At 38.4% G+C, this 275163-nt stretch overlaps 3 protein-coding genes and 1 long non-coding RNA gene across 8 annotated transcripts; 3 read left to right on the top strand and 1 right to left on the bottom strand.

Annotated features, from left to right (window-relative positions):
• Positions 1 to 74004: 74004 nt before the first annotated feature.
• ZC3H15 (zinc finger CCCH-type containing 15) lies at positions 74005 to 85548 on the top strand. The gene is made up of 10 exons (XM_051623316.1): positions 74005 to 74208; positions 76456 to 76557; positions 78643 to 78754; positions 80170 to 80322; positions 81382 to 81473; positions 82477 to 82659; positions 83316 to 83462; positions 83616 to 83720; positions 83966 to 84092; positions 84755 to 85548. The coding sequence occupies exons 1-10, from the start codon at positions 74131 to 74133 to the stop codon at positions 84946 to 84948; spliced, it is 1293 nt and encodes a 430-aa protein (XP_051479276.1). The 5' UTR covers positions 74005 to 74130; the 3' UTR covers positions 84949 to 85548.
• A 12898-nt stretch (positions 85549 to 98446) lies between these two features.
• ITGAV (integrin subunit alpha V) lies at positions 98447 to 149553 on the top strand. 2 transcript variants are annotated; one of them, XM_051624305.1, is made up of 31 exons: positions 98447 to 99137; positions 103393 to 103520; positions 115399 to 115490; positions 115977 to 116091; positions 117285 to 117346; positions 118920 to 118965; positions 120457 to 120582; positions 121242 to 121286; positions 121482 to 121525; positions 121609 to 121665; positions 122098 to 122150; positions 122535 to 122737; positions 125062 to 125253; positions 125366 to 125411; positions 125961 to 126062; positions 126788 to 126846; positions 128549 to 128703; positions 130128 to 130265; positions 130983 to 131050; positions 132248 to 132395; positions 133710 to 133802; positions 134811 to 134890; positions 137030 to 137110; positions 138022 to 138127; positions 139004 to 139162; positions 140552 to 140665; positions 142212 to 142325; positions 142414 to 142521; positions 143529 to 143651; positions 144042 to 144151; positions 146623 to 149553. In XM_051624305.1, the coding sequence occupies exons 1-30, from the start codon at positions 98989 to 98991 to the stop codon at positions 144135 to 144137; spliced, it is 3102 nt and encodes a 1033-aa protein (XP_051480265.1). In that variant the 5' UTR covers positions 98447 to 98988; the 3' UTR covers positions 144138 to 144151; positions 146623 to 149553. The 2 variants fall into 2 exon arrangements, with proteins under 2 accessions (XP_051480265.1, XP_051480264.1); XM_051624304.1 differs by having other exon boundaries at positions 144042 to 149553.
• Positions 101807 to 151852, bottom strand: LOC127386765 (uncharacterized). 2 transcript variants are annotated; one of them, XR_007889973.1, is made up of 4 exons: positions 151495 to 151852; positions 150696 to 150825; positions 132645 to 132717; positions 101807 to 102769 (listed from the first exon to the last, which is right to left on the bottom strand). It is a non-coding gene; the product is annotated as an uncharacterized LOC127386765 (long non-coding RNA). The 2 variants fall into 2 exon arrangements; XR_007889972.1 differs by lacking the exon at positions 132645 to 132717.
• Positions 151853 to 151949: 97 nt separating this feature from the next.
• On the top strand, positions 151950 to 189936 carry FAM171B (family with sequence similarity 171 member B). 3 transcript variants are annotated; one of them, XM_051623285.1, is made up of 8 exons: positions 151950 to 152232; positions 174251 to 174484; positions 175204 to 175296; positions 175593 to 175751; positions 177607 to 177774; positions 181392 to 181508; positions 182316 to 182439; positions 182714 to 189936. In XM_051623285.1, exons 1-8 carry the CDS (start codon positions 152070 to 152072, stop codon positions 184047 to 184049), a joined length of 2394 nt encoding a protein of 797 aa, XP_051479245.1. In that variant the 5' UTR covers positions 151950 to 152069; the 3' UTR covers positions 184050 to 189936. The 3 variants fall into 3 exon arrangements, with proteins under 3 accessions (XP_051479245.1, XP_051479247.1, XP_051479246.1); XM_051623287.1 differs by lacking the exon at positions 151950 to 152232 and adding an exon at positions 174557 to 174628 and having other exon boundaries at positions 174467 to 174484; positions 175241 to 175296; XM_051623286.1 differs by lacking the exon at positions 151950 to 152232 and adding an exon at positions 174554 to 174628 and having other exon boundaries at positions 174469 to 174484; positions 175241 to 175296.
• Positions 189937 to 275163: the final 85227 nt, after the last annotated feature.

Here is a 275163-nt window from a genome sequence, read left to right as displayed (position 1 = left end):
GTTACACACATTTGTTTAAGTCCAGTGCGCTTATGAACATCTTTCCTTTAGCTTTCCAGTGCTCCATCTGCATGCAGATCTCTAGACTCACATACTGTTTTCAACTTGGTATTATCTAATCTATCTTGGAAAATTTCCTGCACAGAAATAGACTTTTTAAAATAATGGCCATTGCATTCAGTAAGGAGCCAATATATTGTATTTGCTGCAATTGCAACAGAGTAACATTAAGGATAATAATCTTATTTTGCGTTTATATTTTCAGCCTACATTTGAATCCATTTTACATCCACACACTAGTGTGGATTTCTTTTCCCCTAATATCTACTTTTTATGCATAAACAAACAACTCCAGTATATTCAGTGAGGGGAAAGCAGGAAAAAAGCCTCCATCCATGCTGCACACATGTAGGTCTTGTTAAATTTGAGTAGAGGTCACTGCTTTCACTGGAAATAATAAAATCCAACCTACTTAAATATGACTGCCTATGACTTCTGCTTTGAATTTGTCACTGTAACTCAGCCCTTGCTTCCACTTTGTGATATGCAAATGTGTCTCAGCTGAGACCCTATGGCCAATCCAGAGCTGGAAAATAATCTAACAGAACAGTGTGCAACTTAAGGTCCTGACAACAAGTACAGAAATGTTGATTTTTGCTTGAGGGAACTGTGCACAGACCATCTGCTGCCTTTGTGATTCCCTGATGTCTGTCAAAGTCATTATGTACAACAAGGCAGAGAATGGAAACAAAAGTATTACCTTGTAGTTTGATGCACAAACCTGAGAAGCCCCAGAATCTCTGCTAGACATCACCTTGATTCTCACATCTGTGTCAGGTACTATAAGCTCACCTGCTGGTACAAGGTCCCTTTAGGAACAGCACCACTACCTATTTTTTATTATTACAGTAGCATTGTGTACTACATGCAGAGTCATTTAGGCTCATGTGATTAAATAGTACTGAATCATGCAAAATTATAGAAATCACCTAAAAATATAATAAGTAGAAATACAGCAGGTTTGGTTTGGCTTTTTTGAAAAGGCTTTAAGGAAATCTAAGAATGAGCTTAATCTGCTTTATAATGTTATACCTTGTACCCTTCCCTTATCTCCCTCAAGGAAAGAAAATGACACTGTCTAAAGAATTCAAGAACTGTGTTATGAAGTTTCCTCAGATCTCCCATGTTTTATCTCAGACTAATAGCCAAACAAAGCTTACATCAAAATAGAGGAGAAGAAAATAAACCTCTTCATGGTTAGATTTCACACCTAAGGTACCTTAAAAGAAAACAGACATATTCATTAGGAGTAAACATACTTTTCAACACCTTCCACATTATTAGTACTTGTACATAAAACACAGCCTAACATGTCCTACTAATATCTAAACTTCTTTTATGAGACAGATGGCAATGCTTCCCTGCCCACACATGCTTCAAGGATTTTGAAGCTTTTGCTTTGTTGATTATTTTGTTTGGGGATTTTAACCAGTGACCTAATATTTAATTAACTGGAATTTATCTAGACAACCTGCCATATTTATATCAGACTGTCACAGCAGCAAACAGGACAGTCATCTTCGAATCAAAAACGCTCTTTTTTATGTGCTGTCTAAAAAAAAAAAGCGTTACCTTCACAACAAATGGAATCATTTCTTATTTTGCCTTTCCACTATTTTACAGGGACAACACTTTTTTCTAAGATATTTTTATAATAAGTTACATAACTTTTCATTAATATTTTCCCTAATATATGACAGTGAAGGAGATCCAATGGACAAAGAAAAAGCCCAGTTTGAACTTATCAGGTTTTGAGAAGATGGGTTACAGAAGTCCAAAGACACTATAAAATTGCAGACTTCTTGCCTGTTTTATACACACCAAAATCAGAATAAAACCCACATGCCACAATAAGGCTGTGTCCCTGACAAAAAGAAACTCTGGCCAGAAGCAACTAAGAAAGGAAGAGGACCAGGAAGACAACCTGAGTTTTGACCCACTTGCAACAAGTGAAGTATCCCAGTACCTCTTCCTTTTGTGTACATTGTAACAACCACTATAATTTTGCCCTCCAGTATTTGAAGCTTAGTCCCATCCTACAAAGGACATCCAAAACCAGTTGCTTGAAGTACCTTTCTTCAGAATTTTAATTCACATAGTCTGTTTTTCTACCTAATTTCAATTACTTCAATGCAAAGTTCATCTTCTCCTTATATTTGCATGAGAAATAAATGACAGCTCTGACCTAGTGAGCTTGCTGCACAAGAGCAGCTTTCCCATCACAAGAGTATCACAGATGACATATTAAACAGAAAAAAAAACACTGTTCACTCACATGCATTTTAGATTGATGTTTATTTCTTTTTTCCTATTTAAACACATCATGCAACTTTTATGAGCAAGCTACATTAGCCTGCAAAGTCACCCCTGAGGAAACTATTTCAAAACAAGGTAGATATTACAATTAAATATTAGGCAGCAACTGCTATAAAAATACCTACAAAGTGAAGTAAAAAAACCATGCTTAGAAAGCATGTACCAAAGCAAAAAATCCCCAAATTGTTACAGTAAAATACAATTCCCTAAATACCTGTTTTAATAGAAAAGCAAAAACTGGTTTTATGTTCCCACTTTCATACGAAGTAGTCCAATTATTTAACCAACTATGCAAACAAAGTATTGCACTTGAAATTCTCGTCCTGCTCCTTTACACTTGGACATGTCTTATTAAAATAGGAGTCTAACCAATGTTCTCAGTTCCTATTGACACCTCATTTCTCAAAACAATGAAGCAGATTTGCATAATAGCATGAATTACTAAAATATTTTTTTAAGTACTGATAATCCAACTTATTAAAGTTCCAATTTTTCTGTCATAAAGAACGTCATTTTCTACTGGGCAACTGAGGCATAATGGGCAATTTGACCCCATACCTAAGTCTCTACAGGCCTGGACATCATAATGTTTTAAAATACAGTGCTTCTTTGAAGTTTAAGACTCAAAACTGAAATGGTTTGGACAGAACCGTAAATGCCAAGTCTGTCATCTGTAATAAAAGGTAAGGCCAACAATTTGAGAAGTATCATGACAAACTAGAACTTCAGAAAAGCACACACAGCCTTAAGTTGTGTAATTTAAAGCACATAGTGGAACTGCAAATTGCCAGCAGTTTAAGACCAACTTCCTGGACTTGGGCTTTGAATTCTACTAACACAAATGCACAACTGTCAGAATCCTTGAGGTTGCACTTGCTTCTTAGCCTGAAGACAAAAAGAAATAAAAAGTCAAGAATGGAATTTTGAGCTGATGCTGCAAGACACCATGAACAGTGGGGAAGTGCTAAACCAGTATCATCTTCTCCACAGTTATGTCATATTACTACATCGTCCTCTGCTTACCAAGCAAATGTGGAAGGGAATTCTAAACATCTTGCTGTTCGATATGATCTAAGACTTGAATTAGACTTATTTCAAGCAGTAAGGCCATGCAACCCCTTGTTAACACCTGCAGTGCAGAGTCATAACAAAAAACTGGATACCTGGGGGTCTATTTTCTACATGGCTTTGAGGTAGGTATCCCATCTCTGAATGATTTCTGTTCTGGTCAATGCACACACATGCAAAAAAGGTAACATCATGGGTTAAGACAAATCAAGAAGTGATAAATATCCCCAGATAATGTAGTGTTTATTGGCTCATTTCAGATGGCTCCACTTCCCTGCGCAGATCATGTGCATCACAAGAAACTTTGCTGTGTGGATTAAACTGTCAGCTTCATGATATCTGGTTAAACACAGGTTTTTACACTGCAATTTTAGCCTGTTTTCTTTGATCCCCAGCTCATATAGGCAGACTGGACCAAGTTATTATGATCCCATTAACTACAGATACAGCCATGCTTTTATTAACCTATATACACTTCTATCTAGCAAACAGCCATCCAGGAAAGAAACAGTTGAACACTAAGTTGACCATGACTTGCTGAGTCATAGGACAGTCATGAAACAATTCTGACTAGATCACAGGATGTTTTACCATTTTTATTTTTAACACCATGAGTAAGGTTAACTACAAGCTGGCCCAAAGGGTTGTGGAAGGTCATCAAGTCTCAGCTGGAGAAGAGCCTGATCAACCTAATCTGACTAGACCTGCTGTGAGGAGATTAAGTCCAGGGTTCTACAGATCTTTTCCAACCTCAGTTACTTGAGTGCTATCGAGCCCTTAACAACCTCGGAGTTATCTACCTTCACACTATTGCTTCTAGGCCACTTTTATTCACTACCATGCCAAGAAGATACACAAAACATACCTTTATTTGAGATGGCATTGCACAGTCCATTGTATAAGCAGCTGTAAAGTCTTTCTTAAAGATTAAAACAGCTATTAGTTTCTATCCTGTTTGTCCTTCCTAGATCTTGGGTGATTTTCAATATTTGTTTCAACAGTGTCTGTAACTGGGCTAAAAAATACTGATGCAAGTTCAAGCACATGTTTTCTTAACCATTTGGCGAGTCAAACCCTCTTTTTATCAAGTTAGCTTTATTTTTCTCTATTCTAATTTTTTGCTTAGTGGGTATGGTTTCTTTTCTCAACAATCTCCCTAAAACCCTGAGGAAAATATCTAAGAAAAAATACTTCTCTTTATTACTGTGCATGCTAAATTTCATTTACAAATGCAGTTTTCTTCTCATTTGTTAATGTTTGCTCTCAGATTCCTGTCTTTCTGCTTAAATGATAGTCTGCAGAAGACATTACCTTATAGCTGACATTGTTCAACTGTTTGTCATCAGACATAACATTAAAATAGAGGCTTTGAATATAAAATAAACCTAATATTAAACAAGCCTTCCACAATTTTTAGGTGCTATTCAGCACAGGTGGGGAAAATGTGCGTTTCCAGAAAAAGTCTGCATTTAGGAGCTCTGAAGAATTTTCAGGATCATATGAAAAGCACTTATAAAAAAAAAGCAAGTGTAGAAAACCTAGCTTAGTAAAAACCATCTTTAAATACACACTCCTGCACATGAACAGGGGTAAAATAAACTGAACAAGATTACAAGAGTGTTGTTAGAAGAGAAAAGCAATTGATTCATACCTGTAACAATTACTCAATGCTACAGAAATCAGTATCACAGTCCATGTGTGTAATCCAGAGGGTATTAAAATATCCTGCTCCAGTGCATCCTGAAGGATTACATCTAGTTTCAATAGTGATCAATACGGTGAAAAGGGAAAAGCCTCTGCAAGCAGAATCTACCTATGAAACACTCTCTTGGTAGCTTCAACTTCCCACTATTCATGGCAAGTATTTCAATTAAAATTTATGTATGCTTGTTAAAACACGGGTTTGTTGTATGGGTGAGTACCCTTTCCTAAGTATGCACCACTCCACTTAAGAGACTCATTTTTTCAAGATGAGTCTCTACACCTTGTACACACTGCTATGACTGCAGGTGAACACAGAACATTAAACCATCTCCATCTGGAGTGATAAAGGATCAACAGACAGTGAAAGAACATAATAGTCAACTAGTAATACTCACAACACAACACCTGAATAAGCTATACGTTAAGTCAAGAGAAAGAAGAATTGACACCTTGCAGAAAGGTAGAGTTTTGTTGAGGGCTACAAATCATTAGTTCAAGATCTTTTCTGCTGACTTACCAACTGTGCCAGTCTCCATCTTGAATACAAGAAAGCAGATTATTCACTTCCAAATCTACAGCCTGTTTTCACTTTTGCCTTTTTCAAGGACTAAGCGTTTCAAATTACGCTCTAATATGAAGTCTATTACACACACCAACATCTGCCTGCCATTGTTTACTATGTTAAGCTACGAAAAAGTGACCATGTTTTAAAAGGATTCTCCAAATGCTGCAAAACTACTATTTTTTACCCACATTACATTGCTCCAAATCACATATTTCCTTCATGAGAAAACGAAACAGAATGGGAAAATAAAGGTTCCCTCAAACTACACAGAGATGTACTTAAGTCACCTGAGTCATCATTTCAAAGAAAAAAAAGGAACTTTTACCTAGATTCTTAATTTTCTTGTACATACAGTTATGAGCTCATTTTTAGACATTCTGCTTAATTGCTGTTTGGAACCTTTTCCAGTTTCATTTCTGACTAAAATTATTCTTCTTTTGACATTTGTTTCATGTTTCAGAAGTATTTGATTAGGTTAAAGAACTGAGTAGTATTTGCTACTCCCCTCATTAACCTGTTCTACAGTTTCTTTTCACATAAAACATGATTCAACAAAATCCTTGGTCCTTAGGTCCACAACTTGCAAGTCCTTTACAGTTCCATCCTCTAAAGGCACAACTACCTGCTCCCAGCCTACCTCACATGCCTCTGTAGGAAATAATCAATTTTCGAGTTCCACAGGTCATCTTTCACCAACTGCTCCTACTTAGCTTTCACTGCTAAACCTTGGCTATCCGGTTTGTATTTCTTATTCCACCAACTTTTTTAGTACAACATTGTCCGGCTCAAACTTGCTTAATGCTTTTTCTCAGCCATTTTTGGCTTGCATGAGGACCCTTATTCATAAGTTGTCACTCAGAGAAACAGTCACCACATTTAAGCACCTCCAAAGATCTACTTGACATTAGGTGAAGAACAACTAACCTGCTCTGACCAAAACAACCCCATGAATTAAAATATCAGAGACACATTATGGTTTCTAAAAACATGTGCTAAATTTCCTTATTTTTCCCAACTGTTCCTTCCCAAAGGGGTGATGTCTGCTGATCAAGGACTAACCTTCCTCTGTGTTCAGAAAACAGAGGCTGCTGTAGGCACTGTCATAGTTCACAGAAGAAGGCATTTCATTCACCCAAGTGTAGTTTTCTACAACACCCCCTCACATGATCACAGCAAGCAGCAAAAACATTTTTAACTGTGCAACAGCAAATATTTCTGCAGCTTCAGGGAGAGCTTTATGATATGCAAACCTAACTCTGCGTCCTGCCTTGAGATTTACACAGGTCACCAACTGCAAAAAAAAAAAAACAAAGAAATGTCAATGAGACACTTGGGTGGCCTTTCCTAACCATCAAAAATTAATGCTCTGTACAGTATATGAAACTGGATTATCTCTATTTGCTATAAGGATAAACAGAAACAAATCCCATCTCATTTTCTCTGTTACAGAAAACAAGACTATTAGAAGAAGATTTTCCAAGCACTACTGTTGAATTCCTCAGATTTCATCATGTTTTTCTACATTTTGCTCTGTAGAACCAAACCACCATTCTGTTGCAGTGGACATGTCTCATTGCAGTGCAATGGTGGCAAATGCATTACTCTGACCAGTAGCACTTATTTCCAAGTTTCAAGTAGGACACCTTGGCACAAAGCTACAAATCTAGTTTGTGTGCCTGCTACACTCACTGCCCAAAGTGCAAAAGAAACAGCCTGGCATACCTGCAATTCTGGGTCTCCCTTTGTAGACAGACATACAAGCTTTGAGGGAGTATCAACAGCACAGGATAAGGAATTGTAAAGTATTAGTGCATCATTTTCTTCACCTAAGTCCTTCCCAGTCATCTACAATTACGTTTGCAATCTTCTGCAAGCTAACCATGTAATCAGTCCAGCACTACAGATTGCTAGTGACTCCATCATTATTTAGAGACTATCTACCCTTAAAGCTCATGTTTAACACCAACAGGCAAGTAACATCACATCTTAGCAGTTGTCTGGACCTGCAGTATTGAGAAGTTATGTGAGTTTTCCCAGGTATCACCTTTCCTGTGCTTCAAATTTCCACAAGCCTTTGATCTGTTCCACTATTTCAGGAGAGGAATAACCACTATACCAACCTTGCACAAGTCACCAAGAAGACAACATTATACTAGCAGGCAAAATATCAACACTGCCTGTTCCCTAAGCCAGTCAAGAGTCATATGAACATAGAAAGCACAAGGCTGATTCTAAGCTAGCAATCATAACTGAGATATTCACTTAGGTTTGATGTTCCACTAATAAACTGCATATAATGACCATTGTTTGGCTTGGAACATGTGCAGAAAAACATGTGTCAGGCTTCCAACACTGGGAAGACAGAATAGCTCTACTATTCCCAGTGTCAAACTGTTGCACAAGATTATACCTTCTTATATATTACATATATATATTATATATAATCAATACCATATGTATAATATATAATTATATTTATATTATATATCAAGAATACATGTTTTATATATATTTTATATTTTGTGATTTTTAGGAAAAAGTTCTTTTCATGACCTCACTCAGATAAATAAAAAGCTATCTCCCTGAAGTTAGAGAAGAAACAAAGAAAACTAAGAATTGTAGAGGGCAAAAAAATGATGCAACAACTCCTTTTTGCAACTCCATTTCCCTTTTGCAAAACTAAGAACATGGGTCCATTTTATGTGGATAACCTTCAAGGTTTCTTTTAAGGGAATGATACCTCCAAGTGCAATGCAGTACTAAACCACTTTGGAAACTTGTAACTGAAGTTTGAGCTTTGGATGGAGCTGGTCTATTATTCCCCATGTTTTTTCTAGATGTTATCTTTTCCTGATTTAAATGGGGTGCAACTGAGCACATTCAGAGACTGTTTGAAAAGGCTGACAAAGTCCCACTTTTAAATAGCCAGGAGTTTTTAAGCTCAGTTGCTCCTCATATATTCAAGAATGAACTTCAAGAGTCTAGTTTAATAAATCAGAACATGAGCTGGAGGTCTGACATGCAAGGCTTTTCATCTCCTTTCTTTCTTCATTCTACATTTCAGAGCTTAGAATTGGAAGGTGTGTAGAATTTCACTGTCAGAGGTTTCACTGGAGCAGAGTGCACTCAACAGGCTCCCATTTTCATGAAACCATATTTCTCCACCCCAGATAAATCCTATTTAATCAGAAGGCTCCTGATGAGCTGTTAGTATCTCAATTCTGTGGCACATCTGCTCCCCTGCTTTTCCTACTGCAGAAGCACTAGAGTTCATTAGGTGCTCCATGTAGAAGATGCTGGAGATGTACTAGAGTAGGATTGCTCCTTATCCAGCTGGAAGGGTTAGACATAACTCACTGCAGTTTCAACCTGAGCAACACCCAAGGAGTGACAAAAGACTTACCTATGATACAAGTTGTCTTCAGCAGACTTGACTTCTGAACCTATCCATCTCACCGACACAACTGTTTTCATCATGGTGCTGTTTTGTGCTCAAGTTTGCTTCCTCAAATCACTTGATCTAAACTGTCTGACTTGCATTGTGCACCTGTTTTGTAATCACTAGCTGCATGAACTATCCTGTTAGAATGCTAAGCTCCCAAGGAGAAACATCTACACATTTCTCAACACTGTGCTCCACATGCATTTAAGTGGAAAAATAAAGATGCTATATATAAAAAGCAGACAATGGAGATTTTGTTTGCACTTAAAAGATGAGGATAGTTTGATGTCAAGAAGAACAACAAGCTTTCTCCAAGTGCCAGCAAAAAAAAATTATGCTTAGGAATATTTATTCAATCTTAAATACAGTAGTATTATGGCTTTCTGTTTAGAGCTAAATAAGCACTTAAATAGGGCAAAGAGGTAGTCTGACATAACACAGCATCACAGAATCTTAGGGTTTGGAAGGGACATTGAAAGATCATCCAGTCCAACCCCCCCTGCCAGAGCAGGGTCACCTCAACTTACATGTCAACAGTTCCATTGTATTATAATTCTGTGGCATTTCATAGCATCCAAAGATGCCAAAAAGAGAGTATTACACAGCATGGAATGTTTAGGAACCTCATGAATATTTAACCCATTCCATAGCCTATGGGGTTTTTTTAAGCATCATGTTATATAGTACACCATTGCTGAAAAAGTGTTGTCAGCAAAGTAAAGGTAATATTTCTGAAGAGATCTGAGGGGTAAAGATAAAACTCCATTATACTTGGAAGTGAACATTTCTATCTAAGATCAAGACCAAAAGAAGGTTTCTTTCTTACATTCCCACAGAGGCACCAACTCTACTCACAGACCCTTCAGTTGCCTGCTGTGAGCACAAGAACATGCAAGCGAAGAAAAACTCAAATTCTCAGGTGTCAGACAGCAAGTCTTAGATGACTGAAAGTGCAATTGTGATACCTGAGAGCAAGGTATTTTTCTGCTTGCATAACACATCGAAAAAAATCCTGGAGCTATCCCAACTAATGATAAAGTAAAAATGAAACACTGTACCCAGAGAAGACAACACAACCAAGTATTGGAGTGGTTAGGTCAACTTAAAACACATGGCCCTGCTCTTTCTATTTAGTAATAAAAATCTTTATTATGACATTGTACTTCTTATTTGTCGACTTTTTATCTTACATCTCATGAGCCAAATAATCAAGTCATCAAGGTTAGAGAAGACATTCAGTATCATCAAGCCCAACCATCAGCCCTACAACCCCAACAAGTGAACCATCTCCTGAAGCACCATGTCTACCTTTTTTTGCACACCTCTAGGGATGGTGCCTCTACCATCTCCCTGAGCAGCCTGTTCCAATGTCTCACCACTCTTCCTATGAATAATTTTTTCCCACGATCCAATCTGAACCTCTTCTGTTGCAACTTGGCCCCATTTCTTCTTGTTCTATCACTTGTCACTGGGGAGAAGAGCCCAACACCCATCTCACTACAACCTTCTTTCAAGAAGTTGTAGAGAGCAATGAGGCCTCCCCTCAGCCTCCTCTTTTCCAGGCTCAACAGTCCCAGCTCCCTCAGCCTCTCCTCACAAGACCTGCTCACCAAACCAGTCATCAGCCTAGTTGCCCTTCTCTACACCCTCTCCAGCACCTCCATTGTCCTTCCTCAACAGCTGTTTCCAAAACTGCACGCAGTTCAAGGTGCAGCCTCACCAAGGCTCAGTGGAGGAGCAGGATCACCTCCTTGGTCCTGCTGGTCACACTCTTCCTGATGCAGGCCAGAGTGATGTTGGCCTTCTTGACCACCTGGGCACACTGCTGGCTCATGTTCAGCCAGCTGTCAGTCAGCACCCCCAGGTCCCTCTCTGCTGGGCAGCTCTCCAGGCACTCCTCACCAAGCCTGTAGCACTTCTGGGCGTTTTTGGGGCCAAAGTGGAGGACCCAACATTTGGCCTTTTTCCATCTCATGCCATTGGCCTCGACCCATCAATCAAGCCTGTGTAGATCCCTCTGCAGAGCCTCCCTACCCTCAAGCAGATTGACACTCCCACCCAACTTAGTGCCATCTACACACTTACTGAGTGTGCACTCTATCCTCTCATCCCAATCATCCATAAACATCTTTAACAGGAGCAGCCCCAGCACTGGGCCCTGAGGAGCACCACTCGTGACCCACTGGATTGGACTCCTTTCAACACAACTCTTTGGACCCGTCCATCCAACCGGTTTTTAACCCAGCAAAGTGTGTGCACATCCAAGCCATGAGCAGCCAGCTTCTCTAGGAGAATGCTGTGGAAACCCTGTCCAAGGCCTTGCTAAAGTCAAGGTAGACAACATCTACAGCCCTTCCCTCGTCTGATAAGCAGGTCACCCTGTCATAGAAGGACATCAGGTTAGTCAAACAAGACTTGCCCTTCATGACCCCATGCTGAGTGGGCCTCATCACCTGGTTGTCTTTCATGTACCTCATAATGGTACTCAGGATCATCTGCTTCATCAGCTTCCCTGCTCATGAAGTCAAACTAACATGCCTGTAATTTCCCAGATCATTTCCTCACTTTAAATGATTTGCCCTACTAGGGTAGTAAATTCAACTACTCTCAGCTACAGAAAACAGTTCTAACTGCCCCAATTCTTTTGTACCTAGTTTTCAGAAGTTGGGTCAGCTTGTAGCCTTATAAATCCTTATTAGGGTGGTTAAGCACCTTTACAGAACAGCTAAATGTAAAATAATCCCTTCTGATATTTTCCATTAGGAAATACAGTTACAGTTTCCTGGTAATTTCAATTACTAAGGTACCTAGAGATTCCCTGTTTACAGCTACGACCACAGAAATAGCAGCCTTAACCTCCTGTCTTAATATGAATCAAAGTCACTGCTCATGTAACCCACAGAGACCCTGAGGTTATGTCTGTATTCCCGATGAGGGCAAGATCCAACAAAACCCAAATCCATCTACAGTTTTCAAGTGTGACCTTACTAGACTTGGATCCCTACTTTGCTTTTGTGCTGCTACCCTCCTTGTCCCCCCCCCATAGAAAAACCTGTTAGCAAATAGCATTTGATTTCGTACCAACCCTAGAAATGCAGCCTCTGGGACCACAATGGCACTTCAGTTTTCCTTACAAGTATGTCTCCCTGCCCATGCAGGGGGTTTGGAACCAGATCAGGTTTAAAGCCCTTTCTAACTTAAACCATCCTAGGATTCTATTACATTCATTAAGATTTACAAGTATTTTATGACTTTAAAAGATAGCAGTCATTTATCTTAGAGTACTTGCTCGTAACCATTTCCATGTCTTACAGTTAGACCTGATTTCTCACTGTGGTTCCTGACAGATACACCTTGAGTACTGCTAGAAAAATCACTAAGTTTTGTCTCAGTGCCATGAGCCACCCCTACAACCCCCCCAAAATTCTTATCTCCCAGCTATTAAAAGACAAAATTATTTCAACCTGGTGGTCACTAAAGACCAGAGACTTAAACACAAGCTCCCTTGAAATCCTAAAGCCATTAGCCAAGCCTATTTAAGTTACTATAACTTTCAGTGCCATTCCAGGCAAGCCATGGTACCCACAGCATTGCTATTTGACATGACACAGCAGCAAAATCCATTTAAGGTTAGATGGAGTTTCTGTAATTAAATAAAAGCTGCCTTTATTCCAGATTAAAAATAACTTTTGTCTTGCCATATTTCTCCTAAGTAGGGGCCTTCAGTGGGCTGTTCCAGTCTTCTCTACTTCTGAAGCACATGGAGATGTACTACCTGTATCCAAGATCTTTTCTTTAGTGATAGATTTCAGACCCTTCAAGGAAAATATCTAGATCACGGACCATTCTGCATGCAACAGCTTCTGATCTAAGAGCAAGCAAAAACACAGCAGGTATCTTCACAGCAGGTCTCTGCAATGGGTTTAATTTTTAAGCATAAATACCCATAGCTTTTTATCTTCCCCTTCAGATTCTAATGTACTTTTTCCTTCATGAACAAGGCTTGATTTTTATGCAAATCAGAGGCCTGAAGGAGTCTCATCATCACCAATGCTTCCCTGTGCAGAACAGGTATAAATAGAATAATACATCCGCCTATATGCATTATTAAGGTATCATGCTGTGCTGCTGTTCAATTCATCCTTCTCCAGGTTTGCCTCGCAAATACAACAGGAAAAAGTAATCCCATCAAGTTCCACTTTATCATCAAGTAAACTTGCCCTATTCCTTCCAATAACCAACTCTGGACCCCTGATGGGTAACTTAAATTTAACTGGCAACATTCTGGGCTAGTTACATGAAATTGAATCCTCTGAACAGCTTGAACCTCAGTAAAATGTGCACTAAATGACTGAGCTAATTCAACCTCATTAATGCACCAACCAATCGAACAATTTCATGTCCATACAGCAGCTTGTGCATAGTCTCCAACATAAACATGCCCCTGTAGCAAGTCAACATCCAACCTGTGGTGCAGACCCACTGCCAGAGTTCTTACTGTTGGGAAACTAGCTACAGAATTGGCAAGACCTATCACCAGCTGTATTGCATCAGTCACACAATTTATTTTGTCTTATTAACTGTCAAACTGTTCTTTCCATACTGCATCTATCATGTTATCTCCCCCCATTGCAACAACTTCAAAGAGACTATTTTATCTGTAAACTATTTACCTCTAGTATAAACAGTAACACAAGGTATTAGCAGGAAAGGAAGACAGAAAACCAAGTAGTATTAATACTTCTGAGCAGTAGTTTGTTTTACATGCATAACAACCATTCACTACTGCAGCATTCCAATTATTTACCTTTTGAAAAAATTTGAAAACTTAGTTGCAAATTACGTAAGGCCTCCCACAATATTTATGGAAATCTACTTTCAGAGCAACATTAAAAGATTATTTCCCTATATATTTTTTGTTCATGAAGTTACTGCTGCAAGCAAGATCATTTCAAGAAGTACAACACATTCAAAACCATAACATGGGAGTCTGATAGGAGAAGCACACAGCACACAAGACACTGTTGTGTGGGCTATGGTGGCAAAAAGAAAACATATCCTAAAACACAGGCAATTAAGTCAGAAAAGGAACCTGTCTAAGCATACAAATGCTCATGTTAACAACAGGTATCTGAATTTAACTTTCTTAGGAGCTTGGCCTTGCTACAGTATTAGGTCCTGTGACTTTTAATTAGACTTGGGGTCCCAGGTGCTTTTATCACTTAAAATGGGATTGGGCATTAAAGGAAAAAATCCTCCTTTCCAATCCTAAAAGCTCTGAGTCAGCCTGTTGACTTTCAGAGCCATTCCAGACATACCATGGTACCCACAGCCTTAACCATTTACATGATAAGGTACAGAAACCTATTAACCCATTGCAAATTAGACAGAATGGCCAAGCTATCAGTATTAGATACTTATGCTAACCCAATCATCACTGAAACAGGTGTGGCAGAAGACTAGGATTCACTTTTACTTCACCTTTTCAGAAGTTAAAGTAACTGCTTTCCAAGATTAATATACAAACCTTTACTTCACAGCCACATTGCAACACATTCATGAAAATGCAACAGAAATGAAAAAAACCACAGGAAGGCCCACAGAACCCAGATGGCCAGCTGTGTCAGTGGCTCAGCTACAGCATAAGTATGCCATCAGCAACAGAATGACAAATGGGAGCACTAGATGGTGCCATGTTCACCTGACTCCTCAGTGTCACTGCAGCATATGAGGCCATCAGGGCCTTCAGAATAAAAGACAAAACTGATTTGCCCCCTGAACAATGTAGCATCCAGAAACCTCTTCAAGTAGCATCCACACATAAGCAATAATTCATTTATACAGCTACTAACTCATGTTCTCTGTAAAGAGACTTTTCTGAGATAGATTTCCAATAAGGGAGGTTCTGCTTTGGAAGTAGCATACAGCTTAACAAATAAGTACTCCTGAATCAATACCAGTGAGCCTAATAAAGCTTTTAATATTAACCATCTAAGCCATTCAAAAACTACTGAGGTTTTGGATTACTTCCCCAAAATTCACTTTATATGTACTCCCCATGAAAGCTACAGACTAGATTTAATGAAATCATCAAGCCACGTTTAAATTGTTTTAATAGTCTACTTTCTCTGTATTATACTTGTGTATTTATAGGCCACTATTACAGACTGAAACAAAGGAATATCTTGTCTGATTTTGTTTTGAACTTACACTTGACAGAACCTTCAATATGAACTCTCTTGTCCACCTTCTGTCAGTGAATATCAAAACCAAAGCCAAGAAACAAAACACAAATTCCAAAAGCTAATACACTGTATTGGTTGTTCTTTCTTCAGTCATGTAATATCTAACAGAATACTATTTTTTCTTCCCTACTAGCACTTGGATAATGCAGATTCCATAGTCTGAAGGTAATTCAGATGAGTCACTATCTTCTACGAGCACATGAGAAAGGCTTAATCCATAGTACAGCTAAAAAAGAAAGGGATAATGAAACTGAGATCAAAATGGAAGGGAAAAGAGCATTACTTTGCCAGGTTCCTCTCTAGCTAAGATGTTTTGTGGCAAGTAGTTTCCATTATCTCACTCACAAATTCTCCTATTTAAAGTTCTGATTGCAAATGAAACAAGTCTTTGCCAGTACAAACATAACTGTCCTTGACTGTCAACAAAAGTTATTCTTTTGAATTGTCCTAGTAAGTAGTCAGTATTTTTATAAAAATTATTTACTATGAAAACAATCTGTAAAATGACATTGCTTTGGAATGATACAATCAGCCATCTGCTTTATGAATGGGGAATCCCTGAAGAGTTTTCCCTTCGAGAAGAACAAAATGAGACCATTTACCTTTCCCAACCACCTTGTAAGCTTTCTTTTCAGGTTTAATCAAGAAATTACAAGTATAAAATGAACAGCACAGATTTGTTTTTCACATCCACCTCATTGCCCAAGAGATTCTCCTCAAGCTGCCTTCACTGCATTTCCCAAGCATTATTTCCTTCACGTGTCTTCTACATGTACTTTCAACTTACACTGGGGATTTTTACGTTTTTATTTGTTGTTTGTTTTTTTCAACAGAAAACATAACTGAACTGTTGTATTCAGGAAAAACTGGTTTTGATACTGTTTTTACATTAGAACCCAGATCTTATACCCCTTAGCTGCTTTTTTATTCACTGACAATTTAAGGGAGACATTGAAAGCCGTAAATCAATTACTACAACAGCCTTACAGAGGAGTAACTCCAGTAAAATAAAACATCAGCTTACAAAAAAAGGCAAAAACATGTCTTCACTGGAGCAATCAAAGCAAGGCAGGTAAGACAGCCATGTAACTGATTGGTCTATCCAGACACGTAAAGAGAAAAAACTGTGTGGACAGTAATATCAGCCAGCACCACTTAAGTCATTAAGCTATAAACCCATGCACACTTGAGTGTGAGAATTAATTACAATGAGAGAAATCAGATCACTTGCTAACCACAAAAACGAGCAGGGAAATAAAGCTAAGTGGCATAATCTCGTTTGCTTTTCAGGATCAAACAGCAGTAAGAGCATAGAAACTAGGGCAGAGTTATTATGCAACTTCACCATCCAAGTCATGCTGCCCTGGAAAACTCAGATTTCCAAAGACTAGACTAGCCATGGACTGTTAAACATCACAAGGAAATTCAAGTACAGTGGTTGGAAGCACAGAAGCACCTTCAAGGAAGGAGAAAGGCAGCTAAAGCAAGGGAAAGATCTAATTAATGAGGAGATTCAGTCATGGAGGTGAACGTTAACGAAATACCTTCACTAAAAGGACACCTGCAAAACCCACCTCAGTGTCCATGCCAGGCTACAGTTCCCTTACAGGTGCAGCCACATAAACACTGGGCTTCCATTACAGACATCACCTTCACTGAATAAGCACATTCCCCTGTAAAAAACCAGCAATTATGAAGGTCTAAGGCTTTAAAATAAACAACAAATGGATTAAGTGAGAAGGAATCTTGTCCAAAACCATTTCATAATTATTTGTTTGAAGGAACCATATGCAACACACAGGCGGTGCTAGATTAATCGTTGGTCTTGATCTTTAAGCAACCTAAATAATTTTATGTTCAGTAAAACAGTCTCAGAGATAAAGAACTAACTCTGCAGTAGAATTTGCAGTTACTGGGAAGGAGCTTATTTATAGCCGTCTATTTTTAACAGACCCAGAAACTGCAGGTTTTGTCATGTAGACCTGCATGCTACAGGTAATACCAGTTCACCTTCAGCTATATGACAGCCATGTCCTCTAATTCCATGCAGCTTGTCCTGCTTCTCTCTTCCATGTCCACCAATAAACACTTGATTAGTGGTGGCACTGGTATAAGTGATGAATGACTTAATGCTCAAGTATAACAACACATTATACCTAGTGACAAACCCAACTGCCCCCTTTTGAGGATGAAACACCAATTTACTGGCACATAACTAAGATTTAGCTATTTTATACTCCAGCTGAAATGCTTCCCTGCCTCAAGGAGCCAGCATTCCTTACTCTTAAACAGCAAAGTTGATTTCTGTTTTGAATTCTATTAGTAGGTCATATTACTGCAAAATTACTATCTGTAGACTGAACTGTTCCATACACACACAAGCATTTTCATGTTTTCAAATGGTTTGATCCTTGTAGAAGCCATTTTTTGAGGAAACACTAAATGTGTAAGTCACACACATTACTTGGGACTAACTTACCACAGGTTTTACACATACCAAAGTTACTTCTTAGGCAGAGCACTTGCTGACTGTAGCTTTTCATCAGATACTTTTTCTTTGCAAGTATCTAACAGGACTTGACTTAGATTAGAGAATTTGTAAATTCCTCCTGATTCAACTTGATTTAATTCACAGTTCCTGATTTTCTTTCAAACCTTAATACTTATTTCCGAAAACAAAAGTCAAGTTTCTCCATTCTCCACACTCATCTGAGGTATGATTAACTTTTGTTCCAACTAGTCACAGCTTCAAACCGAACTATGCATATGCTCTTAAGGTTCATGATTACGCATGAAATATCTGACTTTTAAGACACACTGAATACAGGAGGCTTCATAGATGAAATTTCACGTCCCTGATGACAGGTTGCAACAAACAAGATCTCTCATGTTTAAGCATGAAGAAAATGATCCCATCTGTTTTACAGTGGGGTCTGGGATTCCTTGCATGGCTCAAACAGAGAGACAAAGGCACCCAAAAACAAGCAAAGCACGTGCAATTCCTGAAGCTCCTCATTCCCAGCTGCAGGCGGCATCACACAGCACAGCTCACACATCCTGACCTTACAGAGAGGCAGCCCCACAGCCCGAGTGCAGCATCGTGTGGTGCAAGAGGCAGTCGGCAGGTGCGGCGCTTGACGTGGGCGTCCCCACGGAGGCAACGGTGACCTCAGCGGGGCACCAGCCCAGTGCCCTCAGGAAAACCCCGGCTTCTACCGGCAGCAGGGGGACAGAGTTCCGGCACAGGGGGCCAGCCTGTGCCGCAAGGCGTCCCGCCCGGGCTGCACCACACGAGGCAAACACACGTGCCCACACACCTGGCTCCGGGGCCCGTGACACCCCCTCAGGTCTCACCTCCTGTGTCTTCCGCTTCTTGTCCTGTCCTTGGGCTGCCCTTGCTGTGCAGCCACTGTCCCTGCTCTGAGCGTGGCAACTGAACAATCCTCAGCTTGGAGAGCTCCTGCAAATGCAGGTGCCTCCCAAGGCTCTCTTTCTTCTCTTGCCTGTCCGACCATGATCTCCTTCCAAAGCTTTGCTTCCCTCATCTGTTTCATCCATGGCCCATTACTCATCACTGTTAACCCTTTCTGATACATGATTCTTTTCCAATACCTCACTGCAGATTATGCCTCCCTTGATTACAGGTAAAATTTCAGTCCTTTTGAAATGAATAGCAACAGTTAATAACTCATTTGAAGAATTAGTAGGGGTTTATTTGGTTGGCTTAGTTCAGTTTTTTTGAGGTTTTTTTGTTTTCTGTTTTTTTAACATATCTTGTAGGAGCTTGCTATGATTTTCTTTTAAATCCCCAATACCATGGCAAGCTGTCTAAACCATTTCTAACTTCCTGACAACTGTTCCATGTTTGATGGCACAGTGGTCAAAGCTTCTCCAATGTATTTGCCTGATTTCTCAACTCCTGTTTCTCAACTCAGCTTTGAGGGAAAAAACCCTAGTATAATCAACATTTGATTTTTGGATTGCTGCCCTACTTTCCCTCCTGAGTCCCCTGTGAAAAGGGGAGGACTCAGTTTTGTTTATTTATACAATTCTGCCAGCCAGCAAGTATCCAAGTTGATTCATCATTGAAGTTGCTGTTCATCTCCAATAAACACACACGGCTGCAAGGTCTGATGATCACATATGGCAATTGTAGTATTTTACATACAGTAGGAAAGCAAGATAGAAAATTTACTCTACCTATATTTGAGTATGTACAATATTTGGCTTAACACTGGCAATTGGGTAGCTGGATGTCATTTTTGGATGCTCAATGTGCCTTATATAGCTTTTTTATCAAGGTGTTAATTTTATGTCTTGTCAATATAGGATATCACTGAAATTTAAAATCAGCTGTGCCACAGCTCTGAGTCATAACATCTTCTTGTAATCCAAATGAACACTCATTGCAGGTTCGTAAAAGCCAAAGCATTTCAGAGACAACTAGACAAGCAGACCTGCACATCAGCAGATGAACAGCACAGAAACGGCTGCTAACACAGGGCAGTGGCATGGCACTGACCCCTCCCACAAGGCCAGTGATACACAGTGTAGGATGTGACTTGATTCATCCAACAACTATTTTACATGCCTGTACTGTTTGATATCCACATCCTTTTGAACAAGAGGAAGCATAACTAACCAAGTCCTCCATGGATTTAATGCAGAATTGCTAAATCCTCTGACTGTGGAATATTCTGTCTTTGGCAAGGTGATTGACTTGAAACATTTATGTTTCATGTCCCTGTTCTTCCCACATCCAATATATTGTCAAGGAGAGTAGAAAGCAGTTTCTCTCAAGTGCCATTGCTATACTAGAAAATGATTTTAAATGCAGGTTGTGTGGAGCATCTCAGTCAATGTCGTATCTCAGGGTCTGACTTTCCTTTCTCTGAAAAAGATTTCCCCTTTAAGCTTCAAGAAATCAGTAAAGAAGAATATTTGGTCACTGGCTAGCTCTATTGGGGGTATCAGCAATTTGAGACTTTTCTGAAACACCTTCCATGTAAGATATTTATTCATGCAGAGATTCAAATAACCCATTTTTCCAAACACAAGATGGAAAATCCTAATTAAGAAAGCCAACTGTAGAGCCAGAGAAGAGACTGGCTCAGCCACAGTGTAAGCATTTTCAGGACAAGCAACATTGTGCATCCATACCAAAACCCACCATTCCTGGTGACTACCCAAGCAAAAAAGCTCTTGTAGTGCCAACTGATACCCTGAAATGTGTAGTTACCACGACTATTTGTTTCCACTTTTCTTTCCTTACTGTGATAATATGCAGAACTGAATACAAGTCTAGACAAGGTAAATATCCCCTCATCTACTCACATCTTTTCTTATAATCAGGCAAGGCATGTAAAACTTACCATTCTACTACTAGAACAGAGGAAAAACACTGCTACAGACCCTGAAAAACTTCCCTTCTGACCTCCACAGAGGTTTTGTGGAAAACACTCCCAGGAAGAGCCTTCTTTACACCTGTATTGAATGCTCAAGGGAATGCATACTCAGAGACAATTTAGCAGTTACCAGTTATATTTCAAACAGGTTTGTAATGTTATTCATAATTTTTTGCTCTGAACTGCACGGAGTTTCAAGACACAGCTCAATTCAAGTGATTGTGTGGAGATTGGCACATGAAAGTCTTTACCTCAATTTTCCATTTCACAAAGCAGGTTATTTTTCAGAATATCAAATATGCAACCAAAATGCTAGTTGGTTGTTTGGCCATACTGAGTTTAGTTAACAGCAGCTCGATAACAACTTAGGCAGCACAAACCATTTAATACTAACATCTTAAGTCATAGCAGACCTGCGTGAATTTCAAAACTGGTTAAAAACAGGTATCTTCCTCTGACCCTTGGCCACTTGCAAGAAGATATTCCAGAGAACACCTACTGAAAAGCACCAAATCTCAACACCATCTTCCTTTTTAAGTATGTCTCTGTCTCACTGTAAATTTCAGTAAATTTCAAGTGCTTTGGTCAATTTTTTTCTGTAACACTTGCTAAGATGGAGGAGAATAATTATTTGATGTTTTCAAGACTTTTTAAATCATTACTGCAAGGAGACAGTCTAAGTGCCAATATAATCATTAACAAAGTGGTCAGCTTTCTTAGAGAATGGATTTTAGCACAGTGAAAATACTTGGAAGGGAAAAATTACTGTAATCAGTTCTAGGGACAGACCAGCTGAAAGAGGCAGACACTAGTTTCAGCCTGACTGTTGTCTCTTACCATTTTAGTCAGCTGTGGATATTGCCAGTCCACAGAAGCTGGATTAAATTTGATTTAATGAGTCAGCAAAGAGGAATAGAAGAGTATGTATATAGAAGCTGTCTCAGAGACCTCTGAGCTTGTAGATAAGAGACATTCCCTTCAACTAGCTCAGTGCCATATAACCAAGACATTGCAAGACCACGTGGGCACGTCAACAAACAAATGCACATTAATTCACCTCCATACTCCATCTAATAAAAACCATGAACTTTTCTTTTACTTTCTTTGGCTAGAAGAAACCAAACCTACCTGCAACTGTAATATAAAATCAGGAGCTGAAAATAAAGTCTTCTGACAACTTGAAGTTTCACTTGGCCCACCATTTGCTTGGTAATTAGATCTGTAGTAGGCTTGGCATCTATTTCCACTACTTTCAAAAAGAAAGTGCTTAGTTGCCATTGTATATCTGTTTATAGCACTTGAATTTCATTTAATGCACAAAGTAAATAGATAGAAGCAGTGGCAAGTCCTAATAACTTTGACTGGGTCTGGCCATTGAACTTCTTACAGTAGCCAACAGTGCCTTACTGTTTTCATTAGATCCATACTTTAAAAAGCTCTCTGTCAACATGTTTGACATACACAGTGCCATGTTTTATTAATTTGATGGCACTGAGCATCTCAGCCCGGAGTATCTTAATCCCGTTTGTTTGGTCTTTCTATTCCCACTATTCAGTTCAACTAATTATCCTACTGCTATTAAGTACAGGGCTTAGCAAATGGATTTTTTTACTCTCCACACACATGACAACAGATACACCCTCAGGGCCCCTTATGAGCAGAGTGCTGTTTGTCATAGATAATAGGCAGCCTGTACCCAACCCGATATAGTTATCACAGGTGGTATTTTAAAAAGTAATTATCTTCTGTTAGGAAGAGTGGATTACTGCATACAGTACTGAGGATGACTGTAACAAAAGACAAATCCATTAAAAGGAGAGGAGGTAGGTTAGCCATACAGGACAATACTTTTCCATCATTAACGACAGCACAAAGGATAACCAACTAGCTTCAAAGTACTCTACAGCTGAGGATGGATTACATACAGTGCTTACTAAAATAACTCCAGCCAACATTTTTAACATAGAAAAATAGCAGACATTAAGTGTAACCACCTTTTACGTAACCAAGAAAATTTATTTCCCCCCACTATTTTATCTTACATCCTGTCAGATTTAAACTAACTAGAAAAGGTGATAAAAAAGTAAACCAGAACTTCTCAAAGTAACTGCCACAGCTCTCCCTTTCTCCTGCAAAAGACCCCCATGATTCCGGTCCCTCCAGACTATTTCAGAGGTGTTAATCTGGGGCATTTTCTTGAAGATATTCTGACTTCTCTCAGCAACTCTGTTCCATTAGCTGAGACAATTTCTCCTTAGCAAGATTTTCATGTCACCACGATTTTTTTTTTGCTGGACATGTTCTCATACATCTGCTTGGTAACTGAAATTGTTGTGGTTAGAAATAACACAGATGATCAAGTAGCAGAACACCATTAAGACATACTCGTCAGTTTGAAGGTTGCTTTCTCTGCTTTCATACCAATGTTTTTTGTTAAAAAAGCACTGAAAATCAACATAACTTTCCAAGCATCGACAGCCCAACCAAGAAATTGCACTTCAACTCTAAGATCTATGCCAGGTAATTTATGCCATTCTTGTCTCTGAGATTATGCAAAACACTGCTAATTCTATTAGCAGGGTGAGAGGAGGGAGGGGAAAATTTTTTTACATGATGGGTAGAAAAATGCGGCAATGATGATCCTTAAAGTATGCATCCTATTTTATAGATGAGCAAGTGAGCTGTTGAGTTGGTGCCTCATGCTTGTATTGCACTGAAGCAGCATTTATCAACTCAAGTGTTAGACCTGGGGTGTATTTTCCACAGTGAGATGGGAAGCAGGCATTTTCCCATCATTTCCAGTGGAAAACTTGCCTTCCATAAGCAACCATACCTATTAGATATTGAAAGGGTTGTATATGATTAGCATCAAGCCATATAACAAGCTGCACCATTGTCAGTTGGATTGAAGCATCTTGTTACTATTGCAAGTCTGACTCTGCAGACAGCCATTCTTCCACTCACATTTCTGGGTAGAGTTACATAAGCAAGAAGAGTTGGGCCATATGACTTTTTAATCCCAACAGCCCGAGTATCAGGAACAGTCCCAGCAAACTGCTCACAGTTAACTGTAGGTCTCAAGAAGCTTACTCAGAAGTGCCAAGGTCCTAATTCCATGAAAAAAGTAACCATATGCTTTAAAAAGTCCAACAGGAAAAAAATATTTGTTAGGAATTATTTATCCAGTCTTTTTATTACTACTTCAACAACACCAGTCAATTTTTTGTGTCTTCCTTGGGCCAGCTTCCCAGCTTATATTAAACAGATAATTCTCTCTAGGTTTTATTACGAGTTTACACCAACTGTCAGAACCTTCACTATTATTATTCCAAGATGTATTTCAGAGTTGAAATTGTGTTTTCATATGTTTCCTGCTCAAGAACAACCTGCAGAAAGCACACAGGTCTATAGGTGAGTTAGAGAGTCTAAGCTTGAACTTATATGTGTATAAAATACTCAAATGAAACTTAAGTCTCCAAGCAAAAAGAGAATTTATCCCTGCACCTTTCACTCTTGATGGCATCAAGGTAACCAAGAAGGACAAAGTAGAATGAAAAAGAAATAGGATTGCTACATGAACTGAATGGAAGCCACCCTCTTTCAGTGGTACCAACTCAACATTCTCAGTTCATACTTTCAGTGAATTGTCTAGAAGGCTGACAGACACACTGAATAGTTGAACCATTTAAGACCATCTTCATTGACATTTTCCCTCCTTATGTTTCAAATTTCAGAAGTCATGTCTTACTGTTCAGCCAACTTACAACATGTGTTTGCTAAGGAAAACCACCAAGTACCCCAACTGAAAGGAAAATTACTAACCATTCACAACTCAAATGAAAAGAGTAACTTTTTCTATTTATCTGTCTATTGAACATGGTACTTTTCCTGCAAAGGTGCTAAAGACTCTTATTCCTATTTCAAAGTGCTTCCTACGGTTATATTACTTCCACATGACTTTTGTCATTTCTTTCAATTCACATACCCAGCAAACCATATACATTACTTGGGGGGACTCGCCATTAATTGATTTACACCCAACACAAGATGTTTCAGGTCTAGAACAGAGCAAATGAAAGAACTGTACTTCTTTGCTTATATAAAATGTAACCATGAAACCAACTATTGAAAGCCACACTAGACATTTACTTTGTCCAAGTACTTTTACTGAGATAAAAACTACAGTTGACTAAATAATTCTGTTTCTCCCATCAAGGTGCAATATATCCAGTTACTACTTCAAGAAAGAAAATTTAGAATCCCTTAAGCTGCATGTATTTTGCTACAACATTATCCTTATTTTCCCATGACGATCTGCACAGCATCTTTCTCAGTAAGAGATTTTACTTTTTTGACCAGTCTGAACCACTGGCTTGTCCCTTTTCTCCAGCCCCATTTTGGTTTTAGATGGCAACAATGGATCCATTTGCATTACAGAATGGTTTAAAGGACCTGTCCAATACAATGATCATCTGAGATATTGGCTATGGTTGGAGACACAGTGATCTTCCAGATAAGCTCAATGGTCTAATCCAATATGGTAAGTCTATGCTTCTTCCTAATACCAAATGCCCTTCTATTTAGACAGCCAGTGAATCTAAGCAACACAGCAGACCAGAATGTACCACATTGATTGTGAATAAAATACCAAGACAATCCATCTGTTCTATAAGCTCAGTTTGGAAATAGCAGTACACCAGTAAGCCACCTAGGAACTGCAAGGCACATAGAATCCCTACAGCTCTTTTTATAGGCAACGGTGACCCACGAGCCTAGGGACAATGGGTGGATTTCAGAGAAAAATAATTTTGCATACATATTGATACAGCCTCCAGGAATGCAGCATAGTCTGACAGATTACATGCATGCATTCAGATACAGGAGGGGTAAAACCTAGAGGCAGCATCACCTCACATTTCAACTGACAGCCGATTTTTAACAGAACCTACACAATTGCTACTTCCCTTCTCCTTTCAACAACTACTACAACTTACTGGCTTTGGGTCACACAGATACATATTGTAGTCTTTTAGTCCTTCAACAATAAGAAGCAATGACAGGATCAAGAACAAAAAAGTACCTTCCAGTGTATCACATACAATTTAAGCCTCTCCTCTTGAGGCACTAAGTAACAGCAATCCAGATTGGATGTACTCATACTGAGAAGAAAAGGCTACTACCAGAGATGATAATTATGAATATTGTGGGTGAGGAATATCCCACCTCTCCACAGTTTCCCCATCTTGTTTTAAACCTCATGTTGAAAAAGAATTTCCTAAGGAACATCAGATGAAAGTATCATCCTCAAATTACGTTCTTTACATAGAAATGCTCTAATCATACTGATAATTCCCTGAGTGCCCAAGAGACACAGCCACTTGGTTAATATCTGATTTTATTTTTTTCTTCAGTAACTTAGCCAGCAGGATGCCTAGGAAAAATCTAGTTCCCCTGACCACACAGAAGAGAAAGCTCTAAGAAGGTTCTGACAGGACAGGCACCACAGCAAAACTTTAGAAATACTAACTCAGCCACAATTTCCCAATTTGTCAGGCTTGCACTACTGTCTTGTATCCAAGAACAGGCTAAGAAGAGAAAAAAGGAAAAAATATCGTTTTCTTTACTTTTCTACCCTTTGTTACTTCTGAAACATAGATCTGGAATGTGAAAAAAACAAATGCAAGAAGTCCTTACCTGAACTTCACAATTGCCATGGAATCTACCTTCACTTGCTCCTTATCGTAATTCTCTAATTTAAAGCAACATACTAACACATCTGAACAAAAATTCTGCCATGACCTTTCAATGGGTTAGGCCGTGGTTTCATTAATTTTCAGGGTTTTTTTCCCATTATATGCACAGACTTCCTCACACTACGTCAGTATATACACTGGTACAGAAAGTATTAGCCATGAGAGAACACACCAGCAGCAATATCTCTTCACTCTTCCCAACTTTTTCCCTCTTTTACCCCCTTAAAGCACTGTAGTCATGGAAACATCAGCCTGGAGTTCATGATCAAAGTAACAGTTTTGGGCCATTTTGAATAGACAGCTTTTAAGGGGAAAAACACATGAGTTTTTAAGATGCTCTGTTTTCTTGACCTTGCTATCTTCTCACTGTCCTCCAAATGCAGGCATGCAACCACTAATACTTTGCTGAGTTACTGGTGTATATCATGAGGACTATAGGACAATGTATAATACCCTCAGTCCAAGTGGTTCATATTCTAAAGTGCCTCTTCTGCCGTCATGTGTTTCTGAAGTTAATGACTGCATAGGTCATCAAGTGTAGAACCTTCTTAATTCACAGGTCAAATGATGCTTGTGTAGTCATATTTTGGGCAAATCATACAGTACATATCCATTTTGTTCAGCTTGCCGTGAACTGACAGCCACCCCTCTGGATCTGCCATTACAAGAAAATGTCAAGATGAAAGAGTGAACCTTGCTGCTGTAAAATGACCTTAAATTTACTATTACAGGCAGCGAGAATTAGTTCCCACAGGCAGCTGTGTTTTTTAGGGGGAAAAGATGCTATTTTAACCCATGTCAAGTTTACATTAAGGGAAGCTGCATTTATTGGATAACAAAAAAATCCATGTTATTTCACAGTCTTAAAAAATACTATTGTAGTGATCAACCTCCACTAGGTTATGTACATCTGTGACTTCCTAAGTAACCTCTTGACATGAATGCCAGCTGCTTTCTCACCCAGTCTGACAAGGACTCTAAAGAACATGTTATATCCTCTTCAGGAGTTTTACTGCCTGTATCAATTTCACTTATGAAAAACTAAGTCGCTTACTACACATTTTTGGCTCTACTTTGAGAAATTATTACCCAATTGCAGGTACTCAGGAGTAACGGCTTAATTTCCCTTTAATTACCAGTATTAAAAAGTTACTAGTGACATGCAACATATCGGTACACATGAAACAGATTCTGTATCAGATTTTTAGCTCACTGTTACAACCATATGAAGCCTCTTATCTAGGTAGCTTGTCAGTTTGCTTGCATATTCTGTTTGAAATAGCACAAAGAGATAGCACTGCAAGTGACATCCAGGCTGCTGCCTGTAGTAATTTCCCAGAGCCTGTCAGCCTAAAAACAATGATTCATGCAAGTGTTCTCTTTTACGGAGCACCAGAGGAAATTTAGGGGGATTAGGAGAGAGACAACAAACCTGTGGGAAGGTTATGGCCATTTTATTTTTTTTGCCTACGTTACATAAACAAGGCTGACATCTTCTGGCAAGCTGCAGTTTGAGTTCTTAGATGGTTGCCGATTAGATTTTGGGCTAATAAGAAAACAACTCCTGAGACAACTGTGTACCAGTATTTATATATTTATACACAGTAACACCCACTGAGGACTCTTGATGCCTACCAATGACCCCAAACCAATAGCTGCTGGAATAAGACAACCCATCAATTTCCAACAGTTAAATTTAAACTGATCAGCAGTGTTGGGTGAAGTGGATCCCCTTCTGAACATCCCATTGCTCCCTTCTAATAGTCTTATATTTAAAAGATGCCTGAAATACATGGTCTGCCAATATTTCATGAAGCAGAACTAAGGACTCTCACTAACAAGACAACCTGCACAAAACCCAACTTCATTCCTATACAGAGGCTTAAATACTAACTTTTTGCCAGACATTCATGTTGCCACATTGGTATCTTCAAGGAATGCATTGATTTGCTTATCCAATTATGAACAAGAGATCCATATACAAGGATGAGCAGGCTATTTCTGTACTTTGTAGCTACATGATGACAGAACAGTTGAAGTGGGACAAGCTCAGGAGATTATCTAGCATAAACCCCTACCCAGACTTGAATACCAAAAAGATGATAACAGTTACACACTTCAGAGCAGCCTACTCCTTATAAATCCATGTAATATTCTAATCCCACCAAGACCACTCAATGGTTCTTAGCTGATACATGCCCATGTCATTTTTTCAAATACTTAATTACATATTTCTGTGCAGCATAGACCCTGCAAGTTTCAACTGAACACTTCTCTACCTGAAGCTACACATCTCTGAACTTGTACATGTCTTTATAGACCAGAACTTTCAGTGCTTGCTTACTTCCAACATGTGTGTTTAACAGTATATTTTTACCAGCACAATCTAACAAAAAACTCCAAATCAAGGTCATCAGGAACTTGAAGCATACTTATTTGTTGAACACAATTAAGCTACAATTGAAAAGATTCAGTGAAATATCCTTATTAGTATCTAGAATTTACCCTTGAAAACAAATCTAAGCTACAAGAGGGAAAACAGAAAGGTCATTTAGCTAAAATTGGATAAAGAAGCATTTTCCTCAGAACAAGGTTTCTAACAATAAGAAAAACTACATAATTACAGTTATTTTTTCTGATTGTGATTGCAGTTGAATTTTAATTATATGAGGTAGCAAAAATAAAAAAGGCATATACTTATCAAATTCCAAGGCAAGGAAGGTTCACAACTTGATGAGAAAGCACTCCTGGACTTTTTATAGTTCTGTTTGTGACAGAGACCTAGTCTTGATTGAACTATGGAGCAGAAAAGCAAATTCTTGTTGACATGAATTATTATGTCATTTATATCTGGCAAAATTTTCTCCAAGAAAAAAAATCTAAGTTCAGTTATGTAAATACCAGACTGAAAAAAAAAAGGGCAAATCACATGGGTGCAATCTTCTAAACTATATTACTACATTAGTATTCTATCTTGTTCAAGTTCAACTGCCAACAGCATCTGGGTTTTGACAGAGCAATTATACCACTTGACAAAAACAACAGAATTACCATTAAAAAAAAGGTCTCAGAATTAAAGTGGTCAGAAGTTACATCTTACCCAAATGACTCTTCACCTTCACAACTTGTGTTGGAAAAACCAGTCTGAATCAAAGCCTCCACATGCAACAGCAGGTGTTGTATGGAGGCACAGACATGAAATTATTGCTGTCACTGTGATTTATGCCATGTCAGAATACTCTAAAACACACAGGAGTGTCAGATATAGTATCTGGCTTTACATAGTTTTGCATACATAGCAAGCGTGGGAAAACAACTCCCACCGTATCACAGTTTTAAGTCACCTACATAAAATACCAAAGTGCTGCCTTGATATTGGCTTTCATCATAGGATATTTCTTTCTTTTTTTACAAGAGCGTCAAGATAGACAGTAAATTAACACCAAAAAATCAACAAAATTTATATTTTTCTTTGCTGTGCTCAAAAGTCCACTTTGACTGAGACATCACCATATATTTTATGGAAGTCAAGCAGCATGAAAAACTATCCCAGATTGTTAGGTTAGTATCTAATTGACTAGGGCAGCATTATCTCTCAAGGCTACCCATAAAGCAATAGAATACAAATCTTACTGAAAACTATGCTATTTAAACTATTATCTTACCTGCAGTAGTTGTCATCCCCACTAGCATCCTCCATGGCATAACTCATTCAAGCACTAAAATCTTAGCTCTTTTCAAAATACTGTTGTCTTTTTTGAGGTAGACATGTGGCAGAATGAACATCAACACTCAGAAATGTGCAACTTTGAAAAACTAACTCATTAGTGCAAATACAAAACATCTCCTAAAATTAGCAAGCCAGACAAAATAAACTTAGATATAACATCTCCTTTAGATAGAAAATTCAAACAGTGAACAAAATCTAAAGTTAGCAACAGACAGCCAATGAGATTAACAAGAACATTAAATAGCTTTGAAAAGCAAAGTCATGTCTTACAAAAACATTAACAGCATGGCAAAGACCAGCTCAAAAGTCAGAGCACTTCATCTTGATTTTTAACCAATAGTCTTACCAGCACCATGTTTAAACCAGCTATAATAGGGAAAAGCATAAATAGATGCTGGGCATCAGGCACATTCAAGTGTCTTAGAGTAACAGAACAAGTCCCCCAAATCCAGAACAGGAACATACTGCACCCTCTTGTTTTGGCTCCTGCTAGTGCAGAATGAGAAGTTGTTCCCATTAACTCCAATTTAGAAACTGAAGGGGTTTTCATTGACATCTTGATGTTATTCCTCATGTCACTCAGTGTAGTTTCCAAATTCAATTCCCACTACCCTCAATGTTTACATTATTTGGAATACCTTCTGGAAAGTGTCCTATAATAAGGAGCACAAAGGACTATTTCCTTATGGGCAGTCTAAAGAATTCCTTCCATTCATTTCAGACATTTGTTTTAACATCTGTTAGCATTCTGAATTATCACTGTCCGATCCTCTCAAGAACTCTAGCTCCAGAACAAGTAAGTGAGGATCAACTCCTGATCCATTTAAAAAAACCCAAAAAACAAAAAACAACCAACACAACATCTTAATGGGGGTCTTTTAGGGGGGTCAGGTTTTCCCCTCCCCTTTCATTACTGAGGAAGTCTAAAAGCTTTTATTACAGCATACCAGCGAACTTGTAATTTTTCACTCAGAGTTCCTGTAGGAGAGGCCTCCCCTAATGCAGTCAGTTTTATAACCTAGAAAATTGCAAGCTACTGTTAATTAGGCAAAAGCCATGTCTTCCAGGACTCTAAATAGCACTACAAGCATTAGGCTACAGAGAATCAGGAGTCATGTTTCCATAGGGCCATTTTTTTTTGCAGGTAGCTTGAGCATTTAATAGCAGGTCCAATATTATTCCAAAAATAGAATTCAGAAATGTGTGGAAAGGGTTTTTCAGGAGATGGATAATTGGATGCAGCACATTAGATCATGCATGATTCAAATGTAATCCAGCTCAATACTGACCTTTAGTTGTTACTAGTAGAAAGACTAAGAAAATAAGATCATGATCTCATTCTCGTCTCTAGCAAAAAGGTATCAATTTCACAAAAGCACAGATATTTAGAATTGTCAAACCTGCTGTCAATCACTGTGAGGATTTAATGATGCTTCAGTCTGCTTAGACCTTGTCTAGACTCTTAAAAGGTATATTTTCCTGTGTTAAAACAACTACTACATAGAAACCATCCTGAGATACCAAGACAGCAACAGGTAATTCAGCATTTCTCCAAGTCAGGCAGAGCCTCTTCACCTTGTAGCCTTAAAAACTTGAAGCTTCTACAAGTTCTGTTGTGGGGTTCTTGGTTTTTTTGCTTGACATATTTTTGGGGTGGGTTGTTTTTAATAGACAAAGCAAAATTCAAGGAAATAATTGAACAGACACATAGCATCACTTCTGTGTCCAGCCATACTGAAGTTCATAGAGATAAAAAAACCCAGAAAGAACAGCTCCAGTATTTAAGTACCTTTTGTAACACAAAAATCTTTTTAGCAGGGGGAGGCCAAACCATTATTTTGGAATGCAATACATAACCATCCTCTTTGTTTCTTCTCTCCTTTAAAACAAAACTGGGGATATATCTTTGCAGGATGATGGAAAATTAATGCTCTCCATCAAGACAGAAACCAGGTCTCTGAAGACTCAAAAATATACACTAGTAATTAGAAGTGAGCATAGGCTGCTCAGACTTCCTACTCCTGTAGAACACAACACATCCTACATTATGGGCTGCTGAGATGGCAACAGACACAGGACATGAACCAGAGCATAAGGAAAGGGAGGAACAGCACAGAGAGAACACTACAGTAGAATTTTATTTGGCTGCTAAAAAGACAGTATCTAGTCAAAATGACTGAAAAGAGCCCAGGGAAGCAGGGAAGGTGCCAGAAGTCTCAGAGTATAGCTCTGATCTGAGTTCATCAAGTCCCAGTGTAAACAACTGTTAAGGTGCCTAAAAACTGTTTATGCATTGCTTCAGTCACTGGAGTGACTACTCTTGCCATCCATCTCTTAGCTTTGAAGCTCAATGACTGCTCTCCTGAGTTAAGCATGCTGCTGTTGAGCTCATTTGAGAATGGATTGTTAAACAGCCTTCTCTTCCCTGACATGTGGAAACAAACACTGTCATTTCAACATAGATGTGAAAAAAAAAAACCACTTGTAAAACTGCTTACAAAACACTTGTTCCATCAGTAAACAAAAGAACTCAGAGTCCAGGTAAAATGCACTGACCCATTTGTCCTTAATTATCACCATGAACAATAAGACATCTCAGACACGGTATCTAGTTTTGTACACATTTCAAAAATTTTTGCGTTTAAGGTCCACTACAAATACCATTTCTGTGAACATTGAATAATTACCAAATTATCCTTTTTATCATCAGGAAATCCTCTGTCAAATTTAAGGAGGCATCTCTCAGAAACTAGCCCACAAAAAAAGCAAGATTTATAGAGCACCATCTGTAAGAAGTTAAGCTTAATAAAGATTCTGGGTTATATTTTAAAACTAAGCAGCCACTGACTATAAAACCAGTCTAAACTTACTGTAAACTGTTAAGCACAGTCTGTCTTCCATTCAAAATTAGAATATATTTCGTGAATTTTCAAACAAAATGAAATACTTGTCCAATTAGTCATGTGAGTCTTTTCTGCCTCAAATCAAAAGCAGCTGAACACCTATTTATGCTCTCCTGTTTCAGTTCTGATTCTGGAAATCAGAACTGCCTGTGCTCTTTTACCCTTAAACCAGATACACTAGCAAAGAAATAAGTCTGACAGATAACAAGTTTAGCTTAACTCATTAGTACCACCTATACAAATAGCTTGCAAGTGTGCTTTTAATTATCAGAATAGAGCATCACCCTACTGCAAGGAGACATCACAATTACCTGCATTTCTGGATTCGATCTATATTTAGGTGCTCAAAGCAATTCTTTTGTTACTGGCAATGCTATTCAACATGGAGACAATTGCTTTCTTACTTTTCCACCCCTTTGACAGAAGACTTCTCTTTATGCTGTTTTACATAAAAGTACATGCAAGTGGCCAGTGGGGTGGTCTGTTACTCCTGTATACTTAACAGCAGTTCTGAAGCTCTTCCATCTAAGGAGGTATGATACAATGCAATCTATTTGAAAGGCTAAAGAACAGATGTTGTCACTACTCATTTCTGAGGCTACTCTTTTTTAACTTTGGTCTTCATTTTCATCTGTAACTTCCCCAGAAATTAGGTCTCATTCCATTACAGTAGGAAGAGCTGTACCCACTTAATTCCTTAACTATTGATAGTGTTTTGTTCCAACAGTAGTGAGAACAAGATGCAGCATTTTACTTTTTTCATCACTCACAATATCCAGTTGTCCTCTCAACAACTTGCCTCTTTTTATTCAGGTTTTACTATTCACTACCACTTGCAGACCAGGAGGACATTTTGCACTACTCCTTAACCAAGCATGCATTTGTGTTCCAAATACTTCCAGCATTTAATGCTCTGGACAGCACTCCCGATCTGCTTTCAAGTTTCAGGTTCCATATTGATATTTCATTTCATTTCATATGGCCAGTTCTTCCCAATTCTGACACATCCCTGCTTGCACATTCAAATCCTCATAAGAGCATTGGAATTCAGTACCTTTCAAAGAAATCAGACCATGAAACACTTTGTCACACATTTCTCTTAACTGGAAATTCCCAGTCTTTTGTTATTTGCTTTCACAAAAGCAGCAGACACTAAGACTTGGATCCTCCTGATCTGTGAAAGAGCAAACAAGTCTTGAAGTCTTTCACACCTATAGACTGTGCCAAAATAAACCACAGTTGAGATGCCTACTTACTTCACTAAGTACAGGATCAAGACAAATCAACAAATAAAACCCTTTCACCAAGTATTTGCTCATTATCTAAAGTTTGTACATAGATTTAAGGGGGAGACAGAAGTTATATTCCTGGTACAGGACTGTACATTTCTTTCAAAATTTAGCAGCCAATTACAAAGGAAGAGTTGAGACAGTTACTGTTATGCACACAAAATAAAATGAATGCTTGTAAATCCATGTAAACTGCAGGGTGAAACTGTGTTCAAGTTAACAAGGATGGCCCATATTTACTAGAACTCAGGAAACCAAAGCACACAGAAAAGTCAGAATTCTAATAGTTCTTGGCAGGCCCAGTTCAAATTACCACTGAAATCCACCACATCCAAAGAGGCCATGCATGCACTGGCATCACCACAATCCAAGTCAACTTACGGACCAAAACCCTCAGAAGTGACGGACCAGCATTAAGCTTCCGCTGCACCAGAGCGGTTCCACGCTGCAGTCTGCCATTTGCACTAGTACTGGCCCAGAACAGCTGAGAGGCTGCAAGTAGGTAACTCTTGCAGACAACCCAACTATATTCTCAGTTAAAATATGACCTTTAGCTAGAAGGCAAATGAAAAACACCGCTCAGCACACAAGACTTCAAGCATTTCAGGTTACTTTTCACAGTTTCCTTGCAATCGTTGTACTTCAAGTCCATTTCTATTTTAATACATAAATTATCCCCACATGAACTCACTTGACCTCTCCTGTAAACATGGATAGGTGAAGACACTGTTAATGTCACTGTAGAAGCTGTGGGGTTCCATACACATATCAAGACCTTTTCCAACTAGCTGTGCAGTAATTCTTTTTACTTGCAGGAACCTGAAACATTTGTATCACTTATATACTATATACACACAATGTCATTTATAATCATGCCTGTGTCTTAAGACAGTGTGAAGAAAAACAAAGACTAAGGAAGGGCAAAGTCAAGAGGCATATAATTTTTTATCATTTTTTAAGAGTTGTAACATATGCTTGGACCTCATAGTTCCTTTCCAGAAAATTTTTCTAAACTTAGATAATTGCTGTCTTAAGAAATGTTTGTGAAACAATGAATCACAATTGTCACATGTACTACCTGCCTCAGTTAGGTTTTTGACTCATTGACTTAACTTGTAGAGGAATGCAATTGAAAATCATGCATGTACTAACAGTCACAAGACTGATGGTCCTACAAGCAGCTCATGTCATTTTTTAGAGATAAAAATTCTCAAGTGCTTGTAATTAGTCAGTTTTATTTTCTTTACACTTGACCATACATAACGTAGCCATTTTCTCCTGTTATCAGTGTCACCTTTGCCCTCCTTCTCAATAATAATCTGATGATTCTTGCCCCACCTGAACCTGCTTAACATTGCTAGCCAGCAGCTCTCTTAAAATTGCTTCATTTATCCCATCTTTGCTCTAAATACAACAGCATTCATAGCATTGCACCCTGTTAATAGCACAAGGTTTATTTAATTTTCAACGCTTAAGAGCAACAACTCAAACTACAACTTTGCCTTGTCCATCTTCCACCTTCACTCCCAGCAAGAGGCCCCCTGCTGCCATATCCTGCTCCTACACCCTCCAGGGAAGGCTACTGGACAGTCACACCACAGCACTGCCAAGCTAGAAAATTATATATAAAAAAAAGACAGGTTTGAGTTCATGTGACAGATAAACTAGCCTTCTTGTAAACCATTTACTATAATCCTGAACTGCTTACTTATTATCCACTGAAGTCTTCCCCAAAATCCATCAGGTACCTTTCAGGTGCTACAGTACAAGATTCTCTTGAAATATGAACAATCCAATACATGACTAATTGTCTAGTTGTGACTCAACTTCAATCACAGTTGAATCTGACAATTTTCCATCCTTCATTTTCCTACTTACATGTCCACAGAAGAACTTAATGTATGCTGGAATTTACTTGATATTTCCCAAAGGCTAGGAGAAAATAGATTCCAACCAACTTGGAGCTGCAATAAAAAAAATACAACCAATAGTTCAAGCAGCCACAGATAGCCTTGAGGTTTTCTGAACATGTGTTCCTGCTTTAATCATTCAAGGAACTATGTTAATTCTATGTCTCTGGAATGAAATAACAATTAAAATGCCTACCATATCTCCTTATAGTCAGTCTTCTTGTGTTTTGTGGTTCTTTTCCTAACTGCAGCACAAGGAAGAGTTGGCATTCATAATTTACAAGCTGCAAGCAAAATTTGAACACCTTCTCTACCAATGGCAATATCGGCTGTTCTATTTACCATCTTGATACCTACTTCCTCCTCCCAAACTTTTCTCCACACAGGAAAAAATGACCTGCCTGCTCTTGAGAAAACAATCACAAACACTTCATGGAAAGAAGTTGGTACAGCTACAACTGTGCTTTCCAGGTTTAGTAAATGCTACCTCCTTGAACTAAGTGTATTGGTCGCTCCACCTTTTTTGTAGGCCACAGGAAAACAGGGCATTTATCCTTCCACAGCTAAGTCCAGCTCCCTTCAAGGCAGAGAGTTTGTACTGTTTCTGCCAACATCTTTTGGAGGGACAGGCTGATACATTTTTCTTAATATTACGCAAAATAACACAGACCACATACTTTTTTTGGCCTGTGCATTTTATATTCAAGATTTCAATTCTTTAATGATTGATTTTAAGTGCATATTACAGAACCACAGAATCATCATGGTTGAAAAGCATCTCTAAGATCCAACTCCAACCGTCAATATGAAAACAAAAACCACTAGCTAAGCAGCATAACTAACCAATGCAGCTTCAGCCCCAAAGCCACTAAGTCTTAACTCACTAAAAAAATTAACAAGACAATGAGACCACAGCATTTTCTTCCTCCTGGATACAGACTCATTTCACACATTTTGTACACACTGCTATGTTAAGAGGACAAGATACAACAAATTATCAGTGGAGCCAAGAGAAGGAATGCAGCCTTTATTCCAAGGGCAGTTCTCCCCTAGCTCACAAAAGATCCATCTCCCACCTTACTTCAATAAACCACCCAAGAACCTATACTTGGGCATCTTGATTTTATCCCAACAATACAGCAGCACATGGGTCTCCAGTAAAAAATCCACATACCTGATGACTTTGTTACCAACACTCTAACGTGTTCTGTGCTGATCGAGTAGTAATATTCCAAAGTCAACCACAAGCAGTTTCAAGACACAGTTAAGTGAACCTCTCCCACTGTTAGGATTAAAGAAAAATATCAACTCCATGAGTCTTAAAAGCAGAAAATTAACATCTTGCAACAGCACATTTGATCTCATTTTTGTTAATGACAGTTCCATTGTTTTCTCAAGGAGGCTAAGGTTGGGGAACCTTGTAGTGCTCTTTCCAAGCAGCAACAGATCTGTGGCCAACTTATCAACAGTTTTCTGCTCCAACGCAAGACCTAATTAACCCTTCTCCAATTAACTTAAGCAGCCACTGGAAACGAGCAGCTTGCAGCTGGATCCTCTTACAGGCATCTCTCTGAAGTGTGTTGCCTTCTGAATCCTGGCCCTCCTGACTGTATTAAAAATATTCCAAGATGCTAACTCATACATGAGCAATCAGATCAAACGACATCCCTCAAAACTTGCTCCATTTCCTTCACTACAATACGAGTTCCCTAAGGAACCTTCCTTTGCATCAGCTCTGCTCTCCTTCATCCCTACAGTTCCACCACAGATTTCTGCTCAAAGCTTACTGCAGACTACTTAAAAAAAAAGGAAAATAGAAAAAGAAGGGGAAATGAGAAATTCAACAATGATTTAAACAACAAGGCTTTTTTCTGGAGTAGTGCCCAGATATGTATCAGATAATATAGACCATTTTTAAAAATTTAAATATAAAGCTCCAGTGGCTATACAGAGAACCTTAAGACACTTTATAACACATTTACCAGCTTAATGAATAAAATGCCCAAGGTTTCTCTCAGAAGAAGAACAAGTGTGGGTGGAAGTTAATAACCACAGTGTCCAGTATCACATTTAATTTCTTGAAGAATGAGTAATGGGAATTTTTTGCTAGGTGTTTATCCAAGTAAAGCTTGTAGTGGCTTGTGAGGATAAAGCATCACATTTATAACATGTCAACTGGTCAGTAACTCGTCCTGACTCAAAAACCTGCACTCAGGGACACAGGGCAAAAGTAGGGTTTGAGAGCTGTAGCTCTGCTGTCTCATTTCTAACAAGTGTGAGGCTGTTGTGTTTGGGGCTTTACATAGCAAGACATATTCCTTAGCATGTCCACTTATGAATGCTTAGGGTTGTTAGGCTGGGTGATTTCAAGTGACTCTGCAGAACATGTTCTGCAAAGACAGGAGGCAAGTGAGAGATAGTGGCCAGAAACAGTAGAAGATAATTAAGTGAAAAAGTACCTGCTAATAAAAACAGTTAAGTGCACACACTTTTGTATGCAGTCCCAGTCTACAGAGGTTGGATTAACCAGTTCCAGGGAGAATTCAGCAACAGTTCAAAAATAAATATTTCCAGTAAAGCTACTAAGTTCATATGCACACTATTCAGAATATCTTAGGAGAATTAAAATAATCCAATGCTGAAGTGGAAGGATGAGAGTTTGCCAAGCTTACTAAGGATGCTTTTTTCCTACTTGTAAAACAATTGCTATCTTTACATAAAAATATTTTCTTTAAGGCTCAAATGTCACACAACATATCAATAGATCTAAAAACCACAGAATTACATACCTGATAAGAAATTAACTTCAGGCAGACAATCTGGTGACACACATGAACCCAGTTCAACTGATCTCAGTAGAGATGCCTCTGTTTAAGAATCTGGTTCATTTTTGACTAGCCATACACATCTGCCTAAAGCCCCAATTAATAAGTACAAATCCTCCTACTTCTCAATGGTTTTTAATGATGACCTAAGATCTTACTGTTATTATTCCTTTTGTACCAGGTAGGACAGCATTTGACTGCCATCCATTTTCTACGCAAATATGTGCATGCAAATACATGCCTAAAACTATATGTATTTTCACATTTACACCATGAATATTTCAATATACATTTGCAGCTATGTATTTATATACACAACTAAAAACCAACAGCTGTGTTATATTGGTGTCAACACATTTTAACAGGGTCAAATGATGTTCAGCCTATTCTGGGTTTTACTGCTATTTTCAAGAAATGCACTGCACAAAGGTTGACCATTTTTTCGAGAACAAAGATGAGGTTTCCTACATATTATCAGTTTTAAAATGAGATTCCTGTATGGAACTACCAGACAGCCTCAAGCAGTACTGCCATATGCATATTTAAGTAGGTTATAGCAAACAAAGTATTGTTGACACATTAATAGGGTAAGATAAACTACTTTTTTGGAGAAAGGCCTCTCATGTGATACCAGAAGGCTCCTAAAACTGTTGGGTACAATCAAGTTTCATGAATTACACTGCTGATAAACCTTTCAGATCAGGTAAGACAGAACTGAATATCCATCTTAGTTTTCCATCCTAGTGTATTCTTGGTTGTGACAAGTTACTACGCAGAACAAGACGGCCAGGTTTATTTCAGTCTTGGCAAAGTTGACTTCAGCATACTCAATCCAACCAAGCCTATTCTAAGCTTCCACTGAACACACAAGTGCACAGTTTCACTCACATAAATAGTAGCTTGAGTGCATTTCGGACATTTCCTGGGCTTTGTGGACAGGACCAGTGGGAGATTCCTCTTTTTTAAGTTTTGTGGATCCTTATCAGGATCACCAGCTACTGAAAACTAACAGAAATGTACATTGTCTCATCTGAAAAGCTCTCACCTTCCTTTTTTGGCTTCTCCCGAGATGGGCAGTAGAACTTTGTGCTGCTAAAAACTATCTCTAAAAGAAATATTCCTCAAAATTAAAAACAAGGTAATCGTTGGAGTAAATATTTTTTTCACCTTTTCAAAGCTTATGAATTAAGGAAAATGTTAGAGCAGCTAGACATGTGCAAATATTTCTCTTCTAACCTGAGCCTAAACATTTTTTTTTCATTTACTGCAAAAAGTCTCCATTTTCTGTGCCAGAAGCCACATCCTCAACAAGCAAATTAAGGAAATGTCAATGTTATTGAAAACAGTTGACCAAGTAGGTTGTCAAATTGCCTTCTTCTCTGAGGATATGCAGTATAGTAACAGTATCTCTCTTGTTCTCATATTCAGAGTACAAGAAACTGAAGTGGAACATGTCTGCTAGGTCTACTGTACATCTTTGTGATGGACATATTGCCATGTTTTAGTCTTCTTAATTCCTCCAATCCCTCAGGCTAAGCAAGAATTGACCGGCCTCACTGACTTCGCAAAGGTCATTCCCAGTTGTTCAAGTGGGACCAAGAGATACACACACCAAGTCAGGGTGCAGCCAAAGGTACTTGCAGTACAGCAGAGCACACATCCTAATGAGACACTTCTGCCACCAATGTTCTTTCCCCCCAAGTCAAGGTGAAGCTGCAGTACACTCTGCCATCATAGTACACCCACACTCATTCCATGCTGTGCCTGCATTAAAAATATGCCACAATGATGAGCAGTAAAGCAGTTGTGGGAAGCTTGACTACCTTCCCACCATTTCCTTCTTTTTCCTGTTCATTAAAGAGCCAGTATCATTTCAGGTACAAAGACTCACTTAATTGAACCTAGTATTCCTATTGCAAAGAGGAAAACATGAGAATCAATAGCTTGAAACTACAGCAGACCCAAGCTTTTCTTATCAGGCATGCACTGACTCCAAGGAAGATGAAATCATTTTTTTAAATAGCACTTACAGTAATCAGAGCATTCTCTTTATTTAACTGGTTTTGTAGAATGTATTTCATTAAAACCAATTGTAGCAGAGAAAAACAACTTCTATTGATGTAGCAGGGAGGATCCAGATGCAGATTTCTCTTGTTTGATGAGGCTAAAGGTAATGCCTTCTTACCGTGCACAGAAATTCTTGTGAAATGACAAGTGTTGATGGTCTCAAACCAGTCAGATAACATTACAGAACATGAATATTTTGGTTACTTGTGAAAAGAACATACTCTTGGTGCAACTGATTTCACACATAAAAGGCAACGGTTTTCAAGACCAATACTGCTATTTTTGGCCAGTTAGTTGAAACAGATTTCCACAATTGATAGCAGCTCTGACACTTAATTACAAGCTAAAGATCAAGCATGTCAAACCCTTGCAAAATCCCTAGACATGAATCAGACTGACTCCTGAGTGCCTCAGAGTTCAGAAAAACTATTGCCTCTCTTTTTGGCTCATCTTACAATATCCCTGAGCTGCAAAGATTGAGCATGAATATTTTATGGAATGAGATACAGTAGATTTACCTGCTCCTCAGTCTGTGCACAGACTTACGAAAGCACTTCGTGAGGGACTCATACCTATTACCGCCAGGCAAGTAGTGGGGAAATACTTGCAAACAAGCCTGTAAAATATTTCCTAGTGTAAACAGCAATTATATCCATCCATGTCAGTAAACTTCATTTTCCACAACCCTTCCAGGAATTTAATAATGTTATATTACGCATTTGTGTAGCAACAGTTTGTGTGCACAAATATGCTACGGACAGCAAATTATTAGCACTATGTCACACCTAAGCTCAGGCTGAAGCAGGTTTTGCTACAAACTCAGTCACAAACATATAACCCAGGCATGAGTATCCCAGAGGAAGACAGGTACATTCCATGTGCCATCTCCACTCTTCCAATAGGCCAAGTTTACATCTGTGCAGGGCTTGCATAACATGCTCTGGTGTAATGGATTCATTTTGCCAAAATAATAACTGTAATAGGTTGACACAGCAATGACTTGATGTTTTTCACAATTTCCACTGATTCGTCTGGAAAGACAAAGTGGATTCTGATGCACCATTAGGGTTTCCAGAAAAAAAGACCATGTAAACAATGCTACGAAGTTCTCAGGTGACCAACTCCAGGCTTCTTAAAGCTGGAGAGAAGGTGGAAAATGTGTTTGGATTCTGATGACATTCAGAAATCAGCAAAATAGGAAAGAGCTTTTAAGCCAACTTCACCAGCATTTACTGATTTCCTTTTCTCTTTCCCCACTGGAGTCGGGGATTCAAAATTAAACACCTCAGGAAGCTTCTGCTTAATTCTACAAAGGTATATTGACAATTTGACACCCTGATAATTAAAATCAAAAGGAAAACAAGAGAAAATAGAAAGACGTATGTTCTTAAAAGAGATTAACAAAGTGAAATCAAGCATTTCCAAATGAAATTATCAATAAATGACTCACCCACTCCAAAAAGAAAGCAGGGGAGGGATGATTAATTTCCAGTTTTGCATTCTGTTTATTTTTCCCTCTCCCTTCCCTATTTTAAATGCAAGCCGTGCTTCCTTAGTTACTGCTAAGACACAGACATTTTTCCATCCAGCCAGCAGAACAAAGAGCTCCAGCTTATAGGCATTACTAAATTCCTACAAGCATTTAGGTAATTTCTTTCCCATGCTACACCAAACAGCACATCTTCTGAAGAGACACCAAGTTCCCAGCCACAAAGCAGGACACAGCTACATGCTGCCTTTTTCAGATCAAGAGTAACTTATTGATTCTTTAGTACTGGTGGGAGAAGCTATGCCCCTCATAGCAAGTTAATAGGCATGTTTCTACTCATTAGGAGAAATGGGCAAGGTGTAAGATGAACAAGATATTATAGATGAGTGAGTCAAGTTACACTGGAAGCAAGATGAGAAAGACCTGGAGGACCAGCCTTCTTAAGCAAGCACCTTGCTGTGTCTGTGCCTAACACCAGCCTGACAACAGAAAACTTGGTAAGCCACACTTGAAGCTTATAGAGCATTATTTCATTCCTTTAACTAAGTAATTATCCTGGGGCAGTGGCTTCCTATGTTTCCTAACCATTTCAACTGAACAGTTTAGGTTAGACTTGGACAGAATAGCCAAAGTACACTTGTCCTTAAAACATAAAGGGAAGAGGCAGAACTGTCAAGCCACACAAACCTCCTAAACACTTGCAACAGAAGAGTAAAACACACATCCCAAGTGCACACACACAAAAAACAGCATTCTAGCAGTGCTGTCTTCCTCCCATCCTCTGCAAGACACATGGTATACACAAGATTGCCCATTGACAAGGGTCAGAAAGGTCCACAAAATACAAGATATTTACACAGAAGAGATTGGTAGTTATAAGAGCTGTTCCCAGCAACAAACAAAAGCAATCCTTCATGCCCTGCTGATTTAGGACCCTCTGGTACCAGGTCAAGTCTACAGTGGTCCATTTTTCCCCTCCCCATCCTAGAGCTACTTACTATTTAGTCAGACCTCCGATACAAGCATCTGTACCAAGAAGAGGATCTATTTCTGGAACACTCTTTCCTTGGCAGGTTTATAGAAAACCAAGCCAGCCCTGAAAAAGGCTATACTTTCCAAGCCATGAAGCTTTATTTCCCAAGGCGCCATTTCCACAGCTAAACAAATGCTTCCAGTAGAAATTACGAAGTGCTAAGTTCCAGCAGCTACTTGAAATGTTGGTCAGCTTTGTACGGAAAGCCACAGCCTATTGGCAAATTGTCTACGATAGACTAGGCAGTGAGAATTATTTATTTTCACATCCTTGATGCTATTTACAACAGATAGGGTAGCCTACCTTAATTTTTAACACTCCTACTGAAAAAAACAAAACTGCAGAAAGAAGAAGGTAGTTCCAAGCAAGAAAGGTCATCAACAGATATCTTCAAGATATATCACTTGCCTCTCAATGAAGAGCCTAAGTGGCAGGTTAAACCATTTTGAAATTGTTTCCTTTAAAAGACTGCCACATCAAACTGTTGCCACAATGCCAAGTAAGTCAACATGGAACACCTGGTAAGTACTGTACTTGGAATACAGCAACAACAGACAGATGAAGTTATAGCAGCTAACTAGTTTACACCCAAGTATTAAAGTATACTCTACTTAGCATTTTCTACATTTTGTTATATGAAAAAATAAAGACTAAGTACTAACCAAATACTCTAGATAGGGTACAGAATGGGGAAAAAAAAACACAAACCCAATTATTTCTCTGAATACTCAGAAGATTCGCACATGAGGACTTGCTCTCTCTTCTGACTGCTGCACTTTTTTTATGTGGCAATCCAAATTTGAAACACAGATTAGGGATGAAACAAAACAACATTGAAAGCCACACCTTTTGCTAATGCAATTTCAAGGTGCATAACTGACAAGTTACAGATATTTTGGCCTGGGATCTGACAAAGTCAAGCTGTACTTCACTGCTAAATAAGACAGGTCAGGAAAAAAAAAAATACCAAGAAGAGTAAATACTCTGTTGCAATTTGAAAGGTTTTCTTAGAGTTTAAACTGCTTTAGTTGCTGCCCTGCCCCACCCTAACGTGAGATTGGTATCTTGGCAGTGTCTGCTTAGAGTCATGTTTTTAGATAGAATTCTATAGAAGCATTTTTTTATCATTTCTACATCTAACTCTTTCTTACTACAGACTCAGTTTAAAAGACAGCCTCATTTTGTTCAATTCTTTACAGGGCAGTATCAGAAGTATGCTCAGTGCATTAATAGCTATTTCATCTTGTATTCATCCTGACTAAAGTAGGTGGTACTTTTCCGTTAAGATGCACCAAGGAAATCTATACAGTATCAATGCTTTAAAACTCTTCAGAAATTGAAGACCTATGTTTTCATTAAAAGAAATCTAGGTGATTAAAGCACTTAGAACAAGTAAAAATTTTGAGCTACCTTTGTTCTTGTTTGCTATTCCTCATCAAAACAACATTTATCCTCTGTTCTAAATAGCTACAGAGTGCATGATGCTGAAGGAGCAGCTATTGATCTGTGTAGAGAGAGGATCAAGGTTTCTCTAATCAGATTTCAGCATCCCACAGTACATTTCAGTTTATCGTGTCATTTCTAATTACTAGCCCATCTCTAAGATACATATTCTCCTCTTGCTTCTGTTTTCTGAATATACTGCACCAATGTGAAAAGCCTATTAGAGTTCAAGGAGAAATGGGCCTCTTTCATACAACAAAAATCCACTGAGTTGTACTTGATCGGTACTTAAATAGTTGTCACACCAATCCCTGAGCTACTGATATTGGACACTGCTAGAGTACTTAGGAGTTAACATACTTGTTTGGTTTTGTACTTTTAAGTGTCTGGTAGGGGCCACTGTCAAAGACAGAATACTGCTTCAGGTGGAGCCTGGACCTGACCACAAAGGACACTAGTTTTTCTTAGTGTTATATTTAAGTGTAGTTATCAGTTTATTTCTACATAAATACCTGTATCCACATTTGCATTTTTCTTTCAGATAGAGCAAGTGGGTTTTTTTTTTTACCTCCGATAGAAGTCAGTGCACTCTGAAGAGGGACTGAAACTAACACTTCAATACAACATAGTTTCAGCTAACCATCAGGGAAAAGCCCATCTACTTGAGTCTCACAAGATAATATACAGAACTGATGGTCAGTTTACAAGCACCAACTGCAGTCATTTACAGGCTGTGGCACTTCATCTCTCCAGCACAGAGTATTTTTTACAAAGTTAACAAAGAACTATAGGTAACTAAGGGAAGGAGCTGCTCACCACCTCATCCACCTGCCTATCATTAGGGAACACACCTGGGCCCTTTCAAACCCAGGATCCACAACCTGTTCTCCTAACACAAAGCCTTTTAACTTTTTAGCCCAATCGATATTTAACTGTCCTCTGCAAGGTAACTTATTTGCGTATTGTTGATAAACAATCCCTTCTAGGTATTACCTTTACTTTCCACATGAGCTAACTTTTGAGTGGTATTTTAGGCTAATACATATACTTCTAGACAAATTCCCAGTGACACCCCAAACTCTTCACAGGGGACAAATATGTAGTGTGACCTTTCCTATTGATATCCCTCTACACTGAGCAACGAGGTTTTATCCAAAAATAGTTAAGCTTTAGTTCTATGTACATAAAAATTCATTTCAGGAAAATCTCCCCATTACAGTTTTTAAGCAAGAAAACACCTTCCCATAAGGAAAAAAATGGTCTTAACCGTAAGAAAGAAAAACAGAAGTCATAAATATAAGCTGCTTTTAAGTAAAGTAAACAAACATTGTCACAGCCAGCAAGAGATAAGCCTGAAAGCTCTTTCATCCATTGGTTGCTTTATTGCCCCCACTATCATGTAAATACAAAAAGCATCCTTCAGCCAAGCACTTTGCCACATACTAACCCACAGAAACCAAAAGCCATTCCAGAAGCACATAAACAATTTTAACATTCCTATCTGTTTTGGTACAAGTGATACAAACAGTGCCATAGTTTCTCTCTAACTTTGGATTTTCAGAAAGCATAAGTCTCTAGCACTTATTCATTTGCTACGGGCTTAGACCTCAAGTGGGAAAAAGCCTACAAAAAACCCCATCTACTGAGGAGCACAGACCATGTGCTGTAAACCTGCCCAGGAAACAGCAGCACAACCTTCATGCCTATATAGTGACCCAAACTCAAAAGCATTAAAAATATTCTCCATGCACTTATTACTACAACACATCAACACAAAATAACAAAGCTGTCAAACAGACTGCAGGGTTTTTTTGCTCCGTTTTATGAACCATTCTTACTAAAAAAATAGTTTCTGTGCCCCTGCTTCTAGCCTGTCTTTTACATAACAGCTCCAATCACCTTTTTTCATTAAACGTCAAAATTCCAAGTTTCACTCTACCACAAACTGAAAAATCTCACATACCTTGCACTTCTTTCATCAGAGCTGTCCTACCATGAAGCATAGAGGAGTTATATTAAAGCAGATCTGAAGCTTTCTGCTGCTGTGAATCTACTTCTACTTCCAGTTGCAGGTGGTTCCTCTTTATAATACAAAGACCTTAGCTGGTTATTGTCTGTGCCTCCTTTGTTTCAACATGAGGTTTTCTTGAGCCACAGAGAATGAGCAGAAATGCAGAGCAAACACCACCTGAACAAAAACTAAAAAAAACTTCATGGCTCACAAGTCTGATAGTCTCACAAGTCTCTCACAACAGTAAAGATCACACAAGTGAAGCAGAAGTTCCTGGAATATGACAGAAATAGTCTAATCACAGTCACATATTCCCGATTATATTAACAAGCAGGCACTAGAAAACCTCTTTTATGCTTTGCCAATTCTAATCATGGACAGTAGAAAAAGGCATATATTGAATTAGGCAAAAAAAAGTCTTACAACATCCAAGTGTGTCCTAGACAGAGACCATTCAGGGATCCCTAAGGCAGAAGCACAACTACTAAATGACCTCTCTAAGAGTCAGCTGCCAAAACCACCTGGGAAAGGAGCACAGGTGTTACTCATGAAGGCCAGTACCCAGAGGAGTCTCTCCAAAGAGCAATTTGACACAGTTGTGGCTGATTTGAAAAGTTATCTAAAGATGACAGTCTCATAATGGTAAGATAGTAAAGACAGACAAAAAAAATATAAACAGAAGTGTCTATTTCTTAACTGGTTATTAAGAAGGTAAATTAGTTAGCATCTTTTTTAAGTAATCCTTGCTTGAAAAATCACCTGCAAAAAAGTTTCCAAAGAAACACTGTCAACTGATCTAACAAATAACTCCACATTAAGAGAGCTATTTTTCTTTCCTAAATACATTATTTCCCGTTGTTTTAAGCAAAAAAAGACTGCTCTAAAATTAACAACTCTACATCTGTTTTATCACCTTAAATCTAGTTTAACCTGAGTGATATCTTGGTATGCTGAAGCTCTTTTAAATTATTAACTTCCTCACACTTAGCCCATACTGCTTTGTAAGAAAAGGGATTCTCCAGACTACACATTCATTCCAACCTTAGAAGATCCAGCAGGAAAATTCATCCTTGTCTTTCAGATAACCATCAAGGAGTTTTCTAGAACATCTTGCTGTGCAAAGGAAAGAACATAGAGATCCCCAATTGCTTGTGTTGCTCATGTTTTTTAGTACTGGTACCTCACAAGTGTGTCAATTGTGACAGTCTTGTGGCATGACAACAATTACCAGAGGAATAAACACTATATAACAGTGTACTGCTAAGTCTACACAACTCACATGAAACTCTTATGTGCACATAACTTTTTTTGTGCATCAGAATTCAACAAATCTTGACAGACATTTTCTCTACAAGCTCATTATTTCCCAGTAGAGGTAATAAATATATGATGGGAAGATACACTATGTTACAGACCTTGAAAATGACCAAAGTGCAATTCATTCCTCTACCTCAAGGATGCATAGTGATGATCTGGCAAATATTCATGTGTGCATTGTGGTCATTTGAAACAGCTTTTACTTTTTTTTTGCCAAAAAAAACCAGGGAACTGCAATGAACTGCATACTTGTATCTAGTCCATCTCTCCCTCTAATAAAGGCTTCTGAACCACTACCTCAAAACACCAGGAGGAGGAAGGCCATGCAGACACCAGCCACCCCAGCTTTTAGATGCCTTTGACACTATTCATTCAGTATGGCCACATTCCACAGTCTCCTTCCATGGAGATCCTCTTTAGGTACAAATCCAGACATGACAAGCAGAACAATTCTCTACTGTACTTGGAAAAAATCAGGGTACTTCACTGTGTTTGTAGCCCATATGCTCCCTTGACTTTAAACAGCTCCCACGAGGCCTTGACAGAGCATTTGCTTGAACCATCAGATGATCAAGTCACATAAACCTTCAAATATTGTCCTTTCTCGTATATTTCTTATTATCCTACCTACACTTCCATCTGGCTATACCACAGGACTAAATATCTAGTCTGATCAATATTGTTATTGCCTCTTCCCTATTCTTTTCTCACAGAGCTCTTTCTTCCCTCTTTATGCTCGACCCCAAAATGTGTTCAAATCAAGGCTTCCAATTTTTTCTTCTCCTTTCCCTCAATTGTTTATTTTTTTTATTTTTATGCAGCTTTTTTCTTTTAAGTCAAGGGAAATAGTTCTATTCATTTTAAGGTATATTTACCCTGGCCTTTTATTTGACATATTCCACCTTACTGCCTCTTCTAAAGCATCCTTCCATGGGGACAGGGATGCATCCACATCAAGACTAAAAAAAGCAAGTACTATGGTTTTATGAAATCAAGAAACAGGATCACATCTTTTTAGTGTCAGTGACCATCAACCCACTAATCCAAATAACCAATATCAAAGTGCCTTGGGTCTAGAAGACAAACATTTTAACATCTGAATGACTTCCCCAAATACAGACTAAATCATCTGATATAATACAAAAGACTAAATGTTTCCAGTGCTCCCAAACAAAGCTGAGTTAAAGGATTTAATCTGAACCTTTTAAGCATGCAAAGCACTATAGGTACGTTTTAGTCTTGGTGTTCAAAAATAATTCCACTCGAAGAAGAATCTCTACTGCCCCATCAGTCAGTACCCAGTAGTTCATGTGACTTGTCCTGTGGTGAGTTTTTCTGTTCACAGCTCAAGTCTGAAATGACTATTCCTTGTGACCATCCTGCTTCTGATTGCACCCTGATGATGTGTCCTCAATCCACCTCATGATGGTAAGATAAATGTGCAGAATGAGCAGAGGTAGAGCACTAATATACGTTGCTTAGCTCAGAGATGCAATCAGACCCTTTCAACATTAGCTGATGTTTTCTTGACAATATTATGAGGCAATTAACATCACTATGTATTGGCTGATGGAGGTCAATCATGTTACATTCCAGGAGGCAATTGTCTGAACCAGGAAATGCTGATGAATTGCCTAGCAATAATTCATTATTAAGACAGTTACGTCTAGTTGTGCTCCACAAAGTCAGAAGGAGGAGCAGACATCAAATTATATCAATAGTATTCAGACTAAATATTTGCAGCTATTACTGTAGAGTTACATATATACATATATATACACACACAGACAATAACATTTTCTTAGTTAAATTAGCTTCTTACCAGCAAATGATCAAATCAAGTGGGCTGAGATTCCCTATGCAATTATCTTTCTTTGATACCACCAAATTGCTGCCCCTTATGTAGACTAATCCCTAAGTAGTTTAAGCATTAGAGAAATGGGTTACTGCAGAATTGTGACCTAAGTATTTACCAAGGGAAATTACCATAATGGCCCTCCTCAGGAAATCCACCTTTGAATTTCACTCATGTCTCTCACTAACAAAATAGCACCTTTATTTCAGCAGCCATTTTAAAATATGAAATATCCACATAACCTTTTATTTCCTCTTAGTGTCAGAGGGTTTTCCTCCAAGTCTCTTACTGTTCCTAACAAATTGGCTGATTATGTCTAACAGACCTAAGGCATCAGTTAGGAAATATATTCATCTTCCAAAAAATTAAGTCTCCTCCCGAAAGTGTTAGACTGCAATTTCAGGTTACTCAGAACAGCTCTCCATCTGACTTAAGAACTTTTTATTTTCTTTTTAACCCAATTCATGTATGACTGCCATCTTACTTTCCTCCCCTTTTCTAAGTTGGTGTCCAAATAGAAGAACAATCATAGCACTGAACACATCAGCATTTCCATGAAGTAACCATCTGAGAAAGTCTTAAAGTCAACATCTTCAATTGGATAAACTTGTTTTACTAACAAGTTTGCACAGCAGAGTCCAAGTGTCTTCTGCCCAGAATTTTCTTCCTTAAAAGGACATAATTTCAGAACAAAGTCAGCAAAACTGGACACAAATTCTATGTCATGCAAGACAGTGTTTGCTTGAGCTGCCTCCCTAAGAGAACTCAGGCATACAGAAGGTAACAGGAATAGTTCTGTTCCTAAAAGCTGCCTTCTTTCCTTCACTCCTTATTTCACAGATATACCAAGAGGTTTTTTCCCAGTCCGTTCTCTAACCCTTTATCTTTTTTCTCATCTCATTACCATCAGGCAAGTATATTTAGACTTATCAGAGTTAAAGAACTTACAATATCTTCCAGACTGTTACATAAACCAAGCAGTTTACTCTAACCAAATGCTGTTCTGCTTGACCAGTTTATGACAGACAGACATTTACCTCAGGAAACATAGCCAAAAAGCCCACTTTTTGTATTGCCTGGTCTTCAAGAGATAAACTCAGTGCCACATCAGCATGCTTCTTTTTTTTTAACTTTTGGGCTTATTTAAAAATATTGAGTGGATAAAGAATAGGGCCTGCACTTGTTTACTTCACATTAGACAACATTTCAGCATTCTGAGAATGCTTCCTCATTAGACTCTCTGCCTGCTAGACTTAATTTATTCACTTCAAAAAAACATAACCAGACTGAATACAAGCCTATAGCTGCGCTCAAGTAATTCAACTGGCAGTCAATTATAAACTGACAGTCAATTAATTAAAAGCAAAATGTAGTCAATATTCCACAAAATGAAAAGCATACCTTTTTTTATACCAAAACAACCTTAAAAAAAAGTCTCAAAAAAGTTGTCCTCGCAGTACAAGAAATTTCTCATTATGCTCTGTTTGCATTGGGTTTTTTTAGACATGTTTGACTTGAGATGTCTCATACTTTAAATATAACCAGCTACTTAGACCTTGGAAGAAAAAGGTAAAAAGTAAAAAATTACTACTTGCATGTACAGAATCACAGTACAGAGACACCTGTCAAAGTAAATCATCAGCTGCTAAAACCACCACAGTGTTTGGATCTTACTGCACTGACTTCCAGGACACACTACACTGAGACTAATAGAAGAGTGAAATATTAACACACTGCTACTTCCCATGTATAACAAACTCAAACATCTTGTACACATGCTTCCAAAAAGCAAAGAAATTAGATTGGCACTTGACAACTGTCTGATCTGTTTTCTTCCTGTGAAAAACCTTGATTCAATTTTTTCCATGAAACAAGTGATAGGTAAGATACAGAACCCCGTGGATTCTTTCTACTCTCATTTCAAGAAATCCACTACCGTTCTCAGTCCACCTATTTTACTTCAGAGAACTGAGTGAAAATTTTGATTCTGTATGATGCACTGAGATTCGATCTTCTTCCTGGAATAACAGCCCTTAACAGCCCAGTATGATTCCAGTTGATGTGATCCCTCTCTGTGGATCCCAATACAGGTATCAGCACAGGAAGTGTTTGAAAACACATGAAAAAAGCAGTGGAGAGTTTTGAGGGGATATGAGTGGATTACCAGTTAAGATGGAAGTAAAATCCAACTTCACACAGTGCTACACCACCTTATCTGCACAGTTCCAATAGCAAAAACAGTTTCTCAATTAACTGCAGTCTGACCATCTTCTGGATCTTGTCTGTCAGCATAGTTCACAGGAGAGGGAGAAGCCAAACCAGGTTTCAAGAATATCTACGTAGGCAAAGACTTGAGATTCTGGTTCAGTTACACTGCAGACATACTGAGTTTGGCAATTAGCATGGCTAAACATCCCAGCAGTAGTCCATTTCCACATCACATAGATGAGTCCACACACATGACTGTCTGCACCATTTGGATCTGTACCGTAATTCCTCTCAGCTCATTAAAACCATAGTTATGTTCTCTTGTTTTGCATGAAAGTTCTAAAATTAATGTTCACTAATCAAATGCCATATGTATACAGCCATCTGTAGGCATGCAAACTATTCCAGCATTTTCAGAATATTTGAAGAAGTTAATCTCTTCTGTCCTATTCTGTTTTCCAGATATCCACCAAAAAATGGTACTAAACTACGTACAGGAAGCATGGTGGACCCTACACCTACTCCACCATCTGGATAGGGACATTAGCAAGTCATCCATCAAGACTACAAACTGAATGTTTTGCCTACTCTGATCCCTCCCAATACACACACAATGGTTAAAGGATCTCAGAGGTTCAGGCTGCCCTAACTGTTGGAACCCCATTCATTTTGCCTAAGTCACCATTTCACCTTCCGTAATTATGAGAGTCTCCTAATTTCTATAATGTAAGAAAAGAGATGGCTAAGAGGCTACTGGGCATGCCATTTCAACAGCTGCAGCAGGTACTCTGTACTGGCCACAAAAGTTAAACTGGCAGTGATTGAGGAATTATGAGATGTCCAAAACTTCCAGGGATGTCTAAGGTAAATAAATAGTCATTACTGTTACCTGGTGCTGTGATATCACCATGACCTCTGGGCAAACACTCCTCCTGTGAATCACACAATAGAGCCTTTAGTGTCTGCAGAAGGCTGAGACTAGAGCTTTACTTTCTGCCTAAAATACAGTACAGACAGAAGCACTCTGCCTCCCACGTCTCTGCAGAACCTCTGGTTCACAGCTGACTCAGAAGCAAAGCGCCACCTACTGAGTCACTGACACCTTTGCCACTGCCATTCTTGCTGGCCCTTACAGACCTTGTATGCAAGTCAGAGCAAGCCTCATCCGCCTTCATTTACAAGCTAGTCAAAGACTAGCATGCTCAGTGGTGTGATTATCAGCAAGGAATTAAACCAAATTACATTCTTATTGCCTTTAACTCTTAGCCTTATGACACTTGGAATTAGTCAAAAGTCATGAAAATTTTATTCCTCAGTTTCAAGATATACTAGATATTATGCATTGCAGCTTCTGAATAAAAGAGCAAACAACTTTTTCTCTACATAGAAGGTCTATTATACAGAATTATCTTTAAAATGCAAACAAAAAAGCAGTCACACAATATGTATCTCCTCACAATACCAATGTTCTGGAAAAAAACTTTATGTTCTCATAGGGGCACCAAGATGATCAGAGGCCTGAAGCATCTCTGCTATGAAGGCAGGCTGAGAGAATTGGGGCTGTCCAGCCTAGAGAAGAGAAGGCTCCAGGGAGACCTTACAGCACCTTCCAGTACTTGAAAGGGGCCTGAAGAAAAGCTGGGGGAGGAGCTTTTCATCAGGGAAGCTAGTGATAGGACAAGGGGTGATGGTTTTAAACAGAGAGGGGAGATTTAGGTTAAGACAAAAGGAAGGAATTGTTCTCTCTAAGGGTGGTGAGGAAACAGAATGCGTTGTCCAGGGGGGTTGTTGCTGCCCCATCCCTGGAGGTTTTTAAGGCCAGGTTGGATGAGGTTATGTGCAACGTGGTCCAGTGGTTGGGTTCCCTGCTCATGGCACGGGGGTTGGCACTTGGTGATCTTTAAAGTCCCTTCCAACCTTAACAATTCTATTATTTAACCCAGAAAATTAGCCTAAAAGTTCAAGTCTCTATATCCTTATATAAACAAAAACACCCCTATCTTCCTGTTGTGTTTAACCATGACCCATTTATTTCAGCAATGAATGCCCATCAGTGCCAACACAAAGCTCATTTGCAGGTCTTCATTTATTACTTTAAACAGCCTAAAATTGTGGTTACTCTGAGTAACCATCACATACCAACTGCAGGAATTTTGCCATGAAATCTATGTTATAAGAACACTGACAATTGAAATTTTGAATGAACTTCACTCTGCATTAAAAAATGCAGCAGTTAACAACTTTGGCAATAGCAGCTACATGACATGGTTGATAAAAGCTTACTGGAAAACAGTTACTACAGAATTTTATCATGCTCATCCAGGAAACTTAAAATATATCTTCCTATACATAGAAAATCATGTTTTTAATTAAATGTCCTAACAAAGTAATCAACCATCAATTTCACACAATGAATTTCTGGATCATTTATTTGCATATCTGGAAAAGCTCCTTAAACATAGCCTAAGAAAACAGAACAGATTTCTTATTAGTGCAAACATGAAAAACGTATGACCCATGTGCATATTCGTTCCTCACAGCTACAGTAATTCCTGTGCTCCACTGCCAGTTTCAGATTAACTGCTGGTTTGATGCAGCAATTGACCCATTTGTTGTTAATACATTTTCTTGCTTGTGGTGTTGAGCAAGTTATTTATGTGACAAGAAGCTTGGTGATCTGTGTGAAATTTCCCCCAGGATTTACATCTTCTAGGACTATTGCCCAAGGATGAAGCCTGCTATTCTGTGACACTCCTATTCTATAACACATCCAATGAAATAACACTTAAGAAGCCTCAAATACTTATATAATTTCACTATTTCAACAGTACTGTATGCTGTTAAGTGTCTGGGAAAGCCAGAAGTACTTCATCATGGTTCAAGTATGAAGAAGCAGAACATGTTTTCATCCCCAAGTTCTCAAAGTAAAAAAAAAAAAAACATGTTTGCAAGTGGCATCTTCCAGAACTATCTTGGGGAAAAATACATTACTTGCTTGACCATTTCAACTGTCTTATTGCTAGAGCTAGAAGCCATGAAACAGCAAAGTAGAAATCATTTACACACGTAAGATACCATCATCCTCATAAACAGCTTGTTAAATGCTTCTTTTCTGCCCCAGCTGCTTGCAAATTACAGTTGAGTTTCCACCAAAATAACAGTGTTCAACTCAAGTATCAGTTCTCAAGCATAACACACAACGGCTCTATTCATGTATTATCAAAGTAAAAATTAACCCAAAGCATTATTACTAGTATAATTTTTTGAAGTTATTGTGCAGTATTTCAAGCATTAGCCCATCATCATTACCTACATGAGGTTATATGCATTTGAGTAATACATACAGCATTCACTGAAGTCAATGACAACTTGACTAAAATAATTCTTGAGGTATGATTACCAACCAAAGCTGCGACATGGCTTCTTAAGTAACAGAATCATTCATGACATTTGGGTGTTATACATATCCTGGAAGAGCATGAGGAAAGGTTGCCTACATCGAATTTTGTTATCTAGTCTGCACAGTTTATACTTGGCCTTTCTATAAGGCAGCTATTTTTTTTTTTTAGAAAAAGTGAATACAGAGAACACCTGTTTAATAATTAGTCTTTGTCCAAGGTGTTACTAAAGAACATTTTTGCTTATTTTAATCTACTTGGAGACTTATACTCAACACTCCTCAGTTTCTCTCATCGTATTAAAATGCTGCATGTTACATTTACCACATAGTTCCTACCACCTTAACAAGACTGCCTAGATACATAAACCATGTGAATTTTTGGCGTCTTTGCTGATGCTGTTTATAATGACTACAGTACTTGTGTTGACAAAAAAGACTTCCAACTTATTTTGCACAAATATTTACTCACCTTGGCATGTGAAATAAGAGCATTTGCAAGTGTTTACTATTCCGAACTACCTGGTCACCAAACCCTACATGGTGAGGACATCTGGGTCTGTCAAAACCAGCTAGAGTTTATACTATCCCCAATACTTAATTATCTTCCAGCTAATAATGACTATCTCTAACAGTGGTGTTAGAAAAGGATTTCAGAGCAAAGTGAGACGGGGTGAGCAGAGTCACTGCAGCTTAACTAATGCATTACCTATCAGAAACTTCTTAACAGTAATGTATTTAGTATTTGGCCCATGGTTCATGAACTATAGCCATTACTGTGGTCACTGTTTTTTTTTCACTGTATTTATTTCAAGGTTTAAAGAATTGAGCTATTACAAAATTTCTGAAGTCACAGACCACAATTCAGTCACTAACAAACAAGATACTGCTTTATTGTCATATCATAGCTATTCTATCAATTTATATATGTCTGGAAAATTCAAGTACAAGTTGCCTAACAGTAAATCAGAGAAAACACACGATAGGAGTTTTTAAATTGGATCTAATGAGATCTGTAAGGCCTACTCTGAAGTTCATTAATTACTCAGACTGCCTCCAAATATGCCTCAGAAATGTTCTTTTTGTGTACAACATTTCTTCAAGTCCAAGGAAGGGAACATGCTCAGACTTAGAACAATATGCAATCTTACACCCCCTACTTTTGCTAACATGCTTAGTTTATCAAGTATCAACAGTGCAAGTCCAAACTGAAGTGAAACATACAACTTGACTAAGATCTCATGAGTTTTCTATTGCAAGGGCACAAGCTTATAAGCAAGGAAGCACTTTCAGGTTCCACTAAATACCACACCATACCTCACCTTTACACAGGCTAAGTTCTTGACAGAATTCTACAGTGTTTGGCAGCTCTAAGACTGCAGTTCTTATTTATAAATTATCTGAACAACTGTGCTCTGCTCTTTCCCACATGGCCTCACGCTACACAAATGACAAAGCTACCATTTCATTCCCACTGGATACATGAAATGTTATCACTATGCATTACTAAACTGTTGGACACAACCACGCCTTTCAAAAAACCTTAAAAATACTATATTTGTTGCCCTACTTAACTGCAATAGTCTGAAGTGCAAAAAATAAACAGGAATTAAAGAGCAGCAGTTGAACAGATTGAACCAAGAGCTGCCCTTATTCAAGGATGATTGATCATAAAAGTGGCCACTATGAGTGAATTGTTTTCTTAACACTTAAACAACTGATGCATTGATAGAATTTAGCCAAATCATGTTTTAGATCAAACCTTGCAACATCATACCCTTTAAATAGTTGTGCTTAGTAGTCTTTTCTATACCTGCCAGTTACATTTCTCCACAGTTCTTCCACCTCTGACCATCCTTCATTGCACATGGTCTTATACTTCACAGAAAGACCCTGCAAGATAAAACACTTGCATCACTGAACAATTCCAATTCCTCAATGGAACCCAGGTCTAGAATACAAAAGAGTTTTTTTAATCAGTGTTATAGTTTGTCTGCTGTCATTAGTCCTCTGTCACAGAGCTACTCTTTTTTGTATTTCAGTTTCTAATTCATTCATTTCCTAATGTCTTCCATTGTTCTCCTAAAATTTGTTAATACCAGTTATCTCGGAGTTAACTGTTTCAACTACCATCATGCCTGAGCTCATCTGAAGTCATTACCTGAAAACTAGCTAGAAAAGAGCAAGACTTGTTTTTCTGCAACCAGCAGCACATAAAGTCAAGTGCACATGCTTTCCTCATGTCTCATTTTAACCGTTCCTCTGGTCTTGTCATCAAAACCAAGTTGTTCCTTTTCCCATTCCCTTGCCACTTCTCCAAAAGGAACCAAAAATGAACAGCGTCCAAGTCAGCTTTGCAAGGAGAACTGCAGGAACAGCAGATAGCTACCTGAGCCTTAAAAATGCATAGCTCAAAACGTTAATCCTAGGCTAATCCTTCAAGAGGACAAGTACATCCTTCCACATTTAAAATGGCAACCTGAACCCCATTTATAATCTTTACTCTCTCTTCCCGAGTACAAAGCACCCAAGACTTTCCCCTGCGCCTATCTAAGCAGTAGAACATGAAGACTTGCTCTTCCAGGAGATAAATATGAATTAGGAAATACAGAGGGCTGTGAGGAGCAATACAAGGACCAGACCTTGCTCCTCATCTAAACTCTTCTCCTTCTCTGATTACACCTCTAATATTTTTATTTTATGCTTCCTTTAACAACTTTTACATGTGAGTGTCATGAAGGTTATGGGTTATGTTATGGATTTTTTTTAGAAATGTGCTATGTTTTACCATTAATGGATTTTAAAGGCATACTATTCTCTTTGAGCTTTCCTTGAAATCTAGTTTGCATTGTCAGTTTCATTTTGACAAACAGGACAAGTCAAAAAGGAAAAATATCACCACAAAACTTCTCAGATCACATATAGATGACATCCTTTTTTATCAGCTGGTTCATCAACATGCATGCAGCTCAGAAAATTGGCGTCTAAGACACTCAAAGGACACTCCTACTGCTACTTATTATTCCACCATAATAAAAAGCGTTTAAGAGGTTAAAGAAAAAAAACTGTGGGGGACAAGTAGTCTATCAAAGTTTGAGTTGCAGTATGATCCAGCACGTTAATACCTTTAATGGAAAAATACATATATTTGGGCTAATAAAAGCCTTACTGTATTCTACTCTAACATCTCTTGATGACTTGACCATCACCAAAATATGAATAAAAACTCTCAGATGTGTTGTGCCAAGGGACTTAAAAATTTGCAGCATCTAACTACATAAGCACCATGTTGAGTACACCCCTGGGACACCCTTTAGCTGTGCACAAGCATCGACATCTTCCTATTTCTCCCTTCAACTGTTTCAGCATCACGCTGAGTTGACCAAAGAGTAAGCATATTTTCAATAAACATTTACTTGAGCTATAACAAAACCGAAGAAGACATCAGGATAGTTTGAAGAGAATTTAGAATCATCTTTCCCCAGTAGAGATGCTTCCACATAGCCACTCAGCTCAAAATATGCACACTTTATAAGCATTTTTCTTTCACCTCACCATTTTTTTTTCATTGAATAAGTTGTGTGCTCTTAAAAAGATAATTTGAAGGTCACTGTTGTGCAAGACAGGTTCCAAAAACCACATGTTGTACCTAAAATTTAAAACTCCAGATTTTGTGTGAATTTAAATTCCTTTTTTAATGTAAGATTTCACATCCAGGCTCTCCAGCCTTGGGAGTGTGGCATAAGATACGAAATATAGTTAGCATCTCAATGTGTAGATGGCTATTTGGATACTAGTATTCTGCCTAAGACTATCTGCCTCTGTCACAAGGGACCCTCTGGAAAGTAGATTGCTATGGTTGGTTATCAGTGGCAGAGCTAGAAAATGAAGCTTAGTCCCAGCAGTTTAACTCTATGATGAAGTCTATGCTGCACTCAAAATTTCACCTCTTGAGGGACTGCAAACTTGTTTCATAGGAAACTTCTTCTGTAGTAAAACTGTATTACATACTGTCCTCAGAACTCCAAGAAACTTCAAAGAAAAATAGACATCCAATATGAAAAAATATTTACTATTAATTCAAGGCAGAAACTATAATAATTCCTTCTGTTCTAGATTCACAAAAACATGTTTTTATATTAAGACGAACTGAAGCATTCACCAATGCAAGTAGTGAGACAGATACTCTAAGTGAATGTTAACCCTTGAGCCATATTATGCACTCCAGTAAACAATAAGCTACCAGGAGCACCTCTAACATCAGTATTTTTCCCAATATAGTTCTCCTAGAATTTCAGACTCACCAACAACCTACTAAAAGTCAAGCCAAGCTAAGAAGATAATTCATACCCACCTGTTTTTGAACAAGTAGCCCTTGCACATCTTCACACAGTAGCCCTGCTCTGACCAAGACTGAGTTATGCTACTTAGAATTTCTTACTTAAAAATTGCTTATTATTGCTTAAAATATATTCCTTTGTTGCTCAAATTAGAACTACAAAATCCTGAAAACCAGGGACACTGTGTCCTTCAGAGCAGACAGTAACATCAACAGCTAGCAAACTTTGCAGCAAATGCAACATCTCCATTATAAACATCTAATAACAGAAGAATTCATCTATGTACATCAAAAAAGTTAAGAGTATCTGCAACACAGGGCTTGCAATTTAATCATTTAAGTAAGCAGCCCCCAGCCCTTGATACTTCTTCAGCTTTCTTGTCTTTTGATCTCAATGGGAAACAACTCAGGACATCAGAATGGTCCTACAATTCAGACCTTTTTTTTATTGTAATGCCAGCATACATAATAATTGCCTTTTGAAATCACATTTGATAAGAAAATATTATTCATCATAATAAATCCACTGGAGGAGCACAGTTGCACTGGGACATCAAACATTTTAGGATGCATTGAGGACTTATTTTCATATGTAACATGGAATTGTCAAGCATATTCATCTGCAAATGGGTGTTCTTCCTTTGATTAGATGCTACACATCTGTCTGACAGCTGTAATACTTTATATTTAGACTGATAAATGAAATCCATTTCATGTTAACACTACTCAGTGTGCTTGCTAATTAATTCAGAAATAAGACTTATACATTTTACATTATCAATTATGCATGTGCAAGCACAGTACACATGGTTTAGTTTTGCAATGTGCAATTATGAAATGGATTAAGAGATGTCTGAAACTTCTCCTCCAAACATGAGAAAATTATTCAAGTTTTTCTCCTCATCTCATGTTCCTCCTTCCAAGAAGGATTTCAGGCCAAAATGATGCAGACATTCAATATTTAAATGAGGTTACTGATTTATGTAGCAGTACTATTCACATGCTTACAGCCAGGCACATACAGACCACATATGCCTCACTGGTTGAGCACACAGTATGTACAAGTCCCTGATGATTCTGAATATTTTAAAAAGCACATATCTAGGTATGCTTTTCAGCACAGGTCTAAACAGCTATGTACCTTGTGGCTTCCCGTTATCTCTATTACCATGACACAATACAAAACAATAAAAGGAAATTCTTTTAGTCACATGGATAACTTTCAAGCACCCACTATTCCATGTGATTCAGACTTTTATGACCCTGAGATGTGAATTGTTTACCTGCAACTTCCTCTCAAGCATTTTAGCACTCAAAACTCAAACACAGCAAGAATAATCACACTTGCTTTCAAAATGCTAAGTCCATGCTAGTTCTTCACTTATCCTTTCTAAAAAACCTAGAAAACTAAGCTTTATATTGTAAATGGTCAAGCACACATTTTCCTAAGAGCTACGTGCAAATAAATCCACCTAAGCCATTCCAAACTGCTTCATGCATACCAAAGCTTTCAAGGCAGGCATCAAAACACCCAAGACTAGGCACAAAGTACTTGTAGTAAGAAATGCCATTTTTCACTTGCACACCAATACAAGTTCATAAAAATCTTTCAAGAGCTTCCTCAGCATCTTTCAGTTTTCAAACAGAGATTTACATAACTATCCATCCAGAACCCAAATATACATAGACCAGACACAGCAATAGTGAACAACACACTTGAAAGGAGACAAATCAATTCATAGTAAACAAGATAAAGCAACCAGGAAGAGCAGTAACTAAAAATAGGCTTTATTTCCTCTTTTCATTAAAAGCTGGCTACCATCCCTCTCCATCAACAGCATGATCTACAGAGGTTTCCTTTTCCCCACACATAGAATTCATGGCTTGGATTCATAAAGAGGGTTTCCTATCTGTTTGGACAAGGGACAGGGGGCAGAACTGAGCAAGTCCAGGAGGCACCTGCAGCATCTCTAGAGTCATACATAGTCCAAGTCAGTCCAAGTATAAGTTTGTCAAGGCATACACACATTTTCACTGCCAGACCACAGATCGTTTATGTTTCCAACACATTTTCCCATCTATGATGTCATGCCATTCAACTGTTATAACTAAAAGCAAAGCCAGAATCCGGTGACTTCAGAGAACATGCCAAATCACCAGGTTAGTTAATTCACCTTATCAGTATCTAGGCAAGCTACTGAACTGTGTTGCATTTTTCTTTGATTAATGGAATAGAAGAACATGCTGACAGAATCGAGCAGTTATTTTTTTCCTCTTTCATAATGGCATTTAATGTGACTTATACATGACCCAACTGAGAACACAACAAGAATTGAGGCTCTTTTTCTCTAAACTGTACACAAAAGGAGGAAGAAGAGATGTTGTTTAGGAAGAAATGCTCACACAAGCTGTTAGCTTTTTGCCATCGGGCTCTGAAATTCCTATTGAACTAAGCAGTAGTATCATGGAAGGACACAAGGCAGGCAATTTCATACTCCCAATTTCAACTGCAAGTAAACAAAGGAGGATCCAAACTTCAAGAATCATAAATTTTTTTAAGTGCAATTCTCTACCTCAAGAACTGACAAGTTTTCTAAGTCATCATTACTGTGATAAGAAACCCATGGTCTAGGAGTTCTCCATCCCAAAGACAAAACTGCAGTCCTGCCACCTGCACTACTGCAGAATTGCCTACTACAAAGGCCTCACCACTGCAGTATTAGGGTCAAGCAAATAACTCGCCTTATTTGTATGTAAGAACACAGGATAATCTTGAGCTTCACTCATGTATCCAATTATGAGATAAAACCTCTTTTGTTGGTGTTGTTTGTTGTTTTTTTCTGATTACATGCTCATCCATCAGCCTGCTGGATGGCAATACACAAGTTATTTACCTTTCTGTACTCTGAGTAACTATTTGTAAAACAGGGACAGGTACGCAGCCTTCTGTTGTAAAGGACTGGCAGATCAATTGATAACATCTCAGAATTGAGTCTCACCACTGAAACAGTGTTTCCATGCTAAGGCTTTATCACACATATATTTTGGTATCATATTATTTTTAAGTTGTCATACTTCTGTAGCTACTACATTGGAACTTAACCAAAATAAACATAGAAGACCTAAGAACATTATGTATATAGTCTGACAGAGGGGGTCATAGTGACAGATTCCACAGAGCATTTCAAGAAATATTGAACTTGTGGCCATGTGTGTATCTACATTGACAGAAGAAAGCAGACGAGTCACTGCAGTATATTCTTGCACTAGCTTTGAATTTGTCTTACACTTACAGGAAAGGTGTTTACTGCCATCTTCAGGAGCATCTGTTTTGTCTTCACCTACAACACACTGTTCTCTACAGAATGGACAGAATCATTACTGGAGATAAAGATTCAAGAGCCCTCCACTAAAGGTACAAGAGCAAAGCTACCTATGCTTTTTTTCCTTCTTAATAACTGGACCCAGGAAAAGAATTTCTGATCTAAGAACAAACTCAATCATCAGAACTACACCAAATATTTGAAGTAGTCAAAATTTGGGCTCAATTTTTTTATTTGAAAACCAATTACATGGACACTTACTTCCAATACCTTCAAAACACAGCAATGTAATAAATCTCATGCAACAGATCATGGCTCTGATACAGTACTTATTTCTTAAGCCAGCCTGAACTCTAATACAGTCAAGACTCACTTTAGGATAATACTTAGATATCATACACACAGTAGCATCCTCTTCTGCAGAATCTCCTAATAGAAATTTAGTCCACAAACTTGCCAAAAAAAATGTTGAATACTTTTATATTACATATGCTTTAAGAGATACTTCTGCTCACTAAAAAGAGGGGGAAAGTCATTAAAGAGAGCAACTTATGCCATATCAGGTAGAAGTTACTTATACAAGATTGCACCCCATCTTTTCCAAGTTAGCATTTTCATCATACCAGGGTTACCACAGGCAGAAGGTGCAGAGGAGCAGAGAATGAAGAATCCATCAAAGCAAGCAGTATATCTTGGAAGAAAAATCAACCAAATTTTAGCATTTGTTTTATCCTTTTTCAAATAAATGAAAAAAGAGCTGCAAGTGACTAAGAAAATAAATCTAAGTAGAGGAAGGATGTCCAACTATATTTTTAATAGCTGCTAATAAGCTTAAACAGGGGAGCTTTCCCAGGTCTCTATGTGAAAACAGCAGAATTCTAATTGCTCTGGGCAATTATTAATTTAGACTGGCAGCTAAGTGCATTTACACTAATTATACTTTACATTTTATGCATTCCAATTAAAAAATCAGTGTCCAGAATTTTGAAACATTTTTATGATTGCTTACTACTTTTTCTGAATGGTTTTAGCAGAAGTTTGGTGTCTTGTATGAATGTCAGCAACACAGCACAAGAGTGGATTCATCCAACATGAAAAAATTCCAGTAAACATAATTGAACAATAGCAACTCAAGACAACTACTCAAGCAAGTCCACACTGAAGCACTCCAGGTCTGCAACACCTCACTTACGCAGAGATAAACAAAGCACAACTCTTGAGTCATTTCTTGTTATGGCAGGACCTACTGCAAAAAGAAGGCCAGGAACACAGATCCTTGTAATAAAGGAATGGATAACTACAGTGATTACAGAATAGAGTTACTGACTGCAATTCTTACGCAGGAATTTATTTCAGGAGCTCAACTATCTATAGGAGAGCAACTCTGGGTCTCAGGCTCACAAGAAATTATCTGAGCTTTTGCTTAGCAAAAAAATACTAATTAGCATGACGTTCTTTACATCCCAAGCTATTACACTTGATTCTTGCCTTTAATCCAAATAACTTACATATAACTAATTTACCATTTCCCAAATTATATGCAAACCTTACTGGAAAAAAACTTCCACATTTCTATTACATTTTCATACAATAAAAAAAAAAAAGACTGCAACATGGTCACCACTCCGAGGGGCATATTTCCTCCATTTCTTTACTCTCTCCTCTTGACACCCATGCCATTATTTCCAAATTGTTTCACTGATTTGACTATCACTTAATATATCAAATGCCCTGCTTGTTACAACTAAATTCCCTCCTGTTTATACACTCAGTCTAAGTCAGATCTTCTTTGTCAAAGTGTGACACCAAATACTCACGTTGAATTCTTAATTATTGTTCAGAAAGCAGCTTGTATCCAAAGAAAGCCTCTTCTCATAACCAGTTTTACTGTTTGTTGTAAAGACTCACTCAGTAAGAAAACTTGATTAGCACAGCTCACTAAGCGTTCCAATTATTCTGGGTAACTCTTCATCTTTCTCATTTACCAAGCCATTTATTTTGTCATGGACAATATGTATCATAAAAATGTTTTAATTATTTCCAGTTCAACAATTAAAACATTGAGAGAGGTCCTCTGCTGGCCTTGGCAGATGATCATGTTTTCATACAGACATTTATTTCTGATTTTCTTAGCCAGTTCTTAAAGCATTTGATATGGGATTAAGTACCAGAGTCATTTTGGTTTTGTAAATTAGGACATCATGAGGTATTTAGACAAGCAAAATTTATGAAACATTTCTTTCGCATTTAAATTGTAACAGAACTCCTTTCCCTAAGTCCAGGCCATTCATTACAATGCTTTCTTTGCAACATCAAATGCTCTTACCATCTCTAACATTCGTTAGCTTATGAAGTGTAGTCCTACAAAGAGCTTATAAACCAAATACCACTGACACTAGATCACCATAATTCTCAAAACTTTTCCTTTTGCTGTCTTAAATGACACTTAAACAGATGTCCCAAAACAGCCATGGTATCAGGAGCTGAAAAAAAAGGCACACCTCAGACAAAAGCATCCATTTAATTCCTAAAATGGATTAGTATTTTAACCTCCTATAAAAATACCTCCCTAATTCTCTTCTATTCCATGACCTAGGGAGTGCTGTCCTCTAATACAATTTTAAATTTATCATGCACAATGCAGAGGGATTGTAACTGTCTAGGGTTCTTCTATAGGGATAGTGCAGAATGAGAATCCGACTCCAAATTAAGATACATAAAGAACACTTGGAGAATCACAGCCTTGGTTAGGAAGATATACTAAAACAAGACAAAAAGGTTAGAACATATTTTCTAGAGCACAAACCTCAGAAAGGTGATACCATCCAGTACACACTGTCTGTGATATGATCCAGACAACAACAGGGTTGTTCTGGTCATGGAGGTTGATGCTACCCCAGTATAACTCCAGAGAACTCTGGGCAGCCACCTCTGGCAATACCTTCCCTCCCCTTGTCATCCCTGTATTGACACTGGTCAAGTTCCAGGTACAGTAGATGTGGTTCCAAGAGTATGACACATAAGAAAGAATAGGGAATCATGTCCAGGTTTTCATTCCTTTTTATCTTTCTTACTAAACAAGCATCTGTATTTTGCTGTCTTAGAAACTACTTGCTTAAATTCTTACTTCTTTTTTTCTATAATAACAAGCCATCCATTGTCATTTATTTTCTGTCCCTTGTTCCTGGTGGGAAAAGATCTTGTTTCTAGTTAGAACTTAAAGAATCCACATATATATATGGCAACTTTATAACTTTTCAAGAACTTGACTTGAAACTTGCGAGCCCTTGTAGTTCCTGTAAGTGAGAGCAGAAATAGCCTTTCCTGTGCAATTCACTGTGTACGGGGGGTAATTCTGACACCTAATGGCTGCTTTTGTGTATGGCCTGTGGTAAGTCCTGAAAAAACACAGCGATGGCATCAGAAGCAAATGTACCAGTTGAAATGTTATTTCGAGTCCTCAGAGTTAAATTACACTCCCACACACTTGGTGGTGTCTCCTGAAGCACAAAGTTATCTGCAACCTTCTGCTGAAAATTCAAGTTTTAAGACCCTTTATATTCCCCTTCGTGATTCACCTGTAACTGTCTTCTTTCACTACTTACAGCCACCTAGATTCACAGGCAGCAATGACAGTGCCTTGTGTTAATAAGCACCTGCCTGATCAGAGCCACTCCAAATGGAGCCAGCAGGCAGGGCAAGTGCATCTCTGCACAAGGTGTGAAAAGCATGTCTCATACTTCAAATATTATTAGAGCATACTTGGCATATTCTCAAGTCAATTGCTAGGCCATGACCAACAGATACAGAACATGTAACACGTACCAGGTCCTCCCCAAAGTTTAAACAGACTGCACTCACAATTACAGCATTCTTTTCAACATCAACTTTTGCCTGATCTCAGAGTGCTCCTTCTACACGATTCCGCTCTTCAACAAAAATGCCAAAGCTCCTCTGAAACCTCCCAAGACTTTTTTCCCTTCCCCTCAAGTAGTTACACAATTACCTGGGGCAAGGAAATGTAAAGAAGCAGTTACCCTGACACATGCCCTTGCCAAATTACAGCCAAGTAGCTGCATAGCTCCTCCCAGGATTGCTGGCATACACTCAGTCTTGCTTTCAAAAACTTTAAACTAGTTTTGTATTGAAATGAACGAAAAATAATGCATTTGATCTCACAACACATGGACCAAGTATTGCTCATTGTGAAGGCCAACATATCAACCTTGTAGCTTTTCTGAATGCCACATCATCCTCACTCCTCCCATTTCATGGGGACAAAGGACTAAGAGCTAAGTGTTTATGAAGGCAGCCACCTGATCTGTGGATCATAAAAACTAAGCACTGAAAAGTAAATTGAATTCCAAGGAAAAACTAGCAAAAAATTACTTCTTTAATGTCACAAATCATTTCAACAGGTGACTTGGGTTCTAAGGCTTAGCTAAAAGGCACAAGTGGATGGGTCAGGTCAGGGAGACCCCCAACAGACTGCATTTAGGAACAACAAATACTGCTACCAGATTTAAAGGCAGGGGAACACTGTGACCATACTTGATTGGAACACCCCACCAACTTTTAAAAGCTTGTACTGAGACATGGCCAGTACGAAGTAAACCTCATGATAAGCAGATCAGTTTCCAAAACACTGCAAATGAAGTAGGGAGCTCCAGGTGCTATGGAATAAACTTGGCTGTGAGTTCATAATGATCACAAAACAGCTTAACCACTTGTTACTAACATGCCTTTCCTTCACATGCCTTCCTCTGAATTAGCTTCAGCAGTTGTGTGGTTGAGAAATCACTGCTTACAGACATAAAAAATTACGATTCATGTAGCAAAATATTCTCTTTCTGACAGCTTTTTGCTTAATAATGCAATAATAACACTGAGAGATTACAGCTTCCTACAATTAAATCTAATTACCTAGGACTAATTTCTTCCTGCAGTGATCTAGGTTAGGGCTTTACGACATAGGTTAAAAAAAACCCAAAAAAAAAACAAAAACAAAACACCAAAACAAAACAAAAAACCACAAAAACCCCACGAACAAACACCAAACTTTCCAATAGAAAAATTCAGTGAAGAACCTAAGAGCTAATTTGATGTGAAGAAGCCACATCAAAAATAATAATTAGGAGAAAAAAATAGTAATACTTATTTAAGCATACTTAAAGCCAGTTCATGTATATACTTCCCATTTCTAGTGTGGGTTAATAAACCAAAACAGGTTGTTGCAAAAAATGACAGACATTATACTCAACATCCACACTTACAGAAATGCCATGTCTTACCTATTTGTTCCTCAAGATGTCAAATGAACTTATTACAGGTTTTAGAAGTAAAAATATCAAGAGCTATTAACTATAGTGCATCCTAGCCAGGAACACATTCTTGACCAAAGTCAAGCTTGTCTATGCCCAGCACCCTCTTTTTACCAGGTTTCATTCCAACTGAAAGAATATTTCCACTTAATTTCCACCTATAAGGAAGCTATAAAGCTGTTTGAGAAAAAAAGTCCTTTAAAAACTTGAAACGTCCTTTATAACAGGCAAAATACCATAGCAGCAATTTATTTCTCTAATTTTTTGTTAGATACACTCTTTAGTCATCTGCTATTGCAGTAAAAATTATTTCAGCCTAACAATGAAGAGAGGAGGATATTATAACATGCACAGCTCATCAGAAGGGCCAATCCTTTGCCATAATGTAGGAAGAAATAAAATGTTCAAGTTCTGACTCTAATTTCGAAGTATTTTGCTCCAGGAAAAAGAAATAATGCCACGTTCTTGCCAGGTGATAGGATTTAAGAACAGGCCTGCAATCAGAGAGACACCTTTTGCTCTCGACTACCTCACAGAGATCTAGTTCTGTTCTTCCCCTCAGCCTCTGGTGTACATGAACATGACTCATCAGCAAGTGTAATTCCACATAAAAGGTGTTATTCTAACATAACGAACAAACCTTAGCACACATTATTTGCCTTGAAAAAAACCCCAGGTGATTGGTATCTTGGTTGTGTTTGTTTTTAAGCAGCTCCCTGTGCAATAGCTGAGCTGTCAGCTCTCCTCCCTCAGCCGCCCGCTGAGGGGCCTTCCCCAGGAAGGACGCGGAGCCGCCTCTCCAGCTTCAGCACCGCCTTACCTGCCTTTCCACGCCAAAATCCAGCATCCCAAAGGAGCAATCTGGTCCTAGAGAAAACAAAGTTTCCCTCTTCCAGGCCGTGCGAGAAACCAAGTGCAAGCCAAGAAGAACGCTCCAGGCAGAGCCAAGGCCAGGCAGGCTGCGGGGCCCTCCCGGCTCCCGGCCCTCCCTCACCCAGCGGGCCCCGCGCCCCTCAGGCCTCCCTCCCACCCAGGAGGTTTTCATTGAAGCCACATCTAACACCCCAGGGGTGCAGCCCTCAAGTCAGGAACCCATTTCAGGAAAAAACCTCTGACCTTACTGAGGAAAGCAACCAAGATTTTAAGAGTAGAAACATAAAAAGGAGAGAACCAGGGGTCTTAAAATCTTGTTTCATCACAAGATACAAGTAACTCACCCACCAGCAAAGCCCAGTTGGCAGCAGGAGCTCCTGCAGGTTGGCCTCACTCACCAAGCACATTTGTACCTCTAGGGCTCTCTGAAGTTCTCTTAAGCAGGTCTGCAGATGCATGCAACCACAAGACTACTCAAGCTAACTCCTAATCCCAAATGCTAGTAACAAGTTACCACCGCCCCAAAACATGCACTATATATACCCTGTCTTTCCCTCAGGCTACAAGCTGAGAGATGTTACCCAGGTGGCTCTCACCATTAGCCAGAACATCTCCAGCTGACTTGGCTAGTTAAGTGAATTTTTATCTTCTCAACCCCTCCACTAGCAGCTGGCCAGGCTTAGAGGAAGACCTGGTGTGGCAGCTTGAACAGGTCAAGACTCCTGTTTGGTCCGTGTTAGACGGGGCCTCTTGAAGAGAGAAGACGCGGCACTCGCGTTGTCTGCCAGGCCATTTCTGACAACTTGCAGTCTTTTGCTCTGTTTCAGAAGAGTTTGGTAAAGGAACAGAGACTTAAAATGGTATTTTGGCACAAATAATGTGAAAACAGGTAGCTGAGGAGATGAAGAGGACTAAATGAGTGTCCTTGCTGGGGCCGGGGGCAGTTTACTCTAATGCAAAAGAAATACACAGGTGAGTAGGAGTAACAACTACACAGCTGATTTCTGGTGGAGAAGAAAGGATCTGAAACTGCTCCTTGTTTTCCAATTTACATGCAAACTGGAGCTCTTGGGCTGTATTTTTGTAAGTTTTTATTCAGAAAATACACAATTATATTTTTGTTTCAGTGGAAATAACACTACAATGTATCACATTTGGTTTGTTTGGTTTTTTTATTGCAGAAGATGCACACAACATAGTGAAACACAATAGTAAAGTACAATGGCCTCTTGGGCTACCCATAAACACCCTAAAGTTAATTATTCACTTGTTGTTCATTCAATTATTCATAAAGCAATTAATGTTAATAAGAACTAATGATTTTAAGGCCCAGCAAAGACAGTATAGTAAAGATCACAAAGCTTGAGTTATGTGAAGCCTGATGTTCCTGCCATTGTCGAGGAGTTTTAAAATTAAATATTGCAGATAGTGTTGGCTTGTATTTGCTCATAATTGTAACCTCAGACAATTCTAAATCTAATGCTGAATGTAAACTAGAACCAAGTTGCATAATTTCCTAGAAACTAGAAATAAAATACTGCTATTCAGGCTTAGATAGATCAATCTCGTAGTTATACATTTTATAAAGAACAAAGATTGATTAGCCTACTCAACACTGAAAATTCTGGACATGATTGGTTCCTACAATATATTTTAGATCAATTTTTTTTTTTCCTCCTCAATATTTATACATAGTAATTAGTTTTTAATAGCATTTTTCAGACATGCAGGTTTCAATCTACCATATATCACAAGCAAGAAGTTCTTTCTGATCTTTGTATTTATCTGAAGAACCAGTCAGACACATGGAGATCTGCAGCCTCTGCTAAAAAGGAACTTGCACCAAAATTTATGGCAGTTTTGAATATATTACTCCAGAACTGGGTTTTAGCAAGTGTTACATTTTGTGGCTTTTTTTCTTTGAGTCTGAGTTTCAGCACTGGCTTAATTATTTCTTGGCTGAAGCAGTGATCAAAATACAAAATTCATAGTGGAAACTGGCAACATTGAAGGATGTGAGCTACTGAAATGAAGGGTTGAATGTACTCAGACCACACAGTGGGCTGTTATCATCTGTATTTCAAAAAGAAATAAATCCCACTAATTCTTTCTGATCATGATGAGAGGAGGCAACAAAATGGGAATAATATGTCTTTAATGTTGGAAGACAGACAAATTTTGCTGCCAATATAATACATGTCACAGCAAAGGAAAACTTTATAGCCTGGATCCGGGCACAGTGGAATCACAGTTACATTAGTGGGAGTATGACTGACTTAAGGCAGCAAGTTGTCCCAAACAAAATACTCTCATTTCTAAACTTAATTCCTTCTTTGTTAGGTTCCAAATATTGTGTGCTGTTATATATTTTCTGACAGATCAACAAGTCATTAGCTATTAGAAATCTCACCCAATGTAATCAAGTATGAATATTAAACAATTAGCCTCTTAGACATTCCGTTTTCTCATCCTTTTTTGAGATTCTGATCTTAAAATCTGAGATTGTATCTCCTATGTCAGGCAGATTAGGTATCATCAGAACTCGAGAACCAAAGTATTCCATTCTTTTCGAGCTCTCAAGCAGTGGCATGTAACAAGTGGCTGGTTATTTAGCTAAGCACTCTGAAAAATTCATGTATTGAACGATTTGCCTCTTTTCTGTTGCAGATCTGTGGGTGCTAAAGTCTTGCAAGAACAGCTTGCTCTTTGTTTACACAACAGCTTCTTTTCTTACCTCTGGTCCTGGAGATTGTTTTTAAAGTATGCTTTGTTGTTAAAATATTTTTGGGCACAAAATTGTACCAGAAAACTACTAAACTTGGTAAGAAACTGAAGAATCTTTACCTACTTTCCAAACATGAAGCTACACCATAGCAAGACTCAAGCGTCTTCCTCAAACAGAGAAAGGAAATTTCTGCTCTAGTGGCTGAAACAGGCTGGTTTTAAAATCTGTTATTAGTAATTACTATTTTGGTACTGGAACAGTATGCAAGTTTTGCAGTTCTTCCTGCTGCAGAAACTCCTCCACATGTGGGAAAAGCCATGAAAGCCCATCCCAGGAAACCAAAAGGAAAATGACATGCATGGCATGGTACAAAAGAACAACCATGCAAGCCATAGCATGTGAAAGCAGCAACGCATGTCAAGATCCCATGGGATTTACATATCAGACCGGGATCCTACTCAGGCTTTTGGAGTCGATTTGGGATTGTTTCACCCTTTATGCAGAAAGATCTGTGCCCTCCTGGTGGAACCCAAACCACGCTACTGTCCACACAGCTGAGCTCTTTGCCACACCAGTTTCTCTCCCGTTGCTCCCTAGTGTGTGTCAGTGCACCCAACACAGAGCTCAGCACTCCGGCTGTTCTCTGGAGGCAGTCTTTAGAGAAAGATGCATTTGTCAGGTGCAACTGAAGAGAGACAAATTATTGCCATGCACGTGACTCAGTTCACATGTATTTATTACTCCACTGTTGGAGTAGCCTTGGAGCATTTGTCTCCATGACATTTGATTTTCTAGCTTGTAGGTTCTTTAGGATGCTACTTGGCAGCTGATCCTAAGGAAACCATTGCTGTTAACAGGTAGCAAAGATGCCTGTCTCCTCGAAACAGTAGTTGCTTTCCCTCCTCTGGCAAAGAGACAGCAGCAAAAAGCACAGCCACACGGAGGTACGAACGCCCTGTCACCGAGCTCGGCCCCGCGCCCCTCATCAGATACACGTCCCGGGTGGGTCCTGGGCCTGCCGGGCTCGGGCTCTCCGGGGCAGCTCCCCCATCCAGCCCCCGCTCCGGAGAGGGACCGGCCGCCATCCCCACCTGGGGACCCACTCCCCGACCACCCCCCGGCGGCTCCTCGCCACGGGCGGGGCGGGGGGGGGATGATCCCCGGGGACCGCCCTCCCCCCTCGCACAACCGGCGAGGCAGGCGGCCGCGCCCCTCCGCGCCCCGGGCCGCTGCCCCCGCCTGCAGCCGCGGCCTCCTCCCCTCCCCGGGGCTTCCTCTCCCCGGGGCCTCCCCCGGCCCGGCCCAGCCCTGCACCGCCCCGGCCCCGCCCCCTGTGACGTCACCCTCGCGCGCGGCGCCGCTTCCCCCGCGCGCTGCCTTCCCAGCCTGCCCTGCGGCTCCGGTTGCGCGTCCCCGGCGGCGGCCGCGGCCCCGTGTCCTGCCCCGGGATCCCCCCCCGCCCTGAGCCCCCCCAGCCCCGCTCCGAGCGCCGGGGCTGCCCCGCCGCGCCCGCCATGCCCCCCAAGAAGCAGCAGCAGCCGGCGGGGGGCAGCAAGAAGGCGGACCAGAAGAAGAAGGAGAAGATCATCGAGGTGAGGCGGGCGGGGTGTTGCCGGGCCTGCGGGCCGCTCGGCCGGGCCTCGCCGCTTCCTGCCGCGGCCTGCCCGGTTCCTTTCGGGCGCCGGCAGCTCGTTCCCTGTTCCTCCCCAGCTCCCCGCCGCCTTCCCCGGGCGCTGCTGCCCGCCCCGCGCCGGCCCCGCCGGGAGCCCGCACCTTGGGCCCGCACCCTGGGCCCGCCGGCCCCACCGGGGGCCCGCACCCTGGGCCCGGCCCGCACCCTGGGCCCGGCCCGCACCCTGGGCCCGCCGAGCGGCTGCTGACAAACCCGCAAGCCTGCCGGGTGTGCGCGGAGCCCGGAGCTGCTTTCCTGGGGGTGTTGGTCCCTTGGCGCTGCCCAGCCTGTCACATCCCCCCCGCCTGTCGCCCTGGTTGTGCTGGCGGTGGCTGCGCTGCCTGGTCTGGGGTTTGTGTTTCCAGCTGGGAGGTTTTCGGGTCAGAGCTGTCAGGGGGCTGAGGAGCTCCTGGAAGCAGAGCTTTTCTCTCTTTTTTGTTCCTTTCTCGCCCTTGTGTTCCTGTGTTTTCCCAGTCCGGGTCGCTGAGGTGTAGTTGGCGTTTTGCACTCAGTTTACAACCCGTGTTTTGTTTGTTCTGGCTTTGTTGGCTTTTTTTAATACAGTTTGGTCTGTGTGGCTGAGGAGGCATTTCGTGGCGTAAGTTTAGCATATTTTTCATGCCATTTGAATGCAAAATAATGTGAAGGTTCATCTGTAATATCTCATCTTGTGTTTGAACTTGAGGTGCGCAATTTCAAGGTAAAACCATATTTTAAACTGCCAGAAGTGTGCGTGCATCTTAGAGTTGTTAGGGTAGGCTTGCAAGTTTTCCATTATGCTAAAGTGAAAATTAATATTGGAAGTCCAAGGGGGGAGTATTTATAGCAAATTAGATGTTTGCATCTGTTGGCATGGAAGATGATAGCTGGTCGGGTTTTTAGGCAGAATATTTGTGTAGTGCAAGTGTTCTTTTAAAATCTAGCACTGCAGAATGTTGTTCCTGTGTTCTTTGGAAATATTAGGTTAGAGGTTCTTCGTACTCTGTGCTGACTTCAGAGTTTCTCATGTTCTTGCTGATCCAGCTTATAAGAAAATTATGGGTTTTTATACCCAAAACTGCAGCTGAAAGGAGAAGAACTTGCATTGGTTATTAACTATTTATTACGTAATTCAAGTGCACAGGGATTATATATTCCATGTGGCATTTGCTCATGAAATCAAGCATGTGAATGATTTATTTACTTTTTCAACTCTTTTGACAAATTAGATACTGTTCAAATTATGAGGAAGTAACAGATGACGAGCTGCTTGTTGACAGGCAACACGTTGTAACAGAAAACAGGATTAATCTCAAAATTTGCCAAGATTTACTCTATATTTCTTTTATAATGTTTTTTTTTATAGGTAGGGTTTCCAAGGCTATGGAATAACTGAGGGGGTGTTATCACTGGATGAACATCTGTTACTTGTTCCTGGAAGGAAAAAAACCCATCTTGGTATCAAATCAGAGGCATGGATAGGTTTTCCATGTAGGTGGTTAAGTTGCAAAAGAATGATTTTTTCTTTAGATACACATGTGAAAGTGAGTCATTTTTTTCAGAAGTTGTTAATAGGCTAAATATAGACACCTGTCTCTAAGCATAAAATTGGAGGTGTGGAGGATTAATTGTTTCAGTCAATAAACAGAAACTTCTGGCAGTGAGTTCTGTAAGTTCAAGCACCTGTTTGGACTTAGGCGGAGAATCTTCACTTCAAATTAGGGCAGGTAGAAGAGGAAAACTTAAAAATATTTGGAAGTAAAACAAGTATGTTACTTGTGGTAATGTTCATCTGTGTAACATATTTGAAGACTTGAAGATAAAAGTAATCTTCTTTTAGGTAGGTAATAAAAAAAGATACAGTATTTATTCTGTTCTTCATATTTTCTTCAGATATTACTTGAGTGGTCACTAAAACCACTAATAGCTGGACACAGGTAGACCTGGTGATAAAAGCAATAGTTCACCCAAAAGCAGCATGTCGCAGGTTCTGAAAGCAGACTTTGAAGATCATGTGAGGGGTCCAAATACTGCCCATACAGGTCCTTGAATTGTTTGTGTTGCTGGAGGAAATAGTCTGTTCAACTTAAAACCTGGGAGAGGGGCAAGTGGGCTTGTTTGTTTTTTTTTTGTTGCAAGATCATAACCTTGTTTCAGTTATTGTAGCTGTGTATCTCTCTTGATTTAGGACAAAACATTTGGCCTGAAAAATAAAAAAGGTGCAAAACAACAGAAATTTATCAAGGCTGTGACTCACCAGGTCAAGTTTGGTCAGCAAAATCCACGTCAGGTAAGGTTGTGTTCTGTGTGGTTTTCTCTCTGTATAGTCTTAACAATCTTTCACTATACATATTGGTTGTCATATTACATTGAAGTAGAAAAAAGTTGAATTGCTATTTGCCTAATGTATTATGACTAGCAGAGATTAAAACAACAAAAAAATAACAAAACACAGCAACAACACCCCAAACCAAACCCAACTAATAAGGCTGGGTTTTTTGGTATAATAGTATTCTAATGGTAACATCATTAAGCTCACAGTATAGCTGAAATTAATCTGTAGGGATTGGCTGTCAGGAAAGTACAGGTGCACATTGGTTTTATTTTTTTCTTTAATTCCCACCTAATCTAAGAAATTGTGACCAGTTAAGAGTAGTTGCTATTAATACGAAAACTGGAATTGGTGCCAGATTAAAAAGAAGTATAAGCTGATAAGTGCTGCTTGTTCTGCTTATGGAAGAATTTATCATAACTTGAAGTGGAAACAAGTCTGACAGTTCTGCCTGTATTTGGTGAAGTGGTTGAACTGAAATTTTGAGCCACGGGCTGCTACTTTGCTGCTCTTTTGTATGATGAAGTAAAATGTGATGAGGGTGAGACCCAGTGTTTAGTGTTTATCAGACATCTTGGATTTAATGAAAATATTATGATGCAAGTGAGCCAGGTCTCTTTTCCCTACAGTGGTAGAGAAGCTATTCTCTAAGTGTTGATGCAGCTTCTTGTTCTCTGAATAAGCCTGCAGACTAATTACATGTGCATCAGCTAAATTCATGATGTCCTAATTGATGTTTATTTCCTTACATAACATAAGGATGAAATAAGGTATGTCAGGTACAACTTGAAAAGTAAAGGTGATATTCTGGTCAGTAATCATTTCTTTCAGTAGAAAGGACTCCTTGATGCTACTTGAAAATCATGCCTATAATTCAAATCGTCCTTATGAAATTTCATATTAAATCCCTGAATGTCTAGCATGTGTAGGAAACTAGTGTGTCAATTAGCCCACCTAAAAAAGTTGGTTTCTCAGATTCTTTAACTATTGACTGGTGGATTTTGGAAGCTCAATTTTAGACCTGATTATACTATTCTTGCCTTGTAAAATAGTTTTCAGTTAGTGTTGTCCAAGAAAGGGAAAACACTTGAAAGCAGTGTTTTGTGTCCTGAAATACAAATGGAAATGCTGTCAAGTCTTTGTCGTTGTGTGTTGCTTTTTTTGTCTTTTTTTTTTTTTTTTTTTTTTTAAAAAAAAAGCCAAGCTTCATCTTTGTGCTTTCACAACTCTAGGGTGAAACAGAATGTTCTTTAAGTAGGTTTTTTTTTTCTACATGGCATATATGGGCCTGCCTGTTATACAAAATAGGGTTTGTGAGCTTTCAGTGTGAAAACTGACCAAATGAATCAATTCTTTTTAAAAAGAACTTGGTATATTTTTGGCCAAATTCACCGTAAGAACAAAGCTCCTTCTTTAATATTAAACTCCACTTTGCCTATTAAGTACCCCACATTGGTGTAGTGGTGTTAGTGTCACTTGCTTCCCTTAAGGAGAGAAACCAAATGTTATACCATGTCCCATTTCATCTGTCTTCATCCCTCTCTACCAGTCAGGTATAGAAACAGGCCTCTTTTGGCTTATCCCAAGAGGGCAAGGCTGAATCAAAATATTTTTCTCTTGTATCCCAACTTCTCTCCTTGGTGAGGTGGTTTTGGCACAGATCTTGAAGTAACTGCATTGAATAGTTGCACTGCTAATGTATCAAAAAAAGAGTAACTTGTCCTCTCCTAGTCTCGAGTTGTCACTTGATTTTCCTAGTCTGTAAAGATGGAATAGAGGTAGCTATGTCATCGAAGGGCACCTGCCAGGGCCTTCCATCTCTGACAAATCAGTTGGAAACTCTTCTCTTTATAAGGTCGGTACCACTAGATGGCAGTGGCCATTCATGCCAGAGCAGGAATTCCGAGACAAATAACAGGTTCTTCCCCTCTTTCCATTATCAGCTAATGAGGAAATATTTGCTCTTTCCATGTACAGTTCATGTGAAGTGAGGAATGTAATTCTGGTTTTATATTAATAAATTCTAATTTGGGGTCATTATAGGCTGCTCAAACAGAAAGTGAGAAGAAATTAAAAAAGGAAGATAAGAAAAAAGAATTACAAGAATTAAATGAGCTCTTCAAGCCTGTGGTTGCTGCACAAAAAATTAGCAAAGGTATGAGTAACTGAGTTATCCTCATGTATATTCTTTTACTCATGTATCTATTTCAGCTAAAAAAAACCTTTAAAAATGCCAGTTAATAAGTTAATGAAGTAGGTAACTCTGTTTCCTTCTCTATCTAGTTTACCAAGTAGTTTTTCAGTCATCACCTGACAGTTTTTTAGGAAGTCATCTGGACTTACTATGTCATTTAGAGTATCAGAAGCTACACTGGTATGGCCAGGGCAGCTGTAGATAATCAGGTTGATTAATTAGATGCTTGGAAATGAGTGCTGTTATTCTTTTGTGTATATGTGATGGCATTTGTTTAAAGCAGCCTGTCTCCCCAGGGAAGGTGAACATGGAGGTATTACAGGGAATCTAATATGATAATGATTGTCTTCATAAGAAACTTCAAATCAGAACAGTTAAAATGACTTTTGTCCCACTTCACAGTTAGGAGTAGGACTTGCAGTAAAACCACATTTCTGAAGCCAACTCAGTTACTGAACAAACAAGTTTTGTCACAAAATGCAAGGCTAAGAGTGACACTTTTGGGAGACTAACTGGCTGCGTTGTGAAACGAAAAAGTAAATTGTACCTTTGGGAATGAAGGAAATGTTATCAGCTCTTTGCTTTATTTATCTTTGGGTAGTGATGAAATTATTTGCAGTAATTTTTTAGTAAATAAGTGTGATTTCTATGCATGTCTTTAAGTCTGATATTTGTTCATTGTGGCAGTTTAGCAGCAACAAAGGCCACTTTTCTGTTCAGGATCTGCAGTGGTCAGCTTTCTCTGAGTAAAGCAGATCTAGACTTTAAGTTAGTTAAGAAGACTAACTTTGCTCTTACTGAAGCTTTGGCATTCTATTGAAATTGCCAACAAGGAGAGCTGTATGACCTCAGGTTTTTTTAGGAACCAACTTCATGTTTAAAAGTAAATGTTAGCCAAGATTTCAAACAGGTGTTGCTGTACGTACTGTAGTCACTGGTGACTTGCACCAAGTGCAAAATCAGCAAGTGAAAATCTCAAGCTTAACATCTTAATGAACTTCACTATTATTTCTTATTTAATGGTCTCTTAAATATGCTTCTTGATTACTTTTCTCACCTTCTGATCATCAAATAAGTCATTTAGGGAGATGATAGTTACAGAGACTGTAGTTGATGGAATAGTTCATACTATAACAGTTGTCTGTTTTGGGGGTTATGCAAAGACATCTTATAATTAATACTAAGGAGCTTTTACTGTTGATGAACTTGAGATGAAATAAGGTTAATTTCTAACAATGTTTTCATTCTTGGAAGATTCCAAAGATGGTATGATTCCAACTATGGTTCCCAGAACTTAAATGTACTTAAATGTACTTTTAAAATATACAGCTTTTGCTTAAAAATGATATCACAGTCTTGAAACTTGCTTTACTCAGGTGCTGACCCCAAATCTGTAGTTTGTGCTTTCTTCAAGCAAGGGCAGTGCACTAAAGGAGACAAGTGTAAGTTTTCTCATGATTTGTCTTTGGAACGAAAGGGTGAAAAACGAAGTGTCTACATTGATGCAAGAGATGAAGACCTTGAAAAAGGTACAATACTTACAGGAAACTACTACTACGCTATTCTGACTCTGAAACAGGATTTTCAAGAGTAAGCTTTGTCTTCTGCTGTGGTTATGATCCTGAAGAGCCTGATCAATGACCAGAACAACCCATGCCACTCTGTTCAGATTATTAACAACAGTGAAACTTGCTTTAAAAAGTGTACTTACAGGTACATTTTAGGCCTTGTTGAGAAAAACAACTATGACGTAGTGATATTGGATGTTTTTTTAATTTTGCTGTGTAATGTATTATGGCTTACGTGTGGCAAGTTGTGCAGTATTTGGTCAGTCTTATAGTTGCTATTTCTGAGTTCTGGAAAATGGAAGTGCAAAAGGAGAAGTGGAATGAGCAACCATAGTTGCCTTCCAGAACTATTGCTACTGTTTGCTCATATGTGCACAGTTCTAGATTTCAGTTTACTGTTTTTGACTTTTTCTCCTATTCCCAAATAAGTACTTAGCCATGTGGTCTGCATTTTACTTGTACTTGACAAGGGTTAGATATTCTATGGCAAAAATAACTTATTTTGCTTGCCCACAATTATTCACATTTTGCTCTTCGAGTTTTAACCTCTGTTGTCTGAAATGAATATGATGTGTTGCCATAGATTTCCTGCTACTTTTACCACTGGTAGTCTTCTTTTGATGGCACCTTCTTTGAACTTTAACACAGAAAATTTAGTATTACTTCTTTCTGTCTTCAACTTAAATTTTCTTTTTTTCTGGACATGAACCTACAGCCTTCTCTTCTAGGCATTCATCTTCCTTTTCTTTTTCCTTGTCAGTGCTCAATAGTGTATGGGTGGAGTGATGTATTTTTTAGCCTTTAACAAACACTTGATCCATGTTAAAATGTAAGTTTCTAAGGCTTTTGAGGCATGTGTCTTCTGAGCAGCCTAGGATGGTTTGAAAACTATAATGAAAGACTGAATTTATTTTCCGTAATTTGAATTGCATATTACAACCATCACTAGGGAGAACAGCAACTTGGCAACATGGTTTAGTATTGGAAATTTCTGTGAAACCATCTGTTTTCTTTTTCTAGATACAATGGATAACTGGGATGAGAAGAAGCTGGAAGAAGTGGTGAACAAGAAGCATGGTGAGGCGGAAAAGAAAAAACCCAAAACTCAAATAGTATGTTGTTTTTTTTACTTGAGCTGTAGTAGAGAGAAATAAGTGCAGACTGCTACTAGATATGTTGGTTAACTGAAGATTTTAAATTGAATACTATAATTTGAGTGTACAGTTGGGCTGATAGTACTTGTATTTTTAAAAAAGCCACCCCAAAGCTCTTTCAGTCATGATAGGGTTTTTTCATGTGAAAAATACAAATGATAGTAGATGAAATTACTTGAAAATACAAGTGCTAAAGGAGTCAGTAATATATCTAATGCATCCTATTTTGAAGATTCAAGTTTTGTGGGTAGTTAGGTCTGTCACCTGATTTCAGTGGTTGCCATATATATTGACCTATGTACTGGGTGACACAAAAGCATTTAAGTTTTCTCTTGTAAGTTGACATTCACTGATTATTTGTAGTTCCTGACCTTTAACTTCAAGCGTTTTCTTTAGCTTGAGCACTAAATTATTTAACACCTTCATAATTTCTTTGTTCTGCAGAACTCTTTCACTTGTTTTCAAAAACAAGTAATTAGATACTCTGTTGATACTGCCCAAATCTGCAGGAGTTGAAGTTTGATATGGTGTGAACTATTAATGGCTTTTTGAAAGTTCCAGAATGGCATCTTTACCTTAGGAGCGTGATCTGGAGGGTTGAACATCTGAGGCAGAATCGATGCATGTTGTTTAAAAATACACTTGTTGCTGAGGAGGAATAGTAAGTCTGTCAGCATGCTTTGACATGTGCAGCTGGCTTCACAGTGGTATGCAGTTCCCAGTCTTCTGAGTCACCCAGTCTTTGAAATATTTGGATTATATTAAAGAGAGAAAGCTGTTGACTCAATGAATTTTAGTTAACTAGTTGCACTTGTTCTACTTTTTTAGTATGCATTTCATGTATTTTTTTTTTTAATTGTTTTGGAATTACTGTGTTTCTGACAGGTAGTAGCAGTAACTGTAGTGCAGATTTGCTGGGGGTGAGAAGAGTGCAGTGTTAACGACCATTTTTTTTACACAGGTCTGCAAATACTTCCTTGATGCTATTGAAAACAACAAGTATGGATGGTTTTGGGTCTGCCCAGGCGGAGGAGACAACTGCATGTATCGCCATGCTCTCCCTCCAGGCTTTGTATTAAAAAAAGACAAAAAGAAGGAGGAAAAGCAAGATGAAATTTCTTTAGAAGATCTAATAGAAAAAGAGGTAAAGTTGTCAGGTACCTTTTTGGGGGTGTTTGTTTTTGTTACTCTGAAGAGACAGTTTTCAGTAACTTCCTAGTTGATAATGTAGAAGTGTGAAATGTTCTTAAACCTGTATGAGCTAGGGTGAAGGATGCCTAGTATTTGAAACTATTACTTAGTGAATAGATTCAACTACAGCTGCATATGTAGCGTAGGTGTTGCTAATCCTTTTTTAGGAGCCTTCTGCTTTTTCCTCATGTTTTTTTTTCCTGGATTGCAACTGTTTCTATGGGCCTTTTTCATCCCCAGCTCACTGCCTCTTTAGTTCTTGGGTAACTGTAGCAAGGAAACAAAGGCAAGAGAATGGGGACTTCTTGAAGTTGTTACATGGCTGCTCTGCTTAGTTTTGTCACCATTGCCTGGCAGCATCAACTTGAGGAGAACCTGAGCTGATACCCTTAGTTTCTTCACTTGACATGTCAACTTTCACCTTGACTTACCGACTGGAAAACCATATGTTGAGTCAAATTGATGGTGCGTGTTTAACAGGGGTGAGAATAAAGAAGGAAATGGAAAGGGATGATTTAAATTAGTTTCTGTAAAAGAGTAGTTGAATTTCTAATTTGTTATAGCCTGTGGAAATGACTTATAGCATTAATCAGTTTCTTTAATTGACAGCGTGCTGCCTTAGGACCAAATGTTACCAAAATTACTCTAGAGTGTTTTATTGCATGGAAGAGAAGAAAAAGACAAGAAAAAATTGATAAGGCTGAGCAAGATATGGAGAGGAGGAAAGCAGATTTTAAAGCTGGCAAAGCATTGGTGGTATGTTCTACACTAAAATTCCTAATACCAGAAAAAAGAATAAATAAGTTAATGTAATAAGGTAGCTGGCCTGGAATTGGCTTGCTTTTTGCTTTTTTACAGCAGCATGAAGTATACCGAGTGATAAATGAACCTTTCTTTTTCTGTGAACAGATTAGTGGAAGAGAAGTATTTGAGTTCCGACCAGAGCTGGTTGATGCAGATGATGAAGAAGCAGATGACACCCATTATATTCAAGGAACAGGAGAAGATGATGAGGTGATGATCAGGATAAACTCCAACTCAAATAATGTTTCAAGTTACATTGAAGTTTTACAACTTGTGAGAGCTCTTAAAGTGCAATTAATCAGCTGGGTTCTTAGTTTAACACTCTTACAGAGATTATTTTGTCCGAATGTTGCTGTCAGAAGGAAGATTTTAAAAACTGAATAGAAATGTTGCAGGAACAAAATTTCCTGCAGAGCCTCTTGGATTTTTGTGTTTTTTTGTTGTTTGTTTTTCAGATGGAAGAGCCTGTGTGCATAAATGATGTAGATTTGAATCTGTATGTCCCAAAGGCTGTAGACGAGACTGGTATTACTGTGGCTGCTCCAGACCGTTTCAGCGCATACAGCTCAACAGAAAAAGATGGTAAGTTCATGATTTAGGTATCACTAATAGAGGATTTAATTGTTAAGAGCTTCCCAAAAGGTAGAGAGAAAAGAATTACTGATCTGCTGGAAGGAAGTATTCATTTAGAAAGGGTGAAGGAGTGAAATTACTACTAATTATCTATGTAGTTAATAAAGGAAAAGTTTGTTGTAAAGGCTTTGCACATATATTGTCTTAAATTCAAGTCTAAATAAAAAGGTAGATGTTTGTGGCATCTTCAAGTAAATCCTTAATATGTTAGTTTTAGCAGTTTTACCTTTTTTCAGTTTTGGTAAATGAATGCATAATAGCAACAAAAATCCAAGCTTTTCTTCTTATTTCCTAGGTAGTGTAAGGTAATTTGGAGTTTGTTGGTGCACTTGTGGCACGCACACCATGATCTTGAAGACCCAGAGTCTTAACTGCAGACTTCAGTTTGACTCTGTTATTAAAATGGGAGTTTGAATTATTTTTTTGACCCTTTTTTAATAGTTGATGATCCAAACCTGCCTATTAATCAGGTACATGCGATTTATCCCATGTAAGTCTACATAGATTTCAGATAAGGTAACCTCTTTGTAGTTTGAAAACTTTTAAGCCTGTTCAGTAGGATTGTGATACTTGTGACACTGGAATGTGTAAGAATGTATTTTTATTTTCAGATAATAAATTAAGTGAAGCTTCTGGTGGTGATATAAACAGCAGTGAGCAAAATGATTTAGAGGAAGATAATGATGGAGATGGAGAGTTGGAAAATGGAGTAATTGATGCAGTTCCAGTTGACGAAAATCTTTTTACTGGAGAGGACTTGGATGAACTAGAAGAAGAACTAAACACTCTTGATCTAGAAGAATGAACTTAAAAGCTCAAGTGAGGAACTAAATCCATGTGACAAAGTGAAAACTGACTCCATTTTTTCTCCTTTCTGAATAGAATTCTTAAACAGGATGTTTATGGTTACCCAGCTGATATTGATGGGCACGTCATACACCAGGAATATTTTCCTTCAATCTCATCTGCTCCAGTCTTGACTATGCTCACAGTTAAACATTAAAAGTAGTTCAGAATTACATGACAGCTGATTTTTCAGAATGAGATGATAACTTTCCACTAAAAGTAGGAAGTGTAACTGCTTTGCCAGTATGCAAGTGTTCCTGGGCAATTTAATACCAGGTACAGTATAAAAATCAAAGTATACATTCTTCACCAGAAATGCATTTTAGTGATTGTGTTGATTTAGAAACTGCCTGGAGTGTTTTTAGGCGGTATACCCTGATGGAGCTGATGCAGATTATGCTTCCTTAAGTGGTGATTAGCTTTATTTGATCACCTGGATACTGAAGATGGTGAACTGATACATCATACATGAAAACACGGTGCCCTCTGTTTAAAATGTTTTAAACTTTTCCACCACCTTTTGCCAACAAAACTGTAAATAAAAACTATCAACTTTAAAGTACCTGTGTTGATTTTTCTCTGTTAAGTCAGGATATCATTCCAAGCTATGAACTTCATTTTCTAATCCAGGGATCAATATTCTTCTCTCCAGTCCTGATAAAGGAGTGATGGTGTTGGCTTCAGTTAAATTAGGGGTAACTGCAATTATTTTTTTGTGCACTTCATGGAGTGTACAATTCAGCACCTGAGTTTGGTCTCCTACTGTCCTTACGTCCTACCTGTCCATGAACCAATACATGCTGAGTAAGCTCATTACTATTAGAGTCTCCTTCTTTCCCCACTATGTTTTGTATATTAGCAAAAGACTTCAAGCTCTGCAGAGAAAGCATGTGATGGTCTAAAAAATGCCTGTCATACCTTTGGCATTGTGGAAGCAACTTGCAGTTGGGCAGTAGGAAGTTGCCTCAAAGTGGATCCATGTTGTACCCTGCAGTGTGTTTTCCCTGCAGGCAGCACAGTCACCTTGTTTTGAAATCAATGGAATCTCTTTCATAAAGATTTCTCAGTAGTGGTGCTTTTTCAAGGGGGCTGTAGGTTATGCCTCCTTGCCATACTACTAACAATATCTGCAACAGGATTGCTGCACTAATGATACTGTTGGTATCGATTTTTCTAAAACTTTTAAATGGTTACTTAAAGACCATTAAGATTTGTGGTGGTGTTAGTGAGCTTTCTCCAACTGCATTTGGGTGGTCATATTAGCTTTAATGGTTACTTCTGACACTGCTGAATTGATTATTGTATCGTGAATGCTATTTCTAAAATAGCTGACCCAGTCATCTTTTTGCCCCTTTTCGGCATCTTTGTGGATTTTTTCTCCTGTAGGAACGAGAAGCAGTGTTTGGGACTAAGAGGCCTAATGAAATTGACTTCTAAATGTAAGTTTTTTAAGGAAGAACTGCCATGTCAGATATAAATATTTATTTATGGAGGTTTTGCTCCTGTGACCATAAAGGAAGAGCACTGACAGATCATTGTATTCAATTGGCTAGCAATAGGATACCTGGAGACCAGGACACTTGAGAATGCAATTCGTATTTGAATGTATAATGCCTGCTTTTTCAAAGGTGTATATTTTAAATGGAATAAAAGTAATTTAATGATGATTAAGGATGAAAATGGCTTTCTATATTTTGTCTTAGAGGCTGGTATATCGTATATAATACTGATCTGTTTCACTGATGGAAATAGGCTGTCTTTGCCACAATGGTATCCATGTTGATTGCTTTTTACAGTGGAGGAATGAGATAATAGCTAATACTCATGTCAGCGAATAAAACACTGAGGTGGGGAGAGAGGGACTGTGTGTGGCTCTTCTGGGTCTAAGGGGTCAGTTTTGTGGCTTAACTCCTTTGTGCGTGTGTCATTTAAAGCTTGAGAGTCATCTTGTAGAGTATTTAAATGTTGAATATCCATACGCTGGCTGAAGAAAAACTTGTTTTCATAGGTAGTAGTTACTGACAGATGACTTTGTGTGGTCAGGAATTTGTAGTTAGTTATCCCTTTTTGATTTTTACCCTTTCGACTGAATCCAGTACTTCTCATGACTGGACTTGTTCTAGGCTCTTGATCTGTGTAGATTGCTAACCATGAAAGCAGGGTGATTGCTCCTGAAGTCTGACAGTGTAGCATTCAGCTGTACTTGTACAAGTAACACTTGACTTCTCACTCGGTCTGTTGAAGGTCATCTTGAATATATCCTGCTGAAAGTTGTTAATCTTGTGAGTTCAAGAAGCCTAAACTAGCAGCTGAAAGGGAGTTTCAGTCAAGAAATGCTCAGTTAGAAACAAATGCAAAAGCCTTACTTAAGGTAGATGAATTATTATGTTGAAAATGAGCAGCACTGTGATAGAATGGAGTCCCCCTGCATGTGATGTACCACAGGGTTTTTCCTGTTGATGCAAGTTTCCCGGAATTAGCCTGATGCAGAACGAGTCATGTGGAAAAATGAGAGATCTGAATTTTAACATGGCATCTACAGTGACTGTCCGGTTAGTCTGGGATAAAAATACCCAGTGTTCCTTTGTTACAGGAGCAGGAAGGGACGTTACTGGGTCAAGATCAGGCTGCAAAGGATCTTAAGGCAGGAAACTAACATCTCTGCCATCAGTTTCAGTCCTGTGCCTTGCAGTTTGCTCCACTGTTGGCAGCAGGTTGTTCTTCTGATCTCTTCCCTGAGGACTATGTCAGAAGTGTGGTGTAGCTATCTATGATTTTCACTTTTTCTCAAGAAAAAAGTGTAGCACTCTGCACTCACAGCATCTTGGTTACTGGACATCTGTGTGGACAAAAACAATTCTAAAAATGCTGCAGAAAGCCTGTAACCTTGCTTCCAGGTGTTTGCTGTTATGGAAGTAGAATATCTGTTGGCTTTGTTTTGGTGTATGTTAAAATTTGTCAAACTGCTTGAACAGCTTCAGTTGGCTAGGTTTAACTTTTCATAGTAGGCTTTTGATAGCTGTGTCGTTGAATGTTATGCTTGGCATTGCTCTTACTTGGAGCTCCCCACTTGTTTTATACATAACACTGATAAATGCCTGGAAAAAAATACGGGAAAAATTAAATAATGACAGTAACTGTGACATTATCTACTAGTTTTTAACAGAAATGTTGCTGTGTCTTAATGGGCAACACTCCCCAAATGCTTTGTATGGAGGGGAGGTAATACTTGTGATAAACCTTGGTTGAAGCAGTGGTACTTTCCTTGGCAATTCAGTATTGTCATAACAGTTGGCATTTATTTAGAAAACAGGTTGTACAGAAAGAACTTAGACATACCTATCAGTTGATTTTTATGAATATTTTGTTTCAGCTTCTTGGAGTTGTGGAATAACAAGTGTCAAAAAGGTGTCTTTGGTGTTCTGAAAGCCAATTTCTACTTTGCAATGCTTATGCCTCTTTAAAAATCACCGGAATATAACAAGCAATGCAGACTTAAGTATTTAAGCTTGTATATCTTGCAGATAAGGTACTTGGAAGCTTCATAATCAGTGTTTCCTCTTCTTGTCCCAAGTGCCATTTTTGTGTAATTCCACTGAAACTGTAGAGTGATTAAGTGATTAAACTAGAAATACTCCAAGGTTAGATCTTTTTTTCCATCACATAGTTATTACAGCCCTAAGTTGAGAGAATGAGGTTGCTTTCATATGCAAATGCATTTTAAATTCACCTGATATATTGTGGGAAATATGTACCCCTGAATAACATCAATAAGGATGGGAAGTGAATTAGGAAAAGGAAACCTGAGAAGGCCAGAGGAACTGCAAAAATATCTGGAACAGCAGTTGCACTGCATCAAGGGATGAGACCATATATTAGACGAAGACCAGTTATACTCCATAAACCAGATAAATGGGGAAGAAAGAGGTAAGAAAAGGCCCAGCCAGCTACTTCTCAGGAGCACTTGTCATATGTAGCTTTGGAGTGTTTTCAGTCTAGAAGTATGGACTTTGTATCCCTTTATGGCTTTCTCTTCCAAGAATGTTGCCTCCTTTCTGCTTTGCCATCCCTACCCAGTAGTACTTTTTGAAAACCCAGCAGTTCCACAGCTGTGCTATGTTTGTTTTGACCATGACTTGGACTAGCTTCTATTAGATCTGTAGGAGAAAGTACTTGGAGCAAGTGACAGGATCTCCTATGCCTTCCTTTGTGTTGACTTGATGCCAAGTAAGACAAGTAGATAGGAAAAAAGCAGTCAATATATTTGTTTCAAGAATGTGATCTCTTGATGTATTTCAGTGCTAGAAACTTTTTTACAAAATCAGAGACTTTTTTTCTCGAGGTGCTTGATTCTTTGTTAAAAACAGACCTTAATCAGCAAAATATTTAATGAAGCAAATAGTCTTTGTTTCTGATTAGGTACCTGATGTATTTTATGTAGTTATGATCACAAAGTGTTTTGACAGTGATATCTGCCATTCTCTTTTTCCCTGATATTGGAGGCCTAGAAGTGACCTTGGCTTAATCTGTCAGTTTGAGTTCCTTGGTTTCAATAGATGCTTTGTCTTGTTACAGAGAGGGGCTGTTGCTGATATTAGCAATAAGGCCAAGATGTTTTATTCATTGATGATGTTATAGCCCTAATATGTGAGTACAATGGGCTCCTTCATAGCACATCACTGAAATGAATGGCAGAAATAAACAATTCTTTTGGTCATAAAAGAGCAGTGCTTCATTGGTGTTTAGTGAGAGACACCTCAGAGCTACTTGTTCTTGATTTCACTTTGGTGATGGAGAAGTGTTAAGTGTTGTAAAGCATGTGGCCACGAACCAAGGTGCCCGAAGTACGTCACAACAGACTTGAAAAATGAGATGGGCTCCTAAATTTAAGGAAGATAAAACTGAAAAGAAAGCATCACAGCTTTGCGTTAAAGCAATGTTCACACTTCTCCTTGGTTTACCTTTTTCTTGGTTTACCTTCTGACACTGAGACTGTCAGTCCTGTGCTCTGTACGTTGCATGTAAAGGTGGGGTCCAAGACATCATGCTAGTTTGGTCTCTATATACAAGTATCCATTGCAAGCTCTGTGTTTGCTATGGATCTTAGTCATGTCTGACATGTCAAGCAGGTAAGCTCTTGTGGTCTGGGAGCAGTAGACTAAAGATGAAGATGAATTGACCTCAGCTTTAAAAATTCAATTGCTGCAACTTAATGTCTCCTTAAAATCAGATGGCAGCAAGGTTTCTAGTCAAACCTTTAATCTTCACTCTTCATAGCTCTTTCACTGTCTTTTCTCTTTTCCAAGTATAAACCCTACACAAGGGAGGTTTTTCTGACTGGTCTCTAATCCATATCAACCAGTTCAGTGATCCTTGTGAAAGCCAGCTGGCTGTGCTCTCCCTTCGGGCTCCCTCCACTGGTGCAGAGCAGTGTTGCCCAGCAGTGTGTGCTTCTCATGGGGCTCTAAATGCTCAAGGGTCGTGTTAATAAACTGAAGAGAAGGAGGATTAGGAAAGTTGGTCAGAAAGGACATTGCAGAGATCTTACCTCTTAAAACATTAAGGACGAGTAAAAATAAAAGGGGATAAAGCTATAAGGGCTCAAATGTAGTTTAACTGCTGTTGTGTAATCTTTGTTAACTTATTCCTTGATTAAGAAGCTGGTTGTGTCAGAACTATACTGTGTCAGTAGCATCAGCCTTATATCACAGGTGTTTTGGTCTTGTCACTGTGAAATCTGTATGGTAGAAATAGCAGCTGCTGATTTTGTGTCCCACATGGTCTTTCCCACGCAGCAGTATCAAGTTACAGTTGTAGAGAATAGTTGCTGTACATAAATAATTGCCCCTACTTTGTATGTGTGTAGAGGCAGGAGAAAGTGGAATGAGGACTCTTCCCTAAGACAGCAAAAAGGAAGAAGCTTTGAAATGTGCTCTCTATTCCAAGCCCAGCAGTGTTTGCAGTTTATATCACTTATAACTATTGTCAGGATTAACTGGCAGGATCGTTTTGGATTGATTAAAAAAAAAAAGTTTGTGTCCCACAAGGTTTTTCACCAACACCGAACTAGGAGTTGATTGGAACAAGCTCCTAGAAATGGAAGGCTAATGTCTTGAAAGCCAACAGTGATAACTTAAAAAAACCAAACAAACCAAACAGAAGACAGTAAACATTCCCTCCCTCCCCCCCCAAGTCGCCTGTTAGAAATATTATAAACCTGATTCTGGATTTATCTATTTTTAGCTTTATTCCTTGACTTAAATTCTAATTTACTCTTTAACCCTGCAAAAATGTAGCCACCAGTATAATGTTTTGTAGCTAAGGTTACTTGGTTTAATTTTCAAGCCAGACAGGACAGTGTTCTGCAGATACAGAAGACCAGAAGACAGTGGTTTTCAAATTGAGGGTCAGGTTGAGTCTTGTTTTGTTTGAGAGAAAGGGTGGTTTTGGATGGGGAAGAGGGAGAAAATTTGAACTCTAGGGCTTTCTGTAAGAGGGCAACACATCTCCTGGATTCAAGAGGCTTGAGTTGGTGACTGAGCTGGTTTATCAAGGCCTCAGATGCCTGGGTTCTAACACCTGAAACCCTATTGGAGGGAGAGGAGAGCAGACAAGTATCTTTTTCCATGTCAGTTTGTCCTACTGTGATCTTTGAGCGTTCCTAAATTTTAGTGTAAAAGAATATTGAGTAACAGGGTGAGTTTGTTAGAGGATTTAAGTCTTAATGTATCATGATATCCCTTTCCCTGTCAGACAGAAATGAGCTTGGCTCTACTTTGCTCCATTGCCTTTCAATCCTACTTGTTCTGCACGTTACTAATATTTTTCTGTACATTTTTTCTTGTTTAAAGACTGAACTCATTACAAAGCAGAGAGCAGTCTAATGAGTTTTTATTGTTAACCAGAAAATTCTGAAGTTTTAAACTTGGTTTTGTTCCAAATCTTTTAGCAAGCATGTGGAAATGTAGCTGTAATACAGGAATACTAGAGTTCAGACGTTTCAAGGCAAGACGTGGCATTGTTTCAGGATTAGTAAATAAGAAAGCAAAGGCATCTGCTTTTTGAGACTGAGCTTTAGTAGATGATTATGACAATGAGTGATGGAAAAATATTATAGAAATAAGTGAAAATATTCTCAAAAAACAGGTGAGGTTGTACATCATTTGTAATGCTTTTACTAAATAGATTATTTGCATTAATGTCAGGAACACTAATCTTTCTCTAACAGGAAGCAGTGATCTCTGGTATTTCTGTATAACCAGAAGCAGGCAAGAATTTAAGAGAACTATCAAGTGCTTCTTGTCTTCTGGAAGCTCTCCATAAATGGAAATGTACTAGAAAGTGATCCTTGTCTTCTGTTCCTATAGATCCTGGTTGCAGGGATGTGTTCTGTTTCTCTTTGATTGTAGCAGAATACTGTTTCACAAGTTTTGCTGCCAGGCATAGTCACTTCAACTTTCTAAAGCAAAACTGTATGTTCCAGGAATGTGCTTTGCATGTGTTTGCTGTGGCTGGTGGTCTCATCAGAAAGTATGGTACTTAAAATTGTATTAAAACTATGGTAGGCAAAAGGGGAAAGGCTAGGAACAACGTAGATGCAACTAACAAGGCAGCAGAGAAATAACTACTTCTTCCTCACATTTGAGGAGCTGTACAAAAGCAGTTTGTTCTAGAGGATCTTTTGTGAATGTAAAAAGGTGTGGTTAAATTCAGAAAGGAATGTACCCTCTCTGGCAAGGAAGAAAAATGTGAATGAGAAAGTGATGAAGAGTTAGTAGGGATTTTTTTATTCAAGCATAATAATATACTCTTGTTGGAATTGTACCTGCTGTGTATTTACTAGCTGTGCAGGTGAAAAACAGAAGGGTGGGTTAGAAAGCTGTGCAGGTCTGATCTGAAGACAGGATCAGCCTGTGAAGCAGCTGCCACTGCAGTAGCAAAAGGAGCTGGAGCTCTGTCATCCAGCAGGCTGACACTGCATGGCATCCATGTAGCTGTTTCAGTAGGATGTGAGGAGCAGAAATACAGAAACACATATTCCATGAGAGATGAAAGAGCAAAGAAATCCTGCAGTTTACATGTTTCCTCTCAACTGTTTTCTTTTCCTGCACTAGAAGCAGAAAGGCAACTCCATTGCACTCCCTGGATTAGCAAAGTATCCTTATCCCTTTCTACAGAACTCTGCTGAGACCTTACCCACCAGAAGACCTGAGACACCTGTCTCTCCTGCCTCATTCCCGAAAGCTCCTGTGCCAGAGGTGCCATGCTGACTCTAGAGATAGGTGTGGTGGCTTTTTCTTCTGGGCTGGTGTGCTCCCCAACCCCATCCCTTAACTTCTTGTATCTCCGTTACACATCTTATATGTGCATGGGTTTTCTGGAAACATTTTTATGGAGTTTGTGTAGAGAATATTACAGAGGTGATTGTCTTAGTGATGTGTTTCTCCTTGATTTTTTTCCTGTTGATCCTCTTCCCTAGAGGAAAAATGCTACTTAAAAATACCTTTTAAAAATACGCATCTTTTGGGCTGTTACAGAGGCAAGTGAGGGTATGGTTGAGTGTTGTATCTATCTTCAAAGTGCTCTTTGAAGCAAAAGCTGAGACGTGTGATTCACGCTGAAGAATCTTGAAGAATAAATTTTGAAAAGCTGAAAAATAATTAAACTGCAGAAATAGGAATTATTTTGTAAATCAAGCAAAGCTATCCTTGAATTTAATGGTATGAAATCCTGCTCATAAAACAAGGCCTGGTGAGTAATGAACAGTCTGTAAAGCACGAGAAGGAGGCAGTGGAAACACATTGACTAACAGTGAAGTAACACAGCTATCAGTACTGACCAGATCAGAGAACAAGTCCTGGTACAACTCACTTCCGTTCTGACCTTGAAGATTTCAAACTTGAAGCTGAGAGTTGTTCACCAACTGGAAGGTGATTTTAAACACAGTCATACCCTTGTTGTCCTAAAGAAACTGTTGCTCTGTAGCCTCCAGTTAAGGACAGCTCTTGCTTAAGAACTGAAGGAGGTTTTGCTTATGTGGTGAGTTGCTTGTAGGGGCTGCAAGGCACATCAAGCTTACATCATTGCTCTGCTGGTTTCCTTGTGTTTCTCACCCAGTCATGTTTCCATGGTTTTCAGATTTAACAGTTTATTTTGTGGTGTTTGTTTTGGTTTTTTTCCCCAAGAAAATGAACATTACACAAAATAGGCATTAACTGATCAAAACAAAAAATACTGAAAGCTAATCTTTTCGGTCACATTAGTCTTGCTTTCTACAGCCTTGTTATAAACAGTTATTTCTTCAAGGATCAGTCCTGGGCAGCTAAGCTGCTTTGCAGGTCTGAGTGTCTGGGTAGTACAAGAGCAAACTGAATATGTAGTAACACTCATGTTGATGAAGGCTTTTCTGGGAGACTAACAGTGGTATTGATGAACAAAGCATCCATAAACCCTTTGTTCCAAATCTTAATACCAGTGATACTGTCAAGCACTGGATCTGCTCAGAGACTGAAGCTCAGTGCTCATGTACAGGACATCTTGCTGAGCCTTTTAAGTAGGACCACAAGGGCTTGCATATTAGGAATCTCAACCAAATTATAAGACTCTTTCCACTTTTGGCTGATGTGTCATGCAGAGGATAAACAACTGAAAAGGAGAAATATTTTAAGTACTCTGTGAAATAAAATGTTACAGGCTGGAGATTGGGGAAAGGCAAACATATCAGTACCTGTGTGCCAGAAGTGCTTCCCATGGTCCCAAGTTTTATTCAGCTGTGTTAGTAACTAGTATGAGTAAAAACTAACAAGGCTAACAACTTCTAACAGGCAGTAAGTTTGATCTATTAAATAAGAGAAAGCAGTTCTTTAGACTCGAAAGAGTTCCACAATACTTTAATTCAAATGTAAATACAGGTAAAACTGTCAGTATCTTGTTAAAAGGAATCCCAGTTCTTCTGCTCATGTGGTGGTTCATTTTCACGACTGAATAGGTTAGCAGCCTGTAAATCAAAAACTAGAGATAACAGGAGAGGAAATTCAGGAACATATAACTCATTTGTTTACGTTTTGTAATACGATCTCAGCAGCCAGTGTTTACCTGTTGGTTAGTCATGCTGAGAACTAAAAAAGCTTGTAAGGGAAAACTTCATCTTCACTGAAAAGGTGTCTTGCTTTACGTAAAAGCCAAGTCTGTTTTAAGGCTTTCATTCCTGTGTCTGTCACCCTGTCAGACAGGGCAGCTGAATGCAAGGGATGGAACCCACCACTCGGTCTCTTCTGCAGCAGGGAACACTTGGCTTCAGTTCCAGTAAGCTTGGCTCGGGTTACAAGCATAACCCCAAGCCTGCCCATCTGCTGGTTCCCCACGCTGAGGCCGGAGGGGTGCGATCCCATGGAGGGCGATGTGGCTGGGCTGCCTGGCCCGCCGGAGCGCAGGGCGGGCGGCGGTGACGGCCGCGCTGCCGCTGACTCAGCGCGGCGGGAGCAGCGCGGGCTGCTCGCTGCTGACTCAGCAAGTAACAGCCTGCTTCACCTTTCTTGGCCCAAAATGGGGGGAGAAAGAGGATAGGCAGCTGTTTAAAAGCCATTATCTTCTCGAGGAGAGGAAATGGTTTGGAAAAACGACTTCCCCGGGGGTGAGTAAACGCCTGACTGGCCGTCGAGGCTGAGTTATTCGTCTGCTCTGTCTTGTAGCAATTTGCTGACAAGCAGTAGTGCTGCCCAGCCTTCCTTAGGAGGCCAGAATGCATCCTTTGGTAGAACAGTTCTAGTATCTTCAAAGTAACTTCTTCACCGTTTGTGTAATATTGGGAGGTTATACAATCCAAGAGAGCAAATAAATCCTCCTTTTCCCTGAGCTAGTGACTTCCTGATCCAAGTACACATCTCATTCTTATAGTCTGTTGCCCTGTCACTTTGCTAGAATTTGGGAATTTACTAACTCATCTGCAGTTATGCTTTGATCTGTAGTACAACAGCTGTGAGAGTAGTCAGTAAATACTCATAAAACTTAACCTTACTAATTATTTTTTCTATGGAGAGGCAGCAAAGATAGGAACATTAGCAGTAAATATCAAGTGTAGGTGTAGGAACTCTTCTCCTAACTCCTGACAGGGTAAGCATTTCTGAGTGGGGTTCCTTAAGGAATTATTATTGCTTGGTAGCAAGAAGAAGAGACTAGAACACAGGATTACTGTGTGGTTCTGTTTGTCTTTGCCATCAGATTCCTTGAAAAAGTCACTTTCTGTGTTGCTGCTTGTCAAGCTGTGATTTGTTTTACTGCAGAAAGGGAAGTTGTGAGAAAGAATACAGAATGAATAATTGGGGGGGGGGGTCCTCCCTTTGTAGACCTGAAAAACCAACATTTAAAATTAACTTTTAAAAATGTAAGTATGAGAAATGCCTGCTATTTACTGCTTACAGTGGAGAAACAGCTGCAGGGTTGCGTAAGTACCAAGGTGACGCGTGTGTTACTAGATGGGAGGAAACAGTTGAGACCCAAAGCATTTTTTAAATGGGAAAACTGCTGACTTGCAGCCTTTTTTCAATGAAAACAATTTATTGTTAAATCATCTCTCACTTTCTAATATTGTTTTCTTGTTCTCTTCATATTGGTCAAAGAACTTGGACAGTAGGTAAGTAGCAGTAGGCTTTTCAAGAATCCATGGTGTACAATATATCCTATATATCTTGTATCCAGCTTTTAAAAGGTTGCCATTACTCTGCCTCCCTTGCTCTTATTCTGTTATATTTTCTGTTGGCTTCAAGACTGCTTAATTTAACTTGCATGTTAATGTAAAACCTGACTGTATTAAAATAAAACGATATTGAAGTTTTTAATGTAAAGCAACTATCATACAGTTAGTGAGAAATGGAAATGATCACTCAGTCTCTGCTTCTTCCCCTTGGAATCCTTTATATACTACACATTGTTTTCTTGTAGGGCTAATTAGCAGGGTATCAGTCAATGTAGGCTGACTGGACGTTACTGGAAAAAAACACAAACATCCAGTGACTGTAAATTTGCACTCCAAGGCAAAACAGGAAATGGATACTAATTCTGAGATGTGATTCATTACTTGGTCATGAAGAAAACACTTCTTTGACAAAGGTCCTTGGGTTCTTTTGAAGGAATAATTCACTAAAGGAAAAGAAGATTATGTTAAATGCACCTGGTTTGAAGTTTCCATGTACTACTTGGTCTACATTGAGTTGAGCCCATCTTGTCAAAAGTTCAGGAAAGCTTAGTGCTTATTAAATCATGTTTCTCTTCCATAGGTTCTTTGACAAACCTTATGCTTGTCACTCTACTGAGGAAGCTGCCTGTCTGTGTTCCTGATAATTTGAATTATTTTCTGCCATGGTGATTTTTCTCAATTGAAAACATTGTTAGTAAGAGGCTTCTAATTCTGCTTCCTTTGAACCTTGTAGGCCCAACCTATTTTTTAGAACTGAGCCTGCTGAAGTCCAGTTGAACAGATTTTAAATGGAAATGCTCTCCAAGAGTCTAAAAAAATTCATCAGTGGTTCCCATATCTAGCTCATAAGTTTGAAGGGAATTATTTTAGAAAACCACTCTGATATAATTCCTCTTCTTTAAATTCAGCAAGCCCTTTAAGGTGGACTTGGAGCTTCTTGTTGCAGCTATTGTACTGGAATTCATCACTTCTGTTAACAAGGCCTCTGCTTAATCTCTCCACAACAGAACCTTCTTTGAGAGTTTCTTGTATAGCTTTGTGGGTGTGTGCTTATTTTAGAAGTTGTTTTTTTTCAGGGTTCTCTTGACTCTCTGTCCCTTGGGTTAAATATGGATGAGATATTTGTGTTTAGGGTGTGCAGTGTCATTGTATGTTCCTTTTACTTGATCATGTTCAGAGGAGAAGAGCTAGAAGTTGACTCTTCTCGTGACAATAGTGTTCAAGTTGTTACTTACAACTTGATACAATACAAACTGATGACATTATTGGGGTTTGGTTTCAAAACCAAGTCGTGTGAATTAATATTTATCAATTTCCCTTCATGGGTGTTTCAGCATGTTTTCTTGTTCCTGAAACACAGTTCTTTTGAGCAGATGTTGAACTCTACTGTGGGCTGATGTAGGCGAGGCTATGCAGGACTCGATGGCAACGTGCAGCTGCCTGAGCTACCCCGAGGACAGAGCGAAACTTCCTGTTGGTGACAGACGATGGAAAACAAGGCCATAAACTGCGACTGCAGAGGTTCGCGCTGGACACTTAGTTCCCAGAGGGACAGTGCAGGGGTAAAACGGGAGGTGTGGTCAGGCAAGTTTTCAGATCGATCTGTTGACAGCTCTGCAGCCCCTGTTGGTCACACCTGCTGCGGTGCTGCAGGGCGCTGCTGCGACCCGGGAGTTGGAAATCGCTGCCAGTCCTGGTAGCTGGAAACTCTTTGTTACTCTTCATGGATAGGGCCACGCTGGCACTTGCTTTTGTACCTAAATGCTATTGTGTTCACGTTTTCCTGAAGCCGGCTGTCCCTGAGGCTGTGTCAGAGAGGTGTTCCTGAGGAAGCCCGCGCCAGACCTTGTCCGGTGGAGGCGTGTCCCGCTCGTCCTCAGCTGTGGCCCGTGCCCGTAGCGCTCCACTCTGCACGCCTGGAGTCCAGCAGAAACTCAGCTTTAGGATTCTGGTGCCTTTACCGAAGGGAGGGCACCAGGCAAGTCCTTCCCCCCCCTCCCCCGCGCCGGGCCCGCCCGCTGCCGGCGGAAGGGAGCGGCGGGGCCGGGAGCGGGATGGGCGCCGGGAGCAGGGCCCGCCTCCGCCACCACATGATGCCGCTGCTCCTTCCTGCCGCCCCTGTCCCGGCGAGAAAAGGGAACTGGGCGCCGGGCGGGAGGAAGTGATTCCGCTCCCCGCGCCGGCCGCGGGAGACGCGCGGCCCCTCCGCCCCCTCCCCGCCGGGCCGGGCGGCGCTGCGCGGCTGCCCGCGGAGGCTGCGCGGCTGCCCGCGGAGGGAGGGAGGAAGGAAGGCGGGGCCGGGCGATGGCGCGGCTGGCGCTGCTGTTGCTGCTGGCGCTGCTGGCCCCGGGCAGCGCCTTCAACCTGGACGCGGAGCGCCCGGCCGTCTACTCGGGCCCGGAGGGCAGCTACTTCGGCTTCGCCGTGGACTTCTTCGCTCCCGACCCTTCCTCGTAAGTGCTCCGTCCCTTCCCGAGGCTCCGCTCCCTCCCAGCGGGCGCGGGGAGCGCCCTGGGCCGCCCCTGCTTTCCCCGCCGGGCGGTGGGCGCGGGCGGCAGCGCGGTGCTGGCGCCCAGCTGAGGATGAGGAGGACGAGGCGGGGAGCGGGAGGAGTTCCCCGGCTCGGCAGCCCAGCCCTGGCCGCTGGCTGACCGTGCGGGCGGGGGGAGCCGGCCCCGGGGCGGCTTTCGGAAGGGAAGCGGTTCGTGAAGCGAGAGGAGCCGGTCGCTGCCCTCGGCCGCGGGGACCTCCCCGGGACCCCCCGAGCTGCGCGGCATCGCCTGCCCTGCTCGGCTGGCTCTGGCTGCTGAGCCTCCGTCACCGGGAAGAGAAGGTGCTTTCGTGTGCGGTCTGTTCGCTCCCGAACGCGGCTTCAGCGTTGCATTGCTGGGTTTTCTGAGTAGCCTGATCGGTCTGCGGTTTATGCAAGTTATAGCGATAATATAAATACAGCGTATAAAGATGACGGTAAGACGTTTTGTTTCGTTATGTCTTGTACCTGAGGTTTTGTCCCCCGAAATGTGGGAAGTTCTGTTGTTCTCTTTTTGTACTGCTCTTTGCAGAAGTGCCCCGTTCGGGTTGTGCTGTGTCTGTGTGCGGCACAAAGCTGCTGGCTCTGCTGCAGAAGAAAAAAGTTCCCTGTAAATACTCTCCACATCTGCTTCCTGAATACGTTCTCGTTTCACGTTAAATGAAAATGAGGCACTGAGCAGTAGCTGATGTGTTTTAGCCTCCTGAACAGTCATATCACTGATTTCCAAGTCATGATGTTGCTGTAATGAGTGGTCTGTACTTCTCAAGTGTGGGCTACATTAGGATATGGTTCTTGCGACTTTTTTCCTCCCCTTTCTCATTTTAAGGGCTGTAAAGCTGGAAAAGCTACTCTCTTGCATCATGCTGAGGGGATTTTCTTTCTTGATCTTCAGCTTATTAAACTTTATAAACAAACTCTATAGCGATTGAGCAAGTCCTTTTGCAGTACATCAGCTACCCTTGTTTGTGTTTCTTTATTGCCTACAAATATTAGAAGTCATCCTGTCTTAACTTGCATGTGTTGCAACATCCATTCTGTGCTATCTTAATCCTGTAAGTCTAAGTACTAAAGGAGAAAAGCTTCTCTTTGTGTTTCTGGCTTTGTTTTTAAGGCGGCGTGTGTGGCTCGAAAGTTATCCGGTGCCTGGTAAATGCATGTAGTAAACTCTCTTCTTTGCTTTCTGATAAGGAATTATGTGACTCAGCTCTTGTTGAAATCACTATTCAAAACCTTGTCATTATTTTTATAATAACTAGTGAGCTCAGTGCATGGGTGTAAAGAAAACAGTGTTACCTTTTTTTTTAAAAAAAGCAAAACCAAAAAACGCTTGCAACACAGGTGGTTTTCAGCCAGCGTGGTGTGACTAGAATGTAGTCTTTTATCTGCTAAGCTAAACTGTAGTACTGCACTTCATCTTAAATTTAAGCTCATAATTGAAATAATTAGGCAGCTGTTACAGGAGCAGACTCTAACAGTGTTAAACTTTGAGTTTATGCCTCTGGAGGCCGATCTTTGGCTTCCTGAAATAGCCAGAAATTCTTGTACGTGCTGTTTTCCAGACATAGGCCCATGTCTTCCCCATCATTCAAGAAGGATCAACACACAGAAGCAGACTGGAATGCCTGCAGATTTCCTCTAGCTGTTAGGAATGAACAGCAAGCTCAGTGATGTCAGCAGTTCAGTAGAAAACTGACACAGCATCATTAGTAAAGTGGGCTCAGTAAAATGAGCCTTGTTACATGATTCCTATTGAATGTCGTGTGTGTATCACTTGGTTCTTGCACCTTTGGTCCTGCTTTGTGAATTTTTATTTATCACCTGATCTTTACATGAGTACTAGAGATGAAATGAATGTAGTCAAGCTAAAGCTATTTGGATTGACTAGCCCAACAACAAGAGAGTGTTATTAGTTCTTGAACACTCTAGCTGCTGTTTCATAGTCTATTTTGACCCATTGGATTCCAAAATCAAGCATATTGAGAAGTCCAGGATGAAAGAGCTATTCCAGGAGCCCAAATGGCAGTCTGGTACAGCATGCTGTGTGGTGTCTGGCAGAGGGCACAACTATACTACTGTGTGACTGAATGTAATTGACAAAAGCTGGAAAAGGCTTCTCATACACACAGTTTAAAAAAAGATGGTATGCTAGAAGCCAGGCTACCAAATGCAAGTACGTGGAAATACCAGTTTCTCTTTCTTGGCCCATGGCAAAGCACTGGTAAGTGATGGCTGCTGTAGGAACACCCACGGACACCAAACTCCTGAGGATGTGGATACACTCCCAGTCCTGCCCACAGCCTTGTGTTGGGGCAGGTGGTTGGATCATGTAGGAGAGAGGCAGTATCAAGGCATAGATGGTGTCTTCCCATGGAAATAACAATTTTGTCTCTGTTCCCACTTTCTTTATGTGGATGATATACTTTGTATTTAGGTTATTTGTATATTTCTTTAAGACCTATGACAAAATCTTCTTGTTTAGTCTGTGATGATAAAAATGTTTTGCGTTTTTTTTTTTGCTTTGAGAAAAGAGTTGACTTAACTTTTATGGAGTCCCATAATAATTCCTTGTTAATAAACATCATTCCAGAGTAGTAAGAAATATTTAAAATATATATTACGGAATGAGGGTTATTTTTTTAACAAGTATTTTCTATGGGAGGGCTTATCAAAAATTAGTAATACAACAGTGAAACGGGTGGCAAGCTAATACTTGTTTAATAGGTAGTACTTAAAATAATGTGTTTCTTTACTTAGCATTATGATTTTTATTTTTAAGCGTTCCTTTTATGCCCGGAGAGAACAAGTTAAGTCAATGATAGCGTTTAAAATTCTTATTTGTGGATTCGAGAGAGTCTGTAAATGGCAACTAAGGAAAACAAATGGATTGCCAACTAGCCTGGATTTTCTACCAGGGTCTACACCAGGATATGTTTATGGTTTTGAATACTCACAGGCTTTGAAAACTAGTGGCTTATGGTGGTCTTCGTATGAACTGAGTTTTGATGAGGTGTTACGTGTTTATACCTACTATTTCCATCTTCAGAAACAGAAACTTAGCTCTGTAGTAAAGCTGAAATTTGGAGGATGATTCTGGGAACATTTGTTAAGTCTGGATCCGCCTACTTGGAGACGTTCTCTGCAACCAGTCTTGTGGCTTGTTCAGCTAACTCATTTTCAAAACTAAATAACCATTGTGCCTGGTATGGGATGGTAAGACTTGCTCTTGTAAGCTGTATTATCTCTGAAGCAGTCCAGATGGAAACAACAGAGCAGGAGCTGTTGAAAGGAAGCATTTTGTTTTACGTCTTCTATACATCTTTGTACTTAAAATTGACTTCCTCAGCCAAGTGCTGATGACTTAAGTGTGTCTCAGAGGTGTCACAGTTGGTGCACGATGTTTAACCTTGTTGGCAGACTTCAAGGGCCTTATTTGGTTCTGGCTTTTTATTCTGTTTCTTACTTTGCAGCTTCTGAGTTTTCCCACCTGTGCAGGCATAATCTCATAGCAGTTCCTGCTCAGAGGGCATTTGACTTGTTCATAGAAGTGGATTTCTATAAAAGAAGAAAATATCGTAACAAGAAAATTGTTACTGTGTAATGAATTTCAGTTAAGATTAACCCATGTACAAAGCTATTGTTGACAGTCACTTGGGTACTTGGAGATTCTTTTTCAAAGACCATTTGCTAATGTTCTGCTGACTCACTGCTCAATACCTTCTGAGCTCAGAAGTGCTGTTGTTTTGTTCATATATTGTTTCCAGTTTTGACTGACTTCTTGAATTACTCTTACATACAAAATTAACTAGAAATTATGCCAGCTGATGACTTGCTTAAATTACACAAGTACATGATTTCCTGTTCTGCTGCATACGTACTCATTTTTGAAAGGAAAAAATATGAAAGGTCTTTAATCTTAAATATTTCAAGTAGGACAGAAAAGTTTTCTCATCTTTTGTCTTCTCTTTCTGCTGATTTTTTTTTTTTCTGCTTCTGCTTGGCAGAAAAGAGGGACTTAAGACCAAAAACCTAATGTGAATTTCTCTAACTCCAAGTAGTTCCAGTCAGATTTAGATTTCAATGGGCAAGGCTTTTGCTTTATTAACTCTTCAGATGTCATGAAGTACCAATGTCTGTGTCTTAAGTCTTGAAACCTTTGTTTTTTCTTTTTTTTGCAGGACATTTCTGCTGGTGGGAGCTCCAAAAGCCAATACTACCCAGCACAACATTGTAGAAGGAGGCCAGGTGCTCAAATGCAGCTGGAATTCAAACAGAAACTGCCAGCCAATCATATTTGACTCCACAGGTAACATGTAGCTCCCTGGGAGGGGAGAAGGGGGGTGTCTTTGCTCTAATCCTCACGTGAAAGAGCAGAAGGGATTCAGATTCAGTTGGGGTTTTTTGATGGTCCATCTGAAAGCAGCCATTTTTGGACTGGCAGCTACTCAAGGCTTTGTCATCTTTTCCTTCCTCTCTTCTCTTTTACAATTCTGTTGTCCTTGGTATGTGCTGAAAGTCTGAGTGAGCATACATTTTTCTTCTGTTTTAACCTATTTATATTTCGCCTCTGCACTTGCCAGCAACTCTAAAACATTTGGCAACCTAATTCCCAATAAACCTCAAGGGGTTTATTACCTCTTAATACCACAGCATGTGAGGAAAGATGCTTTTTAATATCAGCCAAGGTGGTATAGACAGAAATACTTAGAAGGTCAATCTGAAGCTGAAGAGTATAAACTTGAAACCATGGACAAAATTTATTTCCTCCCCCCCCCTGCCTTGGATATAGCTTTGTAATATTTATTACATTTATGATAGCAGCACTCAAGGTGCCTCAGGTCAGAGGCATTATGGACCCATTTCTGAAGGATGGTAAAGCTTAGCAGCAACAACGCTGACATGAAGCATTTCACTCAGTCTTCATGCTCTGGTGCACACAGTGATTTCCACAGGCTGTGGCAGGTCATATGAGAACAGGCTGCATGTGCTTTTCTGCTTGAGCCATTCAGTGTTGAATCCTGTTTTCCACAGCATGTTTCAGGCCAGTGGAAAAACCTTTCCATGTCATGGGAGTGGATTAGCAAGATCCATGTGGCAGGGCAGAGGAAACACCTGTGCTTTTAAGGTCTAGTTGGTTATATTTTGCTTTTGACTCTGCTGGTGTTTTGACTTGGCAATCTAATGGCTATTAAATTTATGCAGCCTTTGTAAATTGTGTATGATACAGTGGAGAAACTCTTCCTCCTACACCATTGTCAAGGCATACAACAAAATGTTGTTGGTGGTCAGATTTCTGAAACATCCATGTATTTTTCTGCGAACTGTTGTTACCAGTTCTCTTGAACAAATACATAATGATACATACAAACCCCAAGTTACTAGTCTCTTTACTGGACCCTTTCTGTCAGATGACTTAAGATCTCCAGTATGCTGCCAAGTGTGACATTTTATCTGCATCAGTGTTAAGACAGAAAAAAAATTGTTCAAAAATTTTGTTTGTGGGTTTTTTGGTTTGGTGTGGGTATATTTTATTTTTTTTTGGGGGGAGAGTGTTTTGGTATGGGGGTTTTTTTGTGTGTTTTGGTTTTTTTTTTTTTCACTTGGGGCTTATTTGCTAGACTACAGATGAGTTTGTTGTAAAGAGAGAATCTACATGTCCCTAATAACTAATTACCACTAATAGAACAGCCAACAACTTGCAGCAGGTAAAGATGAGTCACCTGGCAGGTTCTAGACACATGGTCCCTGGGGAGCTGCAGTGCATTTATCTGTCTACAGTGTTAACTTTTGTAATGGGCTTTTCCATATGCCAGGCAGAGTATATGGCTACAGAAGCCACCTGCTTTGCTCTGTGTGTGCCTAAGGTATATGCTACTGGGCAGACAGTGTTTTGCTTATAATTTACCTTGAAGTAATGGGCATGTTAATAGCTTGAAACTTAACAGTAACAACAACAGGTCATAATGGCTTAAGAGGATTTTTTTCAGCCACATTTTAACTTATTCCAGCTTTGTGGCAATGAATTGGGAAATAATGCATTTGTCAATTATTCTCTGGGTGAAAAAGGGCATTGTATTTTGGCATAATAAATGCCCTGAGACAAAATAAAACGTCTTTTTCTTCGTGCATAATGCAATGGTTGGTTGCCTGTGTTACGATGACAATGTGCTGCTGCCAACACAGTGTAAACCCCCTGCCTCATAAGGTCAAGGGAGTTAGGGAAGATATGATTCACTTAACAGGAAAAGGAGGCAAGAAGATTTGACTGCCGTGATTTGAGGTACTAACGCAAAGGTGCTTTTTGTAGATGACTAATTGGAACCTCTGCAAGAATTCAGATTCATCCATCACTATTTCAACATGTGTGTAATATGATTTTTAAGTCAGGAAGTATTGCTTAGCCCTGCCATACAAGGCAGATTACTCCCCCTCTAAGATTATTTAGCTGTTTTGTTGTGGGAAATGGTAGGTTTCTGACACTTGTAAAGGGGAAAAAGAGCACATGTTCTGCATAATTAATGAAAGGAATTTCTTTGGAGTTCTTTTCTGATTATTTACAGCTCCTAAGAAATCTGACCTGTGGAAATAACAAGAACATTGACACTTGTGGCTTTCCTCTGTTTACCTGTTGATGCCAAGCTCCCTATGTCTACTTGCAAAGTTGCAGTTATTATTAGGTGTGCCCTGTTGCTCCTCCCGTTGCCCTGCACCAGGCAGCCTAACTGGCTGATCCCCACCCAGGCCAAGCCACTGCATCTTCCCGTGGAATCCAGGAGCAGGGAAGAGGCCACGATCCTGTGCTGTGCACATGGCAAGGGGATGGAGGAAAGAGCGAATTGTCTTCTGACTCTGAGGCTGTGTTTGTCTGCTTGTCCCATGGTTGTATCACAGATATGAGAGTAGGGTTTTATAGAGGTCCAGCAAGTAAGGTTCTTTCTCTTTCAATTATTTTTTGTTACTACACATTACTTGGCTTTAGTTTAAGTTTTCCTCTAGCTTTATGGGTCCATTTCTCTTCCCTGTCTGTATAAAGGGCACACACAGAGTTGGGTTTTATTTTCTAATGTTAGCTTTTGTCTTAAATACCATATTGGCACGGAAGCGTGGTCATTTACACGGGACTAATACCACAAGTATTACGTAGCCCAAGAGAAGGTACTAGCTGCTTTATGTTAATCTTTGGAGGAGGAATTAATTCTTCAAGCCCCTACCTCGTACCAGCATTGCTTGTCCCTTGCGTTTACCCTCACTCCAGCTCTTGGGAGAAGAGCTGTAAGTCATTAAGCTGATAGTTCCTGGTAGTACCAAATTTACTACTTGGTTTCATGTGCATGACAACTCAGCTCTTTCTGGAGAGGAGCTGGGCAGTAGGGGTCCATTCATGGAACTTGCATGCTGACAAAATATGTATTTCCCTCCTTTTTACTCTCTTCCCACTAGCCTGTAACATAATGAAACCCTCACTGAAGTGTACTTTACAGTCTTTAAACTGCTGGCCAGAAGAAGCTCACTGTTCCTACGCAGTGTATTTTCTCATTTAAACCTGCAATATATTTGTGAAGTGGAAGGGGAGTCTCTCCCCTTGTCCTGTATCTCCCAGCACGACAGTTACAGGCATGTGAAAACACAGTGGAGAATATTCTTTATAACTGTCTGTGTGCGTGTGTTTCTGTGCATATTATACTAATTGCTTGTTATGTTCTGGTGAACATGGTGGCTTTGGGAGGCAAAATGTTTGTATCACACATTAACACTTCCCAAATGTAAAGATGCTTCGCTGTGGGGCTTCTGAGCATTTTAGCACTGACATCAGTTGGCTTTGATTTCACATAGTTATGACTATGTGAAAATTGCATAACAATCTTGTGTGGTAGAAAATGTCCTCAAATTCAGGGGTGTGTTTAGCTGTGCTGCATGTACTTGTGTGTACATGGCCAGAACGTTTTGGTGTTGTGTTTTTCTGTGGGGTTTGGTGTTTTGTTGTTGTTGGTTTTTTTCAAGTATTTCGAGTACCATTAAGCATGTATTTTTAGGCTGTTTTTTGCTTTTATAAGCACAAAGATTAAGTTCAAAAGGAACAAGAGAGCTGACTGCCTCACATGCAAGCTGTTGCTGTTAGTAATGCAGAAGTGAAATGTTAAGTAGTGCAACTTGTATCTGTTACTCTAAGAGGTTATCCTGCAAATCTAGACAGAAATAGATCAGATAAAAAGGTGCTGTGTAAGTACGCAATCTGCCTTACTCCTCTTTACCTTGGTAATTCTAAAGCTACATCTGCCACAGGTCACAAAACTTGTTTTGTATTTTGACTTAGTAATATAATTGCCACAGCATTACCACAAGTTCAGTTGAATTGTTAAGTGAAATACTTGGGATTTTTCCCTCTTGCTCAGTTAATTTTCAGTTAAAGAATGTGTAGGAGAGTGTGTTGCTTCAGGACAAACACTGGGGGGAAAAAATCTACTTTCTCAAGATAGTATATTCTTCAAAATTATCATGAGCATAAACAATATCAGTAAATCCTTTCCTTTGTGAGGTGATTTACATTTTACATTCAGATTACTAAACCCCACAAGTTATAGGTGAAGGTGGGTGAAAATTTGTCTTATTTCTTAACCCTTCACAGTATCGGGGAATTTTGTGACTGAAAACTTGTTTTTGTTGTGGTTTTTCTGTTGTTTGTTTGTTTTAATCTATAGCAATAAGGGAATGTTCTGATTCCTACAGAGAAGAGAAAGAATCTGGGAAATCAAATGGTGGGAAAACTGCTCTTACAGCTTGCTGAGCCCTAGTACTACTACTTCTGCAAGACTGACCTGAGAGGCGATTCCTCTCTTAGAAAGCTCAAGAGTGCCTAGTGAGCAGTTGGCTTCATCTGCCAGCTGCCTAGCAGCTTTTTCCAGGAAAAACATGTTTCTTGTGGGTAAACTGTAAAAGGAATGCACTGAATATAGCAGTGCATTTTCTGTTTCTGATCAGTTTTGAGACAGAGGTCCAAAAACTTTTGTGTTACAGACACATTTATTCTGCCTCCCCTTTTCTCCTTCCACAGCCTTCATGGACTAGCACAGCAAGGCGTGCATAGATAGTACCAAATATTACTTTAAGTATTTCCATTATCTTGCTCAGGGAGAATATTCTTGAAAAGTTACTGTTTTCTGTGAGTTATATTTCTTTGGTGTAGTTGTCCATCTTCTGTGTATTAAACGAAATATGTTTTTTATTAGCAAGAAGAGGATCAAAGCTTAGAGCCAGACAAGAAAACGAGTGAGCAGAGGAGTGGTCAAATGTGCTTTTTAGGAAAATTAACAAGCCATCTTTCTGTTTGGATTTAGGTATTTTTTAGTTTGGCATGCATGGGATAGCAGGGTGGATACACTTAGCTAATTGTGTGACATCTAGATAAATACCACCATTATTTAGCTATGGATTTTTAGAGAGCAGGATCACTCTGCCTTTCCATTCTGACAAACTAAAAATTCTTCAGAGACCCATGTAACCAGTTGGAGTTAAGTCTGTACACATGGGAGCAGTATGTAACAAATGAATGTAAGCCAAATGAGTTTCCTATATGCTTGTTCAGAATTAGTCATATTATTTTACTTTTCATCTGTGGGGTTCTAGCTCTTCCTCAGTCAATAATACTGTGAAGTGGGTTGGTACGAATTGAGTTTCTTGATGCTCTCATGGCTCTTCATAAAAATGGAACACAATTATTTTGTTATTGTCAAGTTTCTCTTGCAAAAAACTTCTGGTTTTTAAATGAGAACTTCAATTGAGAAATGTACCTGCTCCAGTACAGGATGTTTGAAAGTGCAGCTCTTTGTCAGCATTGAGAAGTGCAACGCTGAGACTCTTTCAAGAGCTTCTGTGTTTAGAATAACCCAGTGAAACATAAACAGCTCTATGAACTGTTGCAAAGAAAAATATGCACATAAAACAAACTTGAATCTCTTTGCTAATGAGCTGCAGATTTTTTGAGCAGATTTTGTTTTTAGCAGGGAAAGATCTGCTTGTGCAGACAATGTATTGTTCTGCTCTTCAGAGACACAGGACAGATGGCTAAATTGTCATTCCTTCTTTTGGTACAAGCTTGCCCTACTGCTTCCATTCTCTGTATCACATCTCAAAATTCAGGACTGGGGAAACTTAGAGAAGCTGCTGAATACTAAAAAGAGCATCTCAAATGTTTTAAGCTATGTGGTGTGTTTTTAGTGCTTCAAAAAAAGACGTTGGTGTAGTCTCTGGCTGCACAGGGTGTTATCACTGAGAGTTGTACAGTCTCTCTCATGGGTTTTGTTGCACCAGAGTCATTTTAGATAAATGGTTTGTTTTTTAATATTTTGAATGAAATTATTTTAAGACTGGTTATTTTGATCTGTGCTAAAAGAGGAGAGAAAGAAGCTTTTGAAAAGGGAATTACTTATAAAAACTCTCCAGAGTCTTTCTTATGTTTCCACATTTGTTTGTTGCCTTTTTTCTATCCCCAAGTGGGTGATTCTTGACAACAAGAGTCTTTGTTTGGAAGCCTAAACCACCAGTTTGGCATGGCTGTATCTTTCTGTGACCTATTTAGTCTGAAGTGGGTATTTTAACTGTCTTGTGCAGCTTCATGCTGTAGCATTGCACAGCTTAAGATCTGCTGATGTTGGGAAGTTATGACAGGAATGGTTGTCATGAGCTTACATTTGCCTTTTGGAGATTTTGATTATTTGTGCAAATGAGTCAGTTGTTCTTAAGTCCGTATTTTCCACTTAAGGAATAAGGAGGTGGATAAGGAAGCATGGGATAGGTCAGCATTTTGTGAAAATAACATGCTTTGAAAAAGTACTGTTATCTTTTTAGTTTTATTGGTGTTAGGGTGCAGTCTGTATGGGGATTTTCGTCTCCAAGGCTACTAATTTCGTCAACAGCAAAGGAAGAAATCTTGTGAAGACCGTTGATTCATTTGAAGTAAAATAGCTTGATTTTTATCTCACTAGATCTGTCACTACCTCAGTCCCATTCAAGTTGGGTTGTTATCGTGTGTGCTGGTGTGACTCAAGTTTGTGCTGGGCTCTGGGTACTGCTGTGAATACAAAAGAAGGTGGCAGACTGTGCAGAACCTCCTCCCCATGTTGTTATAGCTGACAGTGGAAAAAAGCTCATGCTTTTGTGATTAGGTAGAGTCCTGCATGAATACTGTTGGCTCTCTCTGTGTGTAGCTGGATCTCAACTGTATGACAAGTCGGGGAAAAAAGTGTCTCTTAGATTAGGCAAAGGGAAAAAACACTTTGGTTCCAGCACTGCCCAGGGAAAGAAGCAGGATTCATACCTTGGAAGAAGGGAAAGGGAGTAGTGGGAAGCTCTGTATTCCTGTCTCCCTGAGTCATTAACAAAACACTGTGGCTAAACCAAGGTTGCTAAACCATTGTCTGCCTCACAGCATGGGGAGTTTCAAATGAAGATAGGCTCCTACCCACTTGCTCTTGCCTCATTTCCTGCAGCTGAATAGCTGGGATTTTGGCTGGAAGGCTGCTAGCTTTGTACCACCTACAGTTCTCATCTTCTGAAAAGACAGCTCTTCTACATTCTTTAAGTTGGCCTTACTTTTGCCTAGTTGCCTAAAGTTTACCTTTACTTAGAAGGGGCAAGATCCTTTTTTTTAAATTGAAGTAGTTCCAAATAAGTTGATTTTAATGGAAATTCCCTGAACTGGAAGACTTATTTAAATTTTACAACTTAGGTATTCACAGTATGAGGTCACTGAACAAGGCTTCATCAGTTCACTGCCTCTTGACTCATAATTATCTCAGTTAAGTCTGGCATTCAAGCTCAAGGGCAACGGTTTTAGTTCAGTTTTGTCATTCCCAAGCAAACGGGCAGGCTGCAAGTTACAACGCGATCTGCTTACTCAGCTGCAGTCATTTTGTGCTAACACCATTGTTTCTGTAACTGATAACACTTACACTGGAAAAAGAAGGCGCCAACTATCCAAAGCTGAGAGCCAAAAGAACTTCTGCAGTGCAAGTACTCACTGAAAGTGAGAACTTCTGATTTTTTGCTATTATTTGGAACATAGCTTAGACTGTTATTTCTAATCAGCATCCCCCCATGTTAGTTTCCATTTATAAATTTAAATTCTATGTAATACAGTGAAGTGACAATGTCCAAGTGGTCCAGCAGCAACAACATACCTCTGTGATGGGTTTTTTTAAGAGCACTTCTGTTCCTGCCTTGCCAGCCCCATTGCACCACCTGAAAAGTACTTTGAGACAAAGCACTGTTGACTTGGCATAGCAGCCCTTTTTCCCTTATGAAAGAGTTCTGTAAAATCATGTGATGTGTACTACAATGAGAAGGAGCAAAGGAAAAACCATAACCAGCATTTACAGTTAAACAGTAATACCCTGTGGTCAAATAACATAATCCTGGAATTCATGACCCATCAAGTAGAAGTCGATGTAGCTGCTGCATTTTAATCTGACAAATATCATTGTGTAAAACTATGAATGTTTTCTTCAATATATCTAGCCAGAACGTAGTTCTTTATTGCCTAGCTGTATTTTTAAATGACTGTTTAAAATGTTTATAATTGGTTTAAGACCAAGGTATTTCTGAAACACTCTAAACTGAAATGAATGTAGAAATACAAGAAAAACAGCAGTGGCTATAAGAACTGTTACAGCAATCAGGCTGACTATATTGCATCAAAACATGGGTCTGGTTTTATAGATCCCAGTATGTTTAAATCCCAGCTGTATGACAGTTTGCTTCATTTTATGTAGGTAGTGTTTGTGGTTTTGGGTTGGTTTTTTTTAAAGGGTATGGGGGAAGGCTTTTGAAGTTGATTTTTTTTTTTTAAACTACCACTGAACAGTTAAAATAATCAGGGTCTTCAGACTAAAAGAAGTGCTGAAGTCAGTCCTGTATCTTCTCATGATAAATCTACTTTACAGGAAAGGTAAAACACTTTATTTAACTTGGATTTGCTTCAGTAAGAGCTCACTTTTAAAGTGTTCTTTCTTTGTCATCCCCAGTCAGGAACAAAACCACAAATAGTTTCTCATTTAAAGCAGGGGGATTTTTGATGACAAGGTGTTTTCCATAACTCCTTATTAAACTAGTTTCTCTTCTGGACCTGAGGTAAAGGCTCTCAGTCTTTTTACACAGTGTTTTCCTGGGGACATTTTGGAATATGGATGGCTAAATAAATGTTACTTTTTTTCTTCAATAGAGTTAACATCAGATTTAACCTGTATTTAATGATCACCAATTTTTATTTGAGCAGCCTGTGTTCCAATGTGCATACACCTTCTGCTTGATCTAGTTTTGGTGTCTTAATGCAATTTCCGGTGTTGCAGCCCCTCTAAAGCTGGCCAGGGAACCTCTCTCCTCAAGACCCCCTTTAGTTTTAGACAGTTGAATGTAGCTTTTAATACAGGATAAACTCCATGTAAGGCGTCTTAACCTTGTATGAGATGTTGTTTTACGGGATGTGCATCTGCATTGGCATTAGACTGTTTGGCTAACTTACATGTTTGTAAAATATTTTTGCAGTACTAGTGTATTATAAATAAACTTTCTTTAGCCAAGTTGCCTAATGGAGCACATTTTACTATGTGGTGGGGTTTTTTTATACTTAAGAATTACATATTTGTTGTTTGGGGCTTCTGAAATTGTGCTGGCTTCTGCCATCATGACATTTGGGGCATAATAAGCTTGGGGTTGTCTGTTTGCTTTCTGATTTAGAGATTTTAGGTTTTTAGAAGCCAGCTTCTGACTATATCTCCAAGCACAGATGTTTACCTATTAAAATAAAATGGAAGAGAGATTTCCAGTATTGTTCTCATTTTAGAGCTGAATCGGGGCTTTTTTGAGTACTGTAGAAAAAAAATCATTTTGTCCCCTAAAGACTGAAGGGGAGGGAAGTTTTTGAAGCTGCCATCCTGGATGTTGGTTCTTCCTCGGGTGAGAGCAGCACCTGCAGCTGAAGAATGCACAGAAAAGGGGCTGTGTTTGTAGCATGTGCTGGTAAACTACTGGTTTTTATCTTCTCCACTGCAGTCAACAGCTGTGGGTAGATGGCACCAGTAACCAGAGGATTTTTTGTTGTGTTTTTTTTTTAATTGCTTTATGCTGTCTAGCTGATGCCTTCAGCTTCAACTTGAGGGAAGTAATTTCCTTGACATCAGTGATAGAATTAGATTCCTCATAACACCGAATGGTTGTTTACGTGCTATTGCAGCAAGACCACTCCTTCTACTTGTTGCCTGTTGTTTTAAGCTTACATGGGAAGTTTCCATCACAGGCATTTTTATAGTACCAACTGTAACAGGATTTTGCTTGTGTAATTATCCAATAGTAGAGAAAGCTGTAAAATGCCATGTCATAAATATTCCCAGGTTTTATATTGTTGAAAGCTTTGCTTGGCAAGTAAAGCTGAGAGATTTCTTTGTATTAGAGAGTAACAGGACAAAGAGAATCAAAATGTGTCTGTCTAGGCTGTGGTGCCTTGCTAACCTTGGGTGTGGTTACAAGCAGAGCAAACCAGTTTTAACTCTGTGGTGCTGCCATAAAGGATGTATTTCCCAGCCATATGTTGGTATCTTCTCCCCAGCAGGTCATCACCACTTGCTTCCCCATGTAGTAGGTTGGGTTGGTTTCTGATCCCGTTGAATATTTTCTAAGTAGGGTTCATCTGAGACTTAACTCAGTCATGCAACTGCATCCTTCAAGCTCAACTCTCCTTGAGTGGATTTTCATGAATTGAACGCAAGGAAGGGAAAAGATGACAATAAAACAAGGGGTTTAACATGCTGAAGAAAATTCACTATTTGGAAAATGATCTGGTTTTCTGTTCCATGAGAAGGTGACATGCAGGTCTCCAAACTACATTTCTATCTGTGCAAGGGTGACAGTAGAAATGTTCAAGAGTCCATAAATCTGTGATAATTATCAGGCCCTCCATATCTTTAGCGCCTGTTCAATAAGCAAGTGGTAGAGAGGGTGACAGAAGAAGGTGGGGGTTTTTAATGACGTTTAAAATGAGAAAAAACCCAAGTTGTTCTCTACGATACTATCCACTTAGCATTGATTTCTACATAGCACAGTGGGCCCGATACTTGCTTGTTTTGGCTGACTCAGCAGATTAGAATGGCTTTTGTTGTCCTTTTCATGGGATTTTCCTAATGGAAATAACAGAGTCTTTCGAGAGACAAAACACTCTTTAGAAGGTATAAGACAAACAAGGAAGTTTTGGTTCAAGAGTGGTCACAGGTCTCTGATTCATAGTGGGGTTGGGTGTGGGGATTCCCCTCAGCAGTCTGTGAAGTGATGTATGCCTGCTGGCTGGTGTATGGCTCTTTGACTCCTTTAGCTTTGGGTGCTCTGAACCAGGGATTCAGGTGACTTTAAAAAGTTGTTTTCCAGAGTGTTACATCCATTTTTTAATTAGGCTGGCAAAGTTTCCATTGTGGTTTCAATGAAAGTACATGAGAAACATGGAATGACTTGAAGGTTTTTAACATCACACTCGCAGAAATACTACTAATTAAGATCCTTCTGCCAGCCTTCACCACTACACAGTTGACACACAGACACCAGTGCAAATTATCCTTTATATAACTTGGCTGCATGGCAAACTCCCCCACGTTTTTCTTGCTGAATACCCTTTCACTTGTAGCTGGTAAGCAGGCTGGTTGCCATGCTTTGTGCACTGCAGTGACATTCTGAATAGAGATGGTAACAATGGGTAGAATATTAGAAGAATTTCTGTCCTGATTCTAGCCCAAGGCAAAAGTCACATAATTTAATCAGAGCAATCTTTCTACTAGAGGCATGAGTCCTGACTTGGCTTTGGCAGTGATTCCTGAGCAGTGCTGTAATCTGCCTTGAAAGTCAAATATCTCAAGAATGAGGTATTTACTGTGTCACTGTCAAAGATGCCATAAACTTTGTGCTCTTAGAGCAAATCAGTATTGTACTCATGCTTTGTGTATAAAAATAGCTGCATTTGGCCCTAGATGTAAAAATAGTAATAAATCCTTTTTAAAGCCTATTTCTGTTCAAGGATGCTACCCTCCAGTGTTGCTGGTTTTTGCTCTTCTTTTGATGTGTCAAAACCAAACAGTTAGTTTTCTTCTTTATTGTTCTCACTGTACAGTTTCCTTTGAAATTATGCTGCCTTTTTGTTTTCTCTGTAGGCAACAGAGATTTTGCTCCTGATGATCCCCTGGAATTTAAGTCTCATCAGTGGTTTGGAGCCTCTGTGAGATCCCAAAACGATAAAATTCTGGTAGGTTTTTTCTTAGGCCCTTCTCAAATGCCTCAGTACTGGGATTACTGTACTGGAAAAAAATGTGAAAAGATCCAGATAACTCAGAGTCTAAACCAAATCCCACTAACCAACAAGATTTGTTTTTTTCAGATTTTACTGGCTAGCCTTTTGGTAACTCTTCATCAAGAAATGTAGCTTTTTTGTCAGGTTTTGAGGAAAGTAGTAGGGTTAGTTTGCTGAAGTTAGAACGTGTTACAAATTCTTGATGAACTCTTTACAACTGTTGCTTTAAGGGAATATTCTTTCTATAAGTCTTGACATTAATCAACGATTTCAAAAACTACAAACTGGAGGTTATTTATGCCCCAGTGCTGATGGTATAAATCTCTAAAAACATGTACATCTACTATTTTTTTTTCCTTACTGTTCTGTTGAAAATTATTCTGTACCAGCCAGCTTTTTGAAGAGGAATTTGTTTTCTCAGTGCCTTACGTTCTTTCTTAGGCCTGTGCCCCGTTGTACCACTGGAGAACTGAAACAAAACAAGAGAGGGAGCCTGTAGGAACTTGTTACCTGCTTGCAGGATCTAAATCTGTGGAATATGCACCCTGCAGGTCAAGTAAGTGCTGAGCACTTTTGTTGATGTTCTGCTTGGAATTTCTTTTGAGTTGTATTTTGTGAACATTTGAAGCAGGATGTTTTATAGGTATAGCCTAATAGGAATCACAAAAAAAAAGTCAGATCCAGACATCTGAACTCTGCTGAATTCTGAATTGAGGATTCAGCCCTTGCTTTCTCCACTGTAGACCAGAGGAAAATTTTAGATCCAGTATCACTACAATTGAGGACTTCAGTTTCTGGAAGGACACTTGTGTAGAATCACTCAAGCAAAATGATCTAGCAAGTGCTTTTTCTAAGACCAAATCTAGAGTCTTCTGAAGCTTAATTCTAATTATTCAAGTTATTTTAAGAGAGAGCTTCTTTTAGAAGACAAGGTTTTGCACAAGTTGGTTCTGCTTTCCATGTGTGTATACATCCGTAGTGATGCGTTGTTTTAATTATAGCTGTTGTTGAACATTTTGAGTCTTACTTGATACTTTTCATTTATATTGTTTAGTTGAGTTGGTAGATTATTCAGACAGTTCCAACCTTCTTGAAAATGTGTAAGTCTGAAGTTTGACCAGTCGATCTAGGATTTCATTTGCTGAAACTCACTGGTGAACAGCAGGAATGAAATCCAGTGTGGTCCAACATAAAAAGTGAAATAAGCATATATGAAATGAAATACTGCTAGTTAGGTAGTCACATTTCCAGATAGAGGGGTATCAGCATTTCTTCTACGGAGCTGTACAATCTTCTGATGCATTCTGGCAGGCATGTCTTTTGTTGTTGTTTTAAGCCAATACTTGAAACAACTTACTGGTATGTACCTCACAGATTTTTACTCCATATTAAGAGAAATACTACTATCCAGATGTATGATTTCCTGAATATAAATGGCAATTATTTTTCCCCAAAACTTGGGAAGATTAAGTACAAAATAATATGGAATTGCTGTTTATTTTGACTGTGTAAGGCTAGCACATATGTTAATATGTGTGTTAGACCAGCCCTAATGCTGTTACAGCAGTTGGTTGGGAGTTGTTGATAAAGAGAAAATAGTGACTCAGAAAAAAAGTTCCAAGGTTCAAGTTCAGGAGTGTAAGGTTACTTGGGAAGATGCTTTGGAAAGTACCCACAGAATCATCTGATCTAGTACTGGTAATATTTATTTTATTTATTATTGTCTTTCCTATCCATTCTTTTTTGCAGCCACTATTGATGCAGATGGACAGGGATTTTGTCAAGGTGGATTTAGTATTGATTTTACAAAGGTATGTGACTCTTAAATGATACTGATTCAGCAGACAGCTGCAAGTGAACACACCTGATACAGACCACATGCAAGCACAGCTATCATGGAACTAAATGTAAACTACCATTCCTGAGGTGGGGAAAACCACAACAAACACAGTCTTGTAAATAAACAAAAATAACTTCAAACCACTTGTATTATAAACCTGTTTCTTGCTCTGTATGCACAGCAGCATGCTTTCGTTTCTGGTAGGAACGCTGTCCTAACCAAGACAGTGATTTTCCAGCCTCATACCATAAACCTGCAGCTACTTCTCAAGTGAAATGAACTGGTAGTCTGTTTTTTTGAGACACTTATTTTGAAGGGATCAGTGCATAGCTAGTGTTACTTCTTGAGGAAGAATAACTTCCTGCTAAGGGGAACGGGTAAACAAGGTTCTGGTGAATTGTTGGTTGGTTGTTTTTTTACCAGCTAGCCAAAGCCAAAGACTCTCTCTTACTTTGCCATCTGTCTTAGGTTTCTTCCACTTGCAGGTTCATCTCTGCATTTTGTACTTTTTTTAATTCACAATTACTTTTTAAACCAAAGCAGAATAAAACTGCCCAAATCAGACAACTGACTAGTTTTTACAGTAGTACGTTGTACAGTTGGATTGTTCAGCATAGTCTGGACATGTTAAGACCATGAAAGTCCTTTTGTGATGTGGCAATTTTTTGCATTCTTCGCTCCTTGTGATTTGGTTGTGTCTCTTTGCTCTTTGTCATAGGACACTCATTTTCTCTCTGTAGGAAACTTTGCAAAATGCAGAATAGGACTTGTAAGCATTGGAGTGGTTTTGTGTGTGCCCCTCGGGCTCACTGTGCAGACTCAAGCCCCACTTAAAACCAACTTTGGGCTCTAATCCACAACTCCAGCTGAGTGGGCAAGCTTGGGGATAAGGTATCTCCAAATCTCTGACCTAGATTTTTCTGAGTGGTGAATATGAGAGTTTTTAAGATTAACACCAGAATAAGTGGCTTAATTACGTAGTAAAGCTTATGGCCCAATTCAGTATTTCCAAAGCAAATTCCCAGCACTGCGATAGCTAATGTGGTTCAAGCTGAATCGAATGGTTTGTGATTGCAGTTGTAGCAAAGACTATGGAGTGGTGGAATTACATCACCGCTTTTCTGAATTCAGCCTTTTTAAGGATAAGTTACAGAATGTGGCAGGGGCCAAATATTAAACTATTTTGTATACTGACCTTAAAACATGTTATGGTTGCCTTTAAGACAAGAAAACTTATCTTTAAGTGTTCTCCTGATTGCATTTCTGTTGCCCTAGATTGATGTGGAGAGAAGCATGTATTGCAGTAAGAGCAGATTTCTGCCAGGAGTCTTAAATGAGTGAAATAAGCAAGTCACTGAAGGCAGAATCTCTTCTCTCAGCATTTCAAGAGATGCTTTTTTTGATTAATAATTTATTAAAAAAGAAGTTTTGGAGTCAGTGAAGCTACAGTGATATATATGCATGCAATTACTTCCTGTAAACATAAGACATGTTATTTTGTCTTTAGGTATGCTTAATTTGTTTTTCATTTTTTCCCCTCCAAGGGAGACAGAGTGCTACTTGGGGGACCTGGAAGCTTTTACTGGCAAGGTGAGATATATCATTTAAGTCACAGAGGAATTGCCCTCTTTGTTTTTTCTCTTAATCCCCTTAGTCATTTGTATCCACACTCCTCCAATCACTGTCTAAGTCTTCATCAGTAAAGAAAGTAAGAGAAATAATTTTTTTTCATCCTTTAAAATATTTTCTGGATGATCAAGGCAACCACAGATGAAAGATGTATAGATGTCTTTTGTTTGACAAATAACTCTGTGATAATTGTAAAGATTTTCCAAGAACTTAAAAGCATTTAATCAGCAGGGTGTTGTCTTTAAGGTATTTTGTTTGTTGCTTAAATATCTATATGTTTTATTATTTCTGACATAAATATCAAGTATGTATTTTCAATGTAGCCTGCACCGAGCAAAATTGTTTTCCTTTGACTGCAAACGTGTATTGCAATTGCTTCTATTACTGTGTTTGTGCCATGGTGCACATTTTACCTTTAACTGCACTGTTAACAGAGCATTTCCTATATATTTTGCTAATGTGGGCTTCAGTCAGTATTTGTTTGCAGGATTATGGGGAGTGTAGCTATTACTCTCTGTCCAAAAAGTCGTGCTGCTACAATCAGGACAGAACTGCCAAACTCTGCCTGTTTTTTAACGTAAATACCAATGCCTGTCAAGTATTTTTTTTATCACACCAGCCTACAAGTAGATGCAGCAGCACAGGAGGCTTTTTGCCAGTCCTATGCTTTAAACACGGAATGAAATGGATTAATTTAAACTAAACTTTGGATACAGTAAAATATAGATTATGCATGTGTACACATTTTGTTGCTTTTTGGCAAAAGTGACAGCTCATCTGCTGAAACAACCTTATTCTCTTCTCCTAAGACCACAAAAAATTCCAAGTCTTAATAGAAGACAATAGTATGCTAGTAAAAAGTAGGTCTTTCACTCCAGATTTTTATTCAGTATTCTGAGGTGATAGGAGAGTAGCCTTCCCTACACTTCATGTGTTTCAATATCAATGGGAAGCAAGTGTTTTTCTGAACAAAACTTAACTTGTTCAAGATTTAATTTCAAAGTGCAAACGACTGAATGTAATGAAGTCACCACCTAGTGGCTAGTGAGGTGAAAGCAGAGACCGTGGTGCTATCTACTGTGCTCATCTTTTCTGCCATGTGAAGCTCTTGTGCTGTGGGATTTAGACAAGCAGAGATGACTCAGTTCTGCAATACCCGAAGTACCTGCTTACTGGTACCTAACTGAGCAGTCCCCTCTAAGTCCAGGCTTACATATTGGAGAAGCTTCTATTTTCAGTGACAACTTCTTTGTGTGCTTTTGATGAAATATATGGGTAAATCTTTGCTGAAGCAGGATCCAGATTTTCACTGATATCCTTTCTAGTGCTGCTGCTGTTGACTATTTTCTGGAGCAGCTGTTGCTCTAGAAGCAAGCATTCTGTAAATCAGCCTGTTGTGTTTTGAATGAGTGCACACCTTTTTCTGTGGTTTTCAAGCTGTTTTCTTTCCAGGCCAACTCATTTCTGATCGAGTGACAGAGATTGTGGCTAAATATGACTCCAAAGTCTACAGTACCAAGTATGATGACCAGTTAGCTACCAGACCTGCCAGTGCTACTTTTGATGACAGCTACTTGGGTGCGTAGTTTGAAAAGGAAGAAAACCTAGCTGTACTTGAAAAACTGCCTTCTGCTGTTCATATTTAAGTCACACTGCTACTGATTTTATATTTGACAAGTGATTAAAGAGCTGCATGTCTGAAATTACAGTAATTTATGTATTATGGAAGCTTCTTTATCTTGCCATAGGCTTGATTTAAAAAGCACCTTGTAACGAAATAAATGGAAATATTTTCATAATGTTTTGTGCTCTGCAATCAGGCTGAGAAGTTAAGTCACAGCTTTTTTTTTTTTTTTACTTTTTTGGAAAGCAGCTGTTGCTAAATAATCTACCAAAACAAAATGTGGAATAATCATATTTGGGATGAATGCTAATGAAGAAAGTCCCTTGAAGGAGTGGGAAAAATAATCACTTAGCTTCATATATGTCTAACAGGGTTCTAAAAAAGCAAGAGTAGACCAGGAAAATTCCCAGGATGATAACTATAAAATTTTTGTCTTCTGATCTCAAATTCATGGCTGCTGATAAATTACAGTCTACTTAGAATCTTAGAGACAATATTTATTTCACATTTTGAGATGAAATGACAGCATTGGGCACAGATCTATGGAGAGTCTGAAGAGTGATGAAAGGGTTAGTAAGACCTTAAAATTGATTTCTTAATTTTGTCTGATTAGGCTATTCAGTGGCTGTTGGAGACTTCAATGGTGATGGCATAGAAGGTAAGACCCTCATTTCAGTAAAAAAGTCATGTGATTATGCTAGGCAGGTCTTTGAAATAAATGCTATAGAATAAATGATACAGTGAAGAGGAAAATGTAAAAAGCACTAGGAAAGAACAACTCTATGCTAGCAAAGTCATTGTGCTTAGTGACCTGAGTATTAATTAATCTGGGTGTCTTTGTTTTATGTTTCAGACTTTGTATCTGGAGTCCCAAGAGCAGCAAGAACTCTGGGCATGGTAGGAAATTTGAAACGTTAAACTTGATAAATAACAAGATGAGTACTGTTGCTATGTTATAATGTGTACTACTTCATGTGCAGGTGTCTATCTACAATGGGAAAAACATGTCTTCCATGTACAACTTCACTGGCGAGCAGGTATGTAGCTTCGTTCAGTTTGGTGGGTGACAGGGAGGCTATTCCTGTAGGAAGATGACATGTTTAGACAGTATTTAAGGTACTAGAGTATATAATGTTCTATGTTGTTAGTTTTGATGCTGAAGAAGAACTTTTTTAAGTTTGTAGAAATCCTGAAAGTATGTTCTGTGATTTTGCCCATTTTGTGTTAGTACTTACAGAAAGGATTTTTGTAAGAAGTGCCTACTCTGAGAATTGGGAAGGCGTCATGAAAGGGGGAGTGGGGAAAGCAACAGATGCATTAGCTTTCTAACGCAGTGAGGAAGAGAAATGAGAGAAAAATGTTGTAGTATGAATCCACAACTAAACATCTTTTCTATACAGCTTTGTATAAACTTGTTGGTGGGTTTATATCAGTACAGTTCACTAGCTTTTTTGAATTTTGTGTTACAGATGGCTGCCTATTTTGGGTATTCAGTAGCTGCCACAGATATCAATGGGGACAAGTAAGTGCACTATCCTCCCCCTGCCACCCAGTTTGTTTCTGAAAAGAAACAAAGATATTTTTATTACAAGCCTTTCCTAGAATGTACATTTGTCTTGTTTAATGTGTATCAGCCCAACATACTTTTTCGCTAGTACTCAGCATCTGTTTAACAATTTTAATTTTTTGTAGTTGTTCACGTAAATAGACTTGTGTATTAATATGCTTTAAATGCATTCAAAGCTGTTACACTTGTGCTTACTTGGCCTTCAGTTGCAATTTAAAGATGGGAAGCTTTCATCTTAGTCTTGATCTCAGTGCTGAGTTAGTCCTACTGATGGACACTTGAGAGAGTGACAGAGGATTTTCATGCTGTTACTAAAGAACCTTTTTATTTTTGGTCCAGTTACACAGATTTGTTTATTGGAGCCCCTCTTTTTATGGATCGAGGTTCTGATGGGAAACTTCAAGAGGTTGGCCAAGTTTCCATTTGCCTTCAACGGGCCTCTGGAAGGTTTCAGATCACAAAGCTGAATGGTTTTGAGATATTTGCAAGATTCAGCAGTTCTATTGCACCTCTGGGGGATCTCGATCAGGATGGCTTCAATGGTAGGACATAATTTATTGATCAGTATTTTCAGTTTAGAGATGAAATCTAGACAACACACTCAGTGTGGATTCAGCCCAGAAACATAAGGCATTCTAAAAATGACTGAATGTTGGACAAGAAGGTCTAGACTCCTTTCGATGCTTGTATGCTACTCCCAAGAATGCTAACAGGAGTTACATGTATGCGTCGAGCAGAGACTATACCATTTATGCTACAGCATGGATTATTAGAGATGAGTTTATTAGTAAGTGATAAGAGCAGTAGAAACATTGATGACTCTCCACTGTGACTTTTCAAGACGTTTCCAATTTAATTTTCTTGTTACCATTGCTTAAAGCCAATCACCCTCTCCAGAAATGTAATGATGAGTGAAAACAGTATTTGTTTCATAGAGTTCATAGAGTTGGTTAAAAACATCCTGCTAGAAGGTATTTTTGTGACACAAGTCTAGGTGTTTTTTTTTTACCAGAAGGAAAGGTCTAGTGAAAATATCCCATAACAACTGCATCTAAGTGTACCAAGACCTGAGTGTCTTGAGCAAGTACTTGGATGAGAAGTCTGAGTCTGATATAACAGAAGCTGTGGACTCTGAAGCCTTTTGCCAGTGCTTATTGCTCTCCATTCCTAAGTGAAAGTTAGGGAACAGACAAGAACCATGTAATTCTGGGACAAAGACTTCCAGGAATCCTAGGGAGAACACTTTGTTTTGCAAATCATATGCCAGTATTTCCTAAAGAGAGTTAGAAATGTGAGTTCCACAAAAAATGCTCATGGTCTTGTTTTTTACATTCTGATTGCAAGCCAAGTCTTTTCTGAAATACAAAAAAATAGAATAGGCTAATATATCAAATTCCCAGTAGCTCTAATTTATTTTTTTAATTGTATCATTGACATTATTTCCAATCCTCAGCTTACTTTCATTGCCTTGGAAAGATCTTTTTTTATATCTAAAATAGTTGCATTTAACATCTGCTAAGAAATGCAGAAGAGGTGTAGAAAGCAGTATCATGCTTTCCAGAGACTTAAGTCACGTTAAGTGGACAAGTGACATCCATTATCAGATGAAATTTTATTTTATGCCAACTAGAAGTATTTTACTTCAGTCTCTTCTTGTGATCTACCAGTTTGGACAGGATATATATTGTGTAACTCAACGTATTTGATGACATAGTTTTTATAAGGTTAATGTTTAGATTTTTAATTGCTAATAGCATACAGAATTAGTGCAATCTCACTGCAACTTTTTACGGAAGACTTTGGAAAGGTTACAGCTGCTAGCTAAAAATCCAGTCACTTCATGAGATTATCCAAACAATGTTTTGATTCCATTGTATTTCAATCCAAAATAGACTGTAGGTGAGAAAGCCATAGTGTAACCTGCATCATCTTAAGACTTTTTTTTCCTGTGCTGTGTTTCATTTTGGGATTTTTAATGAAAATGTTTTCTGTCACAGTATGGTGCAAGATGGGAATTTCTCCTGGTTTCATAAAGTTTGTAGAGATGAGTCAAAATTCATAATGGTCAACTACTGAGTCCTTGTTTTTTTTATGAAACTCAAATTTAAGGCAAGAAGAGGAAATAATGTAATTATTCCATATTGTGTTTAATATTTGAAAATTTCCATGTTTGGTCTTTGAACCAACTGTGGAAATCTTGAGTTTAGATTGTATGTAGCTTTCTAAAGCTGTCTGTACAGCTAGTCCAATTAGCTTCTTGTTTATTACTGATTATTTGTCCTTGATAATGAGTACTCTCAAATTTATTAAGCTTTAAGAGAAAGCAAAATTACAGTAACTCAGAGTTCTTCACGAAGTGTATTGCCAAGCCATGATCAGGATAGACTGGAGTTTGATATTTAACTTTCGTTTAGGCTGATTTAAGTTTTTCAAACTTGTTAACATATCCCACTCTCTGAAGGAACATGTGTCTTAATGAAATGGGCATATAGGCTCAATTAGTTTTGTCATCTGACACCAACAATGACTAATGCTGGATGTTTAATACTCTCAAAAGCATCTCAAAGCCATAGAAATTGGCTGTAAGTTAGTTACTGAAGTGCAGAAGCATTAGCAGAACTGTTTTCTCCCCCCCAAGTCTATTCTATATATTCTTGTTAAACATTTATACTTTTTAGAAAATCCAGCATTCAATTAAAAACAAGCAACAACAAACCAAGTTTGCTGTTAAGCATTTTAAACGCTGGTTTCATTTACTCCCCACTGACACACCTTGAGACTGTAATATCAGAAATTACTGTTGAAAGCGTAAATATGTTCTAGTCTGTGCCTGGAGATGTTTACAGTTGTTCTTTTGGTTTGACAGATATAGCAGTTGCTGCACCATATGGTGGAGAGGACAAGAGAGGACTTGTCTATATCTACAATGGAAGAGCAAATGGCTTGAATGCAGTCCCGTCTCAGATTCTCGAGGGGCAGTGGGCTGCTCGCACTATGCCGCCCAGCTTCGGGTACTCGCTGAAGGGAGCCACAGATGTGGATAAAAATGGATATCCAGGTTCTTTACTCTAAATGTCACTTTAGAATCCCTTAGTAGTGGTCCCACCTCTGATGAACAGCATATTTAAGAAAATTAATTGTAATGTGTGCTATTTCTCCTTTCTTGCTAGATTTGATTGTTGGAGCCTTCGGTGTTGACACGGCTGTTTTGTATAGGTAAGGGTTCCTCTGTGATTTCACCCAAGTGCAAACAGAATGAAAGATCAGCAGAATTCTTGAGTTATAAAAGAAAGCCAGATCAGGGAAGTCAGAAATTCTCCAAATTGCTGGAGGTAAAAAATATTATACTATTGTTGTCACTGAGTAAATCTACAGTCTACTATCTATTTATCTTTCTCAATCTATATTAACAGAAATGTAAATAAGGTGTTTTCAAGGCTTTCTGAGTGACACACTTCTAGATTCTGACACATAGAGGATGCTGCTAGCTATTGCACTACTATCCCAATAGTCTTATCCAAATTTTCTCATTTGTCTGTGCTAGCAATAGATAGGGCTTCCTCTTAACACAATTGTCCATGTTCTGAAGGTAATAAAAGGGCACAGAAATGCTTCCTGCTTTTCCGTAATCTCCCTGATTATTTGTTAGTCTTGGAATTTCACTAGATATTGTCTAGGTGTGTATGTGTGTATGGCACAATTTGATGGGTAGGGTATTGTCTAACATGGTGGTGAATTCTGTTCAAGAGGATGTTTTCTTTACAGGGCTAGACCAGTTATTAGAGTAAATGCTGCCCTGGAAGTTAATCCAATCATTCTAAACCCAGAAAACAAAGCCTGCTCACTGTCAGATGTCAAAGTTTCTTGGTAAGCCAAGTATCTTTATTTTCCTTTGAGAGGAGGGACCTTTTTGGATTTTATTTTCATAAGCTTTCGATTTTGAAAGAGTCAGCTAGTTGTAAAAAAGGCAAGCTAAGACAGGTTTTTCAGAAAGAACGGATAATACAAAACAAGATCTCTTGGACATCAGTGGGAGGACCAACATTGTCTTCAACAGGTGCTAGACTGACTCCAGAGTCTCCTAGAAAGATTACCAGTTGTCTGTGTTGAACAGAGCAGGATCTTCCCAAGAAGATCATGGATCACATGACAATGTTTTTCCCCATCAACTTAATTTTCAGAGTGGCCTTATAGAAGACACTGGGGAAATTACCTGCTCTGCAAACTGGTTTTGGTTCTTGTGCCTGGACTATTATCCAAACCCAATTTTCCTTTCCTGTGCTAACTTCCTTTTCCAACTCAGTATGCCAGTTCCTTCTAGCTTTTAAAATAAATGAGGCACATTTGATTTCAGGAGTGAACACTCTGCTTCACAGGTGGGACTGTTCCTACATAAATCAAGACTCTGAAGCTTTGCTTCGCTGTCTACTTATTGATCGGTTATAGTATCTCTCACACCAGTAGAAAATAGCTTTTGGGAGTGAACTACAGTCTCAAAAGTTAATACCTTTAACCTGAGGGAAAAAAAACGTTTTATAAGAATAAGAAAGAAAAAGAGTATGGAATTAATATTTTCTTTTCCTCCAAAACAGCTTCAAAGTGAAGTTCTGCTTAAAAGCGGATGGCAAAGGAAAGCTCCCTAATACGCTCAGTAAGTTCTGATAGTTTACAAACTGTAAAGTCTTTTTGTGCTGTTTACAGACATGTGCACTGGTCCTTGTTCTCTTTCCTTAGTGAAACAGTTGGCTACCCTTTACAGCACAATCCTACCAGTTTGTCACCGTTTGACTCAGGTTCGACAACAATGCTCTCCATCCCCTCCCACCCAGGTAGGGAAGGAGAGAGAGAAAAAGAGAGAGACTTGGTTGGATTGAAAACTAAACTACACAGCTTTCATTAAACACTAATGAATGATATAAGAAAATATATATATACAATTATATACAAATATGTTCAGATATGAGCAAAAGCCTCTCGCCTCCCCCCACCCCCAGCAACTTCCACAGCACTCCCCTGAGCTGGAACAGTCCCGAGAAATCCCGGAGCTGCTGCTGGAGAAAGCAGAGAGTGATGAGGGTCAGGAGAGCTTGAGCCTAAGGGTCAACGGTGCTGGATGGACGGAGTCCTCCCGGGACACCGGCCATGGACAGAAGAGAAGGGAATAAGAAGGAAGGAAGTTGTCTTCTGTGATCTCTGACCTTCCTCTGAGCTTATGTAGATACATGGAATGGAATATCTCTGGCCAGTTTTGCTGTCTGTCTAACTCAGCCTCCTAGGGGGGGGTCACAGATCTCCCCGAAGTGTCTGAGCCAGCAGAGTAAAGATGCGACCTTGAAGCCCCAGCAGTTAGAAAAACATTCCACTGTCTTACCAGCTTTAGAAGAACACACTGTTGCTAGTTAAAAGAAAGCTCACTGAACGAAAAAAAAAATCAGTGAAAAGGAAAATTGGCTGTGTCCTGGCTCAAACCAGGGCACAGTTCTGTAACCATACACACATACATAATTGTCTTGATCAGGTACATTGCTGAAGTTGTCAGTGGGATTTGAGCATACTGGGGACTTTATATGTTTTAGCACTTGGTGGAACTAGTCCTTTGTGTTTTACAGAATTGAGATGAGCTCTCCTTGAGCGGAGTTTTAGACAAGAATAGTAGAGTGTATGCATTGTTAGGTCTGAATAATATAGACAATCCTTACAGGGAAGTTCTCACATTTCTGCAGAAATCAAGTTCTGATTGATATCAGATTCTCTGGATCCCAGGAGAAGACTGCTTCAAACAGGTTTTTAAGTTTTGTCTTAGACTGTGCAGTGTGGCAGACAGCCAGGTTTTATCTACTGATTATAAAAGCTTTTCCTCATTTTCTGTATGGCATGTGAGGAGGTGGTATGATCTGGGAAGATTCATATAAATAGCTGTTACATATTTTTAAAATTTAAATAATTATCTATGATTATTTAATTTAATCATTATCTATATCAAATGGGTGAAGTAATTAGACTAGCAATACCGTTAAATAATTCTGTACAAGATTTCTTTACAATTTTCTGGGGCAAAAGCTCCATTTGCAGTTCTATAGCAATTATAAATGTATCAGTTGTCTTGGATGTTTCCATTTTTTAAGGAAAAAACAGAGTCTAACTTAGCACAGCAACAATGCTGGTGAGTTACTGTTTTGAGAACTCATCTAGTAACAGGTTTTATAACTGAAAGAAGTGGAAGTTTTAGAAGTTCAAAGGACTAGGTTTTCATTGGAGCTAAAATCAGCTTTTTCCATTCCCTTCCTGATGGGAATCTATACTGTGTTGATTTTAATGAAGTTTCCCTAACCTAAGTGTTTTGGATTGGACAGATTTTCAAGTGGAGCTGCTGTTGGATAAACTTAAGCAGAAAGGAGCTATAAGGAGAGCTCTCTTTCTCCACAGCAAACAGCCTAGCCACTCTAAGAACATGACTATTACAAAGGGAGGCAAAATGAATTGTGAAGAACTTGATGCCTTCCTGAGGGTAAGTAGCCATTGATGTTTTAGGCAAATAATTTTTGGTGCATTGTCTGATAGGACAATTTTAAAATTGTTTAGAAGTGTTTAAAAAAATGGAAAAAAAAAATGCTGCAGAAACTTCATGCACAATTGATAGACGTAAAATTGCTAAAACTAGGTCTGCCCTGGGTTATCACTGATGTCAAAGGATGAACAATGGACACGATTGTGTCTAAGGTACTGGTCACTAAATGGATTGGCAATTCACTTCTGAACTTTGTTATTGACTTCTTGGAAAACTTCCAAGTAACATTTAAGTCAGTAAGTAAAGGTTAAGCTGCTAGTTTGGAGGTGAAAATAAAAATCAGCAAGTAACAGACAAAATGAGACAAAGAAGGCTGAGATACTGTCTGCTTTTTCTCAGTCTTGTTGTTTTGATCCCCACAAGTGTGGACAGATGCTAACACAACTACCAAGTGTAACCCAGCAGAAGAAACACTGCCTCAACTAAGGAAAGAACATGTATAGCTATGTAAGTTAGATGCAGCTCAGATTTATCTTAAGCATTTATAAATCAAACAATACTTATCTCTCCAAACCAACCCTAAAAAAATAGTAGTGATCATTCAGGAGGACAGGTAATAGCTTTTTTTGACTGACCTTTTGAGTGGGATCTGTATGTGAACAGGCATCCCACATCTCAATGTTAGTGAAGCTAGAATACTTTTCCACCAGACATTCTCAGAGTAATGGCACATGACCAATATGATATATACCAATATGAAATCTCCTCACATTGGATGCACAACCAGTTGAAAAGTAAGTTACCAGTATGTTTCTGCCCATACAAGGGAGCTCCTGAAGTAAGATACTGCAATGAGCTGTTCTGGATTCAGTCAACTTAGAAGCAGGGTTTACGCTGGTGAAATCTGTGGCTTACATAAAGCTAGAAGATGGTTTTCAAGTTCTCTGAAAGGCGGGATAGACATTTGAGAAACAGAAGGGTTTGAAATGAACTCGATGCAAGTCAGCGACTCCAAGTGCTAAGTAATAATTGTAAAAAGTAAAAATCACATCCAAATATGAGTATCTACAAGGGGATCTTAGAAGTTCACTGAATTTTGTCTGACAGGAAGGAGTGGAACTGTATAGCCCTTTAGGCTCCTCACTGTTATGCTTCTCTGACTTAATACTTCTGTATGCTCTGGTTTTCCACTTGTAAAACAGGCATGTTACTGCTCGAATTGTCCATCTTCAGAGTTTACACTGCAGATTTTTATAGTTTGAAAAGAGTTCAAAAGTTTTATTTTTCTTCTGGCTTCCTCACTCCTACTACCATGTAAACAACACCTAAAAATACTGCTCACTAGTCTCTTGGGATCTGCAAGGATTTTTTTAGTTGTTCTCTTCACATGTTTTATTCGTAATTCATATCTCTGGTTTCCTCAGGATGAATCTGAATTTAGAGACAAACTAACTCCCATTACTATTTTTATGGAATATCGTCTGGATTACAGAACTGCTGCTGATGCAACAGGATTGCACCCTATCCTAAACCAGTTCACTCCTGCTAATATGAGCAGACAGGTATATGTCTTACAGTCTGGGATGACAGGACACAGAACGTATCTTTAGCTTTCAATACTTGTGTTCATCTTAGTATTTCTGAAAAACTAAGATAGCACAATACACATCTAGGGCTTTAGTCTTTGATGTATGGAAATATTGATAGTTATTTTACGTTTCTTATTTCTCTTCTCTGTGTCAAATTTGGTTTTTGACATGATTCTTTAGTGCTGGACTTGCTTTTCACACACATTAACAGTTTACTGGAGTATTTACTGGAGAAAAGCAGTTATAGTAGTAATGAAGGTGTTAGCCTTGAAGGATTGGTATGTTTCATCCATTACTCCTACTTTGCTCTATATGTATTATGTTTATCCCTATAGTTCTCCCTAAGTAATAAAGATAGGTTTTCTGTTACTGCCCTTTATCAAATTTTAACAATTCTTTGTTAAAAGGATAGTGGAGATACAACTCAAGATGAACAGATTGTTCAAAGTATGGAAGGAGGATTAAGATTTGTAGACATCAGGCCTAGAATTGCAGGATGGCAGGTTGAGGCACAGTGCCCCCCATATATAAAAAGTCAATGGTTCTCTTCTGAGACTAATGAGATGAAGGTATCTCATAACCAGCTATTGAGATTTTTTTTTTTAATTTGGTGGTAAAACGGTATTATTGGAAATATATATTAAAACAGATGCAGGATTTATTATGACTGTGCCTTTCATTTTTGCATAGGCACATATTCTGCTGGATTGTGGTGATGATAACATCTGCAAACCAAAGCTGGAGGTTTCGGTAGAAAGGTAAATACATGACAAAAATACTACAGGGAAAACTAACTTCCTGACTTGAGTCCTCAACTTGAAGAGCTTGTAATACTTCTGTTAGAAGGGTGTATTGTAATAAGTAGGACTCCTCATTGTATACAATCTAAACGAATGGTTAATTGTTTTCACGGAAACCCATTTTCTGCTTTGTAACCTCATGTCTTTAACACGCGACACAGGGCGAGCACACACCATCATCACCACCCTGGCCCCCACTATAAATACGCAGCATTTATTTGTATATTTGCTAACCTGGACACACATGGCAAGTGTAAACCAGTGTTAGCTGCAGTTGTACCACTGGTCTGTTATTTAATACTAGATATAGACACATGGAGATCTGAACAGGCATGGTTTTATCCAGCCAAGGGGTGGAGTAGGGCTCTGTTGTCACATGTGTGAAAAACCCTGTTGGTATTGGTAATATCTCTTAATTACCCTGGAAAAAAGACACAAGTTTTAACTCCTAATTTTTTCATGAGTCTGGGATTTTTGTGCTTGGTATGCCTGAAAGCCATTCTTAAGGTATTATCTCTATTCATAAATGTCATCTGGGTTTTTTCATGGCCTTAGTCCAGAGCTGTGGTATATGCACATGTATGTAGATAGTACAGTTCACAAACAAGCTAATTTATGCAAAGGTGTCAGAAACTTTTTTTATCAGCAGAGGTACATTTAGGTTTCCTTGCAGTTGGTAAAATAAAAATATGTTGTTAGCCAAGATGTTATTTTTCTTTCTGGAGCAAATGTATTCCAGGGGTCTTGGCTGTATTCTGTCGTTGAGCCTTCCATCAATTATTGGTATAATTGTTTGCTTGTACCTCTGCTGGGTAGGTGTGTCCTTCAAAATGTGCAAGTCATTTAGCTGTTTGTAATTGCTTGCTGTTGGTTAAAAAAAAGGTGTCAGTGGTTTTGTGGTTTATTGTAAGTTTTCTCAAAAGGATTCTTAGGATACAGCCTGTCATATTTGCTCCATTTTGGTGATCGTAGAAAAGTTTTTATTTTAAACATAGTGTAGAGCACTCTTAATATTCCTGAAACATAGGTACTGCCTCTAGATTTCTCTTATGTCTTTGTGTAATTTCAGAATGTGTCTTGTTTCTGTAAGTCCAGCCAGTTCAATACGCTTTAAAAGCTGAATGTGGAGCTCATATTTACATGTATTTTTTGTAGTGATCAGAAGCAGATCTATATTGGTGATGACAATCCCTTGACACTAGTTGTCAGTGCTCAGAATCAAGGAGAAGGAGCCTATGAAGCAGAACTCTTTGTCATTGTTCCACCCCAAGCAGATTTCATTGGTGTTGTTCGTAACAACGAGGTAAAGTTCCAACTATTTTTTTTTTCTTTGAGTAGTGAAGTTTCAGGAGCTGCTATGGAAGTCTGTGGGAGAGCATCTGTCAGTGGTGTCTTCTATGCTTCAATCTTAAAAAATGATAAGGTTCTTCCAAGCTCAGAGGCTTATAATACCTGGCTTGATGGTTCCAGTTTAAGAGCCTACTGCCAGCAACAAATGAGAATTATCAGTGTGCTGGAGCTTGACACACAGTTTATCTGCTACAAGTCTTACCTGGAATAGTGCTGTTGTTAATTTATTCAAGTTTAGACTTTGCATGTCACGTATTAGGTAAAGAGCTGAGCAGCTGTGAGGCAAAAAGAGATGCTGGGTATTACTATTCTCTTCCACCTAAGTACGTAGAAAGTCTTGGGTGTCAGTTATCCTGACTACACAGAATACTCAAGTGTTTTTTTCCTTACTTCCCATTACTTTATTATAAAATGTCTGTAACTTCTATTTCAAGATCAGGTTGGATGGGGTTCTGAGCTACTTGATCTAGTGGGAGGTGTCCCTGCCCATCGCAGGGGGTTTTGGAACTACATGATCTCTAAGGTCCCTTCATACCCAAACCATTCTATCATTTCTTTGAAGACACACGGGTACAATCCCAATTTTGTTTTAGCACGTTATAGATATATGCAAGTAATAAACTTCCAGATTTTCTTATTCTTTGTTTTTATTCATTGTAAAATGTGATCAGTGTATCTGGCCAGGTGCAGAATGTTAAGGGGGAATCTATTTTCCCTTTCTATCAAAGGATTCCCACTTAGATACCATGTTCTTCATGTATGTTGCACCATGACAGGGTTTGGTTCTACAGTTTGCATCTGCTGCTCTAGAGCTTTGTCATGTGGCTTTATCCAAAATCATATAGCTCCTCTAAGACCTGTTTTTGAGTAAGCAAGTTAGTATCCACATTATTTTGTCTTCCAGTCTTTATTTTTCCATGACCAGTTGAAATCCTGGCCTGGCTGCCGAAGTTTCTTTACATAGGTTTTAAAAAATAATGTGGAGAAATGCTTTAGGTCACAGAAATCATGAGTGCTACCCAATATAACAGTACTGAATTTCTCTTCTTATAATATTGGAAAGAGCATCTGTCTCATTTCAAAAGTATTTGTCTCCATGGAGACTTTCATTCTCGGATTTTATTTAATTGTAGTGCTTGACTGTGTTAGGACTGAGACATTATATTGAAATTAAAGCAGCATATTGAGAACTTCTCTCCAGAATTTCATCCAGGTGCCGAGATGCAAAGAATAACATTCCTTAATACTTATATTTGCTTTATTGCAGGCTTTAGCAAGACTGTCATGTGCATTTAAAACAGAGAATCAAACTCGCATGGTAGTTTGTGACCTAGGAAATCCCATGAAAGCAGGAACTAAGGTAAAGTTTGGTCCAACAGATGCCTGGTAGCTCAAGCAGGAGTCCAGTGGTGTTTTTCTTACATTAGTGTCTGGACAGGATTTTTACTCACAGGAATTCAAGATTAGATATAGCTGACATTTTGCTGCCCACATTTGGTTAGTTCAGTGGTAATTAGTTACGACTTTTTATTGAAATTAAAGGATGAAGGGGACTGTTTGAGTTGTTTCATGCAACTCAAAAGGAGTACTTAATTAAGGAATTAATGATCTCTGCCCCCTCATGAGTTTGTATGTAGGTTTATCTGATATGTATTTTTTAGTACATAATAAAGAGCCTGCTCATAACACACCTTTCTCTTAGTGGAAACCTAACAGTGCTTCTGTCTTTTGCCTAATTTTGTGAAGCACGAGAGACTTTTGTCTACTTGAGACCTCTGTACTTCCACCCAATGTAGCTGAAATCGGAGGCATTAAAAAAAAAAGATCTGTTAGTGGGACCTGGCAGATATTAAGATGATATGACACAGTAAGTCTTATTCTATGAAGTGAAAATCCATCACAATTATAAACAACTTGATGGTGCCTTTGTTCCAAGAGACATTTTGTGTAGATGAATAAATGCGATTTCCGAGGTCTTTCAAAGTATAGAAAGCTGAAGTGTACAGATGTTGAAGCCCTGTCATGCACTGATTTAGAACAAACCTTGGGAACTGAATTTACAAGTGTTCAAAGTGTGTCCTGTTCTACAGTGCTTTTTGCTACACATAGGGATGCTGAGTTCCATGTACAAATGGTTGAAGCAAGGGAAGTATAGCATCGTTTCTGTTTTGTGGCACTGATGTAGTGGCTGAAGTCTCCAGAGAGATTCCTAGTCTGTGAACTGGACAGCTTTATTTGACAATTCTGCGTGTGTTCTCTTCATGACCATGTGCCTCAAGCAGTTTCATTCTAGTGTAATACTCTTAAGAACACGTTATTGCTTGTTTTATTGTGCTTCCACTGAACCACAGTAATTTTTCTTCTAAAGCTACTAGCTGGCCTGCGTTTCAGCGTGCACCAGCAGTCTGAAATGGACACCTCTGTGAAGTTTGACTTGCAAATCCGAAGGTATGGAGTTCTTTGAGCACGCACCTCACCTGGTAGATACTGTGCCAAGCAAATAGTGTGAACTGACCAGGTAGCTTCACTTTGGGTCAATTCTCTGGCCTTTGCTTTATAAGTGTTTGAAAAATAGCCACATGTTTAATTAACTATGTTTTAAAAAGTAGAGGAAAAATGTAAGAAGACAGTTTTCTGCTTGAATGCAGTTTCTTTTGCTTACGTCTTTTAGACAGACCATGGCACAAGTGAAATATTAATAATGAGGAACAAAACCAAATAAAGCGTTTCAGGAAAAAATAGATATTTTTGTACTTGCATACTGTTGTGATCTTCTGACACTTGTGTTGTGCCACAGTATGACTTATGTCTTTGGGTTTCTAGCCCTGTTTTAAAATTGGTGTTTGAACTCTGAATTCCTTCTCATGCAAAGGTAGAATTTCAAATTTTAGATGTTTAAGGATGATGTATATGTCTTGCAGAAAAGACAATACATGTGATGGTTTGAGTGGAAGCAACATGCAGTCAACCATTTTACATATTGTATGGTAGCCAGCTTAATGGAGTCGAAAACATAAGTGGAAAAGCAAGTAGTGTTCCTATTTTAAGAGAAGCACAGTGCCTTCATACAAATATGATACATAAATATGAATTTACACCTAATTTAAGATTTGGAGATGTGATCAACAGAAGCTCTTAACCCAAGTCAATATAGCTTTGTTTCTTATTTGACAATACAAATACTAGTGCATTTTTTTCCCCATGGTAGACCAAACGCTTCTTTTCCCTTTTAAGGGCCACAGTTTTTTAAAAGTAGTAAATAAATTATTCTCATCCACATATGCATTTTTCATCTGTAAGAGCTAAACAAGTTTAAACCTGGCATCATATTTCTAAGATGGAGAAGTTTGCTATAGTGATCAAAGGCCTTGGCAGCATTAAATATCTTTGATTTCACATATCTGTCTGTTCCAGTTCTTCCCCCTCTTCTCCATCAGCTAGCAAGCTAGGCCACTGGCCTGTGACCCTAGCTCTTCGTTACAGAAAGTGATCTTCTCTGGGGCCTCTGTCTGCCTTTAGCTAACTGTGGTCACTAACTACCTTTCACTGAGAGAAAAAACAGCTAGTGAGGTTGCTTAAGTCATGGTTCTCTGACGGAAGAGAAAGTATGTTCCTGTAACAGTTGACACTTTCTATGGAAGGAATTTCCTCATGTGACTTGTCGATGCGAGAACAGTGATGCAATCAAACATGGTAATCACACTTTATAGTGACAGGTATTATCAAGGTACTGTCTTGCAGAGGTTTTAAAGTTCACCCTAGTTGTCTTAAATTCACGAAGATAGATTTCTAAAGCTGCCACAATGCCTAGCAAAACAACTACAGTCTCTGAAAGGATGAGGTAATTATAGGTTAGGAAGAAAACACTTCCATTTATTTTTTTACTACCACAGCAGTGAAGGATAATTAGAAGATTTAAGAAGGTATTTCTAAAGGAAATTGGTTAGGCTGACAATCAGATATGTCTAAGGAGATGAGAATTCTGTCTCTAGCTTCATTTTGAGGGGACGAGGAGCATACTTAGCATTTCTTTCTGTTAACAAAGAAAGTCCCAATATGTTTTGTGTATGAATGACTTGACGTGCCTTGATATCTGTTCATCTCTTGGTATATCTGGCGTGTTTGAATGGGTTGTTAACCGGCTTAAACACTGAAGACAGGTAGGCAAGTGTAGTCCTAGCATACTTTTTTGCCTTGGGGCTAGCTCATAGCCAACAGGTTTCTGAGCAAATCAAATGTCTTCAAGTGCAACTTGAAGCTCTGCTGGTTTTCTAGCTGACGTTATCCCACAGCACTGGCATTTCAATCTTGTTTACATGCAGCAGCTCAGGAAGAGAGTCAGTACTAGCTTTGTGTTCCTTACTCACTTCTTCCTGCAGAGACACCTCCCACTTGTATAGAGGGATGGGATTGTCATGCATTTCAGTAAGAACTTACTGGATTGTGCTCCTTAGTTTTAGTAAATGTGCTTTCCTGCAGTCGCTCAGGAGTCATATCATGATATTACATACAATTATTTTAAGTTTCGGGTTTTTAAAAATATTTAGCTTATTTCATTTAAGAAATTAACTTACGCTTTCTCTGCAGTTCCAACCTGTATGACAATCTAAGCCCAGTAGTATCCTATCAGGCTGACCTTGCCATTCTAGCAGCTGTTGAAATTAGAGGGTAAGCACTGATATTATTTTAATAAATGTCTGTATAAAATGAGTATTGCATGTTTGTTTCTTTATGAATGAACTTTTAGGTCTCTAGCCACCCTTTGGACTTTCTGATCTTGAATAATTCTGAATAATTAAAACATTAGTTCCATGAGGGGATGTTGTACTTCTGTTACTAGAGGTGTTTTCAAAGTAAAAAGAAGTCCCTCATTTTTGCAGTTGCACACATGTCTACACATCACTTTCCTCCACAAACTGATTAGGTTTTCATTGAGAACCCCTGCAACCTTTTCTAAAAGCAAAGCTGAAGATGCAATGAAAGAGAAGTTTGCAATGCCCTCACCTTCCTCAGTATTAAGCATGGTATTAATATTGTAATGATTCCATTACCTCCATGACTTCTGCTTGAAGTAAATCTATACTGCACACCTAAAAGTTATTTTTTAAAAAATTTCTACTGCATTTATTACCGTGATCTAACTTTGTAAATATTTGAGAGGTGAGGGGATGGCACAACTGGAAAACATTGCTAGCTTCACCATTTTAGTGTGTGCTGAATTGTTCTTAAGAGTCTATTGTTAAGCCTACATCAAGATGTCATTATCACAGTATTTCACAGTGTGGTTTTTGGATGATATGTATGTATCATAATTCCACTGATGGCTTACTAGATGTAGGATGAATCCAGTGTTTAGGACAGGTAAAATAAATGTTTCTAAATGTAAGACTCATTTTTTCATTTAGAGAAGAAAACTGAACTTTTAATATACAAGTCATTCAAACTCTGCTCCACTTCTCTATGCAGACCATGAAAAAATTGAGATTGTATTTTAAGCGTGTGGATTTTTGAGATATTCTAGAAAATTAAGTTCATAATTTCATACTTTATAATAACGACTTGTTTGCTCCACTGTTTAGTGTGTCATCTCCTGATCATATCTTCCTTCCAATTGCAAATTGGCAGCCGAAGGAGAACCCAGAAACGGAAGATGATATTGGGCCTCTAGTTCAGCATATCTATGAGGTATGGAATTACTACTAATTTCAATTACATATTTTTGTGACAAATTAAAAGTAGTCTTTTGGTCTAACTTGTCTCTGGAGTAAAATCTTTCATGGGAACAAAGATTTATTTTTCTTTTTATTTTAAATGCTCAGTTAGTAATTGCTATCTGCAAGAAGGGCTGAAATACCCACAATTAGTCAAAATGGAAAAGGCTCTTTTTTTTTTTTACATCACTACACGTTTTATTTTCTAGCCCTTTCAAATTTAGATAAAACATACCAAGTAACTTGAACTTGGAAAATTGATTCATGGCTGTAAATTATTCAGTATCTTTGTATTCCAGCTGTTCTGAATAACTATTGTGAAGTCTTTTGCCTTGAAAAATTTTAAGTATTTAAAATTTTCTTCAAAGAAGGACCACAGCTTTAATCTACATCATTTAATTCAACAGAACTTACTGAGAGCTGTGTGAATAACAGTTGTCCTAGAGCTTAAGAGACCATTTAGCTAAAGTAACTTATGGCCATGTATTTGTGCTCAGAGTATCTTGGCTGAGACACTTCCAGTGGGTGTGTCCTGCAGTCTGCTGCAAGAAATGTACATTTATTAAAAGGAAAAAAATAAGTATTTCTTCAAGGCAAAAAAACAAAGCCATATACCTTTTCTTCTAAGTAATTTTTATCAAATGACAAAGTAATTTTAAGTTTTATCTGTTGGGGGACTGAATTTTAGCTACCAATTTTAGGTCAAGTTGATGATGCTGTTGTCATAAGTGGTTAGGGGTGGGTGTAGTAGCTGTCTCATTTATGGCTCAAATATAAAATAACTAGATGTACATGAAGAAAGAAGGCAGCATGGTTTTTTTACATCTGTTAAAATTCTTTTCATGATCAGCTGAGAAACAATGGTCCAAGTGCATTCAGCAAAGTGATGATGACTCTGCAGTGGCCTTACAAATACAAAAACGACACACTGTTGTATATTGTTCGGTATGAAATAGATGGTCCCATGAACTGCACTTCTGATATGGAAATCAATCCATTGAAAATTAAGGTAAGCATAACTTTTTGAGTGGAACAAAGCATGTTTGCTTTGGCAACACACTCGAAATACCCTAATACCTGAGAATATCTAACACTGAGTTTTCGTCTGTTGCTGAGAAACAAGACTAAGCTGTTTGATAGTACTTGTTCATGTGTAGAGCAAGTAAAATAAAAGGCAGAAAATAGGTTGTCAACCCAAAGATAAATTTGTCCCCTTTCTTTTTGGTCATGTTTTTCTTTAGGACTGCACCATATGAATTCTAAGTGCAAAGCAATGGAATTTTATTGCATGTGGTTGTGAGCAAAAATATTCCAGATGCTTCTGAGCTGTTTAGGTGCATTTTCTCAGGCTAATTTTTTGCAAGAGAGTGGCACTATTTTTTTTTCCCTTACTAGTTTACTTATCTAAGCCCTCATCCAAATGCCACGCAAGTCAATAGGGGTGTTTCAGCTTAAAAATATGCTGTCACTGGCACAAAACATGCAGTTTGCAGAGCACAGAGCAGAAGAAACATCTGTTTCTTAAGGTGGACTACACAAAGTAACAGCAGAGAAGAGACATCAAGGTCAATTGAGTGTAGGGAGCAGAATTCCAAGGCAGTTTAGAAGTGGTAGTAAAAATCAATACGTTTGTTTTAGAAGAATTTAAGCTAACATATCTATAAAAAGACTGAGGAAGATGTTAAACATGTAGAACAACAAAGAATACTCATGTATCTTTGATAAATGGAAAGCAACTTCAGTGAATATGTAAATGCAGATTTCCAGTGCTTTTGCTATACCATTGCTAATCATGTTTTTTACAGTTCTAAGTTTGATCATGTAAATTTGTTATGTAGATGATGAGTAACATGGTTTTGCCTAGTCCCATATGTAAACTTGAAAATATAAATTGTGAATTTTGAAGACATTACTGAACTAATTTATTAAACCCACTATATACTTTTTCAAGCCTCTACTAAAAAAATCTTTTGTCTCTGTCCAAGCATGTGTGGGCAGGTACAGTGGTATGCTGTACATCAGTACCCTTCTAGGCCTATTTCTTGAGTTAAAACCTGAAATTGTGAGGGAAAATCTTCAATAACAAATTGCAAAACTGAAATATTTATTGCAGCCCAAGAGTACCTTTTTTGATACGTGAAAAGGTTTTGTGCTGAAGAAGAATTAAGATACTCAAGGCTCTGTAGGATCTTAGTAGAAATTTGCATGAATGATTCAGAAAAGGCAGGAGAAACATCTTAATTACAGCTGAAGGTAAAGCCAGGTTCTGAAGAAAACAGCTAGGACAGGAAGAAAGAGAAACCTGATCACTTGTTTTTTTCTTGACCTTAACTTTGAAATGTGCAAATATTGAAATGTAAGAGCTATTTATTTTTGGGGTTTCCTCGGTGTATCCTAGATTTCTGCTTCTAAAGATGATGATAAGAATGAAACACTTAGCAGGGAAGATAATCGTGACCATCGTATCAGCCGAAGGGATTTAACTGCCATTGAAGGAGATGTACAAACTTTGGTAAGCTTTCAGCAGAGACATGGTAGTACTTTTGGTTTTGTTTGTTTTTTATCATTGAGAGATGAAAGGTCAATGTCATGAAGAATTATTTCAGAAAATCCACGTTCTGTATTTAAATAGTTAACAGACAAACAAGTCATGCTCTGGAGCTCTTCTATTTGAAGGTTGTTTCGGTTTTTTTTTCCCCTGTGTGCATCAGTTTTCCTCAGGCTAGTCAACCCATGAGGCACATGCCTACAGCTTTGTGCTGTTTTAAGTCTTTAAAAGCAACAGTTGTTGGGCACTTCATTCAGTGTCAGTCTTCTATGTTGTGCTGTTCTCTGAATTTGAAAATCAATACTTCATAGGAGGAAGGCTTGCAAAATAGGTTAACTGAGCAGCAGGTGAGTGCTGCAGTCATATTTCCCACAAATTGCAGTTTATTTCACAACCTGTTTCCTAGCTGATCAGTGGACATCCTGCAGTCAGACATGTGGAGGCTGTGTCCTTTCTACAAAAGATAGGAAATCATCTGTAATACCAAGTAAATATGTTGCCGTATCACTGTCAGTAACTGCACTTGCAGAAATGATTGTATCCCTGCTTTGGGCAGGCAGGCTGCTGACAGAAATGCTTGGAAGTTCCAGGTGGACCCATGCACAGTACAACCCTGATTCCAGAATTTTTTAGACTTAGGAAAGGACAAAAAATGGGCTAAACAAGGACAGTGAAAATAGCACTTAACTTATGGTGTTATTGTGAGAAAAGTGACTATTTTTTTAGCTATAAGCTGCAGATACTCTTCATTATCTATAAATACAGTTCAGAAGGGTTTGGATTATTTTTAAAGGGCTTGGTTTTTGCCAGATCTTCCTAGTAACTTGGCAGAATTTCACCTTGGAGACTAATATCCGGCATTCATAATTTCACAGAGTTGTTCTTACACTGGGAGATGTACCTACACCGTCCAGTGCTTTCATCTATAGTAGAGCTAAAATGAAATTTCTAAAATTAAGTATTATTTTGCTCTGATTTCTTCTTGAATTACTGATGGTGTAAGATCAAGGTTATCTGGTGGATGTTAGTGGAAATATGGTTGAGAAAGGCCAATTAAACTTCTGTTGTCCTAAGTGTGGCTTGTAGATTAGGTCAACCAGCAAAGTTGAAAGACTTTTGTTGAATACAGGGCATGTTCTGTTGGCACCAAGTGCAGTTAATTGTTCTGAGTTTTCCCTTGTAAGACAAGTGGAGGAAGGTGATGTGGATTGACCAGAAATGGCCTTCCCACCCTCTGACATTTTTTATATGTGCATAGATAAAATAAATTCCTTAAAGCTAATGTCAGCTGTTTCACCTCTGGGATCCAAGTGGCTCACATAGTATTTTCCTGAATGCAAACTTACAGAGCACTACAAGAGTTATTAAAAATTGGGGTTTATTTAATATATTTGAATAGTTTATAGTGCTTTGTCAGGAAAAGGGGACTAATTTATGTATATGAGTAAAGTGATTAATGACCTGTCAAATATTTCCGTATTTTGAATATCCTTTCTATTTTTCTGTGCAGGGCTGTGGAACAGCAGAGTGTTTAAAGATAGTCTGTCAAGTTGGTCACCTGGAAAGGGGAAAAAGTGCAATATTGTATTTAAAATCACGCCTTTGGACCCAAACTTTCATGAATGTGAGTGAGAGAACATAGTCCCTGCTTCTGAAATATAAGTGATGTTTGTATCCATATCAAATACTAATTTTTGTGTTCTCTTACACAGAAAGAAAATCAGAACCATTCCTATTCTCTCAAATCATCTGCTTCTTTCAGTGTTATAGAGTTCCCTTATAAGAATCTTTCCTTTGAAGACATCCACAATTCCACAGTAGTAAGTAACTTGTATCCAGATTGAGTTACCACACATAATAAGATAATGATTTAGAAATCAAAAGAAGAACGGTGATTGTTGAATAGCTTTTTTGTGGCTTGGTATATTTGTAATGTTATCATGTATTTGGTTTGTGTATTAATTTCAGTTAGCCACATGCAATTGAGGGTAAAACAGATTTTTTTTTTTTTCTCCTAAAACTAGAATTGAATTAACAGTATTTGTATCTTTGAAGACCTAAAGAAAAAATTTATGCACAGCCCGAATGTTCTTGTTAATGCCATTCTTGTTAAGAGAAATATTCTACTTGAAAATTTTCTATTGTAGTAGCACTTAGAGCTTTTGAATAATGGACCTTTATTATATGAAGTACAATGTGAAGGTGGAAGGAGAGGAACATCTGTGCTCTAGAGGGCTTCAAAGAGAAAGGAAGCAGGGTGCAAAGAGAAAAGAAGATATAGGTCATTTCTGTGGGCTGCCAAATTAAGTGTTTGATAAACACTATAGCATAAAAGGTTTGTGTTTAATTTAAGTATGGTTGCTAATGCCAATGATTAATTATTTTTTGTCTCTTAAGCCTTCTGGAGTTAGTTTTTTGTTGTTGTTTTTGTTTCAAGGAATACTGCCTTTTAAGAAAATAAGGCCTAGAATTATCTTTTCTAACACCCAAATATTTCCAGATTACTGCAGTTCCACTGAAAATCATCAATGATCACAGAATACATGTTGCCATGGTATTGCAGACTGCAAAAAAACCCAAAGCACAAACCCTTCAAACCCCCAAACGTGCTTTTATGTAACTTGCAAATCCTATTAAATTTGGGTCAGTGAAGCCTTTATGTCACTATTCATCTGTAGCTGTTTACTCACATTGGAGAGAAAAAATCTATGATGGACTAAGATTATCTTAAACACTATCGAGTAAAAATATGAAAGATTTAAACTGCATTAATGAGCTCTGTAGGTCACTGCTGTGCAAATTATGATCTGTTGTGTTTTTCTATTAGGTCACTACAAATATTACATGGGGCATTCAACCACAGCCTATGCCTGTGCCAGTGTGGGTTATAATTTTGGCTGTCCTAGCAGGATTATTGCTCCTGGCAGTTCTAGTGTTTGTTATGTATAGGGTAAGTATTGTCTTTGGGTTTTTTGTATTATTTTCTCTACTAGTGATCTATTACTTCAAATAGTACTAGCAACTTGCAGAAGCAGCTTGCAGAAATACCTTGCTCCCCATAATAATCTGAATCAGTTAAGTTTTTGGATAACTATAAAAACTTCTCAGCTTTGTCAGCAAGTTGAATAAAAGAGAATGTGTGTGATTGTGCCAACTTATTAAATCAGTTCCTTTTTTCAGCTGCTACTGGCTTTGGAGGTCAAAAATAAGGGAAAAGACAGTAGGAAGGGGAAAAAAAAAGCAAGTAATTAATCAGTTAAGATCTGCTCAAGAAGGAAGGAGAATGTGCATATATTTTATAAATCACAGTGCAATTTCTTCATCATTCTTTGAAACACAGATGGGCTTTTTCAAACGTGTGAGACCACCACAGGAAGAGCAAGAAAGAGAACAGCTGCAGCCACATGAGAATGGGGAAGGAACATCAGAAGCTTAAGCAGAGTTTTATCTGTAAGACATTCTGAAATTTTAAAATGCCTACTTCTTGGTTACGAATATTGGTTTCCCTGTTAAAGAAAAAACACTCATGACTGCAAAGCTGTTGGTCTCAGAAGCATGTACAAAATGAGAGCAAAATATTTAAATCCTCCTTTTTGTATTAATTATGTTCATATATGTGACTAATGCATCTGCACTGATTTGTGTTTGAAAAGTAGTATGTAGTGCTATGATTTGCTTATTGGGATAGAAGAGACATCTTTTTTGATTCACAGACCAACTTTATATGCATTGCTACACAGATGCTGTGTTTGCTCTTGAAGCCAACAGCTTCCGTAGGTACTTGTGGGATTACATGTTTAGCTTCAATATATTTGTGTTATCATACACTACATTTCATTTCCTAGCTCTTGTGAGCCAGTTGCATAATAAAATATGAACACAACTTGTTTTACAAAACTGAAGAATATTCTTTGACCCATTAATTCTGCTGATTATTTCCTCCTGCTCAAAAAATATGAGAGAGATGAATCACTGGAATCACTCACATCTCATACCTATTCTGCATGCCTGTTCCCCTTCCAGATCAGTCATTTGTCTGGTGGTTTCCCTTTAGACTTTACAAATACCATTCTCCAGATCCAGGGTCTCTTACTGAGCCTACAGAAATGGAAGTCAATGGTAGAAAGGTGGGGATGATGCGTTTTCTATAGGACTGAGTGCAAATATTCTGAGCAAGATCCAAAGACTCTGCTGTGTATTTTTAAAGCATGGAATCCAGGTGTTCCTCAGAATTCTTGACAGCATGGATCTATTCAGGTACTGCTAGGGACAAGATGTTGGACTGTGGCTACCAACAGACATGTCTTGTGAGAAGAAACATAGCCTTGATGTCCAGAAGTCAAAGCTCCACAAGGCTTGAAGTTATGTCTGTGTATTACTCAGGACACCTTTCATTGTTGGGTAAACCAAAGAAGGGAATAATTTATGACAGGTTATCTTATGCACTGTGAGGAAGTCGTTGTTAATTTTCACATTGTGTGGTTGACCATGTCCAAAAGCAGGATGGAGTAATACAGGGACTGTTTAAACTACACTGTCTGCTAGCCAAATGTATGTAGATTCCATCGGGAGCACTTTGTCCACACTCATGCCTGCCTTGCCACCTGCCCTGAGAGAACAGTGAGCTTCTCAAAATGAAGCAGAGTATAGCTGGCAATGCAAAAAGGTTTCAAAAGAGAAGGCTGATTTGGCTTGTTTCATTTCATTCTTCCATTGTTTCATTCACTGTATGTTTCATTGCACAAAAGACATTTCATTGCATAGACATTTCATGATGTTCAATACATTTCATTACCAGAAAAAACACTAAATATTTTGTTTCACTGTTTGCTACATGTACCAAAAGTTCAGTGGTTTAAAGCCCCAGGTTTACATAAATCTTAGTTTATTTACCTTAGCATTGATGTGGTAAAATGAAGCTGCTTCAATTGATGAGAGAACACAAGAACATTGTCTATGCATTTCAGTAGATATTTAATGCAAATTAGGAGGTTGTCTGGCTTGCCATCACATGTAGCTGTGTTGCATAAATCTTAGATTGGACATACTTAGACTATTTCAGAGATACCTTATATCAGATGTGCTTATCCTATTCCAGAAAGGCAATAATTTATATTATAAACTCCCTGTATGTATGCAGCAAAATACAGAAAGGAAGACTTCTACTGTAATTATAGCAGTGAGATTTCTGTATAGACAAGTTCTTAAAAGGACACAAATTGTGGTTAGCTTTGGGTACTTGCAGCTTGGGGATTTTGTTCCAATCTGCATCTGCCCCGCAAATACTGCAATGCCCTGTAAAGCCAGAATTCTCTGAAATTAACAATTGGATTCAACTCTCATTTCAGCATCCCTTCTGAGATTCAAAATCCACAAATGCTTGTCTATGTAAAGTCCATTCTTACGCCATGAACCATGATGGCATTTAAGTCATTAAGAGAGGCAGCAAAAAAAAAAGGCTGTGGGGGCCAGTATGTGTGTCAGATCTAGGCTTGCATAGTTACCCATTTACATGTTTTTGGTTTAGACGATTTGTTAAGATGAGTTTATATGAGGGTATACGGCGTAATTCCACTTTCACTTAGTTTTCAAGGTCTTCATTTTGGCCAAGATTTTATTTTTGTCTTGACTTCTAGTGTTGTTACTAGTAATACAATAAAGAATCAGGAATCAGGCTTTGATCCTGGCCTCAAAATGTGACTTCTATAAAAGATAATTTCAGTTAGTTACACAGACTTTTCTAGTTCACACGCTTTGGCAACTGATTATATGCAAGGAGATTGTTTTTACCCAGTCCTAATCTTGCTAGGTTAAGAGGTTTAAGAGACTGTCAGATGATAGCTCTAATTCTTACATGTGTGCTTTCATTATATGTATGCACTGTGTTGACTTGAAATTTATTAAACTACTTGCATGTCTAGGCATTAGAAAGAAATGAAAAGAAAGCAGCATGATCAAGATCTCTTCAGCTCACATGGAAGGGATACTGTAGCATTGCTTATGTCAGTGCTAATTACATCTTCATTTTACTCTGGCAACTGGAAACTGTCATTTTACTGATTTTCAGGATAAAAAGGTACATTTTATTGGTACAACTGCTGTAGCTATGGAAAGCTTCTTCCATCTATAGAGCTTACGTGAAGTAAGAGTTACTTAAGTGATTTTTATTTCTTTACATTCTACTGGACAGTAAAAGCAAACACTTGCTTTTCCCATGTCCACTAATCTCCAGTTTGGTTAAAAACTGCAAACAGCAAGCATATGTAAATAACATATACAAGTTACTTAAGTGAACATGGATATAAAACCCCCAATTCAGTTCAGAGTAACATTTGTGTTTCAGAAAGATTCTGAACAGGATGTTTTCCTGAGTGGTGGTGCAAGAACCCTTTGATATCACATTCTAGATTCAGCAATAATATTCGACTATGTATGTGATTGTGTCAGTATAGATTTTATAATGACTTAAAGGCTTTGGTGTGTTTTTGTAGTATAAATAGTAGAACAAGGTTAAAACTTTGAGAGAAACTATAAAAATGTATTTTGAAATTACATTAATGTCCTTGAGTCAAAACTGATGTGCATAAGGTGCATAAGATGCATGCTGCAAGCATTAAAAAAACCCCAAGATAATTAGTCCTGTTTTAGAGAGTTATGTTTCAGAAGCTTGTTTTTATGAATATAAAATCAACTGCTATGTAATTATTTAGGTAATGAAAACATTTTCAAAGAGCTATATCTTTAATGAAATTCTGTCATTAGTCCTGTTGGCCATTATTGCAGCATCTCATGATCAATACAAAAAAGTTAATATGCATTTTGTAATATAATTATCTGTTATATTTGGCAATATTTAGGAAACGTAAAGCAACAGACCTAATTTATAGGTTTACATTTTTCAAGAAACTACCAAATGATGTAGGTAGCTTTTATTTAAGCCTGACTACACAGTCAATTCTGATATTAATTTAACAACCTAAGTTGAAATATTTGAGGAAATGTTTTCAGATATCAGCATCAAGTTTATAATTTTATTCATCCCATTTTTATGTTTTAATTTCTTATTTATATGTTAATCTTGGATTCCCATAACGTGGAAATTTTAAGAAATTTCATTATATATGCTCTTTCTCTATAAAACATTTGTTCCAAGTGAAGATTTTTAATATTTAGTTTCTAAACTTATGTCTGTGCTTGTCTTTAAGGTAAAACTCTCATGGGTATTTTGAAAATATTTTGGTTATAATCAGCATGTTCTTGACAATTTGAAGGAATCATGTTGCACTTGGAATTTTACAACATCTGGTTTTGCTGTTGATTACCCTGGAACAGACATGGCAGTCACAGAGCAGCATTACCCTTGTGAAAATCTAGTCAGTTGTTGTGTTAGGTCCAGGCTAAGACCTTTTTCCACAGCCTAATGAAGTCATAGAAAACCTGACATTCATTGCAACTGCCTTTCAATGTGACCCTTAGTGTCCAGTGCTGCTGGCTGTTAATGAGGAAAAAAAAATAGGGTTTTACAAAAGAAATGCAAAAAAAAAAAAAAAAAAGGGGTGATGGCAGCTCACAGATAAGCCTTTTGCAGCAAAGAGATGGGGTTTTTTTGCTTGTCTGTTTCTAAGATGGGGAGAGCCCATTAGTGCTCTGTTGGTATTCTATCACAAGCAAATCCCACAGTTTGGATCATGATTATATGCTGAGCTCTAATAACTGTTGATGTGAGTGGGATCTGAACTCTTTGGTACTGAATCTCTAGCTTCTAATTCCCAAGTGCAATATAACATGATCAGATCTAGTTCACTGCCGAGTTGTCTGTTTATTTTTATTTGCCTAAGAAGGGATGTAGCATTTCTGCCTTGCAGTGGTCAGTATTTTTAAGGACATTATCAAAAAGAATGTATTAAATTGAGGTCATAAATGAATGGTATAGAAAGTTTTCCATCACCCACATTGGGTGAAACATAATGTATATTCCAAGGTGTGTCCATTACTAACTCTTGAGCTACTGAGAATCGGTACAATATCCTTTAAGTCCACTGTGGAAAATCTGACTAGAGACTATACAATAAGGGGTTAACTAGTGCTACTACTGTTTCATGTGATTGTTATTTAGTATTTCAATCTATTTTTTCCAATGTGTAGAGTTTTTAGATAACACAGGAAATCTAACTTTTCATGCAGTGTCCTTCTAATATGCTGCGTTAAGGTTGAGTGACTTGACTCTTGGCTTTTGCAAAATAAATGAAGATCTAATGTAGCATTTGAATCTTCAAAAAACCTTACAGGTTTAGGTAGCCTTGTCGAGTCCCTGAAGGAAACCTGTTTTTGCTATAATGCAAGTGTGTTGAAAATGTAACATTTTATTCTTTGTCATAGAATATTTTTGCCTTTTTTGGTTTTGCTTGTGCATTAAATCAGTAGAACATTGTTTGCACAAGCAGAAAATTAACATACTAATGTGTGCTGCATTTTGGGTTTCTTAGTCATGTAGTAAATACTTGTAACATAAATGGGAATATTTTCAGTAACTATCAACTTTTTTCAAAGGTCTTTGGTACATTTAAGGAGAGCAATATACATTTGAAGTCACCTTATTTTTATTAAATTATAAGTCTTGCAAAAAAAGTAATTTTGTACTGATAACAAGTATATAGCTGTTAAGCTGTGGTTTTCTTTTCAAGTCATTCTTTTCATCCTAATTCAAATTGGAATGATTTTATTAGGTTGTATTTTACTGTGTATGTATACAATTTCAAAATACTATGATTGGATAAAATGAAAACTGTTAAGTATTGAGTTGATTTTGATATTTAGAGTTTTGGAATAAAATACCTCTTTATTAACAGGAATTCTGGTTTTGGTTGTTTGTTTGTTTGTTTTATCCTAGGTGTATATTTAATTCAGCTGAAAAATTTCATACCCTGTTGTAATCAGCAGTTGTCTATTAAATAAGAAAAGGTCACATTTGTACAACTCACCTTCTTAGCTAGAGAGGCACATGTTAACCTTGAGTCAAAAAATCATGAACCAGAAAGGATCTAGTCACAAATTGTTCTGTCATCAGAAAACAGATTTCCTACTAAAATTTTATACCAAAAAAAAGTATTTCAGATTCTCTAGTTGCCACATCCCTGTAGAAAATAGTGATTTCTTGTCCTTTTGTTAGGAAAATGCTCATAGAAGTGGTGTTTCTTTTCATGGTACCATATTCTTTCTGATTTACAACCATACTCATTTCTGCAAGTGGGGTGTTTACTGTGTACTCTTAATTCCTTCTCAGTCATTTATCTAAATGCAGTACAAACAATTTCCACATGTTATTGCCCTTTTGGAGGCACTTTCAATAAAACTTTTTATCACACGTTTAACAGATTTGTTTCAGAACTTTATAAATGAGTAATTGTGCATATTCACGTCATCGACATTAATTTGAAGGGTTGCAGCTGCCAAGTTGGTTCAACTATTCCTCTCCAAATAAATGTAACTTTTATCTTTCTAGAAACCCAAGTCTACAAACCTTTGGAGATTAATATATATGATCCTAACGTTCTCAATATCACGTACTCATTCATCAGACAAATTCATTAACAAGGGAAGGAAATTGCTCAAGGCATTAACTAGCTTGCTGTAGACCTCTTTATTACACCTGGGGACAAGTGATATTGCAGATTCCAAAATGAATTGAAGTCTAACAGAGACTGTGCAGAAGCAGACTCTCTTTGCAGTGACCAAATCAAAGGTTGAAAAAGGAAACTCTGTGAGAGGATGTTAACTAGAACAGCAGGCACTGAACAATGTTTTCTAAATAAAAGAAATAATCTCTCCTCTTTTCCATATCAACTATATTATTGTTTGCCTGTTTTGCTGTTCTTTTGCTTGAAAGAAAGGTCAAATAAAATTAAGTTTTCATGATGGGTTTTTTTGGGTGCTGATGAAGAAAAGGAAGATTAATATACTCTTAACTATTTTAAAGAAAAGTATTGAAGGGTACCTGCTGAGGAGGGTGTACACTTCCCAGTACAGCACTGCTCTCTGCAGGTGGTGATGGTTCTTAATGCACGAGTGGGTCAAGACAATCCATTCCTTAGCCATCCCAAGAGGTGCCAACAAACGCTCAGCAGCTACAATATAAGTAAATTTTATTTTTCGTGCCAATCCCACTTTTTAATGCAAATGAGTAAACTGCATTGTACTGTACAGAATTACCTCCAATCATAAGGAAGAATACATTTGGTTTTCTTTACATGTTAGAAGAGACCTGTTGAAACTAAGCATTGTGACATACTCCTCTCTGGCTTGCATCTCGATTCCCCCCTTTCCACTGCATTGAAGAAATTTTGCTATCTGAAAGCTACAGACTGTAGCCTAATGTGTCATTTTCTCTAAAAGATCTTTATTTGGGTAATGTTTATTAAAATGAGTTACAGGGCTTTACTCGTTTCCAATAATTTCATATTCACTTCTCCCACATACACTGGAAATGCAGCATCATCCCGTTCGGAAAGTGCTGGCGGTGACTCTCCCTGCCTTGGTGAGGAGCAGGGACACGCTCCTCAGCACCAGCCTGAGCTCCGCCCTGACAGGGCCCTGCTCGCTGTGCCCAGCCCTGCCCCGGCAGCTGCCTGGGCTTGTCCTGCCCAGGGTCTAACAGCCTTCATCTACTACGCACCACTTGTCCCTTTTCCCACCCGCTAGCTGTATTCCCGTGGGCCCTGTGCTAACGCGGAGCCTGAATTCTAAACAACGTGTCACGTCTGACGTCCGGACCCTTGCTGAGAACCAACACGTACCTACGGCACAGCACTGCCTGCGTCTAGAGCTCCAGCGTCAGGAGCTGCAGCCCCGGCCAGCTCGGGGCCACGGCCGCGCGGCCTCCGGACTGCCGGGAGCAAGCGCTGGACTGAGGGCGGCAGGGGAGGGACCGCGGCGGGGTTTCATGCCCCGGGTCACGCCGCTTCAGGGCCGCGGCCCCGCGCCCGCCTCCCCTCAGCGGCCCGGCTCGCCCCTGCCGCCCGGGGCCGGGCTCTGCGGGAAAGCCGGCAGCCCGCGCCTGCAGGGCCGGGCCACGGCCGGCGGGGAGGCGGGGCGGGGGGGGTCTCCCTGCTCCGGAAAAGGCCGCTCCCGGCCCCGCTCCCGGCCCCGCTCCCGGCCCGCGCCGCAGCCGCCTCAGGCCCCGCCGCCCCTCAGGCCCCGCCCGCCGTCACGCGCGGGGGGGCGGGGCGGGGCGGGCGCGCGGCTGCCCGGCCGGTAACGGCCAGACGCGCGCGCTGGCGCGGGCCGGTCGGTGGCCACCGCAGCCGCCCCCGGAGCCGCGGGTGCCGGGGCCTCCCCGCGATGTGCCGCCGCTGCCCGCGGGCTGCTCGCCATGGCGGGGACCGGCGGGCGCCTCTCCTCCCTGCTGCCGGGGCTGGCGGCCGCGCTGCTGCTGCTGCTGGGGCGGCCGCCCCCCGCCGATGCCGCAGCCGCCGCCACCCGCCCGCAGCAGCAGCGGGCGGCTCTGCCGGCGGGCAGCCCCGCTGCCGCCTCAGGTACCGATCCCTCCTTCCCCCTCTGCCCTCATTTCCCGCTTTCCCTGGGGAGATGCTTCCTCTCTCCTCCGCGGGGCCCGTTCAGGCCGGCGTGTCCCGCTCCTGCCGGGCTGGGGGGTCCGGCCGAGCTGCTCCCCGCCGGGCGCTGGAGCCGGGTCGCTGAGACCGGCGGGCTTGCGGTGCCGGGCGAGGGGCGAGCGGGTTTTCCAGGCACAAACCAGGCCGGTGGCTGAGCCGCGGCGGCTGCTGCGGGGCGGACGGGATCCATCTTTAATACCCCCGGCTCTGTGTGCGGCTGCTGCACCGGGGCACCGGCCGGGGGGTCGGGCACCGGCCCTGGCGGGGGATGTTCCCCCCGGTGCCCGGCAGGCGGCCTGGCGGGCAGCCGGGCTTTATGCGTGCGTGTGTGCTGGCAGGGGTCACCAGAGCGAGATACCCGCTTATATATCTATTCCATCTCCATATACGTTTATGTCAGTGTAGAATCAATCCAGCTGATACACGTTTAAGCTTCTGAAGCCTGTCAAATGAGGGACGAGGCCGACGAGCTCGTTAGTTTTGCATCTCCTCTGCCGAATGTGCAACTATGGCATTTATCCAGCGGCGGAGGGTATGAAAATCATGTGCTTGTTTCAGCGTTAGGCCTTGGTATTATTGTCAAACGGGTGAGGTTACCCCTTTGCAAGTCATAAAGGTGTTTGATTTATCATCTAGTTAAAAAAAAAAGTGGGTACTTTGAAATTTTAGTGGTTCAAATTAGGATAAATCCGTTATTATTCTTGACATACTGCCTTTCGCCAGAGAATTTCAAAATGGTTTCAAACATGAATTATTTAAGACCTTTTAGCACCAAGGCTCCGTTTGGGCATATCACTAGAGCATATGTTTCCTTTTTACATACATGCATGTTTCTTTTTCCAGTTGACTTCAAGAAGGTATAAAATGTTCTTCGTTTCAGGCATATGGCTAATGTTTTGCTGAACTGAAGCCAATTTATAAAGCTGCCAAAGTATGTGTGTTAATTAGGACATATAAGCAAAGATCTTGAATTATGGTCTTTACTTGTAATTTCTTAAAGATGTTAAACAAAAAACTGGATTTGGTAGAATCTGAACACACTCGTAAATTCTATGGGTACACTCGTAGAAACTGATAAGCAAATCAAGACATTTTTTTCTTCTGTGGATTTGCTGCTTGTTTTTTCTTTTCCAAATGTTTTGACTATAGGACTTCAAAGCATGGTCTTTGATGAGCAGCTTGGTTCTTGTTTTCTCCCTTTGAACTGGTGATTTTCTCTTATTTGTTTCCTATCACGCTTTTAGAGGAATATATCATTAATCACTAGTAAATCTCACTTAAAAGGCATTGGCAGCATTTCTAACTTGTGCAGTGAGCATTTTGCTCATTAAAAATTGAGTGACCAAAAAGGAGGGGGATCAGTTTTTGTAATTCAATGATCCTCTTTTGTTTCAGGTATTGATTTCTTTTCAAGAAGTTCTCTTACCTTATTGCTTACAGCCCTGGCCAAAATCTTTGTGGATACCAAACGATTTAATGCGGATGCTATTGGTTTCCCCTTGTTGCTGTTGCAGAGCCATGTGCCCATTTGCAGCTGCTTTTATTTATTTGCTTATTATGCTTCATAGTTTTTGAGGTCTGAGAGTCCTGAAAGTGTCTTGTAATATTAGGCTTTCATGATCAATCCCAGTTTATGAATATTAAAAAATATAATTTGAACTGATCCTCATGCATTTGTTTATGTTAGCTAAAATACATGTAAAGCTTTCTTTCACTTGTTGGCTGGCTTTCTAAATGAGCTTTATTAGTTTTTTTTCTTTCATAAAAATGGAAAAAAGGCAATAATGAATAATCTTTTAAAAAGACAATCACTTTGATGGTTCTGAAGAAGCTGCTAAGCACCTGGTTTTTGTGTGGTATTTCCTTTCAGTTAAGTCTCTAAGTAATTTTTGCTGTGTCAACATTTTTGAAATTTTTAAAAAAGGAGAGACTGACTCCAGATATGTATTTATTAGATATTTAGGTCTTTTTCCCTGAAATTATATTTTGGTAGTTTACAGCTGAAAGGCAGGACAAATGGCTGTTGCCTTTCCACCAGAAGACTGTCAGCAGTGTAATCCTAAAGGGGAGTGCTCTGAAGAGGCCACTCCTGCAGCAGCTGCAGGTCCTGTGCTGGGAACTGGCAGACAGGCAGTGGTTTCTGGAAGTAAGGAGGAGTCTGGCTGATTTTGGATCTATGCTGTGTGTTTGTGACCCCAGTGTTGCTAGAGAGAAAGAGCTTTGTCCTCCTAAAATAGGGAAGGTGCAGAGCTAAGGCTGGATTTCGCAACCTTTTCTCATTTGGTGTTCCTGTATTGAGTCCTTGTCCTGTATAAGCTAATTATACAGTTTCACAGGTCAGTTCCCTCCTGGATTAACAGACTTCTGCCAGTCTAATTATTGTGCTTTCTGAGAAGAGAAGCTAAAGTCAGCACAGCTGTGTGCAAGTGTTTGAGGTGCTGACTCTATTGCTGACATAAATGTAGCAATGAGAAGCACATTGTGACTGAACAGGTTTTTTTGCTAATCTCTTTTTTCTTTTCCCTTAAAAACAACAAAAAACTTACCACTGTCAAAAGAAATAAGTAAATTCCAAAGATGAAGCAGAGAAGACGTGCAGTAAAGGGACACAGTTCATGGAGTTCCTCTGACTCATGTTATCTAATGGATGTAGATGTTCTTCCAAATTTTTAGAAAAAAAACATTCAGGAAGATAGAAATGGGCCTCTCCTGTTAGGGTGGTCGTTGCTGAAGTGGAGAACCTGTCTTGGTTCCATGTTATTCACAGTAAGCTTTTCCATTTTCTGAGTGGCACTTCAGAAATCTGGACTCTGGTGTGCAGAAACAGTAGCAGCCAGTGGGAGCTGTGAATACTCAGCAGCGAGGTCAGTGGGCTTGAGCACAGAATTCAGTAAATTATAGTCCTGGCTTTGATCCAGGCAAGTCTGGTTTTGTTTTCCTTGTTCCTTTTTGTTTGTCTTTATTGAGATGGATTCTATACGGGAGGTGTGTGTTGTGATTTTTCATGTTCGTGATGCTTGGGATATTTTGGATATGGTGCATTGTTATTCTCTTTATAATGCAGGTATTGGGCCATAAACAGAGCAGAGACCACTCATTGAATAAGTGATACTTAACTGCATCAGCTCTATTTTCATATCTGATGTGTACTGAATGAACAAGATTCTTCTAGAGAAGGCAGCAGTTGTGTAAATAGATGCTGTCACGTGGACAGACAGCACATAGGATGCTGTGCACCATCTTATTGTCAGAATTTTTTTTCCACCTTGAGACCTTTCTGTTATGTAATTGGATGTTCTGTGGTGTGGGTACTCTCCATACCATTTGTAATCCCAGCAAAAACTAAAGACCATTGTATTTGTTATAGACCGTTCCAAATTTGCCGTACATTCCCAAATTCAGGGAAAACCAAATTTATTTTAGTTTTTTTTTCAGGGTTGGGGTTTTTTTTGGTTGGTTTGGGGTTTTCTGTTGTTGTGGGTTTTTTTGTTTGTTTGGTTGGTTGGTTTTTTTTTTGCTTTTTTTTTTGCTTTTTTTTTTTGGCAGGTGGTTTTGTATATGGTGGGAAGATTAACTTAATTTTTGTAGGGTGAAATTAAAAAGCCGTCACAGCTAATAATGGTCCTGAAAAAGGAGAGGAGAGAATTGGAATCGCTTCTGAGTATTTTTGCAGTTAGTTCTGTTTGTTGAGACTGATGAGGTAAATATGTGATTGTTGACAAACCCAGAAGAAGAGAAGAGATTACTTTTGTACCTGTTGAAGCTGAATCTGCTGTTCGGATATTGTCTGTGGAATTTGATTCTGTGCCCTTTTCTCAATACTATCTGCTTACATGTGCTGATGAGTTGCTATCTAATGTGAAGCCGTGTTCATAGGCAAGGGATACCTAGTTCAAAAATTTTTCTTAACTCTTGTATGTTGTCTTATTCTTCCTGATCATTCAAAGAGGAGGTAACTTTCTGATGCTTTATTTTTGTTTGAGATATTGAGCAGAAGTATTTCTCTGATACATCCTTGCGTGACTTACTGGTTTTCTAATTTTTGTTTTCTGTGTAGTGAAATATTTGTCCTAATGACTTAGATATTGCTGTGTAGCTGGTACTTAGGTATTTAGAGGACCATTTGGTTTTGATGACTTATTTTGTTAATCCTGCGCTTGAATTTGAGCGATAATACATAATGATGCACTTAAAAAACCTAGTGCTGTGTGGCTGCTTGTTTTGTCACTTGGTGGAACAACCTTTATGTTTACTGGCTCTGTGGTCACTGGATAGGGAATGAGCAGAGCAACAATAAACCCATGTGTTTTGGAGCTTTTGCCACAGTCACCTACAGACCCCAAGAAAATGAGTGAAGAGTTAAGAGCTGTGTAAGCGATTCTGCAGCATTGCTGTAAAGAAGGAAATTCAGTCTCATTCATGACTGAGATGACTGTGTGATTATGTAGGATACAGTTCCCTGGTGGCTACCAAGAAGATGGAGATTCCCTGTTTACAAGAAGCTGCATGGAAAAGACAAGGGGTTATGGCCACAAGTTGCTCCTGGGGAGATTGTGATTGGACACAAGACGTAAATTTTTCACCATGAGGACAGTCAGTTGTTGGAATAGTCTCCCAAGGGAAGTGGTAGTTTCCCCCATATTGGACAGTTTTAAGTCTCAGCTTGACAGGGTGCTGAGCCCCACCTCATATAAACTATAGTAGTACCTAGAAAGGTCAGACCAGATGATCCTTGGGGTCCCTTCCAACCTGGCATTCTATGGTTCTATGATTAAGTTGTCAAAGCTTATGGGTTAAATTGTAATAATTGTGTTGTCCTTGGACATGGAGGAGATAGTTTGCAGTCTTTAAAATGTTACTTTTAATTTGTTTTAGATGTACCAGGTATAAACATTTGTTGGGAATCTGTGTTATGTGAAGAACTTTTATGATATTTTAGAAAGCTGACTTTTGATGTGGTGAAAAAAAAATTATTTCATTAGGAAATAGAACTCCAAAAGTACTACATGTACAGCCCAGAAAAATGGTTTATGCAAGCAACTAACTCCACCTATGGAAACAAACTCAGAAAATGTCCTTTTGCAATTCAGTTTTCTCAGCCATCTCAGCCTCTGGCATTTGCAATAATGGTTTCTCAGCTATGTGGGAAAGAATGTAAGACTTAGACTTGTCCTGGTTTAGTGGAGCTGATGTTCTTAAGTGACTTAGCTTTCTGTGTTGATCTATAAAGCTTAGTAGTGCAACAAAATATCAGGGAAGGCATTAAGAAACTGGAAAGTAATGAAAGCATCTGCGGTTTGAAACAGAAATGAATAATGAAAAATTCACCGATATTTTCATTTATATGTCCATGTGTTCCATGATTTAGGCCACTCAGTTGCTAATACAAAAAAAAGAGAAGAGTTTAGGTTTTCCATGGTAGAACCTACTTTTTTTTCTTAATGTTTTCAGAAAGAGAATTGATATAAACTAAAAGGTTCTGAGGAGTTCCAAAGAGGTAGGCAGCTCTCCTGAATTGAAAGCTTGTTTTTGATTGAATCTTGTAATATATTATACAGCAACGTGCTCTATACCCGGGAAAGCTTGCTTTCAAGGAACTAGTGTCAATAGTAGCTTTGATTATAAAGAACTGAGAGAGGCCAAGGCAGAAATATGTTTCAGGTTCACAAAAACAGGACCCACAGTAGCAAGGTGGTAAGTGACAGGAAGCAAGAGTAGTCAGTGATGGCAGGAAGCTACCTATTGCTAACTGGTGGTTTTTGCAGTTCTTGTTTGTTTTGTTAAAGTTTCATTACTTGGTGTCAATCTGTTGGCAGAGAATACATCATTAAAGGCCAACCGATATGTAAAAACGTTCACAGAATTGCTCTCAGACTTAGAAAAAGGCAGTTTCAGGATTTGGAATGCAACTGCTATCTGGGTCAGTGGAAATCTATAGCATGCTTTCTCTGTCAACTAGCTCAGTAGATGAAGTCTTTGAAGACAAGCAAAGATCTGAACAGAAGATGTATTCAAGACTAACTTAATTTTTTGTGTGTCAAACTTAGGAAAATAGTGCAGGTTACTTTGTCATCTTGAAAGTTGCACATTTTTATATTCATTGTATCCTTCTGTAATGAATGGGGATTTATGGCACAATGTGACAGAGCGAATTATTCCTCTTTATTACCCCTTATATTGCTTTTGATTCCTATTTCATACATGCAGCAATCTGGTGTGCTGTAGGGAACTTAAGGATGGAAAGCTGATGAGAATGAATTAATCTTTAGCAGTGCCCTCTGACTGTAAGTCAGGTGTTTAGTAGGGGAGATTTCACTCAAGCTGTAACTCATCTTTTCAGGTGGAGTATGTATTCCAGCAGAAGGGCTGGGTGCCTGGGAAAGGGCAGTTACTCCAAACCATGTCTGAGGCTGCAGCACAGGTAGAGCGTATGTTCATGCAGCCCCGACAGATCTTAGCTACTTAGAAGAGGCTTAGCCAAAAAGTAAAATCACTATGAAGAAAATTGGTTCTGTCCTGGCTCAAACCAGGACGCCCTTTTGCATCTACAGAGGAGACAGTCTGTCTCGTGAGTCACCTTTGATTAATATATTACCCTATCATTTTGGGAGGGATGTAGATCAGGATGCTTAGATCTTCCATATGAGAGAGCACATACGTGCTCAAGTGTGATCATGCTCTTGTGACTGGGAGATAAGTCATATTCAGCATGTGTGAAGGACACTACCAACGCACAAGTTATCTTAAACGTGGCTTCTCAGGCAGAACACAGGGCAAATGTAGCATCAGCAGTTCTGACAAGTAACAAACTATAGCATATACTGTGAATTTCACAAGCAGTTGTCAGCTGTCTGTAGATGATGTGAAGAAAATCATCTCCCATCTCAATTGGACCGACTGCCATAACTTTCCAAATGTTTCTGCTCACTCTCTAGCTGCAAGCACGTTATGCGTTCTTGTAAACAAAACACTAACATTTCTGCAGTTTATGATACATGCATGGCACAACCCTGTTGATGTGTGCTTGTCCAGTCCAGCTCCTGGGAGCTGTCCTGTGTGACCTGATGGGATTGCCAGGGTTTAGGAGTAATGCTCTTTCCTGTCTCTGCATGCAAAAAACCCCTAAGGCTCACCCAGTGTAGGGATGAGTCCTGTCAGCTTCTCATGCTATCCTTACTCCTTCCACCTCAGTTGCTTGTCCTTCTTTCTCTTCCCTGACATTGTGGTTATTCTTTATCATGTGGGCTTGAAGAGAGTGTCCACTGACTGAAAGATCCAAATCAGACTTCAGGGCACAATTGTTTCCCTGAAACAGCTGAAGGAGATAGATTACAAAGTCAGTTCCTCCTGCTGGACTTTCCACACAACCCTTTTCACATCAGCATTCTGCATTTCCTGTTGCAAGCACCAGGTACCTAAGACAAGGCAGTCCTACCAGGGGAAGAAGCAAGAAGTGGCCTGGCTTTGGAAATAAGTTGTGGCTCTTGGTGGGTTCGAGAGCAAAGAAAATCTTCATCTGCTGCCTTCTTATTTTCTTGGTCCCATTTTGACAACAAAGATGGTGTAGGTGTGGGTCCTACCTGAACTACTGGCAGCTATAGCTGCAAATGGTTGCCAAATGGCTGTGGTGGGGAGTGGGATTTTTGTGTCGTCACAGGGCATGAGTGCATGGCACAAGTTGAACCCTGTGCATTAGGAGGTCATGAAACATCAAAATATAGAGAATCTCAGAAACGCTTCAACATATTCCCAGCATACTCTAGTTGAAATGCATTATTGACATGACCACTGTACCCCAAAAGTGCTCTGAGGTCTGTAGGGTGTTGTTCGATTAATGAATTCTTTAGCCTATACAGCCAAGTGTTTGCTTGAGGGCTTTTACTAAACAGAGTAGTTACAGCTGGATAAATTGGAGCACTCGCCCATTATCATGCAGCTTATTTTGAAGGAAAGAGTTCAATTTAGTTTTTTGTTTGTTTTTATTTTATTCTATTTTTTTATTTCTAGATGGTCATTAATAGTTCATCTGCCTCTTCTGAAATGTTTCCCTTTGATTGATATGTGTGTGTTTCTGTATTTCTCATCCATCTTTTATCTATTTTCAATGACTGAGCTTTCCTTCTATAATGTGCAGGTAGCTTTCAGGTTTTGTGTTGTAGGTTGTTTTAGTTGCAGGTCCAAGCTACCTTTTCATTAGTCAAACTGATTTTACTTTCAGAATCATCAGTGTTTATGTTTTGATCGAGTGCAAGTGTTATCAAGTAAGACCATTCAAGATAAAGTAGATCGTTTTGTCCCATTTCCTTAACAAAGCATAGAATTTGCATCAGGTTATGAGCCCCGGATTATTGTAGGATGCTGTACTCCTACTAAAGCATCCAACCAGAGTTGCAAAGTGTATTAGAATTAGCTGAAATAAACCACAATCAAGGGAAGATGTTGCTTGTTGTCTGGGTTTGTTTGGTTGTTTTGTTTTGGTTGGTTTGTTTGTTGTTGTTTGGGGTTTTTTTGAGTGCTTTCTGTGATTTGAAAGTAACTATGAGGACCTGCAATCATGGAGGTATTTAGGCTGGAGGGGCTATTAGTAGCACTCTAGTTCAAACACCCTAAAGCAGGGTTGACACTGAATTCCAATGATTGTTTATCCTCAGAAAGAAAAAAAAATCCCCATGTCCAGTCAGATCCTTCCCTGCAATTTGTGACTGCTGTCTTTTGTTTCATTGCCGTGCATCTCGACAGAAAGTTTGACTCTGTCATCTTGCTAAGTTCATGTGTACTGGAAGGCTGTAGTTTAGGTCCCCCAAAGCCATTCCTTTGTGAGGTTCAACAAGGCACATTTCTTTCTGTGGGTCTAAAACTGAGTGCTGTTTCCAGATGCAGTCTAGCAAGTGCTAAGTTAGAGGGAATAATCACTTCTCTTGCTCTGTTGGCCAAGCTTCTGTTGATGCAGTGCAGTGTTCTGTTCACCTTCATTGCCTCCAGTGGGCACTCCTGGTATGTTTAGCTTTTTGCTCACCTGGACTCCCTGATGTTTTCAGCAGAGCTACTGCCCTGACAGCTACTGCTGGAAGGCATCAGATGCATCATTTTGTATTTGTTGTCCCTGTTGAATTTAGTGGGGTTCTTGTTGGCCTATATCTCAAAGTCCCTTGGCGCATATTGAACACATCCCCAGCTCGTTACCATCTACAGACTTTCAGACAGTTCATTTTGTTCCCTCCTCAGATCTTTGGCTTGGGCTCGTATGTGACTATGGGATATGTCAGCTGCTAATGTTTCACTTGAAACTTGTGCATTTTGGGGAGACTGTTTTCCTCCAGTTACATGAAAATTAGAAGGAAGTGGAATTATATCCTCTGCTGCAAATTTGGGGCTGTTTTTTAAGTATGATGTATAAAGTTGAATCATCTGTTGAAATAGAAACTAGTGCATAGCATGAACTTTCTGACTTGTGGAGAGTGTGACTTCGGTTATGAAATTTGGCAAGGCACCAAATTTATTTATTATTAACGACTTTATATGGGCAAGGTTCCCAAATGCAATAATGTGATTGCAGCTGTCTCATACAAGTTATTTTCTGTGTGGTAGCAAATCTGATTTGTAATTTGTCTGTACTAATGTGAGCTAAACTGGAAAAAAAGGTCAGTGATGCCAAGACAGTTGAAAATACAGGCCGTTTTGCTGGAATGAATAAGAAAGTGCCTGCCCCTCCAACTGTTATAGCCAGTAATGGAATTACACAAAGCTTTTTGAAGTCATTGTGGAAAATATATTTCCTCTGTTCTGGAGCCTGTAATTAAGTGACTGAACAGGATAAATCAGTGGCTTTATGTTGTGTAAATGAAGGATATCAGTAGAGCATGTGTTTGGAACAATAAATGATGTTAATAAGAATCGTGCCTTGTTAATAAGTATCGCAGGAGCTTATTTCATTGTTTGTGAAAACTTAAGCTCACTGGGTGGAAGAAGGGGTTTTCTTTGCATTATGGACCACTGAAGTTGAAAAAATCCTCTAATTAAATTGACAGGAATAGAGACTCAGCAAAACATCTGAGAGATACTGCAGAGTTCTGGTGCACTGTTGAACAAAAGAATCTGGCTTGGCTGTTTGCTTCTTAGTTATCAAGTTCCTTTTTCTCCTTCCCAACCCTCCCCAGGCATAGTGTAGAAAACATGTCCCTTTACCATTCTGTCTCCTGGTTTCTTCAGTATTTCATGTAACAGATTGTCTCAAAAGTACTTAGGGGGATTTCTCCACCGCCCCCCCCCCCCCCCTCCCCAGTCCAGGTGGCACAATATTAAAGATGCTGAATGAATATGAGTATTTTGGGGTGTACAGTGTTTACTTGTCCCATTTTTAGTCTTTGTGTCAATACAAATATTTCCATCATTCTAGAAAGGTTTCCATGGTGCTAAGTTTTTCAATTACTCCCTACAGGAATTTGGCCTCTTGCTGTGGAGGGAGAACTTGTGCGTGTCTATTGGTGGTGTTTGTGTTTGAGACACAGTTGGTGGGCGGATAATTGCATGTTCATCTCTCACTACTGTCCTTTAGCTGTATCCTGGAGCACTTTATGCTGTGCTGACCTGTAGAGAGGTAATAATGAGTCAAAGTGGCAGTGGCTGAATCACTAATACATACTGAGTATTCCCACTTATCTTAATGGCATCCATGTATGTAGAAGAGTTATAATAATGTGGGGGCAGTCTTGGTTCAATTGTTTTGCTTTATCTTGTGATGTAGTTTGACTGATCTTTCTTTCTTAAATGTTTTGTGGCATCCATGGAATTTTACTTAATTAAAATTAGTAGGAACCTGCAGTATTTTTTAAAAAAACTGTCATATATATTGTTGGTTAGTGATTTTTGATAATTTGCTTTGTGAAACTCCAATTTATTTTTTTTTTTATATGAAAGCAGTAGTAGCTTGTTGGGTGCTCTTGTTTTGTTGCTGCAATATGGATTTCCTAACTAGCGCATGAAAAAATTCCCTCCCTGTGTGTACAGGACTGCAGTTAGGAAAAGTTACTTTCCATTGTGTTTGCTGCACATGTCTTTACACACTGCCCTTCTTCCAAGGGGCTGGGCATCTTTTTCACTAAGTGAAAGATAACATTGCTGGAACGATGCAAATACCTTTATTTAAGCCGTAGTATGACATTTTGCAGCTCTTGGGAAGGAAAAGTATTTTCAACAAAGAATAGTGACCAGCATGTTACTGAAATGTCACTGAATGCATCAGTAGTTTTCCTTTGCAATTATTTAGTCACATGCACCGGTGTTTGAATTAGTGGTTTGTAGTTACATTATGTGATTTTATACAAGCGTATTTATCTTAAGGCTAAAACCTTTAGGGAGTTAAATGTTATGTTTAAAGAGGGTACTACTTAGTTTTACTATGATTTTTTTTTTTTTTAATTCTGCCAGTTTTGGGGATGTGTGAAATTGCACATGTGTTTTTTCAGCTGGTCGCCACAAAGAATTTCGTGACACAAATCCTGTACCTAACCCTTCAGATTAAAATAAAATAATTCATGCTACAGAGTTATGGGAATATCCTTCCTCTGTCCAAGTATATTGATCATCAAAGGGTGGGGCTGACAAATCATTAGAAGTTCTTGAGGAAGTGGTCTCATTATGTCAAGGCAATGATGCTGAATGATTTATTTTTTTCTACTTGCATATTAGAGGTTAGATTAAAAAGTTCATGAGTGGAAAATGCCTGTTGTTTACTTATCCCCTGATATGTCCTTGCCCATTTTCTTGAGGGTATGTAATACAGTGTAGGTATTTAAGGTAGCATATTTAAAATAGGGTATTATGCAGATTATGGTATTTCCTTTGCATGCTTTTCCCCCCCAGTATTCTATAATAAACTGAATCTTTAATATGCGTTTTTTTTTATTCCCTCAACTCTAATGCAAGGTAGAATGATACAGGTAGTAATTAAAAAAGATGAAAGAAAAGCATCACAGATTTAGTATTAGCCAGCGAATAAACAGAGATGAAAAAAAAAACTCTTGTAATGGTCTCTGCAATATTTGGGCAAAGTTTTTCTGTTTTGTAGACTTCAGGAGTTGTATTAGTAGTATTTACTTGCTCATTTAAATCTCTTCCACTTGCAAATTTATTTTTATAGGATGTATAAGTTTGATTTAAGATTTTTGATCTTGTAATAATAATAATTTTTCTCCCTATCTAAGATCACAGGAGATGATATTTAAAATAAATGAATCCTAAGTAAGTGAGGCTGTTCAGGCTGCAGCACTTGGTCTGCTACACATCTCCTTTGCCCCAGAAAGGTGGATTTCTCAGCTTCCAGCTTCCGTAGTAACCAGAGTTCTGAGAACCAGTCTGGCTGATGCAACCAAGTAGCAGCAAATGAAAATGCCAAGTTGTTATGGTAATGTAGTTGTCATGGTTTCACTAGCAGGTGTCAATTTTGAAGTTTAGTGAAATTTTTATTGTTTACGCTGGTACGCCAGGACAGCAAGAAATGCGAAATGCAATAAACCTGAATTTTCATTACATAATTATATCCTGTGAGTTCCCATGTTATGTCTTGGCTGGTGAAACAGTCTGATTTTACTATGCAAATTGAATAAAGAAGGTGTCTAATGGTGAAAAAAACCCAAATGACAACTTACCACGTGAGTGCCTTACAGCAGTACGTGGTATGCATTCAAAAATATTCCAGTGTGGTTTTTTTTAATGACACGTGTGTACCGTGCAGTCTTAAATGGATACAGGGAAAGAAAGTTCCATCTAAATTTCATAGCTGCTTTCATGTCAAAATTTCCTAGTGCTTTCTCAGGTAGCCCATGAAGCACTTCAAGGGGAGTTCTTATTTTCTTATTTTCAATTTTATATATCTTACTCAGTGCACTAGAAAGTGTTTGAGGATATATTCCTACTGGATGGGTGAGTTGCTAGCAGCTTTATAGATTTGCCTGATAACATTTTTGCATAGTTCTCACAAGCATGTTCACTCTAGGAATGTGTTTATTGATTATGCAGTAGTAATCATGAAGGATACAGCCTATAATAATCTGATTTGTTTATTGACTTTGCAGGGCTGTAATTTCATCAATACTTGGTTTGTGTCAATATTTGTGGAATGAATATCATGCTTACTCAGGTTCTTAATGCATTTGATTTGAGATCTTGATTAGAAGTATAATCATGTGCAATGGTATTATCAGCTGTTGTTTGTAAGAAAAAAAGGTTGTTTTGTTAGTTGTTTGTTTTGTTGTTGTTGTTTCTTATTATTTAAATGACTCATTAAATCAGTCCGTTCTTACATACAAAAAATCTTAAAACTGAAGAAGCCAAAACGTTAATTTACCTATGCAATAGTACAGATTTTGAACTCTAAAACTGTCCAGATCATGAAATAATCCAAATGCAGTAAAACAATTACAAGCACTAAAAGTTTGATTGTTTGAATTCTGGTAATTTCATTTGAGGTGTAGTATATATATATTTTTTTTTAATATGAATTCAAGTTAGCACTGTAGTCTGTACCTGTACAAGTGTGTCATGGAAGCAGATGGATGGAATGGTATGTTATGTCTATGAGAAAAATATTGGGAGCTTATTTGATTTCTCAGAAGAATGAGCTTGTGCTAGGCAGCTACATTTTCTAGCAAAATGTGATTGCTAATGTTTGCCCGTGTTGAATGTTGGCCGTATGTAGTCCTGGTTAAATGTAATCTTTATTTCAGGTTGCTTCTGAATGTAGAGGATATGCTTTTGAAAGTTGGGGGAAAATCAGTTTATTGATTTATGCTGACCTAATTACCCTTCACTACTTGGGAAATTGAGTGCCTGAGTACTAATGAGGCATAGATTTGAAATAATATTTGAGGGCAAGATTTTCTACTAGGAATGTTTCGTAATTTTATTTGCCTCACTCTTTAAAAAACAAACAAAATTCCCTTTCCTCTTGTCATTTCCTTAAGATTTATGTTTATATGGGCACATATGTTGCTATAAAAGGAAAATGTTTTTTAATGTGAAATAAAATATTTGTAAGTAAATAAATTAACAACTTTATTTGTAAAGGCATCATTTAAAATTCAGTGTTAATTGTATGTAAAGGAATGGTACTAAAAACCTCAAATGTTTGACTGAAAAGATCTGAATTAGTTGTGTAATTTTTTTATGTGCTTCTATTTCCTACTAAAATCCCTTTTAGCAGGGAAAGAAGCCTTCTTCTTATCTGTAAAGTATGTAACACTTCTTTCAGTATTTGAGTAGATGATCAGCTTCTCCATATCATCTGATATGGTTTTATTGTAACATGAAACTGGATTTTTGGTCTGTTTTGAGCTAAATGAGTAATTAGTCTTTGACCTACTAATTCACTTAGAACCTTGAAGTTTGCTCTGGATCATGTGCTAATTTGCCACAGACAATCCCCTGTAGTTTTTTGGACTAATAGATTTAGTTTCCATTTCAAGTGCACATCATGATGAGTTTGATTCAACGGATTTAATTTTATGCAATGAATGTATTCATTTCTTTCTAGTTTGAAACTTGCAAAAAAGCTCATCCCTAGAAAAGTATTGGGTTTTTTTCATGATCAGTGATCTCATGGCCTAAAATATTACAGGGAGTCCTTACCACAAAGGGTACCCCAGGATGGGATGGATGCTGGGAGCATGGAGGCTGAACAGAGCTCTGAGAGGGAACACCACAGTATCAAAGGCATGGAGAAGTAGCAACTGGGAAAGACAGTGTTCTGAAAGTAATGAAAGAGCAGAAAGGGATAAGAGCAAGGATGAGATGGTTTCCTGTGTTGCTGTTTTGTTCAGCCCTTAAAAGCAAATGTATCCAGTTGTTTCAAGAGATACAGTCTGGTCTTGATTTGGAGCTGAGAAATCAGCACAGTGTGTGAAATGTATTCTGAAGCATTAGTTTTGGTTTTTTCCCGGTAAGGTGGGAAGAAGGGCCTCATGAAGACTGTAGTATATGCTTGGATAATTCATGTACCAGCATGAATGAGCTTCTAGTAAATTATTTATTTCTTACTTTTCTTACCAATGTACAGGTGTTTAAGGACTGCGGCACTGTGGTCTGTGTGTGCCTACCACATTATATGGTACTGAAGTAAGAAAGTGTTTCTTTGTATCTGAAATAATTATTTATTTGAAGCAGATGTATAGGAAAATGTTTGAAAAGGTCTCAGAGTTAGAATTTGTGTGTGTGTCCCCTCAGCAAAAGCCCACTAGAGTAGCCTGATGGGTGACAAATCCCCCACCTCAGTACCAGTGTGGTCAAATTTGTTGTAATTTCTAATCTGTTACACTTTCTCTTGAATATGAAGCTTGCTGGAAACATCTACATTTGACTAGATTGGTTTAAACTGTCTCCTGTAAAAGAATGTAATAGCCTTGCTCCGTGTAGAAGACACTGCTTGTGCCCCTCAGGATCTAGCCTTAGAATCATAGCATCATAGCCTTAGCTTCTGCATAACTGGGATTTTGTTGATGGCTTCTGTGGAAATTGGTTGACCAGAAATAGGGCAGTGTGAATACTGTGGTGTCCTACTTTCCCGGATCCTATTTTGCTGCTTTGTCCCTGGAAGTCAGTAATGTATTCTGTGTCACTGCAGAGTTTTTTGCAAAAGCCGTTCTTTTAAATATGCATCTCAATGTTCAATTTTGCAGTAAAAATTTTTAAGGGAGTGCTAAGCTACAGAACTGTATTGTATATATGACATGGTGATATTACCTTCACAGGATTGGCTGTTTGTATACAAGTGGAGCAAATGTTAATTAGCTCTGTGTTCCAATTCATTTAATATTTCACTTTTTTTACAATACCCTTGCATTGCCTAAGAGCAGTTCTCTGTAAATCTATAATTGAACACTATTGAGCCACACTCCTAACATATGGCAGTAAAACATCAATATCTGTCTTTTTTCCAAGTGCATTTCAAGGAGCAATCCATGCTTCCTTTAAAATTCATCAGGCTGCCATTTTGTGTAAAGATTAACTTAAACAAGGACAAGTTTTAGCTATTGCTGTAACCTGTGTCTTTCCTTATGCTCTCATGTTCTTTACCAGTCACCTCATGGTTATAGTTTGTTCTGTTGTTTGTTAACTAGATGCAAGTTTTAACTCCCAGAGTGGTTCTTGTCAGCTTTCAGGTGTTTTATGTTTTCAGCCAGCTAGAGTGATTATATTTGTTATCCTATGTGTGTACATTGTTCATACCTAAATCTAACGTTCTCTTTTCCAAATAAATTTCACAGCTCGTTAGGTATTTATTAGCTGAATTTCCTCAGACCTTTTGTGAAATGTGTGAGGTTCTTTGCTTCTCAGCTCATTTATAATACATTGAAAATAAAATGTATAGATTGTACTTGTAGCTAATTAAGGCAAAGTTAGAATTGCACAGAGTGAAACATTGCAGTGTGTTTGGTATTTTAGTAGTATTCCTGTGTCATTTTAGGGAGAAAAAAATATTTGCGTTTAGTTTGTGCTGTAATTTTAAATCAGAGAAGCAGCTTAAGAATAGCATATGAAAATCTTGATAAAGAATCACATAATTATTTTTTAAATTAGATATTCTATAACCAATTTGGAATATATAAAGAATTATTTGTGTAGAGTTAGAAGTGTCTTTATACATGTACATCTGTGTTTAGGGTCTATTTGTGAGCATGGAGTAATACAGCATAGAGGAACACTGAGAGCTGCAAATGAAGATGTAGTATGTAGGGATTAGTCATGAGATTTGCAGGTTATTTGAGAGCTATGGGAAGCATAATTGAAAACTGGTCAGAGAACTTACCCTAGTATCTGACAGTAGTTGTCAGAATGTAGCCATAAAATACTTCCTAGAGTTTAAGGGTCACCTCTTATGTCATTTTAATGCACTCTGCAGAGCAGAAAAATCTGTGCTGTATCAATGCATTGTACCTTAATAGAGAACAAAAGGTAACCACAGACTGATGGTGTGCTGTGGTGAGGAGGGCTTGCTTCAGCATTAAATCATTGCTGTGTCAGGTAGTTGCAGCCACAACTCACCTTCATGTACATGGATTTTTAATGAGCTTTATAGGTGTAATAGGCTTTTACTTTTTATAGATGTGCTTTTGTAGTTTGTTACTGGCATTAGTGTAGTTTTAAGGGAATTTTAAGATGTAATGATTGGTTTTTGAGGGCAGGGGGATTGCTTTTACATGATCTCTTCTAACTAAAGCCAGATTTGTGTTTACTGTGGATTATATATTTCATTTGTATTTTTCCCTAATGGTGATAATTATGCGGTATTGCAATGGATAGTAAAACCTGTGATTTCTTCATTACAGATCAGTCCACTTTTCATATCCTTCATTATAGTAAGCTAAAAAATATGGTGTTCTATGAGTATAAAAGATGGAGAAATGGTTGCTCAGTCAACTAAGACCAAGGAAGTAGTTCATCACACATTTAATCTGGGAGCATGATAATAATGCAGTGTAGGCAGTTTCCATGAAACACATGTAAACATGTGCCTTTTTTTGGCATGGATTTGAACTTTGTCTAGATAAGGATGAGAGAAGTTTCCTCCTAAGGATGGAGATAATGATTAATTTAATTGTAGTTAGTGCTTCTTCCACTCTGTAAGATAGTTGCTTAATTGATTACTTGTCTGTGTGCTTGAGAAGAAGAGTAACTGTCTCCTCCTAGCTGTGGAACCTCTCTTGCTCTAGGACCTGGGTGACAACTAGGTTGCAGAATGTATAGGAACACTTGCTGGGCAGTGCCCTGCATGTATATGTTCACTGCTATATCTCACAGTTAAAAATACAAATCAAGCTTGTAATTTTTTTGTGCCTCTAAGGTCTCTGGCCTTGACCATGTAAATTTAACCTCAGATAAATACAGTAACCAGATGACACACTGACACACTTATCTGCAGGTAAAGAATTATGAACAAATTACATAGGGTTATTACAAAGAGAGATGATTTTGTACTGTTAACGTTTTGTGCCCGATCTGCAATTACAAGCAGTTCTTTGGCTTAATTCTGTGGTACCATTTCTCAGATAGGACAGTGATGTGACACCAAATTCCAGTCATTAGATGTTGTTGCTCAAAGCAATGAGGTGTCATTTTTACTGGCCATGATATTTCGGAAGTAGCTGCATGTGGTAGAAAGCCTTGTTTCCCTTTGTCTAGAGAACTGCTGCATTTGTATGAACATCTATCAGCAAATGGTTAAATGCCTTAGAAGCTGGCATTTCCAGTGGGCTTGCCAAGGGACAAATTTCCCTTCCTCTGAGGCAGCACAAATCAAATTAGCTAAGACTGAGTTCTTTCTTCTGATTGTAGGACTTCTGTCAAATCTGTTTAATTTTGCAGTAAAGCTGACCCACTTGTTTTGGGCAAGTATAAGTGTCTAGGAAAAAGCACAAGTTTCATCGGTCATTTAATTTATTAGCTTGGATTTTGTTAAACCATTAACCAGCATTTCATTTTTGCATCTGAAATGTTTTTCCGTACATTTTATTGTGATCAAAAAATCCTACTCTAGTCTCCATCATATTTGAGTGCCTTTAAGGCATTAAGATCTTTATAAAAAGGAAAAAATGTAGAATTTTCTTTGCAAATTAGATGTTAGGATTGGTAATATAACATTTTAAATAACTCAATGTCATTAAATATGTCTGATAAATATGCATATTACATGCATGTGACGGCACGTGAGGGAGTTTGAGAAAGGAATTGGTCAAGGGATAAGTTTGGGAATATACAGATCAGTCATACATGTTGGACCATCACCGCATTCACAGTCTGAGCAATTAGAGCCTTATGATTTTTTTGCTTTGAACTGGGCTGTTACAGCTGGCCTGCTGTAGGATGCTTTGACACAGCCTGTTTTATACAAAACAGTAGTGAAATGTGGCTTTGGAGGAGGGAAATATTTGTTACTGTTGGATTCTGGCTTTTTTTCACTGGGAATTATTTACATACTGTCATGTCACTAGCGTTTGGATTCAGAGGCAAAATGTTGTGTGTGCCTTGTCTTCTGCACTGTTATTGTCAAGGAATGGAAAGGTTTTGTTGTTTATTTGTTTGTCTTTTAAAAAAAGGTTCCCAAGCCATTACACACAAACTTCAAGCGTCTTGTTGGAAGAATATTTTTTTGCTTGATATTTATAAATATACAAATATATATGCTTGATATACTCTTGTATATTATTTTCAGGGAGGGAACAGCTCCCAGGAATTTGGCATACATTCTCATGTCAGGAAGACTCTTCTTAGCACAAAAGATAAGGCCTAAAGCAATGAGGGCTTTAACCTTTGCCTTAATATTAGCAGGTGTGAAAGGAGCATTTTTCACTGGAGTAGCTGCTGCTTACATATGACAGTAAGATGCAGGTAATTCCTCTTCTGGAGCTTGCATTGTGCATTGTGCAAGACTCTTGTCGGTTTTTACATGGAGAGCTTTGTCTCAGTAACCCCCACAGGATTTCAGTCTGCCATTACAACCGTGCTTCAACAATGTTTCCAGAAGGGTATTGGTTTTTGAGTAATGCTGGGGTGATTTCTGAACCCGTAGGAGAATGAACTGATGAGAGCTGAGCATGCCTAAAATCAGCCAGTGTTATTTGTCAGCTCACTGTGAGAAAGAGAGAAAATTGTATAGCTTTCTACATTTCTGCGTTTGTTTGTATGGTTGTTGTTTTTTTTTTTCAACCAAAAGCTTCTAAAAAAAAGGGGGTTTTAAAAAGGCTGTAAAGTGAAGGAGAGGAAGAAATATTTTGCACAAAATAATCTTTGAATTTATTAACTGCTGGATGAGGAACAAAGGGATTTCCTCACCTCTGTGTTTTCATTAGGCTTTTTATTAGTATGAAATGGAAAAATGCACATTAGAACTGTGAAATAATTGAAACTACATTGTAGGTTTTCATTTTTTAATGTTTTAATCCATGTGTTTGTTTTTTTTTCTTCTCTTAATTTGATTCCAGCTATTATAATACTAGTTTATAATAGGCATTTCTGGTAGTGGTTCCTACTGGCAGGTACTTGAATTTTGTACTATGAAATTTCTTATTTTTTAAATACCATTGAACACGATTCTCCTGATTTCCAAGCAATTACAGGGTCAGAATATTTGACATAGTCTGTTTTCCCTATTTCGTAGCGTTTTCAATAGTCATTGACCAAGGGAAAATTACCTGTCTTCCAAATTTTGGAGACCACTGGAATCATACCAGTATATGTGTATCTGTAGCAATGCCTGGAAGATCTGTTAAGTAGCCCTAATTTGCTTAGATTACTTTTTTTTTAAAATCTTTACATGATTTAAAAACTGTCTAACAATGGGAATTTAAAAGTAATTTTATTCTTGACATATCATGCATAAGGAAAAAAGATCTTATTGTTCAAAGATTAATGTGCATTTTCTGTTTAATTCAGAGAAATATGTTTGAGCATCACATATTTTTTTCTTTTTTGGAAAGTACATATTAATCTGCACAAGGAGGTATAGATTTTCCTATTACACTGTAGAGAATCAAACTGGCAAAGCTGCTAAGTTTTTGCTGTGTATGCACTAAATAGTAAAAAATTGAGGCCAATGTAGCCTTTGTTGTGTGCAACACAATGTTGCTTGAATATATGGTACACTCCATGCATACAATAGATCTACATAAATACTTATTTCAGAGAGGCCTAATCAGGATGTCTTCACTATGTACTGGTTTTTTTAAATGGATTATACTTGGTTTCTCAAGGCCTTTTACTTTAAATCAAAGTCAGTGGTAATAATCTCTTGGTGGAATGTCAGTCTCAGTTATAGAGGAGATATAATGAAATAGAACTACAATTTTATGTAGAGAAATTTCAAGCAAACTTAGTCTGACATTTGTGACCTAAATAGAAATGCATATTCACAATTAATGTATCTGAGAAATTTTGGGCAGAACATAGTGCAGGGATGTTGAATAGTAGTATATCTGTAACCAAAATACTGGAAAATCTGTTACTTGAAGTATTTTTAACAGTGGTCCATAGATACTTTAATTTATGGTAACTTAATCTCACACTGGAAATAACATGGGATTCTGTCCATTTTGTGTACCTGCTGTCTAGGAAAAGATTCCCTAATAGTTTACTTACAGTCAAGGTGGGAGGGAAATGAATGTAATTCAGAGCATTGTGAGACTGTTGTTCAAGCTGACATACTGTTTTGAACATACTGTTCAGTGACTGTAATTATGATCTCTGCAAGACACTAGGTATCATAGTGTCAGATCCTCTAATTAGCAGTAGACAAATACTATTTATAAGTTGCAATACAGAAAGGTGAAAACTAGACCAGAAGTGCAAATCTGTAGATGGTAGATTAAAACAATCAATGGATCTGGATTCATTTGGTTACTTTATAATAATTTTACATATGTAAAAACTAACGTGTCATCCTCCAGCCTTTAGCCATTAAGTTCTCTATTTTTAGAAACTCAAGGTGCATCTTTAAATGTATGACAACCAAGCACATGGTTACACTGGGATAACAAGGTCAGCTGTAGTATCAGTGTGAAATTGCAGAGCTCCTGCAAGGCACGTTGAATCTCATGTCGTTGCAGATGCATTGCTCAAGCTTAAATGAAAAGGGAAGAATTGCTTTGTAATTTTGGTTTTGTGTTTGTTTGTTGTTTTGGTTTTTTTTAACTGCTTAGTTATTTTCTGAGTATGTTAAACACTTTTGTATTTTTGTGTCCCCGATCTCAGCATTTTTTGCTTCCTTCCTATCTGGTATATAATTGTATGATTGCCTCTTCCTTTGACCAGTTTGCCCTCTGTTGAGACAGAGATCCACAGAACAGTGAATGAATATCTTAAGGCATAAACTCTAGGGCTTCTTTACAAATTGACGTTATGATTCTTCATATCACCTCCTGATTTGTTGTTTTGTTTTTTTTTCTGTTAACAGGATCTGTTTTTACGCTAAAAGTTCAAGTAAATGACATCGTCAGTCATCAATACCTGCAACAAGCAGTTGTAGAGGTGTTTGTTAACTACACAAAGACAAATTCTACTTTTACTGGAAACAATGGAGCAGTGTTAATAAAAGTTCCCTACAAATTAGGATTAAGCTTAACAATCGTATCATACAAGGATGGCTACATGTTAACAACTTTGCCTTGGAAGACTGGGAGAATGCCAAGTACGTAAGCCTCTTTCAGTCCTGTTATTAGACTGTACATGTCAGTAATTAAATTTCTCTCTTCCTCAGCAGTCTGGGTGTTACTGCCAACTGAAAATGACTGAACTAAGTCAGTCGAGGGGGGTGGTGCCTGTCAATGCAGCTGTAAGGGTGACTGATCTCCTAGACTTGGTGAAATTCTTCTTATTTATAAAACAGAAAGTAGACCTTTTTTAACTCTAGTTTATATTGTGAAGGCGTAAGTGCATGCTGAGGAATTGTTTACCTAGACTTAGCTAAGAGCTGGTAATGTGTTTTGGCAGAAATCGTGTTGTCTTTAGTGATTCCTGGAGAGCAGATGCATCGAGTCCTTTGTAAAAGGTATAACCTATTGTTACAGCTTCCTTGTAGCGGTGTTTCCTCACAAGTTGTTGTGTTTAACTATTGCACAATCTTAAAAAAAGTTATGTGGTTTTCATTTAAAAAAAAAACAAACCAAGAGAAGGCCTTTTAAGGATTCTAGCCACTTATTTATCCATAGAAAGCGAAAGACAGTAGCAAACATACAAAAGACATCTTCCCACCTAACCACTAAAATTCCAGCTCTGAACAAGAATTATTTTTTTTTATCCAGCCTTCATATGCTTTCTTCTTTTTATCTGCTTTACTCACTATTCCTGAAGTGAAGAGAACTTACAGGTTTTGTTGCAGAGCGTAACATATATTATCGCTTTCCGCAGTATACTCATCTGTGACGCTTTCATTATTCCCCCAAAGTCAAGCTAATATATGGCTCTTTGAAGATACTGTCCTAATAACTGGAAAACTGTCTGGTAAGTTCATTGTATGCAGAACATAATCTAAACACTTGGTAATAGCTGTCTGTACACATGCAAAAAAAAAAAAAAAAGCATGTTCATATTCCTATATAATTTCTGTCTTCTCAAAGCCAGATTTTCAGTTCATTGTGTAGCTGTTGGTGTGGCTGTGACATGTGCTAGACTAGAAATACACAGACCATGGAGAGGGTGGTTGAAAACAGGATGTTGTGCTAAATGTTTTCTCAAGCAGTAATAAAAACAGGTTTTGTGTTTTACCATTGCTAAAACAAAATATTACTCTTTCACAGATGCCAAATCTCAACCAAGTGTTCAGTTTCCCAAACTTCTAATAAAGCTTCCAGCAAATCACCATATTACCAATGTTACAGCCTATCTGACAGTGCCAGAGCAATTTTTGACAATGGACAGCTTTCTTTATACAACAGGAGTTCTTCTAAATAAATCGGGTATGTAAATATGCTGTTAAACAATTATTTCCAAACAGGAGCTCTTCAAATTGCAATGCATGTGAGTGCACAGTGCTTCAGAAAAATGTACTTAAATTAAAAGGGCCTGCAGCTGCTTCTGTTGCATTGAATCACAAAGCTTTCTTCTATAGGAGTAAGCTATAAACACATCAGATAAGTAAGTGATGTCAGTCTTTATCTTGTTCTGTGTAGGATGAGAACAAATCTCACTACACTGAAATGCTTCTTCAAAATCTGCTTTATATGTATCTGTAGATATGTATGTGTATGTATATGTTCAAGATTTCATGGGACTGTGGAACCGATGTAGGAAAAACTTGAAAAATATGGTCATGGCCAGAGTGTAAGTTCGGTGAATCTAAAGAAATTGGTAAAACCACAACAGTTGACTTCAGCTGTGGGGTTTTTGCCTTTTCACTAGAACTGTTGCTCCAGGAGCTTTACACCTAGCACAAAGATGGTATGGGGGCTCCAGTTTGGCTCACAGTTAGTTAATCTGCATACACCTGTTTGAAACCATGTAGTCACTATGTATAAAGAGCACAACTGTAATAATGTTTCCTGCAACTCTGTTTCACTGTAGAAGCAATGAGTGATTTCATGAGTCATTATAACTCTGCTCTTATGCAATTGGGTCTTCTAGTATTTGCCATTTTATCAGATATTTTTTATTTGCATAAATAGAGTAATCTCTGGTAGATTGTACTGTGTGCAGTCCCAGTGTTCTTTTGTTCTTTTATTTTTATTCCCAAGGGGCCTGAAGCCTTGAGGCTCTTAAATTCATTGCAATGCATGAGGAAGCCACTACATGGCTTATTTTAACTTGTCATGCTTTCTTCTTTAATGTTCATAGAATTAAAATAATCATATCTATTGAAATCTTGACTTACATATTTAAAAACCTTTCTCATCTGTATTTCACCTCTTTAAAATGTAAAGCAGAAGAGAAAAATCAGTGTTTCTCCCCTTTGAGCTTTTATGTTGATCTGTCTGGCATGTGTTCTAAATTATTCATAAACTCCTAAAGGAAAAGGCTTCCTTTTCGGGCAGGTGGAACCTAATTGATATCTGATGCACCACTAGTTTTCTCACAACCAGCTTCTAACAGCTTGCATAGGTTTAAAATTATTCTGTATTTAAAAATTCTGTTACAGGTTCTTTCACCATCCAGTCATTGTGCATTCTGAAGTATTTGCAAATTCGTGTCAGGAAAACTAGGAAAATGAACTTGAAGGCTGCATCGTAAAGCTGTGTATATGCAATGTTTCATTTGAGTGCTTTGACAAACCTCATGACTAACTTTTCAGTTAATTAGAACTGCCAAATTAGAGGGTTATCCTTACAGGAAAGCTTATTAAGAGGGCTGTACAACTAAGGAGAAATGCAGCAGTCATGTATTTGCGTATGTCTTCAGTTGGATTCATAGTTACATATATTGAAACTATGCCAAAATTCTTGTTACCTATTTCTCATATAGAATAGCTGTTTTGCAATTGAATGATCTGAGGCGAAAACCCTTCTTCTCCCCTCCAAGCCAAGTTTTACCTCATCATTTGTTGTCCAGCGAGTGCTGGGCCTATATGCCAAAAGTCACTTTCTCTTTTACAGATTTGGTATTGAAATTCTTTATTTTTATTTTGATCACCGGGTTTTAAAAGTCCAGAAGAGATGTTGGTCTTCTTATTTGGCAATAGGGGACCATGTAGCTGGATGTGAATGAGGGCTTGCCTTTAGTTATAATGAGGACAGTTTCTTAATTCTAAATTTTTTTTTTTAATTATTTTTAAATGCACTATGAATGGAGAATTAAAGACAAGATATTTTTCACATTCAGGTTTCAAAAGTATGGAATTAACTCCTCTTGCTGCAATATGTGTAACTCTTCTTTTGGCGGGGAAAGAACTGCAAGTCAATGGTCCCATTGAGATTACACTTCCTCTTCCCACAAGGACTGTAAAGCCAGGAGATGCCATACCTGCATGGACATTCGATATGAAGACTGGTAAGTGGGCTGAGTTATTTGTTCCTCTGCCTTTAGCACGTATATGGTTTTGGGCACATGACACTGTATGTCAAGGAACAGTGATAGCACTAGTACATGAGGTGGTGGCCAATAGTCACAATTTTTTCTAGGAGTTTTGTACTGGTTTTTGATCCACTGGCTTGAATTGTTCAAAGGAATTTCCTTCCACTCATTAGTTCAAAAAGCTTTGGCAAAATTCAGTAGCTTTCCTGTTGAAGATATGTTCAATGTAATGGGTTTTTGTTTTCATGGGGTGCTAAGGATTCAGGCAGCATACATTTTAGGTAATTTTAAATTTTAATCCTGGTAATTTTGTGAATGTCTTCTTAAAATAAAACAAATCAGAATTCAAGATTTGGATGGTTTGTTTCCCAGAGTCTAACTCTAAAGATTCTTTACTGCTAAAGCTGGAATATTCCTTTAGTTAATAAAAGCAATTCAGAAAGTACAAGGTAGGAGAAATAAGAATTTTCAAAGGGAGCAACATAGATCCTGGGAAGTGAAAACTGGGAAATAGGCATTCTAAACCTGTTGTCGTCCCTTCGTGTCTAATTTTAGTCAAGAGTGAGTAATGAGCTACATACCCATGCCCCATCTTGATGTCCTGTGTTAGGTGTGTATCAGTGTACTCGTTAGTCTTACGTGCTACCTTATACTTTCTATCACACTTTGTCTTGAAATATGCAAGTGAGTGAAGAGGTTTCTTACTCTTTATTAAGGCAAAAAGCTGTTATTGAACAGTTGGAAATACAGGAGAGGACACCAACTCTAACAAAGTATTGTTCACATGTTCAAGAAAGAAACTGGTCATCGGAACGAAGAAGAAGCAAAGAACATTAATTTGAATTAAGAAAATGCTAATAAGAAGTTGGCTAGGTTGTCTATTGGAAAAAAATGGGTTAGAGTAAGCTTTGGCAGAGAAGATCAAGTCTGTCTGTACACCTAGAAGACTTCAGAGGGGTAACTGGTGATAAGAGTGTTCTTGATGAAAGAAAGGGTATTAGTCTGACAAGGTAAAATTGCAGAAGGGTTTTACTCTTTTGCTGCCACAGCCACTTTTTCCAGCTGAGGCAGCTGTGCTTACCTATGCTGAGCTGTTTTCACTCAAGAAACACAAAACTAGGTCAATACTGTTACTAAAAAAACAAACATTGACAGAGCTAGAGCAGCTCAGCACAGAGTCAGGTTAGAGAGTAAACCAGTGTAAGGTGTGCGTGTAGGGGCTGAGGAGCCTACTTGGGCATACAGCAAGATCTGGAGTGTGGCATGTTGGCCCGGTTAAAACCAAACAACTATAACAGTTGGTTTTTTTCCTGTCAGATGGGGTGTATCCTGATATATGTTCCAGAAAGGTAAATTGTTTGTGATGGATTGGTTTCTCACTTGGGTGTAGTGTCTGTTGTTTGCTGGGGGGAGGACAAGGAGGACTGTGGATAAGGAGAGAGACTTTTTGGGCATAACTCCACTTTTAATTCTGCTTCCTCATCTATTTTCTACAATGAAAATTTGCAATTGTATATACTGTTCTGGATGTTTATTCTTAAATGTGTTTCTTGTTTTTTTTTTTACCTTTGACATATGCAGAATGACTTTTTTCTAAGGTACCTGGGTAAAAGCAAGGCATTCATTAGCTGAGGATGGGGTGGTTGAGGACAGCTGAACACTGCAGCGCTCCAGCAAGCATTCGAGAGCATCCATAAGTAGCTGTAGGCCTCCATCTGAAGGCTCTGGCATCTGAGATGTTACATGCAGGATGTCCCCAGCAGGATGTTAACACACGCTTTTAAACTGTGAAGTCCTTGAGTATTATCTCATCATTGTAATCAGAGGTTCCATGTCAGTATTGAAAGTGGTAGGGGAAAGGGTCTGTGTTTGATGATCCATATGCACTAGAGAAAAAAGTATGCTCTCGCATGTCTGCTCATGCAGGGTTCCTTGGGGTTACCCAAAGTGTAATAGTACTGAGACTGTTCCTGGAAAAAGAGCTTGTGTACTTATATTCCAGCTGTAAATATTCCTGCTGTAAATGCAGAATTTGCTGATGTTTATTGAATGTGGCTTCTTTTTACCAAATATTTTGCCTCATTAGTATCAAAAGTACTTTGTGGGTTTTAATAGAATTAAAAAAAAAGAAGTGGCTTCCATTGCGACATTTAATTGAAAATAAGATCCTTCTGAGTGGCAGGAGATCATAGAGAATATGAGCTTACTTATAAAATACATGTTAATGTTTTTTTTAATATGTATTATTTTCTGTGGAGTCTATTAGGGCAAGATGCAACTTGCTGAAGAGGAGGGCGAAGATTGTATAAATCTTACAGATTTATTTATTCAAGACAGAACTTCTGGAAACCTAGAATTTTAAGGGGGTTTCATGCCTTTTATATTTGTTATTTTGTATTGGTTTTTATCTGCCTGTAAGTAGCCCACCCTCTATAGTTCTGAAACAATATTTTTGCAGTATAGTGATGTCTTGCCTTAGAGTTGACAGGACAGACAATGTGAGGATCTGTTGTTGCCTCAATATGAGTTAGGTATGGAAGACTCTCATGGCTGATATTGTTCCTGAGACTGGACAAGAGGTTTTGCAGATAACTGAGAAACCATACCTTTCAGAGCTCTGGGTATTCCCCTCTGCCAGCCATCACAAAGAGCAGAAGGCTGCCAGTTTTACTGCCAAATGAATTTGTGTTTGTGTATGTGTCAGTTCTCTTTACTTACTGTATGGTAGATAATTCCTTTTGCTTTGCTGAAGGAAGGGTCAAGAAGGAAAAGTGAGATGACAGAGTTTACGTGAATGATAATTTTTGCATGCTTTGATTATGGTTGTTTCCAAAAAGCTCATCATTCTCTCTGCTTCTCAGTATTTGTGGTTTGAAAATACAAGGTTGTTTATATAAGGTTGTTTCCTGTCTTTAGCATTTTACAGATGGCACACAAAAACATGTGTTCAAGTGTGTTAAGTATAATTCTGTCACTTCTGTTGCATGCTTTATTAATTCTAGAAGCTGGCATATCATAACACCTATCCTTTGCAATTAGCAAACAGATAGTCAAATATGTGTCCTACCAATTGTCTTCCTTGGACTAACTGAATGTTACTGCCTTGGGGCAGGGAGGAGGAGAGAGACATTCAAGACAAACATTGTTTATCCTGTTGTAGTTTATTACATTAAAATACTTTAAACTTGTATTTATATGCTTAAATTACCTGCTCCTTGGATTTTTGTATTGTTTAGTCTTGGCCTTCATGCATACTCAAGCTCATATAATAGGTTTTTGAAATTATTTGTGTGCATATCTATGAAAGACATTAGTAAATAGAAAATTAATTGTATTAAATGAATTCAGGTAAGTAATGGTCATACTTCATTTCAAAGTAACTGTCCACATTGTGATATTCACAATGAAATTGTCAAGAAAGTTTGCATGTTCAGCTAAAGCTGTGTAATAAATAGTGTATAGGTCAGAAGTTCAGGTTTTTTGGTGACCTTGTATATTTTTGGTAACATCTTCATGGCTAATGGCTTGAGGTGTAGAAGAATCCTGCATGGAACGTGCAATATTTTGTCCTTTTTTTTTTTTTTTTTCCCCAGGTGCTTGGGTAAGCCGTGGGCTGGGAATGGTAAAGGAAGCAGATGGTCAGTTAGCATGGACATACACTGCTCAACACTTGGGCTACTGGATAGCAGCTCCACTGTCTGCAACAAGAGGTATTGCAGCAACTGGTTAAGAACTTGCTGAGTGGTCTGAGTAACAATGTGTCATGAGGCTGTCAGTTTCATGGATTTTTAGCCACACAAAGGAAAGAATGACATGGCATTTGAACAGCTGGGTAACTTTTCTGTGAATCCTGATGGAGTGCCTTTGTGCACATAACCATCTCCTAGAACTTCAAGTGCTATAGGGGGAAAGGTCCAGACTGTATTTGAACTTATATGTTTATACTATTGCCATCTTTTGGAAGACGCCTACCAGGGAACTGGGAGTATGGAGAGCTAAAAATCAGTGCAACTGTATTCCTTCCTGTTGAGGATCATATACGACAGGAGGAAATACAACAAGAAACACAATCTTGGGTAAACCGGCTCCCAGTAGATTCTGTTTCAGACAGGCTTGTTGCATGTTTTGCAATTTCATGTGAAGGGAGGGATACTTACCAGAGAAATATGTTGTCAAAATTTAAAAAGAGACGGCACTTTCTGACAGAAACACTACATAGAAAATGTAGACCATGTTTCTAAGTCAGTTTGGACAACTAATACCAATGGAATTGAGGAGATGTCACCGTAAGGCTTTAGTCCTTGAGATAAACCTTTGAAGATGCAATATATTGTAACCTCTGTATGTATATTTTATAGTTTGCTGAAGCAGCAAGGTGGAAAGAGAAGGATGAACAGTACTGCCAGAGGAACACAAAATCACTGGAAAAATGCAGTTGAATTTTAGTTACATCTCTGCATAACAAATGGAATTGGTTTTGGGAACTAATTCTTTTCTGGTTTTGTTTGACAACCTAGAATCCATTATTACTGCCGTTTCCAAGGACATAACAGCCTATCACACAGTGTTCCTTACAGCCATACTGGGAGGTACTGTTATCATTATAGTTGGATTTTTTGCTGTTCTTCTGTGTTACTGCAGGTAAGCAAAAAGAGAGCCTCTAGTAAGTTCAGCATAAATAATATTGAAGGTTGATAGAATTGTGTGTTGGAAATTGAGACTTGTTCCCTTAGCTAAACTGTAATGTGTAGCCTAATATTTCTTAAAAAATGACAGTTATTATAGAACTTTGTTGTAAGTTTGTGATGTCACATTACAGTGTAACTTGTTAACCAAAATATCATCTTCAGCTGTGATAGTTAAGTCTACTATTTCCTAGTATGCTCTACAGTCACTTTGCATCTCTTTTGCACAGGGATAAATGTGGTCGGACACAAAAGAAGGAAAAAAATACAGCCAAGCTGGAGGTCATAAAGAAAGACCAGACAACATCAACAACTCACATAAATCACATCAGTGCTGTCAAAGGCTCTTTAAAGCTGGAAGATAAGTCGCAGTTATATCCCACGAAGGTTTCTTCATACAGCCCTCAGAGCAGGGTATCCACAGACACAGAAGATGGAAAATCACGAGACAATTTTAAAATCTACACAGAGGATACTTCTTATCAGTCATCCTGTCAGACTGGTCAGTCACGAAACGCAGCCCGTTCACTGGAGCCTAATGCTGGAGTTAAGCACTTACAGCAGCCAAAGCACAGTACTGGTGCTATTTCCCAGGCCCCTAGGGACACTCAAGACCAAAACAGATACCTTTCACTGCAAGAAGAGCTGTATGGACTTTCCCATATCCCAGACCATCTGATGCATATTTACAACCAGCCTATTGCTATTCTTCAAACCTCTGACCTTTTCCACTCCCCGGAACAATTGCATCCTGCTAAATCAGCAACTTTGCCAAGAAAAGGGCAGTTAGTATACAGCCCCATGCTGGAACCCATCAATCGTGACAGCTACGTGCAAACGTTACCGAAACTGCCAGTGCACTCTCATCCACAGCCTTCTGCCTGCAGGGAAGAAAACAGTGAATTAGATGGTGAAGAGGGCTTACCTTCCCAAGCATCCAACTGGGGCCGGTACACCAACAGCTTACTGGAATCTGTCTCTGTTCCTGGGACATTGAATGAAGCTGTTGTAATGACTCCGTTTTCATCTGAACTTCAAGGTATTTCGGAACAGACATTATTGGAACTCTCTAAAGGAAAACCATCTCCACACCCTCGAGCCTGGTTTGTATCCTTGGATGGAAAGCCGATTGCTCAAGTGAGGCATTCTTTCATAGATCTGAAAAAGGGCCGAAAAACAGAGAGTAATGACACCAGTCTGGACTCTGGTGTGGACATGAATGAGCATCATCCTAGTAGGAAACTGGAGAGAGAGAAAACTTTCATTAAAAATATGCCGCATTCCAAGATTCTTTACTTGGAAGACCTGGATCTGAGTAGCAGTGAAAGTGGGACCACTGCTTGCACTCCAGAGGACCAGGCTGTGAAGCACGTTCTGGATGGAGGGAATGGGCCAGTCATAGAACAGCATGATGAAGAAGGTCTAAGAAGAAAAACGGGATCAGGAAGTCATGAATCTGGTATCCCTGCTGCTAAAAAAAGGGATAGACCATCTATCGCAAAAAGAGATAACAAAACCAATATCTGGAAGAAAAGAGAGGAGAGGCCGCTTATACCTATAAATTAAAACACCATGTGCTTTGTGTTGTTGCTCTCCCTGCTGTTTATTGACCTCTTGGCTGCTTGTGTAATTCTGCAGTGTTGGATTTACAAGGGAAAAGTTGTTTTCAAGTACCAATAAAAATTGTGAATTTTTTTTAATACACCTTTTGAGTTGCTAAGCTTCATCTGGGCAATTGATACTCAATGTGAATTGAGAACAGGGAAATGCTACTATGAAAATTTTCCAGTTCCTAATTTTGCTGGCAGTATAGGGAAGGCCCACATTTTAATTAGCCAGTCATTCTTGGACACACCTCTGGGAATGCATGGAGAGAAACGTAGGCACGTGTTTTAATTTTTTTGTACTCGTTGCTAATGCATTAGTAGACTGGTTAAAGCTGCTCCTCAGCCTTTTTCCTAATCAGTGTAACTGTCTGTACAGTATTTTATATGTGAAGTTTTCTAGGGATCTGTTACTTCTTTGTATAAGGTAAAATGTTTCATCACTTAGTCCCATGACACCAGCAGATGAGCTCTGTTGGATTTACAAGCAGAGCTCTCTAGCATTACTGCCCTCCCTGTGTGCCCATCCATGTGCAAAAGGTTCCCTTTCCATGTAGCAGTGGCAGAAGGGGGGAAATGGACAGGCGCTGTGGCTGCTGCAGTTAATGATCCTTGCTGTCTGAAGATGCTGCCCGTCTGCTCTGTTTTAACCTGTTTTGTTACAAACTGTGGACATTGAAGACTGGCATCTGCTTTGAAGTGGCCACATCTGGCAGAAAAGGACTGGTGCTGTTAGCATTGGAAGCTGCTGCTGCTGCTGGCCCCAGTGTCTTGTTTTGCTTCGCTGTCAGTTAACATCTTCTCTTCTACATGCAGTCGGGCCAGTTGTGCTCCACAACACAGTCTTGAATCCCTGCAAATTTATAAGTTAAGAGTTCGGCCCATATTGGAAAAGTATCCAAGTTTAGACAAATTATGCTTTTGAAATAGTTTATTTTCCAGGGAAGTTTGGCTCTATTGCATTTTATATTTTTTAAAATGGAACATCGTCGGGGTGTTATGTGCCTACATTTGGTCAGCCTGAGCTACTTTTGTCTAGATTGTGCATTGCAGAGGGGTTAAACAGGCTTTAAAAGTTGGAGTTTTCATGGGCGTGAGAGAGCAGATAGCAAAATTTGGTTTATAATGCAATTTAAATACTACTTATGACTCAGAGTTAAATTTACCAAAAGTCATGAATGCATGAAATGTAACTAAGGTATGTATAGAGGAAGGAAAAGGCCATCAGAATATTCTTTATTTTTTATGTTCATCTTGTAAAAGTGATTGTTTCAACTTTGGCTAACAGAAAAGTAGGTACATCCCTTCATGTGCTTCATATAGTGTATAGGATGTCTTTCTGTGGCTTTTAAGCTGTTTCTCTGATGAAATAAGTTCCAGCATTTTGGCTTTGGCAGTTTGATTATAAATCATCCCAGAAGAAGGCTTTATAAATATTTCCCTTAGAGCCTGGTTAAGGTCCTATATCAAGACCCCAACATACAATGCCTGATACTGAATTGTGGAGTGAGGTGTACACAGTTGTAGGCCCTGTAGTAGTGCACTCAAGAGTTGGGAAATATCCTATGCAGCTGGGCTTCTGGGAATATTCACTCAGGAAACTTTACTGTAAAATGTCTGTTATGTTGGGTTTGTCAGTTGTCTGGTCCTGTTTCTAGAAGAATATGCAAGGTAACCAAAGTGGTACTAGCAATATACGTCAGTCCCACTTCTTCTGGTGTGCAGTTGCTTCACAAACAAAATATTATATTCCTGTTGAGTTCACAAGTTTGGAAGTGCAAAATAAGTTTGAGGTGGGTGCAACTAAGTCTGTAATTAAATTGGCCAAAGTAATCTGCTTTAGTTATATGATTCATGTACTCTGGAGGTAAAGATGGCTAGTCACATTGGCATGCCTTTGGTAGTCTTTTTAGGTAACTGTAATTCAGTATTCCTATACTGAATACATTTTCACAATACCTTTTTTCTATATGCAGTTCCACTGGATTTTGTGTGACTAACTCTCTAGACCCAAATACTCTAATCGTCAACCTGTGATATATACAGTAGTAGGAGTCAATTTGTATGTCTTGTGTAGATGCACATTTCTTCTGAAATATTGCCCTGCTCTTAAAGTTGCATCAGTTCTAATGGCTCCTTTTTTATATATATTCTATTGAACATAATAGAACATCCCTGACAATCTCGTTGTTTTGAGGTGTTAATATTCAATTGATATGTCTCTTCTTGAATATTTTTTGTTCACTTACAGTAACTTAAATATTTTGATTTTTAATGTATTTTTTACTATATATACTATATATACTATATATACCAAAACGATCTAATTCCCCAAACTTACTTGTGTCACTAAAAAAATACAGACTACTGTAAATGGCTTTATTAATGAGAGTTCAAAGGAATGAAGATTTGCACTCCAGCATTCTTGTTCTGTGTCACAGTAGTATCTGGTCACCAAAGGAAAAGGATTGGAAATGGTAAAAAAATCAGTTATAAGTTGGAGACTTTGAAGTAATGGTGCCTAAAGCTGTGCTGATGTAGTGATTGTTGTCTGCTTGGCTAGCTGGTCAAGAGCAAAAAGCAGAGTTTGGTTCTGTACCATCATTCTAAAGGAGCTATTGGCTGCCTGGGTTTAGGCACGATTTTACCTTGTACATAGAGTAGTAATGCAGAATGGCCCCTTTAAAACCTGTGCATCAGTGATGCACTTCAGCTTTTAGCCAACAAAGCAAGTCAGAGTGGAACAGATCTTGCCAGACTTTCTTGCTGCTAGGCTTCCCAGGAGTAGGAAGAAAGAATTAATAGGCATCTCATCATATACAGGAATGATTTTTCTACTAGACAGCAGCTGCTCCCTTCCCAAATGAGAGTGTAGGTGTTTCTTTTGGCAGATTATTTAGATTATTTTCTGGAGAGGACATGCTGCAGTTCTGGCAATACCATTTCCAAGGCTGTTGTTAGCTGTTGCTTCTATCCATGCCAGTCAGGCAACAGAGGTCTTTGCTTTGTTGATCGCATCTGTCAACTTATCTTTAACTTGCTGACATTTATCACATAATGCCTTACGCTGCTTGTAACACTTTAAAATGTGTTTTTAAAGTCTAGTTTTATATTAAAAATAAATACATAACTTGTTTTCTATGTCAAATGAAAACTATTCTGTAGACAGAAATTATTGCTGCAGTTGTACCTGCAAAGATAAATGCTATGGGAAAACTGCTGATGCCTGTAGGCACTAAAGTTTGGATTTAAAAAACTGTATAACTCTAAAATTATTATCATTATACTTCATATTTTTATTCAGTATTTACAGAATTTATTGTCTTACTGTTCCAGCTGTAAGTTGGAATTTATGCTCTGGAAACCTCTATTACCTATTGTCACAGTTAAAGTCAGGCAATTAAACAAATTATAATAATGCTCTTGATCCCCTCCCCCTCTACCCAGATAGGGAAAAAAGAGGGAGAATAAGGAGAAAGGCTTCCAGATTGAAAACTAAGCTAGGCAGCTTAAACTAAATACTAATCATAAAAGAAAATATGGACAAATATATACAAATAGGTTGAAAGTGCAAAATCCCCATCACCTCCTCCCACTCCCAGCAACTCCCACAGCACTCCTTAGCTGGCTGTGAGCAGTCCCAAAAAATCCTGGGCCATTTCTGGAGATAGCAGAGCAGACAGGAGCTGAGGGCAGAGATACGAGGGTCAGGAGCACATGGGCCAGGGGTTCAAACAAGATGGATAGACCAAGTTGTCCCTGGATGCTGACCATGGATGAAAGAGAAAAGGAAAAAGAAGGGGTTGACTTCCGTGATCTCTGAATTTATAGTGAATGTCACATGTCTAAGGGATGGCATACTCTCTTTGGCTAGTTTTGCCATCTGCCTAGTCCACTCCTCCCTGCAGGAGGGTTGTAGATAGGACTCTTCTGCTTCTTCAGTGTCCGAAGCAGCAGATCTGACAAGTGGAGCAAAGCGTCCTTGGTCTCTCAGCAGTACCTATAAACATTCCAACATTATCAGTCCACCAGCTGGAAAACTTGCTGTTACTTTCAGCAAGCATGCTGCTTAAAGGAGTTCACTGAAGAAAAAAAATAATAATCAGAAAAAAGAAAATGGGCTTCATCCTGGCTCAAAGCAGGACACCTGTTATAAGCTGGAGTTTTTTACAGTTTTAAAACATTAAAAAATGAGTTTGTGTAAACTGAGTTCTAAAACTTTTAATTCCAGGGATAACATACCTGCTGTGTAACATGTGGGAAAGACTAATGCTAGTCTGTACTTCTATATAGGATTTCAACATACGTATTTATAGAATTGTTAAATTTTTAAAAATATTTGTTGTTGTTGGCTCAGTATTGCAGCACTAACAGGGTGCAAAAATGCTAGTGCTTAAAATTAGGTCTGTACAAAAAGTAGCAAGGATTCATGGGAAACTGCCCTCAAAAAGACCCGTGAAAGATTCAAAGGTTTTGACTTACCTGAATCTGATGGTTGATTACCTTGAGGAGAAGTGGGCCATGCCTGAAGCACCTTTAAAGTAATCCCCCTCTGAAGAGAGGGGAATGAGTGGGAAAACTGGAAAGGATACAGCTTCTTTCTGATGCTTGTTTCCAAATTGATTATGTATTTGTGCTTTGGTGGAATTGATTCTTTTTGCAGAACACAAATGTTTGCAAGCATCATGTCTCTGTTTTTCACAAGATGCTTCTCGAGCTGTCAGCTTTTGCAAAAAAAATAACCCACATATGTGCCCGTAAAGTTTAAAGTGAAAGGTGTTAGGTAGATACAGAAGACTCAAGACAGAATTCTGTAATATTTATAAGGTGGAAGGTGGTTAATAAACTTCAGGCCAGTGTCCCTGCTGTAGTTGCAATACATTGTGTTCAAATTCTTCTTCCAGAAGGGAATCCCAGTTCCAGGTCTTGTGTGCTTTTGACAAGGTGGTTAATGGAGTTAGCCAGGGCTTGTGTCTGCAGTGAATTCATGTGGTAGGTCAGTACTTTAACGTATCATATGTTAAGGGAAGTGATCAAGCTAAATAGTGTGCAGCTGCCTGCATGTGAATGTCGGTATGCTACCTAGAATAAGCTAATCTACAGTAATATTCAGGTTACCAAATGCTACATATTACAGAAATGTTGTTTATTTTTTAAGAATATGGAGGAGAATCACTTAACAAGGAAAAATCTTACAGTACTGTCAGGGAAATAAAACAAAACAAAAACAAAACAAACAAACAAAAACCCCACAACTCTGGTATCTTACAAACTTGAAAGCACAACTGATTTGATGATTATTTATTTGCCAATGTAGACCTAAAAGTGATGCACAAAATATAATGTAGGATCTACAAATGAAAACATTTAGTTGTTGCTGTGTTTTTATGCAGTAATTTGTACCAAAGAGGATGAAATGAATGGGCACCAGTCTGAACTCTTCTCATTAGTTAAAAGGTGAAACAGGTTAACAATATTTCTCATCTAACACTGTGCAAATTAAAAGGCAGTACACTCTGTCTGTTGCCTAGTACTGCATATTAGGAAAATCTGAGGATAAATTAATTAGCCTGCTGAAGTGCCTTTGTCTTTCATCAGACTTATTTTATCAGTGGGGCACCCAACTATCTGAAAGCACATTATGGGTTTTTTTTCTGTTAGCCAAAAAACCCTTCAATTCATACTTCAAATTATGTAGCTTTTTTAATATTCGAGAAGGCGGCTCTAGTGTTTTTTATGTTGGAATACTGGTCCTGCATGTTGATGATGATGATTGTCGTAAACCCTGGGTTTTTTTTGTATTTTATGTCTGAAAAGAAATTAAAAAAATATATCTTTAGCATTCTGAACAGTAGTATTTTTTTTAAATGCACATACGGGACCTTATTCAACTTTGTAAGTCAAGAGAAAGCGTCTCGGAGTCACTGGATTTACAGGTATGAAACTAACTGGAATTTTAACTTCTGTAAACATACTAATATATGTTTATATTATTATGAAAACTATTATAATGATAAAAATAATTTTTCAGCTGCTAACCTTTTTTGCCAGTAGAATTAGAAAGTGTATGGAGACAGGTACTTACCACTTTTTACTTAAATTTGGAGGATAATCCACATTTTTTATATAACCCAAGCTTCTGGATTTTTTTTTTTTTTTTTTTTTTTATTCAGTGGAATTACATAAAACACAATACTGTGCCTACAGTTACAAATGAGCATTCTTTTATAGTAGCTGGGACTAATTCATGCCACACTTCTAAGTGTAGGCACCTACACTTGTGTTAAATAATTTATATGAAAGATAGTTTAAATGACTTTAATCTGAGCTTAATTTTCTTTTAAAAGCAGTAGTGTGTTCTGATAACAAAGTAATGGCTTCATATTTTTATTTTTTTTAAGACTGTCAGGGGAAAACTGTCATTGCTTTTAGTATTAGGACTTTTAGCTTGAAAATTATTTTAAGAAATTAATTTTATTTGGTCACTTTAAGACAGGAACATTTCTGTATTCCCCCTCCTCATAATGTACTGGTGCTTGATTCTTCAGTTAACGGATTCAGATCCTTTGAACCACTTGTTGCACTTCAGTCCATATTAGAACAGTAACATTTTTACATCTTACTGTGTAGAAAGACATTTTTAAGTGCTTGTTACAGCATGGCTTTCATAAAAAGCCTGGCTCTGAGGTGCTGAAAGTTGGTGAACTCATGGCATTGCCTGTGCTCTCCACCTTTCACCCTAGAGCCTATGTTCAACAAACTCTTCATTACCTTGGCAAGCATTTTCAAAACACTATAATATCGATATCATTTGTGTAAAATATTATTGATATTCAGCTTCCTGGTTTTAAATATTTCTACCTTTTTATATTTTGTCAGAGGTATCTTTTCATCTCTGTATTTACCACAGTATCAGTGTATCTGTTGCTGAAAATTTACCTAAGATTTGTAAATTGTTATGGCTCACGCAATATAATAAAAGTTTTAAAAACTCAGCAGTGATTTAACTTTTATTTGAACGTCTTTGAAGTCATACATCATTTAAGAGCCTACCTCTCAACAGTTATTTGCTAAATATCACTAAAAATGTGAATTTCTGTCATCACCCTAATTCCAATGATGAAATAATATCATCCTTAAGTTTACAAACTCTATTTCAATCACATTCTCTGTTTCATTTCTACTAAAGAAAGATTTCTGTGTCCACAGGAAACCCAATTCCTGTTTCTTGGTTACTGTGGCTAAGATTATTCCTTGTGTAAATTGATTCTGTTAACATTGGAAAGGGGTACCCACAGAATTTTATTTCAGGGTTTGTCATTCTGTCTAATCTCTCTGTCCTCCATTCTTTCATTCTCAGACTTCCTGTGGCTCTGAGAACAAACAAAAGATTCTTTCTGTATCTGCCCAGTGCTATGCAGACAGAGGCATCAATTCTGGCTACAAATAAACTCTGAAGTATGTAAATCCACGTAGAAGAACAGGAGGATATTGTGATCTAGAAGAGCATAAGCTAAACTTCAGGGTGCAGTGGCCTATTCTTAACTGTAACACTAGTACTTGTCAAGCCTTTTTCTAAGCTTCACAAAAGCCACAATTCAGTATTTTAACCATAGTTCAGGAACCCTGAAATTGACTAAAGTTCAACTTGTCATCTTAGAAAACACAAAAGCCCAGCTATCTAGATTACCCATTTGAAGATGAGTTCAAGTATGTGTGGTTAGAGAATATTGTTTTGTTTGTTTGAAATAAGTTGTTAGACATGCTATCCCATTTGGATTTCTTTCGAAGTACAAAGAAAGATAATTGGAAAAAGCCAAGTTGCAAATCTGACTGACATTCAAATTATTTCTATTTTTCTTAGATTCTTGGAATAAAACTTCAAAAATTACAGGTTGTTATTGCACATCACTTTTTGTTCTGTTTAGTCAACAGCTGGCAACCAAATGGAAATAAAAGTATTTCTTTTTCAGTTGGCTTTATATTTACATTTGTTGAGGGTCTTGAGGTTTAAATCTTCATTGCACTTACTGGCAATCTAGACCTAAAGAAAACTAAAATGATACTTATCTATTATGTTACCATTTAGGAAATAATTGTTAGACTTAGGAATTCTTGGGCTTAGCCACCTGGACGTGATTGAAAATGGCTGAGTGGTTACAGTGTATTATTTGGAGACTTAGCTCTTCTTATGAGCAATTAACTGTCAGGAAACAGTAGCAGACATTACAGAACATGCCTGATACTATGAATAGGGTTTTTTCTATCCTGTTTTTACTATTGCACATTTGAAAATAGCACATTGGATATAATTTCATTCAGGAATAGTGTTTAAATTAGTCTGTCTTAATTTATTACACCTCTTGAGTAAGAACAGTTACCCAACAGGTCTTTCAAGAATATAAAGACTTTCTGCATTTTACATTTGAGTACTTTACTTGATTGAAGATTAAAAACTTGCAAATAAGAAATAGTGACCATTTTACAAGTATATGGCTGTTCTCTGAAATGCATCTACACTCGCCACATCAGTTTCTCTGTTTGAGAAGATTTAACATCCATGTTACTCTTAGCACTGAGCAGCAAAGAGTTAGTTTTTGTAGTACTTAATGTTCAGGGCATCTTATAATTCATTGAATTTGGTTTTTTTGGTCTCTAAGAAATCCTGTGTGTGGAGTATAAAAGTAATACTACAGTTATCTAAAACAAGGAAAAAATAAGCTGGGATGCAATGGAATTCCTTCCAATAAGCAATATATTTTTCTTGTTTTAAAGTTCAGATTATGATGTTTAGGTGGTGGTCTTGTTAGTAGCTTCCATTGGTGGTGGGTGTTTCCCACATCCTACTTGTCCTTTTTTGAGGAATGGCTTACTGTGCACAAATTGATTTAAAAATTCAACTTCCTGGGATACCTTAGAATTGTGGAATTATTATTACTTCTACCTTTTTAAGAAGTAACTACTTCATATTTCCACAGTCAAACTGATGCTGGTTTCTCAAAGCATTGTGCATGTCATCCTTTCTGAGGGTAGTGGACTTCCCAGAAAATGCTATTATATATTATTTCTTGGAAAAATAAACAGCATAGTTTTTCTGTTTAGTGACCTCTGTTTAAAAACAATCAAACAGCTAAAATTGCTTTCTCACCCCCAAATTAAGCCTTGCACCATCTTCAGAAATATGGAATAATCAAGTAGTAAGCATTATTTCCTTAGTATCATGCATGATGCTTCTGTATTGAATGTATTTTGCTTCTCATTTAACATTCAAGAGGCTAATCTCAGTTCACTGAGACACTAAAGGGCCTTCCTTCAAGTATCCTTCAAGGAGAAAGTGATGCAAGGTAGGAAATTGCTCTGCTAACAGCCAGCTTTTGCAAATTAATCTGCTCTCTGAAACTCAGTCTAGTTACAGTTCTGATACCACAAGTCACAGCAACTAGTTACAAGTCCTAGTGATGAAATGAGAACCAGCTAACTTTCTACAAAATGTCAGAAAGCAAAATGTTCTAAAATCTAGTTCAGATAGAGAAGTAGAAGCTAGGTTCTGGCTATGTACAGGGTGTTTGGGTTTTTATATAAATGTTTTCTTAGAAGTAACTTCTTGAATGGTGGCTGTTCTCCAAGGTTTGTTTGTTTGTAGCTGCTTTGTTACTAGTTGGGAAAACATCTTTAGACTATTTTGTGGGATGTTATTTGTGTTACTTGGGTTCCTCAAGTTCTAGGAAAGGACATCTAGTAAACCATAACAGCCTAAAATCATGACTCACGTCAGAAAGCCAGCCTAACTATAGAGATCACATCCTCTGGATTAGAAAGTTTGTGGTTTGGGTGGCAGAAAGCCACAAATGTCAACATCAGTGAAGGTTTACATTTCGCACAGCTTGCTTCACACACCAGTAAGTGTGAGGGGGAATCCCCATGACATTGGCAGCATTCATGACATACTGTAGGTGAGATGATGTGAAAGTAGATACATTGCCTTAAACTGGAAGAGTCACTGCAGTTATATTAGTTCATTCTAAAGGGCTCACTACACAAAAGTGATAAAAGATTAACTGTAGTTCTATAGCTAATTTCGTATTAATTGAAGCAGCAAAAATTGTCAGTATCTACTAGCTAAGAATATCTTGAGAGCACTGGATTAACTTCAGTACCAGATGTTTTTATAAACACTTGGCTTTTACTGTATATATTTGAAATGGTTCATTTTCCATTTTCTTGAAACTGCAGTTGTAATCAATGATATAATGCAGTTTTCTGCACAGAAAAAAACTAGTCAAATGGGAAAATGCCTGAGTGTGCTAAACTTTTTTTCTTTCAAGTGGAGGAGAGGAGGAACATGACAGTGATCTGTAGAGAAACTTTAGTAAAAATCCAGAGGGCATTACTTCATGCCTTTGAAGTTCATAAGCTCTACATGCTAGCCATTAAAGAGTGGCTAATACTTACATTCTTGATTTCTTGGTAATTTATATTTTTTCAGTAGTATTCTACAATTTGTAATCAAAATATCTGATAGGTGAAAGTATCTCTGTACAGTTAGTTGTTACAAGGCTGATCTGTTTGAATTGTAAAGTTAAACTATGAGTCTTACACAGCTGTATGATTAGATGAGAGTAATCTTACTGTAGGAAATTCAGTTTAATAAATTTAAAATAATTAAAGTAATTAAATCAAGGGCATAGTCCCACTCCTAGCTCATATCCCTGTCATTTCTAGGACTTGTTAGATTTCTTCAGTGACCTGCTTCCATCCACTAGACTGCCAAAAAACCCCCTACCCTTGTCCAAAATAGTAATTTTCTGTTGATTTCCAGGGGGTTTGAAGCAGCCTATTGAACCCTGAGGCAGCTCCTATGTCCCCATCAGCGGAGGGCGAAGGGGACGAGTCCTGTGGCACCAGGAGACCCTTTCACCGCTTCCTCCGTGACCCCCCGCTCTCTGCCTCCCTTCCCCGTCCCCCCAGGACACCTTTCTCATGCCTCAGGATGAACCTCGGCTGCCCGCAGCTGCGGGGGAAGCTGCCCGCGTTTCTTCCCGTATCCCAAAGGCGTCTCGTCTGGCTCTTCCCGGTTACCTACCAGCTTGATCTTCGCCACGAGCGACGCGGCGCCCGCTCCGCCGGGCAGCGCGCCGGGCTCCCCGGGGCGGGGGGCAGAGCCGGCGGGCCCGGGAGCCCCCAAGTCTGCTCTGCCCTGCCCGGCCTTCTTGGGGGCCTTCGTAGGGCCGCGATCCTCGCTCGCTGCGTGTCTTTACTTCCCCTCATCGGTAGGATTTTTCTTTTTTTTCTTTTTTTTTTTTTTTTTCAGAAAACGAAGGGTTGCCTCCTCACCCACTATTTGTTCCTTTCCCTCGGCGCCCCGGGGTTGTTTATTTTTTTGATGACGCCCTGAAGCGCGTTAGGCGCGTGGCAGGACGTGCCTTTTTTTGTCAGGCGGCCGCGTCCCCAGAGCGCTCCCCGGAGCGTGGGCGGGCTTGTGTTCCGGGCGCAGGCGCCAGGGGGAGCTGTTGCTCTTCCTGGAGTGTGGAAAAATGTGTCTCTTTTCACCTAAATGTATCAATTTTTCAAACGGTTGATAGTCACGAATCTTTCGATAACGTCAAATTAATGCGTGCATTGGAATAGTAACAGATACGACGCCATGACGGAGGCTCCAGGTCCCCATTATGTCTTCTAAAGTTACAGGTGTGTTTTTGCCCGGTGCTAGGCTTCCCTGAAACACTTTGCTCTTTCAGAAGGGGCTGAGCCCTGCTGGGACGTGACAGAGATGAGGCAGCTCCCAGAAAGGCAGGAAGAGTCAGGAGAGGGGCACCCGGGGGTGCCCGACAAGATAAAATGAGGTTACAGGAAGGCCCAAGCGTGACGTGTCAACTCAAATGAACGAGAGAAACAGGGAGGATTGAAAGGATGGTGTGAAATCGGGTTTGAAAGTGGGTGTAGTCAGCAATAGAATATGCTGAGGCCACTCTTTTTAACTAAGTGGGGTGTTGAGTAACCCTACGAGTTTATTCTTTCAACCAATTCATAAGGCCACTGCCAGCAGACCAAGATGGAAGAGGATCAATAGACAAAGTCCTGTGCTGCAACGTTCTCAAGCAACGTCCTCAGGGTACTATTTTTTAGCTAGGTACCACAGACTTCTGGTAAAATCTCCTCAACCAGCTTATTCATGTCCTTTTGCTTGTCTTCACCTTGGTGTCGTATCTCCTGAGTGATCTTTAGAAAACAAAAAATGTAATTTGACTTCCCCCCCCAGCTACACATAGGATGTCACAGCCTTAACAGCCATACAGAAATATAGAGTATCTGCTCTGAGGGAAAAGGAGTTTTAAGAATAGCTGAGACCAGCCCATTGTCTTGTGATTGATACAATTCTCAATGCCAGGTTTGAGAAAGGTACATGAACCTTGCTAAACTTTTGAAGGCTCGAATAACAAACAAACACATAAAGAACTAAATTTCAGATGTCTTCAGAGCTTCAGAAAATAAACTGTTGCAGTAAATGTTGCAGATTAACAGCTATATTGTGCATGTTTTGGAGGCACAGTTTTCCCAAATCACCCTGTAGGGACTCATTCTAGTGAGCAAATGGGGAATATTGTTGTATTTGGTTATTATGTATAACACATGACAGACAGTTGCCATTTGCAGATCGAAACTGTTCCATTACACGACTCTTGTGTGTCATTTTACTCTTAAAAATTGATGATTGCCTTTTGAACTGTTCTTGGTCTATAGCTGGTCTCGTATTAATTCACCTTTCATTCTGTCTGACTAGGGTCAGAATATAGGAGTTCTTACCTAGTCTTTGTCCTCTTGAAATGTTTCAGAATGCAAAATGTCATTGCTTCCTTCGCCTTCAAAGCAGATCAGCCGGTACACATCATTGCCAACATGCCTACCAGCTGCAATAGCATATTGCTAGTGTGAAAATCCTCACCCTCTGTGGCAGGAACCACTTCTGTTAGTGCCCTTCTGAAATAACTGTCGTGCAATAGTGTATTTTTCTAATATTCTTGGAGTTGGCTTTTGCCTCTTGGTTTGTTTTATTGTATTTTAAGGCAATGAGAGCTTCATCTTTGGTGTCAGGGCATAAAGGCTTCTTGAATGCCTAAGTCTTGCTGTCGTTTTAAGAGGTACAGGTAGATGGCACCATCCATCTGTCTTCATCTCTCTAAAGTGTTACCAAAATGTCCAGACAACGGTGGATTACTTCATCCTTATGGGATGCAATTTTGAATACTGCTGGAGTCCAGTTCTGAATTTAATTTTGAGGTGGAATATTGAAGACAACATCTCCCCACCTCTGTGGAAGGTCAAAGCTCCATTTTCTGTCTACTTGGGAAGTCTCTGATTTCCAGAATTGAAGCTACACAAAATCATACAGGAAAGGGAACTCTGCCCCTCTCTTGTTGAAATTATACTGTTGTAAATCAAGAGTTATTTAGCCAGAGAGCAGGAAGGTGACCTTTATCTTGCTAATTTTACTGGGTTGTGGGCATGTTTTTTGGATAATTTTTCTGTCTTAAACATGATTGAACAGAATATGAGCAAGTAGAAGACAGATACATAATCTTAAGTATTCCAGGTAAGTGTCCTAATTATAAATGTTATGCTTTATTCCTGACATTCTCCAAGCAGATTTTGCCTTCTTTGCCATATGTTGGCAGCTGTTGTACACAGGAGGTGGAGAATTCCTCTACCACTACTCCCTTTCTCTCTTCATCTCACTGGAACTCACTGTGAAGTACTGACCTTCCCATTTCTGGGGAGAAAAAAGTGTCATTCTCTAAATACTGTGGAGCATGACAGTGAGAAATTTTATTCAAAAGAAACTCTTTAATTGAAACCAAACCAACCAACCACCACCAACAAAAAAAATAACATCAAAAAACCCCAAACGCAAGCCCCCCCCCAAAAAAAAAACAACCCAACAAACCTAACCAAAAAAACAAATGTTGTGAAACAGGATCACAGATTTTGGGAATCAACAAGAATTATTAGATTTCTGAAATCTCCTGCAAATTATGTAAATAGAAGATAAGTCTCCTGTCAGAGATACTAAGTGAGTGCTAAAAAACTTAAATATTTTAAGACTTATAAAGTAGGATGACCTTGTGTCTTTAATGGTAGACCAGGACTGAGGAGAATCTTATAATCCTGGTTCTTTTATAGACTTCCTGAGTGACCTTGACCAAAATCATTCAATGCTTCAGACTTCAATCAGGAATATTTCCTTTCTCCTCTTCCCTGCCTTGACTGTTTAGGCTGACCACCCCTCTTAAAGAGGCAGAGTTCAGGAGTCTCAAAATATATTGAGTGAATTCTCTCAGTATATATTGACAGTGACACAGGGGAGTCCTGATCAGGTAGTTTCTGCTTTACTAATGATCATTAAGCAATTATTCTAAGTTTGGGATTTGAATTTGTTCAATAGAACACTGACTTCTGGGAGCTTCCAGAGCTGAACAGTAGGTTCTGAGTAAAGCCACATTGGTCCTGATCTCAGGCAGACATCAGCTAGCTGCATTCTTTACACGTAGTTTCAGAAGCTATAAATATAAGAAGAAACAACACAGACCACAGATCAGAAAACACAATTTCCCTTATTCCTCTCCACCAGAATTATGAATCTTGGGTTCTGACAGATACATGGAATAGAGCACTGCATTGATAAATTGGGGCAGATCTGCAGTGGAATTCTGCATGTTCAGTTTTTCCAATCATCTTACCTTGATGTAATTTTAAAAAATATTTTTAAATAATATGGGAGCAATATTTACTCTTGCTTATATTCTTATAGACACCACCAGCATGATCTCCAGTGTGATTTTCTGACTCTTGAACAATTTAACCATTGTTAATACATCATTGTTTAAGACAGTGGATTGAGAGTGTGAAACACAGAACTGTTTTATAGTACTGTGTATTAGTGCTGGTATAGGGGCAACAAAATACCCAATGACTTAAGATCCTTCACATGAAAAGATTTTGAAGTGCTGCAGTTGCTGTTGCCTCAACTGACAACTGCAGATTTAGGTTTTTTATTTCCATTTACCTACTGAGATTATGAAGGATTATTTTTTTTTTTCCCTTGCATACATCTCCAGTTGAAATGACTAGAAATGTTCCCTGTTGGTGGTGATACTTAAAAATTACTTTTTCACTGGTGTTGTCATCATCTCAAATTCAATACATCAAAAGGAAGAATCTGGTTTCCTGAATCTCTGCTTATAGTGCTTTCAGCCTATTGTTTGTTGTCAATATTTTGTTTGGGTTTTTGTTCTTGTTTGGTTCTTTTTGTTTGTTTGTTGCTGTGTTGTTTTTTTTTTCAACAATAATATCAAAAAGAGTCCAAGTGATTTTTTTTCTTTAAGCTTTTGTGTTGGTGCTATTTAACTGGTTTTGTAACTATACAGTGTAAGGTAAATCAAATAGGTGTTGTACTAATTTAAAATAACATGATTATTGTTAAAAGCTTAATATAATAATGCTGCCTGCAGTATCTGGTAGTGCTGTAAGGATGTAATCCTAACACAAACCTGCAAATATTTTTCTTTAGATGTGGGGTTTTTGTGGGGGTCAGTCCATCATCTAACCTTACCACAGCTGATCTAGAAGGCCTTGCTGATAAACAAAACCCTCAAATGGACTGTTTAGTGGGAAAAGTTGTGTGTGAAATTTTATACAATACATGACCTTCAAAAGTCTTCTTCAGAAGTGGAGCAGAGAAGTAACCACTGATAAAATTGATTTTGGCACCATAAAGTGAAGCAGTCCCGATACTACTGACTACTGACTAATTTCAAGTGACGTGAACCTAAATTTAATGTTAATAATTTTAATAATTTTTCCTCTCCACTTTTACTTCAGCTGAGTTTGTGCAAATGACATGGTCTAGCAGGGTCTCAGGTTTGCAAAAGTACATTTTTAATGACATTACAAAAAGTCTAGTACTGACAGTTTTTTATATGTGTTTCCTATGTGGGGCCAACTCTTCCAGCCCATTTCCTTCAGTGATATCTGGAGAGGATCTGATAAGCTTTATACTGCTTTTCACAGGTCAAAGGGCATTGTCTTCCCCTTCAGTCCAGCTGCCAACAACAAAGTGAGACATATGTTATCACCATCAAACAGGAAGCTGTGAGCCTGCTGGTGCTCAACAAAGTACAAATACCGGAAGAGCGTCAGGTTAGTTAAAAGCTGATGGAGCTCTGCTAAGGAAGTATATAGCTAGTAATACTATAACCCAATAATACTCTTCTATATGCTGTGTGGTTTTGTTTCAGTACCAGAGAAGGGTGGTTATCTATTGTTGATTGGTTTAATATTGCTATAGCCTAAGTGCAGGTATCCATTTAAACCCTTTTACAGGTGGTATCATCTCCTGAGGTGGGATTGCATAATGTTAAAAGAATAACTACTTATTCAGTAAAGAGAGAAGCTGCAGTGGGATTAAGTGATAATGAATTGAACAGGAAGTTAATTTAAACACATACAATTTCACACTTCCAATTAATAAACAGGATGTGAGTTACCTTAGATTTGTTCTAGATTCCCTCATTTTAACATACAGTATGTTGTATATCAAGATTAAAATTGTGTACAGAATTTTAGCAAGCTCATATAATTAAATGCTGTGGGTCATGACATCTCAGTGTTGGTAAAAGTGGGTTTTCCACTTCTCTGTAATTTTGGGGTGTGAAATTGGCTTAATAGGAGCTTTGTGTTTTCAGCAGTGATAGCCAGTATTTTCAAACCGTGTTCATTAGTGCTAAATTTAGTTTTATTTGCAGCTTGTCTTCTGCTTCCGGCACATTGTTTACTGCTTCAGGAAAGTCTTCCCAATACATTATACTAGTTCCTATCCTCTGGCTTTTGCTTAGCACAGAACAGGTCAGGTCAGGCACACTGAGTTCCAGCTCCTGTCTCTAAGGACCAGTTGAAGCTCTACTATGATGTACTGCTCCTACCTGGAAGTCCTAAGCCACTCCATAAATAACACATAGCGATATTTGTAGGAATAGAGGACTACAGACGTGGAGTTAAGCCCACTCCTTGCCCATGGCTTCAGGGAAGTGAGGAGTGGGGTCTTTGTTCTAGTGGCAGTGGCTGTGGCAGTGCATCAGTGAACTGTCTCACTGCAATTTGTCCCATTTCTCTATATCTTTGTTTTCACACCTTCAGTGTCTATGCCAAGAGCTTAATATGGTTTCAGAAGAGCCTTAAAATGGTTGGCTTCTTCTATTGGGATGACTAGATTACTTGAAATGTGAAACCACCACTAGAGCTTTTGCCATTCTGAAGTATAGATCCAGCCACCAGTGCCAGCGTCCTGCCACTCTGGAGTGCTGTGTGGATGGGAACAGTAAGCGTTTATGAAAGTCTTGTGAACAGATTTGACAGATGAGTAAACAGGGCTGTGTCATGACTCAAACCAAGAGAAAGAAACTGTGGGTTCTCAGCAACTGAAGCTCAGAGAACATAAAAAAGCTTTTCATTTAACTCGAGGAGTGGCACCAGCTGGGGTCTGAGATTGTCCCTAAAGACCACTGGCATTAAGCACTACTTTAGGTCACTGAGGTGGAGAGTAAGGGTAGCAATAATACTTACTTGAGCTTTCTGTCATGATCTATGAGAAACAGTCAATAATGACAAGTAACTGTTGCTGTTCCACTATGGAGTTGCTGCTCTAAGTTTATAAACAACTGGCCTTTTTACTCACCACCCTGCTATGACCCTGCCAGTCTCTTCTGTTTTAAACATGAGCGTGTGTGAACAATTTTACATGGTTTTATGTTATACATATAATTACTGCAGATCTTGTTTGTGCATGTGTAAATGTCTGTTTTTACAATACATCAGAAAAGTTTGTCAGGATTTTGCTGAGGGAGTGGAACTGGGCTGTTAAGACTAACATGTTATCCACCAGCTGGAAGAGATGTGTGACTACATGACATGACAGAGCTCCTGCCTGTGTAGGCAGAATGAGTGGATATGTACATGTAGTAGTGATAAGGTAGGAAAAAGGGCAGGCAACAGAATGAAAGATAGGATATTGAATGAAAAATAAGAGTTACAGTTTTAGCCAAGAATATCATTATAGATACCATTATAAATCTGCTTTAAGCTTGGCTAAAAGCAGTATACCTTTCTATTATTTCAAATTAAAATATTAATCACAGGAAATACGACTGGTGTCATTTTTCTTCTGCAATCTTCATGGTTTTTTGAATGCTTAGTCTTTTGAGCAAAGGCAGTCAATTTGATTTGAGTTGAACTCGAATTAATTTGAGTTGAACTTCTGAGATCTGATAATTTGGTTTAGATAACATCTGAGTAGGAGGGCTGTTGAACCTTTTCATCTTTGTGTATTTGCAGTTCATCAAAATGGTATTAAGCACTTCTAGTTCTGATGTTCTAGAAAGCTAATTTTTAACCCTACTATTGAAAACTTTGTATTGAGTAATAGAGATGTCTATACCCTCCAGTGAACTCTAAACTGTATGTACATGCAAGGTGGAGGTATTTGGGATGCCCTGAACAACAACAACAAAAAGGGTTTAAAAAACATCTGTTGACTCTGCCCTTTCCTAGCTATCCATTTTTGAAAGTGAGTAAGAGAGCTTTTCTGTGCATGTTGAAAGCAATAGGCTCTTTTGCAGTTATGCTAAATAGGAGGCTTGTTAGTTTGGACCAGTACTCCCTTTGAGTCGTGATAATTTACCTTTTGCTGGGCAGCCTGCCTTAGTTCTGAAAGTCATATACATGAGTACATATACATAAACTTCTGAAAGTCAGACACATTATGACAGGCCAGGTCAAATTTTAATGGGAATTTTGCACATGTTCCTCCATTTTTAGTCACTTTCCCTTCAGCAAATCATATTAATGAAGTTTATGCTAAAAGTGCACTGAATAAAGAGTACTAATTAAAGTAATTAATCAAATTAATTATTATAGTGGTCCTGAAAGCTATGCTTATTATGCACCACCAGAGCAAGAAGTTATACCAAAATTGCTTTTTATATGCATGAATAATTGTAATTATACCTGAGGGTTTCCACTGTATGTAAAAATTCCTAGACGGTGGTGGAGCTTTTTATTTTGTACCCTCTGCTTGAGGTGCAGTAGGCACATTGACAGTCCTTAAGTGACAGAGACGGAAGGAATTCATGCTGACTGGTAAATGTTAAACTCGTCTTATTGTGTGCAATTTTATCTGATGGTTACCTTTCTATGTGAGTTAAGAGAAACCATGACTAAAGGAAGCCAAATAGGTATTACTCAGAGAGCAAGAGGATAAGATACTGTCGTTGTACTGTGATGCTTTTCTTCATGTGACATCTGTTCTGATGTTAGGAATAAATCAGCAAAAAATAATTCAATCTAAGTTATTTCATCCCAATCTCACGCTCTTTCTAAAGAAATTTTATTTGGATAGAAGCTGCTTCAAACTGCACAGCATCATTGAGAAACTGCTTGTTCTCTGTCACAAGAGGGGGCTGGAGTTCTTTGCAGTTTATAAAAGCTGATGATCTGCTTTAACTAGGAGAGGGTGTTTCGGTTGACTGTGGGATTTTTTTTGTGAGGATAAAAGAAGTCCTCATTATGGGCTTATTGTTGGATTGTACTGTTTGTAAATACTATACTATACAATTGCTGAAACTCTTAAGTCAAAACAGTGGGCACTTAGTACTAAAACAATTGTTCCATACTGTTGTTTTAATTTTGTACTTCAATGGCATATATATGATTGTAAAAATTTTGATGTAAAAAGCATCCTTGGGTATGGTCATACTGTTAAGCAGTGAAATTCGTAGAGTAGGAGTAGGAGTTGGGAGGAAGTCTGTGAGAAACTTCATTTCTTTAGGGAACCATCATCATTCATTCACAAAATCACAGAATTACTGGAGTTGAAAGGGACCTCTAGAGATCATCCAGTCCAGCTCTCCCACTGAAGTAGGATAACCTAGACCATTTTGCAAAGGACTGCATCAAGGTGGGCTTTGAATATCTCCAGAGATGGAGACTCCACAGCCTCCCTGGGCAGCTTATTTCAGTGCTCCATCACCCTCACTGTAAAGAAGTTTTTCCTCATATTTAAATGGAACTTCCTATGTTCCAACTTGTACCTGTTGACTCTCCTTCTGACACTGGGAACTACTGAGAAGAGCCTGTCTCCATCTTCCTTGCACCCACCCTTTAGATACTTACATACATTGATAAAGTCTCCCCTCAGCCTTCTCTTCTCCAGACTAAGGAGTCCCAGCTCTATCAGGCTTTCTTCGTAAGAGAGATGATCTAATCCCCCTATCATCTTTGTTGCCCTCCTCTGGACTCTCTCCATTAGCTCCCTGTCTCTCTTGAACTGTGGAGCCCAGAACCAGATGCAGTATTCCAGCTGTGGCCTCACCAGGGCAGAGTAGAGGGGGAGAAGGACCTCCCTTGACCAAGTAGCCACAATCGTCTTTGTGCAACCTAGGATTCCATCAGTCTTGTTGGCAGCAAGGGCACACTGCTGGCTCAGGGATAATTTATTGTGTATCAGTTACTGGATAATTTGCTGTATATCAGGACTTCAAGAACTTTCTCCTCTGAACTGCCTTCCAGCAGGCCCACTCCTAACCTATATTGGTGCTGGGGGTTCTTCCCGGGTGCAGAACCCTACACTTGCTCTTATTGAACCTTGTCAGGTTCTTCTCTGCCCAGCTCTCCAGCCTGTCCAGATCACACTGGATGGCAGCACAGGCTTCTGGAGTGCCAGCCACCCCTCTCAGTTTTGTATCATCAGCAAACTTGCTGGGAATACACTCTGTCCCCTCGCCCAGGTCATCGATGAACACATTGAACAAGACTGGACCGAGTATTGATCCCTGGGGGCCACCACTGGTTACTGGCCTCCAACTGGACCCTGATCTGTTGATCATCTCCCTCTGAGGTCTGTCACCCAGCCAGCTCTCCATCCACCTCAATGTCCACTCATCAAGTCCACTCTTCCTGAGTTTCCTAACAAGGATGTTGTGGGAGACAGTATCAAAAGCCTTGCTGAAGTCAAGGTAAATAATATCCACTGCTCTCCCCTCATCTAGCCAGCCACTAATGACATAATAGGAGGCAATCATGTTGGTCAAGCATGATTTCCCTTGGGTGAATCCCTACTGATTTCTCCCAATGACATTCTTCGCTTTCACATGTTTTGTGATGACGTCCAGAATGATTTCTTATAACACCTTACAAGGGACAGAGGAGAGACTAACTGGCCTGTAGTTCCCTCGGTCGTCCTTCTTGAAGACTGGAGTGACATTAGCCCACCTGCAGTCCTCAGGCACCTCTCCTGTTCTTCATGACCTCTCAAAGATGATGGAGAGTGGCCTAGCAATAACATCTGCCAGCTCTCTCGGAACTTGTGGATGCAACCCATCAGGGCCCATAGATTAATGGATGTCCAGTTTGGCTAAGTGGCCTCTAACCTGGTCCGCCTCTACCAAGGGCAAGTCTTCCTATATCCAGAACTTCTCCTGTCTCCAGGGTCTGGCATTTAAGAGGGCTGTCTTTTGCAGGGAAACTGAAGCAAAGGCTGCATTCAATAACTCCACCTTCCCTGGGTCAGCAGTCAGAAGGGCACCCACCTCATTTGTCAGGGGCCTACATTTCCCCTGTTCTTCCTTTTTTTATTGATGTACTGGAAGAAACTTTGCTTGTTGTCCTTGATGCTTCTCACCAGCTTTAGTTCCAGGTGGGCCTTAGCTTTCCTCGTTGCATCCCAGCATTTTCTTACAACACTCCTGTATTCCTCCCAGGTTGCCAGACATGTGCCACATTCTGTAAATTGCCTTCTTTCCTTTTATTCTCTTCTAAGGAAGCGGATCCAGGAAATAAAGTGCAGTTTTGTAAAAAAAAAACAGAGACGGCTAAGCCTCTACTTTTTGTAATGGAATAGGGTGATGTGACTGAGGAGATGGTGTCTTTCACATTTGGTGATGAAAAGATTTGGAAAGGTTTATTCTCTGGGTTTAGAGAAGAAAAGAGATGTCTCAACTGGTAAATGATTGCAAAGACTTTGTTTTGATCAGCAGTGGATTATTGTGATGCAAGAAAGACAATGCAGAAATCTTATTTCTCTCTGTGGGGAAATCCACACCTCCTTGTTCTTTCTAATTCTGGGAAGAACTTAGTCATTTCTCTTTGAAGTATTTGTTTATATGCCCTTAATTCTTAGAAAACCTTTTCCACTCATATCTACATTAGCCACATTCTATGTTTCTATTGTGTTGTATAATCTATATAAACTGCCTGTAAGCATTATGAGGGTTGGACCTTTCTCCAGAAAATCTCCTCATGCAGCAATAAACTGATTGGATATCTTGTACATCTGGCAGCAATTCAAGATTTTAGAACACCAGCAATGCTCCTGGAAGTTGTCTGTACACAGCTGAGTGGCTTTGCTGGGCTGTGGCAGTGCCTTTTCCATTTTTTGCCTTTAAGTTTCTAGACTCTGAAAATATTTATTATGTGAGCTTTCTTAGAATTAAAGTAATCGAATTAACAAACAAACAATGCTTTTAGGAAAGGAATGTTTTTTAAGATAATAGCACTTATTCTTTGAGAAATATGGTTTAATGAATGCAAAGTCAGAAATAATTTTTAAACACTGTTAACACACATAAAAGCATCTAGTCAGAAGACTATATGTATCCTCTGTGAGGAACAGCACTATGGAGGCCCATTTTTTTATTCTAAAAAGGAACACAGGGTTTTCCTTTCAGTGTTGTTTAGTTTGACTTGATATTCTGTTGAAAATTCCAACCAAAAAAGGAAAAAAAGAGAAACAAAGATAAAAAAAGAAAAATCTCTTGGGTAATGTGTTGAAAAATGGCTTATACTTCATTGGGTTTTGTCTTAGAATTGCTGGAGACTTTAAGAGGGATTTTCATCTTCACTCATTTCTACTGCTATTAGTGAGTAGAGCTGAGTTCCCAAATCCAATGTAAGGCATCATAAAATATTGCCACAGTGTGAACTACCATTTGCTTTGGTTTTACTCTTGGGAACTTTGTTCAAAGTTGAGCACAAGTTCCATTACCCCTCCTATTTGCATTTTCCCACACTTTTCTTTTTTCCTCCCTTGAATTAATCTTTATAGTACTCGCTTATGACCATCATGGTGCTTTGTATTCAAAATGTGACACATTATTTTGAGGCCATACACGATGCAATTTCACAACTAGAATTCTATGAGATACTGTCATTGATTCTGTCATTTTTCTGTCTGTAAAATGAAGACTCTCTTTCTTCCTCTTGTTTTCAAGTCAGAAAAGATTTTCATTACAGTTGCGATTGATTCTCCAATTAAGAATTTTTCAGATTCTTTGTTTTCTTTCTTTTCCCATCAGTGGTTTTTCTTTGGAATGCAGCCTGAACATGCACATTTTCTTCAGCACTGCTTTCTTGTGGCCAAGAATTGAAAATGCAAGGACAGACACTGCCTGTCCACCAGCTGTGGACTGCACCCCATTTGCCTTCTCCTAGCTTATTATTTGTTTTGGCCTTGGTCCCGAGCTGAAAGATGTGATGAAGACTAACAAAACCTTGTTATTTTATTAGGGATTACTAACTCTAAGAGCAAGACACATAGAGACAGAAGTGTTAACTTATTTTTATATTTGTTCGAAACATCGGGTGGAGACTTTGGATCTTTAGCTTTACTAAGTAAGAAATTCCTACTTCTTTGTTATATGTGACAGAAATTCAGATGTAAACAGCTTTAAAAAACATCTGGTCATAAGAAGGTTCCTGTAGGTCACAGTCTTTCCATCATAAACTCTTTGCACTGTTTTTCAGCTGTTCAAATAAGCATACCTCTGCTTCTTGTGTTCCTGCTGAGAAATCAGTAAATAAACCCAAAGAAACAGGTGTGTCACTACACTGCCAAGCCCAGTAACGTTTTTTTTGGAAGACCTTGCTACTGATGCTGTTAGTTTTACTTTTTGTCTTTAATGTTAAAGTTATCAAGTTTTAAAGAACTTACAAGGGTGAAAGTTATCAGGGAAAGTTAGTATATTTGTGTATTTTTAAAGACAAATGTATATTTGACCAATGTAATGATTTATCTAGTTACCCTGCTTTGAGCAGGAGGTTGCCCTACACAACAACTGTAAGTTCCTTCCAGCCTGAATGGCTTTATTATTCTATGTTGGCAACCATTACTCTATGATTTGCTTTAGCCCAGACAGGTAAATCTGATAAAAGACCAGATGTGCCCATCAGCTGTTGCTCCTATTTTGCAGCTTTTGTTTTCATGTTGACTTTTGGTGGTGTGCATATAGACTGAGCCCTTGCACTGTGGAATCCTGTTAGTATCAGGTGATTTTTTTGTGCAATCTGAGCAATGAACTGAATAGAGTGATAGTGGAACAATGAAACATTCAGCTCTGGAATATAAAAATCCAATGAATTTGCATTGACACCAAAGCAATGTTGGTCCATGATCTTTAATATTTAGTAGTAAGAACAATCTTAAAATACTTTGGAATATAATAAGAATAGCACACATAATATGATTTGCACCGACTATGCCATGTATTTAAGAAAGACCCTATAAAGACTGCACAGAGTTTTTGTTGTCCACGATGTGCAGAGCTAGCAGCTAGCTCAATTTATAGCTGAACTCACTGTTGACCCCTTGTCAATAATGGGTATTTTCTCATACACAAGATATCAGACAAAACAAAGCAAGCTTTATTGTATCCTGTTCTGTTAAATAAGCTTACTTCTTCATTTTCAGCACAGCTAAAATGCTGTTATAGTGGCTATAATACCTTTCCTTAGTGAAAATACATGCAGAAGGATGGGTGAAAATGATTTCTGTAATATATTTTAGTTCTAAAATGAATAAAGAAAAATCAGCAATCAAAGCTCACCATTTTTAGCCTGAACCTTTTTAGATGGGCTGTATAATTCTATGATTCGAAGAGTATCCTTCTGACATCAAAAAGAAATGAAAATACGAGTTACTTTTCTCTGTGAAAATGTCACTTCAGGACATTTTTCTGGGGAAAAGAAATTAATCAAGCCTTGTCTGCAAAAAGTTTAGTGTTAATAGTAACAAAAACAATTATTTTTTGAAGAAGACTTGATAAAAATTTCCTGACCAGCTTTAGTTCCCAGTATTTTATTTGATAATAACCTGGAAAACTATTATCTAGGCAAAGAACAGGACATTCAAGAGCAGTTTGTCTACTGGAATTAGCTGTGGGAAAGTCACCTTTTCACAATTATATTTTGCAAATGTAATTTCAGTAGCATAAAGGTTGTAAGCACTGTGGTTTCTATAATTAAGGGTACCTTCACTTGCTCATATTTGAATTAGTTACATTTTTTTCTATTATAAGGATGCTATTTCCAGTATTCTGTTCCCATGGGAACTTTTATTTATCAGCCTCATCAGATACCTTGTTCTGAAAATGTATGCCCAAATCTTTGCTAAGTTAGCTGATTGTTTTGTATCAAATACCACCATCTGTTCTTATTATCTGACAAAAATACAGCTGATCAGGCTAGAGGTGCCTTAACGTCGGTGTGAGTTTAAAGTTCAGATGTTAGATACACTGGCACAAGGCATATCTTCCTTCCTACCATAGAATTTGAGTGAGAAAAGGATTAGAGGTGCTACTTCTTTAGTTTGTTCCTGTTTCATTGCGAAGGCACACCCTCAGAGTGTGGGAAGTGAATGTCTTTCTCCTGAGTGCAGACTGGAGTGCTGTGATTATCTTTACTTGAGCTACAGACCAGCTTGATTTCTGCAGACATGTGCTATATAGACCCTGTGGGACATAGTGAAAATGGAGTTGAAGTCTGAAGGAGGAGCCCCTGGCGCTACTGAAATTCACTTTAAGTTAGCAGCTGAGCTTTGTGTGGTGCCATAAATCAGGTAGCAATAAAAAATAAAAATTAAAAAAGGAAATAAATTACTTACTCAATTCAGAAGGAAATGGAATATGATAAACTCCTGTTTACAGCCCCAGGAACTTCCTTTCAAGCCCTTCTCCTTCTTTAGAAAACAGGAAAATCACCCGAAGCTGTTTGACAAATTAATATCTATTGGCTATATTCATGTATATTAGTTTCTGTTGAGATGGAGCATGGACACTTTAACTGTGGACTCTGGGGCTCATTGTGCTGGGCACTGTCCAAATGCGTATTGAAAAGGCTGAGCTGGCTCTGAAGGCTCTATGTTCTAATTACCTGACAGAGAAAGAAAAGGGCTTTCTACTTCCTGCCTACTCCTGCAACTGTAGGATATTTGATGTTAGCCAGTAATTCTGGCTAAGGAAGCTTCTGAAAGATGCTTTTCTTGATGGGGAACCACACAATTACAATATGAGTACTCAGTCTGTAAATAGATTTTCAGTAAGAGCTAAAGTGCTAAAACTTTTACACAGTTGCTCTGCTCCATTAAGATGCTGAAACCTCACGCAGCTTTTAAATCAGGGCCCAAAGCACTACACTGCAAGTGGGCTATAATCTACAGTGTGACTGGTTTTCATCATTCATGATATGCTAAATCTATATAGTGTGTTCATCAATGACTTCATGTGATTTCTTACCAGTTTAGTGTTCTCTGTTTAACTACAGCATGAGGAAATATGAAGGAATGAGCAGACTGCTTATTGAGTTTGCTGCCTAGTCTTCAAACCATCAAGTCAGACCTCTGCTTCCTATGATGAGAGGATGTGAGAAGTGTTCAGCATTTTAATCTGTCTACTGTCTGCAAAGAATATGTTTTTTCAGTCCACCCAAATTGCTATGCCTTCCACTGTAAATTATGTGATTCTGCCTTACAGTAACACATCAATTTTTCCTTTATTAGTAGTGCCCAGTGTCAGATGTGATCATAAAACACGCATCTTCATTTGTAGCTTGGATCTTAGAAATCCCCATAGACCAACTGAGGAAGTGTAAAGAGACCAACCCAAAATGTCCTGGGAGAATTTCCAAAAAAAGCAAAGCAGCAATAAATACGGAGATCAAAATAACATCTTTCATTTTCTCTGCCCTATATTCTTAGAACATAACTACTGTTTCAAGTTTCTTGCAAAATCACATTACGATTTTGATATTTTGCAGCTACTGTGGACTGAGAAATGTTTCTCAGTCTGTAGATAGTGACTCTCTCTGTCCCTGCCTCCTCAGCCTGTCCACCAGCTCTTTTTAATATTGACTGATTATGTTGAGCTTACCTAGAAAACAGGGCTGACGACTGAGAAAGGAGGTAGAAACAGCCAGCTGTAGTTTCCACCCTATTTGCTTTCCTTTCCAGTTCCAAAGAGGGCCATGACCTGTGGAGACTGGATTGGATAGGGCTTGATGGTCTTTGTTGCCACTACAACTTTTGTTCTTGCCTGTTCATGGCCTACTTCATCTTCAGTTCGTGATGCTAGCCTTGCTTAGGACAAGATGCTGTTCCAAAATTTAAGTCTCAAAAATTATCATCAAGGGATTAGGCAGAAAGCTTGCTTATACATTTTGGAATGGGTTCCTTAATTCTTAAGTTGGTATTTTGAATGAATCTTCTACAGTTATGAGACTTTTGAGACATCACAAATCATGGTAGCATGAAATACCCAGGATAATACAATTAAAAGGTCCTGTAGCTCCTTTCTCTACTGGGTGGAGTTAATTCATTTTTACTGATAGCAAGGTGGGTCCATGGTGAAATTTTGCTATGTCACTGTTATGATTCTGTGGTCCTAGTGAAATTTTTTTCTGGCTATTCTAAACACTAAAAAGTTAGAGCTTAAGATCTGACATAAAAACTTACAATGATAAGCAAAACTTCCTAATGCTGCTTTTGTTAAAATAAGTAATTCTATTGCATTTAGTGGGGCTTGTTGTTTTATTTATAGCTTCATGTGCACTTAAGTGATTTACTGAAGACTCGCCCATGTGTTCTATAATCTCACCTAACACATCTTTATTATAATGCTGCTGCAGGTGAATATATGTGGATAGAAAATAAGGAATTAGAGATCACTGTAATGGGTATTTAGAAGTTTAACATTAGTAAAGTATTTCATCAACAACACACTCTTGGTGATTAGTAATTCTTACACTTTATTAATGATACAGAATTGTTCATTTACAACACATTAGCACTGAGCATACAGTACTAGAGCTGATGCTACATCTGGTAGGACTGAAGATTAAATCCTTGGTAATTCCTAATGTCTAAGATCAAGGTGATCACTTCTCTGCTTTTCCTTGGCTGTTTGTGATGTTCTTAAACTGTTGCCCACTCATTCCCAAAAGAGGTGTCACAGAGCTGCTCATCTTGGTTTTGGCGTTGCTGGTCATCCTTCTTCTGTAGTAAGGAGGTGGTTCTGCTTATCTTGTCTGACAACTTTGGTTATTTAAATGCCTACTACATGCACTCACCTGTCTTTACCAGTTTGGTGGCCACGTTGATCACATAGTTGTATAAAATGTTTACAATTTATGTCCAGTTATGTCATGAAAGTATTAGAAAATCCTTAGACACTGTTATTAGTTACATTAGTTTAGTATACTGATATTTGGGTCCAGTTATATCCTGATTAGAACAGTTACAATTTGTGGGTGTTAAAAGGCCTCTATTTTGTCTACAATGCAAATTTAAGCAACAATAATAATGGTTTCTCTTAGGACAGAAAACTTGCTGTAGATTTTCAATAACTTATATAACAGATGAGAGCCATGTGAATAAATTATTATTATATTCAGTTTAATTTCTCTCCTGGAAACCTGGGGTAAAGAGTGTTATGGAATAATTTGTTTAGGTTTGTCCCCTCACTAGTTTTGTTCACTTTTCTATAAGAAGATTGTGATGCTTGGGCATAATAAGTGTTGTAAAACTGGATTCTGGAATACAGTGATGAGAGGCACTGCAGAAGTTATTTTCAGACTAAGTAGTCATATCATCAAGCCCTGCAACCATTTGGACAAAGGCGCTTGACTCTTGCATGGTGAAATCTAAATGTTGCTCCCACCTTCCCAGGACAGGTTTTTCCTTCCTTCCACATGTTTTTTCTCAATCAGGACTGAACATCACACTCCCACCAGCACCCACTTCTTTCAGTGACTGTCTTCTCCCCCCAGCAACTACAACTGGCAGCAGCTGTTTGTGTTAGGCTACAACAAACACAAGAGGAGGCTTTTGACTTTTGGAAGAGCTTTCATTGCTCAAGCAGCTGTTTCTGATGATCCCTGGGGAAAAGTCAGAAATCTGGATGGAAGCCAGTTGGACCACATGAATTTGAGTCTCTTTCACATGCAGTTATTTCATTATACCTTCTAAAAGGTTCAGGGAACTTTTAAACAGGTGATTTAAGAACAGGCGACTGATTGTCAACATAAGAACATAATTTCTAAACTGCCGTTTTTTCATCAATTCCCTAAGTGCATCTTTTTAAACATTAATTTTAAACACAACTGCAAAAGATTAAGTTCTCAACAGATTTTATTCTTAAGAACTTTTCTTCATAATACCACATTTGAATTATGATACTAGATGTAGAAATCTGTGCTATGTTAATTGCTAGAAGCTCTTCATTCTCATATTTTTTCATTAGAGCACTAACAGAAAAAGCAGTCCACAAAGGGAATGCAAGTGTCATAATAATACGTCAATATCTTGTAGTAAGAAAAGAAAAATGCAAATAACCACTTCTTATTTCATTTCAAGAGCTACTACAGCAGCTTAAAAGCTGCCTCACAATCAGCCAAACAGTAGCTCAGCTAGCTGATTTGTGATATGTACGACGGAACTCTTTTCCACTGTTTTTTTGTACATTTTCCTCAAAGCTAGTTAATTCTACAAGGCAGGAAAATGATTTCAGAGTGTTTTTATGGGGTTAAAATATGCTTGCTTAAATTAGGACTGTTGTATATACTGGCCATTGGATCTCACACACAGTTCGGTTTTGTAACTAGAGTGTTAACTCCAGTGAATACAAGCAAACATAATATTCCTTCTGCTGGAAGGCCACTTCTGCCTGTCAGCACATCTGTCCAGGAAGAACAGAGATGTTGATACCACACTTGCCTGCTATTGTGGTCTCTCTAGAGAAGCGCCTTTTTCTCTGTTGGTCCTTGACATATTGAAGAAGAAATATTGAATATATCTGCATAGATAATAGAAGGTTTTACAATGCACATCCTGCATGGTCTCAAACATATTCTCTTTGAAATCTCGGTTGGTCATTCAAAATGATTGAATAAAAACCAACCACCTAGCTTACTGAAGTAGGCTTTTGCATGAACAAAGTTTCTAAGGCGGAGGAAACAACAAGTGTCAGCAGACTGACTTTTGTTGAGTTGTGTTATGAATTTTGGGATAAAGGGTGCTTATTATACACAGGCTTGTGCAGCGGTCTGCACTATGTTGCCTCTGTCCTGTTCCATCCACTCTTGTTCACTGTTGCTGGTTTAAGACTCAGGGTTTATCTTGAAAGCACTCAAGAGTCTTAAGCAGGTTTTTCATGCCTTTTGTGGGACCCTGGGAGGCCCTTGGAGCATAAATGCTCCAGAGTACTCACCTTTTGGTTTTAACTGCAGCTCCGTGTGCCAGGAGCTAGTAACAGTTTAAGAAAGTACTGTCTTCTGCAAATAGTTATTTTGCTTCAGTCAAGTGCAGAAAGTTTCTATCCTGTGTTTTGAGTGTTGTGTATAGCAGCACCAATTAAGACCACCGGCCTCTGAATCAAATAAAATGCAACGTGAGTTTGGTAAATGTAGCTCAAGGGCATTGCTTCTGGTGGACTGTTCTCCTTCTTGGCTAGCTACTAGTGTTTCAAGGTCTTTGATTAATGGACCATGCCGATAAAAAATGATACTAGCTAAATGTAATAATTATGTATTTGTATTGGCTAATTAATTTCAATTTTTCGCTGCTGGCTTGATGTTCACACATTAATATCACTATACCCCAAAGTGTCCTATTAATTCTCTAATGTGCCCTACAAAAATGCATCTCTGTAATACCTCAAAGGAGAGAGTAATTGTAAAAGTTCATTAACTAAATATTGCATCTCTTTTCTCATTGGTCCTCTTAGTACAATCTCTTAACATAGAGAGAAAATATGAACTTTGTGGCATTTCCAGAAAGCTAATAATTTATGTTAAAATAATGCTTATAATGTAAAGTTTACAGTAACTAACAGCTATATCTTCTCTCAGCTGATACAAAAGTAATAAGTTATTCCTGTCTTCTAAGTTATGAGTTTCAGGAGCTTTATGAATGGAACAAAAATATTCTTGTTAGCTGTTTGTTGTTTTTAACAGTATCTGCTAAGGGCTTCAACTCAGTTTTCAAAGGGGTTTGAAAATATGCCCCCATGGGATTCAAGCTTGGTTAATTACATTTTGAAATAATCCAGACACATGCTCTGTTTTCTTACTGTTCATTTTTATTGTGATATTCCAGGATCAAAATCAAAAAGGGCATAGATTTTGTTTGCCCGTCTTTTCTTCCCTGCAGACATATGCACATCTGGCGTGGTAAGAAAAATCTGTTACAATTTGAAGTTAAGAGATTGTGTCTGATGTTAATAACTGGAAATCTTTGTAGCAGTTTTTGGCCTGCAGTTTATTAAGCAACCTTATGATCTTTTTACCAAATGTACAATAACCTTTAGCCAAAATCATTGTTACAGATCATCATGCTTAACTTTCAGTTCTGTTTCCTGGAAGTTGTTTTTTTTTCGTTTTGTTGTTGTTGTTGTTGTTGTTTTTTCTAAATTCGAGATTGAAAACGGCACCATTGATCTTCCATGGTTTGGAACCATTGTTCGGTAAAATACAATTTGCAAAGTAACTTAGAACCACAATAAAGGAATTTTCCAGGTCTGTTCTGAAAGGAGTGATGCGTTCAGAATGCCGTTCTGCAAGCTGTAAATAACACTTTTGAAGTGTTTGAGTCTTCAACATCCCTGGTAGCCTCTGGGTACATACCGTGTTTTATAGTTCCAAGATTTTAGTCCTGCATGGCTGATTGGTTCAGAATGAGGCTCTTGGTTTGTGTCTTCTCCTTCCACCCCTCTGTGGCCGTGTATCCAGAATGCTAGTTTCTACAGGAACGTTGCTTGTGGGTTCTCATTATTATGTAGGGCTGCCATTTTGCTTTCATTTTCACCAAGGCATTTATAAGGACTGACAGCAAGTATATGATTACTGATGTGATGAAGACAAGAATATAAGCTTTTTCTTGGCCTGCTTCTGAGAGGAAGCAAATAGTATGAGCCCTTCTGAAATGAGTGAGAGGCAGAGACAGGACTACACTGAGAGCTGACTTTCAGCTGATTCACAGAAAAAAAACAGAAGCTCTATGTGAAATAATTACAGACAGAAAAGGCTGCAGTCTTGGTCAGGTACTGCTTTCTGCTTTCTATGTGGCCACTATTATTTCAGTGTATTTGTGTTGGTCATTGAAATTATTTGTGCTGGTAGCACTAATGCCAGATATTTTCCCCACATCCCTCCCTAGCTTTTTTTTTTTTGTTTTTGAGGCACAGTTGTGTTTTAAAATCAAAGCTAAACATGCAAAACTGTCACCAAGGATATGAGGATTATATATTTAACTTGCTACAGCAAATTTTGAATGTCATTCACACTGAGCTGTAGAGTGTTATTTAGCTATTTAAGTTTAAATACTGCCTGTGAAAGCCAATGAATGAAGAATTATCTTTGACCTAAATGACAGCCATCTGCATTTTGCTGTTTCACTGATAAGCTCTCCACTGGCTTCCACCTTTTACCGCATTGAAGATTATGCTTAGCAGATGATAGAATCAGAATTTTTAAACTCTTTTTCTCATTTATCTTGATGATTCCTATAATACCACCCTGCTTTTCAAGTGTGGCTGTCAGTGTATTTCGCTGTGTCAAGTTTTAAATGTCATTCGATGTCCTTATTTTAAGCATTAAATCCTGCGCAGATTCCTTAGGTGACAGATAAGCATTTTCACTAAAGGATAAGAATACATTTCTTTTTTAAGGTAGGTTTTGTCCTAGGACCTGTATTATAAAGCTGGCATATCCCATTAAAGGCATTGAGTTGGACTGTTCAGAAAACTTGAGCACTTTCAAGCCACTTTTATGCTAAAACATAACACAAAAAATGGGCTGTACTATTATTGCACAACTAGATACTAAGCCACATGATCTTTTTCTGATTAAATTTCTCAATTAAGTAAGCAGCTTTGCAAAATATTTGCAACCACAACCAAGGCTGGCCGACTTGTGGGTGCTTTTTGTTGTTTTATACTGGCACAAAATTAAAAAAAAGATTTCTTGGAATGGAAGAAGTCTGTTGATCAATATATGAGTAATCAGTGATTCTGCAGCACACTTCAGCAAAAATAAACTTAAATATGGGAACATAATGGTATTATGTGTTTCCCCATCTATTCAGAGAATCTCCAGTGAAGTCATAAAAAATATTTGTCTCTTGCAGAAGTTCTGTTTGACCTGTTTCTACAGGTAAGACAGCTGTTTTTTAAACCAGTCTCTTAAATTCAGAAATCCCTAAGTGAGTGAATTAATAGAATCTACCTTAATGTTAAATAATTTAAAAGGAAATCTGTTACTTATTTATAGGAAAGAGACATAGTTATTCAATTGTGGAATGCAGCTTTAGGCACAAATATTAAGGGCAAAGATTGAGTAAACACTTAAAAAAGCATCTCTAGTATCTATGGAGTTTTCATTAGATTTACAGTTCCGGTTTTTATGTTTATTTAAATCTTTAAGTGCAAGTCATGGGTTCCTTCTGACAATGTATATGACCTACAGTAAACATTTGTGTGACTATCAGCAAAACAAAACTTTCAAGTCAGTGGTTTTAATAATCATATGCCTACAAAAGCTGCCTACAAATAGCTTGAAATACATTCCTTTCACACACCATAGTGCTCTTCTGGAGCGGAAATGCTTCTTTAAAATCAGCCATATCTGATCAAACTCCACCCAGTCTAGCCCTTGTGAAGATGCTGTAGAGCTATCTCCTAAGAGGATATATTTAATTAAAGAGATGCCCTGCTAGGCAAAATTATCTCCTAACCTCATAGGACTGGAACAATGAATGACAGGAAAGAAGAAACTCTATTTTGATGTGAGGGACTCCCACGCAGAGGAAGGAAAAATCTCATCAGGATACCTTCCATCTGCTTCAGGATGTACTGAAATTGAAAGGATTGCATGTTCCAAGGACACAATTGTATATACTTTTAACTGTGCTGTGTGAAGTGATTTTTGTTCTCCATGTTACTAGGCTGACAAAAGATTTCTATAAATCAGTTAGTCTAAGAGACTGATAGAAAATCCAGTCATGATCGCCTTTTGATTTAAACTCCTAGCCATCATCCTGTACTGAATTCTGGTCCAAGTCTCCTGTATTTTCCTTACTGCTGCTGTTCCTTTTTGTACAACATCATTAACTAATCACTGAGTGTGAATGAGGGTGGCTAAGGACTACCATGGTAGTGCTAACACTCCTTTCCAAGTAGGACACTGTGGCTTACTCCCTTACTTCCCTATGTTATTTGTGAAATTAACATTGGTTTACTGCTTACAAGTGACTCAAAACTAAGCAGTTCTAAAAGGATGAAAACCATTGTGCCTGACTTAGTAGATATGTTTTAATCAAACTCCATGTAAGTTTTTCAATATACAGTGGATAGATTTATTGATGTTTTTATCTTTGTGTTTTGCCTACAAAACTGAGAGCTAAAATTCATATAGAGCAACTTATCAGTAAAATCACAGCAACTGTAAATGAGAACAGGGAGAACACTATTTTCTTTTTGTAAATGCAAACTGTTTAATCTACTCAGCACAAGCATGTTCCATTTTCAAATTTGATTTCCCTATTGCACACTTTAGATTGGAAGTACTGTAACAACTATGTAATTAAAAACTACCTGAATAGCCATGGAGACCAAAAAACAAAAGTGCTTTCCACTGAGCAAGTAAAGAATAAGGGAGAATTGTCAAGCTACCATTCTTGACAATTTTATATATTTAAACATAGTTATATGTAATTTTAAGTGTCAGGCTAAATCTCTCTTCTTTCAGTTTAAAACCGTTGCCCCTTGTCCTCTCACAACAACCCCTTGTCAAAAGCCCATCCCCAGCTTTCCTTTAGGCCCCCTTCAGGTACTGGAAGGCAGCTATGAGGTTCCCTGCAGAGCTTCTCTTCTTTAGGCTGAACAACCCCAACTCCCTCAGCCTGTTCTCGTAAGAGAGGTGCTCCAGCCCTTGGATAATTTTTGAGGCCCTCCTCTGGACACGTTCTAGAAGGTCCACATCTTGCTTGTGTTTGGGCCACCAGAGCTGAACACAGTGTTCCAGGTGAGGTCTCACAAGGGTAGAGTAGAGGGGCAGAATCACCTCTCTCGATCTGCTGAGACAAACTTTTTCCTTCGACAAACTTTTGCCTTCCCATTATTTTAGGCAGAGTGCAGAAATTAGGTTTAGGATTGTTAAGAACTGAAGATTGTGTTAGTGTGCTGGGGACACACGAGCTGCCTGTTGTCCTAGATCTTGCATGTGCTGAGGCAGAACAGGGGCAGAGTGTTTGTCTGGGAATCCTTCCTGCTCCATCCCTCGAGGCTGTGGTCAGCCAGATGGTCTGGGCCCAGAGAAACAGCTCAGTGGTGGAACCACATATGGTATTTTGGATGACCAGCATTGCATATGTCCTGTTGCATGATCTTGAGTCATGTCTTCATGTTGAATCCCTGTAGTAGGCATCCACACATCCGTAGCCTGGGCTGTATCAGCAGAAATGTAACAAACGTATCAATGGATTTTATTATTATGCCTTAGTCAACCACTTGTTAGGCCACAGATGGAATACTGTGTCCAGTTTTGGTCTCCCTACTTCAAGAGACATTGAAAAACTGAGAAGGATCTAGCAGGGAACTACTAAGGTTATTAGAGTGTGGGTTTTAGAATTTGACAAATGAAGAAAGATTGAAGGAAGCTGGTTTGTTCAGCCTAGAGAAAGAATGTTCAGAGGAGTCTAATGGCAGTCTTGCAATACTGGAAGGTATAGACAAGATGGAGTGACAAGATGTCACTCTTCATCATGAGAACAACTAGGCATTGTAACAGGTTACCCAGAGAACTGGTAGACTGTCTCTCACAGGAAATATTCAAGATTTAGCTGCAGAGCCCTGGATAGCCTAATCCAAAGCCCTATTTTCAACAGAAGGTTGAACCAGATGATGTCTAGACATCACTCCCACTCCAGGCTTTTGTATGGTTCTCTATACAGGAGAGTACCCTAGTCAGTGGCTAACCAGATGGGATGGCCCAGTCCACTATGGACTGAAGTGATCAAGTCTCTGATGTCTTCCTTTACATCTTTTTCCTTCAGATAGTGTACAAGAGGGTGCCTTTGATATCTGCATGTTCATGCATGTTGAGGTCACTGCTGTTACCCTCAGTACCCATCCTGGGCCTGACCCTATGGTTACCACTTCATTGTCATGCAGCTTTATTTTCTTAATTTAATTTTTTTTTGTGATACAAAGAGGGGTTGAAGAAATACAGAATAGTCCCCTGAGTATTTTAATAGCGTCTCAACAAAAGACACTGTGAAACCCAACAAGTAGAAATACAGAAATAGACATCACAGCTAGTAGAAACATGCTGATTAAATAATCAAGCTGGCCATCAGCAAAATTTACGGCTGAAATTAATAAAGTGAATAATTAATAGAAATTTTCACTCTCATAGTCATGCACTACTGATTAAATGCATTCAAATCCAGATCAGTGGCTTACGAAACGTAAGAAAAAGGTTTCTTAGTTTGTAAAGTCTTGTTTGTTAACTGGTGTAATAGTTAATGCAAAGCTAGTTTTACTGAAAATGGTATACACTTTGAAAAACATTTAATATGACTCCTCATTAAAAAGGAATTTAATTTCACAAGTATCCTGAATGCCTATTAGTCAGCCTGACCACAATTCTTGTGAAGTGAGTAGAAGCAGCTTTGTTTCTGAGAACTGAGGGATTAATTATATGACCAACTTGCTTTAAACTTATCTTAGGGTTGTATTGATGCTGACAACAATCTCACATTTCTAGTCTCCCCCCATGGATAGCCTGTTGTCAGTTCAAGTAATTAGTTCCTTATCTTCCTTATGGTTCTCTCTTCCACATTTCTGTTCTGCATCTGTTTTCCTCTATATGTGTTACCTGTGCAACTTTTGGCCTTTCTTTAAAGTTTATATTTTTCTTCTCACTATTATTATGAAATGCTTGAGGGATCATTGCTTATGTGAACCTCTAATCATTTCTGTTAGTGTGATCTGTAGCAAACTATTCTTTGTCTCATTTTTCCTACTTCTGCCCTTTGAAAGTAAGCCTTACTTAGAATTAATCCCGGTTTTTATAGTAGTAAAGCTATTTTCAACTGGTTGACTTATACATATAAATTGTTAATTCCTTTCTTTATGGTAATTACATTAAAAATTAAAAAATAACTTGAAATCTGAAGATAGAGCCATAAGAAACTGATAGAGTCTCATTTGAGTAGCAGTAAAGAGAAAGCAGTGAGCTGGCTTCCCATTGGAAGAGTTTTACTGCCTACTGACATAAGCCTTCCTACACCTAACGGCTTGTACGCATTTGTAAAAGCTTTCAAAGCAACAATTGCCACAGAAGGAAAATAGCAGCTTGCAGACCTTCTGTGACCTCAACATTCAAATTCTAGACCAGAAAACAAATGTTTCTTTACTACTCAGATGCTCGGATGTTCTCAAAGGAATCACAGTAATTTACCAAAAACTGATGCTGAGGGCTGATGTCCTTTGGGGAAGAAATCTTGTCTTTCAGAAATACGAGCCATGCAGACAAAATTAATTATGTTATAAAACATTATTATAATTACTCATGCAGAACTTGATTGATGCAGTATGTTCTGAAAGTTCCCATCATATTATTCATAAATATCTTCTTTCTAAAAGCAATGAGATGTTCTGACTACACAGTTTCCCTTCCGGGAAGAAATATTTTGCGTCTTGCAGCAATTTTATAGATTCTTTATACACTTTGCAATAACATGAAAGAATAATTGTGTTTCAGAATTGCTGAAGTATGTCAGTCAGGATGGGCTGCTTTATTTGCTAGAGCTGTTTACACTAAAGAGAAGTGCATGTTTAAATGCAAGAAGGTTCTGGTATATCTCAGTGTATTTGCACAGTGTATTTGATCCCAGCAGAGCTGTATGTATCGGTTCACAACCCTACAGTTTTAATATTGTATTATGAAGTCTTGGAAAAGAGATGGATGTTACATCTTAGCCTAGGGGCATATGGATTAATCACTTCTTTCATCTCCCTTCTGCTCTTAGATGTTTTGGGTTTTTTTTTAAATTCACATGATTTGGCAATGGTTGGAGGGAGCCTTGCTTGATCAAAATGTTGCATTTTCTAGATTTGTTCTTCTCTAGATTTGCTCAACTTTAGAAGCTTTTCTGCATTCTTTTTTTTGCTCAAGGTAAAACTTAAGCCTGGAATGAAAATATCACCTCTTTTTTTTTTGGAGAAGGTGGACTGGACACAGCTTTACCTGTGAACATACTGCATAGTGCACTAAAAGAACTGGCTATAAAAGGCTGTTATGAGTGGTGTTTCCTTTGGTACTATAAATGTCAGTCTTCCCTGTGAGATCATTTATGTTTTGTTGATGAGGGCATTTTTAATGCTGTTGTAGAGAACCCCTGTCTCTCATACTATGGAGTACCATGGAGTTCCTGTGGTTTCTGGGGTCTAGTTTTGTTTTCTTTTTGTAGAAATGGCTACCATTATCCCACTCAAAATAACAGTGTGGTTTTTTTAATTACTCTATTTCAGCTTTCTCATTCTAAGGTATCTCTTTTCACTCTCCGTAATTTAGTACCCGAGTGCTGCAATCATTTTAGTGAATGTCAATTGCAGTTTCATTTTTTGTCAAGCGGAGAGTACTAGTCCCACGTTTGATGGAGAACTATCTTAGAAGCATAGAACGGTTTGGGTTGGAAGGGACTTTAAAGATCATTTAGTTCTAACCCCCCTGCATGGTCAAAAATACCTTCCACTTGACCAGGTTTCGCCAAGCCCCATCCAACCTGGCCTTCAACACTTCCAGGAATAGGGCATCCACAACTTCCCTGGACAACCTTTGCTAGTACCTCTCTACCCTCACAATAAAGAATTTCTTCCTAATATCCAATCTAAACCTACACTCAACCATTTCCCCTTGTCTTATCACTACATGTCCCCCCCAGCTTTCCTGTAGCCCCTTCAGGTACTGGAAGGCTGCCATGAAGTCTCTCTGGAGCCGTCTCTTCACCAGGCTGGACAACCCAAACTCTCTCAGCCTGCATCCATAGGAAAGGTGATCCAGGCCTCAGATCATCTTCGTGGCCTCCTCTGGACTAAATCCAGCAGCTAAATGTCCTCCTTGCATTGGGGGCCCCAGAACTGGATACAGTACTGCAGAATTAGACTGTAAAGGATCTGTTTACATTACCCAATGCAGTCCTGTAGAAAGATGCAACATTAAGCCATTAGAAATAGTAGCCAGGGTCCTGGAAATTATACAGTGGTATTATTGTAGTATCGCGATAGGACTAATTAGCACTGTTTCTCAAATTAAGATATCTCTCATACCTCCAGGTTTGGAGTTTGAATGCCTCTAATAAAATCAGCATTTTAAGCTTGAGTGATTTGACAAAGTTACCCGAGGAATCCTGGAAGTTCATTTCCCTCTCCTTTTTCTGTGCCTAAGAACATAAATACTGGAACTTCGCTTTTACTGTGTCCTGTTTTCTTTACTCACCGTGCAGTGTGCAAAGTATACTACTAATCCTATTGTTGTGTGGTTCTTTGGACTTTTGTGATTTTCTAGTACTATCAGGATTGTCTGAGGAAGGAAACAATGCCAAGATTTTCAAGAATTCTAGTTTGGATGCAGGAGATTTGGATGGAACATTTCCTCTGTTGTATGTCACGGAGTTGAATGGTCAGCTTTGATGCCCTGGCATTCAGTCACCACTTCAGCCATTCAGAGTAGTGAAGCAGTACTCTGGTTCAGATTCCAGCTACAGTATGAAAATGTTAGCATCTTTCAAAAATTCTAGGAGTGTAGAAAAATAAGCTTGGAAGGGACCTCAGGAAAGCATTTATGCTATCCCCTTGACAAAATTTGTTCCGTAATCCTTCTGACAACAGGAGAAATTAATAGCATGAAACAAATGGAGTCCTACAAAAAATCCTACATTCTGAGTTAAATTTGCCCTTATGCAGAAGCCAACATGAAATATCCTATTTTCTCTCTTCAACTTGCATTAAGATTTAGGCTGACACAATCCTTTATGATCTTTGTGGGTGGCCAGTTGGTGGCCAGAAAGGTTTGATCCGGAGAGAAATGAAAATATAGTGGGAAAGAGCTTTCTCTTTTTTAGCCCACAGTGTGATGTACTTGACTTAGGATTTTAGTTCTAATAGATTCAAGTTTCTTTTCATCATAAATCATGTTTGCACATTGCTGTCAGCATAACAAGTCAAACTGAGGTTAATGTGTAAATTATCAGCCTGTAGCTGGCCATAGGATGGAGAATTGGGATTCAAAGCTTCTCAGCCTCTTGAATTTTAAAGTAAATATACCAATATCTGGAGTCTTCTTGTTTCATGTAATAGGAATATTTTAGCAGAGCTAAGAATATATCATTTTAGAACGTGTATGCTGCAAATGAGCTCTAACTGTATTCAGAAAGCTTAAGCATTGTTTATTTTTATGCATGTTTGGCTTGTGCTTTGTTACTGTAAGAGCTATATCTGGGGTTGTAGGTATGATTTTTTTTTCCTAAATACCAGTAATAATACTTCATTGAACATACTTCAACTTTAAAGAGCAATCATAACTTAGTAATCACAAAGTTAGTGATAAGGATCCTATAGAGACAACAGTAAAGGCTGACATGAATTATTATAATGTCATCCTCTCCTTTACGTTTGATAATTCATACCAGCTAAGGATATACATATTTCCCTTTGTCTGAAAAGCATGAGGATAAGGTGGCAGCAAGTTTGCAACAACATCTCTTGTAGCTTTCAGGTATCAGGAACGTAGTTGTTCTCCTTCACCACTAATATGCATTTATATTTTTATGAGAGATGAGCTATAATTCTGGGGGGACAACATATAGCAACTATACTGGCAAATGAAGAAACTATTTTTTTTAAGTGTACACAATCACAGTACATTTTGGCAGTCATCTGGATGGAAACAAAAGTAAACTTCAAGTATTTCAATGTGCTGCTGAGTGTAATCACAAACACTCCCTTTCTATTCAGATTGTTTGAAACTGACAAAGCATGAGCAAGAATCAAGATGTTTACTCATTTCCTGAATTGGTGGGTTGGTTTTTGTTTGTTTGTTTGTTTTTAACATTTCTAGGGTCTGTAAGAGCACATATCTGTTATTATGGGGTATCCAGTTGCCTGAATTTGTTCTTTTAGATTATCTATGTGACTGATAACATAAAATGTAATATCCTGTCTTAGACATTTTAACCACCTGCTAATCTTTGGAATAGTTATGTTGTAATTTCCCCAAATCTATTTGAAATTTTAATGCTAGAGGTATGGTGAGCAGAGGTTTCACTGAAGAGACATCACAGGGACAATTACAGTTTAATGTGAAGTAGACAGAAAGCAGCTGTGGTCAATGGAAGCAAATTAGTGTTATTATTTCTAATGGATATGTACTCAGTAAAGCCTCCTCTAATATGCTTGGAAAAATGCAGGCAAGAGGGTTTCAATTTCTTTGCGGCACATAGCTACCTCAGGGGGGAAGGAATATGTACAATTACTGTAACACCTGTTGCATTTTATAAGCTCAGTTAAGGGCTGGGAAGAAAAGCTGTGTTGGGTTTCAAGCAGTCATTTTGGCACAGATTTCTATTAAGAATTATACAGAAATTATGATTGTGCCTGAAGCCAATAAGAAAAAAGAGTTGCCAGTGTGACATTACCTTTTAGTTGTATAATTATTCTAAAATAAAAGTTTTCAAACACTGGATTCTTTGCCTTTTTGAGGCTTATGTTTTATTATTTGTTGAAGCTACTGCGTTATAACAAAGTGACTATTGAGTTTCCTAACACTGTGATCTCTGTTCTCCAGAGTATGAGACCCTGCATAATTTTCCTGTGATATAAAGAGTGGGTAGCTATAAATACTCAAAAGTTAACATTATGGTGAGGGTTTTTGAGGTATTGCTGTTATGTGAATTTAGGTCATTACAACATGGTATTGAGAAAACTAGTTTGGTGGAGTTTCTGAAAAAACAATTGGGTTAGTGAAAAGCTGACATTTATTCTTTTTCCTTTCTCACTTCACTGAATTCCCAGATTAGACCTATATACACAAATAATTCATTCCTGAAATATCAAAGTAATACTCCAAGTTACTGCTTAGATAACCATATTATTCCATTTCTGGATTTGTCCAATCAACAATGCCCAAAAGCAAAACCTTGGTCTGGGGTTCTCAGGAGGGTGGATTACAATAGAAAATTGAGTTGTTTTGTTGGTGTTGTTTTTATTTAATTTAACAGGTTGCATTATCCTCTTCCTAAAATATTGGGGCAATATGTGATAAGGTGCCCTTCACCACTGAAAATGCCAGGAAATGATTGGCAGCCGGGATATTGCTTTCCTGTAATGAAAAGAGAACACATACAAGGATTCACTTACAGATTAATTTCTCAAATCTCTGCTGAATAAGTATTTACTCACTAAACCTTTTATACCTCTGTTTCTCTGGAAGTCTTTAAATATTACCATTTTCACTTTAAAATAGGCTGGTAAGCTGGTTTCTCATCTATATGCTAGTTTCTTGAAGGAAGAGATTGTATTGATAATGTAGAATTGCTAAATCCAATCTGTTTCTCCAAGTCTTCCTACTTTGCATAGTTTAAAAGCAGATACATTAGAAAATGTGTATAGCATTAGTGCAAAGAAATGCAGAAGACAATCAGAGTAATAAGAAATTAATTAGTGAATCAGAATTTATTATGGCATTTTGACAGACTGAGACTTAAATACAATGGAATTCCTGTATGTTTGGGTTTTTTAACAGCACCTGAGAATTAATGCAGGTTTCTTAGATTTGCATTTAGCTTCAGGGAATGGAGATGTAATTACTCAAGGTGGAATAAATTAAGTATTAAACAATAAAATTGTTCTTGGAATCTCAGAATTATAGTATTTAATTATCCTTTTTTTTTTTTTTTTTTTAAATGAAAGTTGGCAACCAAGACTTTTGGCTGTGAGTAGTATTTTATCACTATTTTTTCCTCATCAGAGGATGCAGACCACTTAGATTTACAAAGGATGGTACTGATGTGACAAAATAATTAAATAAAAATACATATAATGTGGTAATTCTTAGATTTATATATTAAAACTAAATATAAACATCTGAAGACATCTAAGTTGGTCAAATATATATTTTTTGCATTGTATTTAGATTATTGTGTAGTTTTAATTTGTGAAAAGACAGAAATAAAATCTGAGAATTCTAAGATCAAAATTATGAGTACTATTTCCTTCATGTTCAGGATTGCTGAGAATTTCAAGGTTACCTCTACTGCCTGTGTCAAAGTAAGCCATATTTTGTCTGAACCATATGCAAGAGAACTCGATTTGGTTTTTTGTTAGGAACTTTCCAAAATCAACTTAAAATATGTTCAAAATTCAGTGTGTCAGAGAAACAAATCTTGACTGCAATGTTATGCTATTGAGGTCAGGTGAGGTTCACTATTTGTTTTTCCAACAACAGAGAACAGTTTTCTTGGTTTTCCAAGATGGTTCTCATAATTTCAGTTTTAAGTTTTGCATTTTCTCTTGAACATGTGGAAATAATTTGACTCAGTCTACCACCACTTCTTTTTTCCCCCCATAGTTTTATCACAGATGGAAAAAATAAAATGCTGAGAGAAGGGGAAGACAGCACTTGAGTAAGCCAGACAGAGGAGTTCTTTCCCTACTCTCTCCTTCTTCAACAAAGTGTAGCTCCTAGATAAGAGGCTGAAGATGGAAAAAGCTACCTGGAAACAAGGTGAGGGAGCATCATGACACACTAAGCCATACCTCACACCAGGACTTCATAGTTTTCCCAATACAGCACACAGTTCCTGGAATATTTTCATTTGAATCCTGATTGCGTGCAGGGAGACCAGAACCTTTTGTTCTGCCATCAGCCCCACAGCTGTTCCTCCTATTCAGGTGTTTTCCATCTCACTGAAAATTGCCCCTCACAGCAAATTAACTCTTAAATAAAGGCACTAATCACTGTTGCATGAGGAGTTGTGGAATGGCTGCGTTAGGCAGAGGAAGAAGAAGAAAAAACAGAGAAGTGTTTCTTTCTATCAGCTGGTATCCTGGTAAGGAGATGAAAAATTTGTGCTAAATGCTTGGGAAGAGGTGCTAAAGGTTTTGTTCCAGTGGTCGTATCTCAACAAAGTGAGATGTTTCCACAGATTTGTGTTGTGTGTGTGTACTGGTATAAATAGAAATATTCTAAAATGATGTTATTTGAGAAGCTGATGTACTTATTTTACATATTTTTTGAGGTAAAGATGGGAGGATTAAAGTGAATTCTTCAGATGTCATCAAAACTTGAAAAATTATTTTCCGTGTTCTTTTTCTCTTTCTCATCTTGAGGAAGTAAAACTAAGTAAAATGAGCCCTTGGAAAAGCCTGTGTAGTTTTGACTACTTTCTATTAAAAAAAGTCATCTTTTTTAAGAAGGAACTCTAAAATATCTAAAGGTATATTGTTACTTAAAGCTTAGTCTAAATCTTTTCAGATAAAGATGCAGGCATCTTTGTTTTGGTGCCTAGAAGGCTGTACGTATCTCCATAAATGACAAGACTAGTGCTATTTTGGTTGGTATTTCTCATAAAATTCTTGTGGATACAACACTGAGGGTGTAGATGCATAATAGTGAAAAGATGAGGAAGAACTAAGAATAAGTAAATTTATCTTGCTGTTTAGGAAGATAAACCTTTGAGTATTGAACTTGCAGATTCATTTAGTTCTGTGTGAAGGCATACTAAGCCTGAAAATGTGACTGAAATCTTATCATTCTTCAGCCTGTTTTATCTGGAGTAAAGCAGTATGTAAGCTGCTTCTGTGTAATTTGTCAAAACCATTTTCATTTCTAGCCAAATTAAAACTGGGCTGAGCTTTCAAGTTTTCTTATTTTCACTCTTTCTTTGTATTATGTCTCTATTATCTCTCATCCTTTTTCAACCAAGGAAGTTCTGTGAGTTTGTTTGTTTGGTGTATGCATGGGAATGTGTGCGTATATTTTTGGTAGTCTTTTGGTGGAACACAGACAATCTGCGTAGACTAAAATGTAGGAAAAACTTAAAGCAATAAAGACTAAAAGGGCCATAAAAACACAGTGCTGCAGTAGCTCTCTAGCTATTGTTCTGTTACTTTCTAGTTTCATAGAATTTTAGTAGTGGGGGTCTCAGATGAAGGTATAACGGTGAGAAGTTGTGCAGGTGATAATTTGTCTGTTCTCTGAGATTGAACATAGTTATGAAGATGACCTGTGAAGGACTTAGAATGCATCTGTTGCAGGCCTGTGGTCTCTCTAAGCCAGTGTTCTTCCTCTGTGAGAGGCAAATAAGAGATGCTAGATAGAGCTTGTGAACTTAGCCCATATTTACAGACCATTGCCCTTTGTACTGACAGAACCATTGGATTAAGAGTTGACAATTTATTTTTCAAGTTTCCTACCTTAGCTTTAGCAAGAGACTTGGTGTGGATGGTTTTCTGTATCTGTCCTGCTAATATGATGACACATTCAGACTCTGCAAAAGCTCAGGGTCAGCTGTGTTTTGGTCCCAGTTGCATTTATTGGATGAACAAGTTACAGCTGTGGCATTCCTTTCTTTATAGGTTCCTGCTGGTATATGTATCCAGCATTGCTGGCTGCCAGTGTAGTTTACAGAAATGAGACTTTGTTAGAACAATATCCTACTACCAGTACATTAGAACAGTTCTTGTCTAGTCATATGTCTCCATTTACCCCATTAATTATTTGACTGAGTAGATAGTGTGGTTCTAAATATATGTGGTTTCTTCTGTGATGCAGAGAGATCAGGCTTTCCTCAGATTAATGATATGCATGAAATGATACTTAGTGGAAGGTAAATTCCTTACATATTGAAGTCATAAGCTTCTTTTTTACTCCCTGACTCCAATTACAGTTGGCATTTTTTTAAGTTTTGTGTCAGGCCTAGTACTAGATGGCTTTATTCTTCCGCTTTTTGTGTGTTAAAAACAACTTGATAGCAGAATAGAGGTTCTGTGGAATGTAACCCCATGGAAACTCTTGATTTTCCTTTTCTGTTAGAACTTTGGCCATGTACCATAAGTGGTCCCATTCTAAAGGCTTTAAACCAGCAAACTGAAGCAGTGTGTGCAGGCCTGTCACTTGACAGACTAGCTTGAGGCAGGGCTACATGACTTGCGTAACTTTGAAAAAGTGGTAAAACTACAAGAGGAACAATACTTTTCCCCTAGTGGCTATCTAGATTTGTCTGCTACTTATTGTACAGTTTTAAATCTTCACCATTATCAAGTTATTTTGATGTTTATGAAGTCTGTAGCTGTTGGAAAGAATCCCTCTAAGCTGCACTGTTTGGCTTTCTATCCTCTTGTTCCATCACAGTTGAGTCAAAAGTTTATCCATATGTATCCACTGTAGCCAGTTATGCCACCTTCTGGTAACAACTAAGTTTTCCTGTTATGTTAGCAGTCATTTCAATGATGATGGATGTTTTCTTTTCCATTTTGAAATATGTGACCACAGATTATAGTTTTCATAAGAAAGAGTTGCTTGCAACAAATGTCAGATCGACCTAAAAAGTGTTTTGTTCTATACTTTCTTAGTTTTGCTTTCTGAAGCTAGCTGGATGAGAGTTATTTCACTTGTAATTAGACAGTTATAGATCAAGCTCTATCACTTACCTTCTCTCATGAATTTTTGAGAGGAAACATAAGGTTAGACAGTCATGGAGCAGTCAGGTCTGGCTGCTCCACAAAAGAAGGTGAGCCAGGAGCTGAGCACAGTAATGCAGGCAGCAGTACCTGAGTGAAGTAAGCAAGGCAGGTCCAGTGATGGGAACCAGGGTCAGACATAGCACTAGGGTGGCTAGGCTGGGACACAGAGACAAGCTGAGCCCAGACCAGCATATCAGCCCACATATGGGCTGGATCAATAGAGACTGTGATCAGGCACAGGCTGGACTGCATCACAGCAGGAGGTGTAGCTTAGTTAGGGGGCAAATGGTAGAGCCTCAGCTTAAAAGCAGCTCCCACAGGAAGGGGGTTTGACCATGGCTGTGTTGCTGGCTGTGAGCCACTTTGCATGGTCAGTGGAAGAAGGGGAACAGCCTGCAGCTGCACTAGCTTGGCCCTGAGCCCAGGCAGACAAGCCTGCTGCAGGGGGAATGCTTTTAGGGCTCTTGCATACACTTTGCTGTCTGTAAGCTTTTAAGCATTGCTGAACACCAGTATATTTACTTTATGAATTCTCAAGTAAGAATTCTAAATTCGTATTTAGAATCTTGATTTTTTCAGACTGCTGGCAGCTGAAGATCCTTGACAAATCCTGCAGGTGTCATTAATGTTCATTGGAGTTAAAGACTTCTTTTCTTCTCTGTTTAGTGCTATTATTTTGCCATTGCACTGATACTTGAAGCATTGTCACCTGATGTATGACCCATGCAAAATGACATATGTAGATGATCTTTTGTTTACCCTGTGTTATTACTTTCTATTGATATTAAGTAGTGACATCTGTGGGAAATGTCACTGGCTGTGCAGGGTGATGAAGCCAGCATGCAGGTCTTTTCTCTTACGTGTTTTGTTTACTTCCATGAGATGCCTTTCTCATACCAAAGCTGTCTTAGAAGTTTTGTGATTACAGTTTCACTTGCTTCTGGTCTACCAGAAGTTTGGGGTTTTTTTGAAAACTTTGCAAGAGGACTGTCTGAATTAATTTGGGGTGAAAGAAACACATCAAGAAAGAGGACTATTTTTTAAATCCTGGATCCATTCAGGCTTTTAATTATACTAGTTGTTCTGTCAAAAATGAGAAGGGGTAAGATAATGGGCTCAATGTGGGAGGGCTGTGAGCATCAGGAAAGGTTACTGTAACCAGCATTTGACTTCCCTGAGTCTTCAATTTTAAAGCATTTAAGGCTTGTACAGGTTTAAGGTGTTCTGTCTTCCAACTCTGGCCCTGCTGCTTCTCCTGTTATATGGTGTGCCAACACTTCTATTGAAGTGCACTGGCTTAAAGGGAGCATGGAGGGTGTGGACAGCAGGAATACTTTGTGACGACTTTCCCGCCATTTCCTATCTTGAACCATGTATCTGGAATGCACTAAATTTAACCATGGATGTATTTACTGTATACTGTACCTGGGAAGACCATATTAGGTACCATTTATAAATTAGAAGCATGGTCAGTTAGGACTAAAATTCCAAAACATGTATCTAGATCATAGAATCATAGATGGGTGTGATGATATTGGTGCATGTGATTCAGCTGATATTTTGATATACTGATAAGATGTCAAGAAGTAAAGCTTGACTAATACTTCACTACCTGACTTTTTGAAATACCTTTCATGTAGACACTTCAGGGACAAAAATAAGAAGACCCTTTGTTTTCTGATAATTTTAGGAAATGTTGTGTCACCACTTAAGCTCTTAAATGATAGTAGTCCTCTCTGAAAACCTAATTCAAGGCAGCAAGGTCATGGTAGGGAGAGCAGCCATCAAAGCATGTGAAACAGAAGGGCTTCTCTCTTAGCTATTTAAACCTTTTGGCTTTTACTTAGTCTGCTTTGTTAAACATGACTGGTGTTGTATTGCTCACAAAAGTAAACAGTGTAACAGTTAAAAACTCACATTTATCTTCCCTGCTTGTTTTAGCCTTTCCCATAAGGGCTGGTATTTGCTTTAAGTGTAGAACTGAAGTGTTGAACAGTTTTGAACCGACCATCTGCCATTTTCACTTTTTTTCTTCCACATTGCATACGTCATGTATTTTTTTTGTGATCCAGACACTGGAAGTCTTGTGGATTGTGTTTTTCCTTCTGTAAAATAAGGCTGGCAGCTCTTTGTGTTTCTTGTGCAAAAGAAGAAAGGAGTATACCCTGCTACATGGCAATAAGCACACCATGCTTTACTAGTAGCCTGAATGTCCATGCTGTGTGTTAAGAAATTGATTTAGCAACTCTTTAAGGTTCTTTAAAAAACAGGGTGTTTGGAAGCCTTTAGTAATTGAGTGCATGGAACTTGATGTAATTCTGTTAGTCCTTTTATCTGCATTAGCAGTCCTGTGACTATAAGGGTGAGATGAATGGGGATTTAGTCCTGCGGTTCTGAGCTCTTTTCCTTTTGTTGGCTCTCAGCCAGACCAGCATGGAGTAAATATGAAGGATTTTCTCCTTATCCCTAGCATCTTGTAATAGTGGCTCCAAAGTGATTTTTGCATCTAGCAAGCAATTCAGTGACCCACTAGAGTGCCTAAATTTGTATGCACTGACCTATGCCGTTTTGAATAGGGCAGCATTTTTACTTACTTACTTAATTAGACTTACTGTGTTGGAGAGGGTGATTACTGCCTGTTAATTTTATGTTGACCTCATGTAAACATTTTTAAAGGTCAGAATAAAACAACAGTGTGTATTGCAGTAAAGCAAATCTATTTCATGTTGCTACTTCGTGCATAAACCTATTGTTACTGAATCGCAAACATTGTTTGTCCTACCAAGAAGACTAACTAGTTTTATGCTTGGCAGCTTTTATGATGTTTTTAGAGCGTAAGCATTACACAAAAACAAGACTTCTCAGATTGAGCCATGCAACTCTGTAATGAGGTAATGCCAGTCAAGTTTTTTTAAGCTATTTTTGTAACATTTCAGTCTTGATTCCAGGGCTGTGATCTTCAAAAGAGCCTGTAAGGTTTTCCTTGCTTAGTTTTACGTTTGAATGTGAGGAACTGTTTGTGTCTCAGTGTGGATGGTACTTAATTATAGAGTATCCAAAGTATGTGAACATGATTAAAAAAAAATACCCTCAAGTATCATTGGCAATCCATTAGATAATTTACACTAGATTTTTTACAATATATGGTATTAAAAATAATTTTAATGCAGATTTCCCATCATCCGTATTCTCCTCTCTTCTAGTCATTGGTTATTAGAATTCAGTGGAACTAATATATGTATTTAAAATGCTTCTCCTAAACCTGATTTTTGGATTGTCACAGAGGCATATTTGAAATTGGTATTTGTGTCTTTCTTTTCATCTGCAAAACATCTTAACTGAAGCAGAACTGTGAATATTTTGGATGCATTTGTATGACAGAATCTAGCAGTGTGCCTCTTGTCACCCTGTTCTCAGAAGAGCTAAAAATACCTGTTACATCCCATTTTGAGTCTCTAGAATTTAGTTAGTCGTCATTTGCTAATTAGATTCATTCCCAGAACGGGAATTCCTTATGTAACACCAGTTTCTAAGATGCATAATCCAAGCTATCGAGGTGCTAGTTCTCCACTTCTCTAGGCATTAATGTATCTTCAGCAAAGATAGGATTGCACAGAGCTATAAATACGTTGTTTCAGATTTAATTTGAAGAGTATAATAGTGCAGACGGTTAAAATGACTGTTAGAGAAAGATCTTCTAGTCTTTACCCTCTTACCCTTCCCTTAAATTAACTAGCATCTGTTACTGAGTTTGTACTGTCAGTCCTTCTAAGTTTCGTCCTTGGGCTAAAGTTACAAGAAAAAAGATAGAACAGATCTGAAAATGAATCTTGACAAAGTCGCCTATTAAAGTATGATGGATAAACTTGTGTCACTCCAGAAATTATATTAGATCATTTTATTTCCCCATCACTGATAGTCCTAAAGTAATGGAGTTAATATTTTTTGTTCACTCACATGAAAACTTGGGAAATTTCTGCATGTATGTAGTTCAGTTCTTGAACTGTCAATACATTAACTGGGGCCATGTCTTCAGACTGCGTGTTTTTGACACCTAGGCAAGTCCAGCTGTTAAGCAGACAGACCCTGTTCTGATTCTCTGTTAATTATCCAATAGGTTGTAAATTTTTATTTTTTTTTTAATCTTTGATCAAGTATTCTTCTAGTGTACACTCTGTCTGTGTTCATACAGGGCTTCGAAGAGTCACACTTTCAAAAAGTTCAAGAACTTGACAAAAGACAGTACAAGAGCCTATTATATATACTAATCTGCTCAAAAAATAAATTTTTGGTTTTTTCGTATCTTGTAAGTTGAGATCATTTCCTGACTTAGAATTGCCTCAATGATTGAACCCTGGGCAACCTTCTCTTTTAATTAACTTTGAGAAAGCATGTAAGCGTAAGCCTACGGATTAATTCTTATTTCTGTGTGTACTTTACTGTCTGCCAGAAGAAACATTTAATTTCCTGGTGGCAGGAAGTACTCTTTGAGGAAACAATCCCATTTTTTCTGCTCTTATTATGAGGTCTGATATTTAATTGCTTTCTCAAACACATGCAGGCAAGGGATCTCTGCTAATTTGAATTAAATAAATAGATACAGGAAATACTGTGGATCACCAGCTAGTATTCTTAACACAAATGTAGTCATCTAGACTGAAATGCAAATGGCATTGCTAGAATATTTAAAATACTGTTTTGAAGAGCCATAAATATCTCTTCTGCTTCCAAATAGATAAAATGTCTCAGATGCATGCACGAGTTTAAATGTATCAGCTTCCAAAGAGCAAATTGCTGTTTGTTATTAGGTGTCAAATGTCCCTTGACTGCTGTCAAACTGTAATACTGGACACTGGCTCTGTGTCAGCTTCTGCTGATGGAATCTGCAGTAGCTTCCTATAGATAGTAGTCAGTAAAACCTCTGTAATATAAGCTGTTGCCTAGTAAGAAGTAAAATCTGTGCTTGCCAGTGCCAACCATGGCAATTTAGTGAACTGAGCCAGCTCTGAGCTTGGCCTTTTACACTAAAGCAAGGTTGATATATCACCCTGCGTAACTTTGGGGCTCTCACTGCTTGGACCCTGCTTGTCTGCTTTGTTGTCACTTGGGTAACATCTACAGAATTGCTGAGGCCAGTATTTCCCTTAGAAACACAAAATTTTTAGTAGAATGTGAAGTATTTCAGTATGAGGTCACATCTTATGTTTTGATGTGTCTTTCTTCTAGAGACAAATCCTAATCCTATTGAAGACACTAGAAAGACTCTCATCACTCTCGGAGAAATTTTTTGTTGTTGTTTTACACATTGCCAAAAAAAGCTATGTCTACCTTTAAAAAAAATGATTATGACTTTAGGGTTTCTGGTCCATCACCTCCTTTATCTTCTATGTTAGAAGGAGCTCTATGGATAAAAAGTGGCCAAAGGTCATAACTGCACTTATTACTAGTGTAGGCAGAAGTTATATTAACTAGAAATTATTACTTCAAAGAAAACATGATACTAGCTGTATCATACTCTAGAATAACTGGAGTCAAGGACGAACTGAAGGAGTGTTCCATCTTTATTCTCAGCTCTTTCACATAGATTTTTCTCTTGGAAAAATTTTCCCTTATTATCCCTCTATGCCTAAACACAGTTGAGTACAGACTGAGTTTTGTCTTTGGCCTGAACATACCAGTATTTTTCACATTGTTTTGCATGAGAGAGACAGAAAGGAGATGAAAGAGTGCCTCATTTTGAGTAGCACTGGTTTGCTCTCTAGAAATATCAGTGGGAGCTTCTCTTGGATTCAAAGGGGCTGCAATGCCGTGAGGAATAGACATTAACAGCATGCAATGGGAAAGGCATGTGAGTGTCTGCACGTTCCTGCTGGCAAAAGGTCCATGCTATAATTAAAATAATGTATTTGTAGCTGATTGGATCTAGAGAATAACTGCCTTTTTTTAGATGTCAGAAGTTAGTCTTAAGCTGCTGATTTAAAAGAAACCTAACCAAAAACAACCCAAACAAAACCCAAGCAACCTAAGAGGGGAGTTGTAGATTCTAAATTCTCCGACTGTCACTTTATCCACCTGTTTTCATTGAGCATCTACGTCATAACTGTCCAATATGAATAGGCAGAATTTGAATCTAAACTGAAAAAAAAAATGAAGTTGACATCTAGCCTCCAGCTACCTCTGTTTAAAGCAGATAGACCAAGTACTACTTAGTGGTGAGGCATTCAAGACAACTAGTTTTTGTTACCCATTGCTGATGTGGATCCAAGTGGCCTGTAGAATTATTAAATATGAACAATTTATCCAAATGATGGATAAATAAGAAAAGGATGTTAAAGAACTAACTAACTTATTTGGAAGAAATGTAGGAGTTGTAAAACTTGACTTTTAGGGCAGAGTTAATGAAATTACATACATGATAAATATTGGTCAAAAACTAATCTAATGGAAGTATGTGATGGGAAATAATATTGCCTGAATACTTAATATGGAGACAGATTAGATGCTATATAGGGGGGAGTTTGTGTTCAAAGGTGCAGCATGAGTTCTTTAAATACACTTGGGTATCATAAAGCAAATGTACACAATTTGAGTGGATTTTATATACTTCATTTTAACGTCTTTTCCCTTGAACATGATGGTGCTAGTCATCCATTTGGATACATCAGAGTTGTGCTTGTTGAATAAGTGCAAGAATAATTCTACAGTGCACAGTAAAATACATATTTTGCATGTTGAATCCTCTTTTGGGCGGAGGGGGAGCAATGAAGAAGAAAAGTATTTCAGAGTTTTTACTAAGTTTCTTCCTAGAAAACGTACCAATTTAAAAGACACTTATATGTATGGACATATTTCCAGTTACGGAAGCAGCTGTTAATTAAGAATTATTGTGTTGTGAGTTTCTGAGTTTGATGCACAGAATTATTTTTCTACAGTTTACTGTAGTCAGAGGAGTAATTTCTGGAGTAAAGAGTTGACACTGCAGTTCAAAATGGAGAATATTTATTGTTAATCTTTTACTATTTAATTTAGTGGTTAAAAAATGGAGGATTTTTGATTTCTGGGCATGTTTTATGATAAAGGTGGAATAGCCCGAAGTGGCTTTATCCAAAAGAAAAATCAGTTCACTCCCATCTTGTAGTTTCAAAGATGTATGATATTTTTTTTTCTTCCGGTCACATTTCCAGTTTTTCACTGAAAAAACCACAATTTTTATTGTCTACCTCTGAAAGTAACTAGAAAATTTTAGTTAAAATACAGAAGTTAGAATATCATCATAATCTAGGAATTCACTTACTATGCAGTAGACTCTGAATGTCTGCTTCTAAGATCAGCTACAAATTAAGCTTTCTATCATACATCTCCACGAGCCGGTAAGGAAAACACAACTGAGAAAACAGACAGATGAATATCAAGATACGCTAGATGCAGAGTTAGTTTTATGTTTCTGCACTAAATGATTTGTTTTCTTTCTAGTAGGGTAGTGTTGTTAGAGAAATAGCACTTAATATGTTGCTCCTGAGATCTGAAGCCCACACTACTTAAGGTCATCTTCAAATTCAGGGTAAATAGAATAGTGTCCCGCTTAAGAGAAAAGCCTCACTGTTGCTCCAGACCTCTTTAATTTAGGAAAAGGAATATGTCATATGAATGTAGATTAATCCATTAACATACTGCTGTGCAGTTTACATGTTTAAAGTAATCTGTGCTGTCACCAATAAGAATTAATCATCTTCCAAGAGATGTTCAAGTCAATCCCATCTCCTTTTCAGATGCAGCTGGGGCAGCCTCTCTGAAGAGCTATAATCAGTAATATGCAGCTATCTAGCTTATTATGCTCTACATAATTAATATTTTAATATCCCTTCTACAGGGATAGTCTAAGCCACTTCTGGCCTGATTATAGTAAGATACCAAATATATGGCATAACTGTGCTCAGGAATCCCTGTACAGTAAACCACCCAAGCAATAGTTTCTTGTTAGGCTCTGATTTTTTAAGATCCTCATGCTTAGGTTGGGGATCCCCTGAGAAACAGGTTTTCATTAGTATTTCCTTGTTTTGGAATCAGTGTAAGTTTTGAGCCCTTTCCATAGTACATGGGAGTTCTGACTTAAAAAAAAGAACTAGATAGTGAGAGGGTACAGAAAAGGAAAATAATACTTGGAGGGTTTTTTGTCAGTCTTTGCTTAGTCAAGACACAAATGACCAGAGCTAAACAATATCTCTTGTAGCTGCAAAACCAACAAAATACCAAGAATGGGAAGAATGACCTAGCATCATGACACATCTCTGGCATGTGTGCCAGAAGAAGCATACACCCAGCAGTATGGGAACGGGGACAAATATGTAAGGAGCAGAGTTGAAGAGGGCAGAAGGTGTAAAATAACACGTAGCATGAAAAAGATTGGCTGTCACTAGTTTAGCAATGCAGTGGCAGAGAAATTTGGTCATCTTGTGCTCAACGCTAGGTCTGCCTATAATTCATTTTAATCAGAATGTCAGTTTTCCACTTTGAAAATAGGGGTAGTATATTCCCATGTTGCTGGGATATTGTGAGGATTAAGATCAATGAGTTTCAGAAAGCCATTCTGGTGCTACTGTATTGGCTGAATCTCTTGTTAGGTATAAAGAGCAGCTCTATTCTAGACTAACAGCTGAAAAATCGTAGATAATGGAATTTACATAGGCAGATGTCACAGGAAAAGCATGGGAATGTCATTTTATTTATTGAATGCAATTAACTAAAACAAATGCAAAACAAAAATAGCTAACAAGAAAACCTGGATGTTTACCATTTGTGTGGTAAGATGGCAAAATATTTTGGAAAATTTGGCAACTTCTAAGATTTGAAGGAGAATGAATGCAGGGTGAAGAATGAGCCAAGTTGGAGACTTAATTTTTCCAAGCCATTTTGCCTGCCCCTAATTACATTCATAAAATTAACCTTGTGTTGAACCTGACTGGATTCTAGACTAATGTTTATTGAATTACATGTGGAACTTTGAAAAAAAAACCCACACCATTATATGGCTATCAACTATGCATTATTAAGATATTTCATCATAAGATTTTCTAGTTCAGTGTAGGACAAGGCTGGCAACCAGCTCCCTTTTGTCAGTGTTAATATCCTTTTGGCTTCATATGATAAACTTTAAGCTTGTAATGAAAACAGATTATATTTTACTTATTTTACATGAAAGGGTACCATACAAATGCTTTTTGGATCTGCCATACGATTTCAAAATAAAATGCATTTTTAAATAAAATTGCTCATAACAGTCTTGGTCCATTTCTAAAACTGTAATGTATGTTATCTGCTTAGGCTGTAAGTAGTGGGCATCATAGGAACAAGGAATTGTTTTGCAATTTATGTTTAGAGTAATTTAATCATTCTCAGGTGATGTTTGGACTTGTTTTATGCATGTAAATTTTCGACTTAACCTAAAATTGTTCTTGTTGGTATTGAATGTAGAGTAACTTCTTATTGCCAAGAATTTCATTATCAATCTTAACACCTGCTTCAGTAAACTTTGCCCCCACTGCAGTCAATGACAAAAAACATCAACATTTCCACTTATGTGTCAGTATATTAATCATACTGAAATAGCTAGTGTTTCCATAATGCTTTCCTGAATCATGGTGTACTGGGCTAGAATACTAGGGGCAAACACTGAGTTCTTACTGGTTCCCCAATTGGATATAAATATATATATGTAATTTCTTATTTTTTTATGTAGAGGAAAGTACATGCATGGAGAGATGAAGCAGTTTGTTCTTTTCATCATTGTAAGAGGATAATTGATTCGTGTTGTGGGTTTGACATCTGCTACTTGAGACAAAAAGCCAAGAACGCTACAGACAGCTTTTCTTTCAAGGTGTATGAAAAAACAGGTCATACATGGAGCAATGCCAAGAAAAGCAATCTAGTGCATTTAGATGTGTAACCATCATGAGCAGATTTTGCTTCATGACCAAAATGCTGCTTGTTATAAGAAAACTGGAGCAAGGTGCTGGGCACTGTAGGAACACTTGCAAAATTTAAACTTACAGTGACAAACTAGTTCTCATCTCACAGAAAACATAATCTAGGTGGATAGGATGAAGAGTTGGGGAAAAAATAAACATTAATAGATGTGACAGTTATTGTTCTGATATGTAACAGATGAGTGATTACATTTTTTTATTTTGTGATACTTAAAAATAAATTGAAGGGTAAAGCGAGAGGTGCTTGAGGAATGAGTTTTTATATATATTTGTTCCATTTTCTTAGTCAACCTTCATTGTCGCTTTGCTCACCTTCAGAAAAGTAGTTCCATCAACTGCACTTCAGTGATTTTACCATTAAATTATTCTTTCAAAGAAAAAAAAAATCTATATATCTACATTTTTCAGGGCTACAGACATGCCTGATTATGATTTTTTTCCCTTTGACACTCGTACAAGTACACTTTCACCACCATGTTACTTGTCACTTTAGGAGTCTGGTTCTACTTCTTGCTGTGGGGGTGTAATTCTGGATTGAATTTGAAAATCATGCATACAGAGCACCATGCCAAGACTGTTTTTCGAAAGGATTAAGTGGAGAGGTTGTTGTTTTGTTGGTTTTGTTTGTTTGTTTTCCACACACACACACACCCCCCAAGTTAACGGCAAATGCCCCATGAAGGAAAAGAAGGTTGAAGAAATTTGTTTATGCTGTAATATCCAGAAGTTTAAGTGCTACAAGTAATAAGTGATCAGAAACAACAGTGTGAACCAACGTAAGTGAAAAACCATATTTGAGTACTGCCTAGTTTAGCTATTGTTTGCTCTGTATTGGAATAAGAACTGCTGGACAAACTCCTGGTTTACATCATTATTCTAGGTTTCCTAAGGTATGTGCCATATTCATATACCCAAAAGGAAAATCAGGTGGAATGCATTGAAAGCTAGTGATGCTGCTGACTCTGGAAAATGGCCAATGTTGTCAAGTCTTGCAGCAGCACGCATCAAGCAAAGTAAAAAGGCAAAGGAATAAAGAGGATACAAAAACTAAAAAAAAAATATTAAAATACTTGCTTCATTTTTCTTCACAGTATTTTCACATTCAAAATACTTTTTTACTTCATAGCAGGTTACTAGGTGTCTATTTTCTATAAAAGATTTTATTTTTAAGGATACCTTGCTGTAGGAAACATCTATGGATAAGCCATAATGCTGACGGAATAATAAGGTTAAACTCCCTTGCTCCCAGCTCCCTTGCTGGACTAAATGACTTATCTTCATGTGACATTTTCAGGAAGACTTGGAGGTGATGAACAGGGTTGCATTTTGATTATTTGCCATTCTTGTAGTAGCCACAGGGGTTATCATTATCTAGCTGTGCTGAGGTGCTCTGATTGTGGTACTAAATTTCTCCTGCAACTGACCCATTGATTAAGAACAAGTCAGGTGGCAGAAATCTGTCTTAATTTCTGCTTCAAACCTGCCTGAAGTGGGTATTTCTGAGAATTTTCTACTTCATTCTCATCTGTTCTTCTTTAAAGTAGACTATGGCATCTCCTGGGAAAGATCAAGTGCCTACAGGCAAGCCACACTTACCATGGTATGACAAAAATGCAAACAGAGCTCTGGCTGAGATGGAAATAGGTGAAAACAAATGGAAATAAAATAGACGGGACATGTGTGCTTTATGAAATAGCATCTTAGATTTCTGTGTGTGATGCTTGCAATCCTTTTGACCCTTCAGATGTCAATTTTCTAGGAGAAAATATCACTCCATTATACATTTAAGAGATCATACAATAGTAAATAATTTAGTTTGTCATTGCTCATGTGCTAAGTTAACAGCATAACAAACTCATGGAATTATTGTGGGTGGAAAATTGTAATAATATCTGTTTACATTCTTTTCCTTTCCTGTATTTTTGAGTAATGGGAAAGCTATTCCAATCTGTATTTCATGGCAGGTTCTTTTCAATTGACATCAGTAATGTCAGAGTTACAGCGGAGGTTATTATGTACAATATCTTGCACTTCTGCAGTGAGCTAGGCAGACATTAACAAAAACCAGTACAATTCTAACTATAATGACCTTTTTTAAGTAGCTTGAAATCCTTGAAGTTTAATAGTGTAAACTAACCTTGCAATATTGTGAAGAGAACCCTGTTGACCTCAATGTTGCAGTTGTTAAACACTGATGAATGTCTATGATAAATAGCAAATGATCAGTTCTTTGTGTCTTCAGTTAAAACAGGCAAACCAAACCATCCACATATCTGTACGTTAATGGACAGATTCAGAAAATCTGGTCAGACTCATAGGTGAACTTCATAAGTTCAGGCCAATGCTGATATGAACGAGAGAATCAAGTTGTTATTTTTCCATGGAAAGTAATTGTTGTTGTTGTTGGAGTGGATTTGAGGAAGTCAACATGTGTTGTCAAGTACTCTGAAGTAAATAATGTTAGTTTGCATAAGTAACAAGGTACAGATGGAGATATGCACACCATTTGCTTATAGGCATATAATTTCAGTGTGTCTATTAAACAACTGTTTTATCCAGGCTTCTAATATAGTTAATGGATAGAAAGAAAGGAATTATACCATCAGAGGGTCCAGCTCCAAAATCTCTGGCTTACAGTAGTTTTACCTTTATCAGCAAATAATAGCTTCACTTGTTCACTGCTAGGTCTTAATTAGTTCTCTACAGACAGATCTGTTGAGCTTTATTCACAGGAAAGCACCACTGAAATCAGTGAAGCTACAATATCTGTGTACCATTATTTCCTCAGTTGCTGTGTGTCTGCTAATCCGCAGAGGGTGATGTGGGTCTTGCCTTTCTAACTAATCATTTCATTTCACATGACAGTGATCTGTACTTCTAGATGTATTCCAAAATTAGGATTTGTATTTTGCTTCTGAGATAGGAGAAGTCACACTCACAGAAGTATGTGTAGGGTTTGCGTGAGAGAGACATAGCAAAATTTATCCTTTGGGTGGATATTTCGTCACTTAGGTTGTTTTGGGATTTTTACATTTTAAAATCTGTGTTTGATTTCAGGAGAGATTATAATTGGTGTGCTCACTACAGTCACAAAGATTTCTGCTCTTATCTTTCATAGACATAAAGCCAACACTTTCAATTGTCACCCCTCAGAATAACATGCCTTTTTTTTTTTTCAATTTTTATTTTATTTTCAGAGAAAGCCACAGCAATGTGTGATAGGAAGCGTATAGATGAAAATTCTATTATTTCTATTGTGGTGGAGAACAGATTTTCATAGACTTGTAGAATCCTTAAGGTTGGAAAGTACCTGAAAGACCATCCAATTCCAACCCCCCTGCCGTGAGCAGGGAACCCTACCCCTAGACCTCATTGCACAAAACCTCGTCCAGCCAGGCCTTAAAAACCTCCAGGGATGGGGCATCAACAGCCTCCCTGGGCAACCCATTCCAGTTCCTCACCACCCTTACACTGAAGGATTTCTTCCTAATGTCTAACCTAAATCTCCCCTCTCTCAGGTTAAAACCATTACCCCTTGTCCTACCACTATTGTCTCTGATGAAAAGCCCCTCCCCAGCTTTCCTGCAGGCCCCTTTCAAGTACTGGAAGGTGCTCTAAGGTCTCCCTGGAGCCTTCTCTTCTCTAGGCTGGACAGCCCCAAGTCTCTCAGCCTCTCATAGCAGAGCTGCTCCAGGTCTCTGGTCATCTTGGTGGCCCTTCTCTGGACCCTCTCCAACAGGTCCACATTTTTCTTGTGCTGAGAGCACCAGAACTGTACACAGGAAACCGTAACGATGCTCTTATGAGCGAGTGTAGTACCACTGTAGTTTGGTACTAGTAGGCTATATTATCAAATCCAGTGTTTCTTTGTAGTCGTTGCTTCTGGAATGCAAAGAGATGAGAAAATGAAAATTTGTGGACTGTTTTATCTGCAAGAAACTTTTTCCTTCATGCAATATACCTTTCATTTCTTTCAAAGACTGGCTGGTTCTTATAGACTGAGGTAGCACTTTGTTGTTTCTTACACTGGTTGACAAAACACAAGTTGGAAATGATTAGAGTGAGGAGTGATTTCAGTCTGCAGGTTACAGGAAAATGGACAGTGGAGTCAAATATGGGGAAAAAAAAAAAGCATTGCAGAAAATAAAGCTAATGGGTGTGGCAGGATTTTCTGTTTTCTGTCTTATCTCTGTAGCTGCGAAGAGTGAAGTGGCATTGACAACACCAATGTCAATTGCAATTCTTTCTCTAATAAAGAAATAAGTTTCTCTGTGCAAAAGTTTAATGGTAATAGCTTTCACAGCTAACATGTCTTACTGTAGAATCCTAATTAAATTGTTTCTTCCCTGTTTCTATTACCATTGCAGCTTATACTGTTATTGTAAATCAGATATATTAGAGCGCTGGCAAGAATGAGTAGGTGGTTGCTGGAATGGTGACTTGTGTGTCTGGCCGGGAAAAAAGGGCTGGTATAATTTCAGTGGGTTGTATGAGGGGTTTGTTATACAAGTAAAAACTTAATAAAAAGATAGACCGTTTTCAGCTTGTCCTTTCAGCAGAAAAGGTCAGCTGCTTACCTTTACAGCTAATACCTAATAGAAGGTGTGCCCATGCAGTATTTCTAATACTTTATTGTTGTTCTTCTCAGACCTTGTGTTATATCAGCAACAGGAGAGTGTTTTATCACTGTTTCTATTAGCTGACAAACACAGGGCAGTGTCCTGCTGTAACTGCTGCTTGTGTTCCAGTTCTCATGAAAGCAATGAAAACTGGTTTATGAAAAAAGATGATATGGACTGTTGACAAGACTTGAGATCCATTGTGTTATCCATTATAGCATTTGAAGTGTTAGGGAAGAGTTTTGGTCATGTTGAAAACGAAGAACAGGAAGCTCCAAATGTGGTTTCTGCTTTTGCAAAAGAGGAAATAGTGACTCTGAGATGAGGGTTGGTGATAAAACCCCAGTTTTGACATGTATAAATAATTATGTACAAAACTGGTGTTCTGTCTTATTGATCAACTGTAAAACTTGTAATTAAGCTTTCCATAATTCTGAGATCCTAGAAACACAGCATTTGGAGTTCGTTCTTAAGAACTTCCTGACACAGATTTCATTTTATTTTTGTCATGCTTGTCATCCAAGCGTAGAGTGTCCAGAAATAACTTATCTTTTACAGAAAAAGTAAAAGAAGGAAGTTCTTCATATTTTATTTATTTGGGAGACTTGTTCACTGGAAAAATGAAAAGTATTGGGGGATATGGAATATGATTACAAGAAAACAACTTGCTGGTTTACAGCATAGGACTTGATTTGTGGAGTGGTTTCCTTGGGCTTGTGGGGGAGAGGTATCTCAGCTTTATTTTAGTTAGTCTGCATATGTCACCAGTCCTAACCTGTGTGAAGTTAGCAGTGCTCAGTCCACACTAACTTAATATATATTATCAGAAAAATATTAAGCACACAACTCTGAATCACTCACTTGGTTAGAAAAACAGAGATGCAAAGGTTTCTGATCTGAAACCAGAGAGATTAAAAAAATACCATTTCATGAGAATACTGTTTGATTCTTACTATTATTAAAATATACACCAGCACAGTGTTCTTTATAGGTGTATCTGTAATGACTTAGCCACAAGAATAAAGTAGGAACTTGTAAAAATATTCTCATCAGTTGTAGTCAAAGGAGGTGGGGTTGTTAAACAAGTTTTTGAACCGTGAGAAGAAAAACCCATTAAAGCATGTAACTTAGCCTTATTAGAAAAAAATGATTGTATTACAATGAAATACACTTCAGCTAAATTCCCTTGAACTGCATTTAGAATTTAGAAGGATAATAAAATCCTTAGCCTTTTTTCCTTCTTGGAAATAAAATGTCAAAAAAAAAAAGTGTGAACAAATGAATTATTTATCATAAAGTTTGTCTTCAATTAATTTGAAAAAATCTGGTCTTACTTTGCATTACTCAGAACCCATATAAATAGCTTTAACTATACTTGAAAAGTTTCAAAGACCTTCAGTACTTTTTGGAATACTAAATATATTCTGTATTACTGCTTTTCTTTTATATGGGTAATTCATTTTGAAGGACCAAGTGGAGTCTGCTCTTCTCCTATTATTTTGTGAAGTTGAGTCAACAGTACAGAAAATGGGAACTTTGAAGATCAAATTTATTTTTAGAAGATTTCAAGATTTTTGTTTTTCATTTTAGAAAATGTCAGATAAGGTGCAGTACAAGCATAAGCTATTAGACAGAAATCTAATATTCAGTTTAGGGAACTGTAAATGGCAGCAATTCCTGAGAGTCAAACATACAGTGTGTACTAGGTCACTCACTGCGGGGTGGGGGGGGGGAAGAAAAGAGCAAGTAATGTAAATGCATCTGCGCAAATTTTATTACAATTTTATGTGCTTTCAGAATGTGTATTTGTCAAGGCTCAGAATAATTGGAACATAGTTGAAGCCAGGCTTCTGTTAGCGTGTACCCTCAGTGTCCTTTAGGAGTTTTAAAGCCACTATAAATATAGAAGCTGAAAAACCTGGAATTGTTAATGTAGGAAGCAAATATTGCCTGAGAGAAACACAGTGAGATGTTTTTACACATAACAGTAACGTCAAATCAATTTATTTTTTTCCTTGGTGTTTATATTTCTGGGAGAAAAGAGTCTGAAGGCAGAATCCTCATCCACTTTTCCAAGAAAATATATCAGAACTTTGGAAAAAAAATTCACAAACACCCTTGTAAGTGGAAACTTCGTTTCCGGCCTCCTACCTGGATTGTTCCCAAATAGGGCAGAGAGTATCTTGAAAACGGGAAAGGTAATGAATATTTCTGAGAAGACTGCATGTTCCAATGAAAACTGCTTTGCTTTGCTAAGTTCCTAACAGGGCTGCGCCCTTTTCTGTCCCTCACCACCCTTATTCTTTACCCCAAGGGAACATCTCTTCTTTTCTGCAAGTAGCAGATTTAATGCTTTGGAAATACTTCTGTATTCCTGTCCAGACATGTAAAAGCAGGGCTTGTTAGAAGCTTTCCAGCTCATTAAACAAATTGAATTAGCTTATTTAGTCCTCAGGTCTGGGGATGGCAGAATTCAATTCTGTGGAGTGGCAGCCTGGTCGGTCTTCAGCCTCCTCTTCTGTGTGCTTTCACTACTTTGCCTTCTTTATGCCAAGCCCTTTTGGTTGGATGCCTGATAGCCACAAGGTCTTTTTTCCCCTGGGCTTCTCACAGAGCCTCTGGTTTTTCTGGTGATTTTTTGCTGTCCCATTTGAGGCCTTAGGCAACTGCCTCCTTTGCTGACTGTTAGAATGAATGCATGGGATCAGCCCTGTCTAGAACTTAATTCTCCCACAAGAAAAACAATCATTTCAGACACAATGTGTGCTGGGAGAATATTTCTCGAGAGGTGAAGGTGAATACCCGGCTTCCATGTAAATCTGTCCAATACCATATGTTGTTTCTATTGAGAACAAAACACGCTATTGTTTGGTATAATGAATTAACTACTCAAATGAAACAAACGAAAGGAATTACTTTTCGTTGCTGTTTGCATGCATGCACCAAGTGAAGATAGGTTTTAATCAAGGGTTTAAAATAAATGTAGATAACTGTAGCCTAGACAAAAGCTGCCCCAGCCAAAAAGTGTTCTGTAGCTTGTCACAAGATGCTGACTTCATTCACAACATACAAATACATCCCTGCCAAAATTTTTCAAAATACAACAGCTGCAAGTTTTCTTTTAGATGAGAAAATTATTGAAACAATATCTTAAGGAAGTTTATAGCTAAGGGAGCTTCTATCACAAATACTAAGTCTCTAAAACAGAAAATGAAACAAATTGCTTTGTGAAACTGTTTATTAGTTAACAAACTATTAAGTTTAGTAAAAAAAAGTATTACAAATAAATAAGATGGCTTTAGCTGAACTATTTTTAAAAACTGTTTATTTTATATGACTAAATATAGAGGTTGAAAACTGGTGGGAATTTACATCTTGCTGCAAAGATGGGGACTGACATTGTCTTCAAGTTGCACAGTAATTAAGATGTCCAAAACTTAGTACTTAATAACAAGGAATATTACTACTCTGTTGTTTATCTAGACTTTTACTGGGAGGACCATTTCTATTGAACTTTAAAATGTTCATTTCCCCTATCCATTGAGGTTTATTTCTTGGCTCAGCATGTACATTTAAGTAAGACATCCATAGATAAATGGATTTTACAAAAACTTCATACATGAAATCAAGATTTCATCAAAGCTCTGAAGAAGTATGTGAATCCAAGTCATATTTGCTTCAGGTCATGGTTTTTATTCAAAGGAGCCTTGGCATATTTCACAGCTGACAGCCCAGTCAAAACCAAAGAAATGCCTTACTGTGCAAACCAGTTGTCTGTCTAGCCCATCTGAGTCTTGCACAGTGTAAAGGAGAAGCTAGTCAAGAGGCATGTGAGATTGGACAGTTCCTACTGTCCATGGATATTGGGCATAATTGGCAGGAGTTTGGTAGCAGGGCAACTGCAGGAAGACCCCTATGTGAGGAGGTCAGGGAGCGTCCTGTGCTGGATATGCCTGGCTCTGCCATGGGCCACTGTGCATCAGAACTGAATCAGTATGGGGAGTTTATGGTGCCACTGCCAGAAAATATTTAAGAAAGGATGCTAGCCACCAGGCAGAAGAAGCATAGGAAATGTGAGAGACTATGCTAGGGTTAGAGGGACACCTGAGCAGGAGCAGAGCACAAACAAGAATCACACCTAGGTAGGAGGAACAGTGGAGAGAAAGAGATGCCAAGGGAAAGGAGGAAAATAAGGAGAGATACCAGAGCTGGAGAGGGGCCTAAGCATGGGCAGGAATAAAGTAGCTACCTGAACAGGACTTAGAGAAGGTGTAGAAGGTACAACCCTGAAAGTGACCATTGCCGGAGGAACTCACGCCAGGACAGTGGAATAAGAACTAAAGAGCCACAAAAGAAAACGAACCGCTAAAATTGGCAAATAATTGAATTGATTGGAATTTCCTGTTTCGTTGCCTGTGACAGCACACCCTTTGTTCTTCCTCAGCATCCAAAACTCCTGTTCTGAGCATCTTGGAGAGTACATTTCTGCCCTGTCTCCATTTCTGGGTTTCAGATCATGAATTTGGTGAAGCTTTCTCTGAACTTCGATTATGTCTTATCCTTTCAGCCTTCCCCTTTCTTCTAAAGACTCCCAGCTTGTTTAGCCTGTCCTTAGAAGGCAGCTATTCCATTGATTGCTCTTTTCAATTTCCCCTCGTGGGCCTTTTCTAAGTTGATTACATCTTTTTCAGAGGCATCCATCCTTTCCAAGGTGGCATGACTTGCATTCAGTACTCAGGATGTGGCTACAGAAAGATTTTATACAGTCACAAAATCAAACACTTTGTCTTTTTCTTTCATATCCTTCCTGAATGATATTTGATGATCTCTTGCTGGTTTTGGCTGTCACTGCCTGTTTGAGTCACCAGTTTCAGAGAACAGCCAGTGATTTCTCTGGTGTCCTTTTCGTAAGCTGTAACTTCTGTTCCCAATTTCAGTGTCATGTTGGTGTGGTTTAAATTCTCCCTGCCCCACCACCTACCAGTGCATTTTCTCACACTTGCCCATATAGAAGTTCTTCTGACATATTTTTCCCCAGGTGCAGAGTTTGATGACTTTTGTTACTTGCTAGGGCATGGCATTTCACTACCTGTAACAGCACAATATCATCCACAGACTGTAACATTTATTACTCTCTCTCTTCTCCAGTTCATTTATGGAAAAAAAACTACTTTCTCCTACCTACTCGCTAGTTCACACTCCTGACCCTTGTCCATCCTGAGAATCTCTTTAGCTTGGAGAAGAGAGGAATGAGGGGCAACCTCATTAATGTTTACAAATACGTAAAGGGTGACTGTCAAAGGGACAGAGCCAGGCTTTTTTCAGTGATGTCTAGTGATAGCACAAGGGGCAACGGGTACAAACTGGAGCATAGGAGGTTCCATGTTAACATGAGGAAAACCTTTTTCACTGGGAGGGCAACGTAGCACTGGAACAGGCTGCTCAGAGAGGCTGTGGAGTATCCTTCCCTGAGGACTTTCAAAACCCACCTGGATGTGTTCCTGTGTGACCTATTGTAGGGGATCCTGTTCTGGCAGGGGGGCTGGACTAGATGATTTTTCAAGGTCCCTTCCAACCCGTAACCTTCTGTGATTCTGTAATTGTCTGTATACTTGACTTGGTGCCTTTGAAGAAGACCATAGTGGAGGACTCCTGGCCTGTGATGGCTTGATTTCCTCAATAATGGAACCCCATAAAGCAATATCTATGCAAATTACAGGTATATGTTGCTGTATACACTTCTAGAGCTATGATTTAATGGATCACACACTTGCTGTTACTCAGTACAGCTAAGCTATTTTTCTAATATTTGTAAGAAGAGGCAGCACATAGGCATGGTTAAAGAAGCAAAAAAACCTGAAGACATGATACTTGAAGTACATAATGTATGCACTCATAGAAGTATTTCTCACTAAAAAGAATATGGCTGTCAGGCGATAACTTGAGAGGGTTTTTTTCTTCCTGTGAGAGTTAACTTGTTAAACAGAAATAGTTATGGGATGGTAGTGGGAATATAATTTCCTGTCACACTTGAAACAAACCACAGTGAAGTAAAAATGTTATGAGTTAAGTAAAAACTTAATGGTGATATCAAGTAATTAACAAAAAGAGAGAACATCTGATGGAAGTACCTCTTACAGAACATTTTTCCATCTGGCAGTTTTGTTGAATCACAGTAAACTGTAGTGTATAACTTATGTATCATGTGGATGTCATATATCATATGAACAGTATACAGATAAAGGAAGATGAAATGTTATCTTGCTAAAGCTGCAACGTTGGGCATTGAGTAGAACAACCACCTTGATTACCAGTGTTTGCAAAGACCACTGTCATACTCTCCCTGATTGAGGGATAGCAGCCAAGCCATAGAGATTGCTCTGAGGACAGAGATGTGTCCCCTTTTTCTGTTGTTTTGGGTGAAGCAATATTCTAGCCAACAAGGATCATACCCCTGTTTGCTTAGTGAATATGCTTTCTGCTTCCTCTTATTTGCTAACATTTCTATGTGGGCAACGCTCAATATTATGTTATTAGTTTTTCAAGTTATCTGATTTACCAATTTGTCACTTTAGAATCAAAACATTGAAAACTTGAAAAACAATATTCAGCAAATTTTAAGTCCCTTCTGTTACCGTAAAATAGCTACAAGTCCTACTGGTAACAGACCTAAACTCTTAAATTTGGAATTTACAGCTGAGCACACGCAAGATGAAAAGGATTGTTGGCAGAAAGTAAGAATTGTACTTTGCCATAGCCACAATCTAAACAGGTATGGGAATTTGTTAGTATTTTATTTGTGAGATTTGACAGTGGGTATTAATATTCAGAAGGGTTTCAAGTTATTATAGTGTATAAACAGATGTTTCCGTACTGTTTGCTATACACAGTAGGTACTTGAGTTTTCTTGTCTTCTATTTTGACTGTAATTGTCTGGTTTGTTACTGTTTCATCATTCTCTGAAAGTCTGCGTGCTTTTAGTGTGTGCTGCATTGGAGCAACTGCTTACAGGGACAGAAAGCCTTGGCTATCCTTGTAATATTGCAGAACTTATTTTATAAAATAGTGCTTTTTACTTGTTGGGGTACATTGGACCTCTTTCTCTAGCTCATGCTTTCAGATATTTCTAAGGTTCAGGATACTTTTGGCCAAACTGCAAATAGATATAACATGACCAATTGTTCAGATTTTCTTCAATATTTGACTAAACTAGTCTGCTTGTTAATCTGGTAGCTTTCTCACTTGTTATAAATTTTCCTAGTTCAAGGACTTTTCAGATATTAATGGCATAGCTCCAGTGTAATCAGTAGTATTATAGTGATGCATACCAGCTGGGGAATGGGTCTCATGAATTAAACTACTTCTATTCAGGCACTCCAAATAACCTACAAAAGAACTCTTAAAGCCAATGCTTTTTTTTTTTTTTTTTAATATTATTTAAATTTGTTTAAAATACTAAAAAAACAGAATGTTTTTGAAAAAATGGCCAAAATAAACATGTGATCTGGGCCTCTTCCCTCTTTTTTTCTGTCTCATACTAATTCTGGAAATTGTGCTGCAAATTCCATGTTGTACCTTGCAGTCTGTATCTATTTGATTTAAGCATGAAATTAAAAATATGTGCATGCATGTGACTTGTTCATATGGAATTTTAGGCTTTATTGCATAGTATAATTGAATTGTAGGGTATTTGCCAAAATTTAAAATACAGTCATGTAGTAACTGTCAGTTACACACACACAAATATCTCGCATGATGTTCCCAATGACTTCAAATGCTGTATTAAAGTGGCAAATCCTCACGATGAGTATAACCTGTAGGAAAAAACAGGATGAATAACTGAAGGTTTTTTCCTTTTTTGGTTCATTCTTGTGCAGTAACTAGAGTATAGTAAAATCTGATACTAATGAAATACATTTGAAAGCACCTTTCAGATCTCAGTGTTTCTCCAAGTCTAGAGATTTACATAATTCTCTGTGGTCCAGATTAATTAGTCATAGAATCATTAAGGTTGGAAGGGACCTTAAAGACCATCCAGTTCCAACCCCCCTGCCATGAGCAGGGAACTCTACCACTAGAGCTCATTGCACAAAACCTCATCCAACCTGGCCTTAAAAACCTCCAGGGACGGGGCATCAACAGCCTCCCTGGGCAACCCATTCCAGTTCCTCACCACCCTTACACTGAAGGATTTCTTCCTAATGTCTAACCTAAATCTCCCCTCTCTCAGGTTAAAACCGTTACCCCTTGTCCTACCACTATTGTTTCTGATGAAAAGCCCCTCCCCAGCTTTCCTGCAGGCCCCTTTCAAGTACTGGAAGGTGCTCTAAGGTCTCCCTGGAGCCTTCTCTTCTCTAGGCTGGACAGCCCCAAGTCTCTCAACCTGTCTTCATAGCAGAATATGAATAACAATAATAATAACTACATTCCTGAAACAAAACTGAGTCTTTGGTATGACTGAGTAGGTGGTAACAGTAGGTGACAGATCTATGACTGAATCCTTTCCAAGAATTGTTTCTCTACAGGAAGACATTAAAGAAAACAGCAACCAGGCCTTATAATTTTGAAACTAAAACCTTAGAAAGTTGAGAGGTACATTCAGTACTCTCTGTGGAAGATGTTCTGTCCTCTGGCAATTTCAGTTATAATATTGTGTAGAATAACCAGATGTTTTTTGCTAGATATTGGCGTTAAATTAAAACAAAAACAAAAAAAAGTTTTGGCTTCCAACTTCTCAATAAATCTAGCAAGGGAACAAAAGCCAAGTATTGTGTTCAATTGTTTGTTTCTTTACAAATGCTATTCTCTTCCTCAACTTGATTTTGTAATGTACTTAGTTTGAAGGGATTTGGATTTTTTTGATTAACGTTGCTGCTATTGTGCTGAGTGAAGTCATAAGCTTGTCCAGATGAGCCATGTTGAGAAAGATGAGCTGTTTCTTTGTGCTAATACTGAAGAGATTTTGAGTAAAAGAGTGCAAGTCTGGAATTGAGAAGAATGCTTGTTTCCTAGCCATTGTGCTCTTCAATATACAGGCTCTTTGCCACAAATAATCTATGCATTATGCCAATTGTGCCAATCTGTTGTTTGTGAAAGTGTTATGTGACCTCTGAGCAGTGGGTGCTAGTGTTGTGTAGGACCTGAAGCACAAAAATATGATGAATGGAAATGCTTTTGAATGACAGGATCGTTATTTAAGGAATTCATACAAGTAGCACTCAAAAAAACTTGTCAGTATAGGAAGGTCCTGCAGAAGCAACCATAAGTGAACTTCACTTAGAAATTCTCTTCCCAGGGGAACAAAGCAGTCAAGGAGTAATTACTCCATGTGACTCTTCATCTTGTCATGTCTTTTCTCAAATATGAAAATTTACAGTTGTATATCTTCTCTGTGGTACTCTTCCACTTTTTACCTTGTCTGATGTTGTCTCAGGTGGTTGTGCTTTTTTTTTTTGCTTTTTTTTTGTGGTTTGTTTGTTTTTGTACACTGCCTTTATATTCCTTACAGCTGCATCTTTACATTATTTGGTGTTTTCTTTAAAAATCCACAAGGGTTCTAAAAAACTTTTGTTTAAGTGCTCTATTAATCTCCTGCAGGAAAGGTACGACAAAGAGAGCTGTTATGAAAAAGTACCAAAAGCAACAGGAAAAAAAACCCCACACCATCACCAAACAAAACCCTAAAACCCACAAACCCCTAAATAAACAGAAGACTAGCTTTTGAGTCTTCAAGAACCACCAGAAAAAAAACAACAGACACCATTTTAAAAAATTCTAAAGGCTTTTCCCAGGATGGCCTGCTACTATTGCTTTACAGTGTACTGTTTGGGTAGGACAGGTTAGTATGTGGTCAGTTATATCTTCTCTGCTGCAAAATCTATGTGGGGATCTGTAGACTGAGCAATTGTGGCTGATAGACCTTTCTCTGTTGAGGGAAGGTCAGTTTCTGACCTGTGGTCCAGAAAGATGGAGCCTGCATCTAGGCTGAGGCTGGGATTGGCTCTCCCATCACCTCTCCACATCACAAATAATCAAGCTTTATTCCAGTGGACTCCCTGGTAGGAAATGAGGGTGTTAATAGCAGTGGTGCAATTTGGTGAGCTGGGCAGAGTCAAGTTATTAGTAGGCCCTTCTAAGCTCTAGGAAATACATGTTCTGTAAACATTTCATTGACTTCTTGACCTACATTTTATTTTCTTTATCCTTTACTTTGCCTGAGTGTGTGATATAATAGCTTATGTGAAGAAAGTACTAGGATGAAGTCCAACTTTGGCTGAAACTAAAACAAATCAGGAATTAGTTGTACTTACGTTCCTGTATGGCTCTGTGCTTGCTTACTTGCCCTGTTTGTGAGCTAAACTGATAGAAATCATTGAGTTATGGACAGGAAGACAGCATGCAACAAGACAGACTCAGATAGTACTTATGAACACATGAGTAGCAGACAGAGAAAGCATCCACTAACTAGGAAACAACAAGTTCAAAGATAACGGAAACAGCTCTTAATCTCTTGAGGCTATTTACCTCCACCCCCAAAAAAGTCCTATGTTTCATAGAATTTCAGCTTTAGTTAGCTTCCAGAGGTATGCACTTTTTCTTAATCATAATGCACACATCACATCTCTCAGTTAGTAGTGACCATATTCTTTGAACTGAAAATATGTTCCAGAATACTTAATTTTTATTATTTAGTAGTCAGTGTTGAGGGAATTACATTGCTTAATGATTGAGAAAAATCAAGATTAGGCAATATTTTGCCAGTTCATACTAGATAAATGTTAAACGTCTACAGCATACTCGAGCCCTCTTGCCAGCCATTGAATAATAAGTATCTCGGCAGAAAAATAACTAAGAATTCTGGCAAACACAGCATAAGCTTGATAGTTCTTAGCTGAAACTCAAGCTTTAACTGTCTGTCAGAGCAATGCTTGCAGCATGCTCCAAATGTGAACAGGGGTTTTTTTGGTTGTTTTTAATCACTTTCCTGATGAGTGGGGCTGGATTTTTTTATATTTTCTGTTTGTTAATTTTATCCCTTTCTGCTTCATGCTATAGTTCTGAATCACTGCCTAGTAAGTCCAGTAACGGTAACTGGTCTAGTTATATGTTTTTATAACCAAGACATAACTGTCCCTGGTCTGTGAAAGGAGCCTAGGACCTGATACTGTGTAAGACTTCCACAATAGGCAGTCTTGCTTAATACAGGTGACATTTTCTTTTTTTGGCAATTGCTTCAAGTGTTGTTCAGTTGCTAATGTTGATTTTGCATTGTCTATCATTCTCATTGGTCTATACCTGTATGTAGAAAAAGAGAAGATTAATAATTGATTTGAGTAAGCAAATGCAACTTTTTTTGTGGGAATAGAAGTTTCTATTTTCTCATCTGTCAAATTGATTTAAGACCTTTTGTGGCTGTTAAATCCTCCTTTCGTTCAGTCAGTCTGTGGCACTTGCTGTTTATTTGATGTCTATTTTGAAACTTTACTGCGGAGAGATGATATGGAAGGCAGTGGGATTAACATGAGGTATGTGCTTGGGTGCGTGGAACCTCTGCAAGTGGAGAAGAGCTGAAAGTGATACTCAAGGGCTTGTGGGACAGGGAGGACGGTGGAATTGTTGACAGTTGGAGCAAAGCAGGGGGGGAAGGAACCGGGTGGTGAGAAGAGGAGCTGCTTTTGATATGCTGATTTTCATTTGGCAAGAGGACATCTGGAGAAGATTCTGTAGAAGCAGTTTGAATTACCAGTGTGAACAAAAGGGAAGTGAGTGAGGAAGAAAGAAATCAGAGAGTCATCGACAGAGAGATTGTAATTAAAATTCTTGAGAATAGCTAAGGTTGCCCAAGGACAACCTAGTTATGCTGTGTGCATGCTAAAGAGCCTATTCAAGCTTGAAAATATGAATCATCTTAGTAACAAATTTTATGAAAATGGAAATAAGGATAGTCTTGAAATATGCATGTCTTTTGTTCAAACTTAATTGTACAATACCTGTTTCTAGTAAAATTATTAGCAACTGCAGAAATAGATAATTTGAAAATTTCTTCTCATTTGAATGTAGCATATATTAAGAGTTACAATGGTAAAAAAGAAGGTCACTTCACTGTAAAATTTTCCTGAACACACATGGGCAACATGATAAAACATTTCAGGTTTTCACAAGGAAGCATCAGAAGAATGATCTTGCAATAATGGTTGTTTTTATGCATTGCATTTTCTGTAAACAGAAAAAAGAAAAAAAAACACGAGACAATCCTTCATGTACAAGTTACTTTTTAAATGTGAGGAAATTTTGTTACCATGATTGTCTGAGAAACACATTTAATTCTGAGTTTCACACGCCTGGAAGTTACTGTTCACACCCAGTGATAAAAGCTGTGCATAATACTGACCTAACTGGGTGTACTGTAGTTCATGTCCTGCTGACGTGTCTGCCTTTTGGATTCAGAAAACATCAGCTGTTCAGAACATTGCAGTTAATAGAGAAAAATATCAAGAGAGTTAGTTTCTTCAGACATTTAGGCTTGTGGTAAGTCAGGTTATATGCTTCTGGTTAAAACTTAGCTCTTCACTTTTTCACAGATTTAAAAAACAAACAAACACAAAACAACACAACAACAAAACAGTCATATAGCTTCTCTTTCTTGCATTGATTATTTAATGATATGAAGACGCATGTCACAGGATGACTTATTTTTTTTTTTCACATCTGTCTAGTCCCAACTGCTTTTTCAGTTGTTCTGTTTCCCAAAACTCATGTACTTTGTTATTTGTCCTTTAATTTCCAGTAAATTCAGTCCTTGCTTTACGAACATACTGCTTAGTCTGTAACTGTTGAAGTATGGTTTACCATTTCAGGCTTTTTTTGGGTTCTTTTGCTTTATGCTACTTTGCTGAAGGATGATCTGACTGGGAAAATGAATGCTTTCTTTTTAATTAGGAGTATTCAAAATATGCAGTGTTCAGAAAGCACTTGCAGAACTGACTCAGCGTTCTGTTCTGACTCAGTATCCCAGTTTACACTGAAATCAATTTAATTTAATGGAGAAATCATGTCTTAATGTTGGATTTCTGAAGAAGTCATAAAGCATATTTACAGAATTATGTGGTTGCCATCCTTCAGCATAATTGTGAGTAATTCATCCAGTGTTCTCTGCTAGTATTCAACATCTGTAGCTCTTTTATGGGTTTTTAACTGAAGCTCTTCCTTATCCTGGGAAGTGATTTCAAGGTGCAAGATGTGAACCAGTTTTTTAAAAAATCCCCAAGCTGTGGCAAATTCTGACCTGCATCCCAGCTTCCCCCAACTATTGAAGGTCAACTTTTGTCTCTTGTTGGTTCAATTCTTCTGTCTCCTTTCTAAGTATGGCAGAGGAATTGAAAGGAACACTGGCTCAGAACTGGAGGCTTATAAATAGAATTCACTCTATTTATATCCCTTCATGGTGGCTTCGTTAAACAGCTGCTTGCATGGCCTGTAAAATGGATTAACTTTCTCCTTCACTGTGAAGATTAAGTTGAGTAACTGAACTCTAAAGTAAAAAAAAATATAATACCTGGTGCTTTGGAAGAGCTATTTCAAAACAAACTGTGGGACACTATACAGTTGTTCTTTAATGGCAGAGGATGTGGTTACAGTGTAAACAGCCTACTTTGTTCTTTATTTTGCTGAATAACTGGGAAGGCCTTATTGTACTCAGTGAATCCTTAGAAATCCTGATCACTCAAGCTTCTAGGATGTTAGTGTGTACACAGTTACTTTCAAATGTTTACTCAGATTTTCATGCTGGTAGTTGCCATGTAGAACACCATGTTTACCACTCAGGTGGTAGGTGTCTATATCTGGTCAAGTTTCTGGTTAAACTGATGTCTTAATAACAGTTCAGTGGCTCCTCTTGGCTAGAGTATTTGTATGTGCTGTTCCTAGTGTTTACAGAGAGCATGGTATTGAAAACCGTAGGCATTAAAGATTGAGCAAAGTCTTAATGATGAAAGGGAAAACAAACGTGTTCTGATACCACCCAGCTCTTTTCCAAGAGAGCTTTGACCATTCTTGACTATTTAGACTGCAGAGGCACCACTCTATCTGGTTTTGTGTTATCCAACAGCTAAGCACCCAACAGGTGACAACCATCGCCTTCTCTGTAAAGTGCAGTTCACTGTTCTTGTCAGTTTGGTGTTTGCTGTTTCTGGCAGCAAAGTAGTCCCACTTATGTCTCTTAAACCTGAGGGAGTAGGATAACATGCTACACAAATCCATCTACAGCAATGATACTCTGTTTTTGATTCTTGTTTCCTTTTTAGTTTGGGTCTTTTCAGAATTTCCCAAGATAGGTAAAATCTGAATAGAACTAAATATCCCTAGTTTGGTTTGATTGCTTGTCTGTGAAGAAGATACCAATGGTGTAATACCATAAAGTTTTGTTTCACATTTTTCCTTATCTTTTCTCATATCTAATAATTTTCTTCGAACCACAGAGTATTTTAAGGTTTACGTAGTTTATAATTTATGCGGTACTATTAGAACAGGAGCTTGACAATTAATGTGAAATTTCCATTCAGATTCTTTTTATGTGTAAGAAACTAATATAGGATGGTAGGACAAGTAAAACAGTACTGCTGTGTACGAAGTAACTAATTCTAACATGTTTGGGGTTTGTTGTTTTTATTATTTTATATATTGTCATTTTTGTTGTTGTTAAATTTAATCCTTAGTTACTTAGCACTGCACAAAATAGCTCCTTTATTTCAGTCTGAGGTTTTGTTCCTGCTGGGATGAACTCGTTCCTTTTCTGGCCCTAGCATTAGTCATTAGATTAGAACAGGATCTGTGTTAGGCAGGAGAAAAAGGAAAAATCTGCAGCTCAATTAGTCCCAGAGCTCTCCTCAGGAGTGCAAAAAGGCAAAATTTCACCTCATTGCTCATGGCATAAAAAGGAGACAAATCTTGCTTGCAGATGTTTTTTCAGTATTCAGGGCCACACCTGGTGCAAGGGTTACAATATGTATGGCTACGAAGCTTCAGCGAAAAGGTGGGAGGGGAAAAAGCAATTCACTGGAGGAAAGAAAGAGCTTGTATGTTAGGAAATGGTGTATAGCTGTAGCCACGTGGCTCAGGTGCCCTAGCATTGCTGATGGACTTGAAGAGCAATGTGGTGCCCATATGGGAGAATGTGTGTAGCTGATGTCTCCTCCTCTGTTTGCAGGAATATGAATGTTAGGAGTCCCACAGTAGAGACTTTTTGTGTGTGTTTGTGGTGTGAAAAATTAAGGAGGAGAAAAAATAGCTGAATGATGGATGTAATTTTAGTATTAGCTATGTGGGAGGTACGCTTCTGTCATTAAACATAACCATAAACTCACAAAACCTCCGTGTTGTGGTCGTTTCATCAGTTCCCCGTTGTTTATGCATTCATAATAATCCAGTAGATTGTGGATCGTTTTTTAAGGGCAGTTTATGGTTGTTTGCTGGTGAGAGAGTTCTTGTGGAACTAGCTGTTCTCAAGAGCTGTGTGCTCAGACTAAAGGGACTGAAAATCAGGACTGTTGACCTTTGTTCCCAGTTCTTCTGCTAACTTAATATGTGGCCTTCACCTCTGCATTTCAACCTCAAATTCTTTAGAATGAGCAAAAAACCTGGATTTTCTCTGGGCTATTCTGGGTGTGCAAGTGCATCCTGAAATTGGAATGAAAAAGTACTGCTAAAACGCCAAGTGACTTTATTGCTAAATATGCCAAATTTTCTAATGCCTTTGTGCTTATAAAAAGCCCCACAACATTAATAACTAAACTGAGCTCACCTGTTGATTGCCTGCAGAACATAAAACTGTGGTAGTCAAATAATCCCTTTGGTGCTGAGCATGACCAGGCTGTATAAAAGCTTGGGAGAAGTGTAGCTGTTGACTCCCTGAAGTTTATTGATGAAGTGGAAGTCCACTCTTCAGACTTTATTATCTCTTGCTGTTTCAAGAAGAACATGTCTGTATAAACTTAATGAAGTGACTTGCTTTTGTCTGCTCAATTTAGGTGGTCATATCAGGTTAAAAGTGACAGCACTGAAGGGCTGTGTGTTCCTTGTCCCTCTGTGCCCCTCAGGGCCACTTGTGAGCTTGAATGCAGAGGCATCTTTCTGGTATAAAGCTCTGCAACATTGAAGGTCCCGCTTCTGTGGCACATGCAAAGCACTGCTGTGACATTAGGTTCCATTATGAAGCCAGATCAGCACAGCGCTGAGCCTGGGACAACTGAAGAGAAGTATCTAGCTTTATTGCTTCTGGATTTTCATTTCCTCATCTGACATTAAACTAGGCTGTGCTTAAGTCATGTTCAGGATACCCATGCCTGAAATAGGCTCTGATTGCTTACTGTGGGCATACTAGGCTGTCTGCACAGCAATGTCAGTCTCTGTGGTCTGGAAAAGCAGAATATTAAGATTAGGAGTGTCAAGTATTATTCTGGTCCAGCATAGTATTAGAAAGGCATATAAATATTTTGTCTTGTTATTTAAAACAACTATCTGCAGCTAAACCGCCAGGCTAAATTCAGAACTGGTATGTCTGGCTGAATGTGATTAAAGGAGGAAATCTAGTTTTGACCCAGAGATTTTCTTTCTCTGAGCAGACCTTTAAAACAGGAAGATGTGTAGAAATAGATGCAAAATGTCTGTGTTGTAGCCTGGCAAGTGGCAATACCATATGTAATCTATTATAAGATGAATGGCATGTTGAGAAATGATTCAAGCTGGCTAATTTACAGAACTCTAATTCTGCAGCAACATTCTGGAGAATACTAAATGGAAGAGTGGGTTCCCTATTAAAACACCATAGACCTGTGTGTGTGTATGTGTGTGTACATACTGAATTGCCATATTACAATAGCAATAATGATTGAGGTTCAAGACATTTCCTGGGACTTAGAGATCAGCTGGGATTCTGAAGCTGAAGCTCAGCCAGGTGCCATCAGCTCTCACCAGTCAGTCATTAATCCCCAGGAAATGCCTTGCGTGTCAATCTCTACTCCTTATCTGAAAATTCTCTTGCTATGACTTGAACTGTGTCTTAAGATCTTGTTAATAATTCATTTTCCATAGGAACAAGTAGCTTGCAATAAAATACAGTATTTCCCCTGTGTCTTTAGCTCTTAATAAGCTTCCAGTTACGTATGATTTGTGAAGCTGAGGGACCGTGTTAACTCCACAGAGTTTGGCTTCACACTGGAGTTTTCAGTAGTATTTTTGCAGCATCAGGCAATTAGCTTGTTAGGAGTTCAGTTGCTTTTCCTGATAGATGTCTTGTCTATCTCTCTTTAAACTTTGTTCTTCCTGTATTTCTAGCATTTCAGTGTAAGATCTGCTAGCTCTTACAAGGAATACGTTTGGAGGAACACGATTTCTGGGTGCCTTTGTTAGTGTCACGTACCGAACTTTTTTGTGGAATACTAGGAGTGGGTTAATAGGGAAAAGCACAGGAAATGTAAGAGGAAGGTGTATCCGGGGAGTGTATTTGACCATCCCTTTTAGGAAGTGACAGTCTAGCTCTCTGTCATGTCAGTCAGCTTAAACCCACTTGATGCAGCCAGTTTCCTCCAATTCATAGTTGTTTAAGTAGAGCACTGATAGGCATTTATTCTCTAAGTTTCCAAGTCCCCTTCTAGGAAAAAAAACCCCACGCTATAATTTCACCATTTCCTGCAATTGTTCTACCTTAAGCTGAAGAAGATATGTGTATAGCTAGGAAAGGGCAGGATCCTGGAACTCATAATTGCCTTTGTTACCTGATTTGTTGCCAGAGGGAGGGGGGGATTTGATAAGCTGTGACATTTTCATTGATAATGGAATTTTACAGCAGCATATGAAATGGGACATTCAACTGAGCAACAAGAATTTGACTATATTTCACCATTCACAGACATGTAGAAACCAGAACCTTACTGCCTTTCTCCTGTAAACCCATTCTGTAACTTTTAATTTGACAGCCACACGGTAACATTTAAATCTACTATAACTGTTGCCTTATCGAGATGGATATCTGATGCCCAGCCATTCCTTATCCCAGCTCTGCTTAGCAGCTCAAAAACACTGCTGAAGTGTTGGACAGTTGGTAGTCTGCTTGTATGTGCAGAAGGTTCTGAAAGAGAAATATCTGCTCTCATATTGCACGGAATAAAATGCAACTCAAGCTGCATACCATGGATAATAGCAAAAAAACCCACATTCTCTTTTACTATGGAGAATGTATCTTCAGATAACTAAACCATTAAAATAAAGGACAGTTTAGAATTGAATATGCATATTTTTAGGCCTTAGAGTTATTTTAGAGTGTAAATTTAATGCAAAGAGATACAGCAGTTTCTGGATTGTGGTGAAAATTTAGCTCAGAGCTCACAGATCTGAGTTCTTGCAAAAAAGTCTGCGGTCAAAAAAAAAAAAATCCATAGTCAGAAGCAGAGCAGAAACAATGAGAGAAGTCCCCCTTCTATTTGTGCAGACAGGGAAAAATCAGGCCTTACTTAGAGTTCCAGAGGTAAGAGGCTTTTTCAAAGCCAGGCATGTAAGATGTCTCAAGCCTGTTTTGGGTCAATATTCTGAAGTTCTGATTTTTTTCTGAAATGTAAATCAGTCTACTTAAAGAAATGGAACAAATTCCTAAGGAAGGCTCGTATTTCTTACCAGCTTTTTGGCATTGAGTAAGTACAGGCATTTTAATGTGGTCAAATGCCAGTGCCTTTGGAAATGGTTAAAACTAAACCATAAAGTGACCCATTTACCTCTCAGTAAGTGACCTTCCTGGAAGGCTAAACAAACCCTCATATGAGATTGTTTTGATGTGCTGGAATCAAGGTACAGATTTTGTTAGGTTTTGCAAGCTGTCAAGTCAACAAAATCATTGATGTTTTTCTATCCCATGTCTTAGACATATAGTTGAATCAGCACTAATGTGCAGTGGCAGTGTTCCAGGTTTCCATTTTCAGATCTGAATTGAAATTAGGGAGGGTAATGGAATGTTACATGTAGTCAAAGCTGCCAGATTGAAAACAAGCAAAGTCATTTTAGCTATTGCTCATCATTTATATATGCTTGCTCTTCATAGTAATCATTAGTATATCCTAGCTATTTTGTTTGTGTAGTGGGTTTTTTTTGTTTGTCTGGTATTTTTTGTTTTGGTTTTATTTGCTCTTTCATTTTCCTTTTATCAGGCTTAGTGGAATAAAAGAATAACAGCTTGGGAGGTATTTGACACTTTGCTCACTCCAATTTTCATTTAGGAAGTATAACAGTTTTTGTGCTTCCTCTAATCAACTTAATTAAAAAAAAAAAATTCTTTAAACAACTATCTGGCTACTGAGTTTTTTATATTTGTTTTATGGTTCAAAAGTGTGGCTTGTCTATGGATAAACAATTTGTTATTTTGAGAAAGATGTGGAGAAAACATTCTCTGTTCTTTTCTGGGTGAGCCAGTAGGGAGCAGTATCTTTCTTGGCATTAGTTTTTATATTCTCAGTATTTGCTGGCTTTGCTGTAGCTCACTTTTTCTCTATTTGACTGAACACTTGGAAGCAAACATAAACAAATTGCCATTATGAGAAGTGGATTCCATATTGGCACACAAGCAGAACAGATGGAGATTCAAAACAAAACTATTTTTTCAAGAATTTTAGATGCTACTTATTATTAACTTTACTCCCTACCTAGCTATCTGAAAGAAGTGGTAATTTTATTACTTCAGCTATGAAGATTGTAGGTAGCTAAAATCCAGCATGCAGATAATTTAATAAAATCCTTTGATTGATATAGTCACTCACAGGTGTAAATGCCTTCACGAATGAAAAATAAATGCAAAATAAATTAAAAGCTGCTGCTGTTTGTTCTTGTGAAATCTGAGGCAGTTGTCCCTAATCAGAGATTTAATCCCGGTGGTGACATGAAATTGGGGATGAGAAATTAACTTGGAAGCAGAATTTCTAACTAAAATAAGTTTTTATTTTGACTTGAGTTCAGTTTTGTTGTTCTTCTCTGACTGGGTTAATTCCTTCATCAGTATTAAAAGAATTAAAATTTGAACTCATGTCTCCTGTCCCCAGAATATTAAATTAGTATATATTTCTTTAATAGGGAACTGAAGTTAATAATGTTTAATGAAACTTAAAAATCCTCACTCCTTGTGTGCTTACTTTTTGTCTCTGACACCATTTGTGTATACACTGTCTTATCTTTTTCAATGCTAAGTAATTTTAACTATTTAATTGTGAGAGTTTTGAAGATGTATCACACTGTAGCACATAAGTGAGAGAGTATTTTTTGTTTACTTGGAAAAAAAGAAGTTAATGATAAAAACCAGATGGGGAAAATGCACTCACTGAAAAACTTTACTTCAGTTTTGTATGGAAAAATAGCTCTTTTTCTGGATGAAAGCTGTTGTTTTTGAAGTAGGCGAAGTTATTTTCAACAGTTGAGTTTTCAAATTTATATACTTAGATGGCACCTATTTTTTACTTTGTGTTCAAACGAGCATGGAAAGGATTCTCCTGTCTTCTCTAGACCTGTGGTTCTTAATTTAGTTTTCCTGCATCTGTTTCATCCCATTTATTCTTCTGTTTGCTTCTTTTGTTTACCCTGACTCACTTTTCTTTATTGACTATTGTCCTATATTTTTCCTTGGGTTTCACCTGCTTTTTCTTGTTTGTTGACTCTTTCAACTCAACTTGTATTCCTGTTTTTCCTTTGCCAGTACATTTTTTTGCCTGGCATATTTTCCAATCAATACTACATCTCCTGTTGCCTGAATTTGATTACAGCTTTCAAATTGCTTGTTTGATGACTCTTTTCTGCGAAGAAGACACAGTAGGGAACAAAGGCAATCCTTTCACCTTTCTAAAAACTAGAGATAACTATCCCAAGGGTAGAAGAATTTTCCTTAGCTTCTTTCTATTCAAGGAGGTGGCAGACAACAGGAGCAGCAGAAGAGATGTTAGTGGCAAATTCCAAGAATTTGTAAGGAAGGGAATTTTCTAGTGTTAGTTGCATTTTGCTTCTCTGCTCCCACCTCTACCTTTTCCTGCCTAATTATAAGCAATACTGCTATATTGAGTGAGATCACTCTGCCTACAAAGTAGCAGACAGGGAGGAGCCCAGCAGGCATTAGCACTGTTTCAGGCCACATAAAGTCTTGATAAAATAGTCTCCTGAATATCCTCTTCATTAGCTGCAGTGCAGAACAATTGGTATGTGAATCAACCCACCTCCCTGATTCCAGAATAAACACTTAATGGAGAGACCTTGGTGAACCCTTCCTTAAGCTGGGTTCCAGGAAGGTGGGGAAAAGCTATGAAGCTGGGGTTTCTTCACTTGGTACATTTTCTAAGACAACTATTGGATGTCAGTTCCATGAAAGCAGAAGGACTATGAGGTCAAGACACCACAGCAAGGTTGTGAAAAGGTTTGCTTCAGTTGGGAGCTTCTTGTGTGTGGCTTTATTTTTACTCAACAGAATCTTAAGAAGACAATACCTTGAGTCTCGTAAAACTGCTGTAGGCCTGGTCTTAAGCCAAATCTTTAATTACCTTCCTGTCTTTTGATTGTTGACTCTGCCTTGTAATAGCAAAACAGAGCCTCTGTTTTGGATTCAATAGTGCTAGTTAGATCCTGACCTTGCTACTGAAATACCATTTCTTTTACTGTTTCAAAACCAAATAATTCTTAGAAATATAAGTTAATAGAGGCAGCACCTTTTTCACATTAATCAGTCTGCAGATGTCAAAATATTGAACAAACTTTTCATGTGAACAATGTCCAAACTTGCTATTTTGTGCTTTCATTCAAATAAAAGCCAAGGCTTAGTCCTCCGATTTACAAGAATACAGTTTCTTGAACACATTGTCATCAGACTTAACATCTTGAGATATTTGGGTATAATTTTTTCTTTTTGAAGATGAGAGCTTATTTGTACAAAATCAGAAGATTTCCTTATCTTGATTCATTGAGTGTTTGCTCATGCAAGGAAAATAAGCCCCAAGTTGATATTATAGCAAAACTTTCTTTGTAATATCTTTACCTTGACGCAGAAGCAGAAAGGTCTTTGCCCTGTCAGCCAGGTGTCTGCAGAGGCAGTGTAAAATAAGTGAAATTAGTCAGTCTCTTAAAAAAAGCCTTGACTTTTACTCTGTAAGGTAACAGAATTAGCACTGTAGTGGTAGAAATACATAATATAGACTCTGTTTTTCCTAAAGGTAACAGTTTCATGTCCCAGATGATAAAAAACATCTGCATGTTTCTTATTTTATTTAGCTACAAGTGATAAGAGACAATCAGTGATCCTTGCCTCTTGTGGCTTTATCAAAAAATCCAAGGGATGTCAAAAGGAAGGAGGGACACAGGCCTTCATTTTAGTCAGTAGAGCTGGTCATGCCCAACTGGGAGGCCTGCTGTTGTGTACAGGCATGAAGAGTTTTAAAATTTGAGAGATCCTTGGGTGAAAGCATAAGGACATTTTTTCTTGAGGAATACAAATGTTGAGAGGCTTTTTAACCCTGCTAGTCAATAGTTAAAATCATAAATGGCTTATGTTTCATCACCTATCATGTATTTTATTATATTCCTGCAATTCTTCTGTGGTGAATTTTCCAGCAGCTGAACTGCGGCTATACACCTCTGAATAAAAAAAAGAGTTCATATTTTATTCAATGCTGTCCCGACATCCTGATCTTTATTTACAGTTTAAAGATGGCACATGCGTGGCCTTTAGGGTTTAAGTTTGTTTGTTTGTCTTGTGTTTATTTTTAATTTTGTTTTCAGTGTGATAGCAATGGACATATGTAGTTGGCAGTGCAGTTGTGGAATTGATATCCCGTGATTCTTTGCAAGAAGTAGCAATAGTATGTTGTTTAGCATCAGTTGCTCTTAGAGGACATCACTGATTACTTGCACATTGAATACTCTTTTGCTACTCCTAACTGGGAAGACAGTATAAGGTGAAAGTTCAGCCATAAGACTTAAAAAGAGCAGTGCTTCTAAGTGGAAGCAAGGCACAGGAAAACGCTGAAGCCTAGAAATGAGGGAAGATTAATTTTTATTAATGGAATGTGGTTTCATCTGTCTGATGTGAGACAGAATAAAAGACCTTTTAAAAATGTTATTCAATCTGTTGGAACTGTTATCATGATAAGTCACATATTTTCTGCTTGACAGTTAAATTAATCCACTGAAATAGGAGATCAGAGTAGTTCAGACTCACAAGTGATGTGATAGTCCAGCGTTCTGTTTTGCAAAGACAGAGAAAGCAACATTGCACCCTCATTTTAGTTAAGCCGTTATATTCCTGGCAAGAGTGTCTGATATATCAGGAAGGTTTTGTTACTGCTTCTCTGGTTTTGGGAGGAGGGAGTGATGAGGAAGGGCATTTTTTTTTTCAGTGTTGCAGTGTATTGAAGGGCAGCCTTGATGTGCAGCAGTGTTCCTTGAAGGACTGATAGGCTCCAATGGAAATTTTGCCTCCCATTTCTCAATAGCATTTGTGCCAGCAAAGCTTTAAGTTTATTTTGCAGCATAATTGCAAACCATTGTGTTGACATCCCCAGCAAGTAAGAAAAAATGTCCATTTTGTCAGAAAACTCACAATTTTAAACCTCCTTACCAGATTTTTGTTTGTTGGTGGACACACTGTAGAATATAATAGACAGGGATATCACATGTTCAGGACGTGGGAAAAAAACCAGATATTTACCATAAAAGTAAAAAACAGCTTTTGAGAAATTTCTCAATAATCCTGTCAAATGACAAATAAAAGTCATTTATATGGGTCTGTATGTATTTTGTTGATAAAAGTTTCTGGGGACTTCTGCTTCTGTCATTAGAGAAATTAGTCCTCTGTATTTATTGAAGTTGCATTTTGCTCCTACAGATTTTAGTGTTTCCAGTCCTTTAGGTTACTACTCAGGTTTTTAGTCATGTAAGTAGTATCTTCAAACCACGTGATAACTTTGCTAACTTTGAAATGGGTTTGCATAGAGGATTTAAGGGTTCCATCTGTTGTAAGCTATCTTTTAGCTTACAAAGGAAGACCAGCAAAGCTTACATCTAGGGGGGGGAAAAAAAAAAAGCATGCTAAGGTTTCTCGTTCCCTGTTACTCTGCATCTCTTTCTCTCTTTATGTAGCTATTGAGAATAGTCTTGTCTAAGCTAAATTTCATATTGGTGCAGTCAAATAAAACGTATTAATTAGTCACGAATAAATTTCGGCTCTAATTTAAAAGGTTTCTAACTGTCATTGAAATAGTAGAGAGAAAACTCCCAACTTGCTTTTAAAATGGACCAGTAAAACTTTATGAATAGGAATATTTTCATGATTGTTTACATGAGACAAGACTTGATAAATCTCTTGCTAAATCTTGCTAATATCTTGCTAAATGCAGGACTTGAACTTGGAACTTTCATGCTACTTATCAACTATGTTAACTGTTGCAGAGGGGTAGATGGTATCAATTTGGATGTAGACCAAGTCACTGGAAACTATCTTTTTTCAGTTTTGTTTTCAGTCTGCATTTCTGCTCTTGTCTTTTCCATATATGGATCAGGTAGAAACTAGATCTGGAAATGGCATGGATCTGACAGTCCAAAAATAGTTTCTGGAAATGAAAGAATAGAAAAAATATTGCTGGATGTCATGGTTAAATGAAATTTGAGGAATCTTAGCCTGCAGTAGTGAGGTTGTTATGGATATTAGAGACAAAGTCAAGAATGCAGTGTGATAATTATAAACAGGAAATATGAAAAACAGGATGAAAGTGTTAACTAATATATTACTAATTGGAACACTTAAGTCTTCTCTAGGTGAATATCTACTCGTGTTTCTTGAACTATTATGTTATTTATAATACAGGGAAAGATCATACTAGTGGACTCTTCTACATAAGAAGGGAAGGACTTGTTCAGATTTGGTAATTTTTTTGTATTGGTTATTCTGGAAATTGTTGCAAAGAGGGTATTTCTTTCCATTGTGGATAGTTTCCTTCAGTACCTATCAGATACTTGGTAAGGTAGGGAGAAACTGGAGCGTTTCACAAAGTAAACGGGAATACATATAGGGCTAATCCAAAGCCCAATATGTCAATTAAATCATCTCTGCTGTTTTAAATAAGATGTAGGTCAGGCCAGTGTTGAAGAAGGCTCTCCTAGCCTACAGTACCAAGGGGACTCTTTACATGTATGTCCAAACAGTGTGTTTGGAATTTTTGCAGCAGAGTTTGGCTCTGATATGACATCAGTTTATTTCAACTTGTGAAGCTAGTATTATATGATTTTAATAGATGTTATTTTAGTGGATGCTGATAAAAGAGATGGACTTTGTGACATGCATCAAGCCTCACTGCTTAAATACCTGAGTTTTTCCAGCACATAAATAACTTTTCATCCACAAAAAAAACCACAGGTAACTTGTAAGCATCTAAAAGGCCTCAGAATATATATTGGGGGAAAAATGACTATGTTCAGTTTAGAGTTTGAACTCTCTTGTGTTAACTGCAAATGACTGTTTCTTAGGCGAACCATGTGGGAATGTTTATTAGTGAAACTGTTGAATGTTGTGTTTCAGTTGCAATTTGCATCTTCATGGAATTAATAAAATCAAACTGTATAGTAGTTGACATTAAGGAAGAAGGTTACATTTTTAAAACATGAATACAGAAATAACTAACATCCTATTTCAACAGAAGTTTAGGTAGCCAGAGGAAATTGTAAAAAAAAAAATTAAGTAATTACCAATTTCAAGTTTGGCTTGTTGGTTGTTTTGTTGTTTGTAATTCCTAAAGCCATTTAAAATTTTTTAAGAGCAATAACTGGAACAAGATGAAGGCTTTCTTTAGGGTGCACCTTGAATTGAAGGGATTCCCCCACTTTTCTGTGCAATCTATTGCAATCTTGAATTATTATCAAGATGGGGTATTTTGTTTCCATATAGATTTCCTCCTTAAGCCCATTTCCTCTGGTCATTTATCTCTGTGAAGAGTGTGTCTCTTGTCTTTTCTGTAACAACCTATTACGAGTTGCAAGGCTGGTTAGATCCTCAAACCTTCCCTTATTTTGGCTCAGTAAACCCAGACTGAGCCTTTCTTCCTGCCTTGAGTTCTCCAACCGTCTTATCAAATTGGTGGTCCTCTATGGGCTTCTTCAGTTTGTCAATGTATATCTTGAAATTAGGAACTCAAATAGGAGACAGTGTTCCAGGTGTGGCAGAGAGAAATCATGGCATCATTTGGTCTGCTGCCTGTACATGTACTAATGCAGCCCAGGGTGTAGTTTGACTTCATTGTTGCAACTCATGCTCAGCTTGCTGTCCCACCTTCCAAAGCCATAATCTAGCTAGTGAGATCCCACCCTGTGTTGCCACTTGGATTTATTTCAACCCACATGCAAGGCTTTATATTTATTTTTGTTAAAACTCATGCTTTTTTTTTTTTTAGTCTAGTCTTCTAGCCTGCTCAATTCTCTCTTCCTAAGGTGGATCTTGTCTCTGCTGTATCTACCTCTCCTAGCTTGGTGCCATCCCCAGACTTGGTGAGTGTGTAGTCAATTCCATCATCCCAATAACTTATAAACGTATTGACTACTATTGCACCCCAAAGAGGACCTTCAGGGAACTCCACTTGTGACTACCTGCTGCTTTGACTTTGAGCAACTATCATATGCATTAGCCTTCTCTAACTGATATCTCCAACAGTGTTCTGTGTGCATTTACTTTGGGTATCTAACCTAATGGAAACTGCTTTGAAGTAATGTGTCTCTGTCAGTATCTTTTATTCATACACTTCACACACTTTTTTTTATTCAGTAATTTCTGAAGTCTACTCTTTTTGTTGTTCATACTGTCTCATAAGAGATGAGTCATTAGCAAAAAAAATGAATACAAATAATATTGCTAGTCATAGATGTGGAGGTGATAGTCATTTGAGTGTCAAAACAAGAAGATGCTGTACAAGTTGCATGCTTCATGGCACAGTGTGCTTGGTAGCTTTGTTCTGCTTGGGTAGTTTCAGCATAGAATGGACTAGCTTGTTTGTTCTTGAATTGCATGTAGAGTTGGCAAGTTGCATTATTTTTTAATACTGTTATAGTACACTTCAGGAGTCTAATGCAAACAGAAGAATATTGTGAAGCCCGATGTTTAAGTTTTGTCTGTATCAAAGTTTTTTATGTAATTCTTAGGAAAAAAAAAGTTGGTATTTGAGTGCTTGAAATCTGAGTCTATATTTTAAGTTTATGGCTCTGGTCATTGCCAGTGGAAAGAAGCTTCTCTGGCATATAGAAGCTTTCAGTTACAAATAAAGTTAAAAGGAGAAAAGGAAAAATCTCCCTCAAGTAGCATACCCACACCACTTTTTTTGAGATAAAGGGTACAATAAGATATTTGAAGTCTTGGCTATGTGAGTTATGTTGTAGCTGGTGTTTCTCTCCTCTCTATTTTCTTAAGTGTTTCTTATTTGTTTATTGCCCATTCTGGGTGAAATCTCTGTGGAACTAAACATTTGTTCCTTCCACAATTAAGTCACTGGGAAATCTTAGTTTGGCTTTGGACTGGGACTTTGTTCACCTTGTGTGGCAGCTGAGCACTGATGATTCCAGGGTTAAGTTTCAAATGACAAAAGCATTTCCCTTGGTCTTTGATCTTTAATTTCAAGCACCGGTGGAAAAGATGTCATCATCTGCTGGTTTTGATAAGCGTAAGCCCATTAAAAGTAAAAACTCAATTGTGCAAGTTTAAAACTGCTAATGTAGTAACTGAGCATAATTTTGTAATACTGGACAAACATCCAGCCTTTATCTTACAAAGAGCTTTTTTCACTTTTCTGTTCAACTGATTTATTACCATCAGTCATGTTGGAGGGTGCCTGAACTTGCTTCCTCTTTCCTTTTCAGCTTCCTTATTTTAGCTCAGATGGTACTTTACTTTAAATCACATAATATGGTAAAAGGTCTGTTATTTGACCTGGGATGAGGGTCACACAACCACTCTTAGCTAGTCTAAAATTAAATGTAAACAATGTTAAAATATACTGAATAAGTCTCAACTTAAACTTGGGATCTGCCAAATAGAACAGTACTTTATTAATGCTCCATAAAACATAATTAGAATCATGACTGTTAATGATTTAAGGTGTTTGTAAAATGAGTATACCAAACCTTTCATTCCACAATACTATTATTGCAGCTGTACTGTATTTGTTGAGGGTTTGAGGAGACGTTTCCTTTTTTGTTTGATTTATAGCCTTACAACCACACAAATAGGAATTTTCCACTGGTGACAGCACAATGTATGGAAAGGGCAAAATTATGCTGAAAATTGATCACGTTTCACCAATTGCCATTTCTACTCTGTGGTCAATCTGCAGAGCTTTTTACCCCCTCTTAACCATGAAAAGTATATTTACAGAGTCAGCTCTCCAGTGGTGTTGTGGTACACCAGACAGGAAAATTTTCATCATGGAATTGATTAAGTAGGAAAGCTTAAGTTAAACAAACAAACAAAACCCCAATAAAAAAAAATCATAGACTATAGTTTTAGAGATACAAGCTATAAAAACTTTAATATCAAGATTAAATAGTTTATTTATGGGGCTTGGGTTTTTTTTCTTGTGGTTTTGTCTTTATTCTGTTCAAATCTATACCTGGAGCAGCTCAGACAATTTCCTGAAAAAATGGCCATGAAAAGATGAGAAAAGCTAGGAAATGCTGCATGATTTGAGAAATACTCCATGGAGGAATTGTGGATGATTTTAAGAGAACAAATTCAAAATTTCTGTAAATTAATAGCTTACTTTGTGAAGCCTCGTGAACTGTCTCAGTACTATGCTCACTTTTGTTCCAGAATGCTTCGAAATATTCCTAGTATTAGACAGGTATCTAGACATGGTTTATTGTAGTGTGTTTCCTAAGAACATGTGTGGTCTTTGTGCTAATCCATCAAAGGATTAATTCACTTCCAGTTCTTCTTTTCATGAGTGTGTGTGGTGAGCAATATGGTTTGAGATGACTAATTTTATGTAGTTATTCAGGTTAAATGACTTGGGGCAAAGAGAGAGAGAACATTTTTCTCACTCAGAGAAAGGAAACTAGCATTACTAAAAAAAGTCAAATTGTGTCAGAAGATGCAGACCTTCATCGTTTAGCTGTTAGATTTGTTTATGCATGTTGCCTTAAAACTAGAAAATCTTCAGGGTGTTTTGCCCATATTTTGTAGTTGCCATGGAGTCCAGACAAATCTGGTTTTCTGTCAAGGACCCAAACAGCCTTTAAAGACTTCTTTTACAATTTAGTGTCACTCTTTTGGTTGGCCTGCTTTTAATACACCATTGCTCTGAGATTCATGAGTAAAAAAA

This window comes from Apus apus, chromosome 6 (genome assembly GCF_020740795.1).
Source record: "Apus apus isolate bApuApu2 chromosome 6, bApuApu2.pri.cur, whole genome shotgun sequence".
In the NCBI taxonomy this organism is placed as follows: domain Eukaryota; kingdom Metazoa; phylum Chordata; class Aves; order Apodiformes; family Apodidae; genus Apus; species Apus apus.
This window is presented reverse-complemented; position numbering and strand designations above follow the sequence as displayed.

Bases quoted from the DNA above. Each gene is read 5' to 3' on its own strand.
- ITGAV (XM_051624305.1), top strand. From the start codon at position 98,989: ATGGCGCGGCTGGCGCTGCTGTTGCTGCTGGCGCTGCTGGCCCCGGGC. The intron at 130,266-130,982 runs GTATATGTCTTA...ATTTTTGCATAG, and splicing joins CTGCTAATATGAGCAGACAG to GCACATATTCTGCTGGATTG. The intron at 142,326-142,413 runs GTGAGTGAGAGA...TCTCTTACACAG, and splicing joins GGACCCAAACTTTCATGAAT to AAAGAAAATCAGAACCATTC.
- FAM171B (XM_051623285.1), top strand. From the start codon at position 152,070: ATGGCGGGGACCGGCGGGCGCCTCTCCTCCCTGCTGCCGGGGCTGGCG. The intron at 174,485-175,203 runs GTACGTAAGCCT...CGCTTTCCGCAG, and splicing joins GAAGACTGGGAGAATGCCAA to TATACTCATCTGTGACGCTT. The intron at 182,440-182,713 runs GTAAGCAAAAAG...TCTTTTGCACAG, and splicing joins GTTCTTCTGTGTTACTGCAG to GGATAAATGTGGTCGGACAC.
- ZC3H15 (XM_051623316.1), top strand. From the start codon at position 74,131: ATGCCCCCCAAGAAGCAGCAGCAGCCGGCGGGGGGCAGCAAGAAGGCG. The intron at 76,558-78,642 runs GTAAGGTTGTGT...GGGTCATTATAG, and splicing joins GTCAGCAAAATCCACGTCAG to GCTGCTCAAACAGAAAGTGA. The intron at 78,755-80,169 runs GTATGAGTAACT...TGCTTTACTCAG, and splicing joins TGCACAAAAAATTAGCAAAG to GTGCTGACCCCAAATCTGTA.